At 37.3% G+C, this 250,215-nt stretch overlaps 2 protein-coding genes and 1 long non-coding RNA gene across 6 annotated transcripts; 1 reads left to right on the forward strand and 2 right to left on the reverse strand.

Annotated features, from left to right (window-relative positions):
* Nucleotides 1-13,233: 13,233 nt before the first annotated feature.
* Nucleotides 13,234-70,565, reverse strand: TMEM87B (transmembrane protein 87B). Of its 3 annotated transcripts, none has more exons than XM_072634679.1 (19): nt 66,070-70,565; nt 58,435-58,495; nt 57,588-57,679; nt 53,705-53,839; nt 52,058-52,114; nt 50,857-50,950; nt 45,191-45,252; nt 44,716-44,899; nt 43,931-44,030; nt 41,000-41,093; nt 32,664-32,739; nt 30,889-30,993; nt 30,745-30,803; nt 27,767-27,870; nt 25,368-25,441; nt 23,053-23,126; nt 19,127-19,179; nt 17,825-17,855; nt 13,234-17,354 (listed from the first exon to the last, which is right to left on the reverse strand). In XM_072634679.1, exons 1-19 carry the CDS (start codon nt 66,283-66,285, stop codon nt 17,292-17,294), a joined length of 1,734 nt encoding a protein of 577 aa, XP_072490780.1. In that variant the 5' UTR covers nt 66,286-70,565; the 3' UTR covers nt 13,234-17,291. The 3 variants fall into 3 exon arrangements, with proteins under 3 accessions (XP_072490780.1, XP_072490781.1, XP_072490782.1); XM_072634680.1 differs by lacking the exon at nt 32,664-32,739 and adding an exon at nt 35,674-35,749; XM_072634681.1 differs by lacking the exons at nt 45,191-45,252; nt 50,857-50,950; nt 52,058-52,114.
* On the forward strand, nt 65,690-84,805 carry LOC140520635 (uncharacterized). The gene is made up of 2 exons (XR_011972600.1): nt 65,690-65,852; nt 84,111-84,805. It is a non-coding gene; the product is annotated as an uncharacterized lncRNA (long non-coding RNA).
* A 4,572-nt stretch (nt 84,806-89,377) lies between these two features.
* MERTK (MER proto-oncogene, tyrosine kinase) lies at nt 89,378-221,766 on the reverse strand. Of its 2 annotated transcripts, none has more exons than XM_072634677.1 (19): nt 221,748-221,766; nt 176,777-177,200; nt 168,028-168,128; nt 165,364-165,537; nt 155,563-155,649; nt 148,622-148,737; nt 140,233-140,416; nt 132,035-132,186; nt 115,188-115,341; nt 112,090-112,243; nt 108,455-108,540; nt 104,796-104,891; nt 102,385-102,465; nt 100,472-100,564; nt 97,032-97,150; nt 94,098-94,207; nt 93,536-93,695; nt 92,260-92,396; nt 89,378-90,674 (listed from the first exon to the last, which is right to left on the reverse strand). In XM_072634677.1, exons 2-19 carry the CDS (start codon nt 177,187-177,189, stop codon nt 90,158-90,160), a joined length of 2,934 nt encoding a protein of 977 aa, XP_072490778.1. In that variant the 5' UTR covers nt 177,190-177,200; nt 221,748-221,766; the 3' UTR covers nt 89,378-90,157. The 2 variants fall into 2 exon arrangements, with proteins under 2 accessions (XP_072490778.1, XP_072490777.1); XM_072634676.1 differs by lacking the exon at nt 221,748-221,766 and adding an exon at nt 213,082-213,526.
* Between the last annotated feature and the right edge of the window lie 28,449 nt (nt 221,767-250,215).

Here is a 250,215-nt window from a genome sequence, read left to right on the forward strand (position 1 = left end):
GGTATTGAGACTTGAGAGGAAGCAGCCAGATGGGCAGGAGACCTAAGAGAGAGTAGTGTAACGAAAACCAGGGAGGGGAAAGTATCTTGGAAGAGGAAGAAGTCAATAAATGTTGAGTAAAATGCTATGGTTAATCAATTAATCAACAACTATTAAGGACCTACTATCTGCCAGGCACTGTGTTAGGCACTGGCTAAAAAGACCTAACACCAGTAAATGCTTATGCCAGGGAAGAAGAATTATGAAGGTTATTAACTGTGAGATGAGAGCTCTGGGTAACAACTAATTAGTGACAAAATCAAAACTAGAACTAATCTCCTGGTGCCCAATTCTCCATATTTTACACCACACCATCTTGCCTCTTTTACAGATTAGGTTCACTTCTTTTTCCGAATTTTGTTTTCAAGATAGTATGAATCATCTTACAACAGAAGCATAAATTAAACTATTTATGTATTTCCTAATTTTTCTCTTCAGCTAATGTTTGCTTCTATATAATTTATTTCATAAAGTAAACTATAACTGCACAAGACAGGCTGACACATACATTAAAGGAATTGTCCTGTGATCTTCTACTTATATTTTTAAATTCATTATCTCTTTGAACAAGATAATTACTAGCCAAGAACAGGAAATGTCAAGCCAGATTTTGTTTTAAAATAATTTTGATCAACAATAAATAAATGAATGAATGAATAATTAAACAAATAAATGAAAAACCTCAAAAAACAGTGAGAGACAAGCCACTCATCCTCAGATCATAGTCTCGTCTCATCTCATTTCCAGTCAATGCGGTAGACACTGGTGCTCTGGTCATCCTCCTCCCTCACCTACTCCATCCTTTTGGTCATTATTTAGTCTGGCTCTTTCATTTTATAGATTAGAAAACAAAAGTCCAAAGAATACCATGCTCTAGGAGTTGGTTGAAGGTCACTTGGTCTAACCTGTGCCTACACAACCCCACCTTCCCCCACACACACACGCACATAAGCAAACATACACACAACATCCCTGCCTTTTCTTGAAGATGTCTAGTGAGGGAAAAAACCATAAAGTTAAGGAGGCATGTTTTGCTTCTGGATAGCTACCATTGTTCATTACAAAAATCTTGCCTCTGTAATTCCCACTCATTATGCCTAATTACAAGCATTTTGAGGTCAAGCCAAACAAGTTGAATCCCCATTCCACATGTTGTTCAGTTGTTTTAGTTATGTCTAACTCTTTGTGACCCCATTTGGGGTTTTCTTTACAATGATACTGGAGTTGTTTGCCATTTCCCTCTCCAGAGGAGGAACTGAGGCAAACAGGGTCAAGTAACTTACCCAGGGCCACACAGCTAGTAATTATCCGAGGCCAGATTTGAACTCAGGAAAAGGAGACTTCCCGATTCCAAACCCAGTGTTCTATCCACATAACTGTTCCACATTACAATCTTTCAAATGCTTAAAGATAACTATAATAATATCTCCTTTAAGTCTTTTCTTCTGCAGGCTTAACATCCCAGTTCCTTCAGCTGATCCTCATGTGATGTGTTCTCCAGTCTCCCTCTCCTCTTGATCACTTTCTCCTGGATATGCTCTATAGTTGTTTTCATCCCTTCAGAATGGTGCCCAGAGCTAAGTGCTGGATTCTAGGTATACTGTGCTCAGGGTACCATCCCCTCCCTAATCCTGAATGCAGCCTCCTTTTAACATAGGGGCAGCAAGGTGGTGTAATTGATAAAGTGCTGGGCTTAGAGTCAGGAAGACCTGAGTTCAAATTTGACCTCTGACACTTACTAGCTGTGTGACCCTGGGCAAGTCACTTAACCTCTGTTTGCCTCAGTTTCCCCTGTAAAATAGGGATAATAATAGTATCAACCTCTCAGGGTAGTTGTGAGGATCAAATGAAATAATATTTATAAAGTATGTGGCCCCATCCCTGGTACATAGTAAATACTCTATAAATCTGAGCTATTATTAATGCAGTCTAGAAAATCCTTAGCTTTCTTGGCAACTGCCATGTCTTGCTGATTTATGGATGGGGTGACTTGGCCAGAGTCATATAGACTACAGGTAGAGCTAAAACTAAAGCCTAATCCAGCACTCTTTCCACTATATCACAGCCCTGCTGCAATGAATTTAATGGTAAATGATGGTAAACTAAAAAAAATCAACCAACAAATACATATTGTGTCCCTGTAGTGAGTAAGGTATTATGTAATTTTTAAAAAATCAGAGTCTGGGCTCTATTATCTTTGGCATGCCATCCCAAATCCCTTCCTTTGACCAGAGAGATATTCTAAATTGGTAAAAAAAATTAATATATAAAATGCCTCAATCACTAAAGAAAATACTTTAGAACAATTGTATTGCTCACTTGCATCCTGCTGAAATCTTTTCAAGACAAATGTTCTCCTTGTTATACTGTATGGTCACACATTTTACAGCTTCTACAGTTTTTGAGAAAAAAAAAAAACAACAAATAATTTTTGATGCCTGAGAAGTGTCACAAGCCCATTCACTCTGGCTCCAGCATATTCATGATCCAGTATACGAAAGTATGAAAGGGGTTTGTTTTGTGCCGAAGGAAGTACCCTTATTGATGAGATCATAGATCCATTGAAGTATTGAAATCCTGGAGCAACGTAGTATAACATTACAGAGCCTTACAGTAGGTTCTTTTTTCATCCTTTAATTATTTCATGAGCTCCAAATTCCATACTTTTTTAATCACAATATATTGTTTTTAAAAATTCTGCCCATTGAACCACTATTTTAGTGATTTGTTATTCCAAGTGCTTTCTAAAAATGTAAAGGAAACAGAACAAAGCAGAATCCTGGTTAAAACAGAATCTGACATTGCTTTAAAATATTTCTAATCAATACCTTTCTATATGGTTTCAAATCATATCATCCTAAAGAAAAAAAAACATTCCATGGAGTTGTGTGTGATATAATTCATTATGAGGCTCTAATTGTCATGTTCTTTTTAATCAATTTTATTTTTTGTAGTTCATCTTTCATGAGTTGAGAATGTTGTTAGCCCAGACTCCAAAAATCTCTACACCCAGGGAATCTCAGAGTTAAAAGGAAGTTTAGAAACCTTCTAGTCTAACCCATTCATGAATAAGATTCCCTTCTTGGACATCCTGAAAAATGATCACCCAATTCCTTAGAACCAAAGATTCAGTGCTGTAGGGAACCTGATGGTAATGTAACATAGACTTAGAGTTAGGAAGACCTGGGTTCAGATTCTGCTTGTGACAACTACCAGATGCATGACCATGGAAAGTAAGTCATCTAACCTCTCTAGACTTCAGTTTCTTCATTTACAAAATGGGGATGACACTTGTAGTACCTACCTAACAGAAACAAATGATATAATATATTTAAATTTCTTTGTAAACTTTAATGCTATGTAAATACCAGTTATTGTTATATAATGAGTTCAACCTGTGTGTAGAGCTGAGTAAATTGAAGACAATAGAGACTAAATGACCTGTCTTAGGTCACACAACTGGTAGAACAGAATGTGAACCCAGCTGTCTCTGCCGCAAAGTTCAGTGCCCTTTCCATTACACCCTCTACTTTTCTACTTGAAAATGTTGTATGAAAAAGAATTTACTACCTCCTAATGTAAAATGTTCCCATATTTTCCTAGCATCCCATGGAAAGATTGGTTTCTCTTTGCTTACTTGGTGCATCTCTAAGGCAGAATGGCAAGAGGGGCCAGGGATATATAAAGGAAAATCATGGAACTTTAGAGCTAGAAGGGATTTTTGAGATGACACAGACCCACTTCTTCATTTTCCAGCTGAGGAAATTGAAATACTTTTAATTATTTATTTCTAACTCTTTTTAAAAAAATTTTAAGTTCCAAATTCTCTCCCTACCTCACTCCTTCCTTACCCCTTGGGAAGGCAAGCAGCATGATATCAATTATACATGTGAAGTCATGCAAAACATATTCCCATATTAGTCATATTGCAAAAGAAAATACATACAAAAGAAGAAAAGAACATTTTAAAAGTATGTTTCAACTTTCATTCAGAGTTCATCAGTTTTCTCTCTGGAGGTAGATAGCATTTTTCATCATAAGTCCTTTGGAATTGTTTTTGATCATTGTACTGCTGAGAATAGACAAGTTTTTCATAGTTGATCATCCTTACAATATTGCTGTTACTATCTACAATGTTCTTCTGGTTCTGCTTACTTCACTTGGCATCAGTTCATATAAATCTTCCTAGGTTTTTTTGAAACCATCCTGCTCATCACTTCTTATCACACAATAATATTCCATCACAATCATATACCATAACTTGTTCACTTATTCCCCAGTTGATGGGCATCCCCTCAATTTCCAATTCTTTGCCACCGCAAAAAGAACTACTATAAATATTTTTGTGCATCTAGATCCTTTTCCCTTTACTTTGATCTCCTTGGGATACAGAACTAATAATGGTATTGCTGAGTCAAGGCATATGCGTAGCTTTATAATCCTTTGGCAAAGTTCCACACTGTTCTCCAGAATGGTTGGACCAGGTCATAATTTTACCAGCAGGGCATGAGTGTACCTATTTTTCCACATGCTCTCCAGAATTTATCTCTTTCTTTTTCTTTCATGTTAGCCAGTTAGGTATGAGATGGTACCTCAGAGTTATTTGAATTTCTCTAATAAATGTGAAGCATTATTTTGTTTTAAAAAAAGCTAGGACTCTGGCAAGTAGCAGAAGAGTTTCTGTTCTGAGAGGAAACAGGCTCAGCTTACCCTAAATGAAGATAAATCCTTTGGAGGGCTCTGTCTACTCCACTGACTTAGCAACTAATAAATTAACTATCCAAGGATTGTTTAAGCACCTGTCAGGTGCTTAGCAGTGCTCTAGATACCACTGACAGTCAAACTGGGAATATAAAATTAATGCATGTGAAATTATTAGAGAACACAATAATTAAGACAATAAGACTGAAAAAATACAAGCCTTCTTGCATGCTTGAAATACACTTCTCCTCCCTCTGGCATTCAAATTAGTGCCCTCATTAAAGCAGCAGGTGTTAATGTTGAACCACTTCTGGCCTGGATTATTTGCAAAGGCCCTGTCCAATGTAAACACTGGAGGTCTCCTCTGCAATGCAGGAGTTGGTGGACCTACCCCAGCAACTGGTGATGCTGCCCTTGCTGAAGGTACTGCTTCTGCTAGCCCTGCTGCTCCAGCTGAGGAGAAGGAAAAAGAGGAAAGAAAAAAGAAATCCAAGGAGTTCAAAGATTACATGGGCTTTGATCTGTTTACCTAAATATTTTTTGTAACCTTGAATTAAAAAGCTTAACTAAAAAAAAGTCAACTTGGATGCCACTTCCTCCCAGAAGCCTTTCTTGATTCCCCTTCCTCTGCTTCAGTTGGAAGGGTTCTCTGCCTGCTCAGATTTTCCTAGAGCATTTTGTCCAGGTCTCTCCTTTGCCTTGTCACATTCTAACTTATCTGTGAGCCTGGTGTATGTTTCCAATAGAAGGTAAGCTCCTTGAGGGTAAGAACTATTTCTTTTTTTTGTCTTTGTATCCCTACCACGTAGGATAGTGCCTAGCATATTATAGGTCCATAATAAATGTTCATTGGATTGATGACAGTATACAATTATATGATTTGGATGAGGGCACAGATCACAAATTTTATCAACTTTGCAAATGAAACAAAGCAGGGAAGGATAATGTAACATACTGGATGACTCAGCTTCCAATAGTACATTGATAAGCCAGAATGCTCAGACAAATCTATTATGATGACATTGAATAGAGATAAATGGAGAACCCTATATTTGACTTTAAAAAACCTTCACAAATACAAAAATGGAGAGGTAATGGTTCTCATGAAAAAAAGATTGTGTGTGTAACATGGTAGTGATGCTTTGAATGTATGTCCTCAGACTTCACATCTAGTGCTCTATTTCTCTACCATTAAAATGATGAATGAGTGATGTTTTTTGTTGTTATTGTTTAGTTGTTTCCAGTTGTGTCTGCCTATTCCTGAACCCATCTAGGCATTTCTTGGCAAAGATACTGGAGTTATTTGCCATTTCTTTCTCCAGCTCATTTTACAAATGAGAAAACTGAGGCAAACAGGGTTAAATGACATGTCCGGGTCACACACCTAGTGTCTTAGGTGGAATTTGAATTCAGGCTGTCCTGACTCTAGCTGCCCCAGAGAAATGTTACTTGCTTATAAAATATTGAAACCAACTTTCGATGCATCAGAACTACTTAAATTATTTATGCAGAATCATATAAAATTATGCCCCAAAAAATTAGAGGTATATTATGTTGAAATATGGCTCTAGGGTAATTATACATTTCTCTCTTCATTTACTGTATGATTCAGCCAAAGAGGCCTTCTTTCCCTCACTTTATAAAATCCGTATATATGTTTTGCATCCTTGGGGACATGGTGTAGGTGGGCGTTTTTCTGTTTTGGAGCAGGTGCAGATATCCTCTGATTACTTTCTGTGGGCCATGACTCTTAACTGGCTGCTGAGTCAGAACTCTGAAGACATCTTAAAGGGATGACCTCTACTCCTCAGGCCTCTTCTCCCTGAGTGCTTCAAAATGTTAGGACAGCTCTCACAGCTCTAAAGGGTCATGGAGGTATCCCTTCTCCCCAGTGGGCCACAAGTCATGAGCTCATGGATTCCTAGACAAGCTTATTTCTGGGATGGAGCTGCCCCATTTGCATTTTTTTTCCCTTTGGTATAGAGCCTGGTGAGATTTCAAAAAGTAGCTGACACCTTCCCCTTTCCTGGCCCCAAAGCCACGGGGGTACTGGCTACCAGGGCAGTTTCCACAGAAACAGCAGCAGAAGGCCAGTGGAAAGAAGAATCTCCTACTGGGAAAGAGAGACAACAGAAAGAAGTAGCCCACTTGGTGATAATCAGACTGTGCTGTTTAGAGGTAAAATGTAAAACAGATTCTTAGCAACTTTCACAACGAAGCTGCTTGCAAATATCCCAGTTAGAGTATTATGCCTCTCAATTGATTGCAATCATGATTATAATTGTCATTCTTTAATGTTTAGCATTCCCTTTCAATATGGAAATAAAATTTCCTGTTCCATACCTGATTCATGTTTATACACTGTACACCTCCTCTGTAACCCCTGCTTAGGAGCACCCCTTATACGGGAGCCAACAAGAAAATTGTTCCTCAGAAATCTGAGATGGAAATGGAACTAAAGCACCTAGAACCTAGTTCCCTTCCATTGAAGGAACAGGCCACTCCAGGACTAATAAGAGCAGGTGAAAGACAGCAATTAACAAAGGTCATGAGAGCCACCAGCCCTTGTTTTCTTAGCTTAATAGTACCTTATTAGCTGCTGTGCTGGAGACACACATATATGTACGTACGTACATATGTACAATGTATGCATGTATTGTATATGTCTATGTATAACATAACAATATACATATGTATATACGTATATTGTATATATGCATGTATAACAATGGGGCAGCTGGGTGGTGCAGTGGATAAAGTGTTAGGTCTGGAGTCAAATGGCTCATCTCTGAGTTCATATTCAGCCTCAGATACTTATGAGTTATGTCATTTAGTCTTGTTTGCTTCAGTTTTCTCATCTATAAAATGAAAAAGAAAAGGAAATGGCAAACCAATCTAATATCTTTGCCAAAAAATTCCTAAATGGGGTCACGAAGAGTCAGACACAACTTCTCTTGGAATCAAGTGTCTAAGTTACAAAAGGTGTCAACATACATTGGTAGAGGGAGTTTTCCGCACCAATGAAATTATAGGTGGTATATGTGTGTATGTGTATGTGTGTGTGTGTGTGTGTGTGTGTGTGTGTGTATATGTGTTGCCTGTGGTCTCCCTCCAACAGAACATAAATTCTTTGAGGAAGGTACTATTCATTTTTGTCTTTGTACCTCCTGTAACAGGAGGTAACAGTGCCTGACAGAGATTAAGTGCTAAACAAATTCTTGCTAACTAATCAACTGCATTTCCATCATGTTCAGGTTTTTTGGTCTGTTTTTTTTGGAGTAGGTCTCCAAAAAGGGAGCTGTCTCCCTTTATAAAGAAAGAGGTAAAGTGCTGATAAGCAACTATTTTCACAGCTTACAATGTTCAAGAGTTATCTGGTGAGTTTGGAAATTTGCTGAGGTGCCCGGGGCCATCCAGTCAAGAGTTCAGACTTAAGCTTAGGACTTCCTAAGTCCAAGGCCAATTCTTGCCCAATCCAGTATACCCTGATCCTTTTCATAGGTAATATGCTATAAAATTTTATTAATAAAAGAATGTCTGTAAGAAATGATGAATATGGTGAATGCATTGTGAATGTAGAGAAGGCACCTCCCCCAGCTTCTTTGCAAAGATAGGGAGTAATGGGTGTGAAATACTGTATATAAGGTCAAGTTCCACTCCCCCCCATATCTTCCATTACTTCTGTTGAACTGTTTTTCCTCCTCATTTTTATTCTTTCTTGTAAGTAATGACTCTTTAGGAAAGGAAGAGAGAAGAGAACACATTGGGAAATACAGATGATTTTAAAACAAAAGATATTAATAAAATCTTATTTCCCTTTAAAAGAGTGTATCCTATCCACCTCCTACTGGACAGATGATGGACATAAAAATACAAAATGAGACATACATTTTTGGATGTGACCAATGAGTGAATTTATTTTTGCTGGACTATGCACATTTGTTAGGAGGCTTTTATTTTTATTTTATTGTTCAATTGGGTGGGAGACTGGAAGGGAAAGATAATAAATACATGAAAATAGATAGCACAAGTTAAAAAGTAAAAAAAAAGTGTGTATTCTTGTAAAAAGGAAGGTCCTTTTATAAAAGAACTTCTTGTTTCATAAGAATACATACACTCTAAGCAATTTATGTCTTCTGATCTAAGGGGGAAAGACAAATCATTCATTCATTTCATATATAAAAGTGATTATAAAATGAATTCTTTGGAAACTGGAAGTAATTGATACACAGATAAGCTTATTTCGATTGTATCTACAAGGTAGAAGTGACTTTCACAGAAAAGGAAGTGGTTGAGCTGGAATTTGAAATCCCTTACAGATTCCAATCCTCTCCACAGTCTGCTGGGTTATGTTGCTTAACAGATTGAGAAAATGAGGATAGAAATTAAAGGGAAGAAGCCACAAGAATCTGTAAACTAGGAAGAAAGACAGGAAAGGAAGATTTCACAGAGTGGAATGAACAGGCTAAAGCTAAGAATTTAAATCTCAGATTAAAAAGCCAGTTCAATTTTAAAGCATAGCTGACCTTTCCAAGTCCATCTAATCTCTTCTTTGTCCTAGATGTGAGAGGTAGAAGGGTAAAGGGGGAAGAATACAATTCTGGGAGTCAGAACACCTGAATTCTAGTTCCTACTTTGCTACTAATTAACTGTGTGACCTTGACCAAATCATTTCCCCTCTCTAACCCTTAGTTCCCTCAGCTATAAAATGAGAAGGCTGGCTTGGCCCAGGAGTTAACTTTTTTGTGCCTGTCATAGACCCTCCTGGCAGTCTGGCCCCTGTCTCAGAATGTTTTTAAATACATAAAACGAAACAGAAAGGATGACAAAAATCCCAATTATGTTGAAATACAATCATCAAAATATTTAAAAACCAAGTTCACAGACTCTAGGTTTAGCCTAGAAGATTGCTAAGGTCCCTTTCTGTTCTAAATCCTACACTAAGACTCCTAGCTAAATTGGTCTTTGAAGAGATACTCCACAAAAAGCAATTACTTTGGCACCATCTGCTGGAAAGCCTCAAACATTAAACACTGAAAAATATTTTTTACATTATTTTTATTTTATTATTATCAATTACCTGTAAAAAAAATTTTTTTTCTCAACAAACCAGATCATAGTTTTGTCTATTAACTTTCATTTTAACTAGTCTTTCCTCTTATTTTCAGGGTTTCCATTTTGGTGTTTAAGAATTTTTAATTTGCTCTTTTTCTAGTGTTTTTTTTTTTTAAGTTGCAGGCCCAGTTCATTGATCTGGTCTTTCTTTCTTTTACTGATTATGCATTTACGGGCAGCTAGGTGGTGCAGTGCCCTCCCTTTTGTTGTTCTCCTTTCCCTTAACCCTCTCCCTGTCTACTTTCCTGTGGGAAAAGATAGATTTCTATTACCAATTAAGTATGTATGTATGTGTGTGTGTGTTTTCCCTTTCTGAACCAATTTAGAAGAGTTTCAAGAGTTGCCTGCCCCCCAACCACTTTTCCCTCCACAGTAAGAGCTCTTTCTTGTGCACTTCTTTTAAGTGAGATAATTTTCCCTACTCTTCCTCTCTCTTCCCCTTCTTCCAGGGCATCCCTTTTTCTTGACCATCTCCCCCCCTTCCTTTTTACATCGCAACATAATCATCTTACTCTGGCAACCAATTTCTATGCAGAATTGTTCTAACTGCCCCAAATGACAGAGTTCTGAGAAGATACAAAGAAGGGAAAATACTTAGTTTTGCTGGATAGGTTAATCTTGGTTGTAACGCCTTTTCAATATTGTGGTCTAAGCCCTCTGCTACTTTAATGTAGGAGCTGCTAAATCTTATGTGATCCTGATAGTGGCTCCACAGTATTTGTTTTTCAGATTGCTTGAAGTATCTCTTTGACTTGGAAGCTCTGGAATTTAAATATAATATTCCTCAAGAGTTTCAGTTTGGATTTCTTTCAGGAAGTGATCAGTGAGTTCTTTCAATTTCTATTTTACCTCCTGGTTCTAGGTTATCAGGGAAATCTTCCTTGATAACTTCTTGAAATATGACTCTTTCTTTGATCATAGCTTTCAGGTATTTCAATAATTCTTAAATTATCTTCCCTCAAATCCATTTTCCAGTCAGCTATTTTTCCAGTGAGGTATTTCACATTTTCTCAGTCTTTTTCACTCCATTTTATTATAGGTTTAATTGTTAACAAAGGTTTTCTTTTTTCTACTTTAAGTTGGGGCAGGTGAGAGGGGAAGAAAGTAAATGTTCAGTAGTTGAAAAAAACAAAATTACAAGGATATTAGAGCAAAGGACCCTAAAGATATATCATATAAATTATTTAGAAAGCTGGATGTTCATGCAACTCCAGTCTCACAAGTCCATTGACATGGGAATCTCTCCTTATTGGTGGAGATGAATGCCTTGCAGCTGCATGAGCAGCAGGACGGAATTGGTGAGAGGGAGAAAGGAGAGCTCCAGGATCTTCAGATCTCTTGGAGTCTCTTCTGGCTTTTTAGGTTTTAGTGTTTCTGGCTTCCAAATGAAGGAAGAGACTCTGGGAACAAACTGACAGGAGAGTAGATGGCAGTCTCTATCATGTCCCTGTCTCCAGTTTGCTACCCTAGAGACTTCAGGAAACTTCCCCTTGAGTGAGATCCAGGATTCTTTTCTTGGTTGAGCCATTAGCTCACTCCCTTTGCTGTTTTGTCTGGTGTATTTTCCTATATATACTTTCTCTGATTTGTTTGCTGTCAACTTGGGTACAACGGATTTCTTTGCTACTTCCTACGTGTGTTCATTGTGGAACTAGCACCCAGTGGGAAAGGGTCGAGCCTTGAATATAAAGCTTAGGTCTTCCTTTGCCCCCTAATAACAGCAATTAGAAGTTTGGCTTAAACTTGAAAACCTCCTCCCCTAGACTAACAATGTTTAAAGGATCAGATAGATTTAATTCTGGCCAAATTCTCCCTTTCTTTGAGGTTAGAAGAAGCTTCTGACCCCAATCTCCTGCTTCCCCTCTGGCAGGAAAGTCTCCCTCTGAGAGAAGTGGGAAGAGGCTGGAGATGTCTATTTTATTTCTCTTTCAGCCACACAGTATAACCCAAGCTACATGTGGGGACAGCCCTGATTACATTAGGAATTTTCCTGAGATGGGGGGTGCAGGTCTGAGTCAAAGTCATAAAACTTTCATTAAGCACCTACTCTGTGCCTGACACGGTGCATACAAGAGGCAAAAGACAGTCTCTGTCCTCAAAGAGCTCACAATCTAATGGGAGAAGGCAAGCAAATAAACATGCACAAATCAATTACATACAGGATAAGTACGAAATAAGAAAGGGAAGAAACTAGAATTAACTGGGTTTTAGTTGGGACTTAAAAGAAGCCAGTGCATTTCAAGTACAAGGATCAGCAAGAGAAAATACCTGGGAGAATGTCTTAAAAAAGATGGAATATCTTGTTCATGAGACAGCAAGGAGGCCAGTGACACAGGATTGAAGAATATGGGTTAGGGAATAAGGTGTAAGATTAGAAAGGAGAAGGCCAGATTATGAAGGGTTTGAATGTCAGAGGATTTTGTATTCTATCCTGGAGGTAATAGGGAGCCCTGGAGTTTATTAAGTAGGGAGTATGAGTTTGCGTGTGATCATAGGACCTGTGCTTTAGAAATAACTGAAGGACAGACCCTATATACCGTACTGGTCTTTCTCTGACTCTTCTAGATCCCATAAACAGTGCCATTAAGGTTGGTACTGGGACAGAGGACATATACTTTATGGATTGTTCCCTTACCACCCCCAGCATGTTCATCTGGCTAAAATGAGTATCGAGCAGCTAGTAAGTATATTTGGGAGAGTCACAGAGGGTGTAAAAAAATAAATAAAACATACAACCTGGTAGAGAACAGACAATATATGAGGAGGAAGGTGGAGCTTCATTACAAGGCAACATCAGCCCCAATCTTAAACTTGTTTGTATCCTTTTATATACACAACTTGGTGGTGTCTGTGATTGTCTAGATGTGCTAGATGTGCCCATGCTCCTCTCCAATAAGACCCTGAGACACTGGGGCCAGTTACCTGAGATTCCTTAGAAATTCTAAATTCCTTGATTACCAAGTGATACTTCCCAGTGCTCTATATCTGGAGAAGACATCTTAATCTCACTGATCCAGGATCCGCTCTGCCCCAAGACAGTTTATATTGATTAAACACTTAACGGATTTGTTGAACTGAATGTAACAAATGAAATTATAATGCAGATATCATTATGCTTTTTTATATCATGAAAATCTGCTAATATATTTTAGAACACAGTCCACTAGTGCCTCAAGGAACTCAGGACTTGTTCTGCTTTCATCCACATCGTAACGAATGACACTTATGAGGAAACTGAGGTACTGACAGGTTGTGAATTTCTGATGGAACCTTGGTGTGAGTGTGACTAGCACCTCAATTCACTAATGATTTACTAATTTCTTGCAAAAGATGACAAACCTTTTCTTTACTCTTGATATTTTTACAAGAAGCAGATAATTCACAATTTCAGAAATTATTTTATTAAAAGTCAGAACGTTAAGGCACAGTAATACATCAATTTTTCAAGTAATGAAAATCCTTTGCTCTCAAATCAAACTTTTAATGACATCAATTCTTTAATTACAAAAATATCATAATATTAATGTCATCCCAGCTTAACTTCATTCTCAAATGCATTTCTCCTAATTTTGGAACTCAATGCAATTTTGCTCTCACATGTTTAAAAACATTCCCTTAAAAAAAAAAACAACCTCATTTTACTATACATGTGCACTTGATATTTTTAGAACTTTAAGTGGCTAAATTAACTTTTTAATTTAAGGCTTACTGTGTTTTCTATTGCTACTTGGTTGGTCTTGATTACACAAAAGAACCAGAAATATTAACTTAATAATCCAGTATAACATTCTTCAACTATACAGTGAATTGTAATCTGGCACAACAGAACAAAATTCCTTCAAGATAAAGGGTATAAAATTATGAACCTCATATGCATATTTGTATACAAGGTCTTTACATTACAATGGTACAAAAATATAGCAAATACTATACATCAATCAGCAACTACTTTCTGTATTACAGAGGAAATATTCTGGGTCCTTATGAGGATATAGTTTTTAAAAACTATCTGCACTAACAGTAAGTCTTACGAGATTCTATCCAACAATCTATTTGATAATACAAAGTCATGTTTCTTAGGGTTTTTGATCAACTAAGTGAACACGCTGTCCTTTAAATAAAATATGCATTACTCTAACTCAAAGCAATGGGTTATCACTTTAAAGATTAAAAATGTGTACATTTAATAAAATCCAAGTTTGTTCTAAATGCTTTATATGGAAAGAGGCAGTCATATAGGACAAAATACAAGATTCCATATTATACTGCTTCAGATATTCTCTTTAACAGTTATATAAATCAATAGACTTCTTGAATAGTAAATTATTCTCCTTTTACCTGATCAAAAAGAGCTATCTTGGGAGTTTAAAAGAAGGTTCTATCCTATACCATTAAGGCACAGGCTGAAAAAGCCATAGGCAACAGCAACTAAAATGGTTATCAACAGCCCTAACATTTATAATGACCCTACACAGAGACTCTCCTCCAACTGTTTCATTATAAGCTATGGTCCTATGGTCCTCACTCCAACTAACTTTCAGTGTGAGGGCTATGAAGCCCCATAAGTATGAGGCTACTTAGAAACCCTTAAAGGAATTCTCAGCCCCATTACACTGAGGATGATGAATGCAGGACTCTGTCACAAATCCTACAGCACACCTATGCCAATAATTATGTGTATTTGCTACTGCTCCACTAACCAGCAGCATCTCCTTAAAAATATAAACTCTCATATTACGTATCTAAAATTACATCTCAATAGAGGCAAGAGAGATATATTCCTTTCTCTGAGGGTGGGGAAAAAGTTTTTGAGTCAAAAAATTTCTTAAATCATTTTGATTACAGAAGGAAAAGTATGTATTCTTACAAACTCTAAGGAGGGAAAGAGGTCAGGTTGATTTAGAGGTAGTTTTCCCTATTCTTCACAACCAAAATCACCACTGTCACCACCCTGTAGCTACTGCAGTCAGGTAGCCCAGAATGCTGCATTTCCAAATTCCACTAGAATACTACAATACACAGTGTTATTTCCACTCCATCCCTCACCCCTCCCAGGGTTGAAAGACGTTAAATGTAAAGTGCTAGGAACCAGAAAGTAGGAAAATCATCTCAGTTCTTTGAAAAGTAATTTCTGTGACAGATGTTTTTGTCCTACGCACATCTAACTGTGCTTAATTTAAACACCTGAATCTAACACATTTACCTATGCATCATTTTTGTAGTGGATAAATTTGTCCTATGCATGGTGAAAAGTAAAGTAAGGAAAGCTCACATCCCTGTTTATTATTTTTCATTCTAAGACCTATGTCCCAACATAATGGCATGTCTTCAAAACCAATGTTTTTAAGGTCATTTAAAATATCTGGCCTATGTTCATATGAAAACCTTTCATTTTCAAAAGGTTTGCTTTCTTTTTAAATTGTTGAATATAAGAGTTCAATAATTTTGAGATATATTACTCAACAGACGTTAAGACAGACAACAGAATTAATTTTCCTTATAAATATGCCTGAAAGTATAAATAAGAGGATCTAAGTGAATTAGTGAGAGGAAAGGTAAATTCTTCATCTTCCCACAAAATTCCACAAATATTTGCAAGCAGTTAAGATTTTTCAAGCTAGTTTTACCTACATTTTCTTAAGTAACTCCTAAACTCACCAGGTCAATACAGCTCCTTCAAAAGATAAACAGCTCAAGTTATAATACTTCCATTCTAAATATCAGTTAAAGCCTTCTCCTTCTTTGGTTAAAAAAAGCAGCATTAATAGCATTTAAAGATGATTCACATTTTCATCATACTATATACTCACTTCATCTTAATGTTTAGAACATTTTATATTTTATAAAAAGATATTAAAACTAAAAGTGTGAAATTATGTATTAGAATTGCAAGTTATAAATATATAATACAAAAACTGATATATAAATATGTTGAGGATGGAATAAGAAGGCTTTAACACTTAGGAAGTTAATAATGATAAACTCAGTCACAGAACGCCACAATATTTGTCTAAACAGAAAACGTATTAAGGTTATGGACAAAACGAGGTTGCTCTTTCCTTGGAAATGCAAGCATATTAAGCCTGATTATCTTCTCCAAGGGACAGACTAAGTGGCTGTCAGAAAGCCATAGGGAAGAAGGTATTTCAAATGGCCACTCAGCCTGCTTGCTTCCTGAGTCCTGCATCTGAGTAACTTGGTTATCTAAGGTTCTGTACACTCACCTTAGTCTCAATTTTCCACATGCTAATTTACACAATGACAACAACAGCTGAGTGATCCTCTTGGGATGGCGTGATGCAAGTGAAAAGAGGATTTTCATCTCCTCTCCACACCAGAGATGGCATAATGCTTGTACCATCCCCTGAGTTTTAGAAGAAAACTGAGATAAGCATTTTTATGCTAGTAAAAATACTTAAACAAAAGAGCAAAATCAAGAAATATATAAACATACTTGCAATTCAACTTTACCCATATTTTACTTAATGTAAATCATTTTTATATATAAAAAAGAAAAGTATCAAATAATAAAGCATAAACCCAAGAGAACAAAATATGGTTGTGCAATACCACAGAAGACTCACATTCTTTCTAAAAGTACAATCAGAACGAGTGTTTGTATTACAGTTAAAAAAATAAGTAGCTGTCTTGAAATCCCAAACTTTTACTCCAAAGAAAACAGTTTCAGAGCAGCGCACACATAACACCCACTACGCAAGGACATGTTTTATGCACTTCTTTGCGTGTGATACTTTAGATTATTCCCAGAACTAGAACAAACTAACTGACACTTCAGACAACATTCAAGAGCCACCTCTAAAAAAAAATTATAGATTCCTTCCCAATACCAGATCATTTCATATTAATATATAAAACTTCCATAATAATATAACAAAAAAAATCAGTTAATAAGGACTTCTTAAGTGCCTCATATGTGTGCCAGGCCCTTTATTAGGCATTATAGATTTAAGGACAAAAAAAAGCTAACAGTCCCTGCCCTCAAAGCGTTTACATTCTGTCAGAGGAAATAAGTACGCAAACCCCCAAGCACATCTCAATATATATAAATACATATACACACCTATACACATACACACAGAAGAGATACCCGGTAATCCAAGGAGAAGGCACTAGTAGCTCGGCGGGACAGATGACCAGGAAAGGCCTTGTGTAGCAGGTGTTGCTTGAGCTGAGTCTTGAAGAAAGCCAGTACTGTACTGTAACTGAAGGACATGCATTCCAGGTGTGGGGGGACAGCTCAATGGCATAGCAGAGAAGCAGGAGATGGGAGTTTCACGTATGCAAAAAAAAAAAGGTCAGATGACCGGACACTAACAATACATATAAACACATATGCATAGCTGGTGAAGATTTCTTAGAGCTTAGGTGAGAATGATTCATTGCCATTAACTAGTCTTCATTTATGTAGGCTCTAATTACATTATCTTTTCTGAAGATAACATTCTTTGTGACATTTCATATTTGGTCATCATTATTTCCTGAATGAAAAAAGGAATATGTCAATATTTAACATTGCTAGCAGAATCCTATTCAAATCGCTCATTTAGTTTCAACCTCTGAAATTCCATGATAAAGCATCAAAGTTGTCTAATATACATACTGCTTTACAAGACCATACAGCTCTTGCACTCCAATAATTTGTAATACATTATCAGAAAAATTCAGAGAATTTTAGGGATGTTTTTTTCCCCTACTAAAGAGGTTAAGAGCAGTATATTCTCTAAGAAACTATAGTAACCATGTAACCATGATCAAATCCTTGAAACCAGTACATTAAACTCCTTTTATTTTTACCAGAATTCATCTTCTAGGGGTTTGGGCTGCCATTATATCTGCAATCATTTTCAGAATTTCTCTAATTTCCTTTTCTACAGTTCAGATTGTGTATGCACATGGCAGCTCTAGATATAGAAAAATAGATCTAACTATATGTAAAAATATAGTTTACCTCATCTGAGTCCACTAACACTGGAAGAGCTCTGAAACAAGAGAAAAAAATGAGAATCACAATGCAATCATAAATCAAGACTCTCCAAGAGCCTAACTAGAGAAGGGAGATGAGACTCCTGCTTCATCCCAGAGGCCTAAGAGAAAGGCTTATTTCCTGGGTACTAGAGATCTTCAAACAGATGATATGGGATGTCATTGAGAGGATTCATGCTTCAGGCACATGTTGGACTATCCAAAGTCTTGAACTCAACTTGAGATCAATGTCTAAGATTAAGTAAAAATTAACCTATATGACCATTTAGTTAATGCTGAAACCATTACATCACCACATTACTCTATTACGATGTTTTCACTCTAGTAAGGGACTGGAAAAGAACTAATAACAGTAGCTCATATATTTCTATCATGCTTCAAGTAACAGCTCCTTTGATCATAACAAACCCAATATTAAACAGAGTGTTCATGAAGTTGTATGGGGGGGGGGGGGGGGGGGGGGGGAAGCAGAACTGAATTGTGGTATAAGCCACCCTTGGCTTAAAATGAAAAACTTCTGAATTTTTTCCAGGGAAAATCTGTTATGTAAAAGTAGAAGCATTGGTATGACTATTTCTGTAACTCAGAGGGGAACTGAGAACAAAGTGATGTGCAAAGTGATAAATTTAGAGGAGGAAAAAGTCCAGGTACCTTCTTTTTGTCACAGCACCCTACACTCACTAGCACAATACAGGGGCACAGTGCTAGTGTCATAAAGAGATGTCATAAATTGCTTGGACCTGGGATTAATGGGAAACTGTGTCTGGAGAGTTCCCACAAATACTACCTTTGCTGCCTGCTTCTTTTAATCATCAACACAAAAATCAGTGCTGCTTACATTTCAACAGTTTCGTTACAGTTCTCCACCATTCTCCTATGACTCTTACAAATGGCCAAAACAAGACCCCCAGACATCTCAAGAACCATTCTGGCTTTCATGTTCCTTTCCTTATGGCCTCAAAAATAAATTTGGATAACCTAGAAATAGCAGAAGTTGCTGAGATCCTACTGAATGGGTAGGAAGGATGGACCATAAAGACCTCTTAGACTTTAGAGTCATAAAGGAACCAAAGGACTACTTCTAATCAATTTAATTCACTGACAGGGGCTCCTGCCAAAGAAATTGAGTTTTGTCATTCAAGAAGGGACTATTTTTATGTGAATAGGGCATATGAGAGATTGTCAGTCCCAAGGAGAGAAGCATATGATGAAAATCTGAGAACCAGTCCTTTAAACCATCTTAAGCACAACAACAAAGGATATTTACACATCTGTGAATGAAGAAGGAATATTTTCTTCTACCCACTTCAAGTCTTCATCCTAAAAAGAGGAGAAAGATTACTAAATACTATCAGGAGCAGTTCAAACATTTTATCTTCACAGAGTTTATCATACACAATATCTTTACCTAACCCCTTTTGGTAAAGTATTCTTATAAGCTTCATAATTTAATTCTGAATCACATTCAGCAACTATCTGGGTTAAAAAACCTTTAATATGACGTGCCACATGCATAGCAAAGCAAGCACAGAGGCAAGATACAAGATAATAGAAGGCTTTAACTATCTACTAGGGACATCTCTGCTAAATGTAGAGAATCTAATAAATTCTTGACCTGCCTTAATGATAATTTCATCATTCAGAAAGCAGAGGGAAAAACAAAATGGAGGAACTTCTTGGAGAAATGAAGCAACAGGAATCTTAAGAGGAGCAGGATCAAAGATCAAGAGAGATCAGCCAAGGAACGTTGGCCGTCTGACGGCTGCTTCTAAACTGATAGATCTTAAAGACAGACTCAGTAGTATCCCACAGACTAAATCTCTAAGAGAAATGCACTCAAATGGAATGTATCTTAAGAATTCATTGTGATTTCACATTCATAAATTTTTCTCTTGAGGAAGAAGGAACAAAGTGTCTAAACTACAAAAAAGGCTAAGAGCCGCACAGGGACCACAATGACAAGTCAGATCTAAAAACAACATGTCTAAGAGATGAAAGAGAGAGCGGGTAACTGAAGACCAATGTACGAGTGGCACAGTCTTGCAAGAGGAACATCAAGTACATTAAAGCTCAGTAAGAGCTGTGGCTGATAATAAACAGCAAAACCACAAAAAGGGCCATCTTAGATTTGTTTGGACAACAAGCTGGTTCCCCAGAGCAGGATATTTCTATGGCTTAAGATATTGGACAGTGAACAATGAACCCCTTCACCATTTTGCCTCTACTTTATTAAGAATAATGATTTTCAGATTCGGAAAGACAAGTGATTAACAGGGAAATAAACCCAAGTTAAGTAAAAGAACAATAAGATAGCCTCTACCTGCTCAAGCACCTAGGCAGGATGAATTCCATTCCAAGGCACTGACAACCTGTGGATCTGATTCATGAGTCACTGTGTTAGCACCTCTGGTCAATCACAGAAAACAAGAGATGTGTCACAAGACCAGCCTGAGAGAGGCAGAATCCTGCAGTATGATTAGAACTAAGAGGATGTCAAAATAAACCCTGGCTCTGCATTTACTACCTTTGTGACCAAAGTCACAAAGCTCACTGGGGCTGTTTCCCACCTGTACAAAGAGAGGTGGTTAATCTAGATAATTTCCAAAGTCTATAATCCTATAACTAGAGATGTGATGATTACTGAGTCACAGGAGTAAGTCAAGCCAAACTGACCTTATTTCCTTATTTGACAGTTACTACATTGGTCATAAGTAGTATGTTCTAGATACCATTTACCTGGATTTTAACAGCACATTCAAAAGAATAAGACTGAGTGTTGTGAATCAGATAACAGTACAGTAAGGTAAAGGTGGAAGTCAACAGGCAGACCCAAAGAATGAGAATTCATAACGATCAATATCAAGGGGGAGGGATGTCTCCAGTGTACTGCTATAGGTCACTTTATCTTTCACTCTGTTCTAATTAGAGATATAAATGGAATGCTCATCAAATTTACCATGACATACATTTGGGAGGGACCTTTAATATACTAGATGAAAGAATTAGACCCCCCAAAATTTCAACAAGCTGGAACAAACTAAATCCAGAAATATGAAATCAATGTAAATAAATATGAAGTCTTGCACTTAAGTTTAAAAAAATTGCACAAGCAGACACAACTAGATAGTTTTCTGAAAAAAATACAGAGGTTCAAAGAGATCAAAGAAAAAGGAAAATGACCCATAGACAAAAATATTTAACTGATTATAATATTTTAATAATATTGTATTCGAAAGACTTACGAACTTTGATCAATGCAATGCCCAACAAACTTGAGAAGACACCCTGAAACATGCTGCCTGCATTCTGATGGACAGGTGATGGACTCAGAGTGAGATGTTCTTCTGGACATGGCCAATTCTGCAGGTTTTTGGGTTTATTTTTTTTTTTGATGATACATGTTTATAATAGTGGTTTTACCTTTCTTGCTTTTTCAATAAGGGAAGAGGGGAAGTGAAAAAGAGAGAGAGTAGACCCTCATTTTAAAAAAAATAAGGTGGCTCAGTGGACTGCAGGTTAAATACAAGTTAAAGTAATCAAAACTGCTAATGAATTTTGTGCTACATTAAGAGATCTAAAATGCTGAACTAAAGAGGTAAACAATACTCTGACTTGTTCATACCATATATCAAGTACCGTGTTCAGTTCTAGGTAACCACATTTTAGGAAGGATACTGAAAATATCCAGAGGATGGTGAAGGAACTTGAGGTCATACCACATGAGGAAGAAAAGGAGAGGTGTTTAGCCTCAAGAGAAGATTTAGGGGAAACTAGAAAGCTGTCAACAAGGATTATGTGAAAGAGAGATCAGACTTTTTGCTTGGCCCTAGAGGGTAGAACTAGGAGCAAGGGGTGGAAGTGACAGTGAGGTAGATATAACCCTGGTGCAAGGAAATACTTCCTAAGAATTAGAGCTATTCAAAAGTAGCATGTAAGGTAATGAGTTCCATCTCTCTAGACTAGTTAGACTAGCTACCTTCTGATATCCCTTTAAAACAAAGAAGCTATGCCTAAAAGAAGCAAATAAGCAAATGGGCGGGGGGGGGGGGGGGAAGAACTTGGATGTTTTAGAAGACTTCTAATTTAATGAGCCCAAAGTATGATATGGCTGTCAAAAGACCTAACAATATTGGTCTGCTTTAGATCTACTTTGATGGTTAAGCATAAGCGTTATAATTTAGGGAAAAAAAGATATTCCCTTATGATAACTAATACTTTGAAATAACCTTAGGAGAAAAAAAAGAAATAAACTTAGAAACATTACATTAGAAAACAAGTTTCTAAAAACAGATTAGTCTAATATTTCAAAAGATCTGATTTCATCAGTATGTATACTTTCTCCAACTGTGCAGATGACAATCCATTAGTAAGCTGTTTTTGTGAGTGTTATGCTCCCCACCAAAATCACCTAGTAGTCAACTTTCTGGATAAGCCTTTGCCAGGTAATTATAACTGACAGATTCCAATTGCTATGAAATTATTAATATAAAAATGTAGCTGTCCATCTCATCTCCAACCTAAACTGAAAGTAAACTTTTACAAACAGTAATGATAATATATTTATATGGTGCCTACTATGTGCCAGGCACTGCGCTTAGTGCTTTATAATTATTATCTCATTTGATCCTCATGACATTTCCTGGCAGGTAGATACTACTATTATCCCCATTTTACAGCTGAGGAAGTTGAGGCAAATGGCAGCTGACTTGTCCAAAAATCACTCTTCCTTTAAGTGTCTGAGGCTGTATTTGAATTCAGGTTTCCCTGACTCGGTGCTCTTCTCTACTGAGCTTCATAGCTGCTCCTTTTTTTATTTATATTAATATTGCATTTAATTTTTATAATGCATTTATATTGCAATAATGATACTGACACAAAGCTGATAACATCTTGCCTAATATAAGACATCATCTTAGCTGACTTCAAAAGTCTTAGGCAATCACACATTTTTAAATGCTTAAAATTTTTCAATCTTGGCTTAAAAATCTCAAATCATTAGATATTATGTGTGATATTTTCCATATCCTAAACCAAAATATTCTGCTTATTTTCTCTTTTTTCTGTAAACACACACTCATATCCCTACCACCCCAGAACTTAAATAATTACTATAGAATGAAAGGGATATGCATTTGCCTCCTAACAAATACTAGAATACTCTCACCTGTTTTTATTTTTTTTAATTATACTTACAACATTATTAGGAGAAGCAGGTATAGCTGTTCCATTGGAAACAGTTTTTGAAGCTCTTAGCTTTATTCCTTCAGCTGTAACAGAAGAAAAACTATAAATAAAATTTTACAAAGAGGAAGCCTTTTTTGAAGCCACATGCCTAACAGATCAAAAAGGAAATGGAAAGGCTTTTAATATATATCCATACACACACACACACACACACACACACACACACACACATGGATGTGTATGTGTGTGTGTATATCTGTATGTATATGTGACTGTTTCAGCAGAACACTACATAAAGTAGCAAAAGTGTCCAGCTGACCACATGTGAACTAGTTTCAGATGCTTTTCTAATACTGTATCACTGGCAGAATAACATGATTGGTTTTACTTAGTAATCTTCTTTGCATCTTTTAGTAAACTCATGTTTCCCAAGTTGCTAGTTTGAATCATAGGCTGGAGAAAACAACTTAACTGCCTTTCTTATGATTCCTTCTCTCTAACCACGAATCTCCAATAATCTAAAGTTTACCTAGAACTATACATTTTAATTTTAGAAAAGCAAAAACAAACAACAATGCCCACAGCATCTGAGCTTGATATTCAAGAATCAAAACAAATCTTCATAAGTGCATTCTTAAACTTTTTTGTTAGATAAAATGTAGATACTTAGGCCTGGTGCATTCAGGAGGTAGAAAACCACCACAGATTGTTAAAACTTTCTTCAGAATATTATTGTTTTTGGTCTTCCTATCATCAGAATCTAGCACAAGGCCTTGTACCTAACAGGGACATGAAGTTACATATAATAAATGCAAGTTGATTCAGATGACTCTGACAGAAATCTTGTATTTATGAATAAGTATTGGTCTAAACAGTGATTATAAGCCAATATGCTACAAATGGGATTGGCTTTACACATACGTTGAGCTATGCTGTACTTCAGTCTAGTGATTCCTGAAACCCCACTACTCGGTTTCATTCCACTGAGTTAATCAATTTATTTTGAAGCATGCTCTTAAAATACAAATATCTTAAATGCAACAACAAATGATGAGATATTCTTCTTGGTAGAGAGGTAGTGGGCTACAGGTATAGAATGTTGTAGAAGCTATTAAATGTAATTGCTACAATTATTCTTGAGTAATTTCTTTTTTGTTACAAGTGGGTAGGGGGGGTAGGTATTGGAAAACTTAAACAAGATGATCAATAAAACATCAAAACAAATACAAAAAGCCCCAAGCAGGTAGCACATTAAGACCCTAACACGTTACTGTGAATTATTTAATACAATCAATTTCATTCCTGAGTTGTAGGAAACAGAGGGAGGGAAGCAGAGGAGCGTTTGTTGTTCTAGGTGTTTAGGGGGAAGATGTGAGGTGAAAGGAATAAGGAATATCAGAACAACACAGACAAACGTCGTTACTTCAACATTGCCCACATTCTCCCTGATTATAAGGCATAACTGTAAGTTGTTGAGACCTATTGTTTTAGGTTGGTTAAACTACTTGTTTTACAATATTTTTAGACATCTATAGGGCAAAATGAAGATAGACGAACATATAAAGAATTGAATATCTACCAGAAAAAAAAACCCTAAGCATTATTAAACAAGAGAAAGCAAATTAAGAGTAGTAGGACAAAAATGAAAAAAGCAGAAAATTGTACTGCTTTTCAAATTGTACTTCCTCCAAACTACTTAAGTAAGTGCTTTAATAAGAGCTGGAACAGAAAAAGCTGACGTATAAACATTAAAAGATGTTAACAAGAAAAACTTTCAAACATGACTTGCAAAAGCGACAAAATCCATATACAAGGAAGTAGAAATTTTATTTTGGTGGTGACTAGGACTTAAGTAGCATAGAGAAAGAAAATGCCCAAGATATCACAATCAAAAGTTTTAAGGAATAAGACCTAGAAAGAAAAAAAAGGCAAGTCACTGTGAGTGATCTGTACAATATAATGGCTAATCCAAGTTATTAAATGCTGCTGCTGATAGTCTCTGAAAGTTTTATTAATCCAGAAAAACACTCTGGACAAATTCTGAATCCTAGAATATAAGTTTCAACAGGTATAAAAGTTTCAATTGCAATAAGATCGATCTCATATAGTCTACGTACAATAAATATATTCCCATCTGCCCCTCCCCCGCCATAAAGTATGCCTAAAATAGTTGTGTGATGTCTGCTTTTTTTTTTTTACATATAGGAAAACTTTGCTTGGACTACCTTTTAAAAAATAAAATATTCATGCTTTGCTTTATAGATTAAGACATCAACAGATCAGATTCAATAAGTATCTTAAAGACCACAAATGAATAAACTTACCTAAATTTTCAGACACCACTGTGAATTCTTCAATTTCATCATCTGAATCATCTATTAGGGGTGTAAAGGCATACCTACACAAAAAGAGCACAGTGCAATATGAGTACTGTGCTTTTATTAGTTTATATCTATTCAAAATATTTCTTGTTCAAAATGTTCTCACCATAAAAAACATTAGTCCTTTAAAAAGTTTCTTTAAAAAAAAAACTAACCTAAAATATTCGAATGACCTAACAAGCTGTTAGAAAGTATCATCTTGTTCAGATTTATTCAGATAACTGCTCTTTTAAAAAACTACAGATGACTGAAGAGAAATTAGAAATTAATTTGTTGATTTAAGAAATCAGGCACTGGACCACTAGGTTTCTGGTACTTTGCCCAGGAAATGACAGTGAAAAAGCATCACTTTTCAACTTGGGGGAAAAAAAAGTTTTATGAGCTCTGTCATATCAAGATGCTATAATAACTTCTTCAATCTACTTCCGTCATGTTGGAGAAACAGAATATTTGTGAACTCTGGTGCTAGAGTTAATAGTATTAATCTTTCTCGACAATCAGAAATACCAGAAAAGCAGACTAACACTCTCCATGGAAGGAAAAAAAAGTATTGAGAGCTGTAAGAGACATCAGAGATTATCCAATCTGTCTTACTTTATACATAAGAAAAATGAAACCCAAAGAGGTGAGAAGTTACCAAACATAACCCAGTAAGTTAGCAGGGCAGATTAGAACCAAGGCCTCCGGCAACTCAGAGTCTAGTGGTCTTTTCCCTACACAATACCACCTCCCTTTAATTAGCATGAGTAGTCTAGGCACAATAACTAGATCCTCTAAGACTTAGTTAAGAGCTAAGCAACTCAGGGAGGCTTCAACAACTCAAAGTACCTCAAAAATAGAAGACAATGAATTGAATCAAACCTAGAAATAAAGGAAAAAGCTAACCATTTATAGTCTGACTAATAGTAAATCAACATTTCTATGTTTCAATATCACAAAATCAAGACAACATGCAGTGAGAAATATAAAGTTAGTAAAAACAGTCAAAAGATTGGTGGAAAGATAACAAAACCTCATCTCAGGCATTTGTTTCTTTAAAAAATTCCTCTAAACTGATTCAAATGTGTAGAAATAAGAGCTATTCCCCAATTGATAAATGATCTATGATTATGAAAAAGCAGTCTGCAAGGGAAGAAATTCAAGCTATCTATAGCCATATGAAAAAAAATCCCAAATCACAAAATGCAATTTCACTCTGAGATTCTACTCATAAAACTGGCAAAGCTGACAAAAAAGGAAAATGACAAATGCTAGCATGGAGGAGAGGGCCTGTAGGATGAAAGACACATTCTAAGTGGAGCTGTAAATTGGTCTAACCATTCTGGCAAGCAATATGGAACTATGTTGCAAAAGTCCAAAAGTTTCAAAGTCACTAAAGATGATTACAAGTTACTAGGCCTATGCCCCAAAAAAGATCAAAGAAAGGACTCATATCTGTACAAAAATATTTAAAGCAGTTCTTTTTGTTGTTCTGAAGAACTGGAAATTATGGACTGACTATCAATTGGGAAGGTATATGAATATAACTGCACAGCGCTATGAAAAGCTGAAGACGGAATTTTAGAGAAAATTGGGAAACTGTATTAACTGAAGCAGAATGGAGTGAATAGAACCAGCAGAACAACATATACAATAACATTCTAAAAGCAAACTAACTTTGAAAGACTTAACTATGATCAAAATAATGATCAACCACTATTCGAGGCCAGAGAATGAAGAATGGCATCCACCTCCTGACAAAGTGGTAAACTGATTCAAATACTGAACCTGAGGCATTCATTTTTGGACATGACCAATTTAAAATATGTTTTTGCTTGACTATGCATATTTGTTTCAAGGATTTCATTTTTCTTTCTTTTTTTTCAAATGAGGGTAGAGGAGAGAGGTGGTGGGAAAAAAGAAAAATAAAAATTTGTTAATTAAAAAAATAAAACTGAATTAACAAGTATGAAAAATCTAATAAAAAACAAATGTGATATAAAAACAAAAATATCAATAAAAATAAGGTAAAAAATTTAAAGACAAAAAAGGGTCTTCTAAAATGCTTGCTATTTTGTACTGTTTTAATTAATTTTTTTCCTCATAAAAAGAAAGAATGTGCTTTTCTGAGGTGCTCTTTAGTGTTGATACACAGACACTTCATCAGACCATTGCCGGTAGCCTTAGGCTTTTGGGAGATAAATAAACCTCTTCTGGTAGCAAAGAATGAAAATGCTGAAGTGACAAGTGATAGTAAAAGTTATTTTTCTGAAGGCAAACACATACTTCTTTCCTACTACATATAGGATATGATTTGGTAAAACATCTGGCTAAAATACACTACTTTTGCATATTTCAAGTACCTCTGATTATTTGCTGATGGTCTCCATAAAAACATTATTACTAGAAGAATGAGGGAGAAAAGGAATCTCCAAAATGCATCATCAACCCAGAGTTCCATCCAATCCTGTAACAAGGTTCAAAAACACAAGCAACTTAATTCACCAGGAAATTAATTCGCTTATGAAAGAAACTGGCTAGTATTTTACTGTTATTAGTGTATGCTACATGAAAATAAAAAACAGTTTTCTCTATTAGAGTGTACATTAGCCCAGAGTGATTTGCCCAAGGTGAAACAGAGAAAGTTAACGGATGAACTGGGTTTATATCAATCAATCAATCAACAAACATTAAGCACCTATTATCTACTAGGAACTATGCTAAGCACTGGGGATACAAAACATGGCAAAAGACAGTCTCTGCCCTCAAAGAGCTCACAATCTAATGAGTGAGACAACAGGCAAACAAACATATACAAAAAAGCTACATTCCGAATAAATAAAAAATAATCAACAGAGGGAAGGTACTAGAATTAAGGACTGGGAAAGGTTTGGCATAAAAGATGGGACTTTAGTTGGAAGCCAGAGAAGTGAATGGGTAGAGCTGAGAACAGAGCATTCCTGGCATGGGGTACAGCCAGAAAAAACACCTGCAACGTCTTGTTCACAAAACAACCAAGATGCCAGTCACGAGATCAAAGAGAATATGGTGAAGAGTGAGATCTAAGAAGACAGAAAAGGTAGAAGGGGGTGAGATTATGAAAGTCTTGCCAAAATATAGAAAGTGAGAGATAAATGGGGAGTCAAAGATGACTCTTATGTAGTGAGCCTGAGGATGGGACTGGGAGGATGGTGCTGCCCTCTAAGTAATGAGGAAGGATTTAGGCAGGGAAGATAATTCTGATTTGGACATACTGAGTTTAAGATGTCTAGTGGACATTCAATTCAAGATGTAGAAAAGGCAGTCAGAGATGCAAGATTGGAGATTGGCAGAGAAATTGAGGCAGGACAGGTAAATCTGAGAAACATCAGCATAGAAATGGTAATTAAATCCACAGAAGCTAATGTGATCACCAAGTGAAGTAGTATAAAAGGGGAAAAGAGAGGGCCCAGGACAGAAATCTGACAGCTCCAAATTATAGGGGCATGATCTAAAATACATTTAATTTATATCTAAGTTAGCATTATCATTTATCAAGATTCAATCCCTGACACAAAATTCCTAATGCAAACCTTTTCCCCAGGCATTCTAGCTTCAGTGTTTAAGAGCCTTTAAGTAAGAAGCTGTGTGGAACAGCAGAGCAATTGTAGCACTAGCTCTATTCCTTGCTGGCAGTTGTGTGACTCTGGGCAAATCACTTACGCCAACTGAGCCTCAGTTTCCTCAACTATAAATTGAAAATAATAAAACTAGCAAACTGCATAGAGTTGTTGTTTGAATCAAAGAAGAAAAAGGATGTAAAGCATAAAGCAACTTTACATTTTATTTTTATAGCTGTAAAAGTCCCTGGTTTGGGAGAACTGGGTAAAACTCTGAACTTGAAATCAAGAAGACCTGAGTTCAAATCTAGGCTAATAAACTTACTGCATGACCCATGGAATGTTGCTTAACCTATCAGCCTTATATGGATAACAGCAATGACTTTCCAGGGTTGTAGTGAGGATCAAATGAGATAATATTTGTAAAGTAATTTGCAAACTTCAAAGAGATATTAAAGTGCTAGCTATCATCAATACCATTAGTAATAATAATATAAGTACTTTAATTTGGAATTATTTTAGAATGGAATAAAAGCAGAAATTTGAATTTTAGCTTGATATTCCTTTTCTCTGCTATTAAAAATTTCACAAAATTTTAAATGAAAATATAAACCTGGAGTATATAGAAGAGGGAAAGAATTTCATAAAGATTTAGCTTGCTCTGCTAATAAGCCAGAGAATTTCTGAAGGGCTCTTCTCAACTTCTTTATTCAGATCAGATGCAAATCCTTAGTAAAAAAATTATTTTAGCAGCTCCTACAAATTGTATTACCTGTATAAATGTTGCATTCTTCTTGTAGAATGAAGGAAGGGAAGAAAGGAGGGAGGAAGGGAATAAGGTAGAAAAGGAGGGAGGGAATGAAGTAAAGAGAGAGGAAGGGAGGAAGGGATGGAGGAAGGGAGAGAAGGATCTATAAAGCACCTACCACATACCAAAAACCATACTAAGTACTTTATAAATATTATCTCATTTGATTATCCTACCATCAGAGACAGACGCTATTATTATCTCCATTTTACAGTTAAGGAAACTGATGCAGGCAGAAGTTAAGGGACTTATCTCAGGTGGCAAAGCTAAACTGCCTGTTGGGTAAGGATCTGAACTCAGATCCTCCTGGCTCTAGGGCCAGGGTTCCATCTGCTAGACTATCTAGCTTCCACAGGAACAATTTTAACTGTCTTCAAATCCCCAGTACCTAGCACAGTGTGTAATAAATATAAATACTTGTTGAACTGAATAACCTAAAAACACTTAATACTGCAAGCTTATGGATTCATTAAGCCTCAGCCAGTAGATTTATGCTTTTTAAAGCTCCAATGAAGAATATGTATGCTCTTTCGAATAATATGATTAAGCATTTCTACAAGATGCATGAAAAATCTACTAGCTGCATGCTGACTAATCAAAATTAGGTGTTACTTCTCATTTACCAATAGTGTAAGCAGTGACTTTAACACAGAGGAAAGGGAAAAGGATTCCATATTAGTCTACATTAAACAAGGAAATCACAGCCATTAAAGAAAAATGAAAAGACAAAGGAGTTGACATGGAAAGAGTGAGAAATGTTTTTTCAGTGGCTCACTTCAAAATAAAAAATACTAAAGGCTTGGGTCAAACGCTTAAATTAAAATGCAATTCTCCAAAGACATTATTGCTATGGGCACATTTAAATAATCCAATTCTTAAAAATTAATTTATAATTTGGCAATTAAACATAGTACTTAAATAGAATTATACTTACAGACTGACATTCTGCTAATCTAAACTTTTTAGTTGTCCATATCATAAATACTATAGAAGCTGAAACAAAGAAAAGTTATCTTTAAAAGAATGATCAATGCTAAAAAAAAAAAAATCAGCATAATAAGTTAATTAAATAGCTTACCCAATATAGCAAAAATCAGAGTATTTGTAAAGTGTCTGTAGAGTGAAAATTTCACCGTGTTCTTTCTTAGTTTTAGGGTCTTCATTGTTTGTGCCAAACTTACAAATATGTACATATACACACTAAGGAAAGTAATTGTTTTAATAACAGAAAAAGAAAATAAGTAAGCCAAAATTCAAATTTCTACTTTTATTCCATTCTAAAATAATCCCAAATTAAAGTACCTATATTAAACTGTTTTTTAACAGCAAAATGTAGGAAATTGCATTAAAATTAGTAATTCTATTTCAATTCCAGTTTTCTCATATGTTGATGTATATTTCGCTGCTGCCTTTAAATCAACATTCTTAAAGATATGAAATGAATAAAGTTTATGACCACATTCTTGAATATTTTTATGTTTTGTCTTGGGAGAAATAAAGCACTAAGTAAATGTACCCAGAATTCGGGCTCTTTTGTACAGTCACTGGGCACAAGTGCTGCACTCCCTGGAAAAGGCCATACTCATGCAAGCACAGCTCACGTTCAGAACCACAAGATTTAAGAGACAAAAGGGACCTCCTCGACCTTCTAATCCAAGCCACACACAAAAGGAAATCCCACAGGAACAAACAGTGATCCAGTCTCTACTCGAAAACATCCAAAGAGGGGAAAAACATGGCCTCCAGAGGGAGCCACTTTTAGAAAGCTTGAAAAGTGGAATATCCTTCCTTCAGGAGATAAGACCCCCTTGTGTGTCTTCCAGTACAGCCTAGACTATCTGTCACGTATGTTATCATGGGGATTCCTACTATGTTACAAGAAGTATGGGTCAAATTAGAATGATACCGAGGATCCTGTGATTCTGAACATAAGTTGTACCCACAGATGCAACCGTCTACAGGAAACATGACAAAAGCACTATGGCGTGGTGTGCAAAATAGATCTGATTCCACTTATGTGACAGCATCACCTAACATTTACAAAGAATTTTTTTCAAAGTTTCATTTGTGTATCTGCACACTACCCATCTGTCCTAAATAGGTCAAATGTCATCTCTGTTTATACATATAATTAAGTCCAGTAAAATACAGTGACTTTCCAAATATCAAAGATACAGTTGATCCCAGAACCCAGACCTTCTAATTCCCAGACCATGTCCTTTTATAATAGGTTACATTAGTTTCTTGTATGAACCACTCACTTGCCATGTAAATACAAGATGTCCCAAATTAAGTTGCTGAAGCTTAAAACTTCACTAAGACTTTGGGATACACTATATTTACCTTTATTAAAATGTTTCCTACAAAGACAGTTTTAGGGGATAAAATCACAAAGTAGTTAATTTAAACCCCAAAACAAACAGAATTCATATTCTACTCTATGCCTAAAACTAATGTTTAATATGTTAAAGGACCAACATACTTTAAAGGCAAGACTACAAATCAATTAAGCTTTGCTTCTATGTGTCAACCAACTTACACCAAAGCCACACAATATAACACCCCCCAATATACCTTAGATTTTCTAAACATCTGTAGTGGAGGAGTTGACTAAACACACCTCAAAATGGTCTATCAGGAACTAAAAGGGCATATGACAATATAAGAAGAGAAGTAATTTAATCCAAATTTGAAAACTAGCAGAAAAGGCATTTATCATTAAGCAGTTATGGTATTTGAGCAAAATTTAAGACACTATTCAAAAGTCAAGTGAAAGGAAGAAAATAAGCTGGTGCAATAAACACAAACAAAGCAATAATTCATATTAACATGCTTGCTGTAGTTAGAAAAAGGATATCCACCAGCATAAGCCAGAATCAAGCAAAGCCAAAGGGATGCTGGCCAGAGGAACAAGATCAGATTCTTTTGCCTGCATCAAAAAAGCCAAAAGTCGGAGTCACAAATATATATGTGCTAATCATTAACTTGACTTTTTCAGCATTTTTTCTTTCTGCCAGCTACTAACTAAACTGGATTTGTTAAAATTAACTCAAACTCAGGTATGCTGAGTTATATTTTTTTCCCCAGCAGTCTTAACTCTTTGTTGTTGTTGTCATGACTCCAGTTGGGGTTTTCTTGGCAAGGATACTGGAGAGGTTTGCCATTTCCTTCTCCAGTTCATTTTACAGATGAGGAACTGAGGCAAACATGGTGAAGTGACTTGCCCAAAAGCACACAAGTAGTAAGTGTCTGAGGCCAGAACAGAACTCAGAAAGATGAGTCTTCTTGACTTCAGGCCCAGCACTCTACCTGCTGCACCGTCTATCTGTCCTAGTCTTAATTCTAGATGTAAAATATTCAATATTCACTTTATAGTTCATATAGTTCATTTTTCATTAGTTCTCTACAATGATATAAGAAAATATCCATTTCCATAAAGATAAAAGTATAACTTTAATATTTGATAACAATAATAGAATTATCTATCCAATCAGAAAATACGCATTTTGGAAATTCAGGATCATAATTTGGATTTCTGTACTATTTTAATTGCCAGATGTTTCTCATAACCATTTCTTCATTTTTATAACCATCTGTGTGACATAAATTTACACATTAGGTTTTTCACTTTTGATACTTATTAGAAAAACTATCTGAGCAAACTAAGATATCTGAGTCATTAGGTTTAATATATTGCTTTCTGAATTGGGAGAATATCTATGCTTTGTATGAAGGTAGTATATAATCCTGTCTAAAACATCAGAATGCAATTATAATTATCAGAATTTGTGGTCAAAGTTTTCTGACAAAATGCATGAAAGTTATTTTCCCTGTTAGTACTACCTTATGGGTAGTTTGTTTTTAAATTTCTATAGTTCAACCTTGTAAAATTCTCCTTAAGAAGAAGCCATGCAAATTAAACAGCCTTTAGGTCTACTGCCTACTTTTCCCCTAAAGAGCCCTGAATATTGTATGTGTGTTACTTTAAGACTAGAGAGGTTCGAAAAAAGGATGAGTTTTAGTACAAAATTATATTGAGGAAAGATGAAAAGCTTCAAGATTTGCTGAGTAAAACCAAAGCAGCAACAAGATTTATCTGCAAAAGATTTTTGTCTTTAAAGACTCTACAAATGTTGACTTTTTTTCTCCTTTACATGTAAAGCTGGCTAACTTTTCTAATTAATGAAGTTATGCCAGCTTATGATTTCATAGCATCCTGGAATCAAATGATGTCTGCAAAATATTTTTGCTGAAGTGAAAAGTCATAAATATCTAGCATTTTTAGATAAAAGAAATAGTAAAATTAAAGTAGGGTATTGAATCACACTGGTATCTGAAAAGATTCCCTTCAGACATGAAAATAAGATCCAATAACATTCAACATTGATAAAAAATAGCAACAATCGCAATCTTTTACTTATGAAAGTTTCACCCAGCTTCATCTTTATACAAGAGGCTCCGAATTGTACATAAGTAGGTCAATTCACCTCTTTACCTCAATCATTGAAGGGCACATTGTACATAAGTAGGTCAATTCACCTCTTTACCTCAATCATTGAAGGGCACATAACTTTGCCAATGAAAGTATATCCTTTACCAGTAGCTTGCTACCTTTAAGATTTAGCAGACATTGCTATGGCTCAAAAATTCCTCATCCTTCAGACAACCTGGTAATATGCCTCTCTGTACTATGCCCGAGTAATCCTTGGATGACACACAGAGGATCATGGAACCCATATTCAAAGTCTCTCCAGACTGGCAGGCCCTGCTAGAAATGATGTCTGCTCACATACATTTTAATAACATAGGGTCACTTCCATTACGTAATGAGGCATCACAGAAAAAATATAGTAATTCAGATAAAAGAAAATAATAATAACCCATACTTATCATAAATTCTATAATTTACAAAGCACTAAAAACTTAGTGAAAAGTCACAAGTTATTTTTGTCTGAGACAAGGAGGGAGGGATTTGAGAGATCTGTGATTTTTCAAACAAAATCTTTATTCAGAAAAAACTCTTAACTATTCTAATTCCTTAAAGCTCAAGAACCACTTATGAAATCCAAAAATATAACATTAGTGGTTCACAGATTAGAAATTGAAAAAAGAGCCAAAACAGGCATGGACTACTGACATAAAAAAGTCAGTAAACGTAATTTTGAGTCCATATCAAGTACTCAGAAACAGAACATGAGTACACGTAAATTTCATATCAGCAAAAAATCCTAAAGAAAATCAGTAAGAAGAAATGCATGTTCAGAAATTGTGATTTACTCTAGGAATTCTGTTATATCACAGAATTTTTAGAAATAGAAAGATACTTTAGATCTCTATTAACCCAAATCTCTAATTTTCTAGATAAAGAAACTGAAAACTAGAGGCTCCCTAGCTTGTCCAAGGTCACACAGCCCTTTTTGGCAGAGGGGGAGACAGAAGCTAACCCTCCTTTCCATGGTTGTTTTCAGTGTTCACAATCACTGATTTGAGCTCAAGAAGGAGACTCAAAGATAACCTAGCAGTACAATCTTCTGTCTCCAAGTAAGTCTATATTAACTCTTCTTGTTTGACAATTCTACATCTAAAATGTTTCCAGTAAGGAATTTACAGTTTCCCTTGTTAACCTCTTTGTCAGAAACCTCTTCTTACCCTTAAAACTATATCTTTCTACCCACTGACTCTCTTTTTCAGAGCAAAACATCTTCATTCTACCTTCCACTACATTCAGCTGCTAAAAGTGGCCTGGCTTTGTTGAAATTCCTTCTAAGTTCTAAAGTGGTATTACAATCTCATTTTCATAATCATTAGATATCACATTCACCCATCTCTTTAATTTTTATAAAAAGAGAACACACAGCAAAGGATATGAACCACGCAAAAATGGAGTCAATGACTGCTAAAATAATGTCACAAATGAGAACAGCCACATGGCTAGAACCCTAAAAAAAAATGGAAAAATCACTAGTAACAAGATTTTACAATCACACAGAAAAACAATATAAATGATCATTCTAACTGGGGGAGGGAGGGCAGGAGGAGTAAAACTAGTCTTACATCTGACCCCGGAAAGCTTGAAAAAAGGAATGTTCCTTCAGAGGAGATGAGATCCCTCTGCTTGTAGGGTTTCCAGCAGAGAATGGATGATAATTGGTCATGTGTGTGATTGTGGGGATTCCTACTATGTGATGTAAAGTCTGAGTCAAACCAGAACGACACTGAGGTCCCTTCCCACAGACAGGCAACAGTCCACAGGAAGCATGCCACAAGCACTGCGGCGGTGCCTCTACCTATGTAACAGTGTCACCTTGAGGAGGGACCTCTTTTATGCCACTTCTTCTTTGCAAGTCGTCGCTGTAAAACAGCAGGGTCAAGTAGAAATTAACCTATTCCAGGTATAATGACTTAGAAAATCACAGATTAATATTGTCTATTTTATTTAGTTTGTTAAATATTCTCCAATCACATTTAAATGGGAACTTGGGAGTTCTGTGGCCACAATTAAGAGAGTTTGATCCTTCTGCTATAAAGGACTAGAGTTCAAACCCTGCCCCTAAAATGTACTACTATGTGACTATAGGCCAACCATAACTTCTCTAGGACTGAGATTCCTCATCTAAAAAATGGGGATAATATCTGTAAGGTTAACCTTATAGAACTGCTGTAAGAATCAAGAAGATACAGAAGATATCTGCAAATCTTAAAACCTATATAATTTGTTCAGTAGTTTCATCTGTGTCTGATTCTTGATGATCTCATTTGGGATGTTCTTGGCAAAGATACAGTAATGGTTTGTCAGTTCCTTCTATATCTCATTTTACAGATGAGGAAACTAAAGGGAAAGAGAGTTCAGTGACTTGCCCAGGGTCACACAGCTAGTAAGTATCTGAGGCCAGATTTGAACTCAGGAAGATGAGTTTTCCTGCCTCCAGGCCTGCACTCTCTATCCACTGTGCCACCCAGCTGTCCTAAAATCTATGTCCAAGTTAGTTATTAATCCACGGCCACACACAAAATAAACACAAAAAGTATGACATGGCCTTGTGAGATGTCAGGAAAATTAGAATTCGGAATAAGCTGAGACTGTTTAAAACACGCACACACGCACGCACACACGCACACATACACACCTGAATTCTCCCTAAAAATTTAAATGAAAAATTTAAACTGAAAGGTGAAAACACCAGTTGGGTTTAATTCAGAATGTTACTTATAACAAGACTAACATGAAGACAAAGACTGTTATCAGAATCTTAGCATACAATCCCTATCTCCAAAGAGCTATAAACAGGAACAAAGAACTGAAGATCTTGTTTCCAGAGTACAGATGACAGGGAAAACTCTTTAGTGACCTACACAGAATGTATGATCTATTCTGTGATCTTTCTACCACAGCCCAGTACCTTACCAAGCGTGGCAGGATGTCCAAGGTAGAATAATATGATGCCAGGTTGAAAAATACAAGTGTTCTGTGATCCTTCTTCCCTGAGCAGTCAATGTGAAGCTCTATCTCCAAGACCTAAACTCTCTAATCAAAAACCTACTTGTTCACGAAATAATGATGCCCATCCACACATTTTGTTGGGTCAGAGACCATTCAGCAAAGATCAGAGAAGGTTAGGCACAGGGTAAATGACTGCCTCCTCTGGGTTCTGGAGCACCTAACCACAAGAAAGAGATCTATCATCTTCCCTGGGTGCAGCAACCCTCACAGCTAATTCCACCTTCTGGTGACTTAGATGGGCATAAGTGACCCTACTAACAGGTATCGAGAAAGGCTTACTTAGGATTAGACTCTTAGGCAAGAAAACCTTAGGGATACAGATGGTGTTTTCATCATTGCTACCAACTGAAGGTCTAAGCTTCAAAGGGAAACTGAAGTCTGGGAAGGAAATATCAACATTTTTAATAAGATGCCACGTGAGAATATAAATTTTTTATGTCTAGATAATGGCTTAAATGATAGGCATGATAGGTTCCTGGTCAAAGATTCTGACCAAAAAGGTCCAGGTTAAACACCTAGACTCTTGCATGGTTAATTAAAAACTTTTTAAATAGACAAGGAAGCAGGGATGAGAAAAAATGCTTATGGAGATCTACCAAAACAGATAACATAAATAATAGGTACAAGACAGGAAGAAGCAATAAAGATACCTAGAAGTTCAAAGGAGCAAAGTCCAAGAAAAAGCCCACACTAAAACTAATGACTTCAGACGTTGATGCATATAAGGCAGGTCGGTGGCACAGTGGACAGCGTACTGAACCGAGGTCCAGCCTCAGACACTTATTACCTACCTGTGTGATCCTGGACATATTACTTACCCTTGTCAGCTTAGGTTTCTTCAGCTGTAAAATAGAGTTAATGGCAATATCTACCTACCAGGGTTGTTGAGAGGATTAAATGAGATAACATTTGCAAAGCACTTTGCAAACCTTAAAGCACTTTATAAATGCTAGCTATTAATATTATTTTATGTCCAATGTATGGGTAACAAGCAAGGTAAACTAAAGAGCTTAGCACAAAAAAGAAAATTTGACACCATAGGTATCACTGAATCATAGTAAAAGACATGGGAATATGGCTCTGAACTATATTCTGTACTATATTCAAAGGAAAAAGACAGGTAAAGGGGAAATAGGAAAGGTGCAGAGTAGCACCGTGTGTTTAAAGATGTGTCCAGTTAAGGAAATCTAAGGGATCAGGAGGGAAAATACAGTAGAGAGCATCTGGATGAAGAGAAGTAGAAACAGAAACAATGCTGTCCAGATGTTAATGAGCACCAAAAGAGAAGGGGAACAGAGTTCAAAAAAACAAAAAAGGTCATGACTCTAGGGTATGATTTAATAATGACTTAAACTTAAATTACTTGACATCTAGAGCTCCATCTCTGCCAGAGGCAGAGTAGTTAAAAATTCAAAGAACCAATGAAGGAAACGTCGATTTTGCACCAGATTCTCACCAACAAGGAGGAACTTGTTTCTAGTTGGGAATTATAGAGGGAATGTGGTCATTTCATCTTAAAATCTGTGACAAAGAAAAGACAGAAAGGCTCTGTCAAGAGTTGGTCTGAAAAGGACCAATCATTAAAGAATCTATACTCAAGAGGTTCACATTCTACACTAGTGAGGTAAGGAAACTCCAGAATTATACACTAAAGAAATAAAGGAGGGGAAAGCAATTCTGATAGGGAGGAAAGAGGGGAAATTATATAGAGCCCAATGCAGATACAAAGGGAACTAATCACCAATTAACATAAATTTTTTAAGAACTGTACGGATGATGGAAGTCAAGACAGGTAATAGAGAATAAACACAAAAATGACAGTCTTATGAGAATGTCAGGAAAATTAGAATTCAAAATAAGCTGAGACTATTAAAAAACTAAAATGGCTGTTTTTCCCCCACCAGGTAAAGAGAAAGACCAAAGAAAAGGGAGAGGGGAAGGGAAAAAGCGCCTAATATGCATCAGGGACTAGGCTAAGTGCATTATAAATATCTCATTTGATCACCATAACTACCTGAGGAGGCAGGTGCTATTATTATCATCACTCCCATCTTAGAGTTGAGGCAGACAGAGGTGAAATGTCCCACCCAGGGATCACCCAGCTAGTAAGTGCCTGAGGCTACATGAGCTCAGGTGTTCCTGGCTCTAGGCCCAGTGCTCCCTCCGCTACCACTTTGGAAGAAAGGAAAGCATCACTGCCATTCAACTCTCACTTTACTTTCTCTGCCAAGAAAATCACAGGAGTTCCAGTCCTTCTGCATATCTTTTCTCTACTGAGAAGAATCTTCTTTGCACTATAAAGTTCATAAAAAGAACAGGAAGTATTTCCTGACACTTTCCTCCCAAAATGATCACATGAGTACTTACATATTTGTATGTTTTATTCTCAGTAAAACATAAGCTCCTTGAGGGCAGACTGTTTCTCAATCTATGTAACCCAAATGCCTTCCAAATGAATAAATGAATGAACATTGCACAGAGGAGTCATTTATATACTTGTACTGAAAGGCTAAAGAGAAGAGTCAAGGAGCCCTAGCTGTATGTGATGCATTCAGTGCACCAAGCCCAGGCGAGCTTCATTCCTAGGAACTACATAATTAGCAAATGTGACAGAAGGGCTGCTTGTCAGTGATCTCTGCAGGAAGGGTAGAGTCGCCATTGAACTAATGAAGTGCAAATACTATCCTGATTTTAAGAGACTAGAGTCTTAAAACTATAGGCCCCTGAGATGACTTCTCTTCCTGAACAAATGCTAGAATATATGAAAGACATGGCTAGTGAACACACAGGAAATGAAGTGATGAGCCCTCCAAAACAAGAAGGCTTCACCAAGAACATGTCATACCATTCTTTTCGTGGGAGGGTTAACTACATTGGCCCATCAAGGCATTCTAGAGGTATAATTCACTGAAAGTTTATCACGCTACTCTTGTGGATAAATATGGGCAAGGTGATAACACAAGGTGATAACGCACATGAGGCAGCTACAGAACTAGTTGAACAGCTATCCCCAAAGGTAGTTATTAACGGTTCCCAATTCAATGTCAACTTGGAAGGAGATAGTTAGTGGAGCAGTTGTCTCTGTACTATTCAACATTCTTATCAATGATCTGAATAAAGGAATTAATAGCACGCTTATCAAATGTGGAGAATACATAAAGATCTTGATAGGCCAGGATCATCTAAAAAGATGAAATTTAACAAGGATAAAACTATTTATACAAGCTTTCAATTCACATGAAGTTTTTTAAAGTACAAGTTGGTCAGATTTCCATTGCTTTTGATCAAAAAACACTGTAAAAGTTTCAGAGAAACAAAAAATGTTACGTAGTCTTTAAAATGTCAAGTTCAAACAAAAGAATATGAGGTGTTTCAGATACACATCAAATGCATACAGACAATTTGTACCTACAAAAACTTTCAAATTAGACTATGTTCTACATTAGTAAGTACTTTAATCCTATTCTTCATATGCTCAGGAAAAATAGTAACAATTCTTTCAAATGAAAATGTCACATAAGCAGAAATGTCTAGTCAATTTAGAAGAAACTTTTTGTAAATTTATACAATTAATAACACATAAAAAGAATATTAAACGATATAAATTCATTTCTAGAGAAACTCACCAAAAGATATGATAAAATAAAACATCTTAAAAACAACTTTATAAAAATTTGCCACTTTTTACCCCAATAATTCTCATAATGCCTTCAACAGCTGCAAAAATGAAGTAAAGAGTACCCAGTCCAATCACTCGATGCATAACTGTTCCTAAACGGGGTCTGAATCAATGAAAAAAGAGAAAAACAAAGCATGAGTTAGGTAAAATACAACTGAAGAAAACATATTAGATACAATTTTTTAGTAACAAGTCACTATCTAATTATACATAAGCAGTTCCCAATTATTTTCTTCCTGTAGTTGCCTTTTTCAGCAACAGATGGTAATCAAGTCTTTGAAATGGAGACCCAATGAGTTAAGGAAGCAAAAGAAAACAATTAATGCAGATTAGGTCTAGAGATTGAGAAAGCAGATCCTAAAAATGACCAAAGAATAGAATGATTGCAATGAAATGTCTGTGGCTTTTTAAAAAACACTCTTCAAGCACATTAAGTGAAAATTTAAAAAAAGCAAAGCAACAGCTATCTGTATATGATGGGCTACAATTTTACTGTTAAGTAGAAGCAGGCTTGGTACATCTCTGAAGACTGTGAGTAGGATTCATGTAGTCCGGGCCTGAGCTAATTTTATGGATGAAAAATTAAGGTTAAGATGAGGTCCATGGTTACACAAGTTATAAGTGGTAGAGGCAGAATTCAAATCAAAGTCCTCTGACTTCAAATCCAACTTTCTTTCCCCTGTACCACACTCTCTTCTTGACTCAAGGCTAGAAGTATTAGAGATCAGACAAGTCCAATGACTTCATATTACAAATGAGGAAAATGAGGCCTACTCCTATGAGAATGCTCCAGCTCCTGGCACACAGAATGCTTGTTAACCCACTTGCACAGGTACTAAAGCAGCAGAGGCAGGATTTGACCCCAAATCCAGCCCTCTTTCCATTGCAATATGCCACCTCTTTTAAGAGAATCAGAGAGGCCAAAGGAAAAGAGGGAAAAACATTCAATGCATTTCTCACATTCACATTTAAGACAAGTGGGATAACTGGAGAAACAAGTGCATTTGTCCTTTGTTGCCGAAGAAGACCATGCCATGATAGAAATAATGGCATGACTTGCACTAGACTCTGTTTTTCTGAGTGAGGGAGGGCTGTGCAGGTCACCAGCCTCACTTCTCCTCCACAGCCATCTGAATCCAGTGACCAGATACTCATCAGGATGACTGGAGATGACCCAGGATGAGGCAATTGGGGTTAAGTGACTTGCTCAAGGTCACACAGCTAGGAGTGTCAAGTGAGGTGAGATTTGAACTCAGGTCCTCCTGACTCCTGCACTGCACCACTTAGCTGCCCCGCAGTAACTGGAGAAACAATACAATACACAAAGACCACAGTCTCTACATTCCTATGGCAGATACACTTCCTAATGGGCACAATTATCTATAAGGTCTCACAATCTGGAAAACCTTACTGCCCTCATCAGGATGCAGCACTCACCAGAAAGGAAGGAAGAGGCAGGGGAAAAAAAACAGGAAATGTTTTAAAATATACATAGAAAACACCTTGCTATAATCTATGGTTGCATATAGTTACAGAAGCGCTTTCATCTCAGCAAACTGCAGAGACTATGAACAAAAAAGGGCTTGATTTTCTTAGTTATTCCCCAAGATACATGAGTTGGGGGCAGAGTAAAATTAAAACGTTAAGTCCATCACTGGAATCATGGCATCTTAAGAAAACTCAAATGCATTGTAAAAGAAGAATTAAATTCATTTACTTTGAGTCAACAATTTTAATGGTACTTACATTTTCAGGACACTCAACACCCACCCATCGGGGCTATTTTATATGAAATAAAATTGTGTTTTGCAAACTACCAAAATCCATTTTAAGAAAAAAAATTAGTTAAAAATGAAATCCACAATGGTGTAACACTCATGCTCAGAACTCCAAAGCCATAATTTCAAGTGACTTAACAGAGGTTTTGATAACCTGGATCCAAATTAATGTGGAACCTCAATAACCCAAATTCCCTTCCTGCTCTGACTTTTTGTAAGAGGTATAGCAGAATGGATAGAGCCAGAGTCAGTCAAGAATCAATCAATAAGCAATGAGTAAGAGCCTACTATGTGCCAGGTACTATATGAGGCCCTGAGGATACAGAGAGAATAAAGGAAACTTATAAAGGAAGACCTGAGTTCAAATACTACCTCTTCACACCTACTGGCTGTGACCCTGGGCAAGTAACTCAACCTCTCAGTGCCCTAGTGAACGCCCTAACACTACAAACCGCTGTTGTAGAAGGAGATGCCTCACGGAGAACTCCCTACATCAATAAAACCACAGAACCAATTAAACAACAACAATGACAAAAAAACCCAACCACCACCCAACTTCTAAAGAGGTGAATACAAACTGACAGAAGAGATTTATGCAAAAAAGTATCTTCTAGTATCTAAGATATCTAACATCTTTTTTAGAATCAATAAAATTCTAACACTTATTTCCCTAAGAGAAGAAGCTGAATCCCTTTCTCCCAAATGTAATGTGAGGCTGTAAAGCCTAGGTCCTGATGCAAGGCAAAAAAAAAGTAAGAAAAATTATCCTTGCCCTAGGATAGGAACTAACATGGGATAAAACATGCATGCAAATATATATCAAAGAACAATGTGGAAGACTTTACAAAATGAATGGCAGGTTTTTGAGGAGAGCATTAGTCTGGCAAAGCTATATCTATGAAGATTATATTAGCAATATGGAAGCAGGAAGATCAGTTAAGAAACAATTGCAAATGGCCAAGCCAGAGGGAAAGAACCCTACAACAGGTGAGCAGTAATGAGAGTGAAAAGGAAGGGCAGATGCAATAGGACTGGGAATGAATTAGAGGATGAGGGAGGCTCAAGTCAAAAAGTGAAATATTTAAGTCTGACTGGGAAAGTGCTGGCATTATTAAATGGAAAATTCAGAGGCAGGATGGCTGTAATAACACCTAATACTTACTTGACAATGCCATAGCCCAAGCTCACAATAATAACCAGGAGCCGTGCTAGCGTCCTCTTAATCGCAGAAATCAATTCAGCAAACATTAATAAACCTTGGGCTGAAAAGGAAACAAATCACTTCTGATACAAAATAGTGAACTAGAAGCAATTCTCCATATTCAAGAATTCCCATTTCTTCAACTAGATTTGGTCAACTCTTTCTCCAACTTGTCATCTGTGAGCCCTCCCGGGCACAGTAACCCTTATAAAAGTGAAAAACTGGGAGTATGTGAATACTATACAGTTGCAATGCTACTAAAATAAAGTGGATTCCTTGTTATAGTGAAAAAAGAAAGGGAAAAGTAAGCAAGTAGAAGTAGAAGGTCACTGACTCAAAAAATCTCTAATTTTCACCAACAAAAAATTATTTCAGCTAATAAGTTACTCTGGGATCCACAACAGTGAACTAGAATTTTATTTAAGGGATGGAAATAATAAAGGAATCATAAAATTCCAGAATTTTAGAATTAGAAGGAACTTAGGTGCCAACTAATCCAACTCATACCTAAAGAATTTCCACCACAACACACCCAACAAGTGGTTAACCAAGCTGTGCTAGAAAATTACAATGGTGGGGAACATATGAAACCATAGATCCAACTTCTATTCAAAGGTCCACATGGTTCCCCTTCAACTCCTTCCTTTCCCATATTTATTATAGTGACTAACAGAAGTCAGAAGGTCTCTAGAACCCACCCAGCCAAATACCTCATATATCATTTATATAATAGATCAGCAACTTACAAGACAGTCCTGTGGTATTGGCATTTTGATATTCCGCATAAAATACTGCTTTTTCCAGCATTCCCAGGAAAATAACAGCAGCAATCCAGAACTGAATCCTTAATAAATCCTTCCAGTAACAGGCAGACCACATTAGCCAGAGTACACCATATAAAATGTAAATAATGCACATCACCATGTAAAACTGTAGAAAGAAAAGGAAAGAAAAGGATCATGTAAGCCTTAATTCTCTTAAGGCTGGCTTTTCTCTGTTCAAATATCATTCTGTTACTTGCTACATTTTTGGTACTTTGGAACTAAAGATGGATGAGTACTGACAAAATAAGACACTTGATGAGAGATTCTAGGAAAGCCATTTCAACTCTCAAGATCTCAACTACCTCATCTGTAAAATGAGAGGGAGTCAGAGATGACCTCTCTGTTGCTAACATCAACATTCCACCAGTTGTTGGTTTTTATTTACTCTCCTACTTACAATCATTAAAGGCCACTCTGATGCAGAGATATATCCATGAAGGCCCACCATCGAAAGAGAAACTGGTGGGGAAAAAAACAAACAGGTTTTCTATCAATTTCTTTTGATAAGCTATTTAAAACAAACCCATTTCCCAGATGACATAAGTCCCTGCACATCCTCCTCCCTGTAGCTCCACCTTCCTATGTGCACCATGATCCCCCCAAGGAAAATGTGAGTTCCCAGAGAGGAGGGACTATCTTGCTCTTCTTAACCAGCACATTATTTGGCACATAATAAATACGTAATACTTTTTCTTTCATTCAAATGCATAAAAACCTATACTATATTTCATCTAACACAATGGTAAATATAACAATACAGTATTCGACAATTACTTATTTGACAGACTAATTCAATAATCTGACCCATGCTAGGTCAATTGAGTTCAGTCAAATTTGTTTATAACCAGATAGCTGTATCATTTACAACAGGAAGCATAATTATGCATTCTGCATGCCTAAATCCAAGAAAAGTAGGTTTTAGAACATTATCTATTTCACGCCTATGCCTTTTCTTCGAATGATGAGACCAAGCTTTTAGTCTTATCCTTTTGGATCTCTCCCAGCAGCTAATGTAATGTTGCCAATGCTTTCCTACTCTTAGGATATTTAATGGCAGAGGATAGGTAAGAGAGAATAAGTATTTGAAAAACTAACTGAAGTAAAGGAGCTAGAATTAGCAGAAAGACTTTTAATCTTCAAAAACCACAAGTTTCACCCATTTTTTAATACCGTACTCCTTCCTATCCCAAAGTAAAGTAGCAACAAGAGCCAATGTTAAACGATTTACTCATTCTCCTTAATTCTTTCAGTCTTTTTATTCATTCATCTCATTTCTTGCCTTCCTTTCACCATAAAAGATTAGTCTATACTTGTTGCTTTTAATTTCTTACTACCTACTTGCTCTTCAGACTCATGATCTAGCTTTAATCCACATCCGCTCTGACTGCTTCTTTTATCTCTATTTCTAGTTGCTTTCCCCCTGTTCCACCACTAAATGTTGGTGTCACTGAGTTTCCATCCTCAGTATTCTTTTCTATACCTCAACAGGGCTGACTTTTCAGTCACAAGCTCTCTCTTGAGCTCCAGACCACAAGCTCCAATTGCCTCCTAGGTATCTTGACTCTGATATCTTGCCTGGACCTAATTCAAACCGAGCATGTCCAAAACCAAATGATCTTTTCCCAAAACTTAGTTTGCTCTGAACTTGAGTATTTCCACTGATGGCATCATATTCTCAATCATCCATCACTTCTTCTCCCTCTCCATATGCAGTCAGTCACCAAGTCCTGTTGGTTCTCTCTCTCACATCTCTCATATCTGTTCCTTCCTTTCCATTCCCGCTGCCATTACATTAACCCATTAGGCAGCTAGCTGGTACAGTGGATACAGCACCAGTGCAGGAGCCAGGACGACTTGAGTTCAAATCTCACCTCAGACACTTGACATTCATTAGCTGTGTGATCTTGGGAAAGTCACTTAACCCCAATTGCCTCATCCTGGGTCATCTCCAGTCATCCTGAAGAATATCTGGTCACTGGATTCAGATGGCTCTGGAGGAGAAGTGAGGCTGGTGACCTGCACAGCCCTCCTTCACTCAAAACAAGTGTAAGTCATGTTATTATTTCTATGATGGCATGGTCTTCTTCGGCAATGAAGGATGAACACACATATTAACCCGTTAAATCTCATCTAGAATACTGCATTTGGTTCTGAACTAATTTCCAGAGCCCCAGTCCCTTCCTGGGCCAATCTAATGTACCTTCTCCTCATAACACTCTTCTTAGGGATAGCTCTAATCATGTCACAGTAGTGCTTAAAGATTTCCAACAGCATAACCCTCCCTGCCTACCAAATAAGATCCCAAATCCTCAACCAAACACAAAAGCCCCTCATCAACTTTTTGGCCTTATCTCCACTGTTTTCCTTCTCATGGTACATGCTAGAACCAAAAGAACAAACCACATTTCTTTTTACTACATATCCAATACTTTGCTGCTGTTATGCTTCTTCCCTTTGTCTCTACTACACACTCCAATATCCACCCACTGAAAGTCTTCTCATGCTTGAAAGCTCAGATCAAATTAGATGTCAATTCAACCATTAAAGTCTTCACTGCTCCTCCAAGTCAGATGTGATCTCTCCTTCTTTGGCTCTCTCACAATTACAGGATCAAGAGTTGGACGAGACCTCAGAGTGCTACTGGTATCATCTATACTTGAAAAAAAATGCATCTACAATATTCTGCCTTGGTTGGAAGACATCTGCAAGGAAGAATCCAGTTTCCAGAGGTAGCATATTCCACTTTTCAGCAATTCTGTTAAAAAGATTTTTCTTTATATCATACCTAAATACACCTCTCTGTGGCTTCTACTTATTTTTCCTGTTTCTACTTCTGAAGCCAAGCAGAACAAATTAAATCCTATTGCTACATCAAGAATTTGGACAGGAATCAAAAGCATGTTCAGTGGCCTACAGTTTGTATACAATTTTTTCCCTTAAAAAAAATTAGGACATTTGTTCTTCTCCAGTCTCATAAAATGTTTCAAAGATCAATGACAATAGCTTTCATGTATATGCTATTTCTTTAGTACACACACAGTTCATCTAAATCTGTTGACAAATTCATCAAGACAAATACATTCACTCTTACTACCTTCCCATTTATTTTGAGTTTCAATTTTCTATCAGGTATTTTTGTTCTGTCCTTTTCCATCCAAAGATTATTCTCCTTGGTAGAGAAAGTAAAAACAAAAGTGAGTCTGATCTGGTCCTTCATCACCATGTCTATCATTTCCTCAATCCACGAAGGCAGCGTTCCTGTCCCTTCTTGGAGTCTCCTCTCCTTTCTGTTCCTACCCTTTTTGTTTTCCTTTACTTTCTGAGAGCCTCAGCTCACCCTGAGCTCAAGTGCTATTGACACTATTTCTCAAAGATCACTTCCATATTCATTCTTTTCTGACTTTTCCTTGTTTTTATCTTTCTAAAAACCTAAGTTGGTTTGTGAGTTCTCTGGACATTCACATTAATGTTTTTAGAGAACTTTACCCTTTCCTTTTCATTAAAATTGTTTCTCTTTAAAATCTTCAGAATTTCACTTTTGAGAACTTTCCACCCCTCCTGGGAGTACTTCCCCAACAGAATTTTGGGCCATGAGATTCTACCAAACCTTTGAAATCTGACCTCCAAAAGCCTAAGTTACATGTCAGACTTTGCATAGTTTTCCTCTCATTCTTAATCAAAAATTTTAAGATAAAGTTGTGACATCCCCCAGCTAACACACCTCCTTACTGATAAGAATCAGGCTCAGAACTGAAGTTCTTCTCATGGGTTCATCCACCTTTTGATGGATGAAATTATCATTAAAGTATTCCAAGAAATCATTAGCTACACTGTTGTAAGGCAGGGAGATCTCCAACAAATATCTAGATAATTTTAGTTCTGAATCATAAAAAAATCATGCCTCCCAGACAAGCCTGATTACCGATTCCCAAAATGCTTTAGCTATTTTTTTTCCAGGCATTCTGCAGTTTGGTCATTAACAATATTCTTTATTTTTCTGCCTCTTTTCAAATTCATCCAAATGTCCTTCTCCTTGCTTCCCTCTCTCTGATCACTAGGTTTCCCTCACTTTAGTACACTTCCTATATCTGTGTTGCCTGTTCCTTATCCAGTTTCTTTTACACTTCCATATAGTTTGACCGTACACTTCCATAATGATATCCTTCCATAGGTCTCATCTTATCAAATCTCAGAAATACTCAAGATGTCCTATTTCCCTTCTCATTTTATAATTTCTACCTCGCCTTGTTCTCCTACTTTATACAAAATACTAATCTAAAGCCACACATTTTATTTCTGGCTCCTTTCTTGGGTTGTCTTTTATGAAGTTCTGAATATCTCTACTACTAGTTTTATTTTTACATTATAGAAATGATCAAAGTATAAGGCTGGAGGTTATGAAGGTAATTCTCTCTCTTTCTACTCCATTTAAGTTTAAAGCCCTTGTGATTAGATTTATAAGACTACAAGTAGATCCATTTTTAGCAGGTATTATTAGGTACACTCCATCCGTGGCCAGGAACTAGTCACTCCTGTATTTTGAACCAGTGACCAGAAATTCAATCACATTTCAAATCTGTATTTTTAACTAGATCTTCACTTCCCAAATCTTCAACTTTCCTATAGCTTTAGATTAGCAGCACTAACAAAACCCCATTTATGGTGCTAAAGTCTTCAGTTTCTTGACAAAAATTTTACAATACTTAGCAATTCCTTCTGGATTCCTAATGGCATTATGGTATGCTCTACATGCATCACCAGAAGCAGGAAATAGCTCCTCTCTAAACTCAGTTTCTACAACCCTTCTTCTGCATTTCCATTCTCATTTGTGTAATTCTACTCTATAGACATATTAACTGCTGTCTCACTGCAACATGGAGGTAATTGTGGGTTCTCAAAGGTCTATGCCAATGAGACATAACCTATGGCAAACATTATTAAACTGGACATAAATTTATAAAGTAAGAGTGAAGGATAACATCTAGACAACCCAAATGTTCTACTAGCACTCATAACATATTAAGAGGACAAGATGAAAGCCCCTAGGCAATCAGGTATATATCTGATATGCAAGGTTTCTAGAAAGATAAGGACAAAAATCACAAAGGATAAAAAGGTGAAAGACATTCTAGCTATGCTGGAAGTAGTACCAATATTTAAAAAATGAGAGATCCAGTAAAGTTATTTGCTGAACCAATTTATCTCCCCAACGAGCCTTGAAATCTCCTGAAGACAGAGATAATATTATGTTTCATCCATGTTCATATTTATTAAACATATGCCACATGCAAGTAACTATATCGATATAAGATGGGTTCTCAGTAAATGTTTTGTCATCACCGTTGTTGCTGTTCAGTTTTTTCAGTCATGTCTAATTCTCTGTAACCCCATGTGGAGTTTTCTTGGCAAAGATGCTGGAGGGGTCTGCCATCACCTTCTCCAGTGGATTAAGGCAAACAGAGGTTAAATGAGTATCCCAGAATAATACAGCTAGTGAGTATGTGCGGCCAGATTTAAACCTATCCACAGAGCTACCTACCTGCCTCCAGTAACTGTTTGCTGAAAGGAAATAAAATCTCATGTAGAAGTCAATGTATTTCTTTACCAAATAAATTTCTATGAAATCAAAACTATGGAAGGGCCCAATGATGCCCACTAGAAACATTCAATATAATAAAATTCTGAAATTCCTGAAGATCTCATCATATCTGACAATCTTCTCCAAAATACTATTCTCATTAAAAATTTTGAAATTTGCAAGTGTGGAGTGAACTTAATAGACAACTATAAGGTTTTAAATTTTAAACTATCTTTTTTACTGGAAAATTAAGTTTCTTAGATAATTCAAAAATAAATTAAAATACTTCTTTAAAATATAATACAAATTTGCCCTTAGGAAAAGCATAAGACTTTCATCTTAGAAATTTAAAGCCATTCCAAAAACAATAATCACTTTCTAAAGCATGAGTAACTTTTAAATGGTGTTTTACTAACAGTTATACTTAGAATAAGAAACAGAATATTTTGAACACAAGAAACAAGTTTTTAGTTAAACAACTGTACCATTCAAATTCCAGTTTGTGTCTTCCTTTTCTGTTTTAAAAGAAATAATAAAGAGATGTGGTCCATCCCTCCATGTTGTGGCTACAACATCATCCTATAAAATAGAAAAAATCCTTTTATGGCAAAAGGAAATGACCATTTAAAATGGCAACTATTTGCTCCTTAACTTTTAAAACAAGTATTAGCTCTTGCTTGGATTTGCTTTTAGTGTAGCAAACATAAAGGGGAGAAGCTAGACTGATGATGAAAATATCAAATATCTGTTTTATTCAAGTAAATCTTTGCTCCAATTCTTTACTACCACACTGAGCAAAAAAGCTTTCTCTCTAAATGCCATCTTTCTATACATACCTCCTTTTTTGGTAGCTAATGTCAACACGTATTTTTTCTAAAACATGTCTTTTTAAAAAATGGTTCAGAGAATTTATGAAGAACCTATCTAGATTAAAGGCAAATGACAAACACATTTTATTCTAAGAAAAGGAGTGGGGTAGAAAAGACAGCATTTGGAACCACAACAAACTGGGTTCAGATTTCAGGTCCACCACTTGTTATGTTAATAACTTGTTATATCTTGTGTATTTGAGGAAATGTCTTTTCTGGGTCTCATTTATAAAATGAAGGATTGGATTAGATTGATCTCTAAGGTCCTGTTTTTAGCTCTGAATTTCATGGCTACAAGATTCTCCTACATTGACCCTTCTCTGAATCATCGCTCTGCTGTAATTCTACATGAATGTTACTTTTCCTTGCCCCCTTCTCTCTGCACTCTCCATTTCTGTTTCCTCTGTTCTCTTTACTGCCATTTCTGATCCATTCCTATGAACTTAAATATCTCCATCATCTGGTTTATATTTTTTCCTCCGTTCGTTATGAGCAAAAGGTAAAAGGCAGAGAAGTAACAATATAGAAACCAGAGAGATGTGTTATACTAAGATCATCAAATGAAATTTTAAAGATGGTTTTAAAATAATACACAAAAGAAAGTGGGATTGATGTAGATATAATACATACAATACATCTTCATTTAAATAATCCCAATTCTAGTCATTCCACTTGCAAACCAGTTATTCTGCCTCCTCAACCCCAAACACGTATAATTACAACTCAACAAAATGAAACTATCTATCAGTATTAGATTTTTCTAGGAGTCCTACTGTACTGTATCTTTGGTTTAAGAACAAATGAAAATAAAATTTACCATTGATCCTTGTAAGACTGGAAGTTTTTTCATATTTACTACTGTCAGTTCTTTACTCTAAAAAAGAGAATAGATGATTGAGATCAACAAGGCCAACCCAAAATAAGAACTATTTTCAGTACTTTCTGAAAGGAATAAAACCAACAGTTGTCAGAGATAACACATACCAGAAGGGGAATCTCTCTCTATATAAAATATCTAAGAATCCCAAAGGGTAAGCTGAATAAAAGAGGACAAAATAAAGTGCTGCTATTATTATCTAAGCCTACAATTAAATGTGTTAACTGATGTGTTTTCCCCAACAACACATAGCACTATCTAGCTGCTTTATAGAAACCTCATATTTTAACAGGGCAAAATAATAAAATGACACTTAAAATAATTAAGAAGTTTGAATTGGTGGAATTTATAAGGAAATTTTAAAGGAACAGGGATTTAACATTTAAGAGAAGACTAGAGGTTTAGTATGCCATAGTGTACTAGATTTAACAATTATTCCTTTCACTGAAAAAAAGAATGGAAAAATCTCCACTTATGAGACTTTGGAATGATCATGAGCAGGGATCATACATTCTCTTGAAGTTCTTTTGCAACCTTTATGAGTTTTGGACCATTTAAAACAGATAATACACAATGATTGAGAATATGGACTTACAGTTGCTTAAAAGCTAATAATATACACACATTTTGTGTGAAAAATAAGTACTGAAATAAAATCTGAACATAAAGAAAAAATGACTTTTTTTTTTACAATAAAACCTTCAGAGCTATAAATCTGTGCATGTGTGTGTATGTGCATATTCTTCCCCTCCCCCCCCAAAAAAAAACCAAGCTAATTTATAAACTGATGATGGATCTGCCTTTTAGGGACAGAAAGAAAAGACTCAATTATAATGAAGACAAAGGGATGACCAAGGCCTCTCCCTGTGGCTCTCTATTTGGCTGGGGGTGCTGGAATTAAAGTGAGACAAGAGAAGAGGCATTTAGGGAGCAAAGAATTTTCACAATGAGCCTTGCAAAGCTGCTAATGGAGGTGCCTGGATAAGCATTAGGTTACAACTAACCTTTGGGCACATTTTTGGAAGGGAAAGTACAATAAAAAAATTAACAGAGGCTGCTGTCTAAAGTACTGCAGTATGAAAAATGTTTTTTGGGTTGTTTTGTTTTTTTTTCTGATGGTTAGAGTCTTCTAGGGCAGCTAAGTGGCACAGTAGGTAGAGCACCAGGTCTGGAGTCAGGAAGACCTGAATTCAAATCTGGTCTCAGACACTTACTAGCTGGGCAAGTCACTTAACCCTGTCGGTCCCAGTTTCCTTATTTGCAAAATGAACAGGTGAAGAAAATGGCAAACCATTCCAGGACCTTTGCCAAGAAAACCTCAAACAGGGTCATGAAAAGTCAGAAATGACTGAAACAAAATTAACAAGGGTCTTCTAAGACCTCTTCCAAGAATTACCTTAGCTGAAGTAGAAAACTGAAGAGATTAGGGGTAAAGGAGGTTGTGGTAAGAAAGGAGCACTCAAGTGAATAGCTTATGAAAATTAAAACCCTTTCTGATTCTGGTACTAATACAAATTTGTTGACATTTGCATTAACTGTAAAGAAAAAACCGTTATACAATATTCAAGAAATTCACAACATACTCACACTCAACATAGGAAATATCTGCAAATCACTGTCACAATTTAAATGTTCAGTTTTTTGCTTGCGACATTGTTTTCCTTTGAAATAATCTTCACAGAAGTCTTCATCACTTCTAAGTATGTTTTTGTCCAACAGTTCCTACCAAATAAAATTTAGAATTGTTTCAAAACTTTATTGACATAGGTAAACTGAAACAAGTATTTTAAGTTTAAATTACTTAAAATGATCCTACACCAAAATTTAACAACAATGAAAAGTAGTTCAATTTTGACTTGAAAATGCAATATTTATATAAGTTCATATTAAAAGAAGAAAAACAGATCAAGCATCTTTTTAATTATTGAATTTTATTTTTTTACAACTCCTAAATTTTTTCCCTCCTCTTCCCCCTTCTCAATCCAACAATGTTATAATTCAGTTTTATTTTCAGTTCCAAATTCTCTCCTTTCCCCTCAATTTCCCCACCCAGCAGCTAACTTTTGCAGCTATGGCTAGCGGAAGAATTCTTAACTAAACAAGACAGAGAAGATCACAAAAAAGCAGAGATAGTTGATTACATGAAACTGAAAAGCTTTTTCAAAACAAAAATGAATCCAGCAAGAATAACAAAGGAAATTGCTGTTTGAGGGGAAAAAAAATCTGTCAAATAATGGTTTGTTGGCCATGACATATGAGACCAAAAGTCATCCCCCAGTAGATACATAAACATTCTCAAAAGAATTGCCAATTATTAACAATACAAAAGACTTCTCCAAAACACTAAAAAAGAGATATAAATCAAAACAATGCTAAGGTTTTACCTAATATCCAGAAAATTGGTCAAGATGACCTAAGATACAACAGTTAATGTTACAGGGGCTATTGAAATATGAACACTTAGATGCTGTTGGTGGAGCTATGAACTGGTTGAACCACTCTGGAAAGCAATTTGGAACCATATGAAGGTGACAAAAATACGCATATACTGTGACCCAGAGATCTCATTGCTAAGCAAATACCCTGAATTAGACAGACCTCATTTAGAAAGACAGGGACTGCATACACCAAAATATTCAAAGCAGCACATTTTGTAGTTATTAGTGGTATTTGTGGTAATTAGAAAGAAAGTCAACCCACTGACTTGAGAATGGCTAAATAAACTGTGGTATACGAATGTAATGGGATGGAACAATACATGTGAAGAATACAGAAAAGCCTGGGAAGATTGATAAATTCTTGCAAAGTGAAATACAGAGAAAACAAAAAAATGACAACATCGATGAAAAGAACAAAACAAGAAACTAAATGAAGTATATAATTACAGCGATCAAGCTGGGTCACAAAGAAAGGATGAGAAAATGTCTCCTTCCCCTCTTTGCAAAGGAGGGAGACACTGGGTGTGGAATTCTGCATATACTGTTAGACCTGCCTGACATGTAGGCTAACTTGGCTGACCTGAATTTGTTTCTCTCTCTTTATTATTTGTTAAAGGGACAACTCTCTGGAAAGCAGAGAAGGGTAGAAATTTAGAAACTGAGTTGTTAGAAAAATAAAAAATATCCATAATTTCTTTAGAAAGGCAAGCTACAGTCATCTAGAAACTTTACCTATGAGGAATACTTTGCTCTTTGTAAATTCTAAATGAGAGTGATGTTTCTAGGGAAATTCATTGAGAAGAAACCACTTCCAATTCTATAATTCTATAAAAAATAAATTAGCTGACATTTACATAGTACACTGAGTTTTACAAAGTAGTTTATATATACATCATCACATTGAATCTTTCCTTACGGGGATTCTGACTGTTCAGACCTCATTGCTACAATAATTCCCCTGCCTTCTCATTTAGGAACCTCCCCCAGCACCTAGGGCTCTCTCATCCAGGAACAACCCTTCACTATGCCAGTCCTCTCCTTCCACTGAGGATTTCCTTCCAGGAATGGCCCAGGCTGGCCCTGTTTTACGCCCTCCCAGATGTGCTTCTGACTTTCTGAACTTTGCCATCACACCCTCATACATATGCCTTCCGCTACACACATTTCCCACTTCAGCTCTTTTTTTTTAATGTGCTGTCTCCCCACATTAGAATATAAATTCTATAAAAGGTGGGACTTTTAAAAATTTGTATCTGTAACCCTAACACTTAGCACAGAGCTTGGCACACACGCCCTGCTTAATAAATGCTTGTTGCCTCGCCTTGCCTGTGAGATAAGTGCTATAGATACCATTTCCTTGCTGTAGATAAGGAAACTGAGGATTGGGAAGGTTAACTAATTTTCCTAAGGTCACGCAGTCAGTGTCAGAGGCAGAATTTGAGCCCACATCATTAAAACCATCATTCTTTACATTATCATGCACATTAAACGTAAATATTAAAACACTAGGGTACATAATGTAGGACAGATATTGTCGCATGCCATATAAGCAAGAAACACAGAAATGACTAATAAATGATACTTAACTACAATGAGTACCTATCAGAAATGGAGAATTCTCAGACTAATGGGTAAATATGCCTTCAGGTTCATTTACTGATTAACTTTCTCTTCTCTTGCAGTTAGAACCATTCTCCCTAATGGTACTTTATAAATGATTAAGTGGAATGTAGCTTTTAAAAAAAAATTTCCAAAGTCATACATCTACTGGACCACTTTTCTCTCCTCAAAAATCATTTTAGTTGTGAAAATGCAACAGGTTTTTAAGTTATTAGTGATACTATTCCCAAAAGCCACAGAATAGGAGAACGCTAAAATACAAAAAAGGGACTTTTTCTCTATATATACCACCATGGTTATAATACAATTAAATTCAATACCCTTGTGTAAATTTCAAAAATTAACTCCATCATACATTTATTCAATTTTAGAAGAATGGAGGAAAATACAGGAATTACTTGGGAAAAAATTAAAAACAATGAGCTTAAAAATATCACAGAGGAAGTTGGGGGAGAGGGGACAATATAAATTTGGAAAAGCAAGCAATGTTAAAAACAGAAGATATTAATAATAATATTTTAAAAGTAACAGAAAGATAAAAACTTACTAGGAATTCCAAAGCCAGTCATAAGAAATTATTTAAACATAGCAATAGGTAGAAACTAGCAAAAGAATCAATTTAAGGATACAGTCAAAGATGGAAAGGTCTGATTTGAGGTCAGATAAGAATTTGAGATTATCTAGGGTCAGGCAGGTTAGGAAATGCTAATCTTTCCCATCCCTTTTTCATTCTTCCTCTAGCTTTCTCCCCCTCCTTTCCACTTAACTATTTCTCTTCTTTCTCCTGAATTTCTTCCCTCTTAACTGGGTCCTGTTATGGAATTGAAGTATTTACTAAAGATTTCCATTCTTAATTTTTAAAGTTTGGGGAAAAAGTGACTCTCTTAAACTTTTATTAGTTTAACTTACCTATATTATATTTGTGAAGAAGTTGGGGACTTGTATTCATAAAAGATAGTTTAATTGACTTATCTGAAATCTCTAACTGAATAAGTGGAGAAAATAATGCAAACTCTATTAAGCACCTACTGTGCTAGGCGTCAAAGAAACAAAGACAAAAAAAAAATGCCTTTATCCTCAAGAGCTTATATTTTACTGTGAGGTTCAACACATACGCAGATTAGGAATACCTAAAGTAATCTGAGCAGGAAAAGAGCAGTAACAACTGGGAACCAGAGAAGTCAGGGAAATTTCAAAGAAATTATAGCAGGTAAATTCAGTCTTGAAGGACAATAAAGATCCAAAAAGGCAGAGATGAAGAGGAAACCTTTTAGGGATAGGGGTTTGCCTGATAAAATTAAATATGTAAAGGTCTTATCTCCTAATCTGATATTCTAATATTCCATTACACTCCTGCTTCCCACCAACCCTAATTAGCAATACAATCCTTAAGCCATTTGTGTTTTACTTACTTCCAACTTAGTATAATAGTTGCGACATGCATGATATTTCAAATGCCACTCTATGGTGAAATTCACAGGTTCAGGACAGCTGAATGACTTAACTGTTTAGAAAGAAAGAATTTCATTTTATATTCAAAATGTAAATCATAAACTCAAATTTAGTATTTTAAAGTAATTTTGAAGTGTTTAATGTTTTAACTCAATAAAATGAATTTATTCAATCAAAAAAGTAAAGAACTTCACTAAAATATTACAAAAATTTAAATGTTGCTAATGCATATTGTTAGGTCCAATGTGACAGGTATAACTTATTATAAGGATAACCTATTTGATCCATCAAGTCTTATATCATCGTACAATTATTTTCTATGTTCCCATCGGTAAAGACACAAGAAGTATAGCAGAAAACACAAGGCTCCTTTCCACTAAGAGAAAAAAATATCACTAAGTCCTTGTGGAACAACACAGAATAGAGGATTACAATCAAGAGACCCTGGCTGAAAAGAACTTTAGAGATTACCTAATTCTTCATTTTACAGCTGAAAAAAACAGAAATTAAGACATCTATTCAACATCCCAGAGCAAGTTAATGGCAAGGCTGAGACTAAAACTCAGTTTTCCTTATTCCCAGTCTGGCTGGGGCTTTGCTATGCTGTCTCTCCTAACAATATGTAATTGAAAGAAGGACATAAGTTTTATAGAAAAGTCATCTCTGATATTTTCAGCTAATGAGATTATGACTATGGGAACTGTGTGACTGGGAAAAATTCAGCCTTGCAAATGTTAAGATTTCAAACAAAATTAAAACATCATAAAGTTACTGAAAAAAAGTCATTCCCCTCACTGTTATACTTACTTTTAAGCTTGATCTCAGTAGAATTAAACATGGTTTTCCGAAATATTAATGGTCTCGATCCCTACAAAGAAAAAAAAAATGTTATGTCTTAAAGACATTTAGAGGTTATTAGACTTTACTTTCACAGCTTAAAATTAAAGCATCTCTATTTTACTACAGAACATATACAAAATGGTAATCAGTAAACAAATCAATAAGTGATCAGGAAATAAATACAGAAAAGATGGCTACCTCAGTTTAGAGACAAAACTCAGTCAATTAATCAATAAACAATCATTAAGAGCCAGACATTGTGCAGAGATACAGCAAATTCAATTGTTTACCAGTTAAAAGTAAGTCACAGCCCCAAGTACAAATGAGGAGTGACCTATTTGTGAAGAAGCACAAATTAACAATCCAATTCTCCAACCTTCAGGGCATGTTCTAAAAATTTTCTGGAGTAAAAGCCCATCTCCTTCAGATAATTACAAGGCTAAGTGATACTGGAACTAAGCCACAATAAATTAATAACAAACTGAAATTTCCTTCTTTTTTGATAAGGCAAGAGTAGTTCAGTGGATATAGTAATGGACTTGAAGAAAGTAAGACCTGAGTTTGAATCATTTTTCTCACGTTTCCTAACCACATGAACCTGTGCAAGTTGATTAATGTGTCAATCCCAGTGTCATCATTTGTGATATGTGGCTGATACCTGCAGTATTGCCTTTAAAGGATCCTGTACAAGACTTTGTATGTAAAAGGCTTTGCAAATTTTAAAGCAACAAATGTTTTTTCCATGAAGCCTGTATTTAAGAGAAATCATACAGAGTACACTTTCATTGTATACCATCTGAAATATACGTACATTATCTAATGCCCTGACAAGAGTGCAAGTTTTCTGCCCATAATTTTATGTGCTTGCCTTGTTGATCATTAGCATATAAATCGAAATGAATGGTATGAGTTTTCTTTTTCATCATAAAGTCCAGCACAAGAATCTTAAGTTTTCTACATGTCTATGCCAACAAACAATGATCTTTGTGTGCCAGGGCTTGCAAAGTTGGAAAGGCTTCAAGTGAGACTTGCTAAAAAGTTAGTGTAGCTCAATCTAAAGAAGCCAATCACCTATCAAAATAAGAACTAAACATTTTTTGTGAAGCTAAGGATAGTCAAAAGGCTTTATTGCTGCATACTTCCATCCCTCTTCAAGGAGTTACCATATTACAATCCTTTATTTCAGCTTCCATTAGTTTAGCAGCACAAGAATATTTTATTATTCAGTCTGTTGTTTACGAAATTGTGTTTGTTTAAAAAGGAAAAGTGGTGAAAATTTGAAAGGGAACAGGATGGGGGGGACAAGATACTAAGAAAAATCTTTTCTTCAAACACACTCCCCCCATTACAATCTCCAATTTTAACCGGAGATAATGTTTTATCAGTCACATATTTTTTGGTGACAATCCTAAGACCACTGGCAATTTGGAGTCAGGCGGTCCAAGTTCTGACTTGGTCCTGTCATGTGCTGACATTAAGTTACTTATCCACTTTGGGTCTCAGTTTCCTACCTAATCCATAAAAGGAGTGGGTTAGACTGGATCTCTACAGTCACTTCCAGCATTAAATCTTTGATCAGAAGATTATCTAACAAATGATGAAATGTGTGTCCAGACCAACTCAAGAAGTCATTTAAAGGCTTAGAGAAGCTGAAACTAAACTTGTGAAGGGGGTAAGTTACCACATGGATGGATGTAACTTTCAAACTACTAAAAAAAAAAAAAAAAGGTTTAATTGCTAACTGCTTGCTATCTAGCTTGACCTAATTTCCTTCAGACATTCACTGCTTCTATGAAAATGTATGTGACTGGTAAAAATTGACTACTTCCTTTTCCATTGTTTATTTTCATCTCACCTTTCTGCATATATTCACATTTGGACAAATGTCCTGGGTTTTAAAATATCTGCAATTAAATAATCTGTATATACCAAGAAAGCAGATACTTATATGTGACCTTATCTCCAAGCATACTTCAACACAATTAAAGATTCTTAATTTTATCATTGTGAGTACTCTTTTCACCTGCAACCATCCCCTCAGCCCCTTAATACAGAGCGCTACATTAATTGCTGCTACAGTAAAAAATAGACACCACAGATACTACCATGCCTTCTTTCAGGTAATGAGCCACAATGAATTTAACTAGGCAGGCTTGTGCATGACAGATCAATGATACTGAATGCCCTTCCTTTAACCTCAAAAGGACCTAGAAGAGCTCCTAGTGGAATACCTTTCAGGAATACAAGGTCATCTCCAAACTATGAAAAGAAAAGCTAGGAACTCAACGGAGCATGAAAATTTAATAAATAAGCATGAGAGAATATCCAAAGTTGACTGAAACACATAGAAGCAGAATATAAGAGTTAGAAGGAATCTTCCACCTAAAAAAGCCATGCAAATTCTTAAGGAGAATTACCATGAGCCCCCTCAGTCTTTTCCAGGCAAAACATTCCCAATTCCTTCAACAAATTCTCAGATGGCAATACCCTTTGCCATCCTTCACCAGTGTTAGTTATTTAGCATAGTCCTGGCACGTAGTAGGTGCTAAATAAATGTTTACCGACTAATAACTGGTTACACTCTTCTGGGGCCCTACACATAATTAAAGTCCTACATTTCAGGAAGGAATAGTGCCCAATACTGAAAACAACAGTATGAATGTGATTTAGCAATGGGCACTGTATGGTAAGAGTATCACACTTGCTTAGTAGTGGTCTTCCTACTTGGTGGCCACATCATATCTTCACCAATAGTCTTCTGTCTTTTTCAGATGAACTCCTATCTGGAATCCCACTCCTGGTGATCACTGCTTCCTTTTCTAAAAACACTGTAATACTTTAATTATATGCTTCAGCATTTTTCAAGGAATATAATTCAAGCTCACTGACCTGAATTGTTATCCCTTTTTGACACATGGGATATGTTTTTTTCTTCTCTCCTACAGAGCCTCATCCAAAATAACTAAAGACGTCTTCATCATCTTCAACATTTCTAAGTACTTACAGCTAATTCTGAGCTTCAACAATCCTAATAATATTTTTTACAGACACATGTCACACTTTTTATTAATTCTCATTTGGCCTGATGAGTTTCAAAGAATTGAGAACAAAAAGGGGCCTTGGAGGCTGTTTAGTTCAATCCCTTCATGTTACAGATGAGGAAACTGGGGCTTAGCAAAGTTAAATGACCTATCTTCCTAAGACCACACAGGTAGTAAACTTCAGAACTAGGTCCTCTAAGACCAGTAAGGTCTTGTTCCTCTGTACCACAGTCTCCAACCAAGCTCTTTATATAAAAACTCCCCCTTTTTTTCCTCATTGGAATCATTTATCTTTGTCTTCAATTCACTCTTAAAAGGTTCCCACTGTTTCTGGACCATATGCCTAATAGGATTTCAATGTATGAGATGCTCCTCTTTCCTCTCCGAGTTCTTCCAAATTGACTCTCCCAAGGACACAGGTCAGACTATGCCCATCTTTCCTGTTCTCTCCCAAATTCTGAGATGGAATGGTCTTTCCTCTCAAGGGTTCTCATCATTTTTACTTCAGCTACAAGTTCCATCTACTTGGTGAGAGTCAAGTTCAGAATAAAAAAGTTCCACTTAGTGACTCCTACATTCTTTGAAGGCTAAAGCTGTCATTGAGAAATCAAATCATGAACTGCAGAATGCCAGGCCTGGAGTCAGGAAGACCTATGTTCAAATCTGACCTCAGATCTTTATTATTAAGAAAGTCACAACTTCTATTTGCCTTAGTTTCCTTATCTGTTAAACGGGAATAATAATAGCACCTACCTCCCAGAGTTGTCCTGAGGATCAAATGAGATAATAATTGTAAAGTTCTTAGCACAGCAACTCATAAACAGTAAGCACTACACACTGTTATTATCAGCTATTATTATTAGCTATTATTTTGGGCAGAGACACACCTCCAAATAGATGTCTAGACAGTTAAACTCCCCATCTCTATTTATCTGATGGCTTCCTTTGCTGTTTGAATGCCAAACATACTCTTATCTAAAAGACTATTTTACGGAGAACTCACACAGGGCAAGCAAATCATACGTATGGTCAGAAGAAGTGATACAAGGGCACTCTCATGGTCTCTGAAGAATTCTGTAATTGTGGGACATGGGAGACACTGGCACAGGACCCTTCGGCATAGTGTGCCCACATCTAAGAAGGTCCTGCGCTCTATGAGCAAATCAGAATTGAAGTAGCTCAAAAGAAATGCAAGATGTGTAAATTTAGAGAATCTCCCCCAAATGTTCACATGGACTATTTGCACCTGACCTGTGGTAGAACCTTCTGGGTTCATACTGGTGTGATCAGCCACAGTCAGACACACTATAACTTGATACTAGCGTAGTGATATCATTTTGGTCCTCTTCAAGAATGGAGGACAATCACCAATGTTTCCCACACTAACCTATATCCCAATGATGACATTTTTCTATTTCTGCCTCCACTGTTTTTCACCCAAATGTCCTGTACTGCATTATAGTTCCTAGACTGACTTACATAAATATGTCCTCTTAATGTACTGTACCAACTCTCCCACCCAAACTCCTGCCTACCCTGTTCTTGTTGAATAGGAAATAGAGTAATACTTTTCCAAAGCCATATTCTGGTCAAAAGTTCCCCACATGTAAGTGATACCTTTAGCATCAAATTTTCCTCCTTATATGAGGATCTCTAATTTGCCTTTCTTGCTATCAATACTTTGGGCATATGTGTATGTACATCTCAGATCATGGGTTTTATTGGGACTTTTGTTTTTTTAAGTATTTTATGTATGTGTTTTATTGTTGCTTCTTTTGTGGATTTTGCTTCTTGTGAGCTTGTGGGCACCTCTACAGCTATTACTCTTTCTAAAATGTAACTATTATGTGTGGCATGGCTATTTTAAAGTTAGGGGAACTACTGGGGCAAAGGACTGGACTTAGGGCCAAGGACTTCTTTGCTGTTCTGTAAGGCCTGTCTCAGTATCTCCCATTAATTCAGTCAGTAATCACAGCTACAAACTGTTTTCTTCCCAGACTGAATGAGCTCACATCTAATTCAATCTTTGGAACCATAGAATCATCCCTTGGAAGTCAAATAGCAATTTTAACCTTAAAAGAGTACAGTTCCCCTCCTTATTCAGAAGGCACCTCATATCTACAAATGATTCTTCAGCTTCTTCAGTGAGCCTTCTTCCCTTTGTGACTGTATACTTAATATTAAATTACTTCTGACCCTGTTTCTAATTTGTTACATAAGTGGCAAAACTTAACACAATCAAGAACAGAATTTCTTCCCCCAAGTTCAATGGCAAATTAATACTCCTTTAAGAATTAATTACTCAGGCTTATAGGAAGTAATTAATTAACTAAGAAGTGGTGCTCTGTACCTTACAAAGTTTACAATATTGCAAAAGCAGATTAAAAATTAGAAACAGAGTGCTCATGAGCCATTTTCCTTCCTCCTCTCTAATGCAATAACAATTTTTCTCTGACAGCTTTAAGCAGTAAGAAAGTCTTCTAACTTCTAGTATATTCAGTCTAGCTTTCTGAGCTTAGTGAGATCAAGTCAAAACATCACATTAATGCATCTCCCATGGAGAAAATACTACTATCATCAAACTACTGGATCAGTCATTTGATCCAGGAAAGCAAGAGATAACTATCTTTTCTTCCTGCCCTGTCTGCTTCTCTCCTGAATTTCCCATAACTCTCTCCCTTCCTTTCTCTTATTTTATAATCATTACTACCCTCCTACATATTTCCTATCCATCTCTATTAGTTCCCTATGGTTTCTTATCTTTACCTACTCACCCTACAATTTAACCCAAACTTTCAAACATTCCCTCAAAACTTTTCCCCTGCTTTTGTATATTCTGTAACAGTGACATGGTCACAATCTAGAAGTAAATCATACATTCATTAAAAGTCAGTTAACAATCACATTTACTATGTTCCAGAAACTGTAGAAAATACACAAGTAAACTAATTTGTAGTCTTACCAGTTCAAATCCCTCACACTTATCACCTGTGTGACCTTCAGCAAGTCATTTCACTGGCTCAATGTCCTCATCTACAAAATGATGAGGTTGAGCTAGATGTCTTCCAAGAACCTTTCCAGCTCTAAAGCTATGATCCTATGACTCCCAGTATGAGAATTTCCACCATCTATGTATAATTTAGTAAATAATTCCTAAGGAATTGCTTAAAGAGGTGATGTAACTTCCTGCAGACACTGTGGTACAGCGTTAGATTTACAGTAAGAACCTAGATTCAAATCCCAGTTCCACTCCCCGTATGACCTTGGGAAAGTCACTTAAACTGTCTCTGTCTCAGTGAATCACCTGTAAGATTAAGGAATTGAATTAGATGGCCTTGAAGCTACCTTCCAGTTCTAAATCTATGAAACCATCACCTGTTTAGGGTCACAAAGTGAGAGTCATCATGACATGCCTACCCTTCTAACTAGAGGTAACCCTGCCTCAATTCTCTAATTCATCTTCCACTTCAAAAATCATTTCTTTAGAGTCTGCCCAGGTCACATTCTCTCTACCCTCCCACTCCAGCTCCAGTGACTCCCTATTACCTCCAGAAGCTTTTCCTAACTTGGATCCCACCTACCCTTCCAGTGGTCTTCCTCTTTAAAATAGATTTCTGTTAGTAGTGCCTAACTCTTCACAGCCCTGTATGGAGTGCTCTGGGCAAACATACGGTGGTTTGCCATTTCCTTCTCGAGTGGATTAAAGCCAACAGAGGTTAAGAGACTTGCCCAGGGCCATACAGCTAACGTCTGAACTTGGGTCTTCCCGACTCCAGGCCGAGCTCTAACCACTGAGCTGCCTCTTCTAACACTACACTCTAAATGCAGCTCCGCCGGCCTAGGTGCTGGCAGTGTGTCCGTCCATGATCTATCTCGGTGTCTGCACTGGCTGCTCCCCTGGCCTGCAACGCTGCCCAGTCACCTCCGTCTCCAGGCTTCCTTCCAGACTCCAGAGTCCACCTTCTCCTGCAGACAGCCTCGCGGGCCCCCCTAGGCTGCCAAGGGCCCCCCTTTGCATCCCTTCTGGTCTACCCAGCTGGTACACTTATTGCACACACCCACAGGTACCAGGAGCACTTCGCTACGGGCACGTCGTCGAGCCCCCGACGGGGAAGGAAGGGGCCGGGGTTCGGGAGGCTGGGTTGGGTTTTCCCGCACTCAGCACGCAAGGTGAGCTCGAGGCAGAGCAGTAAGTGCTGGCTGGCTGCCAGAGGCTGGGTGCAAAGGGCAAACGGAACCGTGCGGTCGTGGCCGGAGGCCGTGGCGGGTTTAAAGCCCCGGCTGGGGCGGCCCGCCCGCAGCAGAAGCCGCAGCCACCTTCTCCTGCAACTGCGAGAGGCGGAGGTGAGGTCAGACATGGGGGGTCTGGGGGGCACTTCGCCCGCCCTCACACCACGCCCACCCGCCGGGGTCCCAGGGGGAGGGCTGCGGTAGATCCCCGCCCGTTGGGCCCCCACGAGGAGGCCTCGGCCTTGACGTAGTAAGAGGGGGAAGGGGAGACTCGGGGGCGGAAAGGCGCCGCGTCCGGCCCCGGGCCTCGCCTCCCGGAGACGCCACTTACGTTGCTGACGGTCACTGCCCAGAGCCCCGGCTCCGGGGCGGCCCCCGCGCTCCCGCACAGCCAGCAGAGGGCCAAGGGAAGCAGCGGCAGCGCGCTGCGGCTGCCGGGCGGGGTCCGGTGGGGAGGACGGCAGCGGCGAGGCAGGGGAAGGGGGCCGCAGCCGGCCCGCTCGGGCTCGGCGAGCCGCGGCCCCCCGTGTCGGCAGGCAGCGGCCATGTTGATGCGGAGGCCTCACCTGATGGTCGCGTGACTCCCGCTCCGACCCCGCCCCTCTCGGGCCCTCACCTGCCACGCGGCGGCCCCGCCCCCTGACCCGGCCGCCCCCTGCAGGCACCAGACGGGAGGCGGAGGCGGAGGCGGAGGCGGAGGGCTGTGCGTTGGCCGGCTTCCCGGTCCGAGAGGGCCGCCTTCAGACTAGGCGCCGGCCCCGCCACTCGGGCCCTCTAGGAAAGGTTTCTAACCTCGAGGACGGCTGGGAGCTCGAGAGCGAGCAGAGGGAACACGGGACCCCGGATGGCTGCCGTCCAGCGCACAGCCTCCGGGCCTCGGCGCAGAGGGGCCCAGTTTCTGGGACCGGAGAGCCGGGGCGGCGCATGCTGGGCGTCCCGACAGCGGTCAGAGCCGCGTTGTGAAGGCTCCGCTGCTTTTACTGAAATACCGAGGCTTAAAGTGCGTCCCGGACCTGGGGGACGGCCGGCGGAGGGCGTATGAGAGCGGGCCGGCGGCGGGGTGGTACGCCTCGGTGCCTCTAGACGGATAGACTTGGGACATCCATAGCAGTCAAAGCGGTGGCAGTGACAGTCACCAGGCGGTTTTCCAGCCCGCACCCCGAGTTTGCAGAGGACTGCAGTCGGGTCTCCCGGCGCCTGGACCTCCTGCGTCACCACTTCTGTATGTGCTTAAATTAAAACACACAACCTGCCTCCTAAGCGAGAGGCTCCCTGGGCACACCCACCCCGACGTTAAAAGGCTAGTGTTGGATTTCCGGACGGACCACAGTCCGGGTTGCAGGTGATTGTAGAAAGCGCCGGGGATGAGAAGGATGACCGCCCGGGGGCCCGAATGGCCGGAATGCTGACCAGAGCTGAGTCCCGAGAGCGGAGAAGGGGAAGGTTAGAAAGCAGACCCAGCAGCTCTGCCAAGGGGCATCCGATGTGCCATGTGCCAAGGCGCTTCTAGGAGCAGGGGGGAGACAGGAGGACGAGCCAGGCATTGCTACCTCTGTGGGACTGACTTTGGTGAAGTGTGCTTTTTGTTATTTTTGCAGGACTGAATATTTGAATAAGGGCGAAAACGTGTAAATATATGTTAGTAAGAAGGGTCACTTGTACCCTTATAAACAAACAGCTGAGTTTCGCACATACACCCCCCCCCCAAAAAAAAACTTGAGGCTTGGCTTTCCATCTACCTACCTTTCTTGCTTCCTCTCTGCCCTATTTTGTCCTGTCTTTCTTCATCCACCTCCCCTTTTTCATTCACTCCTTACTTTATGACAAGGCTAATCCCTCCATCTGCACTCAAGATCGTCAACTCTCCCCTCTTCCCTTTCCGAAGGTTATTTCCTTTCAGCCTAAAAACATACTCAGGTTTTTCTTATTTATTCGTGGGTCGGTTTATTTGTTTTACTTATTTATATCTGATTTAATTAGTGTCATGGATCCTGGGTGTAGAAACTCTCTCCACTGGTACAGCTGGACAGTTCATCTGTCATTAATAGTGTAAGAGCTGCCTGAGCAGCTTGTTCATAGGAACAGTTGTTTGTATGTGTCAGAGGCAGGACTTGAACCCAGGTCTCCCTGACTCCCAGACTCCCCCTCAGCCCACTAATGATGCTCTCTGCCTAATATTTAAACAACAAAGACAAAAACTTCTGTCACCTGGCTGCCAGAACTGGTTCTCTCTCTTTCACAGACTACTTTCCCTTCACCACCACACTTCCTGAGAGTGTCCCATAGTTTCATTCACTTTCTGACAAATCATTTCCTTTGTACTCTTGTATTCTAGCTTCCACTTAAACCAGTTTAGCAAAACTTCCTTCTTAAAATATGATCAGTTCACTTCATTAGTTTATATTGACTATGTGTAAAGCATATTCTACCAATAACATCCATTTTTATATTATGAGTATAACATCAAATAAAATGATGTTTTTCACATACAGAGTAGAACAGAAAAAGAAGATCATTCATGAAAATGTATATTTTTATTTGTAATTTGTATCCCCAATGCTTAGTGCAGTGCCTGGCATATAGTAAGCTTAATTTTCCTTTAAGCATATAATAAATTCAACACACATCCTTCAAAGCTATACTGATTATCTATACATCATTCTGGTCTTTCTTCTGTTTGCATGTAAATTTTTTAAAATGTCTCAATAACCCTCTTTTTTCTTTTTTGTTTTAGCATTTTTCTTCTTTCCCATCCCTATACCCTACAGCTCAACAAACTAAACCCATCTAACAAATATGTGTAGTCAAGAAAGACATATTCCCTCATTGGTTGTGACTGGGTTCATTTCTTCTATGTAACATTTTTCTTCATGGATCATCAGGAATGGTGGTTGCCTACTCCATTTTTCAGAGTTCTTAATTTTTTTTCAAAATTGTTTTCCTTTACAATGTTGTTATTCTTGAATAAATTATTCTTCTGGTTCTGCTCACTTCTCTCTGCCCAAGTTCATAAAAAATTTTCCCAGCTACCTTCAAAAACCATCTTTTTCAACATATAAATCACCTACACTATTAGGAAAAAAAGAGTCTTTTGCAGCTATGGGTAGGAGATGCATTTTTTTTAAAATTCTTTTTTTCATTAAATATTTCCCAATTACATGTAAAAAGAATTGACATTTTTTTTAAATTTTGTGTTTCAAATTCTCTCCTTCCTTCCCTCTCACCCCTCCCCCCACCTTGAAAAAGCAAACAACCTGATAGCTATTATACATGTGAAGAGGGCAGCTAAGTAGCACAGTGGATAGAGTACCAGGCCTAAAGTCAGGAAGATTCATCTTCCTAAGTTAAAAATCTAGCCTCAGATATATATAATAGCTGTGTGACTCTGGGCAAATCCCTTAACCCTGTTTGCCTCAGTTCCTCATCTGTACAATGAGCTAGAGAAGGAAATGGCAAATCACTCTAGTATCTCTGCCACCCTCCGCCCCAAAATGGGATCACAAAGACTCAAACGACTGAAAAAATGACTCAACAACCGCAACTTTCTGATAACAGGTCAGCACAACCTAGTTGCCCCATATGCTTCACTTAGATATAAAAGGTTCCATAGAAAATAAGTAGGAGCAATGAATGAAATGCCTCCCACAATTATGGACAGAGGAAGAGCTCATGAGTTCTTTTAAAATATAACTCAACTTCTCCTGATATTTCATTTTATTATGAAAATGAACTTGGTTCCTTAAATGATATGCCAATCAAGTGCACTCTGTATTAGGTCCTACCCTGCTGGAAAGGCTTTGACTAGATATGTCTGTTATCAGAAGAACGTAGCAGGGACTTGGATTTTTTGGCCCTAACAGCTCATTAAACCATCTATATTAAGGTATGCAGGCTTTACAGTTTGCATCAAAGTGAAATCATGAGTCCTTGAAATACATAACTGCATTGTCGTATAGTAGGAAAAGCATTGAACTTGGGGCCAGAAGATCTTATTTTAACTCCCAGCTTCTTAACCTTGGACAAATGGTCTTCAAGTGTCTCAATTTCAGTTTCCTCATCTGTAAAATGGAGATAATACTCATACTACCAATTTTACAGGGTCATTGTTATAAGTGTCAAATGAAATAATGCATGAAAAGCATTTTTTTACCCTGAATCACTGTGTTATTAAGTATTATGGTCTCTATCTTATAAATTGAGAAGTGGAAGTACAGGAAATTAAGATAACCAGGGTCAAAATTCTTTCCAGAAACTGACCCTTAGGTTCTCAGGCTAGAGTTTTTTAAAATTTTTTTCCCCAGCAGATCTCGTTACCACTAATATGAAGATGAACCATAAATCAAGAGTAGCAGTGGATTTTCCTTACCACTGCATCTGGAAAAAAGGTATAGTCAAGAACATGGAGCATTATGAGAAGTTGCAATTTAATACTGCTAATTGTAGATGTCCTTAGATCTGACTCTCCTGAAACAGATGGGCGCTAGTTTCTATGGGAAGTTACATTTTTTTTCCTTTAAAAAATGTTGATTTTTGTTTGTTCAGTGATGGGAGTAGTTTTATTAATTGCACAGAAACCTTAAAAGATTTTCGAGCTTTTGGGAACTTAGTTACAACTAAGAAGAAATTGATTGTTCACAGTTACCAAACTATATGTAGCTTCTGGTATACTTGTGGAAAAACTCATGTAAGAATTTTAAAATATCTCATACATGATTTTTAATGTCTTGTTATTGATTTTAAAGTACTTAGTTGAATGAAGATACCTAAAAGTGATAAATAGATTAAATCAAATGAAATAGTATTTCAAATACAATGCAAACCTCAAAAAGCTACACAAAGTCTAGCTTTTATTATTAAATTCTGGACCTGGCCAGCACTGCCATTTGAATACAAAATTTCAGCAGCAAGGGAAACGGTCTAGGCATCTTTCAGGTCGAGCACCCTCTAGTGACCAGTGGCAGGGATGCTGCAGCTTCAGGGGACATTATTCTGTATCAGTCACTCTCTAGTAGGGAACTCACATATTTCCTTCCCTCCCTGAATAATTAATATAATTACAAGCTGTCTTTCTGTAAGCTTGAGGGAGGAAGCACTCAAGCCACATTACCTAGGGAAGGGAACACCTAGATTACAGAAGATACATTTTCTTCATTTAGTTAAGATAAAAACTGTCAAACTATAGTTTTACTTAAATTCTCTCTTCAAAATTCATCATCTAATTATAGACGATTAAAAACATTATCTCAAAAATTTTTTCCACTGTTAGCATTCTATAAGACCATGACTTCTAATATGCATAATATATAAAGGTGATATTTCTTAGATTTGCAATGATATCTCAGATTTCATGCAGTTGTAATTATTATAGCATATTTCAGTTAATACCCTGACCTAAGAAGCAATTGTTTAATCACCATACCAGTAATTTCTTGGATGTTGAAAAAACAATCTATGGTAGCTGACGTAGTAAAATGAAGCTGTTTCTAGAGTGTACCAAAACTACACCAGAAGGTGGCCCTAGAAGAATATATTTTACATATGCCCTACATAGCCACATTGACTCATAGAATCTCACTGTTGGAAGGGACCGCCCCTATCTAAATAAGAATCCCTTGATAATTTCCCTAACAAAAGATCATCCAACCTTTGTTTCTCTAGTGTTGGAGGACTTGCTCTTGCCAGGACCAACCAACTTCATTTTTTAATAACTCTTACTGTTAGGAAATTTTTTTCTTTTTTTGCCAAACCTAAGTCTTGTCTATAATTTCAAACATGTAATAAGCATTTATTATGTGCTTATTCTGTGGCAAGTTTATGCTAAGCACTAGAGTTACAAAGACAAAAACTAAACAGTCTCCACCCTCAAGGAGATTACATTCTCTCCAGAAGGACAAATGTATTTATATCTATCTATATATCTACATATAGATATATAGGCATCAAATGTAAGGTTACTGTGGAGGGGAAGACACTAACAGTGGGTAAGTATTAAGGTAAGCTCAGTTCTCACGTAAACGGTCTCGGGTCAAGTACGAGGGCCCCCCCCAGAGAATAGCTGGGAATTGAGGAGTGAGACACAAGTGTTATCTCATTTTCTGCCTCTTCTCAGTGGAAACTTGCTGGGGAGAGCATCCCACCCTTGAGACTGGTCCGTGGTCTGAGCACACCTTTTGTTAATTAGCTAAGGGGCTGAGAGCATGCACGATCCACAAGCGAACTATGCAGCTGGGAGAGCTTAAATGGGGATAGGAAAGCCTGAGAGGTTGTTGGTCTTTTCCTTGCTCCTCAGGAAAGAGAGGGCTCCCTCGGGGAGAAATCACCCTGCATACTGACATGTAGTTTGTATCTGGAATAAAGCCTACACCTCTGTTTGACTCTGGAGGTCTCTCATATGTTTATCTGGCTGGCCACCAAAGACCTGAGATAGGTAAGAGGACCTGGGCAGTCCATGGCAATAGGCCAGACAGGTATAAGGGAGAGGGTAGTGTGTTATGGGCAAAGGTAGTGTCTTTTATCTGAACCTAAAAGGAAATTTTGGAATTCTAAGAGTTTAAAGTGAGGAAGGAGTACATTCCAGGCATGGGAAAGTCATTGTAAAGATTTGGAGAAAAGATAAGGTGATGTGTATGAGAAATAGGACATTTTACTTGAAAGTACATGAAAGGAACTACTATGTAGTAAGGCTTGAAAAGTGCACTCAAGACTAGTAAAGGGTTTTAAATAACAGAGGGATTTATATTTGATCCTAAGGATAATAGGGAATCAGTGGAGTGTATTGAGTTACATAGTTAGACCTGAGCTTTGGAAATGTCAGTTTGGCAGCTGTGCTAAGGATAGATTGGAAAAGGAAAGACTTGAGTAAAGATCAATTAGAAGGCTATTGTAGTAGTTTAGCCAAGAGGTGATAAGGAACTAAATCAGGATTGTACCTGTGAGGAAGGGTTGTTGTGAGCAGGGAAATCACAGGTTCTGGCAATTAACAAATGGATATGTAGAGTGAGTGAGAGTAAGGAATCAAAGATGACACTGAGGTTGTAAACATGGTGACTGGAAGGATAGTATAATAGCTTTGACAGAAACAGGAAATTTTTAGAAAGGAAATGTGTTTTTGGAAGGAGAAATAGGGGCAAAGGCATATTGAAAGAAATTGCTTTTTTCCTAACCTTGTTTGAAAATAGCCAACTTGGCCTTTGAGGGGAGGAGGGCAGATGAAGAAAATGGTCATTTTGAAGCATGAGGAATTGAGGCCATACCTGGCTGGGGTTACAGAGCAGGAAGCCCTGGGCACCTGGACCATATTGAGGGAATGCCCAGGGGAGGTAAAGGATGAAGAAAGGAAACTCCCAAGGTTGCCAAAGATGAATTTCATCTACTTTTCCATTTTACCAAGGCCCTGCATAGTTTTATGTCCCTAATTAGATTGTGGTAAACTTCCTTGAGAAAGGGAAACAGAATTTTAGAGTCAGAAAGGATCTCAGTGGCCATCCAACCCAGCCCATAACTGACGGAAACAAGTGGTCATGGAGCCGCTGCTGGAAGACTGCTAATGGTGAAAATTCATCACTTCCGAGGGCAGCCTATTCTACTTTTGGATCTCTTATTGACAGAAGTTTTTCCTGACATCAAGACTACATTTGCCTCTTTGAAACTTTCATTATTGTTTTTGCCTCAGTTTCCTCATCTGTGAAATGAGCTGGAGAAAGAAATGGCAAACTGCTCCCGTGTCTTTGCCAAGAAAACCCCAGATGGGGTCTTGAAGAGTCAGGTGCTGCTGAAAAGACTGAACAGCAACAATAAAATAGGCATTCCCATGGAATAAAGAACATAATAAGAGGATCGTACAGGAAACTCTACATAGCCATTATATACAGCTTGCTTTTTAAGTTTATGTAGCGGACGGCCTGCATCCCTACACTGCTTGGTGATGTGGTGAAGAAGAAAGACACAGGAAGCAGGAGAAGAAAGACCAACTCCACTTTATTGATCTGAGGGTCTGGGTATTTATAGACAGAAACTGCAAGCCTACATGACATTCTGCTTGTCTCCACCCTAGTGATTAAATCAGTCAGGGTGATTAAATCAGTCTCAGACTGTGATCCTAGAGGGCATTTATTTTACATATGCCTTGTTTTCTGTAATTCTCTTGTTTGTCTCATGGAGACAGCAACATCTGGGGGGCATGGAGAGCCATTCTGGATGATAATGAGCACAGTCTCAAAGAACAGTTTCCCTGAAGGTCTATCCTGATCTTGTCAACCGCACTCTACCCTGGCCCTCAACAAGTTTATGATAGTTGAACATGTAACTTTCGATGCTGTCCTGCTTGTGGGTAATTCCTTCAGGCCTTCTTTCTGTTCTCTTATGTTCTTTTTTTAAAAACTTCAATAACCAGCTTTTCTTTATCTTTGTTTTTTTGTTTGTTTTTGGTAACCCTATTGATATCCTTCACCACCAGCCTAGTAACAAACAAGCCAAAAAACCCAAACCCTTGTAACAAATTGTTGTGCAAATCCTATTTCCACATTGGCTGTGTCCAATATGTATGTCTCATTCTGCATGTTGCCACCTCACTCTTCTATCAGGAGGTGGATAGCAGACTTCATCATCTATCTTCTGGAATGGTGATTGGTCATTGCATTGACCAGAGTTCTTATGTCTTTCCAAGCTTTCTATACAGTGTTGTTTTTATTATATAAATTGTTCTGGTTCGTCTCTCTCCACTCTGCATCAGTTCATAATGTCTTTCTAGGTTTCTCTGAAAATGTTCCTCTCATCATTTCTAATGGCACAATACTATTTCATTATATTCTCACACTATAATTTATTCATCTGTTCCCCTGTTACTGACCACCCCTTAGTTTCCAGTTCTGTACCATAAGAAAAAGAGCTGCTATAAATAGTTTTGTAAAGGTGATTTCTTTTCCTCTTTCTTGTGTTAAAAGAAGATCCTTGTTTGGGCCTTTGACCTCAATAATAAAGCAAACTCAGGTAGAGAAAAATTAAAGAAGTTTATTGTAGTACCCATGGCAAAAACATGTTGTATGCAACCAGGCAACAGAATTCAAACCCTGTGCTCCTTTCATAGATGTAGTAGGGGAAAAACAATCCCAATAGGAGCACATCTCTACAGGGGAATGGGGTAGCATCACAACTGCTCCCTTACTGCCACATCACAAGGAAATGAGAGTAGAGATAAGGAGATGGAATGAAAGCACCTTCAGGCTAGCTGATTCGACAAAAGACCAGGGGGTGAGATCAAAGTACCTGCCCCCTCTCCAAACAGACACACTGGTTAACACCCAGAAGACAAGCAAGACTGGAAACCACAGGGTCTCTACTGGCTCAGCCCAAATTTTGGTAATTTTCCCCTGTGGTACTAACCATACTTATGGGGCAGAACCATGATTAGACCTAAATCAGGCTTCTATCCTCAACTGCAACATCCCAATCTCTGTTGCTTGTAAAGGTGGGAGTTGATTTGGTGATCAGTTTTTTGTACCAAGGGAAGCACTGTAAACATAAACAGCATATTGCCCTGTGAGGATACACAAGGAAAAACCGCATAAATAGATAATTTAGCCACTGAAAAGTTCTGCACCCTAAATATATATCTGTAGTTCAAAGACTTTGGCGGTTCAATATGGTAACTGTCTGTTTTTAAATGGTAGGGCACCGTTTTGTATCCCTCCCATACTTCTCCCACTTTTATCACAGTTTCCTTCCTCAAAGACTTAAGACTTAACAAGAAAGACAGCTAGAGACCACATGAAGTGTCTTTCCATAAACACCATGGGCAAACCATGACCAGCAAACATGCAATCCATGGGCCTCTCTCCTACAATGTCAGCAGTCCAAGCAGAAATAAGAAGACCTTACAGAATAGGTAACATATCCATAGCTTGCATAAGATTAACATAACAAGCAAAGTTGCAATAGGTTAATAAAGAAACCCTATGTAGCAGTAGTTTTAGGGGAATCAAGTCCTGTGGCAGAGATCTGCATGGGACTGGCAAGCATTTCCTGTGTATCTCAAACAGCTGTATATGGATCAGGGCAAGCCTGTGGAGGCATTTTTCAACTATCTTCAGGTCCTGGGAGAATTGTGGAGTTCCTTCAGATACATGTTGCTAAAACCTGCTGGTGATAAGACTTAATATACTTTAATAAACAGTGACAAAATCTAATCAGATTGGTCTTCCAGTAATTAGTTTATGTGGGGAAAACCTGTTCTGGCCTTATAGAACTAGTCCTAACAATAACAGGGTTATGAAAAGAACACCAAATTAGGAACCTGTAATTCACCTAAAACTTCAGAGGATTTCAATTTTTACATAGAACTTCAAGGGCTTGTTCTGTTACACTGGGTTATAAAGTAGAGCATGTTTTAGTTCATTAGAAACTAGGTCATTAGAAAGCAGATCATGTTTCCCTTTGGCACAAAGCAATAGTTAGGGATCCTAGCTAAGAGTGCAAATAAGTCTTCTAACCAACAATAAATTAGAAAAACAAAGATACAATGGCTCTAAGCCCTCTATAATAATCTTAAACAATAAAACAAAAAGGAACCTTTGACATCTTCTAATCAAACCTTCCCAGAGGAAACTGAGTCTCTGAGAGTTTAGCTGCCTGCCCAAGGTCACAGGTAATAAGGAGCAGAGTTCATTTCAGCTCTCTAATTCTGGTGTTGGTTGTGAGAATTTTAAAAAATGGAAATGTCTTTAATATGTTGCTTTCACTTTTTCTAAGCCTCATTTTCCTCATCTGTAAAATGGGAGTGTACACATTTGTGCTAACTTCTTCATGGGGCTATTTCCAGGAAAATGCTTTGTAAACTTTAACATGTTATATAAATGTGAACTACATGTAAATACATTAACAGGATACTTAGGTTATACATTTAAAACCATTACTCTAAGAAGGGATCCGTGGGTTTCACCAGACTATCAAAGGGGATCTTGACTAAAAAAAAGTTTAAAAATACCTACGTAGAAGGACAATAAATTGGGTCAGGAACTGAATGGAAAAGAAAAGTGTGTTTGGGTGCTTTTGGAAAATTGGGCAGTGTTTTACTGACATCAGACTTCTTCTTGAAACAAAGGTCCATCTTTTCAACAAAAACATCATTCAAATGAAGCTTAATAAATGTTTCTTAACTTGCCCTGACTTGACTATATGGCTTCAAGACATAGAAAATGGCAGTCTCCAATGGGAAGGCACAGGATGGGGATGAGTAGACTATGATCTATTACCAATGAAGAATTATAATGGTGGCGTGTAATAGTGGAAAGAACCCTGACTGCAGAAATAGAGGACTTGAATTCACATCCTGCCATCTGTGATCTTGGGCAAGTGACTTAATGTCCCCCCAATTTCATCAACTCTAAAATGAGAGGATTTGGACTAGATGGCTTCTGAGGTCCCTTTCAGATCTAGATTTATGATCCAATACCAATTTGTAAAGAAATTGTCTAAAAGATATTATCAAAGATAGGCGTGTGTGTGTGTTCGTCCTTCATTGCCAAAGAAGACCGTGCCATGAGAGAAATAATGACATGACTTGCACTTGACTTTTTTTTTTTAAGTGAGGGAGGGCTGTGCGGGTCACCAGCCTCACTTCTCCTCCAAAGTCATCTGAATCCAGTGACCAGATATTCATCAGAATGACTGGAGATGACCCAGGATGAGGCAGTTAGGGTTAAGTGACTTGCCCAAGGTCACACAGCTAGCGAGTGTCAAGTGTCTGAGGTGAAATTTGAACTCAGGTCCTCCTGACTCCTGCACTGGTGCTCTATTCACTGCACCACCTAGCTGTCCCTATCAAAAAAGATAGGTATGTCCAGAAAAAAGAGGAAGGCAACTCATGTTTTGAGAGTGAAGGCTAGCTTGCATATTCTATTGGTAATCATGTAATGTCAGGAGACTTAGAGGATAGCCCCCACCATATTGGGTAGATACTCCGTGGAGAAGTAATGGGAGGATGTAGAAAAGAGTTGCACAGGATTAGAGGGCATGGATTGGCACCTCTGGAGAGAATACCACATTTTTAAGATCATAGGTCCTTCAAAGTACCCAAGTATGGTATATGATAATAATAGTCAATGAGCATTTATTAAGCACTTATGATACACCAAATTCCATGTGCTAAAGATATGAAGAAATGTAGAAACACTGTCCTTGACCCTGGGAAACTCACATTTTATTAATGAGGGAGGCAAAATGCAAATAATGATGTTGTACATGCAAAATATATACAGTGCTGCAAATACAAGATAATCCTAGAGGGAAGGCATGGGTGAGTGGAATGGAGTGAAAAGGACTGGGAAATATCTCCTGAGAAAGGAGGGATTTGACATGAGTTTTGAAAGAACCCAGGGAAGCCAAGAGAAGGAAGTGCATTCCAGGAATGGGGACACAATGCAAAAGGCATGGGATTGGGAGGCATGTCACGTGTGAGGGACAGCAAGAAGGTCAATGCTATGGGGGACATTTTATGCAGGAACTACTAAGTGTTTCAAGTAAATGTATTTTAGTTTTAAAATGTGTATTTTTAGTTGTCTATTTTGGCGAGAGACATTAGAAGGGAGAGTCTTACACAATAGCATTGCTATTGGGAACTTTGAGAAGAGAAAAAAAGCAAAAGTGGAGAAACACAATTCCAACATAGTTTATTACTGAAACCTCCAATCAAAAAATAAATCTCCTATTTTCCCATACTTTTCACTTTGGAGCACTTAACAGAAGTTAAACTGCTATTTGTATTTATTTTCTTCCTGTTTAAACCATTTCCTCATTGACTCAGTAAATAGCTATGTGCTTTGACTTGCTTTAACCTTTGACCAAAAGAGTCACAAAAAGGTCACAAAAGTTTATGAACAAAAAGAGAAAACAGCTTTTCTCACCGATGGATAACAAAGTTCATAAGTAACATGCTGCCATAAGCTTGCTGATATCCTGAACTTCAGCTGAATATATGTAGACAGACTCCTTGAAGATAGCACAATCTCTAGACAGTATCATATTGACCCATGATAAGAAAGCATTTTCTTGCTGGGCTTCTGTCATGGAGAAACCTTCTTCTGTCTTTGGGCTGTGCAGGAGGAGAAGGCCACCTTCTGGCTACATTTCTGCCAAGATCTCTTTCCTAGACCCTCCTTGGACCTCTACTCCACAGCCTCAAATCCAAATGACAAAGCTACTAACATTGGACACAACCCACCTATCAGCTATAACCCCAAGAGTGTTAGAGATAGAATAACCAGGATAATAATAGCTAGCATTTAAATAGATCTTTAAGGTTTAAAAAACACTTTAAAATATTCTTTCAACTGATCCTTACAACAATCTTGGAAGCTAGGAACTAATATTATCCCCATTATATAGATAAGAACACCTAGGCAGAGATTTTGCTCATAATACAACTTAGTAAGTGTCTGAGGGTGAATTTGAGCTTTGGTCTTGTGACTCAAGGACTAGTACTCTATCCATTATATCACTTACCTATGAACAGAAATACCTTGACAGTAAGAACTGCTTTTTAATTTTGTCTTTACACTGCCAGCATCTAGAACAGTATCTTACATATAAGTGTTTAAATGCTTGCTAAATTAAGTCAAGTTCATCCTTAGAGGTCAGGACTGGCTGCATCTCTACAAATTATTCTTTGAAATGAGGTACACATGGTAGCTAGATGGTGCAGTGGATAGAATTCAGGGCCTGGAGTCAGGAAGATTCATCTTCCTGAGTTTATAACTGGTCTCATATACTAACTGGGTGACCCTGGGCAAGTCACTTAACCCTGTTTGCCTCAGTTTCCTCATTTGTAAAATGGCCTGGAGAAGGAAATGGCAAACCACTCCAGGATCTTTGCCAAGAAAATCCCAAATGGGATCATGAAAAGTCAGACATGACTGAAACTACTGAACAACAGCAATAACACATGGTAGAGAAATTCTAAGTGTTCGTATAGAAATTCACCTTAAACATTGGATTATCAGAACATAAAACAAATATTTATGTAGCACTTCAAGTTTTCCAAGATGTCTACTACATATATATATGTATATAATCTCATTTGATTTTCAAAAAGATCCTGTGAAACAGGGGCTATTATGATCCTAATTTTAGAAAATGAAGAAACAGGCTGAAAGGTTAACTTAAGTAACTTAACCAAGCTAGTAATTATCTGAGGCAGGATTTGAATTTGAATATTCTTGATTCCAAGTCTACCCCTCTTGTACTCTTGTACTCTATCCATTATGCTACCTTGCTGCCTCCAAACTTTTGTCAGTTTTAGAGCAGGAATGTATTTGCCTCTTCCTTTACAGATAAGAACACTAAGGTCCAAAGTCTTTAGGTGACTTCATCAACATCGCACAAGGAGTAAGTCATTAGCAGAGCTAGAATTCAAAGCCAGGTTCTCTGGCACCATTTGAGTGCTCTCGTCACTATCTCATATATTCCCTCCCTCACCTCACCCCACCTTCCAACTCTTTTGAATAATGCTTTCTTTTTCTAAAAGCCAGCTTCCTAAAGTAAATTGAGGACATGGAAAGAAAAATGGAATATTTTCTTTTTTAGTTCAGAAGATGAGAAAATAATTAGACTATGTTCATCCACACATAAAGTTTATTTGTATAGGGACACACACTGCAAATACCTTCAAATTAAGTCTACAGAAATGAGAAGTGCTCTGCAGTTTCAGAATTTTGAATGACTTGAAATATTTTCAAAAATAAAATGAAACTTCTTTCTTTTCATGTAAAAAGGAAGTGAAAAAAATCTCACATGTTGTAGAAACCAAAAGGTAATTACCCGTTCTGGTCAGTAACTTTATGTAATCCATGCCACATGGTTGATGCAATGGGTTTCTCTTATGTATATTTTAATATCTCAAGAAAAATCTAGTTACCCTGGTTGACTAACCTTTGCTGCATTCACCTTTCTATCTGTTCAATCAGTAGGTTACTGTCATTTAAAGTCTTATTCTATAAGCCATCAGAAACTCTATGGCCTGTAGGAACAAGCACTGAAAAAAATGACAAAACCTTTTTCTTTAATGGAATGAAGGTCAGGAAAGTCTGCCATGAAGCACTGAGCATTGTATTTCTCATTTTTTATGTTTTTCATTACCATGTCAGGTTACCGCTACCTGAATTGCTACCTGAAGGGACCTCTTTTCTTCTTTGTCTTTATAGCATCCATCAGAAATTGTGCACATAGTAGGCATTCACTAAATATTTAAGTTAATGGTACGATCTGGGCTTTTCAGTGACAAAAAGGCAACTACTTAAAAGACCTTTTAGAAATATTGTCATACTTCATATGTATAATGGGTATTTGATTTCTTGTATTCTTAATGGGCGAAGAAGAAGAGGAAGGAAAGAGAGAATTTGGAACTGAAAATAAAAATAAAAGACTGTCAGAGAGCTTTAGCTTTTCTAATAACAACTCTTCTCTGACTCAAATAAGTATTCAAAGACTGCTTAAGAGATTACATGACTGTCCAAGGTCTCACAGATAATCATGACTGTGGTAATAGCTTGTATTTATATAGGACTTCAAGGTTGGCAAAGCCCTTTACATATATTATCTCATTAAAATCTCAAAAAAAACCTATGAGGTAAGTATTATTATTTTTACTTGCATTCTACAGATGATTCACATAAAGCCACACAGCTACCAAGTATCGAAAACTGGATTCAAATTCAGATCTTTCTGACTCCAAGTACAGCACTCTGCATCTTATATACGAAGTACCAGAGATGGAATTTGAGCCCACATATTACAGATTCCAGGTCCACGGCTTTACTCTCTATGCCACACTCTATTTCACATACCTTCTCCCTGTCGCTTTCTCCCCACCTATCCCCTTTACAAGCATTTTTATTTGTTTCTCTTTATAATAAGGTTGGTGTTAATTCTGCCTAATTTATAAGGGACTTATCCAGGAGTAAGAATCAAATTAATAGTAGAGCTAGTTTGAGATAAGGTGAATCCATGGGATAGAGGGCATTTAGTCCTGAACCATTTTAGAAAACTTTCCATGTTAATTTTTAACACTTCAGAAGAGTTCACAATCTCCCTCAGAAGTCTATACCAGTCACTTAGCTTACTATCTATTAGTCTGTCTGAATATTTTGTATTTAGATATCTACCAAAATCTAAACAATATTTAGAAGCTCATTTCCTTGTCTGTTTGACTTCCTACTCAGTCTCTTTGCTTGTTTATTGTCCTCCTTATGGGAGTCTTTACAGGCTTGCCTGTCTTCTCTCTTTCTACCCATTTTCAAATGAATTTAATTATCTCTTCTACAAACATGACTCCTAAATCTCTGTCTACTTCTTGTATCTCCTCTGACCTCCAGGGACATATATCTCCAACTTCTTGCTGGACATCTACGTCAAGATTTACCAGTGGTGCCTCAAACTCAACATATTAAAAAATAATCACCCCGAATTGCTCTTTCAGGTTCCTCATTTGTTTCTGGCACCATTTTCCTCATAATTATCCAGCCATTTTCAACTTTCTCCTCTCCTTCTGCACTCCCCCATCTTCACCACCACACATACATCCATTCATTCAGGTATCAAATCTTGTTGGATCTACTTCTACATCTTTTGGATGTCCTTCCCTGCTCCACTCACATGGCCACCTTCCTAGTATAGATGCTCATCATCTCTAAACCTATGGCAAATGCCTCCCATTTTCCTTCTTCTCCAGTGTATCTTCTACATAGTTGCCAAAATAATCTTCCTAAAACAGAAGTATGAACATGTCAGTTCTTTACTAAAAATACTTTCAGAGTCACCCATCTGCCTATAGAATAAAATACAAACCCCTTAGCAAGAAAGGTAGTGCCTTGGAATAGATAAGAGCATTGGACTTGGAGTCAAGAAGATATTGGTTCAAATCTCACCTAAGATTCTTACTAGCTGTGTTGCCTTGATCAAATCATTTAACTTCTCTAAATGTCTGTTTCCTTATCTGTAAAATTGGTATAATAATAGCACCCACCTTACAGGGCTGTTGTTAAAAGCATATAATGCTTCTAATATAATGCATGTAAAGTGTTTTATAAACTTTAAACTATGTAAATTCAAATTATTATACATCCTTTTCAGTCTTCTTACACCTTACATCCCAACATCACCCTCTCCCCCCCAATACATGTACTCTGCCATCCAGCAACACTGGCCTCCTTGCTGTTCCTCATACACAACTCTCTCTCTCTCTCTCTCTCTCTCTCTCTCTCTCTCTCTCTCTCTCTCTCTCTCTCTTTCTCTCTCTCTCTCTATCTCTCTCTGTCACTCTGTGTCTGTCTCTCTCTCTGTTTCTCTCTGTGTGTTTGTCTCTATCTCTTTCTCTCTCCATCCCTCCCTCTACCCCCTTCCCTCTAGCATTTTTCTCTGGCTATTCCCCATGCATGGAATGTATTCTCTCATCTTTGTCTCTGAGTTTTCTTGGCTTACCTCAAGTCCCAGCTAAAATCTCACCTTCTACAGGAAGCCTGTCCTGATTCAATCAATAAGCATTAATTGATTGATCATTTCCTCTTAACTCTGGTACCTGTAATTGATACTGTGTGTAGCTGTAGTTGTTTACATGTTGTCTCTTTCATTGGACTCTCAATTTCTCGAGAGCAAGGATGATCTTCTGCCATTTTTTTTTATTCCCAGTACTTAGCACAATGCCTGGCACATCGTGGACACTTAATAAATACTTATTGACCAACTGTCATTTAGGGCTCTCAACAAGCTGGTTCCAGTCTGCCTTTGCAGTCTATTTCACATTGTTTCTTTTCCTTTAGTCTGGATAAGACAGTCCAAAAAGATTTAGAGTTATATGGGCCTCTTTGAGATCCATAAGGGCTCATTTGCTGGAGGCTCCCTCAGGTCTAGACCAATACTTGTCAATCTTTTTTGATTGCGCACCCCTATTAGTAATACATTTTTTAGAATGCACTCCAATATGAATGGAACAGAAGACTTACAAGGCAAATAAGACTTGTAAGTCAATGTAGTATACTCATCAGAGTTCTCAGCTGATGCAGTTCTCCATATGGAAAAGACTAGGAAGTCTGCTTCTGGGAGAGTTGCCCTGACATGTAATGAAAGTGCATTGGAGAGGCTTTAGAGCATGCATAGACACTCTGTAACTGGTTCTGATCTAACCATGTTATGAATGGCAGCCTCTTTGGCTACAGTTGTAAAATCAGAAATGGAGGCATCTTCCAAAGACCTTAGATGGCCTCTACCTCTCTTTATTAGATGACTTCTCTTTGTTTGGCTCTTCTGCTGATGATGTCTGGTGAGAAACAACACTGTAAGGGTCCTTGATTCTCTGCCTCAGTGTTCTTTGTTCTTCGGTTTTAGGTAAAATTGGGAGCTGTGACCTTGTGAGTTTCAGAAGGTCAGGAGAATGAGTGATTCAAGAGTCTGAGAGTTTGAGTATCCAGGAGTTCAGGAGTCAAGACCATGCCAGACTTTGTAGCTGTCCCAGCATCAATACCTAAAGGAGTAAAGACAGAACTTTAGACCCTGCTCAGAGGGTAGTTGAGATGAGGCCTCATCCAGAAGTGATCCTGCAAGCAAACATGAACCTACTGGAACCAATGCTTTATAGAAACTTAACTAAGATTGATCCTGCTCTCCCCAGAAACCAAGGTTTTTAAGGGAGAATGTTCTTTTGAAGTTTTGGAAGAAGTACAACTGTTTGTATATCTATTCTGGTTTATCTTTGAAGTAAATGTCCTTTTGTAAAATCTAATTAATGTTAAGTGACTAAATGGAATTAGAGTGCTAGTTACTGGCAGTTAGTCGTGGGGAAACACCTGAAATGAGAACCCAAGCTGGGAGTAGTGGAGGAAGCACCCACACCCCTCAGTTGTACCCCTAAAGCCCTGAGGGGCAGTATAGTAGACTGAAATAGTAAGCTCAGAGCATACTTGCTACATTTGTATATTTACCTATTTATAAATCATATATATGTATGTTCTAATAAATAAATATTAATGATGTACATATTACATAATGTATATAAAATCAAAATAAAAAAGAATGAGATAAGAGATATTTGTTGATAAAGCCAATCATTTATTGATAATAATTTGTTGATAAAGCCACTAGAGGTTACTAAGTAGGAGGCCTTTCCAGATACAACTTGGTACGAGTGCCATTACTCTGAAATTACCTTTCATCTCTTCTGAATTCATCTTATATGTGGGGTTATTTATTTACATGTTATCTCCCCCGTTAGAATGTGGACAGCATTTAGACTTTCCTTCATACCCCATCATTTAACATACTGACTGGCACGTAGTGTTTAAATGCTTGTTGACTGATGTGGTCAGACATTAGCATTAGGAAAATGAAAATCATTTTGGCAGGTATGCAGAAGGTGGATTGGAGTAGCGGAAAGGCTTGAAGCAAGGAGACCAGTTAGAAGGCCATTGAAGTAATCCAGGCAAAAGGTAATGAGAGTCCAAATTAAGATAGTGGCTTTATGAGCAAAGATGGAGGTCAGATGCAAGAAATATTGTAGAGGTAGAAATCACAGGATTTGGCAACTGGTTATATATGTTAGGCAGCTGGGTGGTGCAGTGCACAAGAGTCCTGGACTTAGAATCAGGATAGACTTGAATTTGAATCCTGACTCAGATACTTATTAGCTGTTTAGTCCTAAAATGTTACTTACTTTTGCCTCAGTTTATCCATCTGCAAAATGGGGATTATAATAAGCCCTGCCTCCCAAGACTGTTGTGAGGATCAAATGAAATATTATTTGTAAATCACCTTATATACCCTAAGCCATTATACAAATGTTAGCTATAACTATGCGGAGTGAATGAGACTAAATAAATGAAGAAAAAGAAGACACTAAAGTTATGAACCTGTGAGATTGGAAGGATGGTGGTGTCCTTGACAGATATAGAAAAGTATGAATCACATCTAAGATGTAGATCACAACCCATCTATGCTTGCACATCCCATGCAACTCTGTCCCACACGAAATGATAAGGAGAGGGTGGGCACTCTTCCTCATAAGTCACTGCTCCAGGTCACAGAGTCTGTCTTCCAAATGGTGGCTGCTCCAGGGGGTGCAAGGGACAGGAGGTAGGTACTCTGAGATGGGAGGGGTCCTAGGCTGCAGCTACTTGTGGTGCCCTGGTAGAAGTTAGATTTTCTGCACAATCAAGGGAGGGTGGAAGTGGAGTGTTGACGTATAATGTTGGAAACAAGACCCAGACTGTCTATCAGGGAGGGTGGGATAAGATCCCATCTTCCAAGCTCTGATTAGTTCATCTTACACTTCCTTGAGGTCAGGCCAAAGGCCCCTGTGGGATTAAGCCCCACTTCTATTTTGTACACTACTTCACTAGACGCTGGATATGTCTTCTAACTCCACATCCCTGACCTGGCATTTTCTGGTAACTATTATATTCCATGGTGGTTTTTCATATGTGATTTATCTGGGCCTTGAAGCATTTCCTGCTTGTGAAACAGGAGATAGGACATCAACCATACTAGCTGTAGCAAGAACCTGCCAACCTGCCTGTAAAACCAGGACCTTCATTGGTCCCAGGCAACTGTCCAAGTGTAATGGTGGTTACAACCTGGGCATTCTACATGACTACTAGAAGTATGAGAAGAACAAGACTAGTATGCAGAATTCACTCCATCACTTCCCCCCCCACCAACATATACTTCTTGTGGACTGTGTCGTAACTAAGGTACTAGCAATTGACTTGGTTGTATCCTTTCCCAATTGTCCCTTTTCCTCTGTACTTCTGAATTTTGTTTTCCTCTCCATGATAAAAGCTATATTGCTGTATGCATCTCTGACCTTTATGATTCTTTTGTGAAATCCTGTCAATTCCATAGCTACTTTTGAGAACTATGACACAGGATTACTATTTTCTGATTGTCTGCCTCTGCATCTTTATACAGTCTGTCCCATATGCCTAGAACACACTAGCTCTGCTGCTCAGAATCCTCTTCCTTGAAAGTTGAGCTCACATTTACCCCTTCCATGTTGTATTTCCTGATGCCTACTCTCTTACCCACCCCTAGTTGAATATATTGTCTTCCTCTTCAAATATTTTTTAAAAACTCTGGTTAGTTCTCTGCTTTGTATCTATCACCCTTTATGTGACATTTATGCTTATTTGTGAATGTCTTGCTTCCTCCCTCCCAACCCATATAAATTCCTTGAGGTCAGGGACTGTTGTTTTTAACTTTTATGGCCCTTGCAAATAGTGGGTACTCAAAAATGTCTGTGGAATTATATTTTTCCATCATCTTTGGAAATGGAGTGTTTCTTGGTCATCTACCAATGTTTAAAGTACCTATTCTGGAAATGGCACTGTATCAGATATCCCCCTAACAATAACTTTTCATAACTCCATGCATCACATAACCATAACTTTCTCCCCTAACTTATTTAAACTTTATTCATATACCATATTCATTTTATTACTCAGTAATTATTCTGAGTTCTCACTAGTTTATCCAGATCCTTCAAAAGGAAGAAGTCAACACTGGATTTAACCTTCTACTCTGGTTCTATTTGAAGGGTGGAAAAGGGAGACCTCTGAGGAGACCCTACCTGCTTTCTTCACCAACTATTCTTGAGAAAGATGAATAGAAGATATTTAATAATCTCTGTCCTCACATCTTATGTCATCTGTTGAGAGACAGCATTCTCAGGATGTTGGAGATGTTGCAGACATAGTCCAATAAGGAACCTGGAAGTTGAATCCCATAAATTAGACACAATTCTGCTCAAGTGACATTTAGTAAGTCTCATGAGGCACAAGAACAGGAAATGGTTAGTTAAATAACATCTGAATCCGGTATAAGTTGATAGCTATCAAGACTATGGACTATAAAGGGATATTCTGATATAAGTATAATTACACTGTACAAATATATTTTAAATGCCTCCTCTATAGCAAGAATAGAATCTTTAACATGAATGCTAACTATGTAAGATATGCAGTTATCCCTGAAGAATATAAGATACAAATATTCTTGAGAAGTAGTTAGCGATAGATTCATAATCACTACTTGTCTTAAGCCTAGTGCAACTTACCATGTGGTCACCTGAGAATCATGGACAAGCCAAAAGGTGTTCTTAGGCTTCTCCTCCAGGAAGAGAAGCAAGCCACAAAGAGATCAGATAACTCTGATATCCTGGATCACAGGAAAGGAAAGGAGGTAGGGCTTCTGCCAACTGTGTCCTCAGGTAGAGGATATAGGAAGAAAGTCCAAGAGCAGAGCCAAGTCTCTTAATTACTTGATAGGAAGGAAAAATTGTCAGTAAAAAGATCAGAAAGAGTAACACCAAAGTTTCTTACTCAACTGAAGGAAGAGAGCAAGGTCAAGAGAAAAAGCCTAGAAGACACATTTTGAAACTCTGACTGCTACTCTGATGAGATCATGTCATATTCTAAAATCCAAGACTTGTTCCTCAGCATCTCCTCCCTTTCAGAGTGAAGCAATTTCCTATCTAAAATATTTCAGAATCTAACAGCTTTGAAGATCAATCAGGAGGTGGTTTCCCTTTTCCAAAGATGTCAGTAGCAGTCAGTTTTGAATTGATGAGATCCTGTCCTGCCACCTCCTCAATCCAGTTTGAAAAAAAGGGGTCCAGCTGTATTCAAAATAGAAAGTCACTCCACTCAATCCTCAAGTTTTAGGTTCTTGAAACCTATTTTCCCAGCAGGAATAAAGTAAAGGAGAGGTGATGTAAATCTAGCCCTCTCAAAACCCCATTAGAAAATCTCAGGTCACCTAGGGAAAATTAATTATTGCCAAAGATGACTACATAGGCAAACTCATAGCAGGCTTGAATGGTGGGAAAATTTGATTTCTAACAAAATTGAAATTTCTAACAACCATTGTCTTTCCTGAGACTGAACACTCAAACCAAGAGTAAGTGAGGGTAAAATTGGATTCAGAAGACCTGGGATTGAATATCTGTGTAACTTTGAACAAGTCACTTCTCCTTGCTGGGAGGAGAAGTTTCCTCATATGAAAAATGAGACATTGGACTAGATATTTTCTAAGACTTCTTCGAGCTCTAAGTAATACGAAATAATTATAATGTATCCTGCCAGAAATTTGTTTAATAGGAAAAATATATCACAAAATTAGTTTGTATTCAAGAAGTTTCCCTTGATCAATGCCCACACCAGCCAGAAATAATCTCTCCTTCACCCAGTGACGAACAATATAGGAGTTTGTTTATTCATCTCTGAGATATTTGTGTAGCACCAGCTTTCTGAGATTAGAAACTCTTTGAGAGCAGGAAATGCCTGTTTTTATATTCCCAAACCTTGAAAAAGGTTTGGAATATGTGAGTTCAATCAAGCCTCAGATATTTATTAGCCATGTGACTATTGGCAAGTCACCTAACCCTGTTTGCCTCAGTTTCCTCATCTGCAAAATGAGCTGGAGAAGGAAATGGCAAATCACTCCAGTGTCTTTGCCAAGAAAATCCCCAATGGGGTTGTGAAGAGTTGGACACAACTAAAATGACTGAACAACAACAAAGATATGCCAGTAAGAGACTGACATCCTGCTATGTCAGCTAGGTCTAAGAACATAATCATTAAAAGAGTAAAGAAGACAGTCAGGGATAAAGTAAGGAAAGTCATCCTTCAAAAAATTGTTTATTGATACCATTTGTCTTTACAACAGTCATTTCAAGCCTTCCTCTTTCCAGATTGTACCCTCCTTTGTGACAAAAAAAAAATGCTTAAGCTAAAACATCAGATATAGTGAGAGTGAGAATATCTAGCAAAGTATAAAATATACTGACCTAACAATCCTCCCAATCTATGCCTTGAGGAAGGAGATATGTTTCAGAGAACCCAGGAAGAACCTAAGAGTCTGCAGAGCAAAATCATACACAAATTCAGACCAAGAAGGCAATTCAGGGACTAAGTAGGAACATACTGTCAATTGCATGATTAATTTGAAGGAATTGTTTTATAGACAGCAGAAGAAAACTCAAAGTTATAATTTCACTGTACAAATTTATTCATTATTAATTTACAAAAAGAAAAAAGGAAAACATTAACAGCTTCTCTTTAAAAATCTTTATACATGATATGAACAAGAAAAAACTGTTGGCAAAATGAAACTATTTAAACCTAAATTTTCATATCTACAAGAGATGATGACATAAAATAGATCATCTTTTATTAAAATATAATCTCTTTGCCTCTCTTTCTATACACATACATTTTTTTACACAAATATATATTATGTATTTTTAATGGCTGAGTTTAACTAGTCAACATCCAAATGGCACTTTACTTGGTGAAAGACAAACATCTTAGAGAACAAATCATATTTATAGACCCTTCTCCTTCAGAACTGTATCATTCCCCTCTAGTCTGGTTGCCATTCCTCTTTCACATCAGAACCTCAGAATCTTCTGAAGAATCATCTGCATACAACAGTTGATCATGTAATGTGCTACTCATGGGCAGAGTGCTAGACTGTGACCATGTTGCCCCATTCCTCAAAACTTTGTCTTCCAATAAAACTGTGTTCATTTGTTCAGGAGTCACTGATGTAGGAGCAGTCAAACCAAGAGTTTCCCATTCTTCACTTAATCCATTCAGGATGTATCTCTCTTCATTGAGATGATTCTCATGTACTTCTACCGTGACCACACTAGAATCAGGCTTGGGAGCACAGGAGGCAATGATATAATTGGGATCAATGTCCATGTCCATCTGAGTGAACACAGGGTCCTCTACCATTCCTTCATAGTCCTCCAACAGTTGTGTATTGATGTAAATTACATCTTCTTTTTCCTGGCCATCAAGCAAACTTTCTAAGAGCTTTTCTAGTCTGAGTTTTAACTCTGAGAAGGTAGGTCGGTCCAAGGGATTAACTCTCCAGCAAGTGCACATTATTTCATACCTGCAGGTTAAAAAAAGAAGTAATAAAGCTTTTTAGTATTAGGCTGGTCAGTAAAGCATCCATACAAACCCCCAATATTCTTTTATGTGTCCCTGGCTTTCCAGTCTGTGTTCTTTCTCATGCTATTCTCTCCAGCTAGAAAGCTGCCCTTTCCCTTTTCCTGTTGTAGAAATTCTATTGATTATTGCAAGTCCTCCTTAAGAAGCTGAATGATGTAGTGGGTAGAAGATTGACCTTTAATCCAGAAAGACCTGGGTTCAAAATCCCACCTCTTACACATCTTAGCTATGTGATCCCAGGCAAATCACTTAACTTCTTAATGTCCTAGGAAGTCCTCTAAGGCCTCAAAGTTGTTGATAAGATGTCATCCTGAAATTCAGAGAGTTCCCTATACTAGTAAAATCACAGGACCAGTCCTAATCCTATCTTATCCTTTAAGATCCATCTCATTCATTAAGTCTTTCTTCAGCTCTCATCACTGGATATGATCTCTTTCCTCTCCTTTGAACCTCCAGAATACTGAGGTTTTATTTCTTTTCTAGTACTTACATTGTCTTGTCTTATATACTTATTTTGGTACTTCTCTTAACTCTCCCTCCTACAGATTAAGTTCTTTCAGAGCACAGATTCTATTTTATTCATCTTTGTAATCTCTAACAAGATATTATAGTATATTTTGTAGGAGTGCAATGAATATATGAATTGAACTCAAAACATACACTCATTAAAATTAATTCTCTGTGACTTTATTGTGACAAGTTAGTAAATCCATTTGTCCTTTTCATTCTATAAGCAGGCAAAATATTTCTGTTTCCCTCCTACACAAATAGGGGGATAGGCATGGGGAGGAGAATGATACCATTAAGATGGTACTGTATAGAACTGAGGAAACAAGAGAACCAGAGTCAAGTGCTGGCCCCAGAATTAAGATGAACCATCTCTGGGTTCCATCTATTAAATGAAAATTCTGCCTTCTCTGCATTAGTGCAGCATACAAAAAATATCCCAGAAATAAATGATCAACTAAGCAGGTGGGTTGGCCATGACTGAGTGCAAGAGAAAAAGATGAACAGACAACATGTTGCAGTGGTACTTGCATAATGTTAAAAGGCTTAGAGAAAGGCTCTTAGTTTGTTGGGTAGACTGCTCCTTTAGGAGGATGTAGGAGAGGACATGAACAAGACTCATACAGGATAAATGTATGGATGGGCTATGATCTGCACCACAGGAAGGAGTACCCACATCAGTGAGATAACAAAACCATTCAGATGTGTTAATTATTTACTAGGTGCTTTGAGTCTTTATTCTAATATGTGTCACTTGACTTTTTTTTTTTTGGAGCGGGGAGGGCAAGGCAATTGGGGTAAAAGTGACTTGCCCAAGGTCACACAGCTAGTAAGTATGTCAAGTGTCTGAGGCCACATTTGAAGTCAGGTCCTTCTAACCCCAGGGCAGGTGCTCTACTCACTGCGCCACCTAGCTACCCCCCATTTGACTTGTCAAGTGCTCACCTGACCATCAAAGCAAGTATTCACTTTCAAGACAATAGCAAAAATGTGAGGTAATGAAGAGGAGCAATACTCACAGATCATCCAAACAGTCATCAGGCTGCTTCAGTCGGTGGCCGTGAATAAGATAGTCATAGATTTCATGGTTCTGCACCCCAGGATATGGAGTCATCCCCCTGGTGGCTATCTCCCACATAGTCACTCCAAAAGCCCACTACGACAAAGCAACAGCAAATTAGAATGTCATTTCAAGAAAGACTGAATGACTCTTTTCATCAGAAAAGGTCATTTTCCTGTAGTACATGAGATTCATGCACAATGTTGATAATTATACCAAGGATGTTATGTTCCCACAACATGGAAATAACATGGTGCTACTGTCACTGCTCACTAATTTTAATAAAGTCATTCCAAGAAACCTCACAAGGAAAGATACAGAAGCAGTTCACCCAGAAATGTTTTGTTTATTGCCCCCTTTCATTGTTACTGTCAACTCCCATCTTGTGATTTTCCCAGAAAACTTAATCACATGGAAATGAAGTTGGAATAGCACTCATTATGTGGACACAGGCATCTTTCTTCTGAAGGTTCTAAATGATTTCACTTAGATTAACTTGCTCCTTTGTGTAATATTGCTGAGGTGGATTATCAGCCTTCGATATCATTACCTTTTTATTTTAAGCAACATATCTAAGTTCATAAAGAGTCAGTGATTAGAGTAAAGAAGTTTGGGTCTCATGAATGTCAGGTTACAATACATGAGGGAGATAATAAATATTAAGTGTCTGCTATTTTACATAATCATTTCATTTGATCATACCAAGAACCCTGAGAATTACACAAATTATTCCCATTTTACAGCTGAGGGAGACAGAGGTTATGTGTCTTTACAGGCTCACATAGCTAGTAAATATCTAAGGTTGGATTTGAACTCAAGTCTTCCTGACTCCAGGTCGAACATTCTATCCACTGTGCCATTTACATAACTCACTTATTGACAAATGATATAGTGCTTCAAAGTCTGCCAGCTGTTTTCCATCTGTTACCTCATTTGATCCTCACAACAGCCCTGAGACTCTGAGAAGTCAAGTGACTTGCCCAGGTCAGACAGCTAGTAAGTTTCAGAGGAAGGATTGGAGCTCAAGTCCTTCTGACTCCAAGTCCTTGACTTTATGCCATGTTGTCTTCATTTCTTATGAATTAAATATCTAATGGTATCATGAAGGAAAGATCAAAGCTCATTCTCAAGTCTTTAATTACTTGATATAGTAAAAAGAGTCTGCTTGACATTTTCTTTTTTATATACCTATCATTTTCATCATTTTGTCTGTTCTTTCAGCATTTTATACATACCACATCACTTCTGCTTGTGTAAACACGATCTGCAAGACTCTCTATGGCAATCCACTTTACAGGCATCTTGGCTATACGACCTTGGCGGTAATAATCACCACTGTAAATTTTCTTAGAGAGACCAAAGTCGGCTACACATACAGTCATATCATCCCGCAACCTAGGGGCAAAAAGTTTAAGTTCAATAGCAACAGACTCAAAATATGAACTCATTTGTGCAACTTAAAAACCCCTGATGATAAATCGTGAAAAGAAGGGTATGAAGGACTTAGCTCTATGACCATTTCACAAATACCATTTAGGGATAGGTTGGGCTGATCTCTGCAGGCCTTTCTAACTCTTGGATGCTGCAATTCTGCAAAAGTCAGCTCTTACACAAAACTTAACTTGTACTGTTTACTCTCTGAAACACAAAACCTCTATCTTCCCCTGCATACTGATACTTTCCTCTTTCAACAACTTTTAAAGTGGAATGAATCATCATTTCCTCTCCTGTTGTGACACAAGGATCATAAAGAAGTATGACAAACTTAAAAGATGAAGATGGCACTAAAATTCTTACATGCAATTTCGAGCGGCTAGATCTCGATGAAGAAAATTCCTGTTGCTCAGATACTCCATTCCCAATGCAATATCTACCATGAATTTCAGTAGAGTCTGCAGTGGTACATGCTGAAGGAACAAGAAATAAAGAACTAAGAAATATCCTAGCTTAGTTTATCATTAAGAAACAAGCAAAAGCCCTGCCCTCTCACTTGCATAGTTCTACCTACATCAAGGTTAGCATGTGTATCTGTTTTTTAAATGAGTACAATAGCTAAATGAACAGACTTTTAATTTCCATTTTACTGATATCATAAATAAGACTTGCAAAGAAAAACAAAACAAAAGAAAAAACCCAAGCTGACTTTGTTTTTAAAAAAACTGTTTTCATGTCATTGTTAAGACAAAGTAAATATCCATTTGGTTTTCTCTTCATAAAATAAGGAGGCAACATAGCATTTTTGCTGTGTAACCAAATAGACAGTAGAAAGAGAATACTGATAGAATGCACAATGGAATTCATTATTTGTCCAACCTGAAAGTGCCTGGCTTCCTAGGAGTCCTATCTGATGTTCACCAGTCAGAGAACCTTATCCACTGTATCCCTGTTTCCAATTAACTATATGTGTCTGGAAACCACATGGTTTTATTTGACTTTTGCTTTAAATAGTGTTGAAAAATAGTCTCTCTTCTACCAGAGAGAAACTGGTAAAACGTTGCTACTGGAAATTAGCATTAGGAATCCAAGTGGGGAAAAAAGAAGTTAAAATACCTAGTGTATCCTAATTTTAAAAAAAAGATTCATTTTTGTACTGTATCAGACACTCTAAAAACATCCAGAAACTTATTTTCAGTCAAGTGACTGCCAGTTGAATAAGAATACTATCTCTAGGTTCTGTGGGTCAAACAAATGAACTTTTGTGTATTTTGATATTAAGATATGCTGCCATATTCCACATTTATGAATATATTTATCATATATGATTATATAGTATGATGTGATCATACATTTATAATATATTTATATATTAATATTTATATTACATACATGTGTGTGTGAGATGTCAAAAAAAGTCCTATTCTGCTGTCTCATTGTAGTCTGGCTTCTCTCTCAAAGACTAGGCCAGGAGAACTCAAACTCTGGAAAGACTTCTGAGTACAGCGCCAGGGACAGACTAGGTCTGCTTTCTAAGGACCAGCCTCCTAACTAAGTATAGAGAAGGCAATTACTAACAGGCTGGTTGGCCACTGGATGATGGTAAACCATCAAATGTACTATAACATCAAGCAGTTTCCCCAAACATAGCTACCCACATATGAATCCTTACTTTCATGCACACATACATAAAAGAACTATTTTTCTTTCAATCTCTTCCCCTCCCTGCCACCCCCCTCTCCCCCCGCCCAGGATCCTAATGCTATGTTTTGCAATTCAGTATTTTAGCTGTGCCACAGAAATCACATTAACCAGGGACTTGGAACACATGGAAATCTAAGGTCTCTTCTAGCTCTAAAAATGCTATGATTATCTGTTTCCCTAGAGATAACTAGAACTGAATCCATCATAATGTCTTTATAAAACACACATAAGGTTTGTGTGATATGGTCCTTCAGATAGTGATTTAAGTAAAACCTTCTCCTTAAATAGAGGAGTTATTGAACTGCTGAAGGTATAACTTGAAGCCAAAATGAAATGAATCCATATTTAAAAGCATCCAGACATCCAAGGGTTAATAATGTGTGTCCCGAAAACATTCCCTGGGGAGCTTAACTTTCCATGACTTTCCTTTTCATGGAACATAAGTGGGCCAGTACTTTCCCCACAAAGCCAGACTTGAGCTGAATGATTTTACATACCAGCCACATATTGTATCTATTATGAAATACTTTCAACTCTAATCTATTCATGTGCAATAGGGTTGCTAGGAAACTGTAAGCTAATTAGAAATGTTTTTTTCATTTATAGTGAGTACTTCTGGCATTTAATTTCCTAAAGGTTAACTTTGAGGATCACATGTAAACAGTAAGAAAATTCATAAGAAATATAGGTACATGCTTTCTCTTTACTGGCTACTTACTATCTTTTATATCTCACTCTTCACTCATTTAATATCTTTTCAAAATAATCATAAATGTAGCCTCAAATAATAATAATAACACTTAAGAAACTACAAAATAACTGTGTTATGCTAAAATGTCTGTCCTCTAGTAAAAACAAGAGATAACAGAAAGAGAGCCTGTGTGTAACAATACGCTACTGTGGTACTCGTAGGCTGCTTAAAAGACCTAAAGGAATGTTTCCAGCAAGACTGGGGGAGGGGCAGAGGAACAGGGATATTTTACTGGTGGAGGTAACAGAGTATTCTTGTAAAACCACAGATCAGTGTCCTACAATATATTTAAAATTCCAAAAGCCAAAATGGTAAATACCAGGGATTCAAGTTGCAGCAAACCTAGTACGAATGCTAGCTGCAAGGACTTTTCAGTTGCTTTTCAGTCATGTTTGTCTCTTTTTGGTTGTGCCTTTGTTTTGTTTTGTTTGGCAGTGGTTATATATATAGATCCTGAAGTGGTCTGCCAATTTCTTCTTCAACTCATTTTACAGATGAGGAACTGAGGCAGACAGGATTAAGTGACTTGCCCAGGATCACACAACTAGTAAGTATCTGAGGCCAGATTTGAACTCAGGAAGATGAGTCTTCCTGACTCCAAACCTAGCACTCTATCTACTGAAGAATATTCTCTTAACTCCAACAATTAGAAGCAGAGGATAATAATCTTTTATGACTATTCACAAGAACTTTCATTAAGTTAAAAAGATGGTGTCTACGAATGATATCTAGATTTCTGGACAACAACTTAAATTATAGAAATCAAAGACTTTGGGTCAGGAATAAAGAAAGACTGTTTAGGACCCCTGTGGTAGTTAAATGCCCATAGATGGGATAATTACCTTTGGTCCTGTTTCCAGTCGTGAGTAAAGCAGGTAGGTATGCAGATCACCATATTTCATGAAGGGCAGAATAACCATTGGCTTTGGAATGCGCTTGGAGCTCATTTCTAAACATACACCTATAAATTAAAAAAAAAAAAAGATGAGCTGGTATAATACAACTCATCTTTATTATACAGCCTCAGAAGAAATATACTAGAAGAATAACTGCCTGAGTAAAACCATGTAGCCCTGCTAAGGGTCTCATGAAAGGGCTCACAGGACATTAATTCCAGGAGCAGAATAGAAAGGAAAACCATATCCAATTCTTTTGTAAAATTTCCAGATTACATTCATTCATCTATCTATCTATCTATCTCTCTATCTGTCTGTCTATCTATCATCTAACTTAATAAATTAAACTGATAAACAATATTGCTAAGTAGAGTCCCTGATTATCTTATAGGAAGGTACCAATATAATATAATGCCATTTATTTATATATACATATATGCCATTTATATAGTGTTATAAAGTGTGCAAAGCAGTTTATATGTATTATCTCACCTTTGTATTCTCAGAATTTAGCATTTTGTTTGGCAAATGCTTAAAGAATGGTTTTCAATTTATTGATGCTCACATTAATCCTGCAAGCTATTATTATTCCCATCTTACAGATGAAGGAACTGAGAGTCAGAAAGGTAACTTGTTTGTGGTCACATAACTAGTAAGGAATCACTGGAAGGATTTGAACTGAAGTCTTCCTGATTCCAAGACAGCCTTCTATCCACTGTGTTACACTTCTCAACCTAAATTAGTATCATGGTTGTGTGGCGTACTGACATGCAGTTTTCAGTGATGTCTTGGTTTCATGTAAACAAAAATTAATAACTGAATGAAAAGCACACTACAAAGACAGGGTTTGAGAATAAAAGAACATACATAGATTGTACATTATAATGTACCCTTGAAATTTAAATGTTACATAAAGGAAAGTCATTATAAAAATGATAAGCCTATGACATGATCTCCTGATAATAGTTATTACTAAAGTTCTCTTATAAACACCTTGAAATTGCTAAGTACATGGTAATTAGGTTCAGATATATCATTAATAAGTTGCTATTTCTATAGTACTTTATAGTTGACAAGTAGCTTTATATGCATTATTTCAATTTATCCTCCCAACAGCCCAATGAGTTAAGTGTTAGACTATTTTTACAGAGAAGGAAACTGGGGAATGGAGTGGTTAGGTGATCTGCACAAGACCCCATAGGAAAGAAATGGTAGAACCAAAATTCAAACTCTGACCTTCGGAATGAATTTGGTGCCCTTTCAACTATACCAACTCTGGTCTTTAGTTGTTGACTATTTATAAATAGCAGTTTTTTAAGCATGAGACATTATTTGGACATATTTTCAAATGTCAAAATGGAATCTCATATTGTTTCAATAGGTGGAACCAGTACTTCCAGTCTTAGAAAATGCTTTTCTCCATTACTTCCCAGAGCAGCCTAAAGAAGATCAACAGCACAGAAAACTGCCCGTGGGGAAGCTCACTGTTAGTTCTTAGCTGTTACCACAGAACCATTTCCTCCTGGGGTAGTCATTCTTATACTTTCCCACCCAAATTTGATTTTTTTTTTCAGAAAAAAACCCTTGCAAGACAAATTCATTATGTTTTAGTAAAAGAATAAATTGGATGTTTTGCCTTTTGTGAAGTCCAAGTCCAAAGAACAAAGAAGATACAACTAAGTGTTTTTAATATACTTTTGTTTTTAAGGGGATGTCTATGGAAATTTCCTATTTATTGGCTTCAATAGTCACTTATTTGCAGTCTGGATAATTATAAGTTCATAAAAGTAGTAACTGATCTAAAACTCAGTGCATTACTTTGTGGATAAATTTTAAAAATAGGTTGGTTTCATCCAGTCACCTAGCACAGATTGCCTCTACTGGTTTCTTGGGTTTCATATACTTAAGATATGAAAATTAGTTTTAATACTCATTTAAGAAAAATGTAATTAGGAAGGCAAATCTTACAGGAGGAAGAGACTCCTAAAGATTAATGATATGCGTTATTTTAGTCAGAAACAATCTGAATCCCTGTCCCTATCCCTCAGCAGCTGTAATTGAGTAAAATGGGGGAGACAGTCTACTGTGGCTCCAAGAACCCAGACTTCAGCCCAGAAGACCTGAATCTGAGCCCCAGTTCTGACAAACAATAGTCCTATAAGCATCAGCAAATTACTTAGCTTCCCTGAGCCTCCGCTACTCATCTGTAACATGCAGAAAATAACATTCCCTCTACCTACCTCACAGACTTGGGAGAATAGTGCTCTGTAAACCACAGAGCAGTACAGGAATATGAACTGTTATAACTCTTTCCATTTATTCACTATTTTGGTCCCAAATGCCCTGCTGACAGTATCTAATTTCCTCTCATACTTTCTCTATGGTACATAGGGTATGTGCTATTTTGGGGAGAGAAAAAGCCCTTAATATGGTGAAACCACACTCATGCTGATGGTGCAGAACATCAGTGGCAGAACTGGGCCTAGAAGTAAAATCCCCAATCCAGACTATCCATTTTAGTGCCCAACTATGCCGATCCTATGCAGGATGTTGACCTGAATGTCCAAATTCCATCACCAGCAAAACATGATAAAAGTCTCCGGTAGTGGAAAACTAACCTCTGGGAGTATTAGATTAGTCTATTTTCAGTAGGTGATGCTCCTTCAGTGTTTCACATAAGAAAACAAACCCTCCAAGGAGGTGGAGTTCAAGACCATTATTACTGGCAGAGTAAGCTGCAGCAGGAGGGTAAGTGTGCCATAAGGAGACCTGGGAGATCTGAGATAAGTAAAAGAACAGAGTGAAACACAGAAATACAAGAGTGATCAAAAGAAATAAGAGAAAGAGAACTAGAAGAGATCAAAGATGGATTAAAGGGAAGATAAAGGTAGTCAGGAAGCCCAAAATAAGAAAAATAAAGTCTGAGCACCTCAAAGAGTGAGCAAAGGATTTACTTAAGACTATTATGTCCCATACTGTGCACAATACTAATCAATCAATAGACAATTATTAGGGACCTTCTCTGTGGCACCTTTGTAACATATCTCTGCTTGATAAATAAACCCAGAATAAAATGTGCTAGATATAAATAAAGGTAAAATGTTCTACGAATGTTCAGGCACTATGCTACGCACTAGGGGTACAGAAAGGGGCAAAAGATAGTTCCTGCCCCTAAGGAGCTCACAATCTAATGGAGAAACACACAAATTATCTGGTCACTGCCTTCAAATATCCACTGGTTTAAGCTCAAGAGAAAGTTAAAGGGGAGAAAACTGTGAGATTTTGTGAAAAGGAAAGCCTTCATCTGAGTTTGTTTTCAGTGATTCCGTTTTGGTAGAACTGTCTGTCTCTTTTCGGGCCTCATTTCTAACATGTGGTCTGCATACCTAGGAGTCTGATGACATTGGGGTGGTCAAAATCTTTCATGCATGCTGCTTCACTGAGAAATTCTTCTATCTCACTCTGGGAAAAGTTGTCCACTGAAAAAGAGTTGGGAAAAAAAAAGTCAGCAATCAAAGTTATTTTACCTAGTTACAGGGCAGGGGGCAAAGGGGAAGCCCTTTTGACCCTGCAAAAATTCACTTTGACTTGTTACCTATTATTTTTTTTGTCTGTGCTAAAGACATAATTCAACAAATTCAATCAACATTTACTGAATATCTGCTAGACATAGAAATAATGGTAGGCAAAGAGAGAGAGATCTGAAGACTAAATATCCTCCCCACAGGAGCTTGCCATTGATTTGGGCAGATGAAAAAAATGTAAAAGTACAGATTTTTTTTTCATTTCACAGACTTTTTTCAGGGTTGGAAGGGACCTCAAGTGTCCATCTGTTCTGATGTGAAAAATAATCCCCTTTATAACATATCCCATCTCTTGATAAATAAACCCAGAATAAAATGTGCCAAATATATAGCAAAGGTAAAATGTTCTTGGAAGCTTTAAGAGGGGAAAGGCATGTCCTGTTTTGGGAAAGGAGAAGAAGGGGGTGGAAATGATAGAAAATTTCATGGAACAGCTAAAATTTGAGCAAGGCCTTAAAGGATGCAGAGAATTCCAAAAATGTTGTATTAAAAAAGGAAGTATAGCCCCACTCAGAGGGTCAGAGGCTCAATTTTTTAAAGTTATCAGTCTTTTTCTTTCCATTTCCAGGAATTAAATCAATTTGGCAGTGGTTTTCATAAAACTATAATGACCAAGAAATTTTTGAGCAGTTCTGTCCATAATTTATCACTCTTTTTTACCCACTTCTCCTTCTGATAACCTCAGCCATGTCAAAAGAATACTTTGCATTCCTACAGGTAAACACATGAAGAGTATACTCACAAACCTAAACTAGAAATCATAAAAAGGAAAAGAGAGATTAATATATGCTTCAGGCCCGGTCCATATTTATTTGGCCACAATTAGAAACAATTTTTGCTGCTAGTTAATAAAACAGACCACTCCTTTTTTACTGAAACAAATTGCCAGGTAATATATGTATAGGCATAAATGGCTACTCTTGCACTTCGGTTTGCCTTCTCATGCCCAATTAATACTGGTGTCCCATTTTGAAAGAATCTGATTTACCTTTCAATTTGGATTACAGATACCACAAAATTGAATAAAGATACCACTCACATTTTGCTCTCAGTTAAGAAAAAGAAAAGGGTGAAGGTATTCATTGTGGGTCCATTAAAAATACTACAATAGCAGGCTTAAAAGTTAGTTTTCTTTATGAGCCTTGATGAAATTTTAAAAATAAAATACATCATCATATTATATATTAATAGTATTGTTAATTTGAAATATCATAACATAATCATAGTATGTACAAAATACTGAAAGACTCAAAAGATGGCATTTTTTGTGTTGGGTAGATCAAAATGGGGAATTTATGGAAAGACATGGGCAAGAATCACACAGGATAAGAAGGCATGGATTGGTTTTAATCAGTAGAGGGCAGCTCATACAAATGTGATCATGGATCCACTGAAGCACTGGAGTGTTGATCCCAGGATGATGAAGCCATTGATTGACAGGTTAATCTTGGGGCTGAAACAAGCACCCAAACACTTCTGGCAGGGAGAGGGCCATACCTAGAATTCTTTCCATTAGAAATGTCAGGGCCACCTAAAAATTTATTCCCTCACCTCTCAATTTCTCCCCCAACAGCAGAACTTTCCCTTACCCCTTCTTCCCTCTTCCAAGCAGACTTTTTACTTATATGATCAAACTAGGAGTGCCTCATTTAAAGTAGGAATCCCCATCACATACACTCACTATGCACAGACAAAAAACACTCCTGGAAACTTACACTTCATGGTTTTTACTGCTACTTTCTGAGATGTTCCATCTTGTTTATTAAGATTTCCTTCCACTACAGACCCAAACTCTCCTAGAAAGTAAAACAACAGTTCATGTTAACCCTATGCAAAATTACCCCACAAATATAAGAGACCTAAAAGCATCAAAGTAATTTTTGCCAATTTGGTTAAAAGCATTAACACACTCAAAGAAGGCAGAAGTTAACACATGACCTCATATATGGTATGTTTCATAGGACCATAGGATTAAGAGTTGGAAATTACCTTAGAGATCAGTCAGTCAGTAAACATTTATTAAGTGCCTACTATGTGCCAGGAACTCTTAAGTGCTAGGGATGCAAAAAGAGGCAAAAGACAGTCCTCACAGATCTAACAATCAATTCATTCAGTCTCTTCATTTTATAGATAATGATTCTGAAGTTCAGAGATGTAAAGTATTAGTTCATACAGTCAATAAGTACAAGGTTGGGACTTGACCCAGATCATCAATTCTCAAAATGTGATCTAGGAAACCTGAGGTGTCTGAGGCCTTTTGGGGGGAGTCTGCAAGGCTAAAATAATTTTCATAATAATATGACGATGCTATTTGCCTATTAAAATACTCTTCCGTTTGCCAATTATACATCTATAGGCAGTCAGATTTTCTTCATATGCAAACAATATATTGAACGTAGAAGCAGATAGGAGAATCTAGCTTTCTTCTAATCAGCCAGACATAAAGAGATTTGCAAAAAGATGTACAACAATGCCACACCCTTCACTAAACTTTTTTGTTTTGGAAAATATAGTTATTTTCGTTAAAATATATTAATACAAATAGATTTATTATTACTTTTAAAATATTGGTTTTAATTTTTAACATGATAAATATTGGTAGATAGAACTCACATCAACAAAAGTTCTTGGGGTCCTCAATAATTTTTAAGAGGGTAAATGGATCATGGGACCAAAAAGTTTGAGAACCATTGACTAAGACCACTGAAATTCAGGTTTAGCATACCTTCCATTATAACTCCATGGTACTTCTAACCCTCACAGTTAAAGGTTATGATTTACAGATAAAGAGGAATATTACTTTTTCATAAAAGAATATAGCTATAATTAATATAATTAGATAAACTTCAATAATATTTTTCTCCAGCCAATTTATTAAACACCTTCTGAGTACAAGGCACAGTGAAAAAAGAAATGCCTTCCGGGAACCTACAATTTAATACCATTATTTCAGTAAAGGAAAATGATCAACATCTGATGAATTATCAAATAAGGCAATAGCAAGTCCTTTAATCCAATCTAATTGGGACTCTTAGTTTATTAAATATGATAACTAATCTACGAAATTAAAAGGATATTATAGATAAACAACATTAAATTAATGCTGCCTAAGATTTAGAGTGAAAAAGGATATACCACCTATTTTCAGATAATTTAACATTATTTATCACATAGAATCCTATAGCTGAAAGGGGTTTTTGAGGCCATCTAGTCTAGCTCATTGTCTCAGGGGAGGAATATCTTCTACTGCTTTAATACTTCACAACATCCCTGACAAATGGCCTCCTCATTCAAACACATTCCTGATGTATTCCATTCCATTTTCCAACATTTCTTAATTGTTAGGAAGTTCTTTCTTTGAGCCAAAATTGGTCTCCCTATAACTTATGCTCATTCCTTCTAGTTTTCCTCTTGAATGAAGGATATTTCCAATTCTTCCTTCTTATTAGAAAATCCCTTCCTTTAATATCTAAAGAAAGCTGCATGTTCTCAACCCACCCAAGCCTGTCCAAGTCTTATTCCATCCAGAAATACCTGGTTACTGAAACAGACCCCTTGAAACCTAGTTTTGAGTCCTGTTATCATGACAGTCACCTCCTTTAAATAGGTTTCAGCATGTCCATATCCTTTCTAATATATACCATGTTAGTTCTTACCAGAGTAAGTTAGCAAGGCACCAGGAATAACAACAATGCACATTTCTATGATACATTCGGGTCAAAAAAATGTTTTTGTCATTTTTTAGATGAGGAAACTGAGGGTCTGAGAAGTGACTTGCCCAGGGCCATACAGCTGATAAGTGTCCTAAGGCAAAATTCGAACCCAGGTTTCTTGATGAAATAATACATTTAAGGACTAGAAAATCAGTCTAAATTGATGGGTGTCTGATTGATAAGTTCCTAGATATTCAATCATGTAAGAGTAGTGGTGTTTCTCTCTACTGCGGACTAGAACACATTGTTTTATTAACTACCCCCTGAGAGCAAATCTTTATGACAAGCATCTTCATTAATCTTATTATTTCAAGTAAAAATGAGCTAGAAAATACCCTCAGGGCCATTCCACATTATTCAAAATCATCAAAATGCTCTTTACTGCTTTTTAATAATGGGTCCAAATTGGTTACCTTCTCCCAGAACTTTTCCAAGAGTCAGAAGGTTCCGGTCAATCACAACATCTTCCAGTTTATCCTGTAATTCCTCACTGACCCCCAAACTTCTCACTGAAAGAGAAGTACACAAAATAATTGTCAACATCACAAGGGTCTTTTTCAGTCAGTTCATTCAACAAGCCTTTATTAGGTGCCTACTACTAGGTGCAAACAACTTGTGAAGGATGAAAAGAAAGGCAAAAGACAATCCACATTCTTAAGGAATTTACATTCTAATGGGGGAGACAACATGAGAAAACACCTATGTATAAAAGAGATACATACAGGATAAATTGGAGATAATTAAGAAAGGGAAAGCCCTACGTTAAAAAGGACTCAGAAGGACTGATAAGGATTAAGAGTTTCCATGACGCAGACATTGTTACCCAGAAATAATGCCAATGATAATTATCACAGTGGATTCAGTTACAACTCAGATGATTGGAACGAACTCCTTTCAGGGCTCAGATGATCACTGGGAAAGGTTAGTTTCTCAATGTTAACAGCCTAATTGGCCACATGTTGCGCTATAACAATGTAGTAGTGAGTAACCCAGGATAAAGAAGCTTTCTTTTTGACTTACTTGAGGAAACCATGATCAGACAATGTATTTGTTAAGCACTTAGTATGAAATGACACGGAATCAAGTGTTTACTGTGTGCGCCAGCACTGTGATAAACCCTAGGAAGGCAAACAGAAATGCACAATACTCCTTGCTCTCAAAGAGCTCAAATTCCAAATGGGTGAGACAACACAGCTATGAAGTGAGAGGAAAGGCCTGGTGTCTATTACTATAAAATGAAGTATAAAACATGGTCCCTGCCTATGAAAAGCTTACTTCTGGTGACATAAAAAAGATACATAACTAGAGTACTCAATCTGTGCTTTTACTTCTTATGTGACTTTGCACAAGTAACCTTGTTAAGCCTTAGTTTCCTCATCAGTGAAATAAAGGTGATGGACCAGATGATTTGGGGTCGCTTCTAAAAGTTAAGAAGCAGCTACACTGGTCCTAGAATCAGGAAGACAAGTTCAGTTCTGGCCTCAGACATTTTGTAGCTGTGTGATCCTGGGCAAGTTACTTAACATCTGCCAGCCTCAGTTTCCTCAATTATAAAATAAGGATCATAATAATGATGGAATCCTAATAAAGCTGCCCCAAGCCCCAATATTCTAACTTCTTTATGGGCTTCACTAAACTACAGGCATTTCCTGGTTTAACCACACCACAGGTCCCTGAACTCATTCACAGGCCCACTGCCCCTAGCTAGCCACTGCCCCCAGACTCAAGATAGCCATTGTCCCTACCTAGCCAGTGTCCCCCTGACTCAATATCCTAACTTCCTCACATATGCCTCACTGCCCCACTAGAACAACAGGTGTGTCCATGTGATGGAATGTTAGCCACTGCCCCCCACACCCATTCCTCATAACATCAGGTTGCCAAACGTCTCTCATGAACTCCAGGCTCAGATCACAAATACCTTGCAGATATCATGAACCTAATGTCCTGTAGACCTCTCAGACTCAACATGTCCAAAGCAGAGTTTGCTTTCTTTCACCCCAAACTCTCCTCACTTCTGAACTTTATATATGTTATAACCCTTAAGTTCTCACTCTTACTGTTAACAAGTCTTGTCATTATTTACACTCACAATATATCTCTCATAGACATCACCTTCTCTCCATTCATACAGACACCACTACAGGCCTTCTCATGACCTAATTTCTGGACTAGTGCACTTCTGGGTGGTCAACCTGCTTCAAGTTCCAATCCAGCCAGCCAAAGTGATTTTCCTAAAGTGCAAATCTAACCATGTTACCCTCCTACTCAGTAAACATCAATGCTTCCTATTACCTATAAGATAAATATAAAGTCCTCTATTTGAAACCTAAAGTTCATACCAACTTGAACCTTTCCTACCTTTCCAATTTCATTACACTTTACTCCCCTCTGCATACTCTACAATCTAGCAACACGAGTTCTTGCTGTTTCTTGTCTTTACTCCATGCATTTTCACTGGCTGTCCCCTTTGCTTAGAATGCTCTCCCTCCTCAACATTCTCTCTTGATTTTTGGCTTCCTTCAAAATTCAGCCCAAGTCTCACTTTTTACAAGAGGCTTTTCCCGTTCCATTGATTCTCCTTCCTTGTACCCTTCTAATCTGTCAGCTAGTGTCTTTCCTCTGAGATAACCTTCCATTTGTTCTACCTCTCATTTATATATGTGTGTACATGCATACAAACACACATGTAGATACACACATATAATACACACAGGCATATGTAGATTATATATGTGTATATATGTAAGTATATGTATGTATGTGTGTATTGTATATATATATATATATGTATGCATGCATGCACACACACACCAACATACACATACACACACAAACATATATATAATACAGACAGATTTTTTCATGGTGACTCTCCTACTGGAAAGTGGGCAAGAACCATGCTTTGTCTTTCATTATATCCCCTACCCAGTATCTGTATGTAGGTTTCTTGTAGGTGCTTAATAAATACTTGTTGACAAAATGACTCTCTGTTTACCTATATACCCCATCACTGCATTATGACAGCCTTTTTACTGAAACCTAGAAATATCATATAACATTTGTTTGTTTCCTTTTACATTATTTCAGAAGTAATTCACAACCACTGTGATCAAGTCCCCCTCCACTCCAATTCTAATTAGATTAGAGCACTCTGGAAGTGCTGTAAGGTAAGAAAAAAAAGATAATTTTTACAAAGGACTCTAGAGCAGGGCTTCTTAAACTTTTTCCACTTGACCCTTTTTCGAGTTTCAGCAACATTCGTTGATGCTGTGTGGATGGTGTGAAGTGCACAGATGCTGCCAGAAACACCTTGGATTCATTATATGTTTGATTTTGAATTAACTTTTGGTTGTTGCGCATTCAGAAACTTTTTACTGTGCCCAAATTTTTCACGACCCCATACGGGGTTGCAACCCACAGTTTAAAAAGTGCTGCTCTAGAGAACAAACAACATTCTGGGCTTTGAAATCAGTTACCAAGGAACCAACATTTCAAATAATGTTTGAGATTAAGTCTTTCAGGTTATTCCTTTCACTAGAGCATTTGACAGCTGACTAGGTTTTCTAGAGTTGGCCATAAGTTGGCTATAAGTTTTGGGGTTTCATTCTATTGCTCTGGTTTTCTAGTTACTACAAGTCTATGTACATTAACCCATCTCCTCCAGACCCAAGCCTAATCAACTAGTTAAGAACGTGCAAGACAAAGATGGATGATAAAGCCCTTACTCTTACTAGTTTTTATTTTTAGTGCTTGGAATTCACAGTGTGGTAAACTACCTCTGAGAACAGATTTCAACTGTCCACAGTTTGGTAGAGAATTCCTAGCAAGTTCTTTGAAGCACAGTCTCCTCTGGGATCATGCAGCCAGCAAGTGTAAAAATCAGGTTCTAAACCCAGGTCCTCCTACTTTCAAGCCCAGCACTTTATTCCTTTACTATACCATACTATTCACAGCTATTCTTCCACTTAGCTGATATTTCTTAACACTCCTACAGACTTGGGCCTGTGCCAGTCAGAAAACAATTTAAAATTCTTCCAAGGGAAAATGAAATAAATATCAGTCAACTTACAAGTGAGTTCAATAGCTTGCCGAGAGAAAGACTTCTTTGGTTTATAATTTACAACCAATTCTGAATCCTCCTCTATGAAGGCATTCCTAAATTAAAAAAAAAAAAGATACATATAGATATGATAATCCTTTTGAAAAACTGAATTAATAAAACAAAGATAGCAAATGTTAGTGTTAATCCCTATGCCACCCATCCACTTAGACTATTGCCTTGAAATACTGGAGCTGAAAAGGAAGTTTTTGCCATATTTTGCTCAGTACCATGCCTTCCCTCACTTTCATACTTCCCTGCCAATCCCCCTTTACTTGCTGGCCTCTGCCATTAGAAGGGTATGCTGTTTGATGGCAGAGACTGTGCCTGCTTGTTTAGATTTTGTATCACCAGGGCATGGTACCTATTGTTGTTCAAGTCATTTTTCAGTTGTGTCCAACTCTTTGTGGCCCCATTTGGGGTTTTCTTGAGAAAGATCCTGGAGTGGTTTGTTATTTCCTTTTCCAGCTCATTTAACAGATGAGGAAACTGAGGCAAACAAGGTTAAGTGACTTACCTAGGCTCATACAGCTATAAGTGTCTGAGGCCAAATTTGAACTCATGAAAATGAGTGTTCTTGAATCCAGGCCTGACACTCTATTCACTGGCTTACCTGTGCTGGTACATACTAAGTACTTAATCCATGTTTAAAAAAATGCATAACTAATTATGACTGTTGCTCATCAGACTCTTCTTTTAAAAGGGAACCATTTTCTTTTGTGTCATGGACCCCTTGCAGTCTGGTGAAGTTTTTAGATCTTGTCTCAGAATAATGTTATTATATGAATAAAATAAAGTGCATTGGGTTATAAAGGAAACCAATTATACTGAAACAGAAAAAGAAATGTCAAATCTAATCTATAGACCTCTAGAGGAACTCTCCTCTCAAAGCTAAACTGTATTTTCATTCTATTAAAATTGTCTATTTTCTTTCCATTGCCTTTCCAAGTTTACAATGCAATATTCAAACAATTTGAATTCCAAGAGCCAAAAAGAACATGGAGTCATTAGTCAGGTCAAAAATTTTGGCTAGGCAATGTGTAACTCCCTTCCCCCCAGTTTGTTTCTTCTGCATCTAGTATTTTTGGTGATTTGTTCCTGCAGACTAAAATAGTAACACTATGTTGGTGCTGTGTCAAGAAGCTTCTGTGAGTCAATGAGATATGAGTAGGACTTTATTTCTAAAGTTTTTTAAACATACAAAATGATTATTTTAGAACAAATTTTTAAGCTGGGATTCACAGACTTCCTTTCCCTCCTCATCTCTCTCCATTGCTCTCTCCATAGTAAATGTCTAATAATTTAATTTTTGACTGACTACCTGCCAATGGATAGATTTCAGGGGATATGTGAACTTGGATGGAAAAAAGATTACATCTTTACTTTTATTAACCATTGATTGAAACTTAGCATTTCCTTCGATTGTGAGCGTAAACAACAAAATATTACTTCAGAATGGGGGTCCCATAGGCTTCGGGGTCCATGATCTAAAAAAGCTTCAGAGGAACTTTATGGGACAGGCAGACATGACAAATTTCCTTCTGAAAGGAGGAAGGAAATAGAATTGGAGAGGATAGCAACTGAAGGAAGTAGTGAGGAATTTGTGAGATTACCCTAAAGGAAAGTCTAACTTCTAACAGTAATTCAAGCCCGTCACCACAGCCCCTGAAGTGCCAGAAGATAATAGACACTGTATTCCCTGCTTTTTGCCATGCATCCAGTCTTTCAACTAGCATTCCTCTGAGTGTCTCCTATGTGCAAGAATTTATTTGTCCTGTATTTCTTTGGTTCTGCATTTGCTGATCATTCATTCTGGGTGACCCTCAAAAAAACTAAATCTAATCATCACGAAGTGAAAAATATTGCTTCTACTTAGATAGCTGCTGTGATGCTAACCTAAAAATTTCTGCCCAGTTGGAATAAAAAACATTTTGTTCAACTACAAATTCTCAAGGACTATCAAACACAAGGGCTCCTATCCCTAAATCAATGACAGACTCTCCAGCAGAATGACTCTTAAAAACAGGATCTGTTTCATTTTCCCTTTGTATGCGCAGGTACATAGCATGAAACTCTGCAAATGGTAGGCACCTAACATATTCCTTTGGATTGTACTAGAGTTCAAAAGTCTTAATTTAAACTCACTGATTTTTAGAGTTCATAGGACCTCACAGATCCTGTAACCCAACCTTTTCATTTAACAGATGCAGAAATGAAAGCCCAAGTGTCTGCAGCCTGCCCAGGGGTCAGACAGTGAATGGCAGACCTGGGACTAATAGGTATATCTCACAACTCTCAGTCTAGTGTGTTTTCTATTGCACCACATTCACAGCTTTTGTGGGTCTTCTGCATATTACATGAAGATATAGAAAGAAAACAAAACATACTCAAGGAAGTTAGCACCCAAACAACTGAAAACCCCAGGGATGTGATCTAGTTAAATCATCCAACCAAAAGACCCCACTTTGTCAAACTACATACTCATTGTTCACATATTGAAATATGATTCAAGCAAATCAGGGGTTCCCAAGTGTATAATTGTCTAAGTCATATTAAATGGGCATGGGCAGGCTGATTGCCACCACCATTTCCCATTCCCCATAGTTTTGGGGAATTCCAGGGGGATGGAATGCTAGGGGAGAGAAGTATCTGGCCGTATAGCCATAGGTAGTGGGGAATGAATTTGGGTCCCCCATAGCTCACTGCAATTGACTGATAACTCAGTCTTTTTCCCTCCTTTCTTCCTCTATTAGTGAGCATAATACTTACAGAAAACACATTTTTTTAAATTCTCATCAGGAAAAGATTTAGGACCTCTACAGGAGATAAACTCTGGTTTTTGTAACAAAATGACTTAGTATTTTAGATTTTTCTGGAAATTAATTATACATAAATCTGGGGCAGCTAGGTGGTGCAATGGATAGAGCATTGGACTTAGAATCACAAAGACTCATGGTCATGAATTCAAATCTGACCTCAGACATTTACTAGCTATGTGATCATGGGCAAGTTACTTAATCCTTAATGCCTTAGTTCCTCATCTGTAAAATGAGATGGAGAAGGAAATGTCAAACCACTCCAGTATCTTTGCCAAGAAAACCCCAATGGGATCACAAGAAGTCAAAACAACCCCACAACAACAACAAACATCTACACTAACACCATTTTTGTATGATTTCTAATTGGAGAAATATGAATTGGGTTTTTGATCATTAAATAGTATTGGTACTATTGATTCTCTATCTCTGAGAGTTATTTTTTAGGCTTGGCTTTCTATCAAAATCAGTAGTAGTGAATCAATGACAACAAAGTTAATATTTGAGAATCTGCCTAAATAAAGGCAATTTAGTATGATTTGATACATTTCAGTTTAAAGATTACTATACCATAGACTACAGGATGATTTTGGCTCAATTAATTAGACCAGAAGCAGGAGCACATCAAAATGACTAACCAATAAAGTGTTAATATACAATATTATTTTCTTTTTTAATGGGAGGGAAGGAGGAAAAGGAAATTAGAAATGATTAAAAAATTAATTTTAAAAAGATATGCTATTATGCGATATCATTTGTTTTAAAGTTAATTTTAACTCTGTAACTCACCCATACTTTGTTTCTTGTAATCTCTTTCTAATGGTTAGAGATACATAAAGAATTAGTCCAATAAGAATAATTCCACAAAAGCATCCAAGGATGATTATGACTGGATCTGTATTCCCCGGTGCTGGAGTTGAATAAGGAGCAAAGTCTATTAAGCCTACAAAGAAAGACATTTTCAAATTAAAAACCTATAGAAAACAATAGTTAGTATTGCTCTCTCCTCCACCCCTACATCATCATCCTTTCAAAAGCTGGTAGTAGTTAATATAAGAAGGAATGAACTTGCTCCGTTTGGCTTCAGAGGGCAGCAATATGACCAATGGAAGTTGCAAAGAAACAGATTTAGGCTTGATGTAAGCAAGAATTTTCAAACAATTTAAGCTATCCAAGAATGAAATGGGTCACTTCCAGAAATAAGGGTTCTCTCTTACTGGAGGTCTTTACTTGTCAGATATATTAAAGAAGAAATTCTTGGTCAAGTATGAATTGGACTCAGCAACCTTGGAGATCCCTTCTAACAACTAAAGTTTTGTGGTTTTGTATCTTGTTCACAGATTTTTCCCTGACAGAAAAATGTTGGATTGCCACATTTTTTAGTGTTCGTGAAAATTGTTAAGGTTTTCACATCCTCAATTGCACTGGTTTGTTAGTAATACTAGAAGGGGAAAATGGGTATCCAACTGTACTGAGGCTTTAATGAATCTATTCATTTTATCACATAAGAAAGAGCTGAACTTACTTGAAAACTTTGTAAGCTTAGAGTCAGGAATTTACCATGTGTGATGAAGATAAGAGCTCCTATGTTCTTGGCCTTTATATTAGTTAATCTGTACCTGGCCGCCACTGTCTCTTTAGGAGAAGTCCAGAACATGATGCTTCTATTTGGTAGGCACACATTCCTAACCTTTCCTAAGCACACAACATTTCTCAAATGAAATGGATATTTCATAAGTATCTGAAACATTATTCCCTTCTCATATCCTTCAAATCTATCAATCTCCTTCACTTCCCTAATTATGTTGAGTATCCTTCCAATTATGTAGATTCATAAATTTGGAGTCATTCTCAATTCTCCACTCTTCTCCATTTCTCATATCAAATCAGTTGCCAAGACTTTTGTTAATTAGATCTCTTCCAGCCATTCCCTTTTTTGTACTCACATGGCCACCACACCTTACTTTAGACCCTCCCCATCTTTCACAAGTGCTATTGGAATAATCTCTTAATGGGTCTCCCTTCTTCCAGTATTTCCCACCTCCAATCTATCCTTCACAGAGCTATGAAAATGTAAATTCCAAAACACAGGTCTGATATCACTGCCATACTTTAGAAGCTTGTAATTCCCTATTGCCTCTAGGCTAAAATACCGACTATTTTATTAGTCTTTTATAGCCCTGGCAATCTGGCTGCAACGTATTCTTCCATACTTATTGCTATCCTTCACATACTGCTCTCTTGACAAACTAGCTTCCTGCTATTATTACCTATGTTGAAATTCTATGTACCACTTCCACACCTTTGCACAGGCTGTCCCCCATGCCTTCAATGTGCTTTCTCTCTCTTTCTCTCTCTCTCTGTCTCTGTCTCTGTCTCTCTCTCTCTCTCCCTTCCTCCTTTTCTCTCCTCTCTCCATTCCTTCCCTGCCCCAATCCCTAGCTCCCTTCAAGAATCAGCTCTGGTACAATCTTCCACGTGAGGCTTTTCCTAATGCTCTCATTTGTTAATGCTTTTTGTTCTCCTCCCTTTTTGTGAATTACTTGTGTACAGGTGGTTTAGAACAGAAGTTCCTAAAGGGAATTTTTGTATCCCCACAATTTGCCATGGTACTTTACATACAGTAGATGCTTAATAAATGCCTGAGTTAAACTAACTTTCCTTAGGCTCAGGATATGCCCGAGAATCTAAAACCTATAAAAAGGTCCTAAAAAACTAGATCCCCTAAAGAAAGGTCCTAAAAAGGATACCCTAAAAACAATGTTAAAGTGGAAAGGATGACTAGATCCTCTTCCTTGTCCTTATTTCCCTAAGAAGAGTCAGATAATTCAGGCCTCTGTTCCTAGACTACCCTGCAATCAGGTACAAAGACCACTTTTATAAGCTACCATCAGTAGAAAAGGACTCGTCTCCCAAGTCTGCACCCGCCACCCCCACCCCCACCCCTCTCTTGCAGTAAAACATAAGCTGCTTGAAGGAAGAACCTGCTTCATTTTAATCTTTACATTCCCAAGAACTAACAATGCCTGGCACATAGTAGATGCTTACAATATGCTTATTGATTGATTAATGTCACCACATTTGCACAATACATACAAATACAACACAATAACAATGGGTCTGGAAGCCAAACATCTAAACATACCCAGGACAGGTCAAAGTTAGAACCAAAGTGGTTCCACTAAACTGAAATCAGTGGCTGTGTTACTAGGTCACTTGATACAATATTAAGACTCCATGCCAGTAGAATTAAAAACAAGACACCAAAACTACTCTACATAGGACCAGACTTGAATCAATAAGTCAGTGGCACTCTTCAGAGTCCAATAGGGAGAGAGATATTTTCACATCTGCTTATTTACAGAGTGTATCACACTAAAACAAGCAATCCAAAGGCCATTTGGCCTTTCCAGCAATAGTACTGGAAGCAGTAATGGATTAAAGTGTCAAGTAGCATTTCAAAACCAACCTCAAAGGTAAATATTTGGATAAGTCTTTCCCTTCCCTGCTCAACTAAAAGATCCTGCCAATCCCCTCAATTCTGGTTTAGGAAGTTAAAATTCAGTGATCTTTAGAAGTACTTTTCCCCAACCCAAGGAGTTAGAAAATCCAAGGAATAAGGCCAAAATTTCTACCCCAAATGCATTTGTCTTCCTAATGAACCATATACTTCTGTAGACTTGTGGAACAACCAGAGGCCATTTAAAAGCATACTATCGTACTTCATAACTAAGAAAAATAATTGATTTTGTAATTGCAAAAAAAAAAGTACTCTGACATTGGTTTTAGTCTTAAATCATCCCCTAGGCCCATAATATATTTAATGACAATCTGGTCACAACCTGGAATACTGTTTTCTGGCAGCAAATAAGGATACTGGGTCTTACCATTAGCTGGAATGAATACATCCACTGGGTCACTGAAAGGCCCGACTCCGCCTTTGGTGATAACAGCCATCTTCACTGTGTATGTGGTGTTAGTGGCTAACACAGAAATAAGAGCAATGCTTTCATTCTGGTCAACTTCTTTAAAATATTCTTCCTGAGAGACAAATTCAACAAAACACTCATATAGCGCAATGCCACCTTTCAAAGACTTCACAGATGTAGATCTTCAGGGCCAAACCCTTCATTTTCCAGATGAAAAACTAAGGCCTGGCCAAGTTATGACTCCCGGTGTCCCTCAGAGCCATTATTTGAACTCAGGATTCTGGTTCCCAATCCAGGGCTTATCTCATGCTACAGGCAGGGTTGGCAACTGTTGTAGCTGGTTTGTCTTTTTTTTTAACTATAAACATTACATAAGCAGGTTTATTTCTTTCTCCTCTATTCTTACAAATAAAATTTTGCCATGGCACGTAGTAAAGCAATTTTGATGCAATAATGAATTTCTAAAACATAGGGAATAATGACTCACAGGATTTAGAGCTTTAATGGTCTTAGAGATCACCTAGTGAACAGAATCTGGTTCTAATCCTTCATTTTATAGATGGGAGAATGTATGTGTAGGGGTGGGGGGAAAGGTGAGGGGGTAGAATGACTGGGTTTGTCTTAAGTCATACTTTTAAGTAACAATAAGAAAGCAGGGATTTGAACTCAGGTTCCCTGATACTGAATGTTCCACTCCTCTGTCGTTCCTGGTTACATCTCTCTAAGAACTCAGCAAAGATTAAATGATTATGCAAGTTATCTTTTCCCCCCTTCTCTTCCTTTCCCATCAAGTGTTACTTCAATAGTTCTTCTATATAAACAAGCTTTTATATGGTTGAGGAAGCCTAGAAATCAGAGACTAACCTTTTTAGGACAATGTTCTATGGAAGCAGAACAGAGAGAACATATTTTTACACCTAAATACAAATTTAACCATAATTTGGAGGTGGGTTTTGCTAGAAACGGCACAGGGTAGCAAAAACTTGAACCCTGAAAGAGGACTCTCTACCTCTAGATGTAGGAGCCCTGGTTTCACACCATGAAAGGAGGTCATTTCTTTTTCTAAGGAGAAAGCAGTATTTAGGGCACCCAGTTAACAATATGGCTGCTGAAGCCAAATCCAGACTGAATGATTTCCATGGCATTCAAGTTCTCATGCCCTTCAGTCCTGTGCCAGTCTTGTCCTGGTAATTTTGCAGGGTGGAGTCCCACCCTGTCTAGAAGGAAAGGACAATCACATCACTCAGGGAGAATTTGTGCTAGTCGGCCAGAGTTTTTTTTCCTGATTTTGAACTGGTAGCAGCTGTCAGGAACCAAAAATATACAACCAAAGGTTACGAAGAAAAAAGTGTCACCTTAGAAACATTTCATTTTTCTTACTTAAGACACTACTAACTCATGCGCTAGGCACTCTACTAAGCATTTTACAAATAATTATCTCATTTGATCCTCACAGTGACCCTGGGAAATAGGTACTATTAGTATTATTCCCCTTTTGACAGTTGAGGAAACTGAGTTAGGTGGAGGCTAAGTGACTTTCCCAAGTGTCACAAAGCTAGGAAAGGGTCTAAAGCCATATTTAAATTTAAGTCTTCCCAACTGTAAGCCTAGCACTTTATACCTGATGCAGAAGCAAATTCACAGCAAACAGTTCTAATGTGCCCTTGTAATTAACCAATCAAAAAGCATTTATTAAACAACTACAACTACTCTTCATTTTCCATTAGTGGCTCTGCTGGCTGACTCCATAGAACATTAAGACTCTCCCAGGATAAGGACCATGCTGATTGATTCAGCTTTTGATACTCAATACCTTCTCAGCTCATCCTTCCCCTCTCCCCTCTGACTAGGGGACTGGTTTCTTGTTGTCATGATTCAGTCCCGTCTGACTCTTTGTGACCCCATTTGAGGTTTTCTTGGTAAAGATATAGGAGTCATTTGTTATTTCTTTCTCCAGTTCATTTTATAGATGAGGAAAGAAATGGAAGGAAACAAGGTTAAGTGACTTTCCCAGGGTCACATAAGTAGTAAGTGTCTGAAGCCAGATTTGAACTCAGAAAGATGAGTCTTCCTAATTACAAGCCTGGTGCTCTATCCACTCTGGGATAGCAGAGCAATAAACTCCTCCTAAAACCTTCCTCTACAGAGGGCTCAGAACTTTCCAGGTAACTCTGTTTTACATCAGAGGCTTTGCTTGGTTTTGACTCCTTGGAATATCATTCTCTCACAAGATACTCTCTAGTGGTCTTTCCAGCTTTTCAGCTTCTTTTTTGTGTATAGCCTTCTCACATGAGATTGTAAGCTCCTTGAAGGCAAGAACTGTTTTATTGTGCTTATATAAAAATAAATATTTATTGAATTGAATTGAAGTACTGTGTGCCAGCTACTGTGTTAATTACTAGGACACAAAGAGAAATACAAAAATAGTGCCTGCCCTCACAGAACTTCTGGTTTAACAGAAGGAGAAAACAAGTACATAGAGAGATCTGTAGAAAATCAACAGAAGGTGATTTGTGAAGTTATGACAAAATACTGTACCACAGGATGTGGACTTGGAAGGGATCTTAGCATGCATGTAGTAGAACTCCATCATCTGATGCATGAGGAAGCTGAGACACCAAAAAGTTAAGTGACTTGTCCAAAGTCATGTGAGTACAGCAGAGCCAAGATTCAAATACGTATCCCTAGTTCCAAATCCAGGACTCTTTCCACTTTTTCCTCTATACTTTGTTTTTCTAAGATCCCCCTTATCTGGGTGCTACATAAGCTTATATGCAACCCTGCCAAGAAGCTTCCTAAACAAAGGCTTAATATGTTGATTGGTCATTCTGTATTTTTACATTCTCAGGAAAAACACCATTAAGTACCATCCTTCTTCTCTCCCCACCCCCCCCAAAAAACAACATGGTGTCATTTCTTGAGCCTGAAGTTAGTCAGCCAAGCAGCTGAGAAAATGACGTGCTATTTTGCAGCTTACCAGTGGAAAACAACTAATTGTTGAAATATTATACAATAGATACGCTGACTAACGAGGAATACCGTAACCTCCCTTCCATCTGTTCACTGATCCCTGCATATATGATGACAAAACAGTGCATTGTCTATGGGGGGAGTCAGTGCACAGCAAAAGGAAATCAGAGCACAGCTGCAAGGGAGCCACCTCAGAACGCATAAGCACCATGGACGTCTTAGCATGCTCTGTTGTAAATTATAGCTAAATCTGCCTTCCTCCCCTGCTAGATGGTCAAGTCCTTGAGGACAAAGACTGTTGTTGTTAAGTTGTTTCAGTTGCATTTGATTCTTCATGACCCTATTTGGGGTTTTCTTGGCACAGATACTGGAGTGGTCTGCCATTTCCTTCTCCAGCTCATTTAACAGATGAGGAACTGAGGTAAACAGGGTTAAGTGACTTGCTCAGGATCACATGGTAAAGGTGTGAGGCTAAATTTGAACTCAAGTCTTCCTGGCTCCAGGTCTGATGCTGTATCTACTGCACCACCTAGCTAGCCACTCAGTACATAGTTGACACTTAATAAACGCTTGCTAAAGTACTTGTTTTTGTTGAAATACCTTTTAAATAAAATAACTCACATTCCTATAACACTTTAAGTACACAACACCTTCCTAGCATGATAGATTTAGAGCTGGAAGTGACTTCAGAAGCCAACTAATTCAACCTCCTCATTTTACAAATAAGAAAACTGAAGCCAAGCAGGAGGTAAGGAAGTAAATATGGTGGGATACGAATCCATGTCCTCTGATTGCAAAGTCAGAGCTGTATCCAGTGTACCATACTACCTCTCCTCACAGCAACCCCTGTGGTAAGTTGTGCAACTATCGTAATCCATAATTAATTAATCACACAGTCAGTAAGTATCTCAGGCAAGTTCCGAACTCCTAATGCCAAGTCCAACGTCTATTACAGAAGTGTCAATCTCATGCAGCCTGCAGCACTCCCAAGTGTAGCCAGAAGCAGATAGAAATGTAATTGTGAAATATTTAATGAAGTAAAAATAAAATAAAACAAAGATAATATTACATTTTAAAACTAAGTCAATATGTGACATTTAGGGCTGTATGTATGGATTAGTGACTGCCCTTTCAATCTGAATTTCACACTACTGCATAGTTATCTCTTATTTGACAAAAGAATCAAAGTCCTAATAAAAATCCAAGTTAATTTTTTTGATGTGATAATGTATAGTGATTAAAGAATGGGTTTGGAATAAAGAGGAAAATTAAAGTTACCTCTGCTCCTCTGATATCATTAACTATGAAAACCTAGGCAAGTTATTTTTCCATTTCAATCTCTTGACCCTAAACTGTAAAACAGAATTTTACTACCTTGCAAGGAAGCCAAGGATTAATCAACTGTAGTATCTCTGAAGGGTTTGCAACACTTTCTGCAACATATTCCCTTTTTCCATTACACCAGTAGGGATGGAACCCTCATAACTGCTTGCAATGTGATGCTAAGAATAGCAAATGGTACATATTTCAGTAGAAACTGGCCAACTTATGGTAGAAATGGCAATATTCACCAGAAAATTCCTTTTGATAAGTAGAGAACCCTATTAGCACTTTAAAAATATCATTCACAAAAAAAAAAATCACACTGACTTATGTACAACTTTTTTGAAATGAAGCAATTACACTAATCATACAAGCCTATATTCTCACTGCTCTACATTTAGTACTGTGTTGGGGAAAGAGAAGTGGACTTACAAGGAGGATTAGAATATATATATTACTTACCTCAGTTATAAGGAAGGTATCTGTTAAAATCTTGATACACTATAGAAATGGATAAGGTTATATACAATGAGAAATGCAGAAGTATAACCACCGCTAAACTGCACAAAAAGACCCCTGCAGGTCACATACTGACTTAGTAAACCACATATTAACAATTTCTATGTTCTACTGTATTTTTATTTATTTTATGAAGTGTTTTCTATTACATTTTAATCTGTGCAGCCCCATATTTGATACCTCTGGTCTATACAATGACTATATTCATTTTAGGATTAAATATTATTGTCTCAAAGTGGTAGCAGAGGAATAGTGGATAGAGAGAACTGACCTCAACCAAGAAGAGTGGTTTCTGACAGACTGGCTATGTGATCATGGTTAGTTACAACTTCTTGGTGCTCTAGACAGCTTTCTAAGACTAAAGCTGTGGACCTTCATTAGTAGGAGAAATTTCCTTATTTGTCAATTCTCTATGCCAAGAGGCAGCTAACCTGACTTTAAATCCATCCTCAAAAACTTCCTAGCTGTAAGACCTTAGGCAAGTCACCTAACTTCTGCTTGTCATTGGAGAAAGACATGGCAAACCACTTCAATATCTTTGCCAAGAAAATCATATGGACAGTAATCCATGGGGTCAAGAACAGGCACACACAACTGAAACAACTGAGCAACAACAACAAATAAATATGAAATAACATCTTCACTCCCTATAGCTTTAAGTCATTCAGTCAATGAGCATTTATGAAGGGCCAACTATGTGCCAGGAACTGCCCTAAGCTCTAGGGAAAGCTGGACAGAGAATTTAAGGGCATGGAAGCACTGCCATGATTTACTTGCCAATTTTTTATTAACACTGTTTACTCTTCTATAAGCACAGAATCCTCAAAAGCTTTCCCCGTCACATGAGTTTTGAGGAAATTCTGAGTAAATTCTCCATAATCTGGCTCCCTAATCTTCTTTCATATTATTCCCTTTTATAACTTGCTATTATTTCAGTGAGACTGACCCGCTAGCAGTTCCCTGTACATGAAATTCCATTCTTCCACTTCTGGGATCTCATACAAGTGATCTTATATGCCTAATTTATCTCTCAGAATCCTTAGATCAGGATGCTTTTCTCAATAAAAAATTATGTTACTGTGTATTCAAGTATTCATGCATGTGTTGTTACCCCCCAGAGGTCTGAGGATTCTTAGAATCCTTAGATCCAGTGTCCCCTTCTGTAAGATATCTTTCTCAATAATAAATTTATATTACTTTGTATATACCTTGTATTTAGGCATACATATCCCCAAAAGCCTTCTGAGGGCAAGAACTATTTCATTTTTGTCACGAATTCTTATGCCTAGCACACAGCCTTGTACACACTAAGAACTTAATGAATGCTGAATTGAGAAAATGAAAACACATGAACTTGATCACACACATTTCAACATTTTCATGAAGTAATAAGGAACATGTATTGTAAAGATACCTAACATAAAGAAAGGGGCACTGTATCACTTTTTTTTTTCTGTGTTTTTCTTATTATCTGTATATGTCTAACAATAATCAGATAGTCTGCAGCATTCCTGTTGAGGAAATTTTATTGTTTCTTTCATCACCAAATCAACTGATTGGCAACACCTGCTTTAAAAAAAAAGTTTCAGGCCTAAGTCAACTCTCCTGTCCTCTGTGGTTCTCTAAGCTCTATGCCTATATTAACATGATATCATCAGAAAGTGATAAATTTAGACCATATCATCTTAACTCCCCAAAGAAATAATGAATTAAGGTAATTATTGATAATTGAATTAAAGTAATATTATACCCTTCGTTTTTTCTAGAGGACTGATAAAGTGGGGTACAATAGAAAATCTCTGGAGTCAGAGGATCTGGGTTGATATCCCACCTCTGATACTTACTATCTGTGTGACTTTGGGCAAGTCAAATACCTGCTCTGGACCTTAGTTTCCTCATGTGTAAAATGAGAGAGTTGGGTTAGATAGCTGAAGCTATGTTTCCCTCCAGCACCCTATAAAAACATTATTAACTGAACCTTTGTGAAACTGCAGTAAAATCTCTTATACACAGAGCAGAAAGGGACCTTAGAGGTCATCTTTTTTTTTTTTTAACATGAGGAAATTGAGGCTTAGAGGGGTTATTCATCCATTATCTCATACTAACGTATTAGCCAACAAAACATATAGGAGTCCACATGATAGATTCCTCATATAATTCAATCCCAGAAAAATCTGTCACTGCAAAAGAATGTGTCTCTTTAACCAGTTTATGAGAATTACATAACCCAAAACATCACTTTTTGCTCGCCTTTCAGACAACCTCAGGATTCAACTACAGTACTTAACACTTTGGGTTTCTGCAACATCTATTCTCTCCCCTCTTTAATGTGTTTTTACTGTTTACATTTTTGTTTGTCTTGTTTTATATGAGTTTATACATATTTGTATATGTGTATGTATTTGTAGGGAAGGTAGGTGATACAATGGATCAGAGCACTGGGCTTGGAATAAAGAAGACTCATCTTCCTGAGTTCAAATCTGGCCTCAGACACTTACTAGTTATGACCCTGGGCAAGTCACTTAACCCTGTTTGCCCCAGTTTCCTCATCTGTAAAATAAGCTAGAGAAGGAAATGGCAAACCACTGCAGTACCTTTGCCAAGAAAACCCCAAATCAGGTAACAAAGAGTTGAACACGACTGAACGTGTTTGTAAGTTGTCACAAATCCTTTCGAGAAAAAGGGAGCATATAAATCACTGGAAAAACAACTATACTGACAACAACGTTCTGCAGTTGAATGGAATGTAACAAGGAAGAGGCAATGAAATATATTCTAAATTGCTCCAGAGATAAACACCTTAAAATCCCTTCCCACCATGTATAATTTTCTGGCTGACATCACTCAGGTGAATATTGACAATCTCTGGGACAGGGCCTCTTTCACCTCTATAAGTGATAATAATGTGACACAAACTTACCGTCAGATCAACCAACCAACCAATAAACCAACCAACATTAGTGATCTGTTTCCTTCATGATGAATGTCAAGGGAATGTCTGTGTTCTCATAGGGAGTACTGATTTAGAGCTGAAAGAAACCTTAGAGTGGCCATAGTTCAAACTCTTTATTTTTCAGAAGAGGAAACAGATCTAGAGAGGATTACTTTCTCAAGATAACACAAAGAGTAAACAACAGAGCCAGGATCCAAACCCAGATCTTTTGTCTATAAATTCAGTACTATTTCCTCTACTGCTTAATGGGTACTAAACAAGTTAAGGGACTTTCCCAAGGTCACCCAGTTAGCTAAGTAGTAGAGACAGGATTTGCGCCCAGGTCCTCTGATGCCAAAGTCCACACTTTACTGCACCACTCTATGCTGCATAACAGGATACATATTTATTTTTACTATAACTACATAATACAGCCAAGGATCAATCTCCAAGTAAGTTTCAAGACTACTTGAAGTATGAATGAATGCAGCACTTGAGTGCTTACTATGGACAAAGCACTGTGCTAACTGCTGAGATTCAAACAGAAAAGTCTGATGACATCCTTGCCCTCTAGGAGCTGACATTTTAACAGGAGATACAACAAATATGGAAGGTTTTGCTGAAGTCAGATGGAAAGGTCTCATAGTCCTTAGGATGCAGTGACAAAACATATGGTAGTGCCTTTTTTTAAAATGTAATTTCCTGATAAAATCAGAGAAGTTTCTGGTGTTAAACAATATGGCAGTGCCAAGGAATCTGGGAGAACTTCCTCATCACCCAAATCAGAATATATGAGTACAAATTACTTTCTAAATGTGCTACATACACATACTACTAGTAAAAAAAAATTTTTAAACTATGTAAACCAACTCTTCACAATGATTCCCAGGGTCTTCTCCAAACCTAGATAGAGCACATTCTCTCCTTATGCCTACCTTGTAGAATCCTTAGTTTCTTCCTTCTACACTTCCATGGGCATTCAAATTAGATTTCTCTTGGGCATATCAAACTCAGTATGTACCAAACAGGATTCATTATCTTTACCCCCAAACTCACACCTCTTCCAAATTTCCCTCCTTCTATTAAGTGCATCATCCTTGACTTTTTATCCTCACTTCACCTATCCAATCTGCTGCCAAATCTTGTCTCTGTCTTCACATTTCAAACATCTGTCCTCTTCTCTCTGTCCACATAACAACCACTCTAGTTTAGGACCCTATCATCTTTTACCTGGACTACTGCAATATCTTCATGAGGGGTCTTCCTGTCTCAAATCTCTACCCTACTCTAATCGGTCCTCTGTAGCTACCAAAGAGATTTTCCTGAAGCATCCACCTGATCACTTCAAACTGCCTCCCTTTTACCTCTAGGATCAAATATAAACTTCTGTATTTGACTTTTAAAACTTTTCGCAACCTGAACCCCACCTACTTTTGCAGTCTCATTATATGTTATATACTCACTTTATGGCCCACTCAAGCTTTTCAGATTACTGTGAAATTACAACAACCAAGAAACCTGGCTTTTTCTGAGTGCTATGAAATTATAATAATCAAAAACCATGGCTTTTGAGAAGAGAGGAGAAAAGAAGGCACCTCCCTGTTTTCTTTGCAAAGCAGGGGAATTAAAGTAGGACATACTGCAAATGTTGTCAGACTCAGTTGATTATATTAGTTGTTTTTCTTCTGCTTTTTTTCCTTTTTTAATTCTTTGTTTAAAAAGGATGGAACAATGAACAGGGGAGAAAGAAAACTGATATATTGAAAATTATTGTTATGTAAAGGTAGAAGATATCAAAATTCTCACTCCTCACTCAAAAAAAAAATGCTTTTTGAACTGAATGATAAACAAAGGAATCATGATCTCTTCGCCCAACAAAACTTTCTTCAGAATTTTAATCCCCTACTTTGCACATTTTGAAAACCCTAGTTCAATCATGTCACAGTAGATTTTGTGCAGCACATAATGATCCACTAAACCCTTCTGCCTTCACAAGACTGTTATGATATGCAGTGTACACAGTGAGTACAATACAAACGACCTTTTCACTGGGCTGAGCCTGCATCTCTAAGGAGGCACAAGGTCCAAGAGGTCACAGGCAACTGGAGCAGTGAGCAAAATGGGACACTGAACAAAAGGCAAGGGCCATGAGGTCTGCACAACAGAGTTTTAATAGCATTTAACACAAAGACCTCTAGCTGATGTAGCTCATGATGCTTAGATCATTCCTTCTCAACAACTTTAAAGACCTGTTCCATTCCCACCCTTTTAAAAGCAGCTTTTGGCCAGGCCAAGCAAATGTCTGTAAAAATTGTAATTTGTATTACTAGTTGGTTTTCTTTTCATAAATAAAAGCCTTTCGAATGAGTCCAGGTTTTACAGAACAAATCCTTTTATTAAGGGATTTTTTTTTTGTGAAGTTTGGATTCAGTCAAAGGACCTAGAGGGACACGTGACCTTGAGGCCACAGGTTCCGCACCCCTAGTATAGAGGGAAAAGAGAAGAGGGTCTATGATAGAGTCTTGGGGAACACTAACAGTTAAGGAATATGCTAGGAATGACAAGTCAGCAAAGGAGATGGAAAAAGCAGTCAGACAGAAGAACAACCAAGAGGGTGGTGTCACGAAAGGCAGGTAGTTAGTTTAATAGATAGAGCACTGGGCTGGAGCCAGAAAGTTGTTTAGGCATCTGACTCTTCGTGATTCCATTTTGGGGTTTTCTTGGCATAGATACTGCAGTATTTTGCCATCTCCTCCAGCTCATTTTACAGATACAGAACTGAAACAAACAGGGTTACATGGCTTATCCAGTGTCACATAGCTAGTAACTATATGAGACTGGATTTGAACTCATGAAGTTGAGTCTTTCTGATTTTAAGCCCAGTGCTCTATTCACTGCCACCTTGGTTAAGAAGACCTGAGTTCATTTTGTGGAAATGAATGTTGAAAACTAAAAATAAATAAACATTAAAAATAGAAGATCTGAGTTCAAATCCAGCCTCAGACACTTCCAACTTTTTAGCTTTGTGTTCCCAGGCAAGTCACAACCTCTGTTTTGCCTTAATCCTCTGGAGAAGGAAATGGCAAATCATTCCAGCATTTTTGCTAAGAAAATCCTATGGACAGCATTGACATGCTGTGGATCATGGGGTCATGAGGAGCTGGACACAACTAAACAACAAATATTACGAAAATCCAAAGAGAAGACAGTATCCAGGAAGAAAGCGTGGTCAACAGAGTCAAACAGATAGGTCAAGAAGGATGAGGACTGAGGAAAACTATTAAATTTATCAATCAAAAGATCACTGAGAACTTTGGAGAGAGTGGTTTCAACTGAGTAATGAGGTTAGAAGTCAAACCAAAAAGAGTAGGAAAATGAACGTGAGGAGAGGAAGTTGAGGAAATAAGTGTGGATAACTTTTTCAAAGTATTTGGCTAAGAAAGGGAGGAGAAATACGATAGCTTGAGGGTAGGTTAGAGTCTAATGAAAATTTTTTAAAGATGGGAGATGCTTGGACATATTTGAAGTTAGTAAGAAAGAACTAAAATATTCGTAGCAGCACTTTTTGTGGTAGCAAAGCCCTGGACACAAAGTGGATGTCCGTAAATTAAGAAATATATAATAGCTCTACAATACAATAGCTATAAAGAATAGCTCTGACATATGAATGTAATGGAATTTTATTTTACCATGCGGAATTCAGAGAAGCACAGGAATATTTGTATGAATTGTTGGAGAGTAAAGCAAGTAGAACCAGAACAATATCTGTGAAGTCAATACATAGTACGATTGCAACAATGTTAATGAAAAGATTGTTAAAAGGAAGTCAAATGCTGAGTAACTATACAACCAGTAAGGGTTCTAGTGAACAAATAATTAAGGATATCTCCCTCCTGTGGCAGAGGGGGGGGGAATTTCTCGGGCAGAATGTTGTATACATTGTCAGAAGCAATCGTCATATTGGGTTTTTTGATAAACTGGGGTTTTTTGTCATAAGGAAAGGTTCAATTCCAAGGAGAGTGTGGTAATTTCTGATTTCAATGTGATTTTAAAAGCAAAAGTCATTAATAAAAATTATTTTAAGAAATAAAATTAATTAATTAAATAAAATTTAATTCCCCTCTGGATATCAGCTTTTATGCTCATCCTCTATCCCAATAGCAGAGAATTAATGACTAAAATCTTTTGGCTTTATGTGGTAATGAGTAAACACATAATTGATACTATATTCAAAATCTGGATTCATCATCATGGGAAAGCATCAGGAAGGGGATAATTAAGCAAATACTTCTATTCATGATCAGAACATTAATAATCAGACAATCCTCAGAATAATATAGAACCCACTTTCCTCAGGAAAAAAAATGTTTTGTGATATATATTGAGCCAGATGTTCCCTGGCAACTGAGACAAAGAATGGATAGATAACTGTTAGGACTGTTACCTGGTATACCTAGAAAATAGGCAAAATAAACTTCTTTTATACCTGACAATTAGAACCTATAAAATAAAGGGGTTACATTAGATTGTCTTTATGGTCTCTAGTATCTCCAAATTCTATCATTTTAGAAAAATAGATTATTACAGAATTTTGTCAAAAGGTAACTTTAGAAACTTGCATTCTGCCTTATTAGAACATAGGATTGTTCTAATCTAATTGTCCTAATCTAAAAGCCAAGAATGTGTACTATGGTAATATTCAGGATTCTCAAGTACTTGATTTACAATAAAACACATACTGCCACAGCCATATTTCCAGGTGTCAATTAAAATATTTTCCTTTTAATGTCAACTTCATGGAGAGCTCATTCATTTTCAATAAAAGAATCTTTTGATCCTAGTGGTATTTACCACACTCTGCAAAATAAAGGTACCATATTTCATCATGGCAAGGTAACAGTTCACTTATTATAGAAGTTGAAGTCCTTAAACTGGAACTAGGGAGGGAGTTAGAAAGAAGGTCTTTGAAATAGCTCACTAAAAATCGCTGTAGGAATGCCATGCATTTTTCTCTTGCCCTCTCACTTTGACCCCTATTTACATACATGCCTAGTGAGTTTAGTTCTTTGGTTTACCAGTCCACACCAAATCAGAAACTGCGGGAGGTGAGGGGAACGAGACTATTCGACATAGGTGTCAACAGCAGTGGCAGCCAGTGACAATATTGTAGAATACAAGTTATTACCTAGACTAGAGTAGGTATTTGATCCCTGATTATCAAAACTGATAAATATCTTAAATTAATTCCGTAAAGTGATTCAAGTTCTGAGAAAAACACAACTCATAGTACATTTAACAGAGTGAGTTAGGGTAGAGTTTAAATTTTTTTTTTCTTTTTAATATATATTTCTGGAGGTAATGGCGTACAATAACATATAGTTAGCTCTTAATGGAAACACCTTGTCCTGAGCAAGAAATATATGATCTCCACCATGTTATTATTTGTTTTGTTTTTTAAATAAATGCTTTTTGTTTTCACATAAGTTACCTCCTAATGTTGCTCTCTGTGTCCTTTTATCTTTTAATAAATAACCAGCACTATTAGGGAAAAAAGGCTTTTGCAGCAATAGGAGACATATTCTTAACTAACAAAGGCACAGAAGCAATTTCAAAAGATAAAATATGTAATTTTATGATACTAAATTGAAAGGTAACTGTACGAACAAAATGAAGGGATATAGGCTAAAAAGGGAAATAATTAAATGGGAGGAAAATCTTCATATTAAATTTCTTAGGTAAAGGTTTGATACTCAAGATATGCAGATTACTAAAAGATGTATATAAACCTAAAAGTCAATAGGGCAGGGGTGGGGGAAAGGAGAAAAGGGGGAAAAAAGAAATTTATATAATATATTTGTTGTATATTTGCACATGGTAGATGTGCAGTTTCATGTGCAACCTTTTTCAGTTGTTCTGTGTTATGGAAATGCTTATTTTGTTCCATGAATTGAAAAAAAATTTTTTTTAAACCAACAGATCAACAGTCATCACATGATAGGAACAAACAACTCTCAAAAGAATTGTAAATTATTAACAACCACATGAAAGAATGCTCAAATAACTAATGTTAAGAGAAATGCAAATCAAAGCAACGTTGAGGTTTCACCACATGCCCTGAAAATTGGCAAAGATAACAAAAGCTGGGAATAGTCTACGTTGGAGAGATTGTGGGAAGATAGGCGTAATAGTACATTGCTAGCAGAGTAAGCAACTTGGAATTCTGCCAACAAAGCTACTCAAATGTTTATATGCTTTGAGCAAGAGATTACACTGCTAAGTTTATAAACTCCATATAAATCAATATGCTTATTATAGTACTTTTTGTAGTAGCAAAGAACTGGAAACAAAGTAGATCCCCAGTGCTTGGGGAATGGCTAAATAAACTGTAGTATGTAAAGGTGATAGAATATTATTTTTGTGCTGTTAAGAAATGACAAATATAATGAACAGAGAGAAGCATACAAAGAATTACATAAGCTGGTGCAGGATGAAGTGAACAGAGCCAAGGGAACAATACACACAACTTCATCAATATAAACGGAAAGAACAAAATCCTCCAAACTATGAAATTAAATTGTTCAAAATTATAATCATCATCATAATAGCTGGTATTATATACTGCTTTAATAGCACTTTGTAATATTATCCGATTTTACCTTACAACAACCTTGGGAGATAGTTGTAATTATTATCCCCATTTTGCAGATGAGGAAACTGAGACAAACAGAGGTTAAGTAATTTGTGAAGGGTCTTACAGCTAATAAGTATCCAAGACTGGATTTGAACTCAGGTTTTCCTGATTCTAGGTCTAGTGCCATCTCCATTGTACCACTAAGGTGCCTAAAAAAATTACAAAGAACAAACATGGCCCCAAAGAAAAGATATGAGAAAACACCTGCTCTAATTCCTTTGCAGACACGGAAGGCACACAGGTGTGGAACATTGCATATACTTTCAGATTTTTTTTGATAGAATGATTTTTTCTCTTCTTCCTCTTTTTCTTTAAAAAAAATTCTTTTTTAAATGGATGCTTCTCTGAGGAGGAATATGGGGGAAATACTGGGAGAAATTTAAGGAATATAAAGAAAAAACAATCTTTAAAGAAGATCTATAAAGATGTTTATAGTGCTTCAGTTTTGACAGCTACCCTCTCTCTCAAACCTTCTGATATATTTTCTACCTATAGTCTGTGAAAAAGTTTCATAGGCAACATGAACAGCCTGTCAAGTTACCAGAAGCAGGGAGGCAAAGCATTTGTGCATCCCAGAATGTAAAGTAACTCTCAAGTCAATTTATAAGAAAGGACTTGGGAAATAAGTCATGAATTTCAGACATTACACAATGGCTCAAAGTGCAAAAAAGTCACAAGGCAACAGAAAATTTTCCCAGTTTCGTTGTGTCTGAACCATATAGGGCTGAAAAGAGGAAATGAAAATGTAATCTTGTGTTTTAAGGAAAAAAACATGAATCATTTAATATAGCCAATATCTTCAAATGCTTTTTTCTCCACATTAAAAAATAAATATTTTGGAGATAGCACAAATAAATGGGATATGCACAATTATGCTAATGAAATAGATACTTATGAAAGAAACAATTTGCCATCTATCGATGGAGAGGGCTTGTTGTTTTGGTGTCAGTGTCCAAGCCTTCAGTTCATGGCATTATTCCATAAATTTGAAGCCTTATGACATACTGCCTACTTTCAGAAAGACCTAAGGTCCTGTTAAAGATTATAGTAGTTCATATCACCGCCAAACCAGGAGGTCAAAGGGACTCAGAACCCAAAACATATAATTGAGATAATAGCTCCAGATATTGTCAAACAACTTATTTTCTCTTTCCCATAATCTCACAATAGTACCTTAGCCATTTGATCCTCACAGCAACTTCATAGTGCTGGTAGGTTAATATTATTCTCATTTCACAGGTAAGGAAACTAATTTTATAATTATATTAATAACTAACATCTATATAGCACCTTAGAGTTTGCTAAGTGTTTTACAAATGTTATCTCATTTCATTCTCACAACAACCGTGGGATGCGGGTACTGCTATTATCCCCATTTTTCAATGACTTACCAAGGATCACAAAGCTAGGATATATCAGAGGCAGGATGTGAACTCGGCTCTTCCTAACTCCAAGTCTAGTACTCTAACCATTGCATCACCTAGCCGCCGAACTACATTTGTTTACGTAGCCCTTTAAAAATTTAAAGCACTTTATAAACATCTCTTTTGAGCCTTACAACTTGTTGAAAGACAAGTAATAAAGGTAATATTATCCTCATCTTACATATAAAGAAACTGAGGCCCAAAGGCCCATTCTACTCAGTATTTCATGTCTAACATTCTTGCCAAGGGAAGTTTTGTAGTAGAGTTGAAACAAGTTAATTACCTTCCATGATGTTGTTTTCTAATCTTGAGAATGTAACCATATATGTAGGTCTGTAAAATTAATATACCTTAAAGTTTGCAAAGTAATTTATATATGTTCAAGTGAAATAAAATGTTAAAAAATTATAGCCCATAAAAGTTAAAAGCACCCTCCAAATGTAGGAGACAGTGATTGTCCACATACTCTTAGAAGGCAACTACAAATTTATTCATTCTTTATATGCCTCCTATCTGAATGACTGCAATAGACTCCCAATCAGTTTCCCCACTTCCAGAATCTTCCTATCTCTTATCTGTACTACACACAGATGCCAAACTGATGTTCCTAAAACACAGATTGGATCATGTTAAACCCTAATCTAATCAATGTAATAAAAAGTTTCAGTGGCTTCTTATTGCCCATAGGATAAGCTACAGAATCCTCAGCCTAGCATTTATAGGTCTATAAAATATGACACACCTATTTTTCCATCTTTTTTTTATGCCACTCTCCTTTACAGAGAAGGCATGTATGCTTTGCTGAACTGAATTGAGGAGAACAAACCAAGTCTATTCACAGACAGAAAATGGTCGAGAAACTGCTTAACTATGACCATCATGAAAAGGCTAAAAGAGCAAGTCAAAAAGGGCAAAAAGGAGTTTATATTTTTCAGTATAGACTTACAGATGACTCCACATCCTGCCACACGTACGATATCATATAACCCATCAGTTCACCATCCTGGCGCTTAAGTGGAGGTTTTTCCCATCTTACTTCTAAATTATTACTGGATCTATTCAGAAATACTGTAACATTCAGAGGTGATGCTGATGGAGCTGTAAAAGAAACAAACAAACAAACAAAAACTGAAACATTAAAAAGAAATTTGGTAACTGACTACCTATCAATAAGCATTTATTAAGCACCTACTATGTACCAATCATCATGTTAAATCCTCAGTCACAGAATCATAGATTAAGAGATCTTGAAGGACAAATAGTATAATTCCCTCATATAACACATGAGGAAACAGAGGTCCACAGAGGTCAATGTCAAAAAGTAAACATCAGAGACAAAACCTGCATGGGAGTTCTCTGACTCCAGAGCCAACGTGCCTTCCACTGCACCCCAGGAAAAAAAGTGACAGCCTCTGAGCTTACATCCTGTTAAGGGGAACACATTTACATGTCAACTACAGTCTGTGTAGACGGTGTAGACTATACAAATTATTACTGTAATTTTATGAGGAAATAGAAGACAGTTTAACCACCATGTCTGGAGATTTATTTGATGACCAAAAGGACTAACAAAGCTTCTTTCCTAAAAAACTGAGTAAGTTTATTGTCCACCAGAAAAAGTTTTAAGACATATTTTGTGAGAAAACTTGAGTTTAACTCATTCCATGAAGACAGTATCCTGAACAAAATCTTTCAAAGACGTTGACTGTTCTCCTGAGTAAGCTGAATGGTGCTACTATGTTTCCAGTTTTGAAGAGAAATAAACATTTTTAGTTAGTGATTAGAGGTACCTCTGGATGTACTCTTTCTCATCACGATATAATGTTGAAATATTTAACTATTTTTCTGTATTGCTTCTTATACCGTTAACAAATTGTACAGCCAACAAGGCTGACTTAGCCTATAAGAAAAGGAAGAGAAGGAGGGGGGCATAGGGAGAGAGAGGAAAAGGAAGAAGGAAAAGGAAAGGAAGAGGGAGAGAGAAACAGAGAGATGGGAAAAAAAAGAGAGGGACAGAGGGAGGGAGGAATGGAGAGAGAAGTTATGGTTTCTCTAGTTTATTTTATAAATTGTGGTGGGGGTTCACCATTAATTAGAGAGAGATTTTGCATGTCTACTAATTTATGAGAAAATATTAGAACATATCCTTTGATTATCTTAGAACTTGGGTAGAAAATTAATAAGGTTATTAACAAGTCAAGAAGCAAGCAAAATGAAGAAAGAAGGGACTGATGTGGTTGTCAACTTGTATAATAATACACTGCACAGCACACCTGGGTTGGGTATGTAGTGTATAAGAGTACATCACTGTCACTTAAAACTTGTTACATGCTCATGTAGGTAGATGCTATGTACACAAAGACACACATATATATATATGTATGTTTGTGTGTATGTGTGTGTATAGTTACAAAATAAATATTAAGGTAGTATTTTTGGAGGAGAGGAGTGAGGAAATACCAGTAGTTTAGGGAAAGTACTCCACCTAAGCCTTGAAGAGGGCTAAGGATTCTGAGAGGTGAAAATAAGAAGAGATTACATTGCAGGTATGGGAGAGAGTCTTTACAAAGGTAAAGTGATAGAAGATTGAATCGTGATCAACAAGGAGGTTAGTTTGACTGGGCTGCAGAGGCCGTGAAAGACAACAGCATTTAATAAACCCAGAAAAATAAATTGGAGCCAGATGTTGGAATGCTTTAAATGCCAAACAGGAGTTTACATTTGACCCTAAGGATAATGGAGCCTCCTGAGTCAGGAAGTAATAGTCAGATTTGTGCTTCAGTATGACCTTGGCAGTTGTGAGGAGTATGGACTGGAGTGGGAGGAGAGATTTTGGAGTAAGGGAGACCAAGGAAGAAATCAGTATCTCAGTTATCAAGATACATGGACTCAACAAAAAAAAATTAAAAACAACTATTTCTTTTTAATTAACCTTCACTAAATTAGCCCACACAAAGTTTTTAATTTCACTTTATTTCTAATTAAAAGGTACTTCACACTGAGAGTTATTGAAGAGGAGAAAAGAAATGTGTACAGCAGACATAAACAAACTGTGGCATGTTACCAATGATGACCACAGTGTGAGAAACAGCAGAAAAGAAACCCTCAAGAACATGTTTGACTAGGACAGGAAAGTCAACATTTATGTAATGAGGATTAGGGGTAGTACAGATGGATGGATGGCTCAAATGGCAGGCTGTGGAAAAGCTTTTTTTAGGTACAGGTTGGACTAGACGATCTCTAAGATATTTTCCAACTCTGAGATGCCTTGACTTAATTAAGTTGTAGGCCTAATGGAATAGGAATCTTGCGGTGATATTCCCAAACTATTATTTTAAAAAACCCAAAGAAAGCCTTCAGCATATTGGTTGATCCTTCATGGGGAATTTGTAGAAAGACATGAATGGAAAAGAATAATAATAAGTAACAGTTATATAATGCTTTAAGATTTGCAAAGCACTTTACATGTTAAATCATTTTTTCTTCACAACAACCCTGAGAGTAAGATGCTATTATTATCTCCCTTTTATAAATAAGAAAACTGAGGTTGAGAGAGGTTAAGTGGCTTGCCCAGGGTCAAACAGCTAGTTAATGATCAAGGCAGGATTTGATCTCAGGTCTTTTGAGTACTTTATCCACTGTCACTTACTTGCCTCTATACACTATGAAAAGTCATGGATAGGTTGTGATCTGTACTGGTAGAAGTATCCATACTTGTGAGATCATGGATCCATCCTATCCAAGTGGGGAAATAAGGAAATCTACCCAGGTGCTTTTCTGAAACTGTTCCAACTTAAGATGATTGTAAATCTCTGCACCAGAAAAAAAATGAACCTGGACAAAGAATAAACATTTGTGAATGGATTTCTTATGGGGCTATTAATAATGGCTCCTCGATACACATTCATCCAGAGATGCCAATGATAAAATATTGCATCCCTTGTCAGAAGCCTAAAGTCTTTTGATGCATTTTGGTAACTGTGATATTCAAATGTCCATATTAAGTAGTGCTGCATCAGCACTGAATAACAAATAAGACTGCTGGAAAACAAGACTAAATTAGTTTTAGGGGAACATATCTCTTAAATGTATTCAATACTCCCCTATATTACAAACAAGAAAACTGAGACCCAGGGAAATTAAGAGACCTGACCAAAAGCACATAGGTAATAAGTAGCAATTCCTAGATTCAAAACTGAATCTTATGACTAAAGAGTCCAACACTCTTGTCACACTATGCTCTTTCCTAACACACACACACACACACACACACACACATACACACACACACACACACACACACACAGAGAAAGAGAAAGAGAGAGAGACAGAGACAGAGACAGAGAAGAAGACAGACAGTGAGAGAGACTGTGACTGAGGCTAATTATAAAGGAGTTTGAAATTATCTCAAGAAGAAAATGCAATTTCAAACATAGTGGACACACCTCAGGGCTAGAAAGAAGCTCATGGTAACAGAAAAGAAAAGGAAGTATGTTACATTAAGTTGAAAAGAAAACTAGAGTTGGGGATGTCTCATGGAAACCTCGAAAGCATAACAAATTTCTAGCTAGTGAGTCAGTGATCAAAGATAACTGCTTAGTGGAGACACAGTTTAATAAAAAACATCTTTAAGTAACTGATTTGAAATAGAAGTGAATCTGGTCCATATAATAGCATTATACAGTTTTAATCTAGTAATTATTTGAGGGTGGCTCTGGACCTATGGTTCATTACTTTGGAGAACTCCCAGCGTAGACTTTTCTTCCACAGATAAAGAACAAGAGCTCACCTATAACTTATAGTCTTTGAGATTTGCCTAGAGTTCTGAGAGGTTAATGATTTGTCTGTGACCACACAGCTAGTATGTGTAAGAGTAATGTTCTTTGCCTTTTTTGTGTCATACAGTGCTTTAGCATCCTAGTGAAGCTAAGGACCCTTCTCAAAATAATGTATCTAAAGTATGAAATAGTACTAAATAAAATAAAATATGAAAAAATTTTAAAGTATAATATAAAGAACATAGGATTACAAAAGAAACCAATTATATCGAAATACAGTTAGGTGGTACAGTGGATAGAGCACTGACCCTGAAGTCAGAAGGACCTGAGTTCAAATTCAGCCTCAGATACTTACTAGCTATGTGACCCTGGGCAAGTTACTTAATCCCAACTTCCTTTAAATAAAGAGAAATATAGTTATCAAAAATTTTTTTTTAAAAAAAATAACTTCACAGACCCCCATGTTAAGAACCCCTCTTATAAAAGAGAACTAGAACCTTGGTTTTCTGGGCACCAAGGGCAGCAATGTATCACTATTCCATACCGTCTTCTCTATTCTCTTCTATTTCAGATCTGTTCTTCTAATTAATCGAGATTCTCCCTGAATCAAAGGTGCAAGGTGAGGGTAAGCAAGTTTCATCATGTGACCAATAAAGAATTATTCTGGATCAGAGATGTAAAAGTTGTCATTAGAGATTTTTATGACTGGGAAAAAAAAGATGGCTGGTCACAAAGCAAGAGTGAATGGAAACCAAAGAGTAGCCCTTAGGTATCTCACAAGAGATCTAGAGGAAGCTCCTATCACAGTGGACAGATCTCCCATGGCAGATTTCTAAGAGTATCATCCAGGCATGAAATGGGGACAATCTTCACAGAGTACCCACATTGATGTCATTGTACGCAACAAAGTATTGAATTATTATTGTTATCAGTCTTACAATATTCTTTTTCATTTAGCTCACATTTGCTATACACTGTTTAGTGTTCCTGATGTACAAATAGTTTGACTTTTTATTTTAAAATTAAAAATTCTCTTTCTAACATATGTTGTCTACAAGCCTGGGTCACAGGGATTCTTAAATATCTAACGAGGGATGGGGAACCTACAGCCACATGTGGCCCTTTAGATCCTCGGGTGAGGCCTTTTGACTGAGTCCAAATCTTACAGAACAAATCCTTTAATTAAGGGGATTTGTTCTATGGAGTTTGGATTCAGTCAAAGGGCCATACTTGAGGACCTAGAGGGCCACATGTGGTCTTGAGGCCACAGGTTCCCCACTCCTGGTCTAAGCTGTTCCCTCATATATACTTAAACACTGGACACCTGTATGCACCTTACATCAGCAAAACCTTTAAGCTTAAGTAAAATTTTTGGTTAAAACCTTTAAAGGACTAATTAAGAATTACTTCAGAACCTTAAGAAAAAATAATTATCCATCATTACAATGTGTTTTATACATGAAGAAGATTGTTTTGATGTATAGAGGGGGATTCTAATCTAAAGCATTTCCATATTGGAAATAAGGATTGTTATGTTCTTATATTAAAAAAGTATTTAAAAATACCATTGAAAAACTCAAGTTTTTCATAAACTGACTCTGGGAAATTGGTTACAGCACTTTAAGAAAAGAGAGAGCAAGAGAATGAGTGAGAACAACTTGCTCTGTGCAAGGCAGCATGGTACAGTGAATAGGGACTGGCCTAGGAACCAGGAAGATCTGGGTTTAAGCCTTGCCTCCGACACATACTAAGTGACCATAAGCTGGACACTTAACCTTTTGGTTCCTTGGGAACTTTTGGAGATTATAGATTATCGATGAGTGGTCACTAGGTGAGGAACTGAGAATTCCCTGCATCAGTGAAATAACAAGAGATCAGGACCTCTGCCCATCAACCAGATAAAGAACAACAAACTACTTGCTATATGATTTTGGTACAAATAGCAACCTCTGTTTCCTCATATATGAAATTCCGGATTTGGACTAGATATTCTCCAAAGGCCCTTTAAGTTCCAACTCCTACTGCCAATCCATTACCCTAAAACTTTCAATAGCTTCCTAGTGTTTCTGGGCTAAAATGCAAACTCTTTATCCTGGCATTTAAGACCCTTTACAGTTTGGCTCCTGTCTAGCTTTTCAACCTTAGATGATATCCCATTCCATACTCAAACACTCAATGTTCTAGCCAAAGCAATTCTATCCGTCCACCTTCCAACTCTATGCATTCATGTCAAGAGCCCATAGCAATTTGCCATCTGGGTAGAGGTGGATCTCAAAGACCAGAAATAATCGAAACATGACCTATAGTTAGATTAGGAATCTGGATAGGACCTATGAAAATTTCTTGAAAAGAATCTCAAATATACATACTCCCTTCTTGGAGAGGAGGCACAGACAATGGCCAAAATCTCCTGATTACATTGTGCAACTAAATTCCTGACATCCCCATTTGGCTTCGTGCTTAGTTATTATTATTTTGTGTGTTTGTGGTCACTTTCCTACAGTATTTTGCAAAACATAAATATTTTTAAAAGTTCATGCTTGGATTTGAGAACAATTCCAGGGATGGTTTGCCCAATAAGCTCCTACTAACTTCAAAACAAAATTCTTACAAATTCTTCTATGATTCAGGCAATTCAACAAACGTTTGTAAAGAGCCTAGTGTATGTAACAATAATTTTTAGGAAGGGTTGTATAAAACCAAATTCTTTACATCGACCCTAAACCTTCCTTGGGCTAATCTGTAATTGTGCAGCTCCAACATGATCGACTAGTAACACATTTCTATCAGCTTCTACCAATTCCACTATCTTATACAGTTTATTGAAAAATAGATGGTCTTCACCACCATCTCAACTTATTCCATAGTCTACAGAAATTGAGGGAAAGGAGGAGATACTATTCAAAAGTGAACAAATTCTCCATCACCAAAAGATGACATTTCTGGGTGATGCCAAACCCCAAAATTATTTAAACTCTCCCTAACCTGTGACAGCAAATTCTAGAAAAAGTGCAACAATGAAAAAAGGCTCAAATACTATGAGATTAGAAACCTCCTGACATGTTCTTTCTCAAGAGCAATTATATAACCTTCTCATGCTTTCACAAGTTTAAACCATCATTTTAAAAAATCTACTAGATTCACAACTAAAATAAACATCTGATGCCACCTTTATGACATATCTTTTCAGATTGCCACTAGTTGTTGGTACTAAAAAGTAGGCACCCTGGACCTCTATTCTGACTTTGTACTAAACTCTTTTCCAACCTTCCCTCAAACTAGGAAGTCTAAAATTCCCAGAAAAGTTCATAATCACTTCTGCTAAAACACTTACTGTCTCCCAAGGTTTCGGGTTAACTTAGAGATGGAGGGGCTATATTCCTACTACCCACTAGTTTATCTCTTGAGCTCTTACTAGTGGGCTTCTCATTTACACAAAATCAGTCATGATGATATTGTTTCCTCTTAAACATAAAACATTTGAGAAGATAAAAGAAGTAAAAATCAAAACATTATTGGGTCATGCTCTCCCACCAGTACAGGTAGTGTCTATGGGGTAGAAACCTAGCCAAGAGGCCCATGCATGGGGAAACCTATATGCGCAGGGCAAGTCATAAGTCTGGACTTCAGACCTTAATGCCCTTGGTAATTTTAAAAACAGACTGTATGACATGAAGCTGATTGTCTGCTAGCTGGTTCTCTTCTTGTCCTCACCACTTCTCTTGTACTAATGAAACCATGTCAAACTCTTTTTACTCAAAGCCCCTATTAACAAGGTACTGAGAAAAAGTGCTACACTCTTTCGGTGACAAAGCATTCCCTTATTCTGGAGAAATGCTAAATGCATTAGATATGCAAATAGCAGGCAACTCTCAGGTATAGAGCAGTTGCTGAGCTGCATAACTGGGGAAAGTTTCTTTCCACATGGGGAGTTTTCTACCCTGATGAAAGCACAGGATTAGACCAAGAGAAAAAAAAAAGCTCCATGGCCACACATTATAAACCCTCTTCCCAGCTGGCTGTTTAAAAAATATGTGTCACTGTTCATAATGGGGCTGAAGTGAGATAATGTGATAGAGTCAGCATAAATCCATCTCCATTTACAGAAAATCAAATCAAGAGTGTATGCCTGACCCATGGTGCATCAAGAATGAAATCTTTGTACAAGCATTACAACTTACACACAGAAAATACTATTATTCAAAAAAGCCCTAGTGAATATAGGAGGTAAATATCCGCCATCTCATCTCCATACCTCCAAAAGTAAAGACAAAAACAAAGGTTTTTCTTTCAGATTGAATTGCTATTAATGCGATTCTGCATAATGGTTGACTAGGCTATTTTCTTTACGTCCACTGTTAATTACCTCCTTCAGTTGTACTGGCCGGAATCCAGGAGCTCACTGGAGACCAGCCTACTTCATTCATGCAGGAAACACCAATGTTATAATTAGCCAAAGCTTGCAGCTGCTGAACTTGATACAGATGAGGTGACGCAGAAGTATTAAAGATCATGACTGATACATTAGTCAATGGATTGACTTCCTTGACCTAAATGAAAAACAAAAATTCAGACTAACATTAGCAAGTTATCTGGAATTTTATCTTTGATGAGCTATGTAAATAGAGCTGGCACATCTTTCCCTTCCTCTCCTCTGTAATGAGGGACCTGTTTTCCTTTAGGGCACATACCTTATCTCTACGAATGTGAGTCACTCATATTGACTGAATCTGCCTGATACATAGGAGGGAAATGCTCTGACAGTGGTAGATGATAGGGAAAGGAAGGCAGCTTAAATGATAGTTGTGATACATGGAAAAATGAGTGGGTTATTTTCCTTCCCCTTCTAATTAATGCCTTTATTATTTTACTATTCTTCTATGTTGACAGATGTGACCCTTGAATTCAACAGAGCTTGGTGTTTTTTTTGTTTGTTTGTTTTGCACAATACCCCTGTATCAAACTTTTGAGAAAATATGCACAGGATGGGCAGGTACTGATGGGTTGAAATTTGCACTGATGAAGGGAACTCCCAAATCTATGCAATCACACATCTATGAGCACTTAAGATAGTATTTTCTGTAAGTAATACAGTCCTGTTATATGTAAAGATGTTATTATTTATTGCAGACCAAGAGGAATATTGAACTGGTAAAAGAATGAATGAGAGCAAAAAAAGTGAAAGGGAAAAAATATGTTGATGAAGAAGAGGCAGCATCACACACTGTGGATCAAGAGGTAGCTGACCTTCGAGTAAGGGAGACCTGTATTCAAGTCCTTCATTTGGCATATACTGGCTGTGTGACTGGACAAGTCACTCCATAAGGATTGTAATTTATAAAACAAATGAAGATCTGTATTGATAGAGGGGATTCTCTAAGGCAAAGAGGGATTATTGTCCCTGCTTCACAGGTGAGGAAATTGAAGTTAAGAAAGGTTAGAAAATGGCTAAGCCCAAGCATTTTAATTCTCAGGCTGGTACTCTTTCCAAGTTGTACTAATTATCAATAAAATGAGAGCATGGATTATTTTTCTTAGGTTGGGGCAGCTATGAGTGTCACAGGACTGAAGTCAAAGAGATAGGGAGGTTTTATACATATATGTGAATTAATGAGAATATTAAAACATAAAATTAGTCCATGTATAATTGTTATTATACACAATACATAATTAATCATGTATATAAAATTAATAAGCTATATACATACATGTGTGTATATATAAATACATTTTACTCAGCAAAATTCCTACTTGGACTATACACTAAAGAGATCAATTAAAGAGAAAAAAGACTTATATGTAAAAATATTTATTGCAGTTCTTTTTGTAATAGCTAAAAGTTGGAAACTAAAGGACTGTCTTTCTATGGGGGAATAGCTAAAGAAATTATGAAATTATATAAATATAATGGAATAGTGTACCATAAGAAATGATGAAATAGACAGTTTCAAAGGAAACTGAGAAGACCTATATAAAATGATGCAGAATGAACTAAACAGAGTCAGGAAAATAATTTGTACATTGTGGTTGTTTGGTAATTCAGTTGTGTCTGACTCTTCATGACCCCGTGACCATATTGTCCATCAGGTTTTCTTGGCAAAGATACTGGAGTGGTTTGCCACTTCCTGGTCCAGTAGGATAAGGCAAACAGAGGCTAAGTGAATTGCCCAGGGTCACACAGCTAGTAAGTTCGTGAGACTGGATTTGAACTCAGGTCTTCCTGACTCTAGGCCCAGCACTCTATCCACTGAGCAACCTTGCTGCCTCCTAATCTGTACATTAACAACCTTATAAAAATATTTTGAAAAACTTAAAAATTCTTATCATTGCAATGACCAATCAGGATTCCAGAGGAGTGATGATGATGCATTTTACCTACCTAATGAAAGAGATGATGGGTCCAAGATGCAGAATAAAAGATACATTTTTTGGATATAGCCAATATAGGAATTAGTTTTTCTTGACTATGTATGTATGTGTTATCAGGGTTTTGTTTTTGTATTCTATTGGGGGTACAGAGGTGTCTTGGAAGGTAAGGGGAGTCAAGGATAGGGTAGCAAAAAGAAAGAAAGAAAAGGGGATCACTGAAGCACCTTTTTTTCAATGCACCAAAGAAAACTTAAAGATCAGAAAAACAAAGCAGACAGTTTTGAATGTCACATGTTGAATTTATTATATAGTTAAAAGAAAAAGCAAGTGGCACATAATATAAATATTCAGTTTCATGACAATCCTCTGCTTCTGTTATACCATGTATATTAAAATGTCTATTTTATTTGGTGTTTGCTAAGTTTAGAACAAAATAAAAATGTTAATTAAAAAAGAAAATAACAATAAAAATAGATAAATTCAGATTAACTATAATGTAGTAGATGCAGGGTTTAGAGGCAGAAATATGTGGGTTCCAATACTGCATCAGATATTAGCTATAGAATCCACACAAGTCATCTCTCCTATCTGCACATCAGTTTCCTTATCTGTAAAATAAGGAGTTTGGGCATAATTGCCTCTATGGTCCTTAGAACTCTAAAGCTATGATCCTCTGATCCTATGACCATTACTGGTCCAGGAAAAGAGACGATAAAGCACACTTCCTGACTCCCAGCAAGAGAGGGAGATGAGGTGTGAGAAGTGTGGCTAATGCAGTCACACACAATAAATGTATTGGTTGGATTCTGCCTCTTTTTCTTTTCTACAAAGGATGGTTCGGTAAGAGTGCGAAAAGCTATATCAGGAAATTATTCTAGTGCAAAAAAGTCATCGATAAGACATTGATACTTTTTAAAAAGTGAATGGTAAAAAATTTACTCCACTAAAGGCTAATTTCAATAATCCCAGAACCAACACCAAAAACTGGGCATGACTACTAACTTCTCCCTCAGCTTTCCAACTGACCCAGTTAGTGAGGGTAAGCTACTTTGTCTCTACAATTTGATAGAAATGATACTTAACTTAATAAAGATGATTCAGTGGCTCCCTACTGCCTTCTAAGATAAAATACAAACTCATCTATCTGGCATTCTTTAAATGACTTTACCCTTCATAATTTGGCTCCAGCTTATGTCCCCAGGCTAATTATCCATTAACCTTCATGTATTCTATGTGCCAGCTAAACCATCCTACTTCCTGTTAACCTGTCTCGGTGTTTAGCCCTCATGATTAGAATGCTCTCCTTCCTCCTATTCATCTCTAGGAAGGTCTAGCTCCCTTCAAGGCTCAGTTCAAGGACCATCTCCTACAAGAGACCTTTTCTGGTTCCCCTGGTTGTTAGTGCTCCCTCCAATTACTCTGCTTTTATTTTGAATATCTTTTTCATCTTCTTACCTGTGCTTATGTTGTAATCTGTTTCCCATGCCCACCTCACATAAACTCTAAGTTTTTTGAGGACAAGGACTGCCTTGTTCAGGGGTGGGGGAACCTGTGACCTTGAGGCCACCATGTGGCCCTCTAGGTCCTCAAGTGAGGCCCTTTGACTGAATCCAGAGTTCACAGAACACATCCCCTTAATAAAAAGATTTGCTCTGTAAAACTTGGACTCAGTCAAAAAGCCACATCCAAGGACCTAGAAAGCTACATGTGGCCTCATGGGTTCCCCACCCCTGCTCTTATTTTTGTCTCCGAATCCTCAGCACCTAGAACAATGCCTAGCACATAATTAGAGCTTAATAAATGCTTACCTAATTATTGAAATAAGCTATTCTTTTACTAACAGGGAAGCAACATTAAAAGGGAAGCAATATTATTTATTTACTACTTCCCAGACTAACAGTGCTATGATAAATTCATGATATTGTCTTCTTAATTTATCTGTGGTTAAAAGAAAATGGTACTGGATTCCTGAAAGATGCCAAAAATACTTTGCAGATATGGGAAAACATTTAGAATAATAGATGAAAGGAAACTTAGATATCATCTAGTTCAATCCCCTCATTTCAGAGATAAGAAAACTGAGGCTCAGAGAAGTAAGTGCCTTGACCAATGTCACATAGGTAGCAAATCACAACCACAACTGGGCAGCTATGTGGTGGAGTGGATAGACTGCTGGGCCTGGAATCAGGAAGAGCTGAGTCCAAATTTAGCCTCAGACACTTAATGGCTGTGTGACCCTGAACAAGTCACTTAATTCAACACTCTCAGTTTATTCATCTGTAAAATGAGGATATAAATCGCACCTACCTCCCGGGATGATTGTGAGGATCAAAGGAGATAATGATTGCGAAGTGCTTGGCACAGTGCCTGGCAGAGAGTAAATGCCATATAAATGTTAGTTGTTATTATTAATCAGGCTCTGAATCCAGGCCCTTGACTCTAAATCCAGTATTTTTTTCCCTATATCACAATTCTTCTACTTCTCTGCTCCTTCCTAGAGTGACCCCCTAAACCACAGCTGCAGCTCTGAATTTGTGTGCCAGGAATAGGAAGGATAAGAGGACCCACCACTCTGTTGCAAGGAGACAGAAATATGTAGCTAGGAAGGCCATCACATGAAAGGGAACTGGTTGAAGAAGGGGTGACGCTCATTCCAGTGTGCCATCTGGTGGCTTCCTATTTCATTATTTAACTTAATTTAATATTTAATTATTCTTGCCAAGGAGAAGCCAGGTTCTATTGTTTCTGTGCTGTCAAATGACTGCAATTGCTGTCAATACCCTCTTAATTCTATAGCTTGGGACAAAGCCCCAATCACCTTGCCCTAGTTATGCTTTCCCTGAACAAAATATTTCATCGGAGTTCATATCTAAATTTGCTACTGCTGTACTCATGAGCTTTCAGATGTCAAAGGTTCTTGATGGTACCTACTCTGCAGCATGTCCAATTGTCCCAGCTTCTACTTGGCAGCCATATACTATAATACTCTAGGGGGATTTTAAAGTCATATAACTTATTCCTCTTATTCATGTCGTAATTCCTGTATAGAGTGTAAAATATCATTATTCTTACTATAGAATATCTAAATCTTATTCTTACTTTAGAATATCTAAATCCAGGCCAAACTACTGTCAATATACATTTTGGGGATTCCAAATGCCCTCTGTAATAAGGAAAAAACAATTAGAGCTGGACCTTTCAGGAGAGGGAAGAGTAAAGTCGCTTCTCATGGCTGGTAGTGTTTATAAGCTTTGGGTTTCACCCTATGACTCATGCTCACATCAGATTATACAAAGCTGCCAAAACTTCATCAGTTTATACTGACAAGCTATTGGAAGGAGCCATAAGAAATCATGTGCGTTTATCCCGTGGGGATTCCTGGCACTTGCTAGGAATTGTATTTTGTTTTGGGGCTTTAAAGGCTGTACCTACTTCCTGATGACCAAGCATCAAAAACTAAATCAAAGGAAACTTCTTTGTCCCTCCACCTCCCACTCTCATTTCCTGAGCTGCTTTTTCAGACACATATTTTTGCACAAAGGGAGGGATTCGGGAGAACGCTATACGGGATTACAAGGATCCTATAAGCCTCTCCTGATAACATGCCAGGGAAAGAAAAGATAGGAAATTTCAAGAGCTGCATGGTGCAATTAAAAACCAGAAATGAAAGATGTGGCCCAAGCACACTATATCTTTCATATGCAAGGGCAAAGGGAAACACAAGGGTGTGTCTTCCTAGTGTTTTTATTTGAATCTCATCCAAAACATTCATTTGTTAACAAGTCATAATCTAAAAGTGTAGTCAATTGGACAAACCCCTCAAAACCATACCTGGTTTCTATAAGAATAAGAACACACTATTATAATATAGCATGAGAATATGGTAGGTCCAGTGAAGCCAACTCGATTTAAACTTTAAGCAGAAAAGAAGAGGTCTAGAACAGGTGGTCAGAATGGATGGTGGGGGCACCATGGATTCATAAAGTCATGTAGGATCTTATTTAGCACTATATAGCGTTAGATGCTAAGGATAATTTTCAGTGGTGTGGTTGGCATCATTGTCATGTTGCAAGCAAAACTATGAGGCAGATGACTTTTGTTTTTGGAGATCTCTCTGCTTCCCCCTCCAGGGCCAGAGCCCTCAGATTATTAAAATTCTCTTCCCTCCCCTGCCAAGTCCTAGTCTCTCATAACAGTAAGTACAGCCATAACTGACATTCATATACCATTTTATAATTTGAAAAATACTTTACATACATAATATATCTGACCCTCATGTGAGGTAATTATAATAGGCATGACTATCTTTATTTTACAGATGAGAAAATTGAGATTCAGAGAAGTTAAATGACTTGCAACTTGGTCACACAAGCTATTATCCTAGGCTGAATTTGCACCCAGATCTTCCTAATTCCAAGTTCAGTCCTCTACTACAACACAGTTACATGCAAAGTTCCCACTTTGCAAATTACCTCCCCACAACAGAATTTTAATTCTTTTAGTGCATTTGACTCCTTTCCTTTTATCCCTGTACGCACTTAACCACTCACCTTAGTCATGTTAGAATAATAGGGATCAGGAATCTAGTTCTTAATTTCTGAAAAATGCTCAGCCCTTATTATAAAAGAGACTTAGAGGCATGTTGGTGAGTCACAAATAACTGGTAGTTTGTTTTTTTAAGAAGAAATTTATTTATTTATAAAATGGAAAAGTGAACTTTTCCTCACTTTACAAGTGTAATATGTATGATAATATCATTTTATTAAAGTATAGTGCTTTCAGCTCCTTGAAGAAAAGTCCAACATAAACACAAGGTGAAGCTAGTGCTGGAAGTCTGTGCAATGTAAATTCCTACTATTGAACAGTTTTAGTAGGTTTAAAAATTAAGTACACCAAGAGTTAGGAGAAAATATTTCACTAAATTAAATGGCTCCAGTCTACCTTTCCAGGCTTATTTCATATCATTCCCCTTCTATGTATCAGCCAAAATGGCCTATTTGCTATTACCAAAAGTTTGTACTCCAACTCACAACTCCATGCTTTAGCATGGGCTATCTCCCAAGCCTAGAATGCCCTCCCCCTTTGCCTTTTAGAATGCCAGCTTCCTTCAAAGCTAAGGTCTTACGCCACCTTTATGCGAAGTCTTTCTAGATCCCCTTAGTTGTTGGGATTCAAGTTTTCTCCCAAAACTATTGCATTAATATTTATATACACAAATGCCACATTAATATATACATATGTGTGTATGTGTATTAATATACATTCCTGTCCAGTAAATACATAGGCTTCTCAAGGGCAAGAGTGTTTTTCTTAATTTTGTCTTTGTACCCCCAGCACCTAGACACATTGTTTAGCACACAGTGAGTACTACATGCTTTTTGGACTGGACTAGATTAGAAGTTGACTTATCTTAACAAATGCTACCATCTTGTTACCCTTCCTGGCAAAGCCTCTTTAAAGCAGCTGTTAGAAAAAAGTAGAAGAAACTATGTAGAAAAACAAATTCCATTTGGCACTGGGAATGCAACACCAGGGTGTCGACACTCATAGAATTCAACGGAAACCATGGTACTAATGTCAGCTTTAGTTGACATTATGGTTGGTCTTGTTCAGAAAACTGAATGAAGACATTTCAATTTATTTTCATCAATCTCAGGATCATTATGTAAATAAGATCTTCATACCAGCGAGATGAAAATAGAGAAGGGCTTCCTTCAAGTGGAAGATATGTCCATAGCGAGACCACTGAATCAGCTGAATAGGTAACATTGGTTTATATTAGAAGATAGATATTTTCTCAGGGTGAAGAGCCAGGAGAAAACATGGAATAATGGAGAGAATTCTGGATCTATTATCAGGAAGACCTGGGTTCAATTACTGCTTCAAATATTTACTAACTATATGATCCTAGGCAAGTCATTTAACCTCTTTGTTAATTTCCTCATCTGTAAGATGGAACTAATAATGGTTGTTGTGAGGATCAAATGAGATAATGTATATAAAGTGATCTACAAACTTTAAGGGGTAGCAAGGTGGCACAGTGGATAGAGTATTGGGCCTGGAGCTAGGAATACCTGAGTTCAAATCTGGTCTCAGACACTTACTAGCTGTGTGACCCTGGGTAAGTCACTAAACCCTGTTTGTCTCAATTTTTCTCATCTGTGAAATGAGTTGGAGAAGGAAATGGCAAACCACTCCAGTATCTTTGCCAAGAAAACCCCAAATGGGGCCACTAAGAGTCAGACATTGCTGAAAACAACTGAATAACAAGAATTCAACCCTTAAGAAGTAATGAGATACTGTCTATGAGGGCAATAAATCATAGATGGCCTTTCTAAGAGAGAAAAAAAGTCCAGAATTCCAAAGTTTGCAGGGCTGACACTTACATGAATACTGCAATTGACAAAAGGAGAAAAACCATCAAAGCCTGGCACCCATGATATCAGGAGGGTATGTGCAGTCCTGTTCTTGATGCTGACTTCACTTGGTGCAGAGGGAATGGCTAAGGGAAAAGACAAAAATTAGAAAATATCTCAATGACAACAAGTAAATATCCAAGTCCTTCAAAAGCATGTGTCTTCAGAGAGGTAGGGAATTACTAGAAAAAATATCATATACAGAGTCAGATAAAGAGAGCTTTTAGCTATCTTTAGCTTCATACATGCACATTTTTCTGTCTTATAAAAAGGCATAATCTAGCTGATATGAAAGTAAATCACATCAATAAAATGCATTTTTTTAAAAATATGTCAATAACATAGTCATTCTCAAGTCTCCTGGTGTTTCATATGGGGAAAAATAACAATTCATACTTTGGAAAAGGAATATTTAATTCAAAGTATTCATTAATTACCTACTTCCTATTTGCAGGTACCATATTGGTCACAAGGGATGCAAAGATATATCTGATAAGTCTGCTCTCCAAGAGCTGATGACCTTACTGATAGACCAAGAACTACCATAAACTCAATAAAAATTTCCAGCTACAAAGAAATAGTGCCTAGTGGCAGAGGAATAGTCATGCATAACATTCTAATGAAAATTTAAGGTGGATCTGAAATCTGGTAATTTGCTCTCTGAAACACAAAAGAATTTTACCTGATATAGAAACAGGTATAAACTTGTAGCTCTACCTGCAGATGGGCACATATGAATAGTTGTCAGCTTTCTTATCTCAATTGTATGTACATCTATTCTCTAAATGTAAACAAAGTTTGAAGATCTGGAACTTTTTTCCCAAAGTTCAGTGGAGATTCTGGCATCAGTGGAGGGAAAGAGAGAGAGAGAGAGAGAGAGAGAGAGAGAGAGAGAGAGAGAAAGGGAATGGAGGGGAGGGGTGAGGAAGGGAGGGGAAGGGAGGGGAGGGGAGAGAGAAAGCTAGCTAGTCATAATAGCAAAGATTTAGAACTCAAAGGGACCTTAGACCTCCTTCAATTGCATCATTTCAGACATAGAATCTGAGACCCAAATGTCTGTGTCACAAAAGTAATAAATGACCAGGATTCAAATGTAGTTCCTCTGACTATATCTACCAATCTTTCCACTACACCACTTAAACAGAGTCAAGGTTCCCTCCCTAGAAAAATCTCATCCCTTTTTCAGCTCTTCTATAATCACAGCCCTTAAGTCTCCCAGGTATGCCTAGTAAGAAGTCAAAAGTGTTTGTTTTTAGAACATTTATTGCTGGACTAAGCACATAATAAAAATTCACATTGATACAGTGCCTTAATGCTTATGAAGCATTTTTCATCACAAATCTGTGAGGCATTTTACAGATAAGGAAACAGACCTAAGGAGGCTACAACACTTGCCCATGATTATACAGTCAGTAAGTATAAGAACTGGATCTCAAACCCACGTCTGACTTCAAATTGCAAAGGTTTTTCAAAGGGCTCTATTTAAAGTCTTATAAACAACCACCTACAAAAATGAATCAGTCCTTGAGCCCTTGCATCAGAAAAGCACAGAGTTAGGTAAAATCAACATTATATTTGACTAACACAACATGAAGTAGAATTCACCCTAAACAACTGAGTGATATATTATTTGCAAAGCTATCCTAAATCATTCAGCTTTGAAGTACTTGAACAGTTATTGGCTTTTATAGCTGAAGGTGCATAACTTACAAATGCTACTTATTTCAGATTTAAAAAAAAAATCTAGAATATTTGAATATTGTAAATTTTATATCTTTATATCTCCCCCGCCATGGAGTCACTCTCACTCATGAATTCTTGGAATTCCTAACATTTCTTATGCAAGTTATAATAATGGGATATGGAATGAAGGAAGGAAGGAAGTCATACAGTCCCTCTGCCATGAACTTTCAGTTTGATCCTTTTATATCAAACGAACCTTCCGACAGGGACCTTTAGAAACCTAGACTTCACTGGTTTGTTGAAACTAAAAGTATTAGAGTATCCTGCCCAGCACCCTTTAGTTACAGTATAGTAATAAATTATTCCTGATTTTTCTTAAATGTCATCTAAAGGTAAATTATACTAACTTAAAAGATAATAAACATTTACTTTTAATATAGTAAGCAAAATAATAAAAGGTAATAATCTAATTAAATTATAAGGTACCTATGCATCTTACCTTGGATAAGAGGTTTTACTGTCCCAGAACTCCAATTTTCTAGTGCCAATCTACCTTTTCTGGTTTATTATATATATTACTCCCCTTCATGTAGTCTTAGATCCAGCCAAACTAATTTTCTTGCTATGTTTCATTCCTAATACTCAACTAGGTGGTGCAGTGGATAGAGCTCTGGATCTAGAGTCAGAAAGACCTGAGTTCAAATTTGGCCTCAGACATTTAGTAACCTGGGCAAGTCACTTAAACTTGTTTGCCTCAGTTTCCTCATCTATAAAAATAAGCCGGAGAAGGAATGGCAAACTACTTTAGCATCTTTGCCAAAAAAATCCCCAAAAGGGTCACAAAGAGTCAGACATGATTGAAACAGCTGAACAAGAACAAAGAGCACTCCCAGCATTAGTGAGGATAAATTGTAAAGCACTTTGTAAACTTTAAAAAGCTATATTAATACTAGCTATCATCATCATCATCATTATTAAACTTCCTCTCCATATTGGTGATTTTGCATATGTAGTCCAGCATGCCTGGAATGCACTCCCTCCTCACTTCTACCTCCTAACAAAGCTTAGCTTAAGTACTTTCTTCTACATGAATCTTCTTCTGATCCCCTTTGCTACTAATGCCTCCCCTCAAAAAAATTAACTTGCATTTATTTTGCATAACCTTATTTAGGGCATATGTGAGAAACCAGGAGCAGAGTAGTACCTCAAATTAGTTATTCAGACACCTACTTATTCTCCAGCTTTACTTGCCCATACCAACATATATATATATATCCTCACACTGACAAACACGAGTTCCCACAGAAGAGCCAAAATCACAACACTACACTCAGATCCTCTCAGTGTCCTAAGAAGTAACCCTATTTGGGGTATACATTCCCCCTCCTCAACCCCTAGAGTACTTGAACCCTCACCAGCTTTGATTTAACTCATAATGATGACATATTAGATCTTAAACTTAACCATTTATTTAAAAATAAGGTGAAAACAATAGTAATAACCATAACAGGCACTCAAATAAAGCAAATGCAGTCATAAGAAATATATCAGAGTCCACACATAAACTTGGGTTATACTCTCCCACCAATTCAGTATCTGTGGAGGAGAATGGATATACACTTATAGAAACCTGGAAGAGGAACCTAGGTGCTAGAGATAACTGAAAACTGAACTTCAGGCCTTAGTGTTATTGAAACATTCAAGGAAATCTATACCACAGGAAGTTACTAAATGCTCCCCCCCTTCTATTCCTCCCTACTCTCTAGCTAGCAAACTGCTCTAAAACCGAACAAAGCCCTTACAAGCTTTTTCAACTCACAATAACTCTTAGAAGAGAGCTGAAAAAGCTTTACATTCTTAACTTAGCAATTTTCTTAAAGGTAAAAAACAGCAAAGTTTACTAGTCTGGCTCTCTCTGATTAATGGAGACAACCCCAAACAACAATCCACTTATCGATTCTGCATCATCCAATCAGCTAGTTGCAAACGTAACTCAGTAAAGATATTGGGTTGGAGCTCAGCAAAGCAAAAAAGATCAGCCAATTCTTTACGTACCAGAATGCTACCATGACCAATTAGCTTGGAGCAAAGTAGCTACAAAACTTGTCTTCCCCACTCTACTTTTCCTCTCAAGCCAAAAGTGGTAGGAGAGGACAAAACAATATGCATTTCTGGGAGGATTCACCTTTCTCACACTTCCATAGGACTGACACTGAAGCTTTTGTCTAAGTAGCTGGAATCTCTATTTCACCAACATGGAAGCTCATTGCGGACACCTGTCAGCTAACTACTCCACCTTCCACTTTCTTCACATAGCTGCCCTGCCTTTTTTTATAACCTCTTGCAGTGTGCTCAGTCTTTACTCATCAGGTTTTTCAGTCTTTATTTACTACTTTGAGTTTCCTCATAGACTCGCTTTTCACTTATGAGGTAAAAACTCACAACCCTTCCTTATGAAATTAATGGTTTATATTTAATCATCTCATTGACTCCAACCAGTTATTTGATTTTTTAGTTTGTGAGCTTAACCCACTTAGCCCTTAAAAACAGTTATATGCAAATGAGCTGCTGATGGATCATGATATCCTGTAGTTCCACCTGAAAAGGTTCAATTTAATAGTCTGTGCCTCTGACAATTACATTTCTTTATACTTGAATTTTAGCAGTTTTAGATAAAAGTTCTTTCTCTGACCCTTTTAAACCATCAAACTGTTTATCTTCAAAAGAAGTATAACTCTACATCAGCAGTGTCAAACTCAAAATCCAAGTGGATCCCCATGGGCTATATATTGACTTAGAAAATCACTACTTAACATTATCTATGTTTTATTGTTTTTTAATTTGTTTTGTTAAACATTTCCCAATTACATCTTAATCTGATTTAAGCTGCACTTTGGAATGTTAGGAAAAGGGGAGCTACATCTTTGATAACTCTGCTCTGCATTCTTTAAAAGATGATTTAAGCCTTTAGATTTATGACATAGTTCATTTTTTTGTCCCAAATTACTCACAGCCTACTTGAAAAACCTATATTTCTTTACATGAAGGGTTTGGTTTTTTCTTAGCAATTTTATTATACCAAAGATTTTCTTCCTACTCCTTTTATGCACCAAACTGATGAACTATGAAAGAAGCAATAGATTATACCTTCTGTGATGAAGCCACCCTGATGCCCTGGAGTATGAATGGAGGAGATTCACATAGATTAAGCCATAGTTCTAACCACACTGAAAATTCTACAGCCTGTTGATGCTACAGAGAAACCTGCTTAAGTTAATGGATCTTGTGGAACTTGAGCTCTGATACACAGTAGTCAGTGACCAGATGGTTCTACTTCTTCCTTCTACTTCCTAAGTGGAGACATTCCCCAAGGTGGGGATGCTCTCTCCTCTCTTTTCTCTACAGCCTCTCCCATTGCTTTCTCATCGCTGCCATAGTCTCAATGATTATTTCTAGAAGGATAACTCCTAAATCCATCCACATCCTTGATCATCCTCCTAAGCTGTAGATCCACATTTTACCCCCTACACATATCTATCTCAAAATACCACCAGCACCTTAAACTCAACATGTCCAAAACTGAACTCTTCATCTTCCTCTGAAATCTTCTCCTCCTAACTTCCTTTTTTTTCTATTAATGGTATCACCATTCTTCCAGTCATTCAGACGCAAAATCTTAGTCAGCTTCCTCACTGTCATCTATTTCTGTCATCACTCTTTCTATTCTCACTGCAACGAACTTCTTGCCTGCTATTGTCTAAGCCTCCCTGTCAGATATCCCTGTCTACAGGGATTCTTCCTACCCACAGGTGCCAGATTAGTTTTCCTAATTCATAACTCTGCTAACCTCACTCCTCTGCTGAAAACTCTCAACAGTTTTCCACTACCTGCCAAATAAAAATTAAAATTCCTTAGCCTGGCTTTCAAGGTCCTCAGCCTGATACCAACTTATCCAATCTTATCTCCTTCTACTTACCTACATCCAAAGTGAGAGGAATTTGGGGGTCCTAAAAATATGTTCACATAAACAGTTCTGGAAAGAATAATTTGTTGTATCCCTCCTTTTTATCCCCTTCTCCCACTATTCTACTTTGTGCCACGCTTTAGCATGGCTACCTGGCCTATCTGCCTATCCCTAGTCCTAGTTCTGACTTATGTCGATCTCTTATCTCTCCCTCCTAGACTATAAGCTGCTTGAGGTCAAGGATCAGGGGTTATCTCTGTATCTCCCTTAGAGACCTGCAAGATATGAAGAATAAGCTCTCAATAAATACTTGCTGAATTATCATAGAATCACAGAATGATAGAACTAGGAATTATGGGATACTGAGGGCTTAAATGACTTGCTTCAAATATAAATTGTTTTATGATTCTCTCTCCATCTTCTAGCCCAAAATAGTCTCTTCCTTCTCTGAGATCTTATACCATTTTGTGCTTCTCCATGTTGTATTAAATTTGTTAGTGTATTTGTATAGTTAGTTAATTAAATAGCTTTACAGTTATAACTAGAATCTGGGTTTCTTCTTCTGCAAAAAACTCTACAACATTCTGCCTCCAACTGAAAATGTCCAAGTTATATTGCTTCAGTCAAAATTACAAAGTTCTCAGGGGCAAGGTTCAATGGACTATGGCTGATTTTTAAAAACTTCCTCCTAATCTTACAAAGTACTACAAAAAGGGAAAACTCTTAATAAGCATGACAACTAATACATGTATGAGTGTGCATTTGTGAGAGTGAGAGATGATTTGCATAGAGATTCACTGAAAAGTAATTACTGACATTTGGACTTTCTTTTTCCTTTCAAATTTAAAATTTATGCAGCTTTGGTCCAGGGGTTATATACCCCAGGGTTGTATACTCCTATCTCCCTATAAATCTATGGGTGAACTGGAACCTGAGACAAGTGTTATCGTGGCTCAGTAGCCCAGGGGAGATGGAGGTGGGAGGTAGGGAAGGGAAACAGTGTAGAGGATTGAAAAGGGAGTAACTGACTCATTTTCTCCAACCCCTCCCCCCAACCTCAGGGCAAACCATTGGCTGCTCCCTTACTCAAGGGTTTGGTTTGCCCTGGCAAACAACACAAAGCCCATTCTACAAAGTCCTCAAAGAGCCTCTTCTAGGAATAAAGGTTGTTATTTTCCAATGTGGCCAGGGAGTAGGGTGTCCTCCCTACGCACCATAAGGCAATATGGGAAAACAAATACGTAATAGTACCTCTTCCACTTACCTTTTATATTAACCTGTCCTTCCTTGGATACAGTCAACCCTTTATCATTGTGAGCTTCACAACTAAATGTTGCTGGTTCAGCAAGACCTATGGGAGAAAGAAGGTCAAGGGGAATGAGCATCAGAGCTTTATCAACGTAGAACAGAAAAAGATCTTGGAGACTCTCTTGTCTCATTCCCTTAACAACAGCAAAGAAACAAATTATGGTTTATTATTCCAAATCCAAAACTCTGACTTTTTTTCTATTTTTATTTTTGAAGGGGTTCATTTTCTCAAAACCTAAAAAAAAACAAAGCTGGTTTTGAATGGCTTCTGGCTTTTAAAAGAAACTAGCCTCGAATGAAACATTGCTCTCAAGAAAAGGGCACTATTGGTCAAGTTCTGTTCTGAAGAACTTGTGCCAAAAATGGGAAGGAAATCTTGTACAGTCAGACCACTTGTGTTTCCCTGACGCTGCGCTTCTGAACAGATAGAATGAATAACAAAAATACTTTATTTTGGTTTCCAAATACTGAACGGAAGGGTGGGAGGTGCAGCTGAGGCCAGCATGAGCCCCCAGGCCACATGGTGTTCTGATAAAAGGACTGTGAAATAATGTTAAACTAGGAAAAACTCACAAGTCTCTTGAATTCATCAGAAAGAATCATTCTCTAGAACATATTATCTGTTTTACAGGGATACTGTGAGTGGAATGAGGTTTAAACAACAATGGTAGAAAATACTTTAGACCTCTAAGAAATGAGATGTTGCTGCATAAGCCCAAGGCTTGGCTCTGTGAAGGGGGTCTCACAGAAAGAATTTCACACAATGAGAATTTCTCAGCAGTTCAGAGTGCCACCATTTATTTAGAGATATGTCTTTACTTCTTTCTACTGTGCCCCTGAGAACTTCAGTGCACTTAATTAAGAGAAGAATAAAATGGGGACACTGATGATACATGACTTGTACTTTAGGAAGGATGTTGATAAACTGGAGCATGTCCCAAGGGTGGCAATCAGAAAGGTGAAGGGCTTTTCAGCAGGGCATGTTATAGTGGGGATTCCATTATGGTATAAGGTGGAAGTAGCTGACCTCCAAAATCCATCCCAACTCTGAGATTTCATGAGTCTTCTTTCTGACTTTAGCTATCTTTAAGGACTAGCTTTCAGAATATGAGTGGGAGGCACAAAGTTGCAGTACAGTTTCAAGAAATAAGTGGGTGGCTTTCTGGACAATAGAGAGACAAAAAGGTTGCAGTGGAAAGAAATCAGGCCAAACTGGCATAAAAGAAGGGCTATGCCAGTTTAGGAGATAAGAAAGTTGATTGTCAGTAGGCACCCAGGTCAGTGTTACTAAGTGTCACCTGCCCAAAGAGCTAAAAATATATCTAAGGAAAGTAGCAAGGGGAAAAAAATGGAGATCTGATGGACTTTGGCTTCTCATAGCCAAAGGAGTAGGAAAGGTTGCTACAAAATGTATGTGTGCTTATTTTTATGCTTACTTATAAGGCTGGCTTAGGTGTTAAAGAAGTTATCCACAAAGATAAGGCATTGGCAGAAAATTCCCTTCTCATTAGAGGAGCACCTTCCAGCAAAGGTGACACGGGAGTTATGCTAGAGAGGGGATTCCTTTTCAAGGAAAGTTATAGGCTGAACTAGAATACTAAACGGTCACTTCCAGACCCGAAATTCTGTGATTCCATAATATGAAAACATAGGGCTGGGTAAACATGGGAAAATAATTTAGATTTGGCAGAAAATAATTTTGTCTTCCTCTTTATTTTTATAAAATGTGCAGAAGATGAAAGCAATTTAAAGTTAAATGACACTGTCATGGGACAGGGGCAAAAATTCAGTTGTCTAGCATCAGATTTCAGAATTAAAAGGACTATCAAGGATTCTCTGGTCCTAAGAGTCCTAAGTGCCTTAAGGACTCACGACCAAGCATGCCTATTCCATGGCAGTGATTTCTAGAGTTTCACTGAGTATCCCATTCTATACCGCATATGATGCCATGATACAATTAAGAAATATTTATTTTTAATCTAAAATAAACCTTTTTTTTTAATATGCACATCCCTGTCCTCTTCTTTGTATCCTTTTGGAAAACACCTTCACAAGCAAAAACTAGGGCACTTTTGCAAAGAGAACCTCTGAAACAGTTTTAAGGAACATTCAGTAACAGGATGTCCCTGGACAATTGCTGAGGGAAGTCAAACAATGTTTTGTGCTTGTTTTTTTGGTTTCTTTTGTAAGCAAAGTTGGACCAATCCCGTAGGCTATAGATTAAGCAATCTTATTAATGACTCAGATAAACAATTCTCCACTTTTGTGCTAACATTAACTTTCCTATCAAAACAACCAATAAAGAAGAATTAATTTCTGTTTTGTTGTGACCTAGAACCTAAAAACATAAAAGATAGAACTGGAGGTCAAAAGAAGTTGATTACTTTCTAAAAAAAAAAATACAGTTTTAGATGTTTAAATGTGGATTATTTTGCTTTGTATGTTCTAAATTATGTCATTAGAGGGATAATCTCATGTTATATATGAAGATCAAAAACAAAGGTCTTTGGGGAGGAAAAGAGAAGAAACATTTATTAAGTGCCTCCCATGTGCCAGGTACTGTGCCAAGTGTTTTAAAAATATATCATTGGATCTTCTATTAACTCTGTGAAGAAAGTGCTGTTATGATCCCCATTTTCCTCACCCTTGGCCAGGAGTCTGAGATTGACAGAGGTTGTGATTTGCCACAGCTAGGAAGAATTTGAGGTAGGATTTGAACTGAGGTGTTCTTGACTCTAGATCTAATCCTCTCTGTCCATTGCACCCCTAGCTGCCTCCTTTAGATAATACCCTGACATTGCAAAGAGGCAAACTTGATTTCAAAATCTTCTCAATAAAATTAATATGTTTTGGATGTCAAAGAGTTCCAAAGTACTTTGGATCATAGTCATAACATACGGGGCATCAGTGGACAAGACATCAAAATTTGAAGGTTATTGATAGCACTTGAATCTCCTTCAGAAGTAGATAAAAACAAGGAAGCTTGGCATCTAGGAAGAGTGGTTATTTAAAATGGGAAGATATCATATGGGGCTCTTTCACGCTACTCCATCAGCCATCAAGAGCCTCACTTCAAGAAAGCTACTCTATGGCCTTTCTCGGCTCATCACAAGGCAAAATCCTGGGGTCTCACTCCTTAGAGGATTGTGTCCTCCCCAACAAATGAACTTGCCTTAAAAAGTTGTTTCAAGGGTATGTTACATGCAGTTTATCCAGGCAACAAAATTACTAGTAATGAGACCTAATGGTTTGCCAAGGAATCTGTTCAAGCCACAAACTTAAGTTGTCATTTTCTTGCCAGATGTACAAGGAAATTCTTAGGGGAGTAACTATGATCCCATTAATGGGACCACAGAACTTGAGGAATCATAAGTAATCATATTCACCTTGTCTTCATCTATTCATTCAACAAATTAAAATTTAACAAAGCTATATTAAATATCAACCATGTGCAAGGAAATGTGTAGGAGATGCAGATCCAAAATTAAAGTAATAAATTCCTCAGCATCAAGGGGATATTTATATTCTCTAAAAGGTAGTGCAGTGGGAGGAGCAGGGAGAGGAACTGGAGAGATATATCACATACTCTGGTAAATATAAGATAAAGCAGAGTGTGACAAGGAGAAACGAGAAAGGACAACTCAGTGCTCTAGTAGTCTTTGAGAGGGGAGAAAATTTTCACCTGAGAGTGTCAGGAAAGGCCATATGGAAAAGATGGTATCTGAACTGAGCCTAGAAGAACAATTAAGGTTCTAAGAGAGGATGCTGAAAAAGGATTGCATTCCAGGAATGGGGGACAACCTGTGTAAAGTACACAGAAGGAGAAGATGCATGTAAGGCAATAATGACAACAATAGAATTTATACGGCAATTTAAGGTTTGCAAGGTGTTTTACATATATTAACTCCTTTGAGTCTCATAACAACCCTGACAGGTGGGTGCTATTATTATTCCAACTTTACAGAAAAAAAAACTGAGGCTTTGAAAGGGTAAGTGACTTGCCCAGGGGCAAGATACTAATAAGTAGCTGGGGCAGAATTAGAACTCAGTTCTTCCTGCCTCCAAGTTCATTGTACCATTGTATACTCAATCTATTGAACCACCTAGCTGCCTAGGTAAATTATACATGATAATAAGCACCACTGTTTTGTAGAAATATGGTACAAATGAGACCAAGGTCAGATAATAAATTTAGAGCTGGCAGAGGCTTTAGAGATAATGCAGTCCAATCATCTCATTTTACAAAAAAAAAATGAAACCAAGCCCACGAGTGATAAAGTGATTTATCCAATACAAAGTCAACACTGACAGTCAAGTTCCCAGATCTGGGACTTTCTCGCCTCTAACACACTGCCGCACTCATGGGTGCGATCTCCACAAAGATGACTTAATTTTACTCCGTTCCCTGACCAAAGATTATACCCTAAATCTAGTAACCTTTATGAAAATGCACACACAAACTCTCCCCATAAGGGGAATAACTCCTCAAAGTCCATGTCCTCTTATGGGGGGTCAGAAGCATCATCTCCACGAACAAAGGACAATATGTCGAATACCTTATAACTGAAGCTCACAGGGCACAGCTTTTTATTCTGGGGCTTGGAGCAGAACAATGACAAAGCAATTATTAGCTATGGTTCCTTAATAACTATGATATCAGAAAAAAAAACTATTATGGAAGGAAAATTCCTTACCTTCCTGTTCACAAATTTGTGTGCTTGTCCATATCTGTCCAAATGACTAAAGCTATTGAAGGATTTTTGTTTTTCTATTCAGAGTTCTATATTCTAGCAGTTTAGAAAAACACAATTCTGGGCCAATGGTACTCAAATTACTAGAATTTTTAACTGTTTAATATATATACCTGAGTTTTTCACAATGGATGTTCATCTACTATCAAAAAGGATTTTCACAATGGATGTTCATCTAATATCAAAAAGGATTTTCACCTATAAGACAATGCAAGGCACTCATAGTACCAGAGTTATTTTAATGACCTTCTCAACAAAATGTGCGAATTGAGGGCTCCGGGAAGCCACTGTAAGATGAAGGGTTTTTTTAAATCCACTCGTAGGCTAAGAGCCTTTATTTTCTATCTAGCCATGGGCTGCCCACAATACTTTATATATTATTTTCTAGGGAGAAGAGATATAAGAATCCCTCTTAATGCTGATAAAGGAATCCAAAAAGATCTTGACAGGCTAAAATGTTGGATGGAATTAATGGGATGAAATTTAATAGGGATAAAAATGGGTTCAAAAAATAAGCTTCACAAGTACAAGATGGGGGAAGCTGTTGCTTGTCTGAAAATTATTAGGGCATTTTGGCAGATTTCAATCTCAACAAGTCAACAATGTTATATAGTAGCCAAAAAAACTTACATAATCTTAGACTGCATTAATGGAAAACTGGTATTGAGAGCTTGGAAAGTAATAGTACTACCGTTAATAAGTCCTGGGTCAGGCCATAGCTAGAATGTTCAACTGTGGGTATCACATTCTAAGGACCTAGATAAGCTACAGAGCACCCAGGAGGGTGAAAATCCTTGAGATGAGGATCAGTTTAAGGAACCAAAAATATTTAGCCAGTATTTAGGATGGACAAGTATTTGAAGGCTTACATCATGTAGAGAATGGAAGAGGCTTTTTTTTTCCCTGTGTGATCCCAAAAGGGAAGAGCAGAAATGGAACAATGGGTAGAAATTATAGAGAGGTCAGTTTAGACTGTATGTAAAGGAAAAACTCCCTAATAATTGTTTTTCCATAATGTCTGACTCTGTGACCTTATTTGGAGTTTTTGTGGCAAAAATACTGGAGAGGTTTGTCATTTCCTTCTCTAGCTCATTTTACAGATGAAGACACTGAGGCAAACAGGGTTAAGTGACTTGTCCAGGGTCACAACAGCTAGTAAGAGTCTGAGGCCACATTTGAACTCAGGACTTTCTGACTCCAGACCTAACACTCTATCCACTGAGCCACCTAGTTATCTTTCATAACGATTAAGGCTATCCAAAAGGGCTGCCTTTAGAGTTAATGAATTCTCCATTATTAGAGATCTTCAGACAAAGCCTGTATGACCAACTAATTGTCAAGTTGACTAAGTATATATTGTAATTCTATAATGACTGCTCTCATCTACATTCACTTTATTTACATTCTTGCACAACCTGTGAGTTAGGTACTCTAGGCACTATTACCCCATTTTGCAGATGAGGAAACTAAGCCTCAGAAAGAAAACATATTTAATAATTATCAGTGGCAGCCTTCAAACTCAAGTGTCTCCTGAGTCCAGTGCTCTTTCCTTTGACTCTTAGTAAATGTCTCTGTCTAAACAATGAGCTTGCCAAACTATGCCACTAGAAGCAAAATTCCAGACACTAGCCCTTTTCTCATACTTAACTTGTAAGCTAAAAAACAAAACACCCAAGATTTGCTTTTAAAAAAACACACTTGTTCAAAATGAGCGTGGCTGACTACAAGATATTGGCTAGTCAAATCAATACATCTACTAAGTACTTGCTGTATTCTAGTAGTCCTAGGAGGCATGACACTTGGGTGCTAGTACTTTTTAATTAGCTATGGTCAGAGGATGAGAATGACTTCTAGCCTTTCTTTGGTAAAGTGAAAAAGACCCTGTATATAACATTAACATTTATAAAATGCAGTGTGGAAATTCACTAAAATGCATTGGTTTGTATAATAGGCATAATAATGCCTAATCCAGGGATTCCTTTGGGGTTAAAATAAGGGAGCAGGAGAAAAAGGAAAAACTATTCTATAAATCCAAATTACTCTATTTTTCTCATTCCTAGTCATGCTGGTGCTAAGATTATAAGCTCTCTGGGGATAGGTACTGGGTCAATCTAACTTACCTGAGCCCCTCTAACAGGTCACCACCAGGGGTTACTTGGTAAATATTTAACAAAGGGGAGGAGAGCAGAATGTACACAGGACATACTTAAAAGTATGATCTGCATATGACACTTCCTGAAGTCTAGACAATCAACAACAACAAAAAATGAATCAAGACTCGAATTTTGGTGTTTGCCGATTTCTCAGGTGTAAATGTAAACTTAACAATCTTGGAACCCACTCTGGTACTTCCCTGGATCACTAAAGTCTTTAGCATTGGCTTGAATTGCCTTTCGAAACCTCAAAAACCTTAAAAAATGAGAAAATAGTCTGACTTCTCTGGAATACTTTATAATTGTTTAGAAACAGGTTTCAATTTAGACCTAGCAGACTAAATTTAAGTCAAAGTTTTTCATTTAAAGCTAAATTTGGAAGAATTATATAAACAAGAATAAAGACTGTGAGCCCCATTTTGCCATTCTCAAGTGACTGATAAAGATATTTACTACCTTGGCAAATATCAAATAAATAGTTCTCCATTTGATTACTGTAGTCATCCAATGAAGTGATGAACTCATCACTTAAAACCACACATTAAAGATTGTTTAGACTAAAGCATGACTAATCCCATAATTACGCTTTGGCAGAACTCCACCATAAAACTGTGGTCAGAGGATGAGAATCATACCTCTATTACAGGTTTCTGTAGCAAAATGAAAGAGACACAGAATATAACAGTGAATATAAAGGACAAGATCTGACCCATAGTATAACGGAGGCAGTGTGGTATTGTAGAAAAAGCATTCGACTAGGAACCAAGAAGCCTGGGCTGCACAATCTTGGGCAAGTCACAGTGTCTCCAAACTTCAATCTAATCACCTGTTGAATGGCATGATCCCTAAGGTCCCTTGAGTTTCATGTGTCTATACATTTATAGTATTTATGGTGGAAATTGAAAACATTGTTCCTTCCATACTATAATTAGTTAGAAATTTAATGTCTTTCCCCCCTCACCCCAGCATGTTTGGAGAGTGTGGTATGGTGCATGGAGGCATGGCCTCAGAATCAGGAAAACTTGCATTCAAAGTCCACCTCTGACACACTTTCAGTGTGAAGAGAAATTCTCACAGTTCTATCCATTATAAAATAAAAGATATAGTCAAATGAGTGGCCCATTGATATAAAAATTCTGAGAGCGACCAAGCAATATTTCATAAACGTCTACTGTGTACAAAGCACTATCTTAGAATCTGGAGGAGATACAAAGTTTTCAAAGATGCCAACATGAGCGTCTTTGATCTATGATCTCTCAATGGTTACATCCAATGGCCTTTGCTGAGGTCTCATCATTTTGGACTTCTCTGTAGCCTTTGAGACTGCTGACCATCATCTCCTCCCCCTTTATACTCTTTCCTTTCAGGAGTATAGAAAGTACATAAAGCTTTATAACTATAGCTATTAAAGCTGCATAGCTTTAATTATTATTATTGCATGCAAGAAGTAACTTGCCGTTTCCATATCACTGAGGCAGTAGGATGTGAACCATGTGGGAGTATAAAACGGAGGACTACAGCCTTTTTTAAAAGAAGAGAATGTACACAATGTGCAGCTCATAGCATTACAAACCTCAGCCCTCATTTCCACCCACTACCAGACTCTTCGGCTGCTAGGAACAGGGATGACTGGATCCAAGGCAAAATATCAACCAAGCCCCGAAAGCAACAAGATCACCTTTTTACTGTTCCCTAATTAATTCTCTACTATACTCTTCAGAACAGTTATTTCAAAGCTTTTCTTCTATTTTCAGGACTCCCACACCACATCATCATTATAGCAAGCATCTATATAGGATGCAATGGTTTGCAAAGTGCTTTACAAATATTATCCCATTTTATCCTGGGAGGTTAATGCTATAATTATTCCCATTTTATAGATAAGGGAAAGGGAATAAGCATTTATATAGCACCAACTCTGTGCCAGGCACTATGTTAAGCACTTTAAAAATGTCTCATTTCATCTTCACAACAACCCTGAGAGGTAAGTGCTGTTATTATTCCCATTTTACAATTGAGGAAACTGAGGCAGAGAGAGGTTAAATGTCTAAGACAAAATTTAAAAATAAGTGCTCCTGACTCAGGATCCTGTGTTCCATCCACTAGCTCCCCCAATTTCTCAGCAGCAGACTTAAACTCATACTTTGCTGAGAAAATAGAGGTTTTTCACCATGATGCAGTCACATTTCTTCCTAACTCTAAATCTCAAAATTCTTTAACATTATCCTCAATTCTCTCCTCTTCTACTCCAGTATCTAAAGAAGGGATATCCTTTTACTAACCAAAGCCCACCTTTGATGGATCCCATCCATCTTTGATCTTTGAATCTTTGATCCCATCCCCTCAAGAAGATTCTATCCATAATCATTCTCTCTGTCTCTGCATCTCTCTCTCTCTCTCTCTTTCTCTCCTTCTTCTCCCTCTGCCTCTCCCTCTCATTCTCCCTATCAAGTAAAGTAGATCATTCCCTGCTACCTAGAAACATATCCAAGTCTTCTGCTTCTTCTAAAAAAACTCACTTGACCCTAGGATCCCCTCAGTTAATTCATTCTATATCTCTCTTCCCTTTCACAGTCTAACTCCTAGGAAAACAAAAAATAACCTGTCTCCACACATTGCCTCTTCTTTCTCTCCTTTCACACACTTCCCAGCCCCCTTAAAGTCTGGTGTACGACTCCATTACTGAAATGAAATAGTTTTCTCCAAAACTGCCTTTTCCAATAATATCTCTATTGCCAAATCTAATGGTCTTTTCTCAGAGATGAGACAAAGGAGAGTTTCCCATCAAAAGCTTTAATTTAAATTCTTGCCACCAATCACAATTCTAACAAAAGAATGCACAGTGTGACTTACCAGAGACAGTTAGAACAGAAGGAGATTTTTCTGGCTTGTTGGTAACACGATTGCTATTTCGAACCCAAAAAATGTTGACAGGTTCAGGAGGTCCCACTGCATGACAGGTGAGATTGAAGGCTGTGTTTTTGCTAACATTCATGCTCTCAGGCTGTTTAATGAAATAAGGAAGTCCTTAAAAAGAGAATAAAAAATAACATTAAGAAAAAAACAGAAAGAAAAAGGTCCTGAGGAAAATAACAATTCTATTAGAGAAGTAGTTGCTTTCTGTCTTTTCTTTTTTTCTTTTCTTTTTACAACCTTCTTAAGATCTGGGAAAAGACTCATTGGACCTGATAAAAGCCTATTAAGACACAATGGCTAATTCCTACCAATCAACCTTCACCACAATTTTATTTGCTATACAAGTTCTCCAAAGGTTTGTAATTTGACTTATTAAAATGTTAAAAAAAAAACTGTAAGAGAAAAGTGGTTTGAAAGAGTGATAATAAGAAACCATTAAAATATTTTTAACTCACAGTGTTTTTGTTTTACTACAATAAACATAAAGTCAAAGAAAAAGCTTATTCATTTTTACGTTCAGTTTTAGTCTTTTCACTTTATATATGTGAGTTATACTAAGTATCATCATCACCATTATGGAACTGGAAAGTTTTCAGAGAAGGGTAATCATGACAAAGGAAGCCCTCAAATTCATGCTATATGAGGACTGGTAGGAAGAAGTATGGGTAAGGCATGGTGGCACATGCCTATAATTCCTGTTCTTTTGGAGGTTGAGGCTGGTGGATCACTTGAGCTTGGGAGTTCTGAGCTACAGAAGGCTAAAGTGATCAGATGTTCAAGCTAAGTCTGGCACCAACAAAAACCTCCCAGAAGTGGGGTAAGGAATCACCAGGCTATCTAAAGAGGGACAAATTAGAACATGTCAGAAACAGAGCAGGTCAAAGTTCTTATGCAGAGCATTAGCGAGATCACGATAGGGAAGTGAAGAAGAAAGAAGGAAGACAGAGGAGGAAAGGGGAAGAAGGAGGAAGAGGAGGAGGAGGCAAAAAACTAGGAACAAGAGATAGAAATTCTGTAATGTCACCTTGAACCTATATAGCATTTTTATAGTTTTCAGAGCACTTTTGCATACATTATCTCATTTGGACTACTAAAAAGTTAAGATCCTGACTAGTAAGATCTACCACTAGAAACCCAAATATGGGGCCATTTAAAACAGAAGCTTAGCAATACCTCCAAGCATTCTAGCTGATGTATACTTGGTGCCTGTGCTAAAAATTAAACAGTTCCAAAAGTTTCTAAGGTTTTTTTTTTAATCTTGAGATCAGAATAACTCACTGGTTCTAGTTTGGATATCCTAGGAATGCTGGAAAATTGGTTATTTGGAGACTCAAAAATGTATGCAAAGCTATTTGGATATAATGACTAATTCCTACCCTGGATATTTTCCTGGCATCCTGACAAATGAAAGGTCCCCTAATTTTTCCAGATGGGTGGCAAACTATGGAGAACCTTTCTTCACGAAGCTATTCCAAACCCTCAAAGGTGATCACTCCTCTATTGGGTCAGTCTTGGGCAATACTCTGGGTTATACATCTTTTCCCCTTTTCCTTTACTAACCCTTCTCCTACTCAACCAAAAAAACATCATGTTCCATAAAGAGATTTTAACTCTTTAAGCAGTTTCTCAGAAGAATGGGTAGCAAGGAAAAGTTTCCATGGAAAAAATGCTTCTTGCTTTAATCACAAAGCAAAATGAATCTCTTGGGAAAAAAAAAGAACATGACGTCAGATCTTAGGGAAAGGACAGGAATCAGTAGCTAAACATCAGTCTGAACCCAAGAAAGATACTCACCCACTTTGGGTCTCATTTCCTTTAAGAGTAAGTGGAGTCTTGTAAATGGTCAGCCACTCATAGTGAAAGATATCAAGTAAGCAAATATCCATTTGCACCAAAAAGGTAATAAAAGTTAACAGCACACAAGTAAATATGAAAGTGATTTCAGAAATGCTTCATTTTGCAATGGAAACAGCACTAAACTTAGAAATGGGAGATATCTTGGTTCAGCTCTCAGCTCTGATTAGTTGTGTGACCATAGGCAACTCCCTTAGCCTATCTCTCAGTTTCCTTATCTGTTCAAACTATGCTGTTTGTTCTCTGACCATCATCCCCACTTCTCTCTCCAGAAAAAACTTGGACTCTGCCCATGGAACCATCTTGGGCAAGAGATTTCACTTAATCTTGCCCGGATCCAATCCTCCACCTCACTTCCCAGTCAGGGAAATGCCTCCTTCTTGGATGTCTTATCCCTCAATCCATGTCTCTTTTGTTTATAGCGCTTTTTCAATATAGTGCCTCGATGTCTGTATCCTCAGAGCTAAGGACAGCATCTGGCCCATAGTAGTCAAGTCAACAAGTATTTATTAAGCACCTACTAAGCACCAGACACTATGCTAAGTGCTCAGGATATAAAGAAAAGTAAAAGGCAATCTCTATTTTAAAGGAGCTCACAATCAAATGGAGGAAAACATTAATAAGTGTTTATGAAATGTTTTATCTATCAAAATGCGGGTATTAATACCCACAGCCTTTCACTTTGGAGAATCCTAACAAAGCTTTCAGTGAGCAGCCTTATTCTCAATCATTTGTGTTTTGACTTACCTTGTACTTCAATGTAGATGGGCTCAGACACAATTTCATCACCGTTTATTCTTAATTTGCAAAAGTAGGACCCATTATCAGAACGCTGAACGTTGCTTATGCTTAGGAGAAAAAAAAAAGATTTTTACTTTCTAGATTAGTGACTGTCCCCACAACAGAATCCTAACTGGTAAGATCTCCCACAACAGCAACGAGACATTAGTTGAAAGACTAATTGACAAGATGGGTATGGCTTTGAAACTTTCAGTTCCTTGTCTCCTCTTCCTCTTCTACATTTTCTAGACGCCACACAGACCCTACAGATTTTTCCATGCTGTAAATACCAATGATTGACAAATAGGAAAAAGCACTATCATGCACATGCTGTTCATTTCTATTTCCCAAGTTTCCAGTCACTTTAAAGTTGTCTTTGGAAATTATTTCTCCAGAAGAGAAGTGGGGGACTTTAGAAGTGCAGTGTGGCATCCACTTCTAGATTTGTCACTAGAGGATGATTTTTGCTTAACTGTTTTTCTTTGTTTCTTTTTATAAATTTCACTTTAGACTCAAAGGTCAGAACACAAAACAAAGAAGCAGAAACATATCATAAACCTAAATACCAGAACTTATTTAAGTTTGTATTTGGTATTTGCAAAGTAAGGAAGAAAAGCATGTCATGTGCATAGCAGAACGTAAGAGAGGATTCAAAATATGTAACAAAATTTCATTTCAAGAAAGCGTGTATGATAAATAATACACGTTGGGTTGAGAATTGTCCATCTTTTCTTTGCTTCCTTTTGTTTTCTGCTGTGCATTTTTTTTACTTTATTTTTCTTTGTTCCAAGGGCAAGTTCAGTTCAACCACTTCTTGGCCTTATCAAGCTAAGATCAAGAGACCGTGATGGAAAAACAAAACCCATCAATAAAACTTTTTTTTAAAAGAAAGAAGTTCTATTTACAGGTCAGCATAGCCAGACAGGTGCAAAGAAACTCACATTCATCAATTATTATCTAGGTAGTGAAGCTGATACAGTGTAGACCTTGGAGTCAAGAAGACCTCAGTTCAAATCCTGCCATAGACACTAACTGACTAGCTTTGTGACTTTGCACAAGTCACTTAACCTCTTTGCTTCAATTTCCTCATCTGTAAAATGGGGATAATAGTAGCACCTACTTCACAGGATTGTTGTAAGGATCAAATGAAAAAACATATATAAAATTGTATGCAAAGCTTAAAGTGCTATATAAATGCCAGCTCTAAAAAGAAATAAAATAAAATAAATAAAAAACCAATAAAAAAATAATGCCAGTCTTAGATATTTTTATTCCTTGGCCTGCCAAAATAAAAATGACACAGATATTGCCACCCAGGTTAAAAAACTTCATGGCAGCAGCTCTCATTTTCTGAATGACACTGGAGATTTGTGCATATGGATTCACTTACCCTAAGGAGCTGAAGGAATGACCATTGAATCCGATTCAATGTTTTTAATACTTACTGGGTGTAACACATTGTGCTAAACTCTGCAAATACAAATACAAAAATAAAATAGTCTCTGCCCCCAGAGAGCTTATATTCAATGAGGGGAAGGCTGGAGAGTAATATACATACAGATAAATAAATGCAAAATAATATGAAGAGGGAGAACGTACAGACATGAGTTTAAGCTTCAAGGAAAAGTAGTATCTGAGCTGAATCTTATAGGACACTAAGAATTGTAAGAGGTAAAAAGGAGTAAGGATAGCATCTCAGTGTCCTCCACCTGTGCTTAACTCCATCTTTCTCTAGCTGATAACTGTTGTTCATACTTGCTCCCCAGATGGTGCCTCACCTACTAATTTCATATAATTCTGCTATGAACCAGTTACAGGAACTACCTAAGACAGGAGTTTCCACTATACTACACTGAGTTATTTATTATTTTATAGCTATCGTTGTTGTCATTAGTGCTCCAAACATTCAGTTGCCTGATCTAATGAACATGGACCTTCTCTCCATCATTTGAGACCCTAACTCATTCCCTACCTTAGTATTTTGTTCTCATCTTTTTCAATGGAGTTCAGAAAGAAATGTTCTGAGACAAGTCATTCTCTTGGTATTATTTTATATTTAATGTTCTACAGACTATAGCAGAGGTGGATCAAATACATTTTGTAGTTGAATGAAAGTACTAGTACGTTAGCTCATCCACTGCAGGACCTTTGAAAAGATCCCTAATACAACTCTTATAGCAGAGAGGACAACAGGGACGATATGCACTCCATCCTTTTCGGACATGGTTTTGATCCTTGCTTCCAAGCTCCCTAACCCCAAATGGCAGTGGAGCTCCACTGCTGCCCCCTTTCCCCAGGTGCAAAACACCTAAGTAAGGTTCAGCATTTTCTATTCCCCTCTGGTAACTGCACACTCCATGAGTCCAGAAATCATTTCACTTTTATGTTTGTGTCCCAATGTATCTGGCACAGTGATAAGCAAATGATAAGAGACTTTACTGAGGGTCACGTTCATTTTTAAGAGTGGCCTCTTCCCTTCCTAAGGAACATAACTCAACTTCCTAAACTGAACATGTCTAACTTCCCCTTTAAAAAATATAAAAGAATGAATTTTCTACCCACTGCCTCCAAATATTACCTTGGTAAGATTTGAACTCACAGAAGTTCAGAATTAGAAACTTGTCAAATCAGGTGGCCAAATGAGGGATTGTCATCAATAGAAATGGAAATTCTTTATTTTGGGAATCAAACCAAGGCAGTCCTTCCCATGGAAGGTGCTAAGACCTGAAGATCTCAAAAGCAGTTACTTCACTATTTTCTCTTTTTTTTTCTTGTGGTTTTTCCCTTTTGTTCTGATTCTTCTTTTACGACATGACTAAGGTAGAAATATGTTTAATATAATTATCAGATTGCACGCCATCTTGGGGAGGGGGATGCGGAAGAAAAGGGAAAATTTTGGAGCTCAAAATCTTATAGAAAATGAATGTTGAGGATGAGAAATAAATAAATGGTGAAAAAAAACATGCTTTCTTCTTTGAACACTCAGGTACTTCCTAAATTGCACTTCATTAAAAGCTAATTTGTTGACTTTGCTAACTAGTTACAATATTTAGGGCTTTTAATATCATCTTTATTAATCTATTAATGCCATTAAATATTTTACTTTTTCACTCACAGGCTATGACTATACAATGCTAAGAGAGATTTGGTCAATGTATTCAATTAAGCAAACCTGTTAGTTCAATTAAAAAAATTTTTTAGTTAAGACTAATTGTTTGGTTGACATAACTAGTCCAAATGCTCAAAGTGGTGAAACATTACAAAGATGAAGGTAAATCATATGGACTCATTTTCCCATTGGAAAATTCTTCCCAGCCTTTGTTCTGAGGAAAGTCCCCAGCCCATCCATCCCTCATTCTCTGGACTTAGCACCCATGCTCCTGCTTCATCCCTCCACCTCGCTCTGACTCTTGCTTTTTAGCTCTCCTTTCATATGTTTTCATCCCCAGTTAAAAAGTAAGTTCCTTGAGGACACGGACTGTCTTTCTTTTTGCTTGCATTTGTATCCCCAGCACTTAGCACATTGCCTGGCACACAGTAAACCCTCAATAAATGTTTGTTGATTAAACTGACCAAGGTCTGTGTCATTTTCACAGGAATTAAAAATCTTACTGCCTATTAAAAAAAAAACCTCAAGAAACAGCCACCTATGGAAATGTCAAGAGAGCATACACTACAGGATTGCTAGGATGGTGGTAGTTCTGAGTTTGTTTCCTGAAAAGGAACCATAGAAAGTTTTAAAAAAATCTTTTTATAGCTTTCTTCTTTTTCAGTCCTGCTTTTTCTCTGATAGAGTCATAAGATTGTACTAAAGACCAAGTCCAAGAACAATAAGCAGAAAGTTTTGTTTTGTAGAAAATTATATTTTGATTACTTAGTGGAGTAATTATGGGGAAACTTTAAGGGGCTCTTTCCTCTCTATTGTTTTTAGTTAGTGGGTATAAAAGCAAAATAATATTTGCCTACCTTAGGAAGTTTTGACCAATAAGTTGTGGGGGATGGCCTGCGTCCCCAGGCGGCTAGGTGATGGGGTGAAGAAGAAAGACACAGGAGGCTAGAGAAGATAGGCCAACTCTGTTTATTGATCTGAGCGTCAGGATATATATAGACAGAAACTGCAAGTCCACGTGACATTCTGCTCCTCTCTGTCCTAGTGATCTGGCCAGTCTTATTGTCTTTAAAGACTGTTAGCCTGGAGGGCATCTATTTTACATATCCCTTGTATTCTGTAGTTCTCTAGTTTGTCTCACAGAGACAGCAACATGGCGGGGCATAATGAGCACAGTCTCAAAGAACAGTTTCCCCAAGGTCTGTCCTGAACTTGTCAACTGCATTCCATCCTGGCCCTCAACAATAAGTCATAGCAAAAGGTTCCTGGTCAAAAGACCCAAAAGGTATAGCGGAACAATAGAAAGTGTTGCAATGAAAAATAACGTTTTTCTTAAAGTCTTTATTTATTAAAGCTTCAAATAGAAGGATTTAGTTTAATCTTACTAATCTCCTTCCCTCCCAAACTGGAATTCCAATCCCACATTGCCACTAGCTGCTTCCTCTTAACTTCCACACATCCAAAATATAACTCCTTATGTGTTCCCAAAAAACTCAACTATGGTGGGAACAATATCCTAAACTTCCCACTTCTCATTCAAGTTAGGTTAGTTTTTTCACCCTTAAAAAGTATTGAAACTCTTTTTGAGATTTAAGTGACTGAGGGAACTAAAGATTCAGGCTCTTGACATCACTTTTTGATGGCTTGAGTTCAAAAAATAAACACCAGGGGAGCTGCAAAGGTACTTGACTGGCAGACCATAATGGGCAATTCAGAGATAAGGGAGCTTCAGTTGAATCAACTTCAGTGGCCCAGAATCAGGATGATCTGAGTTCAAATGTGGCTCAGATACTTATTAGCCATTGCGATTCTGGGCAAGTCACTTAACCTGTCTGCCTCAGTTTGCTCAGTAGAATATATAATAGGGATCACAATATAATAGGAATACAATAGGGATCGCAATAGCACCTATCTCACAGAGGTTGTGAGGATCAATGAGATAACATTTGTAATGTGCTTAGTATATTTATAAAGTTCCTACTATATGCCTCTCATATAGCAGGTGCTTAATAAATGCTAAGCAGATAGAAGGCACTTAATAACCCCTCTTCCCTTCCTTGATGTATATCCTTCCCTTGCCAGGACTAAGTAAATCTCTTTTTGTTCATTGCTGAATGACCTACAACTGGCTTCATTTCATTCCAATATGGAACCTAGACTACCAAAGGAGTCAGGCCTAGCCCAGAATATATTAACTCCTCTAAACATTCTTATTTTAATTGAGGGAATTACCATCTTTCTAGTCCTCTCTATTTACAATCACAGGAGCATTCTTGAGTCTTCTCTCCCTGGGTCCCCATGGTCAATCAGCTGCCAAGCCTTGTCTATTCTCTCACAAGAGCTCTCCCATCTCTCCTTTCTTTTCTCTCACAAAACTTCTATACTAATTTAGGTCCTCATTACCTCTCACCTGGACCATTACCATAACCTCCCATTTAGCTTCCTTCTTCCTATTTCTCCTCTCACAAATTCATCCTTCAAATGGATATTCTTAACACGGGTCTGACCATATCGTTCCCCTATTCACAATCTTAGTGGATCCTCAATGTTTACAAAATAAATAAATAAAAAATCACCAATTCAGCGTATAAAGCAAAACGCCTCCCACCTATCTTTGCAGGCTTATTTCTGTATCTGTCATGTACTCAAACTCATCTATATCCTCATACACCATAGTCAATCTCCTACCTCCATTCCTTTCCACAAGTAGATCCCTATGCCTCCTCACTGCCACACCAGCATCCCTAGCTCAGATGCCACCTCTCCAGGAGGTAATCACTCCTCCCAGGTGTTGGTGCTCTATCCCACTTATAATTACTTTGTGAATACTTTTTTCTTTGTTTTTACTTCTCCATGTACATGCCACATCCCTGCTCCCACCAGAATTAAGCTCCTTGAATACAGAAGTGGTTTAGGTTTTTAGTTTGTATCCCCAGCACCTAGAACAGTGCTTTGCATATAGTAGGTGAAATGATCAAACTTGATTCTGTATCTTTTTTTATTGATCCTATTTACAATTAATTGATTTTGTCACATAACTGCTTAAGTCATGTTCTCTGCCTCTGAACATAGTTCAGAATTCAGCTGATTCGTAAAGAGTTAAGTTTAGAAATCCAGTTCTCTTGCTAATTAATCAATGTTGTATTCTTGCCTCAAGGAATTCTGCTATCTTGGGGGGATGCAGATGGTCACAAGGGAGTTGGGATCTAGTATCTTTATACCACCAAGGAAGGAAGTCTGGTTCTATATAAGTCTGAGCCACTGTCTTACACATGGACTCAAAGAATGAACACTCCTTAAGCCACAGGAGGAAAAGAGGGGGTTATTGCTAGCCCCTCAATTCCCTACTTCCAAACAATTATATTGTTCCCCATAGCTCAGCTATGTAACCAATCATGTTGTCCTCAACCCCATGATGCTACCCACCATGCTCTCTCTATTCTTTGTTCTGTACACCCCAAAACCTATAAAAGAAAACTGTCCCCCTCATTTGGGATCTTATCTTACTGGGGAAGCTGGGGTCCTATTTATTGGTAAATTCACGCTTTATTAATTAATTGTGCTCAGAACTTTGTGCCTTAATTTACCTTATTTTAGTTGTTACATAGGCATCTAACAAATATTTGATCAACTGAATGAAACTGATATGAAGAACAAAGAAGTGCTCCAAATTCAACATCTTTGCTGATTTTCACAGCCCTTAATATTTAACCTGGATCAACAGCTTTTTGATACCAAACCAGTGTAGAGTAGTATAAAGATAGAAAATCGATAACTGGGATTTGGAGTCATTTAACATTATCAGCAGAGATCTGAAAACCCAGGTGTTAGATAAATTGATTAAGAGATGGCATCACTGCATTACTGTGAGCTTGTAGAGATTTGTAGTCTATAAAGGTTGGTGATTTTATTTTTTATGATCTATAGCATAAAAGATATGCAGAAACATTAGGCTAATATTAAAAAAAGAAAAAAGTTAGCTGTAATTTATTTATAAGTTGATCCAGTGTGCTTTTTACTAAGCACTATGCTAAGCACTTTTTACAAATATTATCTCATTTGATGTTCACAACAACCCTTCAAGGTAGGTGCTATTATTACCCTCATTTCACTGTTGAAAAACTGAAACAAACAGGGTAAAGTGACTTCCCCAGTGTCAAACAGTTTGTAAGTGTCTGAGACCAGATTTGAATTCAGGTCTTCCTGACTCCAGGCTCAGTGCTCTAACTCCTGCCTCTAATTTATGTTAATTGATTAATTTTCTTTCTGTAAGAGGAAAAAGTTTTTAAATCATAAATGATTTAGTATTTTTAAATGCTCTTAAGAAGTAGTGCGGCATATTAGAAAGAGGTCTGAATCTGGAAGTCCTGGCTTGAAATCTCAGCTCTGTGACTAACAATTTGGGTAAGCTTGGACAAGTGCCTTTACTGAACCTCAGCTCCTCCTATGTAAAGTAAAGAAGTGGAACTCGATGACATCTAAGACTACTTTCCACTAAAAATCTGTGACTTTATGATTATTTTTTAAAACCACACTCCTAATATATATTTATGTCCTTTAACCATTGTTCCATTGAAGAGTATATTTTTAGATAATTTATGAAGGAAATACAAATTGTCAATAGACATATGAAAAGATATTCAAATTTCTTAATAAGCAAAGAAATGCTGAAATCAAGTCTACATTAATGAGATATTTATTTGCACTTATTATAAGAGCAAAAATAGCCTCCTCCCCCCAAAAAAGATAAAAATTCAGTATTGACAGGGTGATAGGGAAACCAGAATATTAAAACACTCTGATTAGGATTGCAGGCTGGAGTAAATGTTTTTGAGATCAATAAGCAAATTCTGATCAATCACACAATCAATCATACTCAGAATATCCATGGCTAGGACTCTGTCCCAGAAACACAAAAAAAAAAAAACAAAAAAAAATCCTCCCCATAGATGCATAGTTAGAGATGTTCTAGTTCTTAAGAGTACTAAATAACTGATGGAACTAACCATTATTTCCAAACAACTGGAAAATAAACAAATCTAAGTATATTGACATGATGGAATATTGTTGTTGTTGAGTTATTTCAGTCGTATATAACTCTTCATGACCCCATTCAGAGTTTTCTTGGCAAAGATACTAGAGTGGTTTGCTATTTCCTTCTCCAGTTCATTTTACAGATGAGAGAACTGAGGCAAACAGGGTTAAGTGACTTCCCTATGGTCCCAGAGCTAATAAGCGTCTGAAGTCAGATTTGAAATCAGGAAGAGGAGTTTTCCTGACTCTAGCACTCTATCTACTGGAATATTATGGTGTCACAAAAATCATAAATCTCAAGCATACAAGGAAACACTGAAACAAAGTAATGCAAAGCCATATCAGAAAAATTGATTTTGTATGTACAACTATCAAAAAAAAAAAACAAAAGCAAGAATGAAAATGGAACCAAAGATGCAGAACTTCGTGCAACCCTAGAAAAGGACTCTAAAAAGAAATTTTTTGATTTATGGATGGTTATCAAGAAAAAAAGAAAGGAAGAAGAACAAGAAAAATGGAAAGGAAGGCAGGAAGGAAGGGAAGGAAGAAAGCAAGAAAAAAAGAGGCACTTACCTAAAAGTTGCAATAATTGCTGTAAATTCATCATCGGGGTAAAAGTGTGTGATCGCATGATGAGCCCCCATGAGCTCCTTCCCATCTTTCCACCAAGTGATAACTGCAGTGTCTAGGTACATATTGGGCACACTGATAGAGCAATTGAATTTGATATCTTTATGTTCAGAAAGTATTACATGTCCTACTGTGTGCTTAAAGGCAAGAGATAAGAGGCTCTTTGCATTTTCAGGCCCTACCCCAGGCATCTTTGCATGTCTTGCGCTTGGGTTCCCAGACAGTTCTGGAGTAAACAGCAGGCCAGCAACATCCATGTCAGTTGGAAGGGTATCAGATGCTTTGTAATTAGCTGGCAAAATCTCTGAAGAAGGAGGCCCTGTGGGTGTCAGGTATGGTTTTCTTTCTTGTTTCATCTCAGTGTAATCTGGGGGGAAAAACAACATATTATCAATCTTTCTTACAGCAGTAAAGAAATTATCTTTCTTGTATGTGGTGGTGTCTACCTAGAGGTAGGCACTTAACCAATCTGGGTTTTCATTCTATTTGTTTTTGTTCTGTAAAATAAGACTTGTACCTGACCTTCCTGAAGCCAGGGGCCTCTCCTGAACTCGATGCTTTCCTCAGATCTCTCTGAGATCTAAGACCTTTAGGTTCCTAAACAGCATAACCTCTAGGGTTCCTTCCAATGATATTAAGTTAACCTAGAAGACGACAAGATTGCTGTCTTGAAGTATGTGAAAAGTTATCATGTGGAACAGGAACTTTTAGACCTGTTTTGTGTAGTCCCAGTGGATGTCTACAGAGAAATAGATTTCAGTTCAAAATAAGAATGTCTAATTAACCACAACTATTGACAAATATGTTGGATGCAACACACTGATTTGTTAGGTACTATGGCCCCACCATTGGAGGTGTTCAAACAGAGGCTTAAGGACCATCTGTCACAGTATTATAAAAGATTCCGTACTAAGTGAGAGGTTGGATTAGATGACCACAACTTCCAACTGATACTCTAAGATTCTGAGATTCTAGATACTATTAACATAAGTTTGATTCTCATATGAGCAAGTGAGCTTCTCAGGGATAAAAATTTTGTCACATGGGCACTGCCTGGACCACAGATTGAGTAAATGTAGGTCACTGCTCACAAAGGGAAGAGGTTATTTGTCTTGATGGGTCAGCAAAATCTATCCTTGCCAAGAGAAAAAAAAAACCTCACAGTTCAATTTCACTGGCAGTATGGTGAAGCCTTCTCAGAACAGTGTTTCTTAAATTCACAAAATAAAATACATATAATTACAAAGGAAACCAAAGGTTACTGAAAATAAGCCAATTTTTTTCCCATGCAAGTTTATAGACCCTACCCTGAAGTCTATCTATGGAGTCCTTGGGGGTCTGTGGACCCCAGGTTAAGAATCTATGGTTTATGTTCTAGAGAACAATTTGGAACTATGCGCAAAGGGCTATAAAACTGTGCATATCCTTTGATCCAGCAATATCACTTTTAGTTCTGTATCCCAAAGACATCGTAAAAATGCAAAAAGGACTCATATGTTCAAAAATATTTATGGTGGCTCTTTGTGATGGCAAAGAATTGGAAATTGAGGGGATGACCATCCATTGGGAAATGGCAGAACAAATTGCGGTATATGAATGTAATAGAATAGTACTGTTCCATAAGAAATGATGAGCAGAGAATTTCAGAAAAACTTGGCAAGATTTATATGCTGAGTGAAATGAGCAGAAAACCAGGAGAACTGTAGATAGTAACAGTAACTTTGTTCAATGACCAACTCTGATATACTTAGCTCTTCTCAGCAATGCAAGATCTAAGACAACTCCAAAAGGCTAAAGATGCAAAATGCTGTCCACATCCAGAGAAAAGAATAATGGAGTCTGAATGCAAATCAAAGCATACTATTTTTCTCTCTCTCTCTTTTTTTCTTTCTAGTGGTTTTTCCCTTTTATTCTGATTCTTCTTTACAACATGACTAATATGGAAATATGTTTAATATGAGTGTATATGTATAGTCTATATCAGATTGCATACCATCTTGGGGAGAGGGCAGGAAAGGGAAAAGGAAAATTTAGAACTCAAAATCTTGTAAAAGTGAATGTTAAAAATTTAAAAAAAAGAAATTTAAAAAAAAAATGAAAAAAATGTGTTTCAATGAAAAAAGAGAATGTATGGTTTAGAGGAAAAAGAGAAAAGGGGAGAATCAGAGATGATCACCCTAAGAGGGTGGCAAGTGATGTAGCATTGGACATTCAGGCAGGATAACCCATGTCCCCACCCTCCATGGTGGAAAATGTGACTACAAGAGAAAAGCAGTTTTACTAAATGACTTCACCTTCCTTCCAGTTGTTTCGGCACCCTTTCACTGGCACTGATGACCTTATCTCTTGGCAGCACCACAGCTGGGGGACAGCCATTAAAATTCCTTTGTCCTTTCTCATTCCATGGTAGTCCCCTAGAGGTTACTCACCTTCCTCTTCTTTAACACCATAGAACCTCTATCCTTTCCCCAGAGACCTGGCAACCCCTGCGTTAGTTTTACTTCCCACTGCTTCATTAACAATAGTGGGAAAAGTAGCTTATGTTATACTACTTGTAGCAAGGCACTTCTATTTTTCATGGACTAAGATTCAGTCTGTCTTTTGTTCTCTGGGGGCTCATCACACTGCAGGGTATGAAGGGAAGGAGACTTACACTGGTCATTCCCCATGTCTGGAATTCTCTCCCTCTTCATCTCCATCTCCTTGATTGTCTCAGCCAAAATTCCACTTTCCAAAAGAATCCTTTCCTGGTTCTCCCATATTTTCTCCCAATATCCTTCCCCCTCCCTTCTGCACTGCCATCCCATATGACAAATAGTATTTTTAAGGACAAAAAAGAAAAGAGGGGAAAAAATGTAAATGATAAATACATGAAAAAAGTCTAAAAAAATATGTATACCTCCCTTCTCTGTAAAAAGGTAGATGGGGGTATCTTTTCACGTCTCTCTTTTGAACCATGATTGGTCTTTATAATTTCACATTTGCTTTTAATATTTTTTATGTTTTTTTTTCATTTATATCATTGTAGTCATTGTGTATATTGTTTTCTTGGCTCTGCTTCCTTTATATCACCTCTTGTAGATCTTTTCATCCATCAACATAGTGGATATTTTTAATACCACAGTATTATTTCATTACAAACATGTATCACTACTTGTTTAACTAATCCCCAATTCGAGGGCCATCTGTTGTCATTCATCCTTCATTTTCAAAGAGGACCAATGACCTCACAAGGGTGATGTATTGACTTGTGTATAAATTGGATTTAAGTGAGGCAGAGCTCCAAAAAGTCATCAGTCTCACTTTCTCCTCCAGAGTTACAAAAGTCAAGAAAAACAATGATGGCACAAGATGCAACGGGTGACATTGGCTGATGGGAGTCTATTTTGTTTTCCAGTCCCCATTAATTCTAGTACCTTTCCTTTGTTGACGACCTCCAAATCATCCTGAATATATCTTGATTGTACAGAGTTGATCTCATGTTGTTTCCCTCATTAGACTAGGAGCTCCTTGAAATAAGGAACTGTTATTTTTAACCTTTCCTTGTATCGCCAATGCTTAGTTCAGTGCCTGGCACAGAGTAGGCATTCAATTAACGCCACTTGACTGACCGACAACTTAGTTTTTTAGATAAACTTTAAAAGTTACCATCTTTTCACAGCCATAAGTGTTATATGGAGATTTTAAGGGTCTGAAATTGCTTTCCTCTCATCTGTCAACTAGAGTCATAAGTGTTATGGGTTTCCCCACCACCACTCCCTGCAACATCTTAGAATCCACTGATCAAAGAGCAGTGGTTCTTATGAATGAACGATCTAGTCCCTGTTAGATTATTTAGGAATGAAAACAATGCTCTTGGGGGAGATGATTGTTGAGATGATTGTTTCTGCTTGTTCTGAGCTTAGTCTCACAACAAAATGGGGATGGAAAGGAAACAGGAACTCAGATTTTATCAAACTTGATAGGAGTCCCCAAAAGGGATTATGTTAAATAGATTAAAATGGCATGATTACTTTATTCTCATTCTCAACTCCCCACTAAAGAAAAGCTTGCTAGAGAAATCAATATAGTACTCACATTCATTGAATTCTGACCTGAGGGATCCTCTCAAGGTTCTCACCTCTGGCAAGGCTGTGTGTGTGTGTGTGTGTGTGTGTGTGTGTGTGTGTGTGTGTGTGTGTGTGTGTGTGTGTGTGTGTGTGTGTGTGTGTGTGTGTGTGTGTGTGTGTGTGTGTGTGTGTGTGTGTGTGTGTGTGTGTGTGTGTGTGTCTGTGTGTGTCTGTGTCTGTGTCTGTGTCTGTGTCTGTGTCTGTTGCTGCTCTCCCTTTAGGTGGGAGGCAGGGTACACATTTCCACATATTTCTCCCTTTCTCTCTTAGTTCAAAGTTAAAGCTTTCTGTGATTGATACCTTGTCTAATAAGGAGAAAGGCAGATAGAATGGGACATGGGGAGAGAGAGAAGTGAGGGGGAGATTATATTCCAGATTGGTAGCTAATCAGTTCCAAGTGGTTAATTAATAGTCAATCACAAAGGCCCATATGATTTCATCTCCAAGTTGGTTGTCATTACCAATATCATTGCTATATTCCTCCCCATGGTCCAACATTCACATTCCAAGAAGCACCCCAAGTCGTTGTCATGGGTTACATGAAATCTAAACAAACCTAGCTTCAATCTAGCAAACAGATTGCTGAAAACAGGTCATTTTATTGAAAGTGATAGTAAATGAAGCACTCTTTCCCTTCCCCATCACACTTATCAGTAATCAGCCCTTCAGGTAAATCAAAGGGAAGAGAAGGGGGGGGGGGCACTAGAAAGCTGTCCTAGGAATCAAGAAATACTGAGTTCAAGTTCTATCTCTAATACATATGGGCCATGTGACCCTGGGCAAGTCAATCCTCACAAAGAGTTTCTCATACCTATGCAATCACAACTTTGCTTCTTTCCTCAGTCACCTCCAAAAGGAAAGGAAAAAAAAACCCATCAAAATGAATACTTTATCAGGGAAAGGTCCATTATCCTAAGAAAAAAAAAGAATCCTTTAGTATATGCTATTGAATGTTCTGTTTATCAGAGATCCTCCTCCAAAAATCAAAACCGCTTAAAGTTGTGGACCACTGGATCATCACAAAGTCCACAGTGTTACCCCTCCCCTTTACTGGAGCAGAAAAGAATAAAACCTCTAATCTTTATTCTTGAATATTTTCTGAGCCTGGACATATGTATCCAACACTATAACTGGCTGAAATAAACCACATCATTTTGATTGATCCTCTGACTGGCTGATAAGAGGGATATAGAGATTAGAAGATAAAGGCCCAGGTCTTTAAGAATCTTATAAGGTAGTTGATAGGACAAGATTAACACACATAAACCAATTAAAGACTGCAAAAGAGTATACGATCAAGTGCTTAGCAGTGGCTTTGGACAAGCACACATGCTATTAAAGCTCCAAAAAGCCATTTAGTTGAACCTTGTGGCTAACCAAGAATTCCTTCTGCAAGATACTCAACAAATGGTCATCCAGCCCAGGTCTGAAAGTAAGCAGAGTAAGGGGGCAATCCATGACCTTCAGGGGTAGCCTATTCCCTACTTCTGGAAAGCTCTAATTCCTAGCACAACTATTTCTTTGTACCAAGAGAAAAATCAGCCTCTTTGTAACTTCTACCACAGACTCTGCCCTCTGGGTTCAAGCAAAGCACATCTAATCTCTTTTCCACATGAAAGCCCTTTAAGATAGCTAACAAGTCTTTTTCAAAGTCCCAACTACTTTTTCTAGGCTATTGTTGAGCTGTTTTTCAGTCATGTCTGATTATTCTTGACCCCATTTGGGGTTTTCTTGGCAGACACTGGAGTGGTTTGCCATTTCCTTCTCCATCTCATTTTACAGATGAGGAACCGAGGCAAGCAAGGCTAAGTGACTTGCCCAGGGTCATACAGCTAGTAAGTGTCTGAGGCCAGATTTGAACTCATGAAGAAGAAACTTCCTGACTCTAGCATTCTATCCACTGTACTACCTAGTTGCCTCCTTTTCTAGGATAGACATTCCCAGTATTTTTAACTGACTCTTGTTTATCAAAGTTCTTAAAATGTATGTCCCAGAACTAAACACAGTGTTAAATATAGAGGAAATATGTGAAGCACTTTTAAATGTTTATTATTACGATGATGATATAGTTTGACCAGGCCAAAGTCAGAGCAGAATAGGGGGCAGAACCATCCCTCCCCAAGTCCAGGACTCCATGCTTCTTGTATTTTAAAGCTAGATCAGATTGTGTACATATATATTGAGATTTTGATCCACTAAAACCTCCACATCTTTTTTAGAAAAGACTATAATATGGTCATGCCTATACCATGTTATATTTGTAGAGTTTTTTTTAACTCATGTGTGAAATTTAATATTTCTCCGTGTTATATTTAATCTTATTTGATTCAGTCCAGTGATCTAACCTGTCAAGGCTTCTGAGAATCCTGATCAACCACAGAGTATATTAGCATTCCCTCCCAGTTTTGTGTAATCTGTAAATAAGAAAGCATCCCATCTATATAGCTTTATTAAAGTAACTGATTAAAAAATATGAAACAACACAGAGTCAAAAAATGATCCTTGAAATGTTCTAATAGTAACTCAAAGATAGTGTTATGATAGCAAGGTCCCACTACTGGGATAACTCTAACAATTAAAAACAGTTTTTTAAAGGAAATGTCTCGCACCTACTACCCATCAAAACCTAAATCGGGCAAGAACATTTTCTTAAAAACGTTTACACTTTGGCCCGAGTGAGTTAAATTTACTGGCATTATATAAAGGCAGGATGACCATGAGAAAGGTTCAGCCTCTGACACAACAAATACATCTTTTTTTGTGGGGTACTGCCATGTGGAAGGAAGGAAGAAGAGAAGCGAAGGTTTCATGTGCATCTTTTTTAAATCACATTCAGCTGCAGCTCATAATTCTGTGTAGACTTTTGGAAGAAAAAGAGTTTTTAAAGTTCGATATCATGAGGTTTCAATTAATCTTTCAAACTCACTAGGCTTTCTTTGAAAACTAATTCCAACGTGATCAACTAGACATACTGCTAACTTCCAGTTTTGGATCATCGCACACTCTGGGTCAATTTATAAGCCTATTTTGGTGAAAAGATTTAGCCACACCAAAAGAGCCCTTTGTCTTATTTCTTTACTTAAGGCATTGTCATTTTTCAGAATATTTTCTGACTGAAAAATACAAAGCATTTCTACTTCTATAGTTTTTTTAAGGCACCAAGGTATATAACTGAAGTACTATATGGTTCCTTATTGGAATAAATGTTCAGAAAAAATAATTGCATTCAGAAAGAGTCCATGCCTACATGAATAGGGATATACCTCACATTAATTAAAATTGATATGGAAAAATCATAGATCATAGTCTTAGCACTGGAATGGACTATAGACTTTCACCAACTCCTCATTTTACAGATGAAGAAACTGAGACCCAGATAGGTGAGGTGATTTACCCACAATTACACAGGTAGTTATTGTAAAACAAAATTTTAAGCCAGATTCTCTGACTTCAAATACAGTGTATGTGTGTGTGCATGTGTGTGTGTGTGTGTTTTCACTATTCTATTGCTATCTCCAAAGCAAAGGATCACAGATTTAGGGCTAACAGATACCTTAATGACCAACTAGTCCACTCCCACCCCCCATTTTACCCCATTTTACAAATGAGAAAATCAAGGTCTAGAGAAGTTAAGAGACTTTGTTCATGGTCAATAAGTGTAAGCAGTAGGACTTAAATAACAAGTCTTCTTGTCTACAGGTCCAACACCCTCTGACCACTATGTCATACTGCTTCAATCTATATTATTACATTAAAAATATCATTTTTCAAAGTATATATAGACAGGGGGCACTGGTGTGGATTGAAAATGAAGAGATGATATCTAAAAAATAAAATTAAGGGGTGAGAGAGAGGAATGTATTGGGAGAAAGAGAAAGGGAAAGGTAGAATGGGGTAAATCATCTCACATCAAAGAGGCAAAAAAAAAAGCTTTTACAGTGGAGGGGAAGAGGGGGGAGGTGAGGGAGAGTAAGTGAACCTTACTCTCATCAGAAGTGGCTCAAAGAGGAAATAACATACACACTCAATTGGGTATAGAAATCTATCTTACCCTACAGGAAAGTAGGAGGAGAAAGGGATAAGAGAAAGTGGGAGGTGATAGAAGAGAGGACAGATTAGGGGAGGGGGTAGTCAGAAGCAAAACACTTTTGAGGAAGGACAAGGTGAAAGAAGAGAGAGAATAGAATAAGCAGGGGGAATAGGATGGAGGGAAATACAGTTAGCAATAGTAACTGTGAAAAAAATTTTGAAGTAAGTTTCTCTGATAAAGGTCTCATTTCTCCAACATATAGGTAACTGAGTCAAATTTATAAAAATGAGAGCCATTTCTCAATTGATAAATGATCAAAAGATATGATCAGTTTTCTGATGAAATAATCAAAGCTATCTATACTCATATGAAAAAATGCTCTAACTCACTATTGATTGGAGAAATGAAAATTAAAACAATTCTAAGATACTACCTCATACCTATTATATCGACTAATAAGTCAGCAAAGGTAAATGACAAATGTTGAAGGGGAGGTGGGAAAAAATGACACATTAATGCACTGTTGGTGGAGTTGTAAACTGATTCAACCATTCTGTAGAGCAATTTGGAACTATGCCCAAAAGGCTATAAAACCATGAATACCTTTTGAGTTAGTAATACCACTATTAGGTCTATATACCAAAAGAGATTTTTTTAAAAAGGAAAAGGACCTATATGTACAAAATATATTTATAGTAGCTCTTTTCTGGGGCAAAATATTAGAAAATGAGGGGATGCCATCAATTTGGGAATGGCTGAACAAATTGTGGTATATGATTATGATGGAATACTCTTGTACTATAGGAAATGATGAGTCGAATGGTCTCAGAGAAATCTGGAAAGACTCATATGAGCTGATGCAAAGTGAAATGTACTCTGTACAAAGTAACAACAATATTGCAGGATGATCGGCTATGAATGACTTAGCTATTCTCAGCAATACAACAATCCAAGACAACTCTGAAGAACTTATGATGAAAAATGCTATCCATCCCCAGTCAAAGAACTGGTGCTGTCTAATTGCAGACTGAAACACATTTTGTTACTTTATTTTTCTTGAGGGGTTTTTTAATGTTTTCTTTCACAATATGACTGTCATAAAAGTGTTTTGCATGACTACACATGTACAACCTATATTGAATTATTTGCCTTCTCAATGAAGGGGGCAGGGGAGGGAGCAAGGAAGAGAATTTGGAACTCTAAGTTTTAAAAGTGAATGTTAAAAATTGTTTTTACATGTAACTGGGGAAAAAAATACTAAATTTTTTTTTTTAAAGTCACTTCTCATGATGAAAAATGCTACCCATCTCCAGAGAAAGAATGGATGGGATTCTGAATGCAAAAAGAAGCATACTATTTTTCATTTTCTGTATTTTGTGTGTATGTTTTTACCCCTTTGGGTCTGTATCTTCTTCCACAGCATGACCATTATGGTAATATGTTTTGAATAATTGAACATGTATAACCTGTAACAAATTGCTTACTGTCTCAAGGAGGGTGGAGGTAAGGGAAAGACAGAATATTTGGAACTTAAATTTTTTTTTTTTAAATGAATGTTAAAAATTGCCTTTACAGGTAACTGGGGAAAAATAAAATATTTTTTAAATGTCACTAAACTGTATATGCTCTTTGACCCAGTGATACCATTACTACATATGTACCCAAAGGATATCAAGGACAAAGAGAAAAGTTCCAAATATACAAAAATATTTGTAGCACATTTGTTTTGTAGTAGCAATGAAAAGAAAGGAAAATAGACATCCATTAATCAGTGAATGGATGAAAAACTTTGGTATATCCATGTAACAGAACATTAGACAGATAGAAAAATTTCAAACAAACTTGAGAAAATGTCTATGAACTGATTCAGAGCAAAGTAAGTAGAATTTACACAATGACCATAGTAATAGAAAAGAAAACAAGTTTAGATCTCTGATCAATGAAGCGACCTACCATAAATGAACCAAAACTAAACCAGAAGTGATTTTCCTTAGGGCCCTAGGATGGGAGATAAGGGAGGGTAGTAAGATGCTAGAGAAAAAGACCAAAAAGGTCCTGACCCCTCTCTTGAACCAGCTCTCCTAGAGCTGAATAAGCTCCAGAGTTGGAGCCACTTAGTGGGAGAGACCATCTCCAATCCCTTTGGCCAGTGTTAGTTTGTTGTTATTTATGAAAGTAAGAGTGACAAAGATCATAAAAGAAGTAGAAACAAAATGTTATGAAGATGCAGAAAAAAGAAAAGATCACTTCTTTGTGCCATGTTATCTATAACTCCAGTTGCCACTTCCTACTCAAGTTCCCACTCCTAGGACCCTAGGTCTAATGAGCGAGCACTCACTTCCTCTCCCTAGGTCTCAGGTCCACCACCACTCTCTCTGCCATCTCCATGCCATGCCATTTAGTGTGTGTACCCTTTCCTCCTCCCACCTTCTCCCTACTACTCTTTCCAAATCTAACTCTGAGAAGAGCAATCAAATCAATGCTATGTCAAGGACATGCCAATTATTATTTGCCCTCTGACTCCAATTATCATTGCCTCTCTTTTCTCTGTCCAAAACAGTCCTTCCTGGCAAACACTCACTATACCTTCTCTTTCTAGAACATAAGTTCCAAGAGGGCAGAGACTATCTTGGTTGTTTATATTTTATCTCCGGTGCTTAGTATAGTGCCTAGCAGATGGCTGATAATAAATGCTTATTCATTCATTCATTTCATTCATTCACTTTCTCTGAGAAAGAAAAGGAAAAAAAGCATCAAAGAAAGTGTCACAATTCATCTAGACAACAAGATGGTACAGCAGAAAAAGCACTGGACCTTCAGTCAGGAAGTTTTGTGCTCAAAACAGTCCTGAGACATTTATTAGTTGTGTGATCTTGGGCAAGTCACTTAACTGCTGTTTGCCTCAGTTCCTCAACTATAAAATGGGGATAAAAACACTTGCCTTCCAGGATAGTTGCAGGGATCAAATGAAATAACATTTCTAAACCTTATAAAGCTTTAAATATGAAGTGTTCTATAAATACTAGCTATTATTTGAGTTCAACATTAAAGTGGTGCCTTGAAGATGGAAAAGGATGGAGAGGACACAGGAATGTAAGAACAAATCCTGTGAGCACGAATAGCTTAATTCTACCATGGGGAAAACTTTTATCTCCTTTCCATTGACCTTAATTCAATTTAAAAAACATTTATTAGGTGGCGTTATATACAAGGTACCATACTAGGGATTGAAGATATAAAGACCAAAAAACCCTCAAAAAACAAAACCAAAAAATAATAATTCCTGCTCACCAAGTGCTTACAGTCTACATTTACCATAAGGTACACACTTGAGGAAAGAGAATCTTAGCACAATCTGACAGAAATGTAACACGGTTAACTAGAAATTATTCTTACTAATGAGATGGAGAGTACTTGGTTGAATAAACAAACCTTGCCGATGAGAGGCTTCACCCTGTTGGCTCTCAGCCAAGGCCTTGATTTCTATCACAAGGAAATGTCCACAGACATGTATTCAGGACCAAAATAATATTGGAGACTTCTGAATAATCTGTCGTGTATACTTCTCCTAATGGTAATTAGGGGATTGATAGCTATGCTTTAAACACAGGCCAGTACAAAGCAGCTATTCATCAGGACTTAAAACTTCAGCACTGAAAACAGTCATTTCCTATGGCTCTTATTCTCAGACAATCGGAACCAGATATTCTGTATAAACTGCTCTATTCCAACTATTTCTAGGGAAGCATTAATGCTTATTTAGCCCAAGGATTTCCTTCTTTTCCTTTTCACCCCAAAAGCTACGGTGACTTTGGCATCAGTTCTGGCTTCAAGAGCAGGCCTTGAGGTACAGAGCACTTTACTTCCCAAGTAACTGCTTCCTGGTATAGTCAGGCTTTAACAAGTTGAAGAGGCTTTCAGGGAAGACGTGAAGTCTTCTCCCCCTCCTCAAAACTTCTGCCCAACAGTGATGCCTGCAGTATCACCACCATTCAAAATCCATCTTTCATGGTAAAAGGAATAATTTTCTATAAAAATGTAAATTAAGTGAAACATTAGTATGAATTAATATGCTAGGTTCTTTCAAAGAACAAAAATATCCAGAACACACAAGCAGAAGGTTGATAATGAGGGTAGGAAACAGATACACTGCAAGGAAGGGTAAGTCTGGGTAGGTTACCATGAAAGCATTGGATACCTGAAGTCACAGAGCACCAAGAATGGTAAGAGGAAGTTACCTGCTGTACAGTACTCCTTGGGTCAGCTCTATTTGGCATTGTAAGAATTCTCCCAGTTTGCTTTGTGACGGAGATCCTCAGCCACAGTTCTGTTTCCTTTATGGTTTAGAATTTGAATAACTTCCAGATGGAGAAAATGAGAGTGAGATGGTCTTTGAACTTGCTCTTACAAAAGCATCTGAAGTTCTCTCTAAGAATTCTAATTTTGTAAGGGCCCTGAACTTGAATCATCTACTTTGTCCCTTTGACACCAGGGAGAACTTCCTGCAGAGGTAAGCCATCTTTGCTCAGAGACTGCCACTAGCAGGTCACAATCTGATCCAGGAAGGAATCAGTCACTCATTTCTCCCTTTCCAAAATGTAGAAAGGGCATTAACATACAGGGTACACTTGGTTGGCATCTACATGTGAAGATAAATCCACTACTCTTTTGTTTCATCATGGACTTGGCCAAATTCCTGAGAACCTGGGAGTAGAGAGCAGGGGAAATGCATGCAAGGCTCTCAGGGCAGAAAGAATACTGGCAGAACAGGGCTGATAATAAAAATAGAACCTCTCAGTGAGTACATCCTGATTTTTAGGACCAATAACTAGTCTTAGTCTTTCCTCAAAGCCAATTAATCAAGTGCACACACTGAGTCAGGTTCATGTACCTAGAAGTCAAACTTAGGCTACAAAATGTTTACTATGTGCCTGTGATTCCCATTTTCAGATAGTTTTGATTTGTTTTGCTTCAGATTTAGAATCAATAATCTGGAAGAAACATAAGATCAGGGATCTAGGTCTAGAAGGATATTGGAGGCCATTGCCTCATTTTTTGCATGTAAGGAAACTGAGGTCCACAGATTTTGAGTGACTTGACCAAAGTCACACAGGCAATAGATAGAAAGTAGAGACTTGCATGCAGGTCCTATGATTCTCAGTTAGCATTCTTTCCACTAAACCATGCTACCTCTCAAAGAAACAATAGTTTAGTTTTATGGTATATTAATAAATAACCAGATTAAAAACATTTTCAAAAAATAAAATTATTTATATCAAGATGTCAAATGTTTGAAAAATCAGGACTTTTCTGTATATCTGACCTTTTTTTGTCCATCTTTTCTATTTAAAGTCTCCTTTAAATACTTAAGTACTAAGGGTTAATATGCCAAAGGACACTTGTCAGTTTATCAATGGCAGAGCTGTGATTAGATCTCATCTTCCGACTCCCAAAACAGTGAGTCTTTCCACTACTACTTTAGCAAAATTAGCTTACCTTTTTGCTATTCTATGAACAATTTCAAATGATGTCTTGTCAGCAATGTCTCAAATAAATAAATAATGTAAAAGAACATATTACTCTTTTACTTTTCCATGGCAGAGAGGTCTCTATATCATGAACCCTTAAAAAAAGAATTGGTAGGTGTGGGACATAATTCTAGCTCTCCAAAAGTGGCATGGAGTGCCTTAGGTGGTGATGGTTCTCCCTCACCAGAGGTTTCAAAATAGTAACTACTTATATAGCACTTTAAAGCTTGTAGAACATTTTACATACATTATCTCATTTGAGGAAGGTGCTATAGCTATTATTAATCCTAGCAAGTACCCAATAATTTCTTTAAGAATGAAATAAGTTGTATTTTAATAGGAAAACATATTATTATAAGAGATATCCCTGCATTAGCTGTCCGGGCACAGTCATCACCTTGTCAGAATTCAGAATTAGTAAACTAAAGAGATGAAATTTTGTAAGAACAAACAAAAAAACAAGAAATAATAACAATGAGAAAGATGTCATACAGTCGAAATTATCATCTTGAATTATTTAAACCAGTTACTAGAAATAAAAAATGAGAACTGGACAATGGAAATGACATTAGTACTAACTATGATTTCATCCAGATCTTTAATCAATGTATATTAACGGCCACAACAAGGAGACCAAAAGAGCCCTGAAAGCAACTAAATCAACCTCCATTTTATTCACAGAAAGATGGCTGCCAAAGGCAAGAGTTGGGTTAGAATCATAAACTCATATGTAAAATCATACAAGAAAGGATAATATGTGATTACGAGCAGTATGGTCTCATAAATCAGAGAAGCAATGGACAGTCAAACCAGTTTTAAGACAGTTTGGCAAGACTAACCAACCAAGCAAAGTCATTCCAAGGGTCTTTGAGAATGAACATGGAAGGCTCATAAAGAGAAGAAAAATGAAAAAGACTTCCAAAAATCATTATAAGAAATTATCTTCTGTATCATGCACAGCAGATCCATCACACTTGGAATCTAACGTTACAATCCCAGATGTGCTTTTTGGAGGGAGACGTATCTCTATAGAGACCCCATACAGGAAAAGTAGTGTAAATATATGCATAGATGTGTGTTTGTGTGTATATATGAATGTCTTGTGTAGCTGTGTATATATACATACATATAGGCACATACATCTATACGCAAACCATACTGGAGACAATAAAATTGTGAAGATACCAAGAGACATAATAATATTCAAGATATATAAAGAAGGAGAAGATATCAAAAGCATGGGGAAAAAATCTAAAACCCTATTAATAGCAAAAAAAGTGGCAGAGAATAGCCATAACTGCTGCCTTATAGGCCTATTCCCACTTCTACACAAAATCCTAATGACAGTCACCTTTGTACAAATCGTGGGCATCTCTTTGAAGCTATTAGGAAACAGGCTCCAACAAACAATATTCAACACTGGACCACCTCTTTACCAGTTCACAATTGACTGAAAGACATAGAGAACAAGGAACCTAAATTTGATTCACTGTTTCTTCCATTTCTTTTTGGTGTTTCTTTAAACAAGCCATTGACCTCTTGGGACCTTGTTTTCTATTAAAGAAGAGATTATATGAGATGGCATCAAAGGTTCCTTCTACCTCTAAAATCCTGTGATTTTTTGATACCCAGAATTAAAGAACCTCAAAAAAATCTAATAGCTGGACATTTCTAGTTTCAGTTGTGGCAGCAGCCCTGAAACTGTCCTATGGAATGCCTTGGCGACTGTGAAGATTGATCACTTCTCAAAGAAGTCATGAAGCAAGGGCCACAGTAAACACATGATGATAAAATAGGATTCAAAAGGTTTAAATGGGAGTTAGTATTTTCAAGTTCTCTGTCAAGACAACCTGTTCTTATTTGTGAAAATGATCATTCTGGACAGAGACTTAGAAACTATAATGAGATTAGACTACCATTTAAACACAGTATCCCCAAGGCTTAAGATAGTAAAAACAAAACAAAACAAAACAAAACAAAAAAACCACTTTTCCTTAAAATAAATATGGTTCTTCTTTGTATGTTGTAATGGAAAATAGAGTCACAGACCCAGCAAACTCTTCATTGATACCATAAACCTTTACATTCTGGAATGCCAGAGTAACTAAAGCTGTCAGTCAGTAAACTGAAATAAAAAATTCACCACCTACTATGTGCTAGGCATTTTATTAATTGTGGGGATACAAAGAAAGACAAAGACAATCCCTGCTCTCAGGGAGCTCCCAATCTATGGAGGACATAACATGCAAACAACTGCATACATACAAGGTAAATTAGAAATAATCAACCAAGGGAAGGCATTAGAATGAAGACTGATCAAGAAAGGCTTCCTGTGGAGGGTAGAATTTTAGCTAGGACTTAAAGAAATCTAAAAGACAAAGATAAGGAGGGACAGTAGGCAGGCATGGGAGATAGCCAGTGAAAATGTTCATAATTGGGAGATCAAACGTCTTCTTCAAGGAACAGCAATGAGGCCATTTTTACTGGATTGAAGACTAGGTATTGGAGAGTAGATGTAAGGCATAGGAAGACTGGAAAGATGGAGGCAAGTTATAAAGGACTTTGAATGCAGAACAGAGGATTTCATATTTGCTGGTAGAAGTGATAGGGAGACAATGGAGTTTATTGTGTGTGGGGTGGATGGAAGATCACTTTGATAGCTGAGCGGAGGATGGATTGGAGTAGAGAGAGACTTGTGCCAGGGACAGCAACCAGCAAGATATTGTAGTAGGCCAAATATGAGGTAGCAAGTGCCATACCAGGGTTATGGCACTGTCAGAGGAGTAGAGAGATGTGTGAGAGATGTTATAAAGATAGTAACCCTAGAACTTAATAACTGACTGAATATGAGAGGAGTCAAAAATGACACCTAGATTGTGAGTCCGGGGGGTGGTGGTCTCAACAATAAAAGGGATATTAGGAAGAGGGAAGGGCTTGAACAAAAAATAATGGTTTTAGTCTCGACATGTTGAGTTTAAGATGCCTAGTAGGCAGCTAAGGATGGGAGACTGTAGGTCAGTAGAACAGTTAGGGCTGGATAAATAAATGTGAGAATCATCTGCATAGAGAGGATAATTAAAACCATGGGAGCTGATATCATGTCAATAAGCAAAATAATAAAATGGAAAACGAGAAGAAGATCCAGGAAGAGAACTTTGGGGATGGAACTGAAGGACAAGAAGAAACATTTATACAATGCTTTAAAGTTTACACAACACTTTACATTTGTCTCACAATGATCCTATGAAGGAGATACCACGGATATAAATTCAGTTTTAGAAACGAGGAAACTGAGGCTCTAGAGGTTAAAGTACCTTGCCGAAGGTAATATAGATAGTAAGTGTCTGAAGTAGAATTCAAATTGAAACTCCAAATCTAGCACATTATCCACTACAACAAGGAGCTTTTCAGTTGTGCCTAATTCTTCATGACCCCATTTGGGGTTTTCTTGCAAAGATACTGGAGTGGTTTGTCACTTCCTTCTCTAGCTCATCTTATAGATGAGGAAATGGAGACAAATAGGTTTAAGTGACTTGCCCAGGGTCATACGGCTAATAAGTGTTTGAGGCCAGATTTGAACTCAAGAAGAAGAGTATTCCTGATTCTGGGTCCAGAACCCTAGTCACTGTGGCACCTAGCCACCTCCCAAGTAGTTGTAACTACTCTCCCATAGATACCGGCAGATTCCAACCAAATCTTCTGGGTGCAAATCTGATGTTCTTTCCAATTACCATGATGCCTCTTGGTCAAGTCCCATGAATGAAATGAATGAAAGAATAATGAATGAATGATTTGGAAAATGAATGAAAGAATAACTATTTATTAAGTGCTTATCATATGCCAGATTCTGTGGTAAGCACTGAGGATACAAAAATAAGCCAGTAAATCAGTCTCTATGTTCATGGAGTTTACCTTCTACTAGAAGATAAAACATAAAGGGATATACGAGAGTTGGAAAGGAATTAAGGGGAAGAATTCTTAGGGTAACATGGTTTATAAATGGCTGAGAAATATGCAGAGGCCTACTTCTTAGCAAGATAAAGTGAGGTCCAAAGGGCAGCTTCCACATGCTAGTGAGAGGAAGAAGATGGCCAGAGTGCAGTTATGATGGTTTGGAAGGATCCAAGAATAGAAAAGCAATCAACGAAAGCACTGTAGTCAGTTAGTCACAAGGTATTCACTGAGGACTTGTTATGAGCTAGGGCTAAAAAAGTAGATCAGCCATCTATGAATGTATAACTAATTAGCAAATTATTTAACTCCATCCTTTCTTCTTATTTGTTAATTTTGTTAATAACTGTTAATAAAGTATGATGAACTATAGGGAATAAGGGTTTGTGCCCAAGGCTGGGGGACATCAGAGCAGCCAAGATCAGAGTAGGAGGAGTGCAATAATGGAAGTTACACAATAAGGGAATGATTAAATAATATGCTACATTAATGTAATGGAAGACAGTGATGCAATTAAGATGGATTTGAGGAATACAAAGAAATCTGAAAAGACCTTTATGAAATAATGCGAAGAAAAAAACACCAGAGTAACAGAGTCCACACTAACCACAATCATATGAAGGAAAATCCATGAAAATGAATACCATAAATGCCACTACAAGATTTATGCTTCAAGGAAAGGAAAAGGAAAAGGACCCATATGTACAAAAATGTTTATAGTAGTTGTTTTTATGGTGACAAAGAACTGGAAACTAAACTCATCAACTGAGGAACGACTGAATCAATTATGATATGGCAACGTAATGAAATGCTACTATTCCTTAAAAATGATGAAAAGGGATGATCCAGACAAACTTGAGAAGACTTATATATGCTGATGGAGAGGGAAGTGAGAAACAGGAGAAAAATTTACAAAATAACATAACTGTAAAGGAAAAAAACCAAAAAGACTTAAGAACCCTAATCAATGCAGTGACCCATCACTATTCCAGAGTATCGATGATGACACACTACCCACCTTCTGAGAGCTGATAGAATAAGACATATTTTCCAACATATTCAATCTATTTCGCTTCATTATGCACATTTATTAAAAGGGTTTTATTTCTCTTTTTTTCACTGGGGAGAGAACAAGAGAGGATGGGATTGGTTAATTTCAACCCACCCCCTCAAAAGAGGGACATTGCAGCATTTTTAAATGCACAAAAGAGAAGAAAGGCCTGAAAGAATTACAGACAAGAAGAACAGCTTTGGTAGTTGAATGCTAAATTTATTATATACTTAAAAGAAAAGCAAGCTGTTCAAAACAGAGATTTGTAGTTTCATGTACAATCCATTTTTTCTGCTCTATTATTTATACGGAAATGATCATTTCATTTTGTGTTTAAGTTTAGAATTTAAGAAAATCAAATTATTTTTAAAAAGGACAAAGAATACTGTTATGCTATCTAATGTGCTGAAATTAACTACATTTATATAATTATTTAGCAAATATAGTTGGTTGTAATTTTCAATATTTGTTAAGTTTTTAATAAACCATTTAATTTTATAAAAATAAAGAAAGACAAGCTGCTACTCCAACAGCATTGGGATGCAGTCATATTAGAGAGACATAAAGAAAACCACAGATAAGCTTGGATCTTAGGTTCAGCTGCCAGGGTCTGGCCTCATACCTCCTGGAGTGTTTTTTTCCTTCATAAACACAATAAAAGATTTGTTAAAGAGGACTTTCCTTACCGCTACACCTACACCTGGAAGAGTCTAGCCTAGAGATTTGGCAACACCACCTAGCCTGCATTATAATTAGATCACAAAAGTGCCATGGCCTAAATAATATCTAATAGTAAATGTTTTCTCCTCAACAATGCTGTGATAGAGAGAGTACAAGTATTATCATCCCCGTCTTACAGAGAAAGTATCTGAAACTCAGAGAACTTATATGACCTTTCCTGGGTCACATCACTAGTAGGTTTTAGAGAGTATTCTCCAACCTAAGCCTTCAGACTTCCAAGTCTAATACGGAAGCTATTAGTGAAAAAATGTAAAGATCATTGGGAGACACCATGCCCATGGGTTTAAATGCTACTTTTGAGGCTACCTATATGATCCTAGGCAGTTCGTCTAACCATCCTGGGTCTCAATTTCACCTGAGTTGGACTAGATGGCCTCTGAAGTCTCATCTAGCTCCAAATCTATGATCCAACATATTCCAAAAGATATGGAATATATTACTCAGAAAAGCCTCCTTAAATAGCTGAGTGTGAAGGGAAAAATATGCCCAAGAGGGCATAAATATGCCAGTATGTAATTTACTGCAGCAAGATTCCACCTATTAAGATACAGAATGTTTTTCATTATAGCATTCTGTGAGGTCATAACTTTCTCAAACATTCTTTTCCTTTGCTGTAAAACTTTCCATGGATAATCTTAGTCTAAAGGTAGCTTTTTAAAAAAAAATACAGAAAATCTATTTTGCCATTGAGTCAAGAAAAGATTGGCAGTAGAAGAAATTGAGGGAGATAATCAAATGGCATGTTTTAGAAGGGGGGAGTCAATGTTATTTTTTTCCAAAGGGGGAAAAAGCACAAATGAGTTTTACTCCCCCCCCCATCAGTATAAAATTTGACCTTTAAATTTTAAGACCTAGACACCTCTCCTATATATGATGCTAAAAGGAGGGTTTGGAGATCACTAGCTTGATTTATTCTAAATCTACTATCTTATCTGCATTCTTTACAATACCTACCTAATACAGTGCCTTGCACATAAGATTTAGAACTAAAAAAAACTTTAAAAGATCATTGAGTCTAACACTCTCATTTTATAGATGAAGAACTTAAGCTCGAGAAAGATGAGTTAACTTGCCCAAGGTCAAAGAAGGGGTAAATAGTGGAATAAGGATTCAAATCATGCTCTTCAGGCTTCAAATCCAGTGTTCTTTTCAATAAACCATGATACTCTCTTTCCCTAATGATAAAATAAATGGAAATCAAATACCATATGAATATACCATAGTACAAAATAAATTAAGGCTTGATTAGAGGCAGGAAAATCTTGGTTCAAATTCTAACTCGGATACATGAGCCAATCATCTAACCTCTCTGAGCCTCAGTTTTCTTATATGTAAAAATGGCATGGTAATGCCTGTAGTACCTACCTCACATAGTTGTAAACATTAAATATATGTAAAATCCTTTCAAACCTTAAAGCACCATGTAAATAGCTGTCATCATTAATCCAGAAATGAAATTACTTTGAATGTTTTTCATAAACTTTGTCTTAGTGAAAAAATTCAATTCTAATCACATAACCAGAAAAATGTCAGTTATAATGAGAGAAGAAAGCCAAATTAAAATAGGGGAGAAAATGAATGGATTTAAATCAAAAGGAAAAAGCTTAAGTTACAGCAAAAGAAAGCCTCGTTCAATATTTAAAATTTCCCTAGACTGAATGATTATTCAACCAATATTTATTGATGACCTATATTGAAGACATTGGGTTAGCTGTTCTTTCTCTCTAGTTGAAGGGTCTGCAAGAACATCATCCTTTCAGGTCAATACCTCATCCCTCAAAACAAGCACTTATTCCTTTTACTCTGAATTTTATTTTATTTATTTACTTTGAGCTCACTATCCTTTGATTCAGCAGTCAGCCCACACCTGGAAATATACTTCCAGAATATAGAAGATACAACCGAAGTTCTTAGCAGACCTCTTTGTAGTAGCAAAGTAGAAACATACTCCATAGTCGTTGATTGGGGAATGGCTTAAAAAGTTAAGGTGTATGAATAAAAGAAATGATTAATATGCAAAGTTCAGAGACACATGGGAAGATTTATATGAATTAATACAGAATGAAATAAGTAGAACCAAGAGGACAACATATACAGTGACTACAACAAGATAAATGAAAAAGAAATCACCAAAAGTAAGTTGAATTCCGAGTAAAGGGAAAATCAATAAAGATCCTAAAGAAGAGATAATGTAACACACCTTTACCTTTATAGCTGAAAGATGGGAAATTCCTAGATCAGAATATTCTTTATATGTTATTTGAACAAGCTTTGATATTTTATGTTTTTACTTAATTGTTTTTCATCGTCACAAGGGTAGTGGTTAAAAAGGCAACAAGACAGGTAAGACGGGAAGTGACTATGATGCAGAAATAAGACATCAACAAAATATATTTTTAAAAAGGAAAAATGTTAAAGTCTAAAAAAAGACACCTGCCTAAAGAGGAACATACTTCACCCTTCCTCCTCCCTTGGAAGATCAAAGATCAGAGAACCTCAAAGTCAGAAGGGACCTTGAAAGTCATCCAGTCTAACCTGTATTTAACTAAGAATCCTTCCTACAACATTTTCAACATCCAGTCTTGACTTGTAGACCTCTAGGGAAGAAGAATTTATACCTTCCTAATGAAGCTCATTCACTTTTATACAGCTCTCATCATTTGAACTACTAAAGTAAATGTAATTATCAAGCAGACACAAATATTTCAGATGTGCTAACAAAAACAATTTTAATTTTAAAGTGCAAATTAGCTTAAAGATAGTAACAAAATCATTTCTTTCAAAATTCCCAATGGAACCTTTTTTTATAAATAATCTTTTTTCTGGAATTTTTTCCAAATTGTATAGTTGGCACTTATATAATTGTACCAAGTATGATGATTTGGTTTTACTTTCTTCAATCTGTATAATATAAGCCTCCCATAATAAAATAAGAATAATAATGATAATATTTTAAGGTTTACAATGTTCTTTATATATATTATCTCAGTAAAGCCTCATAACAATTCTGGGAAGTAGGTTAAATAACCAATGTAGGATCACACAGCTAATAAGTACTTGAGGCAGGATTTTATTTCAGGCCTTCCTGAGCCCACATCCACTGTTCTGTCCTCACATTTGTTTTTCTTATATAGCATTTCTTATAACACAGAAATATTCCTTTACATTCATATACCATAATTACCTCGGCCATTCCCTGAACACACGAGCTGTTGCCAGCTCTTTACTATTAGAAACAATGTTGTTATGAATATTTTTTTTTCAGAAAGGCGCAGATAAATCTATGATCACTTGCATAACTGGAACCACTCTCCTTACAAAAGAAATGGGAAGTAGAAAGGGCAAAGGAAAAAGCCATATGAATGTCATTTTGAATCTTCTCAAAAAACTCTTTGGGAGCTGATGAGCTAGTCTGAAAAACATTTTTCCCAGGTGCTGAGAGAATAAATTGGGATGGCTTACTTAGAGTAGAAAGTAAAGATGACAGAATAAAGCAAAAAAAGGTCACCAAAGTCCCTAGGGAGATCCTTTGTGCAGAAGGAAGGAAAGGATTGTGGGACCTGGGTCAAAGAATGCAAAGTCTTAAATGGCCTGGAAACATTCCAACCACAAGACTGCCGGAAAGAACAAGAAAGCTTCATGCCTGCCCTTGGCAATCCATTCTAAAAGAGCCATAAGTCTCTTCTGAGGGAGAAAGAGGTTAGTACAGCAAAGAACTGGGACAGCAGTTACTTTAATGCAGGGAAGAGTAAAGGGGAGAGATTTTTTTTTTTTGGCTGTAAGTTTGCATTTAAGTTGTTTCAAGCCTTGCAAGCCTAAGTACTTGTAAGAGGAGCTTTTGACTATTCTCTAGGAAAGTACCATAAACTTATATTCTTAGATGCCACCTGAGGGAAGGCAGGTAAGGCAAGTTAACTCATGGGTCTTCTTCTGGAGAATGACTAAGTCTCACTTGGATGGGGACAGATGAGTCAGAAAAAAAAAATGAGCCCCACCCCCAATCCCCATGAAAGTATGACCTTTGTCCCATCAAGAAAGCTCCAGCATGGGAACTACACAATATAAGACAAGTCATGTGCATAAAAAAGTGCAAAAGAAGGCAGTACACAAAGGTCAAATGAGTAATGTTAACCAAGACTTTTAGAAGAACACAAAGAGAACTGTAGTACAGTACAGTAAAAAGAACAAACATGGATGTAGAAGTATTAGGTTCAAATGTCTCCTCCAATGAACAGTTAGGTAGGTGACTGTGGGGAAAGTCTCTCCAAGTCTCAGTTTCCACACATCTATAAAATAGGGATAATTATACTTGTTCTGTCTATATTACAGAGTGGTTGTGAGGAAAGTATTTTGTACAACTTACATTGTTATTCTAAAATTAGTTACTGTTATCAACACTCAGCTTGGATGATCAAGGAAGGTATGTCATAGAATCTGTAGCAACTACGTGGAAACTTCTGAGATAGCAGGGTTTTGATAGTATAAGAGGCATGATGCAGGAGAAAGAGGGCTAGATTGGGAATCAAGAGACCAGGATTAGAGCCCTGGATCTGCTACTTTCTATCTATGTGACTTTGGGGTAAATGTCTTCACTTTTTGGGGCATCAGTTTTCCTATCTGTGAAAATGAATTCTAATTTCTCCCTTTTCAGCTCCTTTTGATGTGTCTTCCCCATTAAAATGAAATGCTCTGTCCCCAAAGGTAGGGAAAATTTTGTGGCACTTAACCAATGCCTGGATTTAAGTACTTAATAAATGCTTGTTAGTTGTCTGACTGGCTCTAAAATCTATGATCCTAGGGGATCAAGAAAGAGAAAACTATTAAGACGTGGAATCCTCTTCCCTAAAGCTTATGTATAAGTAAATGCATACATAATAGATTTATATTTTTAAGTATATACTTTCTATTGTATATTTCTCTGATTCAATGCTTTTTTTTCAACAATTATCCTAAATTCAGACAGTTCCCTTTGCTCATAGAAAGTTAGAGTTGGAAGGAAGGCTTTAGGTGAAGCCCCTCTTCATTAGAAGTAGGGAGAGAAAGGAAGAAGGAAGGAAGAAAGGAAGAAAAGAAGGAAGAAGGGAAGGAAGGAAGGAAAAAGGAGGGAAAGAAGGGAAAGAGGAAGAAGGAGGGAAGGAAGGGAAGGAGGAAGAAAGAGAGAGGGAGGAAAGAAGGGAAAAGGAAGGAAGAAAACAAGAAAGGAAGGAAACAAGGAAGGAATGAAGGAAGAAGCAAGCATCTGTGTCAAGCACTGTGCTGAGCAGGGGGGAAACAACTCTCCACAAAATAGTTTTTTAGGTTCACTATTGATTAGAGAGATGCAAATCAAAACAGTTCTGAGGTACCACATCATCTCCATCAGATTGACTTAACATGACAAAACAGGAAAATGATACATGTTGGAGAAGATGTGGGATAGTTGGAACACTAATTCATTATTGGTGGAGCTGATCCAACCATTCTGGAGAGCAATTTGGACCTTCAACCCAGCAATTCTGCTTCTAAGGCTATATCCCAAACAGATCATAAAAATGGCAAAAGGACCCAAATATACAGAGATATTTGTAGTAGCTCTTTTTTGTGATAGCCAGGAGCTGGCAGTTGGGGAGATGCCCATCAGTTGGGGAATGACTGAGCAGGCTGTGGTATTCAAATGTGGGGGAATGCTATTGTGCTATGGGAAATGGTAGGTGGGCAGACTTCGAGAGATCCTGGAAAGACCCGTGTGAACTGATGCTGAGTGAAGTGAGTGAGGCTAGGGGAGCATTGTTCACAGAATAGCACAGTATACAATGACTGATTTTGATAGACTTCTCAGCAGTGCAGAGACTTAGAACCATTCTAGGTGACTCATGATGGAGGATGCTATCCATATACAGAGAAGGAACTATGGAGTCAGAATGCAGCGTAAAGTAGACTTTTTTTTTTCTTTTGTTTTTGTTTTTCCTTTCTCATGGTTTCTCCCATTCGTTGTGATTCTTCTATGAAACATGACTAAAGTGAAAATGTGCTTAATAGGAATGTATGTGTAGAGCCCATATCAGATTGCATGCTGTCTTAGGGAAGGATGGTGGATGGAGGGGAAGAAAATTTAAAACGTACAGAAATGAAAGTTGAAAACTAAAAATAAATAAATTGGAAAAAAAGTTATAAACATAGTCTTTTAGGTAAATATTTATTTGGCATTCAAACAACATGGGCAACCCATTGGAGTTATGGTCTCTGCAGAAGAATTTGAATGCTTGGCAGTTAAGCTGAAGAAAGGATCTCAGTGTCTGGTATCTTATCTTTCCAGATGATCTTCAGAATCTTCCCGAGATAATTCAAATGGAAGCAATTCAGTTTCCTGGTATGGTGCTGGTATACTGTCCAGATTTCACAGGCATACAACAGTGAGTTCAATACAATAACTTGGTAGGCCTTGAGCTTACTAGGCAGCCTAATGCCTCTTCTCTCCTACATTTTTCTTCAAAACCTTCCAAACGCTGACCTAGTTCTGCAATGCATACATCAACCTCATCCTCTATCTGTATATCCTGCCTACTAAGGAGGACTTTGGCAAGAATCTTACCAGCAATGATTAAGAAAGAGAACCCCATTTGATTGTCATAGGACAATTTATTTCCTTTTCCTTTGTAGAGAAGGACAACGGAGGCAACCTTTAACTCCTGGGGGATAACCTCCTCTTGCCATATAACCCAGATTTTAGTCAGCTTTTGTACAAAAAGTGGACCCTCTGACTTGTAAATCTCAGCTAGAATATAATCAGACCCAGGCATTTTGCCACATGAGAGGAGCCTAATAGTATTCAAAACCTCTTCTTCAGTTAGAAGTTTGGCTAGAGAGGGACTGACTTCAACTTGAAGTACACAGTCCCTGGTTCAGCATTGGTTTTTCATGGTTTGTTGAACACTATAGAATTGTTCAGTCCATCTCTTCAGGATCATGTCCTTATCACTAATCAATGTGGCTCCATTAGTGTTGAATAGTTGAGAAGCACCATAGGTCTTTCACCCATAAATAGCCTTCATGGCATCATAAAAGTGCTTTGGATTGTTAATATCACAGCAAAACGGAAACTCATCTGCCTTCTTACTATGCCAGAATCCTGCATCTCTCTATGTGTAGCTTGTACCTTACTTTTAAAGGAGTTAATTGCTATCTTCTTAGAGATGGGCAAACCACCCTGCTGGTAAACCTGTGGAGTTCTCATTTTTCACTTAGTAGCTTCTGACTTTCCTCATCATTTTCATCAACCAGTCTTGATATTTTCAAATGTTCTGACCCAGATGAGTAAATGTAGTGCTGCACAACAAATCTCTGAAAGCTGCTCACTCCTTTTCTGCTCTACTGTTCCCAACAGTGTGTTGACTAAGCTTTCCTTCCAAGTCAGCCGCAAACTGTTCATGCTTGGAGAAGCACTCTAATCTGTTGACATTAAGTCTGCTAGTAGTCATCCTACCTTAGGGCCATCATTTTTGTTGAATGTGAATGTTTAGCTTGGAAAGGATAAGTCTACATGTCCAGTACTCTGCACCATACATCATTTTCATCACTCTCACATTCTGTCTCTCTTCTCCTTAAATGATATAAGACTATTAAATGCCAGTGTTTACTGTGAGGGTGCATCCATGAAGTTTTTTTGGCTTTTAGGCAAACAGAAAACAACTTTCGTGATAAGGTCATGAGATGCACAAGTGTTCAGTAGTAGATGACTATTGCTACTGCTGTTTCTGACTCCATTCCTCCCAAGGAGGTTAAACAGCTTGCCCAATAAATGTGAGAAACAGGAGTTGAACCCAGGTCTTCCTGGCTCTCAATCCACCACGTGACATCACAATATTTCCATCTACCACAATTGTAAAGCATATGAACACTGTTAGGAATACCCTTGCCTCTTCTCTTTATCTTGATGCTGTATCTTATTAGATCATTTTAAAAACACACACTCCATTCCCTATAATATAAAAACTTTGAAAGTAGAGACTCAAAACAGTAAAACTATAACAGTACTAGAGTCTTGATATGATTGGAAAAAAAAAAGGAAATCAATTTTGACCCTATTAACCCAGTGCAAAGCTAGACATCAAAATTAGAGGAATGATAGAGTAAAAAGTTCATGTGACAAAATTCAGAACTGATGCTGAAGCTAAGGATATAAGTATTTAAAAACAAGAGCTCAAATAGCCTATTTGCTGAATTCCTAGAGTTGTACAAATACCCATGGACCATGGGTTTATGAACTAGTTGATTTTTTTTAAGTTTTGATACCTATTTAAATTTGATTGGTTTCCTTTAGAATCTGATATATTTTATGTATTTAAAAGCATATCCTGAAAAGGGTCCATAGGCATCGCCAGACTAAAGATGAGTCCGTCACATCCAAAAGGTTAATAATCCCTGAATTAATCCAACCCCTTCTTTTATAGATGCTGAAAGATGAAATAACTTTTCTAAAGAGGGAAGGGCAAGATATCATGGAATCTGCTTTTCCTATGCATTTTTTGGGTTCAGCAAGCAGGAGAATAGTGAAGAAAGAAGAAGGCTCCAGAGAAAAACGTCAACAGTAGATCCAAAGAATGCTGACATTGATTGCTCTAAGACAGAATAGAAAAGTCTACCCACTGAAGGAGAAATTTAAGCAATAGTCAGAATAATACTATCTGTCTATCACCCAAAACTCTTACCATCACCATCATTCCAGCCCCAATCTTCTCCAAATTTAACATGTTGAGACTCTAGTTTTTTCTCTTACCTCACTGCTAAATATCATCATTTTGGGTTAGGAAAGTAGAAAAGCCCAATAATTATATGGATAATTTAGTAAAAAAAAATTAACTTTGGACCAAATTTAGCTTTACTTTTATAAATCCCTAGGAAAAAAAAAGCCTAGAGTAGTACTGCATGGGTGCTAATTTTGAATAATTCAGTCCAATGCTTTGAGGGCCTGTGATTGAGCTGGAGAATTTCCCAGTTCCATTCTGAATTTTGCTAACAGGAATATGTCAGGCTGAAAATGCTTCAAGAATGTTGGTCTGTAAATTCAAGACAGTTCAAAGTGAAGGCTTCAACAGAACAAGAACAAGTAAGGACTTTTCTAAAATAGTTCTGGAAATGCAGCTTTCACATCACCATTCTTTGATTAATAATTGTCTCAATTTTTTATTCTTTGCTGTCCCTCTTCTCAGTTGTTAATGCTACCAACATAGCTTAAAACATCAAGCAAAGATGGCTAAAAAGTTTGAATGTTAAAAAAAAGTACAACAAAACAAAACTTGTGGCTTTTCAGACACTGTTACTGCTTTAAGGGAGCTTTATCATAAGTGAATATTTTGAAACTCACACCCACTTGATGTTAACTTGACATTCCTCTGTGGTTTGAATTTTGGAATGACCTATTTTTCCTGAAATCATAAAATTCAAAGCTACCATTCCTAAATCATTTCTTTGTTAACTCTGTGACACTAAAAATTAACTGGCAAAATATTTTTCAGAATAAAGTAAATGATTATAGGTTCCACAGTCCTAGAGTTAGAAGGCTTCCATTTGAAAGATCCTCTAGTCAGTTACTATACAAACATTTATTTAGCATGTATTACATTTCAGGAACTGCTCTAGACCTAGGAGACACAAAAACACAACTGCAAAAATAGTCTCCGCTAGCTAAGAGCTTACCCCTTCATTTTACAGATAAAGAAACTGAGGCCCACACAGGTTAAGTTATTTATCCAGGGGCACAAAGACCCAGAATTAAGTCTTCAAAAAAAAAAAAAGCTGAGCCAACTTTTTGTAGACTTAGGTACAAACCTTTTGCATTTTCTGCCATGTGAAATAAAATGTGTTCTGAACAAACAAAACAAAACAAAGGTGAGCTAAGCAAGAAGAGACTTTCCCATTTAAGTTCTAGTCCTGACCCAATTATGCCTTTGCTTGTTGTTTATCATATCAAGAATGCCCCCTTATCTCCTGTTTTAATACCAACTACATTTTGGTGGACGAAGAAATGGCTTTAACACATTTTTGTCTAAGAAAAAGTCTGTCCAGAGAAGCATTAGTAGTTAATAATTTCTTTGCAATTAAAAAAAAAGTTCTTCATGAATAACCACAATCCTTCAGTTTTCACTCACTTTCTGAGTTCTGGGTTCAAAACTGATCATTTAGTTTCTGACGAAACTGACCAAGAGATTAAGGGATTTATCCAAGGTCACACAAGAGAGGAGGAAGATTTCAGTCTAGATTTTCTGACTACCAAGGTAGCACTCTTTCCATACTTACAGACTGATCATAATGTATCCTGGTCCATTCTGCATTTGGGAAATATTAATTCTCTGACTATAAGACTGCTAAAACCAGAAGAACCACAGTATAGACAATGAAAATAAAAACTAGAGAAAGGGAAACTCATTTTACCTACAGACTCAAAATTTTCTTTCAGCTACTCTACTAGTTGGTACCAACTATAGAGCTAAACAGATGGTCACTATCCTTAGTTTTGCAACACCTCAGATGTTCCTGTTTTCTCAAGTGTAGGGATATTTCCCCAAATCTCAAATCAATAAGTATATTTTCTGTAGTGCTTTAGGTGGGCATATGTACCGAGTCTTTGAATACAGTCTAGTTTTGGAGATAAATTCATTCAAGAAACTCCAGATTGGTTTTAAAGTTAGAGCTTAACAGCACAAACAGATAAGACTTCTACTTTTCAGGGACTATCTAATTTGTGATTAAGCTTCTTTTCTAATCTGTCTCTTCATATTAGCAGTCCCCTTTTAAGTCACTGGGAAGAGAATGGAATGGAAAGCAAACCAATGAATCTCTTGTTTTGCTGATCCCATTACAAGTCTGGTGGTGGGAGGCGAATTCAATGGTTAAAATAATATTTTTGAATGCTCTATGGATGTCACTTATCTAGTCTTCTCCTGTGGGTTCCACCTTTTCCTCCCACCTCTCTTTTCAACTCACTAGCAAATCAAATGAATTATTAGAAATATATATATATATGTGTGTGTTATATATATATACATATATATATATATATATACATATATATATATGTATATGTGTTAGAACTAGGGAAAGCCTTACTTTAGCATGATGCAATTTCTACCTTTAAATATATTTCCTAATATGATTGGTTTTTCCTTAGGTTTTAGTAGTGAGAATGCCCTTCTTTTCTTTAGGAAGGAAAGAATATTTTAGGTTTTTCAAAAGACCAAAGTTGCTGTTACTTTAACAGGAATTAAAGAGTCTTTTTTTTGTGCCATGGACCCCTTTGGGCAGTCTGGTGAAGCTGTGGACTTTTCTCAGGATTTAAATGTATAAAATAAAATACATGGGATTACAAAGGAAGTCAATTGTATTGAAATACAGTTACAAGCATCTTATCACGAGATTAATACATTATGATCAGGTAGGATTCATACCAGGACTACAGGGCTGGTTCAATATTAGGAAAACTATTAGCATTACCGATCACATCAACAACAAAGCTAACAAAAACCACATGATTATCTCAATAGATGCAGAAAAAGCTTTTGACAAAATATAACACCCATTCCTACTAAAAACACTGGAGAACATAGGAATAAAGGGAAATTTCCATAAAATAATAAGCAGTATCTATCTAAAACCTTCAGCAAGCATTATATGCAATGGGGATAAGCTAGATGCATTCCCAATAAGATCAGGGGTGAAACAAGGTTGTCCATTATCACCACTATTATTTAATATGGTACTAGAAATGTTAGCTGTAGCAATTAGACAAGATAAAGATATTCAAGGAATAAGAATAGCCAAAGAAGAAAATAAGTTATCACTCTTTGCAGATGATATGATGATTTACCTAGAGAATCCCAGAGATTCAAGTAAAAAATTACTTGAATTAATAAACAACTTTGGCAAAGTTGCAGGTTACAAACTAAACCCACACAAATCTTCTGCATTCCTATATATTAGCAACAAAGTCCAACAGCAAGAGATAGAAAGAGAAATCCCATTTAAAGCTAGGGTAGACAGTATAAAATACTTAGGAGTCTACCTGCCAAAACAAACCCAGGGATTATATGAACACAATTACAAGACACTTTTGGCACAAATAAAGTCAGATTTAAGTAAGTGGAAAAACATTAGTTGCTCATGGGTAGGTCGTGCTAATATAATAAAAATGACAATTCTACCTAAATTAATATACTTATTTAGTGCCATACCAATTAAACTATCAGACAATTACTTTCTAGAGCTGGATAAAATAATATCAAAATTCATTTGGAAAAACAAAAGGTCCAGAATATCAAAGGGACTAATGAAAAGAAATGCTTGGGAAGGTGGCCTAGCGCTATCAGACCTCAAATTGTACTATAAAGCAGCAATTATCAAAACCACTTGGTATTGGCTAAGAAACAGAGAGGTAGACAAGTGGAATAGACTTGGCACTCAAGATGTAGTAGGCAAGGAATATAGCAACCTTCTGTTTGATAAACCCAAGGACCCCAGCTTCTGGGATAAGAACTCATTATTTGACAAAAATTGCAGGGGAAAATTGGATAACAGTGTGGCAGAAATTAGGCATAGACCCATACCTGACACCATACACAAGAATAAAGTCCAAATGGGTACATGATTTAGGTATAAAGATTGATACCATGAATAAACTGGAGAAGCAAGGAATAGTGTATTTATCAGATCTATGGAGAAGGGAAGAATTCTTTACTAAAGGAGAGATAGAAAGCATTATGAAATGCAAAATGGATAACTTTGATTACATTAAACTGAGAAGTTTTTGCACAACCAAACCCAATGCAGCCAAAATCCAGAGGGATGTAGTAAATTGGGAAAGAATTTTTACAGCTAAGCTCGGGGATAAAGGCCTCATTTCTAGAATATATAGAGAACTGACCCAAATGTATAATCATACAAGTCATTCCCCAATTGAGAAATGGTCAAAGGATATGAACAGGCAATTTTCAGAAGAAGAAATTAAAGCTATCTATAATCATATGAAAAAATGATCTAAATCACTATTGATTAGAGAGATGCAAATCAAAACAACTCTGAGGTACCACATCACACCTATAAGATTGGCAAACATGAAAGAGCAAGAAAATGATAAATGCTGGAGAGGATGTGGGAGAGTTGGAACACTAATTCATTGTTGGTGGAGCTGCGAGCGCATCCAACCATTCTGGAGAGCAATTTGGAACTATGCCCAAAGGGCTACAAAAATGTGCATACCCTTTGACCCAGCAATATCGCTACTAGGACTGTATCCCCAAGAGATCATAAAAATGGGAAAGGGTCCCACATGTACAAAAATATTTATAGCAGCACTCTATGTAGTTGCCAAAAACTGGAAGTCAAGGGGATGTCCATCAATTGGGGAATGGCTGAATAAATTATGGTATATGAATGTAATGGAGTACTATTGTGCCATAAGAAATGATGAACAAGAAGACTTCAGAGAGGCCTGGAAGGACTTATATGACCTGATGCTGAGTGAAAGGAGCAGAACCAGGAGAACTTTGTGCACAGCAACGACCACAGTGTGTGAGAGTTTTTTCTGGTAGACTTGGATTTTTGTAATAACGCAAAAACTTCTTATAAAAAAAAAAAAACCCAAAGGTGGTTCTCAAGGCAAAATGCCTTCCACACTCAGAGAAAGAAATATGGAAGTCACTCACAAAATGTAGCAGATCATGTTTGTGTATGTGTATGTGTTTGTGTATCATGTTTTGATTTGTTATATGATTTCTTTCATTTATTTTAGTCTGACTACATAGCATGACTATAGTGAAAATATACTCAATAGGAAAGTATATGTAGAATCTATACAGAATTGTATGCAGTCGTGGGGAGGGAGGGGGGTAGTGGGGGGTAGGTGGGGGGGGATAAAATCTCAATTGTATGGCAGTGATTGTTAAACATTAAAAAATAAAAGTAAAAAAAAAATAAAATAAAAATAAATTAAAAAAAAAAGAAATACAGTTACAAATATTAAAAAAAAAAAAACAAGGTCATGGATCTCAGGATGAGAATATCTTGCTTTAACAGACTGACAAGTCACAAGAAAAAACAATTTTAAAAATTCAATTTATAATAACTTCCCTTCATCTTTTAGTTCTAGGCAAAGCCTTTTATGGTTATCAAACCAAAGCCTGTTGTCATGTGCAGGAGATTTTACTGCCGATTAAAAACAAAAGACAGAGTCCCCTCCCCCTTTTATAATCATCTTATTTCCCTCCTTAAAACAATGTTCACATAGTTAGGACTAATTTATTTTCAGTTCTACCATTTTACTCCAAGGTTGTCCTGGGATCAATCTCAGAGATAGCCCAATGTGGCTGATAACTAAGGCAGATTTTATCTGAAAGTTCAGGCAAAAGTTCAAGAGATTTCTTTAAGTTTGGCTTTTTTTTGTTGTTTTAATGTGTTTTTTTAAGTGTTTGCCTTTAATTGCCTTACAGCTAAATTTCCTGAATTCTTAAACTGCCACATTCCTCACCCTAAAGAGTCTAGTCTCAGGTAATCCATATGCAAAAAGGGGCACTATTCAGAATTCTTTCAGAATACAGAATGTACATCACAAATTAAAGCTTCCAAGGATTCCTAAAAACTTCAACATCATCTGGGAGCACAAAAGCTAACATTTGTAGCTATACCTCGAATCTATCAGCTAACCACATTCATCATGAAAAGAGATGGAAACCACATGTGGCACAGGAAGAGAAACCACTTAGCTAAGGAAAAATGTCTGGTACATGTTTAGTTAGCAAAAAAGCTACAGGGGTTTTTGTTGATGATTTTGTAGATTGCAAGTAACTCTTCTTAAAATCCTAGAGACAGAGAGATTTTTTTTCAGAAAAGCTGTTGAATTCTGTCCTGGCAACAATAAAGCAAAAGACATAATGGATTCCATTATTTTGTTTCAGTGTTCAATACAGGGAAAAGTCTACTATGAATTTCAATACAGAATAATCATTTTTTTAAATGAGGAAATTGAGGCCCAAAAGGTGATTTAAGGCTAAATTCAAGGTGATTCAAGGTTAAAATGAGACGCAGATCTTCGGACTCCAAGGTCCAGATTCATTCTACTGTAGGTGGTGATCTAAACATTATTAAACATTCTTCATAGAGAAGCAGCTGAGGCATAGTGGAAAGCACACTGAATCTGAAATCAGAGGACTTGGCTTCAGGTAAGGAAAAATTCTCTAGTAATTACAGTTAATACCAAAGTGGAAGGAGTTGACTCTGGTGATAATGGATTTTTCTTCACTGCAGGCTTCAAAATAAAAACTATTTATACAGTATTTTAAAGTTTGCAAAAACACTCCATATACGTTATCTCATTTGAAGTAGATGCTGCAGCTGTTATCAGTTCTTTTTTACAGGTGAGAAAGGCGAGTCTGAGGGAGGTTAAGTGAGTTGTTTAGCACTGTGCTTGGCACATAGTAAGTGTTTGAAAAATGTTTATTGATGGACTGAGCTAACAACTGTCAGGAGTGATTTGAACCAAGATTTTGTTCAACATCAAGTCTAATACACTGAAAAGATCTTTAAAAACAAAGGCTAGATGGCCACTTAGACATGAGGTAGAAGAAATTTGTTTTAGGTTTAGGATGAGCTTCTCTTTCTTGGAGTCTGTTATTCCGTAAATATTCTGTATGTTTCAGTTCTGCCACTTACCTCTATAAGCTTGCTAAAATCATGACACTTCTTTGGACCTCAGTTTCTTCATATGAAAAATGAGGTCTCACACACACACACACACACACACATACACACACACACACACACTCTCCTATGCAGTTATAACTATAACAGCTAACCTATCAGTTAACTATATTATATTATTCCTATGTGAAGCGTTACTCAACCTGAAATAAGTTGTTACTGGTCTCCAAACTCACCCGGGAGAGCCTAGGGCTTAAAGATAGAAAAAATCTTTAGGAGGTTTCGTGGCTGCCTGTACAGCCTAGTGGTCACTGCAAAGACTCTAGCTTTTAAGGTGGATTCTGCAGATTTGTCTTTAGGAATTCTTTACTCTCAGTATTAAAAGGGAGGGGACGATGATTGACCGAGGGAGAGAAAAGGAATATTTCTCACCCTTTCCTTACCTCATAAGAGGCTAATACAGCTTGCACTCGGTTTACTAGCGAGTCCTTGAGCAAATAAATAGCTTAACTATTCCGAACTCGTTTCCTTTTCTGTAAAATGAGAGATTTAGACCACCACTTTGAATATCCCTCCTTACTTTATATCTATGATCCTAAGGATAAAGATCATCCGAGGGAAATTCTGGGCGCTCCCGGGAAGATGCTATCAGGTGAGCCAACTTTCAAAGCCAAGAAGCAATAGAACAGTAAGCTCTCCTCTGGATCTGGCTCTTGCAACCCCAAGCTCTCACCATGGGAGTAGGAGTAAGGGCTGGAGAAGAGGTGGGGGAAGGGACATGAAGGGGTGTGTTTGTAGGGGGAGTAGTCAACCAAAAAGTATTTTATGAAGCGCCTACTGTGTTCCAGGCACCCTGTGGAATCAGAAATACCAAAGTAAGAGGAAAGGAAGGAAGGAAGCAAAACTCCGGGAGGAGCCTTGGAGTCGTTTGCAAACCAAAGCACGCCTGTGTTAGTGTTTACGCACACACACACACACACACACACACACACACACACACACACACACACACACTCTCTCTCTCTCTCTCTCTCTCTCTCTCTCTCTCTCTCTCTCTCTCTCTCTCTCACTCACGAGCACACACAGACGGAGGGAAAGCGCACTCCTTCCCAGCCCCCACACCTGGACCTGGAGCCGAAGTTTGACAGCCACTCGGGGCTCCAGGCACTCACCTCCTCCGAAGACTGGCGACAGCACCAGTTGGATGAGAAAAAGCAGTCCCTGGTGCCTCCAGCCCAGCTCCATAGCGGGAGCTTCAGGCCAACCAAAAAGTGAACTTCTCCTGCCAAGAAGGACCGCAGGGACCGCCCGGGGGGCTCACAGCTGGACAGACTCCTCAGCCCTGCACTGGACGAAGGAACTGGGGTATCAGAGAAGATCCGGGCCAGTCATCTCCAATAACTATTAAGCCCCCTACATTCACTCCCTCCTTAAGCCACTCACTCCCGCTGTACTCCACTGGGGTAGGGAACACAGAGAGCCTGCGACAAGCAGCCAGACTGGAGCCACAGGTTTAGGGACCAAACTTTGTAGCTGGCATGCGAAACCTGCCCTATCACTGAGCATGCTCAGTTCTGAGACTGCAACTCCCCCTCTGCAGCCACCTAAGAGTTTGAAAGTCCAGAGGGAAGGGGGGGGCGGAGCAGAGGAAATGGGGCGGGAAAGGGGGCTGAGCATCAGCTCAGGGGTTGGCACTCAGCCTCAGCTGAGTGAGAGCCGAGCAAGTAGAGGACCGGACATTTCCCCCGGGTAAATCAGGTTCAGCCCTAAAGGGTTTTTTTTCCCCCGAGGATAAAATAATGTAGGCAGACTCTGACCTCCCTTAAACCTCTCAGTCGGGACAATGTGTTCCGATCTATTTTAAAGAAAGAAAAAGAAAAGCAGTTTTTTACCTTCAAAAAATTTTTTTTAATCAATCGATAATTGACATTCATTTGTTGTGGATTTCGAGTTCCCTGAGAGTAAGGATAATCTGTTGCCTTTTTCTGTATATTCTGTGCTTAGTATACTGCCCGGCACATAGGAAATTAACACATGCTTGCTGATTTGACAGCATGCTCTGATAGGTACAAGGAGCAAGAAGAATACAAAGATTTGAGATCAGGGAGTTAGACTGTAATGGGAAGAGCATGTCTGGATTTTGGAGGTAGGATTCTGTTTTTGCTTTTTGCTCCTTCTCGGTCTAAAGTCCGTTATCCTCTGAATCTCAGTTTCGTCCTCTATAAAATGAGGGATTTGGATTACATGACTCCTTCCTCCTCTAAAACCCATCCTACTACAATCAAGCTAGTTGGGGAGATAAGACACATGAAAAGCTAACAATGAATAATCAATATAAAAAGAGGTATGCAAATAGGGCTCCAGTAAATAGAAACTAAATACAGATCTCTAAGCGATTCGAGGAATACAGTGCTAGATATGGAGTCAGAAAGACCTGAGTTTAAATTCTGCCTCAGAAACTTGCTAGCTGTGTGACTCTGAGAGAGTCATTTCACCTCTGTCAACTTCAGTTTCCTTCTCAGGAAAATGAGGATAAATAACAGTACCTATATCACAGGGTTGTAGTAAGGACCAAATGATGTTATATATTTTGAAATTAAATTATTTTTTAATGGACAGATATTCACCTTTCCTTCCCACCTTCCCCTCCTCTTTAAAAAAAAAAAAGGAAAACTCCTGTTAAAAAAAAAGAGAAAGGCACAAGAAAAACAGACAAAAAGAAAGAAAGAAATTCCCACATTGGCCATTTAGGAAAAATGTCTCAATCTATACAGAATGCATCACCTTTCTGTCAAGAGATGGATGGCATGTTACATCTTGAGTCCTATGGAATGATGATGGGTGGAGTTCCCAAGTCTTTTAAAGTTGCCTTTCTACAATACTGTCTTTGTATAAATTACTCTCCTGGTTCTGCTCTTTATTCTGCACCAATTCAAACCAGTTTTCCTGGGTTCTCTGAAACCATCTCCTTCAATATTTCTTGTGGTATAATACTATTCCATCACATTCATATATGATAATTTGTTCAGCCACTCCCCATGGAGCATATTGGCAGCCCTTCAGTTTCCAATTACTTGGTAAGACAAAAGAACAGCAATAAATATTTTTAAACATATGAATCTTTTCCCTGTTTCTTTGATTTCTTTGGGGGTATATATCTAGCAGTGGCTTTGAGCAGTGCTTTGAGTGCTTTGAGCAGTGGCTCAATTCATAAGAGAAGTTTAATAACCTTTTGACTACAGTTTCCAATTGCTTTCCAGAATGCTTGGGACAATTCATAGCTCCAGCAAAAGTGCACTAGTGTGGCCTATATCCCTGCCAATATTTCCAGTTTTCTTCTTATATTATCTTTGCCAATTCAATAAGTATGAGATAAAACCTCTGAGTTGCTTTAATTTTCATTCCTCTAATTACTAGTTATTTGAAGCATTCTTTCATATGCCTGTTAATATTTCTAATTTCTTTTTCTAAAAACTGCCTGTTAGTTTTCAGAGGAAGAAATTAAAACTATCTATAGTCATATGAAAAAATACTCTAAATCACTGTTGATGAGAGAGACGCAAATCAAAACAACTCTGAGGTACTACATCATACCTATCAGATTAGCTAATATGACAAAACAGGAAAATAATGTATGTTGGAGAAGATGTAGGAGAGTTGGAACACTAATTCATTGTTGGTAGAGTTATTAGCTGATCCAACCATTCTGGAGAGGAATTTGGAACTATGCCCAAAAGGGTATAATAATGTGCATACCCTTTGACCCAGCAATGCTGCTTCTAGGGCTGTATCTCAAAGAGATCATAAAAGTGGGAAAAGGACCCACATGTACAAAAATATTTATAGCTGCTCTTTTTGTGGTGGCCGAAAACTGGAAATCGAGGGAATGCCCATCAATTGAGGAATGGCTGAACAAGTTGTGGTATATGAATGTAATGGAATACTTTTCATGCTATAAGAAATGACAAACAGGAGGATTTCAGAAAAATCTGGAAAGATTTATATGTACTGATGCTGAGTGAAATGAGCAGAACCAGGAGAACATTATACACAGTAACAGCCACAGTGTGTGAAGACTGTTTGAGAAACTTAGCCTTTCATACCAATGCAAGGACCTAAAACATTTCCAAAGGACTCATGATGCAAAATACTATCCACATCCAGAGAAAGAACTATAGAGTCAGAATGCAGAATGAAGCAGACTATTTTCTCTTTTGTTATGTTTTGGTTGAGTTTAGTTTTTCTCATGGTTTCTCCCATTCATTTTAATTCTTCTATGCAACATGACATGTGAAAATGTGCTTACTAAGAAGGCATGTGGAGAATCCATATAAGATTGCATGCCATATTGGGGAGGGAGGGAGAGGGAGAAAATTTAAAACTCATGGAAGTGATTGTTAAAAACTGAAAACACATAAATAAATTATTAACAAAATTTAAATATAATTTTAAGAACTGCCTGTTCATATCCTTTGACTATCAATTGGGATGATATGACAAATATAAGTTTTTCTTTGCAAACCTTAAGGTAATTTATAAATGCTGGCTGTTACTATGAATACATATATAAAATGATATTTCCCTGGGCTCATGTAGTATCTTACCTAAAGAAAATATTTAACTACATAATTCTAGCCCATATTTACTTACACAGGAATTTAGTTTTACAAAATGCTTTATATGATCTAATTTGATTCTCATAATGGTTCTGTGAAGTACATAGAGTAAGAATCTTTAGTTATATATAATGATACTGAATCTCAGGGAGGTGGGGTGATTACCAAATTCATAAAGTGTGGCAAAGGATTACAGAACTTTCCTAACTTTTGTATCTTCTTGTACTTCATTCCCCTCCACCCTTTAATCTGTCTACACTGTCCTACTTACTATTGTTTGAACACAACACTCCCCCATCTTTGCATCTTTCCACTGGCTGCCCCATGTGCCTAAGATGTTCTCTCTCACACACCACTCTTTAGTTCCCCTGGTTTCCTTCAAGATTCAGATCCTAAGCTTCCTTGTGCAAGAGACTTTCAACAATCTCTCCAGCTACGAGTGCCTTCCCCTCTAAGATTACCTTCCATTTATTCTGCATATATATTATTTATGTGTAGTCTGCTGCATTAAAATGGGCCCCTTTCAAGGGTAAGAGCTGATTTTCCCTCCTTCCTTTGTATCCCCAGGATTTAGCACAGTATCTGACACATAATAACTATTTAATAGATACTTGTCAAGTGACTGGCCATGGAAGGAAACCAAGGCCCAGAAAGCCTAAGTGGCTTGATCAGATCCTCATATTCCAAATCCAGCACCAGCTCTTCTCCACCATACTACTCTGCTTCCCTATCTACTATATTTTATTTTCAAAACTATTATTTTAACAATTTTATGATAATCAAAGAAATTGGGAGGTGGCATACTATAAATAAAAGAGCACTCTCCTAGAGACCTACCATCAAATTCAAGCTGTACCACTTACTAGCTATGAGATGACTTTGGGTAAGGTGCTTTTCTTCTCTATGCCTCAGTCTCCTTATCTGTAAAATGATCAAAAGTAATGTGGTCTAGATGACCTCAAAGGTCCCTTTCCCCTGCAACTTTCTGTGACTCTATTATTTAAACCTGTGTATGATACTTTCCAATTTAGCATTCATTTATTCTAAAGAAAGAATTCAATTCTTTAAAACTCTCACATTTCCAAGAAAAGGAACTTCAACACTTTACAGTAAGATATTATCTTTTTGCTAGAAAATGCATTCAAGTTTCTTGAGAGCAGGAACTGTTTCATTTTTGGTTCTGTATCTATAGCACTGGATAAAAAAAAGGTCCAAGTCTCCCACTGCATCTAGTCATCTTGGTCTATATCTTCCCACTCACTGGACTTTGCACAGCCCTGCCTCACTTAAATCCACGTCACTTACAAATCATGACATCACCTTCCTGATATCACTGGTTCTCTTAGAGAATGAAGAACAAGCAACAATAATACTAAGTCCTTAATGCTTTTTAATTTATTGATAGGAAAGATAAAGAGATATTTAGATGCCAAGTTGGTCTGACCCCAAATCACAAAGAGATAATAAGTAAATAAAAGGAATCAGTTCAAAATTTGGAATTCAAGACAGATCATATCTCTCATTAGTATAAATCAATACCAGAGAATCAAGAATAGTTCTAGAGTCCCTGTATAGGAACTGGATCAGGAAAGGAGATACAGCCTTTTAGAGATGAAAAGATAAACAAAATCAGCAGGAAAAAGATCTTCAATTACCAAAAGCCAAAGGGAAACTTCAAAGTTAATAAAATGATGACAAGTGAATTTTTAAGTGATAGACGCTTTTTACAATTTTTGCCTTTATGAAAAAATTCTGATGCAGTTACTTAACAAGAAAAGTGTCACTTGTAACGAGAAAGTTACCAAACTAGGATAGGAAAGAAACAAAATAGATTTTTCAAAAAACAGCTTAAATTTCAGTTAGAATAGAATAGTATAGACTCTCCTTTCCTGGAGATTTAAAACAACAACAACCACAGAATAGGGTAATATTCAGAGTTTTATAGTGGAAAGAAAAAATACAGGACCAGGAATTAGACTTGGCTTCTAGTCCTGGTTCTGCCCATAACTAACTGTTTGTACGTTACACAATAATCAAAGACTATAAATTGCAGAATTGTTGCATTGGTAGAGGAAGTTTCCTCAATGGAAACTCCCTACAGCAATGAAATCACTGGTCAAGACCCTCCCTCAAAAAAATTTGACTTTGGACACACTTCCTTTTTCCTGTAAAATGAGAGGAAGTGTCATGGTATAGTCTATGGTCTCATCATTCACCTTAGTCTTCTCTTTTCTAAGCTAAACATTCTTTAATATTTATTATACATATGTATATATATTACATATACATCACATGTATTGTTTATAGATGTTCCCCATCTTCACAAAAAAAAAATGCTTTGATAGTGGTCTGTCATAGAAAACAGGAGATTTGGGTAGAATTATCTCTACCTAAAAATAAAAATGCTTGGCCCTTGAAAAATAAATTGAAATGAAAATCCTGCTTGTAGCACTGATAAGATGTTTTTGTTGGAAGGAGGGGGAGAAGCATTGTTTCCATTATGGGTTAGACTCCCTCCTTGTACAAGGCTCCCAGGAACAAGCTCTATTTGCAAACCAACCAACAAACAATCCTGAAATCCTTTCAGGAAGGGCTTATTTTTTAGTCTTGTACACATGTGTAAAAGAATGGAGACATATTTAATTCTTTAATGTATAAGCAGTCAGAGCTAAGAATCTCCTCCATCCCACCTCCCACCCTCAAGATCATTTGAGACAATTGTAGTCAGGTCACTAAAACATGCATATTTTAGAAATTACTTAGAACATAACTCCCCTGGAATGGTGACTGTGGTGAACAGTACTCATCAGAGTTTGGCAACTAATGAGCATAAATTTTGAGATTAGAGAACAATTGATGTACATTACCAGGCCGCTGATAAACAAGGAATAAAATAAGATATATGTATTTTCATACATAATCCTCTTTTTTTGTTATTTGTGTGTGAAAATGTTCATGTTTGTTGGTGTTTCCAAAGTTCAGAATGTATATACATACATATGTACGAATGTGTATGCATGTGTGCATACACACATATATACACATATGTGTATACATATATGTATGTGTGTATATGTATATAATACTCTCTCACCAGCAGACAGAATACAAAAATCAATGTTTTAAGAACATCGCAGGTTGATCATAGAAATGCTATAGATGCCTTTGGGAAGAATCACAAAATATGACAGTTAGAAGGGAACTCATCTATTATCAGTTCCAACTCATAAATGAAGGAATCCTCACTATAAGTAGCCAAGTATTCATCTAACCTCTTCTCTAAGACCTCTAAGAAGAGAAAACTCACTGGCTGTCAAGGTAAGCCCGGATTCTACTTTTTGATCACTCAAACTGTTAGGAAACTTGTCCTGACATCAAGCGTCTTTGAAAGGTGCTTCTGGTTCTACCCTATGAAGCCAAGGAGAATGGGTCTAATCCCTCTTCCATACATTATTGTTGTTCAGTTGTGTCCAAATCTGTGATCCTTTTTTGGGTTTTCTTGGCAACGATACTAAAACAGTTTGCCATTTCCTTCTCCAGCTTGTTTTCTAGATGAGAAAACTGAGACAAATAGGATTAAGTGGCTTGCCCTAGATCACATAGATAGTGCCTGAGGCTAGATTTGAACTCAGGTCTTTTTAACTCTAAGCCTGGTGCTCTATCCATTGTACCACCTAGCTGTCCTAAGTTTTTCACATGACAATCTTTCAAATACTTGAATAGAGTTATCATGTCCCCAGTAAGTCTTCTTTTCTCTAGGCTGCACATGCCTAGTTCCTTCAACCAATTCTCATATATCATGAATTCAAGGCCCCTCACCATCTTGTTTGCACTTTTCTGGCCCTTCTCCAATTTATCAATGTCATTCTTAAACTATGGCACCTAAATCTGAGCAAAATGCTCCGAATGGGATCTGATGAAGGTAGAATATAGTGAAACTACTTGTTTCTGAAAGCTACATTCTCCTTAATGCAGCCCAAGATCACACTAGCATTTTTTCCAACCACATCACACTGTGATTCAGATTGAGTTTGCAGTCCATTAAAACCCCCAGATCCTTTTTAGATTGCCTTCTATCCATCCCTCCCCCATACACTTGTGAAATGGATTTTTCATGCCTAATAATAGCTAGCATTTATATATAGTTTTAAGGTTTGAAATATAGTTTACAAATATCTCATTTTATCTTCATCACAATCCTAGGAGGTAGCTATTATTATTATTATTATTATTTTACAGATGAAAGGTGTTAAGTGACTTGCCTAGGGACACATAGCTAGTGTCTGAGGCCAGATTTGAACTCAACTTCCTGACTCTAGTTCCAAAACTTTCTCCACTGTGCCACCTTGTTGACTCCTTGACAGATTTTAAATATATGCCTATTGATTTGCATCTTATTAGATCCAGTGCGATACTCTAAAAAGTCAAGATCCTTTTGGATCTTGACTGTGAGTCAGTGTGCTATCTATCCTTCCCAGTTTTACATTTGCAAATTTGATCAATATATCATCTAGGCATGACCCTGATAAAATCTTTATCTTACCTTAAAGTTTTTAAGACGTTAACAAGAATTTTAAACCACTCAGGAACAAACTCAGATCCCTTGGACACTCCATTGGAGACTTTTAATCATATTGACATTGAACTATTAACAACTAATTTTTGAGTTTGGCCATCCAACCAGCTGTGGATGAATCCATCTGATTGATTTATTATCTAATTCTAATCCAAATCTCTCCATCTCTCTGCAAAAATAGTATCAGATAATTTATCAAAAGTTTTGCTAAAATCTAGGTAATCTACATCCCTGCCTTCCCTTAATCTATTAATTTAATTATCCTATACAAAAAGGAAATGAGGTTAGTCTGTCATGACTTGACTTGTTCTTGATAAAAATATCACACACAACTTCCCTTTCTAGAGATTTGTCAACAGTCTCTTTAATGAAGCTTTTTGAGAAGTTTCCCAGGAATCAAAGTCAAGCTTGCTGACCAAAGTCAAATTTGCAGCCTCCATTCTCTTTCCTTTTCTGAAAATTAGGATATTTGTCCTTCTTCAACTTCATGGTACCTTTCTGTTTTCCATGACCTTTCAAATATCAAGGACAGTGATTCAACAATCATATCTGCCAGTTATTTCAGGAACTAAAGAATGATGAACCAAGGTTCATCTGGGCTAGATGATGAAATCATCAAGGCCAGTTAAGGGATGTCTTTACTTACCTAGACTGTTAATTCCTTGTTAATCATGTTTCTTCTATCATTTCCAGGGTAAAGGCCATTCTCCTTTGCAGAAAAAACAAAATGATATTGAACAGTTTTGCCTTCTCCTTGTCAGTTATCATCCTCCCATTCACCCTAAGTAAGAATACTATCCATTCTTTTATCCTCTTTCTTCACCAAATAAAAATTAAAAAAAAAAAAACACCTTCTTTCTTCACTTTAGCATCCCTTGTCTTCCTCGGTTCATTGGAGATATGGAGCTTAAGGTTACTGTGATCTGTCTTGTATAATGTCTGTGGTTTTTTCCTTCTCTTTTAGTAAAAAGTCTCTCTGATACATTGTGGCCAACATTTTTACAAGTTAGGGGCTCAAGGTCAGTCTACTGGGCTACTCAGTACAGAGATTTTCTCTTTTTTCTAGTTGGGCTTCAAACCAAAGGGGAAGAGATGCCTACCTAAAGCAGGTGAGAATTTTTGACAAGATTGACAATTTAAAAAGATACACTGCAACTTGCACTTGAGATGACAATGAATCCCCCTACTCTAGTTCTCATCTTAATTGCAAAAGTCATAAATACCATTACCATCCTTCTGCCCCAATTGTGTTTCTCATTTTAACTGCAATACTGTATAACTATGTCTGTGCTGTTGTTATATTCCTGTTTTCCCACCAGTAAATGACTCCCTTTATCACAGCATGTTTTGTCTAGAATGTGTGCTGTCTCTTCCAATAAATATTCTCTCTCAATTCTCAGGTGTTGTCAATGATCTTGATAATCAAATCTGTTTCTAGTGCCTCAGTGCTTTGGATTCATTTTATAAATAGTACCTAAGAATATTTTATAAATAATACCCTACAAATTCCTATAATGAGAATTGATCTGTCCTCTGCCCCATCCCCCTGTGGAAAGCATTATGGGTCAGCAAACAACACCCAAGCTTTAACTATCTTTCCCAGTGCCTATTTAATTGTCCACTAACCTCTACAAAGGCATAAGGTGAACTCCCTTAGGGATTGTCCTTCCCTTGTTCCCTTCAAGTGTACTTGCCCTAAGATTCCAAATTCCTAGTTAAAGCTCTGAAGTTAATGCTAACTTTTAAATATGGGAACCTCATTGTTCATTTGTTTGCTGTGTCTTTATACTTTATGTGTTTGTTCTCCATAATATATTTATCATGTATCATTTTATTATTATAATGATTCCTATATTTGCCATATCTACTCATTTTTCTATAAGCTATATGAGAACAAAGTTGTGTGTCTCATCTAGGATCTAACTCAAGTTCAAAAAAGCATAGCTACTAAATACATTTTTAGTAAATTTAAATTCTTTTTGATATTTATCGTGTTTCCACATGAAGACTCAATAACAGTCTCCTGCCTAATTCTCTTCTAAGTGAAGAGGTTTCCTCAGGTTAAGGATTCAAGCCATAATACATCTCACTCCCCATCTGATATTAACTTAATTATTAATTACTGTTAATTTTAATTCAATATACAAATGCATTATACATTTAATTCAACATTACCATATAATTATCACTAATCAGGCATCTATATAACAGGATAATTTGATACCCAGAATCTCTTAACTAAAGTGGTTCACTGGGTTTTAGATTGAATTTCCACCTAAAAACCTTTGAAAAGTCTCTCACCAAAGGAATCAGTAAATCAGCATAGAGCTTCCAACATTTTGTATATATAAACCTCTCTCCCCTCTTTTTGGGTGCATTTGGGGCTATAACGGAAATTTAAGGTTGGGTTCCACCCCTTTCTCTACATTTTGGTTTAAATTTCCTTTCTTTATCTTTTCATGTCTACCCTCTGGTTTCTACATATTAATTAACTGTGAGCAGGAAGAAGTTAATGGAATAATATATCTCCACATTTATATCATGACACATTGTTTCTGATTGAAGTGAGGGATGTGACATTTCAAAGTCACTTTCACAGACAAATAGATGGTCCTGGAGTCAGCTCTCGGATTTTGGAGAGGAACGTTCAATTTTCAGTGTGAATGTTTATACCTCAGAAATTGCTCAGATTAGGGCTTGATTTATTGTTTTACTGATTTCTAGACTTAAGAAAGTGTTAATAATGCAGAATAAAATCAAATATATGTGCATACATTTTTCCCCCTCCAGAGATCCTGGGCATTAAATATTTACCACAATACCTCTGTATTGCACCATAAAACGGTGTTTGAGCCTAGTTGTTACCATCATACTTCTGGATTTCTGAATAAACATTGCTGGAGTCCAGTTGTTAAACATTTACCAGAACATCTCTGTATTGCTCAATAAACAATGCTTGAGCTCAACAGGAACATAGTAGATGATTTGGGGAAAGATATGATGACCAGACGGTAGTCTGATAATGGTAATTGATATTTAAGTTTTGAAAAGTGTTTTATATCCATTATCACATTTGATAATACACCCAAGTGTATACTTGAGCTAAAGAAAGCTTATTAAAAGTGTTATCAATTAACTAATTGATAATTTATATAATTTTTATTATATTTTGTTGTTAAACTATAAAAATTTAATAATAAAATAATCAATTAATTAAAAGTATTATCAATTTCTTTTTTTTAATCCATGGGTTCCTTTCAACATATATGAGGCATTTCTGGGATCTTAGCATGTACTATTTTAGACTCACTCAAACAAGCATAAGAAGGCTTAATACCCAGGATAATTAACTCAGTGAATGAGACTCATGTTTCACCTCTCCCCTTTCTACCTCTCACCTACTACATTTGTTTTACTGCCTCTATTCACTTTCCTCTTCAATCCATCCCCCACACAGCTGATATTCCCAAAACACGTACAATAGGGGATTGATCAGAACAACCTCTGATTAGTATGAATTCCTGACCCAAAAGATTCCACTAGATGGAACTACAGAGAGTAGACCTTTTGCCACATAGATGAGGGCACCTTCTATGCAGATGGTGACTGACTCCCTTGGAAGTAGGAGTGCGTAAGAAAAGAGAACACAGGGGAAGGACTGAAGAGCGCCTGTGTGACCATCTGAGAGCTCTGATATTAAGCTCTCTGGTATCGCAAAGTAGGGCTTCATATATTTTGTGTATTTACTTGCTTTTGTACATGATGCATCCACACACTAGAACGTCAGTTTCTTGAGGGTAGGAACCGCTTCATTTTTGTCTTTGTATCTTTATCACCTAGTACAATGCAGGATCACTTCAGGTCTGCAACTCATACTTCATCGGAATCTTCTGTGTCTGAGGCCCCTTCTGAATTGAGGAAACAGGCCATCTTTTCATTTCTCACCAGCTACATTCTTCTGGACTTTTCCATTGTGTCCCCTTGCTAAGTAACTTCCTTTCTCCCCTTCCCAAACTTTCATTTTCCTTTTGTGTTTTATTCCCTTATTAGGTTGTAAGCTTCTTAAGGTCATGGATTGTCTTTTGCCTTTCTTTGTATCCCCAGGTCTTGGCATGGTTCTTGGCACATGGAAGGCATTTAATAAATATGTATTGACTGTCTGACATGTGAAGACCAGTTGAAGAAATTGAAGATGTTTAGTCTGGAGGGAAAAAAAATTTAGATGTCATGGTAGCTTCCTCCAGCTGTTTGAAGACCTATCACGTGAGAAAGAGATTAGTTTTGTTCTGTGTGGCCCTGATTAACAGAAGTAGCTAGGCCTAGTGGTTGAAAGTTGCCAAAAAGGAGACAAGCTTGGGTTTTCATAAAGAAAAACTTTCCAGCAATTAGAAATCACTAAACAGGAAGTGTTTACTCAGAAGATTGTTGCTTTCTTTTCACTCATGATCTTTAAGCAAAGGCTAGATGGTCATTTGTTTAGTCCACTGCAAAGAGGATTTTTGCTTAAGATATGAGCTGAACAAGATACACATCAAGATCTTTCCTAATTGAGTTTCTGTTAATTTAGAAATGAATATATAATACCAAAACATGTGAGACTCAGCAGAAGCATTTCTTAGGGAAAGTTTTATATCTCTGAAGGCTTACATGAATAAAATAGAGAAAGAGACCAATAAATTGGGCACACAATTGAAAAAGCTAGAAAAAGAACAAATTGAAAATCCCCAATTAAATACCAAATTAGAAATACTGAAAACCAAAGCAGAGATTAATAATATTGAAATTAAGAAAACTATTGAACTAATTAATAAAACTAAGAGTTGGTTTTTATGAGAAAAAAATAAAATTAATAAAACCATTGGTTAATTTGATTTAATAAAAGAAAGAAGAAAACCAAATTACCAATATCAAAAATGAAAAGAGTGAATTCACCACCAATAAAATGGAAATTAAAACAATAATTAGGAATTATTTTGCCTACTTGTAGGCCCATAAATTTGACACTCTTGGTGAAATGGATGAATATTTGCAAAAATAAAAATTGCCCAGATTAACAGAAGAGGAAGTAAAATACTTAAATAACTCCATCTCAGAAAGAAATAGTTAATTTCTATCTGAAAATTCATTGTGGAGTAAAGTCTTTAGACACTGAGACCTGAAATAATAATGGTTAATAAATGTTTGTTGAATTTTTTTAAAAAAAGAAATTAATATATAAAGTGTTAAGATAATTCTTGATTGACTCAAATGATTATATCAAAAGAGCATATGAATATATCCCCTTGGTATCTCCTGGAAGATAGTTTTCTCTAATCTTGGCTAAATTTGTTGTCTTCCACTTTTGAGGGACAAACTTTTGTAGGAAGAACCATTTCTTCATGTTGGAAAGCATTATTCTTTTTAAGGGGAGAAAAAAATCTGTGTGGCACAGTTCCCAATCTAGTTTACTTTTCCCTCTCTCTCCAGGAGATTTAAACTCCCTATGTAGAGGAGAAAACTCCATCCTCCAGTTCTAGTCCCACAACACTTTATTTCTGAGCTAAGAAGAAAGAAATACAACTCAGGGAGGCTACATTTAGCATTTTAGGATCAAAGGATTTAAAAGTTGAAAGGATTTTTAGAGCAGGGCTGGACTGGAGCCAGCTCCTATAGGGTCAGTTGTTAAATTTTCAGCGTGAGCATTTACACCTCAGAAATAGTCAAATACTTCAGATAGGGGTTTAATTTATTGTTTTGTTAATGGCTGAAAGAATGAAAGTGATAGAGAAATGTTAATAATGCAGATTAAAGTTAAAAGTATATCATGCCCAATTCTTCCCCCCCCCACTCCCATGTTGGTCATTAAATATTTACTTTCATACTCCTGCCTTAGAGGCTATCTAATTTAACTTCCACCTAAAGCATGTCTCCTTTTTAATATGTATTACAAGTGGTCTTGATCCTATTGATCACTTGCTTATATATTTCTCCTTAAGTCTGGAATATTCTTGCCCCTTTGATTGGTTTATTTTCAAGCCTGGGTCACCTGCACCACTTGCTCCTACTCATATCAACAAACATCATGGTTGTCATACATGTGCTAACTGACTACACCATGAACCCATATTATCCAGTCTTAACAGGGCTTTCACTGATGCATGGCAATCCATTTATTCTTTCCTGATTGATTCTGTATTACATGCCTTTCATGATCCATCTCCCATTTATTAATTGTGGGTATCCCCCAACATTCTGTTCTGGGTCTTCTTTCTTTGCATTTTCTCTCAGTGTTCAAATCAGATGCAAAAGGTTTAGTAGTCATTACTATGCAGATGAATCCAAAATTCATACTTAATCTTTCTCCTGAACTCTGGTTTCATATTTCCAGCTGCTTGTTAGACATATTCACCTGTACATTTCGTCGGTGTCTCAAATAGCTGAAATAGGACATATCATCTTTCCCTTAAACCCCCATTTCCTCTAAACTTTCTTATTTATATTGAAAATAATGTCATCCTCACAAATCACTCAGGTTTTCTAACCTCAAAGTCATCCTTGACTCTTTCTTCTTCCTCATCTCTACCCACACATAAAATCAGTTACCTACTCTTGCCAATTGTATCTCCATTGGAATTTCTCTTTTCTGTGTCCTTATGTCTACTTACATGTATAGCCACTGGAGTTCAAGCTCTCATTACCTCTCACCTGAACACTGTAATAGCCTCTCAAGTTGTCTCCTTTTTTCCAGTTTCTCCCACATCCACACATCTGCAGAAGTAATCTTTTTTAAGTCCTAGATCTAACCACATCAGTCCCTCCACTCAAAAATAAAACGAAAAAAAAACACCAACAAATCAAAACTTCATTGGTGGCCTCTGCAACAAAGTAGACAAACTCCTCATCCTTATTTTTAAGGTTCTTCATGCTTTAATCCCCTTCACATGTTCCACACTCCTTCCGAAATGGACTAAAGTTGCTTCTCAAAACTCAGCATTGTATCTCCTACTTTTCTGCCTTTGCATAACTTATCTCTGATGCTGAAATGTTCTCCTTCCTTATTTCAGCCTCTCAGAATACTTATTTTCCTCCATTTAAGAGTATAAAAAGAACCCATTAATACTGTACTGTGTGTTATAGGGATAAGTCTTGTAGAAACAATTCTGTTAATTTATTATTTTCCTAAATTCAAGCATTTTTAGTTCAGAGAGAGAACTGTTCAAATGACATATCCCCTCATGCCTTCAGATATATCTCTAGAGGCATTTTGAAATAACATTTATAGAGCTCTTGAACAAAGAAAATCTCACAGTAGTGACACAGCTTAGAATCAATTTTACTACTTCATCTAAGATAATTTTCCTCCTAAATTCACTCAATCCCTCTTGGCCACTCCTCTCAAAGGCTCTCACCCCTAGCTGGTCAAAGGTGATTGATCAGAAGTGACTGAGAGATCTCCTCCTTCTGATCAACACCCAATTCCTTTCATGGCTTTTAGGTAGATCATTATTTTAAGTAATTAGGCAGATCTGATACCTTAAGGTGGTTCAATCAAGGGGTTCTGGTTCCTATCATTGTCAGGCCATGACCCTAATTGTTTCAAGGGAGGAGTCCTTCCTGTAACTGATTTGACAGAGGGGGAAAGAACTTTGTTTAGAAATTGATAATGAAAGAAAGGCTGATCAGTTTCTCTTTCAGATGAGTCTCAATGCTTCAGACTGGGATAATTTTAAAATGTCTTTTTAAATATTTCTAAAAGACAGAGTAAGGGACCATTCTCCTTGACAGTAGGTACTGTTTCTTTTCCATTCTTCTATCCCTACCCCCTAGCCCAATGACCTGTTCATTTTGTTTGTTGACTTGAACTATATCAGCTTCTGCTTGAATATCTCCAAGTAGTATGGAATTTATGACCTCCTGAGCCAGTTCATCCCATTTCTAGACTTTCTAACCCTGGCCATAGATATAATGCCAGAAACAAAATGAGCAAAATGGGAGTTTTTATTGTCCAGGATGACCAAAAGACTCAAACCAATTTAAAGGTAGATTGAGCAGATTTTTTTGTCATTATTTTCTCAGCACTGCTTTTCCAGGGCATGAATCTTTGTTTAAGTTTTACTTATTCACCTACAAGGGCAGTTATATAAATCATGTCATTGGGCTCAAGAGTAAGCCATATTCTGGAAAAAAAAAAAGCCAACATATCCAACTAGTCAAGTACAAAGTAAATGATAAAACTAATTACTAGCCTACCTGAGATTTCCTGCTGGATTTTAGTAGGTGACCTATTTTCTTCCAACACAACAGATTTACTGTGAAATATTTGAGATCTTATATTCTGGCCAAGCTGCAAAATTCCTGGCTAGAATGTGCTAGGACTGGTTGTCAGAAAGAATCTTTTTAGGTGAGTGGGATAGACTTAGTGAAGACTCCTCAGATTGTAATTTTTCTCCCAGGGGTGAGGTAAGGCCTAAAGGCTCAAGGTTACAGTATTTTTAGAATAGAACAGTTCCATATAAGGATACAAAACTGTGTAGTGTATTAGGGTCTCAATGACTGGACAAAACTTACATAATTCCTCGATGTCTTCATTTCAAAAGGGATTGGTTAGATTTCGTGTCTAGAATGTAAGACCATATTCTCAGCTGATGAGGATAATGGTCAGTGGGGGGAGGAGGGACTTGCGTTAGGGTCTATATAAATCACTGTCCTTTTCTTTGTCTTCGGCTTTCCTACTCCTACAGGTGAGCCCTGCTTCTCGAGAATCAAATAAATCAGTTTTCTGTCATCACTTTGAGAGGCCTCCGAGTAATTGATTTATGTAGGGACCTGAGCCATCTGACACAGTTTGGGGGCTCATCCGGGATCTGTGACCTTTCTGAGAGACGGCTGACAGCTCAGTTCAAAAGACAGGCGCGCCCGTGGGGGAGGCCTTTCCCCCCTCCTCAGTCTTTGAAAAGAGCTGCCGGGCCTCCCTCTCTGCAAGGTAACTACCCAAAGCAGAGGAACTCAGTGAGGACAGAAAAGAATAGAGATAAGGACTCCAAAGACTCCGAAGCTGTGAAGTGTGTAAAAATGCCAACCGGTTGGTGTTGAAGTTTGCAGTCAGGCAACTTGTACGTGTATACAACCCAGCGGTAAGCGTGGGGGGGGGGCCTGGGGGTCAATTCGTTGAGTCTTAGACAGACTCGGGGAGAAGGTGACGACTCCCAACCAAATTAGTGGACTGCGGGACCCCAGGGTGAAAGGCCCCCCCAAAAATGTTTGCTGGGTGACTGCTGGTGACAGGCGACCCTCACCTGAGAGCTGGCAAGAGAGCTAGCAGGAGAGCTAGCAAGGGAGCCAGCATAATTCGTTGAGTCTCAGACTCGGAGGTGTTGGCGACAACCCTCGACCAAAGAAGCTAGCAGGAGAGCTAGCAGGAGAGCTAGCAAGGGAGCTAGCATAATTCCTAAGAGCTGGCAAGAGAGCTAGCAGGAGAGCTAGCAAGGGAGCTAGCACAATTCGTTGAGTCTCAGACTCGGAGGTGTTGGCAACAACCCTCGACCAAAATAGGACAAAAGCAGTCCAAGAATAGAGCTTCGGAGTGGAGTCAGGAAGAAATACCAGTAAATAGTCCCTTGGGAAACCGATTACAAAATTAGCATGAATTACCAAATTATAGAGAAAAGAATGTAGAAGAAGATGATTAAGTATTGTTGTTTCATATGGGGTGAAAAGACATCGGAGGAGGAGGCACAATCTGGCCCAAATATGGTTCCTCCGAGGACTGGGTTTGCCAAAAATTTAAACCTATATGTACTATTCTATTCTGTTAAATGTTTTGTCTGTATAGGTATTTCTGTGTGAATGAAAGTCTGTGTGTCTCTGTTTTTTTATCTGATAAGGTTGTAAATTTAGCCAGCCAGCCAGCAGGAGCAGAAAGGCTGAGCTGAACTCTCCTTGAAATTCCTGTTACTCCCTTTCTTCAACCCTTCCAGACTAGTTTCAGAGGGGCAGAGGGACAAGGAGGGAGAGAAAGGAAAAAAAAAAATCTTTTTCCCTCAGACCTAAGAGGCATGCTAGTAGCCAATTAACCATTTCCTGCCTCACCCAAAAGAAGAAATTTTGGTGTAATGGGAAATAACAGAAAGTTAAGTGAATTCATTCTGGTCATATTTGGAATTGTGAATAGGTGAAATGTGTCATTCTTAATTTAATGTTTCAGACAGGTTAGAATTTATTAAAGTTTGGTGGAAGTAAGCAGAAGATTAGAAAGTAAAAAAATCTCAAGTAAGCAACTTAGAGCTGAGAGTTTTGGATTTAGGTTTAATTAGATCAATATATTTGATGCCAGACAATGTATTTAAAGTAAAAAGATAATAAGTTTAGGTTTTTCTTTTTCTTTGGAGAGTGGGAGGGCCAGAAAGGGGTGGCCTTGGGAATCCTGGCACAAATAAGAGGAGGGCAGAGACACCCAGCAGCATTTCTGCCAAAAATGTTAGATCCAGTAACAAAAGGATAGGTATTTGTTAGATGCAACATTAATCTAATGTAACTGTTACACGATTTTAAATTTTGTAATTTATTACATATAGATTGGGGTTTTAAAAAGATGTGATAGAAATTTGATAATTTGAAACTTACATTTGGTTATAAAAAAAGAGCTGAATAGGTTAATGGCTTCTTTTAAGTTTTAAGTAAACTTAAATAAGTTTAAATTTTTAGGTAATCCATCTAAATATTGTATTAGAAATTGCATTGTTAAGTTAATTAATGAATTGGTTAAAAAGAGCTGTTATGAATTTTTTTTTATAAGAGTTTCCTTGTAGCATTCTTATTAAGAAAATGAGAACGCTTTAAAAATGTACGGGTATATATATAGGTGTGATTTTCAAGCCTGTTTCATCTGAGCATGTATTATATTAAAAGTTTATTTCTGTTGTTGAAAAGGAAATTTTAGCTAAAATTGTTTTTGCCATGAATCAAGCATTTACTCTAAAGTTATTTTTGTAAAAGAAAGTTTATGGGGAAATGTGAAAAGGCTTTGGGTTTAGGTCTTTTCTTGTGATTTCTGTCAATTAGTTTCAAGGGGATTGTGATAAATTGCAAACTGTTTGTAAGAGAGGAAATATTTGTTGTATTAAGAAATACTTTGTAAAATCTTTTGTATGGGTTTTTGGAAGGCCTACCTATCCAATTTGTATTTGTAAGTTACAAAAGTGGGAAGAATTTAGTTTCTCTAATAGGATATGAAAATGCAATTGATGTCATCTGAAATTTATTGTTCAGGTTCATAGTTAAAACAATTTGTTACCACTTATAAAAAATTATGTTTGCCATTTGTAATTTTAATGCTAAAAACCTAAAGCTGGTACACTGTGTGAATATGTGGGGGAAAGAAGCAGTCCTCAGGTTAGTAACAAGTACAGACCCAGCAGGTGAGAAGATTGTATATAGAACTTGCTTTGGTGAGAATTTGAAAATGTATAAGAAATGATCTTCAGTGATTGGCTCTTTAGGGCAAATTTAAGATCTAAGAGGTAAATAAAATCTCTGGGAACATTCTTTCTAAATCTAATGGGAATAAATAGATATTGTATCATTGTTATATAGAACAAAATTGGGATTTAAAGTTAACTGTAATTGTATTTTATTTACAGGGGGATTCAAGGAAAGGAATCCCTTACAAAAAAAAAAAGGGGGGGGGGGGGCCAGGTGGTCTGGAAGCTCCAGGAATGGTCTTGATGGGAGTGGCCAGTAAACTGGAGATTTGGACTGATAGAATTAAGAGTGGGAAGTAGAATAGACTTGGGCATAGTGATAGAGTGGACCTTAGGAGAGCCGGTTCATGTGGGAAAAAAAAAAAAACCAAGGAGTTTTCAAGGTGAGGTTTTCCAGGGCCTTTAGACAAATGGGACTAAAACTCTTTTGGGGTAATAGACAAAGGTCCCAACCTGGAATGAGATCTTTACATGTTACAAAATGATGTAAAAGCAATTAGTATTAAAACAATTGACTGAATTAATTACTGAGACTAAATCAGAGACATCTTCAGTTTGGGAAAAAGAATTTCAGTCTAATTTTCTTAGAGGTAGGTAGCCTCTGGTAATATTTGGCATTGAAAGTTAAATGATTGTTTTGATTTGAATTCATTACATAAACATAAAAATTCAAGTTAGTGTTTGAACTTATCACATGTGTAGCTCATTCTTTTAGACTGAGCAGGGTTAGAAAGGATAAAGTAGTTTGAGAAACAGATATAAATCTATTAGAGCAATGACTTATGATTGTTATTCAATCAGGAACTAGAACATGTATAGAAAGGCATGTAAGCTACTTAAGGCTTGCTTCAAAAGATGTTCCTGGGCCAATGTGAAATTAGTCATGTTTGAAACTAATTATTGGAGCTTGCTATTTTAAGATTTTTGTGGGACTATTAACCGACTGTTCTTCTGAGTCTAACTCCAGGTGTGGATAGCAAGAGAGGCGGTCTGAGCCACTGATCGATGATGCCAGTAAGCCTGTGAGATGCTGGTATGAACTGCAAAAAGGTGATCTCATGGGAAGGTCGGGAGAGCGGCTGTTCAGCCTGGGCTGAGGTAGGATTCTCCTGACTCAATTTCCCCACTGACACCTGGCAGACTTCAAGCCTGGCTGAACGCCAGTTGACAATCTACTCCTGCCTGGAACTGACATGAAGTGAGGGACATGTTGTTTCCCTGCAATGTCCCTACTCTTAGTGGCAAATTCCTAAAATCAGAAGTTTTGTAAGTAAAAATACCAGATCTGTTGAATAACAGATTGTTGGTAGGGGAACATCTGAGGTTAAGTCTAAAATTGAGCTAACAGGTTTAGGACTTTAGACCAACAACAATAAGTTAGGGTCCTCTAATTCTTAGTAATAGTGTGGAGATGATTAGGTTAAGGGCTTGTGAGACTAGCATGCATAGTTAATATTTTGTCCTAGTTGGTTAATGCTAAATGAAAAATGGTTTGTGGACTATATTGTAAATGCTTTAAAAGAAGCATCACATGATCAGAAGTTGGGATTGTTTTATGATGTGATATGCACTGTGTTAAAAATGATTATTTATTGTATTTATATAAGTACTGGAGCCTGGTATTGACTCCTTAGTGAAATCTCATCTTCCTAATAAGGGAATGAATAATGACTTACTGTGAAATGTAGAAGCTGCATTTTAATGTGAATTTTCTTTTCTTTTAAAAAAAAATGACAATTTGTCAAAGTTTCAGTTTTGATTTTTATAAGAGTGATAGGAATGGTAATCTAAGATGGTATTAAGTTCAGTTTTGTAGGAGAGTGGACATCTGGATTTCTACAAGAAAATGAAGAGAAGAAGATGCTGAGATGCTGTGCTGAAGACTGTTTGAAGGAGCATCCAGATCGGAAAACTGCATAAGATGATACTTCTCCCCAGACTGCTGTATGAGATGGAACCTCTAAAAGGACAGTTCATTAATTTAAATCTCTGTATCTGTACTTATGACAAGGGGACTGCCCCCCTGTAATTTGCTAATGTGTCAGTCAACTTTGCTTCCTTCCCATATTCATATAAAAGGGAGATAGATGAAGGGAAGGATTCATAAGGGAAAGAATGTGAAGAGGTATTTATTGATTGGATTTAGGTGTGGAAACAGGAATAAATAAGAGGAGGGGAGGAATATGGATAAGATTGAACCTTGAACTATCTATTCCCCCATCCCAATTCAAAAAAAATGTTTAGCATTATTGGGAAGCCAGTAGACAAAGTTATGGAAGGTTATTGCATTTAAAAAAAAAAAATTTAAAGTTGTTTACTGTCATTTATAATTATTGCTATTAGTTATTAAACTCTCAAGCTTCATGCTTGGAGACACATTTTGTCAGTATTAAAAGCTCCATTTGAAGCGTGTGTGAGAACACAGAATTTGGAAAGGGATAGCCAATGAGGTATATATATATATATATATATATATATATATATATATATATATATATATATATATATATATATATATATATATATTCATTATAAGTTTTGTTATTTGGGGAACTATACTAGGATTATTATTGTTTGTTCTTAACAGGATTCTCTGTTCAGCAATTGTCCTAAGCCATTAATCACAATATCTAAACAGGACTCTTCTATTAAGGCTGTGTGGACTTGACAAACCGTGGGAACAATGCAACCAAAATGTAATACCCTGGGAATGTCCCTTTTAGGCATGATTCTGTTCCCACTGCTGGGACACCAGGCCCCAGTTATCAACCCCCCCTCTTGAAAATAGTTTCCTGGCCCTAATTCAGACCATTGCGGACACCTTTGAGGTATCTGACTGTTGGATTTGTGGGGAACCTCAGCGGTTAAGCCAATGGCCATGGGTAGCAGTACCGCTGAGTCCAGTCTGGATCTTAAGTAATAGATCTGTAGTACATGATGGAACAAGATTCTGGACAAGCCAGGAGAAACACCAATGGTCTTTGTCCGAATCAGTTCCAGGTGAACATTGTTTGAACCAAACAGGACCTGAATTGCAGAAGACATGGCTGGGAAAAAGTGATTGTAAATGGACATTCACACAAAGGCCAGAAACCCTGGCTCGTATTGATTGTGCCCAGTATGCAAACAGATGGGATCAGAATGGTATTACCTGTTCAGATGGTAGAGTGATTCCCTGTACCCATTCATTTTTCCCATCCTCTTCATACGAAGAGAGCAAAAGGGGAACATCACAAAAGTTGTGGGTATAAGTTTTACAACCCCTCTGATCCCAGAAAACCATGTGAAGTGGGTCATGACCATGACTATTTGTGGAGTTATATATATATATGAATAGTACTAAGAATAACACAGAATATAAAGAATGGGTATGGAAGTGGGAGAATGGAACACATAGGATGATGTTTGATACTTTCTGGAGTGTAATCAATAGAACTGGGGAGAATTATCAATATTGTACATGGAAGAAGAAACAACAACTATGGAGGTGTAAGTCAGAGATCATGAAAGGGGGACCATTAGGCCTGGATGATGTGAAGTACTTTCCGGCTGTGGATTATAGAGTAAGACTATTTCTAGAAGAAAATCCTCCTTTGAGAGGGCATTATTGGATATGTGGACAGACAGCCTATACTCACCTTCCGCTAAACTGGAGAGGTGTTTGTTACATTGGATTGGTGAGACCTAAATTCTTTTTCTTGAATCAGGGAAATAGCATCTAGGGGTCCCTCTATATGATGATCTAGCAAAAAGAAAGAGGAACATCGACACCTCCCTCACTCACACTGGAAATGCAAATGGGGGGGGTGATACTTGCCCTCCTGAGAGGATAATCAGAGAGTATGGGCCTGCAACTTGGGCTCAAGATGGGAGCTGGGGTTATAGAACCCCTACATATCTATTAAACAAACTAATCAGACTCCAAGCAGTAGTTGAAATTATAACCAATCAAACAGCAAAGGCTTTGGACTTATTGGCTGATCAAGCCACACAAACTAGGGAAGCAGTAATGCAACACAGATTAATCTTAGATTATTTACTTGCAGAAGAAGGAGGAGTTTATGGGAAACTCAATTTACCTACATGTTGCTTAAAAATTGATGATAATGGAAGGATAGTGAAAGAGATCACCAAGAATATCAGGAAAGTTGCTCATGTTCCCATACAAACTTGGGGCTCCCCTTTCAGTACATCCTGGTGGTCCTGGTTTGAGGGGAGCTGGTGGAAGAGGTTACTGTGGTTTGGCCTTATAGCAATTAGTGGTATTGTATTACTTCCTATTTGTTTACCTTGTTTGATTTCACTAATTACTAAAATAGTTAGAAATTCTTTACTAAAACTTGCTAGAGTAGGAGAAAGGACTGAAGGAGCCATTTGACTGATGATATTAAAGAAGGAAGGTTGGGCACCTGTGGAGACAAGAGACAGGAATGATCCTGATTGGGATGAGGAGATTAATAGACAGTGTGAGATCATGTTACAGAACTTTGGTTGAAACATCCGTGAGAAGTCTTCAGGTTGATAAATAAGAGGAGGGATTGAGTGGGATAGACTTAGTGGAGACTTCTCAGATTGTAATTTTTCTCCCAGGGGTGAGGTAAGGCCTAAAGGCTCAAGGTTACAGTATTTTTAGAATAGAATAGTTCCATATAAGGATATAAAACTGTGTAGTGTATTAGGGTCTCAATGATTGGACAAAACTTACATAATTCCTCGATGTCTTCATTTCAAAAGGGATTGGTTAGATTTCGTGTCTAGAATGTAAGACCATATTCTCAGCTAATGAGGATAATGGTCAGTGGGGGGAGGAGGGACTTGCGTTAGGGTCTATATAAATCACTGTCCTTTTCTTTGTCTTCGGCTTTCCTACTCCTACAGGTAAGCCCTGCTTCTCGAGAATTGAATAAATCACTTTTCTGTCATCACTTTGAGAGGCCTCCGAGTAATTGATTTATGTAGGGGCCTGAGCCATCCCACACATTAGGGATTAAGAGGAAACCTACATTTAGGAGCCTGCTAAGCTCAAGCATTCCAATTGAAAATGTCTTCTGAAGTAAGAAATATAGTTCAAAGGTCACATGAAGAAAAAAATACTATACTTTGGCGTCTCAGAGACAGTCAAAATCATCAAATGATATCTGTGTCATGATAGTCATGTTATTAAGGGTTATTCTAAAGTTAGTTTGAAATAAGAAATGGTTCTTGTACTCTAGAAGTTTATATTCTAAAACTCACATAATAATGTATAGATTCCTGTCTATTTTACTCGCAACAGCTATTCCTTCAACATCTCTTTGGCTCTGCCTATAGGAAAATTTCCTCTTCCTCATTCTCTTAGTTTTTATTTCAGATTTCATAAGCAGCTTTAAAAAATGCTAATGTATACATGGAAAGTACGAAGAAAGTTGGAGGCGGGGAAGGAAGGATGAGAATTTTTTTAAAGTCTTAATGGAAATTAAGACATAGCAAAATACTGGTCAATTAATCAACAAACATTTATTAAGCAGTTTTTGTGGCAACCACTGTGCCAAATGCTAGCGATAAAAATATCATGGTCAGTATTGGTTAAATAAATCAATGAAATGATCCTATCCCACCTAATGTAAGTGATGAATGTTATGTCCTGGCTCCGTATCAGGCAGAAATTCATCCTGATTGAATCAAATTGAATCAAATCAATCAAAACAGTTCAACTAAGGGTAAAAAAAACCTTAAAGACCTAAAAGACTTTAAATGTCTCTAAGAAGGCAGCAATGATATTGCATGAAAAGGGTATTTGGCTTGGATGAGGAAACTTAGTAATACCTTAGAAATTATTTATAAATATCAAGCCAATTCAGGATTGAGATTCCAAGTCAAACTAGTGTCTGGTAGTGGAGAGGAGAGGGATCCCCTTTTAAGAAGTGTAGCGGACAGCCTGCATCCCCACACAGCTCGGTGATGTGGTGAAGAAGACTTGGGAGATGGGAGAAGATAGACCAACTCTGTTTATTGATCCGAGGGTCAGGGTATTTATAGACAGAAGATTTGGCCAGTCTTATTGTCTTTAAAGACTGTTAGCCTAGAGGGCATCTATTTTACATATCCCTTGTATTCTGTAGTTCTCTAGTTTGTCTCACAGAGACAGCAACATGGCGGGGCATGGAGAGCCATTCTGGATGATAATGAGCACAGTCTCAAAAAAAACTTTCCCAGGTCTATCCTGGACTTGTCAACTGCACTCCATCCTGGCCCTCAACAATTCCCCCTTTCTTTTGTTGTAACTGGAGATAAGGTTAGGGTTAGGGTTCAAACTTGGGTTTGAAGACCTTACTTACACAAGAGAAGGCACCTAATAAATAGGTGGCTGATACAGAAAAACAAAGGGATAGAGGTAATATAGACATGAGCCAATGGAACAGGGATGCAAAGGGATTTATATTAGCAAAATAATCCCAAATCACACTTGCAGCTTCATGGGGTCAAGATTTCCTTTGGAGGGCCGATCTATAAATTATATAGAGAGGTATTATAATAGACAGGAGTAACCCAAATAGAAATTAACCTATAATCACATCTTATGAACAATCTTGTTTCAAAAACAACTTTGTTTCCCACCACCACAATAGTTTCCCTTAAAGTATCCATTAAATTGTGTGTACAGATAAGCCAATTGATACAGAGGAAGCCAATGCTGCCACAAAGCTTATGATGCCTAAAATAACATCTTTTCTGTCTTACTTTCAACATTAACTGATTAATAGTTTGATCAGATACAGATAGATACCAGCCTTTACTTTTGATAAGCATTAAAGCAAACCTAGGACACATAATTACGGATAGAATACTAGTGTTAGCTATATGAAAACCAATGTATTCAGTGATAGTACAATTAAGGCATGTTATTTCCCAATCATAAAAGCAAAAATTCTATCTATATCAATTTGTTTCCCAAAAACCTTAGACCCATATGCTACCATAATTACCTCCTCTATCTTCCCTCCCCATGTCACTGATGGGGTTCAGACTCTGGGAACTTCCTTGAACTCCACTGGAATCTCCTCACTTACCCTGGCTTTTTCTGCTCAACTTGAGCTCTCCTTAAATCTCCTCACAGAATCTGGCTTTTCATTCTCAAATCTGTGACCATTGTCTGTTATCTCTTGATTGCCCCACCTGCTTCCCACCTAGGCGCCTCCTAGTCTGATCATCCCTCCTCCCATCACCCTGGACTAGCAGACCACCCCCCTAGATCCCTCCTATACTCTTTTCTGTATTTAAGTTCTATCTTGCCTCCATGAAGGCGCTCAGATTCAATCCAGCTCAGATTCTGTCTAGCTGGGATTCTATCTGGCCCTGCTTGTGAATACAAGCATTTCAAATGCTTAGGCTCCTTAAGAGGCAACCCAATTTGGCGAATCTTTAATAAACTTTGTTTTCTTTGGCTTTAAGAAGGCTTGAGTCAAATTCATTTGAGCACGACCCAGACTGTCGGCATTTTGGGGTCCTCAATCACCCCTGAACCTTGTCATCACCACCCATAACCCAAGGCGGGTTATGTACAAAAAGTCCATCTATCTTCCTCTCAATCAGTTCTTTCTGCTGCAGTGGTCAGCTGGAGGGTGCCCAGAAGCAGAATGAATGTCTTCATTGTCCTGTTAGTCCGATGGGGTTCATTGTGGTCTTGGCCTTTTTTCTTTTCTCTTTTCCTTGATCCTTATCTTCTCCAATGTATGGCAGAGGTCCAAAGTTTCTTTCTGGTATCCAGATCGTTTCTTCACCATTTCCTGTGAAAATACAAGCATACATTAAGAGTTCAGAGGGTCCATGCCACAAGCCTGTTTTTGTGTCCCTCCATTTCATCTTCACCTTTTTCCAATCAGTGAGGTGTGTTTTGCCTTTTTGAAATTGTTTTTGAGGAGGCGTAAGACCCTCTCTCTCTGGTGTCAGGAATTCAACACCATGTCAACTCTTCTCCTTATTCTTTTGCCTTCTCCTCCTTTTGTTTTTGGAGGAGAGTTTTTATGTCATGATTGTGATGTTCTACAATGGCCTTACTAGCAGGATTACATGGGATGCTGATGAGGTTAATGGTGAAGGGTAGGGACCCCAAAATACCAACGGTCCGGGTCATGCTCGAATGAATTCGACTCAAGCCTTCTTAAAGCCAAAGAAAACAAAGTTTATTAAGGATTCGCCTAGTTGGGTTGCCTCTTAAGGAGCCTAAGCTTTTGTAACGTTTGTATTCACAAGCAGGCCAGACACAATCCCAGCTAGACAGAGTCTGAGCTGGATTGAATCTGAGCACCTTCATGGAGGCAAGGTGGGACTTAAATACAGAAAAGAGTATAGGAGGGATCTGGGGGTGGGGGGGGGTGGTCTGGTAGTCCAGGGTGATGGGAGGAGGGGTTTAGGAAGGGTCTTGAGGAGAAGTCCAAGGAGGGAATCCAAGGAGGGTCAAAGGCTGGAAACAGCTGGAGACTATCAGGAGATAGAAGACAATGGAGGGTTTGGATGGGAAGCAGGTGGGACAATCAAGAGATAAAAGACAATGGTCACAGATTTGAGTATGAAAAACCAGGTTCTGTGGAGAGATACAAGGGGAGCTCAATTTGAGTATGAAAGGCCAGGTTAAGTGGGAAGATTCAAGGGGAGCTCAAGGAAGTTCCCAGAGTCTGAACCTCATCAATGCCAGTTCTATGCTGTATTCTGTATGACGGACAGAATTTAGTAAAAAGCTGGACTAATTTAAGCTGGACCATTATCTGTTTTTATAATTTGTGGAATACCTAGAGTTGCAAAACACCTGTTGATTCCCCAGTCAGTGGGCTAGCAATAGTATAACCTGAATACGTGTCTATAGTCACATGAAGGTATTTATTCCTTCCAAATTCTGGAACATGTGTGACATCCATTTGCCATATTTCAAGAGGATTGCATCCTCGAGGATTGATAGATGTATTTGATGGAGCTGGCAAAAACAGAATGCAAGGTGGACAAGACGTTACTACAATGCTTCTTGCTTGCGCTCTAGTAATATGAAATTGCCTGTGAAGCATGGAAGCTGACTGATGAAAATTGGTTGTAGGAATGCTGTGCTTCTAAAACTGCCAGCGTGAGCAAGCTGTCTGCTTGTCTATTTCCCTCTGAAATAGGCCCTGGCAGTTGTGTATGGGATGGGACCCAAGAACTTTTGGGGTAAGGGATGAAAGGTCTCAGCTTCTGAAATTGCTTCCTGCTGAGATTGGATATAGAGCTGTCCCTGCCTTGATAGATCTTATTCAAGGGATACATAGCCTGAGCAGTTATCTGGAAGTTGATGGCTTGCACTCTGGAAAAGACAAACCTGGTATGGAGATTAGACAAAGACCAAACAGGCACAAAAGGAATATAAATAAAAGACAATTTCCCTGGCATAACAGACAAAGAAGGCCAGTCTAGGCCAAGGACAACAGATTTGAATATGAAAGGCCAGATTAAGTGGGAAGATTCAGGAAGACCTGGCCACAAATTTGAGTATGAAAAGCCAGGTTAAGAGAGGCAAGATTCAAGGAGAGTTCTGGGAGGTTGCCATAGTCTGAACCCCATCATTCAGACTGCTTCACTCTTCTTTATATTTCTACCATAGACAAGATAGTTCACAAGTTATCACTCTTCACTAGCATAACTGTATTGTCTTAAAAGAGATTTCAGACTTGAACTTTACAACTGAATAGATGTACATTGTTGTTTCACAGGCTAGTTTCTCCTTCTCTGATTACATTTACTCTGGAAGAAAAACTTTGAACTAAAGTTGTTAATAAGTTCAAACACTAAATTTAACTTTTACTTAGGCCATGGAATGACTACAAGTTCATATTAAAAGAGTAAGATTTTTTCTGCTTTATAGATCATTACATATTAATTTGTCAATACATTGTCTTGAAAATGAAAATTTAGTAGGCTTTACAAGAGATTGTTTTAAAATATTTCTTCTAAAAAGTATATTCTTTTGTTTTAAAACTGTTTAAAATTTGTCCTGATATTAACAGTCACTAAACTTTTATAAAGAAAATTCGTTGAAAACCCTTAAAATGATAGTTATTTTTTTTACTTTGAAACAAAAATAAACCTTTAAATTTAAAACCCGTTAAAGCTTAGTTGGTATGAAAATGTCCTTAAGTGATATGAATGCCCAAAGTATTAGAACAAACCAAATTCTTAATTATCACAGAATTCCTATAATCTCACAACAGTGAGAGACTGATTACGGAAAAACACTACTGCTTATAAAATCCTTTTAAACAATGGGGACATCTTAGGTAAGTCTTAAGTAGTTTACTTAAATTTCTGAACATGTTCTAATTTCAGATAAAAATAATATTAGATTTCCCAGTAAGATTGCACAAAAGGGGCTCACAGGTTTTGTTGGTCACTTGCTATTGATCATAGAAATTTGCTATAGAAAACAAGGGATATGTGACATAGCAAATATGACAAAATAAAACATCCTTGACTTTGTTAGAATTCAGATAAGAGTAAAATTCTCCAGTTATGTAGTATCTGTTTCATAGCCAGACTCAGGAATAGTCAGGTGGGAAATATTCCCTTTGAGTAGCTTGTGGTATTTCTCTCAGATACTGATTGCAAATAACCACACCCAAATTCAAACTCAAAACAAAAATATTTATGGTCTCAAATGTCTTTCACCTTAAACAAGAAAATTCACTCATCAGCTCAGAGCCAAATAGTCATTTCTATTCTCATGGAGTTACAGTAAGCAATAAAGATGTACCAGGACTCATATGCATAAGGGAATTCCATTAAGATCTTTCCTTTTCAAGTTTAAAACTTGTCCAGATGTAAAAACCAATTGCCAAAAATCCTCTCCATATATTACAACTTCTGAGCAAGTCCTATTCATTGTTTATAATTTGCATAAGCCAATCAAGTTTCTTTCTCAGGGTTCTGTACCTATAGGGATGGTTTCAAAATAAAGGAGATTGGTACCACCGCACCTAAGCCTGCCAACCCCCAAGCATACAGGACTGTTCTGAATGGGCAGAACTAAAGTTTTCATTCAATTCCTTTCTTTCTACATAGTAATCAATTAACAATTTTAGGTTTAGCATTAAAACAGTAACTCCAAATAACTTAGTTAACAATCTTACAATTTTTAAATGATAGCCAAATTGTTTTAACTGAAACTTCTTTAATAGGTAAAGGTGAAAATACCTGGTTTTCTAAATGACAATAAAAAACCAAAACATTGTAAGACAAGGTTTGCAGGACTGATAAAATTTAAAATAACATAACCAGTTTTACACATTTTTCCCAACACCTTTTAGTTTCAACAAAATTCAGATTAGAAATTGGTTTGTCTAACACTATTTCTGGATTACAGGGGTTACTCAAGACTACCACAATTTAGAAGCACAGCAGTAACACAAATAGTGAACCTTAGGTGTCATTAATTACATTTCCAAACCATCGCATAAATATTAATAGAAGACTGGGCTTACTAAATGTAGGGGCTGGTTGGCTTGTGATCTCATACTGCTGTGGCCCAAACCCTACTCTCAGGGAGGGTAAATTAAATTGCCTACTATTCTTTAGCATTCTCTTCCCTTTATCTATTCTGGGATGATTAGAATTACAATTCACTGTAGTCCTAGCTGGATGATGAGTTCGGACTGCAGGGCAAAAAAATCTTAATGGTTCTAACCTTTACTCAAGTAAATTTTACTTCTGTGTCCACTCCTTAAGAACTTCTTTGAAAGAGAGGGCTTTTGAATCTGTCAGCTGAAATGAGGGAGACTTCCGGACAACTATCCAGTGGCGCCAAGTCCCCTCTGTTCTACTGTAGAGATCAAAAGCTTTATCTCTGCTGAGGCATCTTTTTTTTTTTTTTTGGATCTATGCATTTTTCCAATTTGCCTTAGTGCCAAATAATATAACAAATTCTGACCTGTCTTAAACATCCAATTAGGAGTGACATATTTCACTTAAAATATGACCAGAATAACTACTTTTTGGTTATTTCCCATTATACACAAACTTTTCTCTTTTAGATGAGGCATGAGATAATTAAAATGCTAGTCAGCCTGCCTCTCTGATATGAGGAAAAAACTTCCCTGATTTCTTGTCTTTGTCTCCACCTTCACAACCTGGCCAGGGTTAGAAGATAGAAAGAGAGAGAGAGAGTTTTACCAACAACTTTCCAAAACTTTTATTCTTTCCTTAAAACTGCACATGCGTTATTTCCTTGTATACCTTATCTAAAACTGCCTTTAGCAATATAAGATTAGTTTCTCTCTTTCTTTTTCCCATACTCCTCCCTGATGCTGCAGTCATCAGAGAGAAGGTACTGGGGGAAGGAAAGAGAAAACATGGGAAAGAGATTAACACACAAACACACTCACACAGAACATAGAGACAGAATACATATACAGACAATAAAAAAGAATTCAAAAAACCGAGAAAAGATTGTCAGAAATCTTCTGCATAAATTAGACCTATGGCTTGATTTCTTTTACTTTGTTCCAAACGTACTTTGTGAAATTCAAATTTCCACATTAAGTAATCTCCTTCAAGAGTGGTTTTATCTAAATTACACCAATCAGTGGGGCATAGGGCTGTCTGAGAATGCTGTCTAGAAGAGATTGAATGTGAGGATTACTTGGTCCATCATTGATTGTCCCTTGTTTTAATTCCTTTAAAAATTTAGAATCCGGAGGGGTGAATTCTCTTGCAACTGTTCCTGGATTACTGGGATCTGGGGTTTCTGTCACTGGCAATTTAGGAGGTTGCTGCCATATAGGCTGAAGATGAGCCTTGGATAAAGGACCTACTAGTTTTCTCCTTTCTGGAGGAGTATAGAATGATGGCTCTGTGGAAGTGTTGAGGCTTCCTCTGACCAGGAATTCACCTCTTCTCCCCCTTCCTCCTTCTCCACATCCACCTCTACCTGAGTGTTTCTGCCCTTAAAAAGTATCTGACTTTACTTTTGCTATTTACCTGTCAGTATTGATTTCTTATGAACAGAACCTGCCTTTTAATTCTGTTAACACAATAAATTCTCCCTGTAAGCCTATAAGTTCTGAGATTTTACTGTGCCTGCGTGAACCTTGGACAAAGTAAAATGCCTCCACAGGGGTTCTTTGAGGCTTCCCCTTACCTTAGTTGCTTTGTCACAACTCGGAATTCCTTTCCAAGGGGGCCACTATCACCGAAAGACGAGTCCCTTTCCTGTATCAGGTCCCTGTTGAGGTGCCATTTGTGGCAGACAGCCTGAGTCCCCACACAGCTTGGTGATGTGATGAAGAAGAAAGACATGGGAGGCAGAAGAAGATAGATCAACTCCATTTATTGATCCAAGGGTCAGGGTATTTATAGAGAGAAACTGCAAATCTACAGTGACATTCTGTTAGTCTCCTGTCCTAGAGCTTTGGCCAGTCTTATTGTCTTTAAAGACTGTTAGCCTAGAGGGCATCTATTTTACATATCCCTTGTATTGTGTAGTTCTCTAGTTTGTCTCAAGGAGACAGCAACATCTGGGGGGCATGGAGAGCCATTCTGGATGATAATGAGCACAGTCTCAAAGAACAGTTTCCCTGAAGGTCTATCCTGAACTTGTCAACTGCACTCCATCCCTCAACAAAGAAGAAATTACTTGAGAAGAAGGCTTGAAGAGAAAGAATAATTTCCATTTGGGAATGTGTGGAGTTTGAAAATCAAAGTAAACTACACAAGGCTTGAAATAATAGTTGCTAAGAAAAGTTACACAACTATATAAAAAAGGGTAAAGGGAGATGACAAACTAATAATCAGAGACATGGAGGGGAAGAAAGAATCATTAAAAGGGGCAGCAAGGTGATGCAGCAGATAGAGCCCAGTCTAAAGTCAAGAAGACTTCAGCCTGAGATACTTACTAGCTCTGTAACTATGGGCAGGTTACTTAACCTCTCTGTTCCTCAATTTCCTCATCTGTAAAAAGGGGTAATAATAGCTCCTCCAATTAGAGGTGTTAAAAGGTAAGAAATAGCATGGCAGATGGGAGAGAGAGCCTGTCCCAAAGCCGTGAAGACCTAACTTGTTTCAAGTTTCACTTCTGCCACATACGGGCTATATAAGCCTGTTCAAGTCATGTAATATCTCAATCCTCTAGCGATTCTGTAAGGCAATAAACTTCAAAAGTTGGAAGAGGGAGTTTCCTTGCCTGGCCATTCTCCATATTAATGAAATCATGAGTTCAGTCTCAAGCCCTATTTAATCTTTTTCTAATTAAAAAAGTTTAAATGCTGTATGTTTAATTTATATCATCATTAGCATAATAATGCATATGTAATTTATATGTATATTGGGGATCACATGCTCAATTTTTTAAATTGATAAGAATTTGTGATTAAAAAAACCACTGGGCTATATATTAGAAAGTATGACACAATGAGAATATAAGTTGAGACAAATAAGAAGCAGAAAACTTGAACATTATTAATGTAATGGATAACTAGACAGTCATGTGAAAGGAGGTGACGAAATCTGAGCTTCTCTACAAAATCACAAAGTGGTGGGGCCACATGAAATTCATAATTATTTGCTAAAACATTTCATGGGACATATGGGTTATTAGAAAGACATTTTACCAGCTTTCTCTTAAATGTTAGCCTAATCTCACCATTTTATAACAGAAAACCTCACACATAAGTTGCCAAAAGATGAGATCACGAGTGATGTCTCCAAATATAGATCAGTTGTGGGGGGTGGGGTGAAAGGAAATAGGAGGAGAGGGAAAAGGAAGGGGAGGAGGAAGGAAGAGGAAGAAAAGAAGTTAAGAGGGGAGGAGTAGGAAGAGGGGCTTGTGTGTTTGCCCTTCCTTTTTGAAGAGGACAATGACATCAAGATGATGATATGACTTGCAGTTCATTTTGATGTGAGTGAGGGAGGGCTGTGCAAAGTTGCCAGACCCTCTTTCTTCTCCTGAGCCATCTGGGTCCAGTGGCCTGATATTCATCAGGATGACTGAAGATGGCCCAGGATGCAATGGGAGACTCTGGCCCTTTCAGGCTAAGGTCTCATCACATTCTCACTTTGACTGAGATACACCCATTCAATGAATAGGCTTCTTTAAGTTATTCAACAGATGGCCCCTTTAATAAAAAAAAAAAATCAAACTGGGAGGGGAAGACCCTCCCAATTTGTTCACCCAAACTGTTCTCACGTTGATGGGGACAGGAGGTAGAGAGGGAAGGGTCCTGCATGATTTGGGTACTTCAGGTCAGGTGGTTTGCCTGGAGAGAGGGTAGAGCACAGTCTGACCAGCCCCAGTGAGAAGTCAGGACTTCACTACCAAAGGGTGTGTCTGTGGGAGATGGCAGCCCAGGGCTAACTGATTGACTAGGGAGCTGGCACAGGGGAGAAGGCAGTAGATATCATCTTCAAAGGTGGGCAGCAGCGGGGAAACACTATCTACCTTAGGATATTGTCCCCATGCTAGTTCTACCTCTGTGTCCACTGGAGAGCAATAAATATGGTGGAGGGCCTTGAGTTCAAATTATACAAGAAGTAGTTGGAGGAACTGGGTTGGTTGGACTGGATAAAAGAAGATGTAGGGGTCACATGATAGCTATTTTCAAGTATTTGAAGGACAATACTATAGAAGAAGGATGGGATTTGTTCTTAGTCTTCAGAGGACAGAACTAAAAACAATTGGTTTAAATTGGAAAAAAAGGAAATTTAGTCTTAACACAAAGAAAACTCCCTAACAACTAGAGAAATCCAAAACTGGAATAGGCTGCTGGGGAAGCTGTCAGGTTTTTTTGGAGGTCTTCCAGCAAAGACAGAATGATTACTTGTTTGGAATATTTAAAGGAGATTCTTGCTTAGGTATGAGTCACATCGGGTGACCTCTAAGGTCAATTCCAATTCTGACATTCTGTGATTCTCAGACTGGGGAAACTGAAAAGCAACTATTCCCTGTCTCTATTACAATTCAATATACTAGTTGACAAAAATACTACCAAAATAGAAAGAGTGACGCCAAGTGGACACATGTGAGACCAAGAAAAATAAAGTACTGATTATTGGAAAAGATAGGAAGTGTTGGTGAGAGATTTAGAAAAAAAAGAAAGGCAGAAAGAAAGGAAGGAAGGAAGGGAGGAAGGAAGGAAGGAAGGAGAAAAGGAAGGAAGGAAGGAAGAAAGGAAGAAGCAGGACAGGATAAGAGAGATGGCAAAAAAATCTGAACAGTGAAAAAAGAAAAGCAGTCATCCTGAGATGCCTGTGAATCTTTCAGGTTTTCAAGTCAATTGACTAGATATGTGGAACATTCCATTCCACATACAGGAAAACAAATGGAATTAGTTCAGGTATATCAACAGATTAACCACATCCAAAGCACAAAGTACTACTGACAGGACTACAGATCCTTCCAACAAAGTGATCACTTATTCTGCTGCATTGGAAAAGAGCAGCCTGAAGCAGAAAGGCATTCAGGGTCACACCATCTGAGAAAATACCAGCTCTGGAAGGGGAAAATAATATTGCTGAAATATTAAGACAAAATACATTTCTACAAATAATACAAACTGGACATTTTAATCTTCCTATTAGCTGAAAGAGCTAAGCGTGCTTTTAACCTTTCCGTGTCTCTAAATTCCACTATGATTATGCCTATGGAAAAGGCAAAAGAAAAATGGCTGTGAACTGTTGGGATTTAAAATTTTTAATTAGTCTATAATTTGGCAGTGTGAAGTTGTGGATAGAGAGTGTAGAATCTTGGAGCAAGGAAGTAATGAGTTCAAATCCTAATCCTGACACATACTTTCTCTGTGGCCATAAGTTATTGAACTAAAAAGTTGCTTATCCTTATCTATATCAGCAACTGGAGTTTTTAATACTGGTTATTGATCTAGACTAAAATAAAAAATGACATTATGTTATTAAGCTGCCCTCAGTGTAAAAAGTCTTAATGAACTACTTAATTATATAGATCATTACTTTTCTACTTCAACAGATCTGTGATTTCATCTGTGTGGATGCTACCTACAATGGTACAGATCACATCTTATCCATGCTTTCTTATCCTGAGCTACTTTGGTTCACATATTCTAATAAATAATCCACCGGAGATTCATAAAATGTAAGTGATTACTGTAATAAAAAGTAAAATATTTTTTTCTCTGATAGGGTTATGTTAAAAGTCTCAGAAGTTTTATCTTAAGAAAAACTTCTAGACCTAGGCCTAGAGCTTCATAGCAAAAACCAAGAGTTAAAGAAAAAAATTAATACTGTACTCTGTTTTAAGGCACAAGTCTTCTAGAAATAATTTTTTTGATATAACATTCTATTTCCAAGTATCTCTAGTCTAGAGAGAGCAATGTCCAAACTGGAATATCATAATTGCTCTGCATGCTCTTGGAAAGTTGCTATACCTGAAGATGATTTGAGGTAACATTATCAGGAATCTGGAACAAGGAAAATATCACAATATGTTATTAACATTCCATTAAAAATAGTCATGAAGATGGTGAAGTAAAAGCAGCATGTCGCTACAGCTCTCCCCTCCAAACCTAGCCAAATACCTATAAAAAAATGACTCTAAACAAATTCTGGAGCTGCAGAACCCAGAGAATGATGGAGTGAAATAAATCTCCAGCCCAAGACAGTCTGGAAGGTTGATGTGAAATATCTATTGTG

This window comes from Notamacropus eugenii, chromosome 1, assembly GCF_028372415.1.
Source record: "Notamacropus eugenii isolate mMacEug1 chromosome 1, mMacEug1.pri_v2, whole genome shotgun sequence".
In the NCBI taxonomy this organism is placed as follows: Eukaryota; Metazoa; Chordata; class Mammalia; order Diprotodontia; family Macropodidae; genus Notamacropus; species Notamacropus eugenii.

Bases quoted from the DNA above. Each gene is read 5' to 3' on its own strand.
- TMEM87B (XM_072634679.1), bottom strand. From the start codon at position 66,285: ATGGCCGCTGCCTGCCGACACGGGGGGCCGCGGCTCGCCGAGCCCGAG. The intron at 45,253-50,856 runs GTACAGTTGTTT...TTTCCCCACCAG, and splicing joins CACAAACTGGAATTTGAATG to TTTCTCTTTCGATGGTGGGC. The intron at 44,900-45,190 runs GTAAGTAGGAGA...TTCTTTCTACAG, and splicing joins CAGAGTGGCCTTTAATGATT to TTTTACATGGTGATGTGCAT.
- MERTK (XM_072634676.1), bottom strand. From the start codon at position 213,154: ATGGAGCTGGGCTGGAGGCACCAGGGACTGCTTTTTCTCATCCAACTG. The intron at 112,244-115,187 runs GTAAGACCCAGT...CTTTCTTTGTAG, and splicing joins TGTATTCATTCCAGCTAATG to GCTTAATAGACTTTGCTCCT. The intron at 93,696-94,097 runs GTAAGAATTTTA...TTTTGCCCCTAG, and splicing joins CTAGCCGCTCGAAATTGCAT to GTTGCGGGATGATATGACTG.